General features: G+C 53.0%; 3 protein-coding genes across 14 annotated transcripts; all 3 read right to left on the bottom strand.

The window, feature by feature from the left end:
- Positions 1 to 7,597: 7,597 nt before the first annotated feature.
- On the bottom strand, positions 7,598 to 12,238 carry LOC101415786 (cytochrome P450 2D17-like). 3 transcript variants are annotated; one of them, XM_012529433.4, is made up of 10 exons: positions 12,120 to 12,238; positions 11,252 to 11,459; positions 10,471 to 10,642; positions 10,022 to 10,174; positions 9,794 to 9,954; positions 9,409 to 9,585; positions 9,155 to 9,296; positions 8,736 to 8,923; positions 7,932 to 8,073; positions 7,598 to 7,839 (listed from the first exon to the last, which is right to left on the bottom strand). In XM_012529433.4, exons 2-10 carry the CDS (start codon positions 11,438 to 11,440, stop codon positions 7,661 to 7,663), a joined length of 1,503 nt encoding a protein of 500 aa, XP_012384887.2. In that variant the 5' UTR covers positions 11,441 to 11,459; positions 12,120 to 12,238; the 3' UTR covers positions 7,598 to 7,660. The 3 variants fall into 3 exon arrangements, with proteins under 3 accessions (XP_012384887.2, XP_012384889.2, XP_012384888.2); XM_012529435.4 differs by lacking the exon at positions 12,120 to 12,238 and adding an exon at positions 11,898 to 12,049; XM_012529434.4 differs by lacking the exon at positions 12,120 to 12,238 and adding an exon at positions 11,543 to 11,660.
- A 2,621-nt stretch (positions 12,239 to 14,859) lies between these two features.
- TCF20 (transcription factor 20) lies at positions 14,860 to 225,641 on the bottom strand. 9 transcript variants are annotated; one of them, XM_071219085.1, is made up of 6 exons: positions 225,431 to 225,641; positions 72,007 to 77,721; positions 31,801 to 31,894; positions 23,620 to 23,669; positions 22,478 to 22,604; positions 14,860 to 16,172 (listed from the first exon to the last, which is right to left on the bottom strand). In XM_071219085.1, exons 2-5 carry the CDS (start codon positions 77,683 to 77,685, stop codon positions 22,521 to 22,523), a joined length of 5,907 nt encoding a protein of 1,968 aa, XP_071075186.1. In that variant the 5' UTR covers positions 77,686 to 77,721; positions 225,431 to 225,641; the 3' UTR covers positions 14,860 to 16,172; positions 22,478 to 22,520. The 9 variants fall into 9 exon arrangements, with proteins under 9 accessions (XP_071075186.1, XP_058164856.1, XP_071075187.1 ...); XM_058308873.2 differs by lacking the exon at positions 225,431 to 225,641 and adding an exon at positions 207,070 to 207,180; XM_071219086.1 differs by lacking the exon at positions 225,431 to 225,641 and adding an exon at positions 187,365 to 187,517 and having other exon boundaries at positions 22,478 to 22,571.
- An 11,349-nt stretch (positions 225,642 to 236,990) lies between these two features.
- Positions 236,991 to 271,291, bottom strand: NFAM1 (NFAT activating protein with ITAM motif 1). Of its 2 annotated transcripts, XM_004469540.5 has the most exons (6): positions 271,133 to 271,291; positions 257,641 to 257,970; positions 255,963 to 256,075; positions 248,466 to 248,564; positions 238,924 to 239,010; positions 236,991 to 237,502 (listed from the first exon to the last, which is right to left on the bottom strand). In XM_004469540.5, the coding sequence occupies exons 1-6, from the start codon at positions 271,215 to 271,217 to the stop codon at positions 237,443 to 237,445; spliced, it is 774 nt and encodes a 257-aa protein (XP_004469597.1). In that variant the 5' UTR covers positions 271,218 to 271,291; the 3' UTR covers positions 236,991 to 237,442. The 2 variants fall into 2 exon arrangements, with proteins under 2 accessions (XP_004469597.1, XP_058164857.1); XM_058308874.2 differs by lacking the exon at positions 238,924 to 239,010.
- Positions 271,292 to 285,069: the final 13,778 nt, after the last annotated feature.

Raw genomic sequence — 285,069 nt, forward strand, 5'->3', positions numbered from 1 at the left:
CATCAGCACTGCGCATGGGCCAGCTCCACACGGGTCAAGGAGGCCCGGGGTTTGAACCGCGGGCCTCCCATGTGGTAGACGGACGCCCTAACCACTGGGCCAAGTCTGTTTCCCCCTGCATGAATATGTTAAGAATTTGCCCAAATACTGATTTATAGATAACATGAATAAGCAGCACATGAAACATTCAGTTTCACAGGTAGTAACATTCAGTGATCCCTTTCAATGCAATTTCAAACCTTACTTTAAGCTAAGTGCAACAATAAGTTAATACAAGGTAGCTAAACACACACACACCCTGTATAGCCTGAACTGCAGGTGGTTTCCATGGCCACGCATGCTTTCAGTCAAGCACACGTCTCCACAATGAGCAAGAACTAACAAACACAGTAATAAGCACTACCCCAAAGCTTATCCTGCAGCGGCTTTTCATGCCATGCCATTCGTGCTTCTTAAAGCATTTATTTTTAGAAGCTTTAATCCGACCTGGGAAAATCAGTTTTCGAACAGACAATGTGTAAGCCCCAAAGGTTTTAAATCAAAAAAGCCTAACCAACACTGAGGCGTTCACTTGAAACTCAGATTCTCAATAAACCCCTCTGGCTATCTGAAGGAAATCAAAACAAATGATAATTAAAGACACTTCAGTATTCCTTAAAAATACTGTACTTTCCTATATCATCATTAGATTTCCTAATAATGTCACAGACCAGTTTTGTCTAGAAACTTGAGAAAACTTAAAACACATGTCCCAGTTATTACAGGATCAAAGGTGCCATTTAGGTGTCACACATTAAAATGCTACAAAATAGCCCGCGGTGGCAGAAAAGACACTTAACAGGTAAATACTACTGCATCCTGATAGTCAAAGGTCAGAAGTAATTTCATGAACTGCAAGGTACTTTAACTTACATATGGTCATTAAAACCCAGGAAGTAATTCAAGTATGGCAAAATAAAGGTAGACAATTAAAGATTTAAGTACTCTAAAATTTAAGACATGAAAATAAAGGCTGTAAACTGTGTTTCCCCAACTTTGATTTTCATGGTTAGAAATCAGGACCTTACTCAAGGAAAAAAGCAGTTACTATATATCGTTGCTCCAGAGAATAAGGAAGGTTCAGGAAGTACAAAAAGTATCAAGACCCATATTGGCTTTGTCATATGCTTTTCTAGCTCATTTCAGTTATTCTTGGTTCATAGTAAGTCTTTAACCCTAGCAAACTTCCTTGGGTCCTTTAGAAGCAAACGACGGTATCTTCAACGTGTACTGGACCTTGTCTTCCAACTGGCATGGCCTTGTGAGTCATTTGTGATGAACTCTATGACAAGGTCTTCAGAATTATCCACTGACTCAGTATAAGGGTTCCAGTCACCCCCAAATCTACACATCATCCACGGTAATTCTTTAGAAAAAGCCTCTTTTATCCTGTCCACCTTCTGCACCCCCAATTTCTTGGTTTTCATCCTCAAATGTGGGGTCTTCTTCATCTGCCAGCCCACCAGCCAGACAATCCATATGCTTTTTAAAATTTTATTTCAATTCAAGCCCACAGGCCCCTTAGGGACCCCTGCACTGGAATGAAGCTGACGCGCTGAAACACGGCAGAGCATGGTTTGGGAAAAGGATGGGAAGGGGGGCTTGGTGGACCTCTGACTCCTGGACGGCTACCACGCTGCTCAGGGTAAAGCAGCAGCTGCGCGGCGATCAGTTACTAGAGTCAAAGCTACCACTGGAATTTAGAAAGACCAGACCCCATTCCTGAGGAGCTGGCTCACTGGATATGGAAGGACATGCAAAATAAAAAGAAACAAGCTAGCTACAACACCTCAGTTATTTTTTCATAAAAACCAAGATAAAATAGTGCTCAGGCAGATCCCAGTGATGCACCAAGCTTGAGTTTCAGTGGGTCTGAGCCACGGCCACTCGCCTCAGAGCCAGTAAAGGGGAAAACGATGGTAGGACAACAGGCAGTGCCTCTATGACCTCTGGCCACCACAAAGGATGCAAGTGGCAGCAAAAACCAAGAAACCCCTGACACCAGGGAGCACAGCGGGAATGCACTGTTCCATTTTGGGAACTGGCAGCAGTTCCTGAAGAACATCTACTAAAATGAACTGAGAGGCTGATCAGCTTGAGGGCAGTGTCCCTGCATGAATGCTGCAGAATGCAAGATGTTTGGGTTGAGGCAGGACCCAGAGCTCACCACTGAACCCCCGCCTAAACGAGGTTACACCTGAAGGGAAGCTGGCCTAGTGGACTGGATAAAAGTTGCTGGAAAGTTTGCTCATGGTGCAATTCAAGCTGTGCTCGGTTGGCTTTGGTAACTGGCATATCCATCCACTTAATATTCCCCTTACCCAGGGAGCCAGGATTAACGGAGCCCCTTTTGCATGGGCACCCATGGGACCTTAGTGATGTCAAATCAACCAGTACTCTAGAAGGCTTATTGGAATTCCTTTTTTTCCTTCTAAAATTTTTGTTTTAGCTTCCTCTTATGAGACTTCGAGATGATAAGGAAATTTTAGTGACTCACAAGAGAAAAGGAAAAGACAAATAGGAGAGTCAAAGGACTCCTCTAGACAGGATGGGAATCTAAGTGGCTGTTAAGAACTGGGATGAAGTGGACACGGATGAGGCTGAAACAAAAGGTCACCATTTAGCCACGTTGGAGGTTGACTGGACCCATGGGAACCTCTACTGGTCTCCCCACACTAAAGGATCTTGAGCAAATCTTCCCTACTTACCCCAGTTTGGAGGAATTAAAAAAGCCAGAAGGCAAAGATGATGAGAAACCTGACCTCGTCTGCCAGGGGTGAGGGTGTGGGGACCTCCTGGAGGACCAGGGTCTTCTGACGCAGCCCCCGAGCTGGCAACCACAGCCTGTGCACATGTGGGGGCAAAGGGCAAGGCGGTGGAAAAAAGCCTTTTCTGGGATTCCTTGGTATGAGAGCCCCAGGTACTGGGAGTCAAAAACCTGTGGCGAAGTCCCAGCAGACTACAGTTAGGCTGGGAGGATAGGGGGATGCGACGTTTGATGGGATCAGGGTACAAGTCTGGAGGAAAATTAGAATGTTTAAGCAGACTTCATGTGAAGGGGCTGCAGCTCCTTTACCTGGAATCTTATTCGGACATTACTTCTGACTAGGGAACGCTGCCCCTGCTCCCACCAGCATTAACTGGAGATGCTCAATGCCTGAGCCCACTCAGGTTCACTGGAAACAGCAGGTGATAGCTGATGGATGAAAAGACTGCCACTGTAATTAAGGACATGTTAGCCACTCAAGTGCCCCTAATACGTTCTCTGCACAAGAGCCCTGTGGCCCGTGGAAAGCACAGAAGGCTGTGGAACTATCAGTAGACTTTCAGGGCTTGAGTAAAGTAGTGCTTCTCATGGTATCCTTGGCATGGTTTCACCGGGGCGAAAAATAGAGCAGGCTGAAGACTGGTCCTCAGTGACGGAGCTTGCAAATCCTCTTGTGTGCACAAGCCTCCATCTTAGAAAGGAGTCAACCAGCGAGTGCCATCAAGTGGGAAGGATCACGAGTTACACTGTCGGCATTGCCGCAGTATTGCTTGAATTCACCTGCCTACTGTCATCACTTGGCTAGACTTGTACTTCATGCAAGTTCCAGATGTAATAATCCTCTCTACTGAGGATATCGTGACAGCATCAGAAACTGAAGAGCAAGGCAGGGCTGACTTAAATGCAATGGTGACATACAAGATCAGCAGAGGCTGAGTGACAAATCCAGGAGACTCCCAAGAGCCTGCCCAGATGGGCAACTCTTCAGAGTAACCGGGGCAGGCACCACCTGTAACACTCCACAGGTAACTAAATAAACTGCGGCCATTGCCTACCCCTAGAACTAAGCCCCACAGCTCCTGGTTGGCTTATTTGCGTTTTGAAGGATGCATGTTCCATATCTGGGGATAGTGTTAGTTCCTATCCAGAAAACGTCCCTAAGGGGTATATTTGAACAAAAAGCCATGTCTGAATGGCCAAAAGCAGTGGCTCTCAATGGGCTTGGGCCCTTACGATCAATGCTCAGGTAAAATTTTGGAAGTGCCTGTGACAAGGACTTCAACTGACTGCAGCCTATGGCAAGAGTCCATGATGCCACCTAATGGAAACTGCTGGGATTTTGGACCAGAAAACACTGCCAGCTGCAGTAGAGCAAAATGTGCCGTTCGAGACGATTACTAGCTTGCTTTTGGGCATTCATTGAAACTGCTCCTATGGCTGAAGGACATAACATCATTTTAAGAACTGAAATATCCACAATGTCCTGGGTGATGTCAAAAGAAACACTCTACTAGGAAGGCAGTGCCCAGAAGAGTTCCATAATGAAATGGAAATAGTTCAGAGAGGAACATGCTGCTGGGGGACTGCACAGAGACAGTTACCATACTCCAAGCAGATAGCTTCAGTTGCCCCGGGGCTGAGTTTGGAACCACCTGAGGAGCTGCTGCATCCTATTGGCGCCTGGGAGATACAACAAACAGCTCTCTATTGACCAGCAAAGGGCTGCTTGGTTTAGAGATGGCCATTACGAGATGGACAGACAGCATCTTGCTGAACGGCCGACGTGCACGCTATTTTCCTTCTGGTGATGGAAGAACTGGACAAGAGTCCCCATGTGTGAGCTCTTACTGACACCTGGGCAAGGGCCGCTGGCCTGGCTGGGGGTCAGGGAAGTGGGTAATGGAAACCTGGCCTATTAACAGGATGCCTGATTGCTGCAGAGCGCAAGGAAATTACTATGGGAACTAAGGGTACATTAAAATAGGACCTCTTGATGCCCATCAGAACTGCCAGTCAGGATTGGAAGGTGACTGGAACCAGCAGGTGGACACCCTGGTATGCTCATGTGGGGTGGCCACGGGGGTCAGGAGACCTGTGGACATGGGGGAGCTGCAGCAGTGCAGAGATGAACTGAGTGTCGGCACATCCCTCTTGCTCCCTCCAAGACAGAAAACACCAACAACAGGAACTGTGCTTCTGCCAGTAGGAAAGCCAGAGTGTAGTGGCTGCAGGAAAAGCCTGGCACACAGCTGAAAGTGTTCCACATCAGATGCTGCTGGAAGCCCAAGGAAGCTCTCAAGGGGTCCAGACAGGACAATCACTGCCTCTGACTGCGGTTTTGCAAACCTGCTGGTGGGTGCAAAGGCTGAAAGGGCTGTAAGATGACTAGAGGAGAAGACACTTGTCATAAGTTGGACAGTGCCCCCCAAAAGCTATGGCCAAGTCCTGAACCCCAGTGCCTGTGAAGATGACCTTATATGGAGGTAGAATCGAGTTAAGATGAGGTCATACTGGTCCAGAGAGCCCTGATCCCAATGACCGGTGTCCTGAGGGAAATTTGGACACAGACTGGGAAAGAGAACAGCATGTGGTGATGGAGGCCAAGACAAGAATGATGTGTCCATAAGCCAAGAAACACCCAGAACGACCTCCAACCACCAGAGGCCAGGAGAGAAACATGGGGCGGAGTCTTTGCTCAAGACTGAAAGGAACTTGGCCCTGCGGGTACCTTGAGATGTCTCGTCTCCAGAGCTGTGAGAGAATAAACTGTCCTTAGCCACACAGGGGCAGTAACTTTTTATGCAGCCCTGGAAAAGGAATATAATGCTATACTGCTTTGGATCACTGAGCTCCATCTCTTCAGACCAAGAACACACTTTACAGCCTGTAGCACTCAGCAGTGGTGAAGCGCTAGCGCATCCAATGGACAGATCATGTTCCATATCTTCAGGGTAGAGGCGGTCTGAAAGAGGAATGCAATGGACAAGGAAGAATCTGTTGTGTAAAGCAGGAGGGACCAAGGCAGGAAGGGCTGGCTGGACGCTCTGCTGAGTCTGTGCTCACACTCAATACGAGCAGGCGGCGGGGAGGTCCCCACTCGACAGGTGCCTCCGCTTCTCTGGAGGATCCGGGAAGGAGGCTCACAATTGTCCCCCATCACCTCCTCCTTCTTTCCTCCTACCTGACATCGCGGTCTAGACAGGAAACTTAACGAGAACCTTAAGCCTTCGCGGAAGACCTCCTAACGGACTGACGGGGTGGACTCTGCCTTTGCCCCATTTGGCAAATCCGGGTTGACAGTGAAAGCTGCTGTCTGCCTCGTGGTGGCGAGCCCTCTGGTCCGTGCCTGTGTGAGCCTATGCTGGACTAACGGGAGCAGACGAGGCCGAAGTCAGGGCATGCTGCCCCACTGGAACCTGCACAGTGGCCAAACCTAACGCTCGTTCCAGAGCTGGGAAGTGTAGATAAAAATCCACGGCATAAGGAGAGCCGCCCAGCGTGAAAGAAAGTGCAGCCTGCCCAGGAATGGCGCCGCCCACACTTCCTGTGCAGCTGACAACAACAGAAATGGACAAAGACGCAGCAAATAGACACAGAGAACAGACAACCAGGGGAGGGGGGGGATTAAATAAATAAATAAATCCTTAAAAAAAAAAAAAATCCACGGCAAACTAGAGAACTAGTGGCCGAGGGTAACGGAATGAGTACATGGGTGACACAACGAGGGCAGCCCCGTGTCACACTGGAGCCTCGAGAGGTTCCGAGTAAGAGAGTAACACTGTCTCTCAGCAGTTACACCAGATGCCCCAGAGGACGAAACCACGTTTGCCAAGGTCCCTCCTGCTTTGCACCCTGACGAGGTCGAATGGAAGCCTGCAAACCCGTGAGGCCTCGTTTTGGTCATACGATTTGATGAGTGGACCGACCGCTGAAGGCTGCACGGAACTCCAGCCATGAGCCACTGTCTTTTGACTCTTATTTTTAGGGTTCCGGACCCTGCAAAGGCTATCACATGGAAGGGGTTTTCGAGGACCACTGGGCCCTAGAGGCTCATGACTGAATGTTGAGAAAGGGCCCTGGTTCTTCAGGACAAAACACAACAGCGGTCCACGAGTCCCGGGAGACAGGAGGTATTACACAGGACGGCTTCTGAGGGGATTGGAGCAGGAAGCAACTCAGGTGCTCTACGTGCCCCCGGGAAAGAAGCCTGCCTGACGCAGCACGGCGTGGGAGGCCTTCGCCCTCTCCAGGGGAATCACACTGGGGCGGGCCTAGCACTCGTCTAACTCCATGAGTATGGGAGACCCAACAACTGTGGGGACAAAGCATGGGTGCTCGCTGCGCTCAGGCTGTGAGGACAAAACGCCACAGCGTACATGGTGACACCACGTCAGCCACGAGGCATGAGCATCACTGCTTTCCTAGCTCTGTAAAAGTCCTTCTAGTAAATCGCTGTGTCTCAGTCCTTGTTGGGGACCACAGGTGCAATTGCCCAGCCCAGCCAGGGACTGAGCCCATCCTCTCAGCAGCCCATTCATGTTCACCCCCTCCCTGACATTCCAGGAGCCAGGCCCTCTGCTTCGACCTTGTCAGCAACCCAGGCAGGCAACATGGGGTCTCAATGGGTGACATGGGGAAGAGGGAAGGGCAGCCAGGCACCTTTGAGCCTCAGTATACCTATCTGTCAATGGAATCACCTGGAAATGCAGTGAATACTTGAGCAGGGGGCAGGGCTGTCCCTGGCACACACAGCACGCAGACAGGCAGCGTGGGTAGGGACGAAGAGCCAGATGGGAGCCACCGACAGCTTTATTGAGGCTCAGGGTCCCGCGTGGGAGTGGGATCAGCCCCTCTCTAGCGGGGCATGGCACAGAGCTGGTAGGGAGTCGGGGTCACCAGGAAGGCGTAGTTGCCGTGGGTGCTGGGCGGGGGCTGCCCCGCGGGCACCGAGAAGCTGAAGCGTTGCAGGAGGCAGGTGAAGAAGAGGAAGAGCTCCATGCGGGCCAGGGGCTCCCCGAGGCATGCGCGGCGGCCTGTGGGTGGGTGCGGGGGCACTCAGTGAGGCTTACCCGCCCCAGACACCCTTGGGAACAGGGCAGGGGCCTGGCACCCCACGGGCACCTACCTGCTGAGAAAGGCAGGAAGGCTTCCTGCTTCACGAAGCGGCCCTGGGCGTCCAGGAAGTGTTCCGGGTGGAAGCGACGGGGCTTCTCCCAGACGGTCTCGTCCTTCAGCACCGACGACAGGTTGAGGATGAGTGTCGTCCCCTGCACAGGAGATGCCAGGTGTGTGGATGTTGGAAACTGAGGCACAGTGGCCTCTCAAAGAGAGACGTGCTGTCTCCGTGGTTAAGCTTGTAACATAAGGAATGCGGTAATTAAGAGTTCCCAGCAAATGGGATGAAGCTATTAAAGGCTGAAAGAAAGGTGAGCACTTACCTTTTGTAGTGAATAGAACACTTAGACTTTGTACCTTGAGATAAGATTTTTTTAAATTCCTAAGACAACGGATAATGCTGATAGTTAATACTGATAGTTAATACGTGTTGCTGCTTGATGACATGTAGGTTATATGTTTATGCTTATTGGCACATCGGCTACAGGCTACGTACACTGGGGTATATATAGAGCCCCTTGTAAACAATAAAGTTGTCTGAGGAGTTATTACTCGCAGACCCCTGATCCCAGCTCTCTCGTTCTTTCTCTTTGTTTCCTTCTCCCTTTTCTCTTTCTTTCATTCCTGATACCCTTCTGGTCCAAATCTCCAACAATGTGGAGACATCTACAGGGCAGGGAATGCCGCGCCCGCTGCCACTGCACACGCACCATCCGCCTGGCGCTCACCCTCACCCATTCGAGACCCGCTGGGCCCAAGAAGCTTCCCCGAACCCCATCCTCAGGCCAGGCAGGGGCGGGTGGCCAAGCCCTACCTTGGGGATGAGGAAGCCCTGGACCTCGGTGTCGCGGGAGGTCATGTGTGGCACGCCCAGGGGGATGATGTCCCCGTAGCGCTGCACCTCGTGGACCACAGCGTTGGTGAATGGCATGAGCGCCTGGTCTTTCATCTCTGGCTGCCGGCCCGGCCCGATCACCTCGTCAATCTCCTTCTGGACGCGACCTGGACAGACAAGCGCCCCACAGTGGGCCGGAGCCCAGGGGGCTGGGCGCCGATCCTGCCCGGACCGCAGCGGGCAACCCCTGTGCTGGGGGCCGTGCCCGCGTGGAGGAGGAGGGGCCGCTGTGACAGGAGCCCCGGCCCAGCTCTGGGCAGTGTCCCTGGTGTCCAAGCTCAGGTGCCCCAGCCTGTCCCTGTCCACCCCTTCATCCCCAGGCCCCAGGCCAGGCTCACGCTGCACGTCCGGGTGCAGGACCATGAGCAGGAGGGCCCAGTCCAGCGTGGTCGAGGTGGTCACCATGCCCGCCGAGAACAGGTCGGCCACCACCAGGCGCAGGTTCGCGGCAGTGAAGCTGCTCTGGGGGTTCCCTTTCGCCTGGGGGGCAGAGAGTCGGCTCGGGGGCCAGGGGAGGGAGCCCCAGTCAGCCCCACCCGTACCGCTCAGCCTGGAAGCCCCGGACCCTGTCTCGGCCTCGCAGGCCCCTCACCTTCTCCACCTCGGCCAGGTAGGCGTCGGTCAGGTCTCGGGGTGGCTGGGTGGGGTCCCAGGTCTCTCTGTGCTCAGTGACCATCTCATCCATCAGGTCCAAGAAGGCCTTCTGCGAGGGGAAGGCCTTGCCCGCCACCCCGGGGATGCGCAGGAGCCCCGGGACCACGTTCAGCACCTGTGCGGGGCAGCGCCAGGCCCTGGGTGCTCCCTGAGCTCAGTGCCCGCCCTGGCTGGGCCCAGCTCCGGGCACCAGGGGTCCTGGCCCCTCCCTGTCCCCTGTCCCCAGCTCTGCCTTCCCTGGGGACCCTTGTCCCCACCCCCTGCACAAAGCCCCCTCCATGGGAGACCAGACCCAGCAGCCCCTCCACCCCCCACCCGCGCACCTCTCGGACAAAGCCCGAGTCCTCCTTCAGTGCAGCCTCCATTAGCGACATGAGCTTGCCGAAGGTGGCGTCGTCGTACTCAAAGCGGCGCCCGTGGGTGAGGGAGGAGATCACGTTGCTCACCGCTTGGTTCAGGAGGGTGTTGGGACTAAAGGAGCGTCCTGGGGTGCAGGGTGCGGGTCAGGTGGCCGCCCCGCATCCACCCGCACCCCTCTGCCCGGCACTCACCTGCATGGTCGGCAAAGGCGGTGCACAGGTAGGATGCCTCCTCGGTCACCCACTGCTCCAGCGACTTCTTGCCCAGGCCGAAGTCACGCATGGTGGACACGGAGAAGCGCCGCTGCTCACGCCACCCGGGTCCGTATTGCGCGAGGATGACGCCTGGGGGCGGGGCGGGCACGTGGGCGCCCCACCGCCCTACTGCGCCCTCAGCCCCACCCCACTGCACGCTGCTTCTTGCTCTGGGAGACCCCAACTCTGCCCATCTTGACCGCCCCCCACACCCCCACAGACAAGCCCTCCCAGGGCCCACTCCACCCAGTCCCCGCAGGACCCGCTGTGCACTCCAGCTGCGTCTCCCCGCCTGCGTGGCCCTTGTCCTGCGCCCCTTGCCATGTCACTGGTCACTTCCGCCTGGCTATGGCTTGCAGGTGGGCTCTGCCCCCACCAGCGCTCACCTTGTGCCCGGGGCCCAAAGCCCAGGTGCTCGTAGACGGGAAAGGGCGGCCGGTCCGCGGTGTCCTCGCCCCGCTGCAGCAGCGCCTCGCGCACGGCCGCCAGCCCGCTGATCACGACCGTGGGCGTCCAGGCCAGCTGCAGGCTGAACACGTCCCCGAAGCGGCGCCGCAGCTGCAGGCCCAGGGCGAGGCTCCGCTTGGCCAGGGACCAGGCAGGCTGCTGGCCCCCGACTCAGCGCGCCAGCCTTGCGGACCCTCAGGACATCTGGCTCCTGGGCTCGGGTCACCCTCCCGGGGACTAGCACCTCACCTTGGATCCCACCATCCAGATGGGGCTCCATGAGGATCACCAAAATGTCAGTAGGCCCGAGCTAGGGCCTCATTGTACTGATGAAGGAAGCGGCTCAGGGACGAGAGCAGCGAGGCCATGGGCCACATAGCCGTCACTGTCCCCTCTCCACAGGATTTCCTGATTTAAATGGAGAGGACTCTCCCACCAACTCTTGCCTTCTTTGGTGGTCAAGAGGGGACTGCCGAGTTTTTCATAACCTTTGTGCGGTCCAGCTGGATCCCAGGCCCACGGCCAGGTCCCACCCTCCTCCAGACTTTGCCCTCCCCTCACTTTGCTTTCCCAGGGAAATCCCTTCCCTGAGGACGCCTCCAGCCTGTTTCCTTTTCCGGACCTGGCTTCTTGTCCAGCCTGTGCTTCACCCACCACCTCCTGTCAGCACTAGGAGGGGTGCCCAGAGCCCTCTGTCCCCTGGTGAACCCTCCCCCTCACCTTGTCAAAGCAGAATGGCATGTTCTGGAAGTCCACCTGTAGGAGGTTGCCCAGGCCGGGCAGCGGCATGGGGCCTGGTGGGTAGCGAGGGGCCCAGCGTGCGCGCCGGTGCATCAGGTCCACCAGGAGCAGGAAGATGGCCACGGCCACGGCCAGGGGCGCCAGTGCTTCCCCGGTCAGCAGTCCCATGGCTGCCTCACTGTCAGTTCTGAGCAGGGGAGCAGGCGAGCGTTTAGAGACCCACCTTGGGCGGACCCATCCACACCTGGGACGCCGGGTCACACCAGGTACCTGGGATCAGACCAGTAACTCCCAGCACACAAACAGGGCTTCCACAGCCTGGGCCCTGGCCTTTAATAAGGGGCCAGGACCTGACCCTCGCCCTCAGCACAATCTGTTTGGAACCAAGATTGTACCAGCAGGGAAAGCCAATCAGTGTCAGGGGTGGGGCAGCCCAAGGTCATTGCTCCTCTTACCCAAGCACCTTCCCAGGTTGGGTAAGAGCGGGAGACCTGGAAGGAGAAGCCCTCCCCCAGGCCCTAGTGCTCCGCGGGCTGTTAGGGGGGTCGGGCTGACTTGACCCTGCACCCGCTGATGTGTTCACAAGCTCGCCCTCAGCACACGCTCTTGCCCTGCCCACCCTCACCTGCTCCTCTGGAGTGGACTTCACCACCAAGGTGTGTCAGCCACCCTCGTCAGAGCCTCAGGGAGCTCGTCACGGTCAGCAGAGCCCTGGAGGACCTCCACCTGGCCCCCAGTGCACATCGTGCACACTCAACAAGCTCACTCACCAACACACAGGAGCACCCGCTCACCCCAACCCCCTGCACACTCGCCGCTGGGCCTGGGTGCCCCAGCCCCGCCTGACCTGGCCTCTCTGTCTCTTGCTGCGTCACCTCCAGCCTGGAATGGAGGCTTCCAGGCTCTGGTTCCCCTCAGCCTTTCCCCGCCTCCAGCAGAGGCCGGACCACCCCATGTCAGGGTGGGGCCTCAGTCTCCTCCTTCCACAGCCAAAGGGGTGGGATCTGGGCAGAGTTCCCAAATCAGTTAAGCTGATGAAAACACAGAGGCTGAGGTCACTGAAATGGGAAGCCAGGAACCTGGAGGCAGGGCAGAGGCATTTCCCAGAGCAGGAGGGCAGGGGCCCTGGCAGGCCTGTGGCTCCAACCCAGGCCCCCTCACCAACCTGGGGCTGGGAGGCAAGCTTGCCATTTGCCCTGCTCGAGTGTTCATCAGCTTGGAGGTCTGAAGGTGCAGCACCCCCCTTGCCCAACAGAACGTGGACCAGACCTCTCTCAAGTGCTGTCTTGGGCACCCAGCAACCAAGTAGCCTCGGGCACCCAGCAGCCAGGAGCCTGGGGCTGTGTGGCCTTCAGTACTGGCTCTCAGCGTTCCTGAACGCTCCTCGGTGTGCCAGAGCAGTGCAGCAGCTGCTTCCCCTTTCCCCGGGTTCCCACACTCCCGCTCCACTGCCAGCCCCTGGGCAGAGGGCACACCTTGCGGGGCTCCAGCCTTCCCTTCCCCTTGCCTTGGCCCTGGCTCGCGTTGCCACACCCACCACATATCAGCTGTGCTGGGTGCTGGGCTGGGGGGCGGGAAGACAGCGGGAGGTGCCCGGATCCAAAGGGCTCAGGAAAAGCCAGAGCTGCCACGCAAGCCAGCAGCACAGGGACTGCTTTGAGGGTTGGGGACCTTGTCGCAGGCTGGAGCAGGACTCTGCGGGGCTTTGCGGAGGAGGGTCTTGGCACTGCAGGCCAAGGCGACCTGGCAGTGGGAGCTGGTGCCACTGAATATCCCGTGCAGAGGGGGTGAGGAAGGGCAAAGGGCAGCGGGAGGGCGGCAGCTCAAGGCTAGGGGTTTCCAAATCTTTCCTGGCCTGTTGGAAAAGGGGGTCCCTGAGCCTCCAGGAAGCAGAGGCTGGTTGTGAAGCCACTCGAGAGACCAGGAGTTCAAGACCTACATATGTCCTGGAGATTTCCTGGGTCTGCCTGAGGCCTCCCCTCCCACCTTAGCTGAAAGCTCAGGTCTTAACTTGGCAGCAACTTTCTTCCAGGGACCAACAGGGAAATGAGGGGGGTGCTGGCAGGATGGTCGGAGTGTCTGTCCTAGTCTCTTAACACAGACGTCCTCTGTACTCACTTACCTTTGCTTTTGATGTGTCACTCCCTCCCCAAGCAGTCATCCTAACAGGTGTTTGGAAAGCAGTGACAGTCGCAGCCCCAGGACCTGCAGGGCCTGGAATCCAAGGTGGAGCAGCCCTGAGGAAACCTGCTCTAAGGAGGCTGGTCTTGGGCACCTCTTGGGCTCAGCAGGCTCCAACTGACTCCTCCCACGGGCCTGAGGCCAGAGCTGCACCCCTTAGAGGCTGAAGACCGGGGTCCTGTGACGGCATCAGGGTCAGAGAGCAGCATCAGAGCCCATCTCCAGAACACATGCCCTCAGCAGCTCCTGTTCTGTTCGGACATAAATTCCCAAACAGCTAGTAGGGAGGTTACTGGGATTTATCATTTTAGAAACTCACACCTCAGCCCACGCTCCCCAGGGCTGCTTCTCTGGCAAAGCTGCCAGGGTTTCAGGAGTGAGTGAGATGGTCTGGTAGTTCAGGGATAACTCAAGTCAGGATAAAATGTTCCATCCAGCGAAGGGGCCTCTGGCCACTGCTGAGTGCACATAGCACTTAACGGTACTTCAGACTGAAAGGCCGCCAGCCGTGGAATGCACAGGAGCAGTTGTTTACTGCAGAAGTTGAAGCTGGGAGGGAGATGTGGGACACAAGCCCCTGCCCGGAGAGACCTAGAATGATTGCAAGGGCCCAGCTCGGGCATTGGCAGGTCAAAGTGGGGAAAAAAGAATAAAACGCAAAATGACCAAGAAACATTTGCTGTCAGGAAAATATTTTCCTCAAAACACATTTTTCAAGTCATGAGGTTTAGCTCAACACTTGAATTCTATTGATTTCATTTTAACTGTGTTAATGCCAAGTCAGGATGGAAACTGGAACCCAAGCAGCTCAAAAAGACTTCATTTCTATGCACGCCTGTTCAAATGCTGCACGGGACCCCATAGTTGCCACCCCACACCCACCTCCACCCTGGCAGAGTCAAATAAGAAATGGATTACACTGTTTGATGGAACCATTAAAGCAAAATTAACCTGCCTTTTGTGCAGCCCCAAATTGATGAGCACACAAGATCTCATTTATAATTGCGTATTTCTACGTCACAACATTCCTTCCAGTATTTCTGTTCTCTAAAAGTCCATTAACATTGCATTATTTGTTTTTAACCTTTAAAATTAATGTTTGGGGAGTGGATATAGCTTAGTGGTTTGAATGCCTGCTTCCCATGTACAAGTACGAGGTCCCTGGTTCAATCCCTGGTACCTCCTAAAAAATAAAAATTAAAAAATTAAACATAAAATTAAACAAAATTTGATGGGAAATACATTCTCGTATCAGGTTCAGTAAATCTGATCGTCTTCTGTACTGACCCCACCTCCTGCCCACACTGAGCTGCATTCCAAGGTCTGCTGAGGATTGCTTGACCTGCGGAAGGCTGGAATGGCAAGAGGAAGAGACGCATTCACTTTACAAGAAACAAGAAAGGAAACAAGGTTAAAATGAAGTTTATTATTTTTTGGACTTTTTTTTTTTTTTTTTTTGATTTTTTTTTTTTAAATAAAACTGTTTGTGAAACAGCTATTTTATCCCGATGGCAGAGTGACCCCTGAAAGATGCACTAAACCCCTTCTTAAGGCCTTAAGATTTTTTTTGTACTTTTTTCTTTTTTTAAAACTTGGATATTTAAAAATTATACAATTTATAAAACAAAACAACACAACACAACACAACATAAAGAATCACGTAGCATGGGGCTGCTCAACTGACAGGCCCCCTTTTCTTTTATAAAAGTGAAAACAAAGAGAAAAAAGGGCTAACTGAGTGTTCCTGGCCAGCTGAGCACACACTGGTCACACGTTGCCGCAGGTCCTCCTCACCTGTCAATTCCTGTAACTTAACCCTCCTGTCCCAACAGCAGAGGCTGGGACCGCCCCCCAGCCCCACGGGCCAGGGCACAGCTGCCTGGAATGTGCCAAGGATGGCCCATCTGAGGGGAGTCATCTCTTGGTCTTGCCTGCTGGCCACACAGCCACTGTGACCCAGGACACAGCTATGACCTTGGGGAAACCCACCAATTTCACGCCAAAAAAAGAGAAAAATTAAAAAAAATAAAAATAAATAAATAGTGTTTCTGGAAATGAAAAAAAATTTATTTTTGTGTTTAAACATCATTCCTCGACTCTTGAAAACATGGACCTTACCCATTTCCCTCCCCCCAAAACCTTCCCACTTCGAGACAAATTAATGACTAAAGGATGGTTTTGGTGTGGTTTGTCTGCTCTTTCAATCCTGGGTCTAGTGTTCTCTGAATTGGTGTGAAACAGGCTAAGGATCAAAGCCACACACACCCCCATCCTTTATGAGATGAGTTTGTTCAATTCAATTTCACATTTAAATTTCACTGTCATTGGAACAAATTTGGAGTTAACTAGATAATTTTAAAATAGAATCAAAGGGATAGCGCACCTTTCATTTAAACAAAGTCTTTCCAGACTAAAAATAGATTTATATATATATATTTTTATCCCTCCCTTTAATTCCCCCACCCTTTCCCCATGATCCCTCCCTTCCCCCTCCCCCCACATTGTCACTATGGAGATTGTGTCCATGGAAACAGCCACTCCAACTTCTTGAGTCTTTCCTGTGATGTCACCGGTCTGGGTGTGATGTAAGAACTTAGGAAGGAAGTGCTGGCATGGGCAGGCACGTTGGGGGGGGGCAGGGCGGGGGTTGTGGCTGCGCTGTAGGACAATTTCCATGTCATCACTAGTGTCCACCACCTTCTCATCTCCACAGTCTCACCTGAAAGACAAGAGAACAGAGCTGACTGCTGAGACGACTCTACTGGCTCTAAAAGCCACAACCCCTCCTCCACGGTCATCCCCACTCAGCATGGCAGCCCTGGACGGCTCTGTAAATGTGCTGGTGATGAGGAAGAAGTCTGTGCCCAACACCGGAGCCACTGTTGGTGGCTGCAGCCTGGAACATGCTGAAAGACAGCAATGACCGGGTTGGCTGTACACAGCCTGACTCCAAGTGCCCTGCCACAGCAGGTCTGCCCCGTTACAGGTGAAAAGGAACGGAGACCAGGAGTTTTCCAGCGTGCAGCTGTGCTCAGTACTTTGGTGACAGAACTTGGTCCCCCTCAAGTAGATGAAGGAGAGACAACACCCAAAGTGTGGAGGTCGACGAGGGCAGGGCAGCGGCGCCTGAAACGCAAGCACCACGCCAGTCTGTGGAGAAGCCTCCACTGATTCAGCCGTTTACATTTAACACCCAGGCCTTCACTCACTCGAGGGGGAGGGTGCCTCTCAGCCCAGTCTCTGCCGAGAACAGAGGCTCACACATAGCTGGAGCGTGGTCCTCCTGGCTCCTGAGGAGCCTCTCTGACCTCTGGGCTTCTTCCAGCTCTGGCCAAGGAGGGCCAGTCTGATGGCCCATGTAGAGTAGGAGGGGTTGTTCCAAGGGCCTCCTTGGAAGGCTTCCCGGTCCTTACACATGCAAGGGTCTCAGAGAAGGCACAGTAGTTCCCAAAGAATTCACCCAGGAAAAGTAACCAGAAACCAGGAGCTGTGGCAGCCTCACCCCTTGCCTGCAGTGGGAAGGCGAGTGTTTGTGGGGGAGAAGGTAGACTCGTTATGCCTCTTCCGCAAACCCTCTTTGCAGCACCCCACACCCCATCAAAAAAAACCCAAACACACACTTCAGGCACCACTATCCTCTTTGTGTTTACAGAAAGGCTACTAATACACAACATAGTTAAGAAGGCTGTAGTGTGTGCATGGAGCATGTGCAGATAAAGAAGTGCTACTTAAAAGCACATCTACATATACCTGACTTGCCATAAAGATTCCTACTTGATGAAAATAGGGATAAATGGGAAGATGATTCTCAAAGACAGCACTACAGTGTGTCCGGGTTCAGATGGAAGCCAATCTCCCGCCCTTCTCAGGATGTCTGTGGCGATGGCATGGCTCCTTGGTCCTAAAGAGGACCCCGGGCCTGGCGTTGCTCAGCCCCCAAGGCCCAGGCTCCCCAGCCCTCACCCCACACAGGAGTCTCTCTACTGGTCTGGCTCTGGTTTTCCTGAGGCCAGGGCTGCCAGAAAAGGGGTAAGGGGCATTAATTGTTCCTCATACTGTCCCTGATGCCACCTCCCCCAGGAACCAAAGGCTCTTTCTAAATGTGGCAACAAATGGACATCAATGAACAGCCAGAGGGGTATAATCTTGCTGGGGATCCAGGACAACTGTAGGACCAAGGGACAGATCCCCCCCACACACACACACACACTTAAAGGCTGAGGTTGTGGGGGAAGAGACAGGGCAGGATTTGTCCTCCCCTCCAGCACTGGGCACAGGCTTTTAAACAGCTGGCCCTTCTTTGCTATTCCCAACCTTGGGATGATGCATAACTCGTTGTCTTGGCCCGTGGACTGTGTGTCATTGACCTCAAGACCCCCTGGCAGCCAAAAGGGGTGCCTGATGGTCCAAACAACCGCAGGCCTTCAGCACTCCCACCTTGGACTCCAACCTCCAGTCAGTCCAATAGGGACCTTTTCCCAGGGTCTGATGATTAGATTGGCCCAAACACAAGATAACCTAAATGCAATGAGATCAAACTTCACAAGGAATAAAAAGGTTTCTGAATTTAGTAAAGAGAAGAAGAAAAGGGAATATTCTTTAAGCACCTTCTAGATGCGAGGCACCATGCTAAGAGCCTTAGAGGCATCCTTGCATAGTAACCCCTCATCTTGAAGATGTGGAGGAGGCTCAGGAAGGGAACAAGTGTGGCCCAAGGTCACATGGCTGGTCAGGGGTAGGACTGGGGGAGCAGATACAGGCAAAGCTCCTCAGATGGCCCCAAGGCTAGTCTTCGAACAATCACAGAGCTTCCTTGCTGTGTGGCCCTGTCCAACTGTGGGGGACATGGCTGAGTGAGGACAGCCATGCCCAGGGCAGCAAACCAGGGAGCAGCTGCTCTGCCAGCTGCAGCTGGCACAAGCTGTACGAGCTAGCTGCCACTTCTGTGCTGGTGATTTTTAATATTCTCTTTAAAAAGGCATCTAGGTCCTAGGTGTCAGCATGCAAGCTCTGATGTGGGGTCAAAGCCTTCCAGTGGCTGCTGCCCCCCTTCTTCTTCCGGTTTCACAGATACTCACTCCCTTTCCTGCTCCACTTTGGCTTCACCCAAGGTGAAGGCTGGGCCTGCCCATCTCAGCCAAAGGCTGTCTTCCTACTCTTCCACACCTGAGCCTGAGCTGATCCTTGGCACCTACAGCAGGATCCATCTAGACAATGCCCTGCCCTGGTCCAAATATGCCCAGAGCGTGTTCATATTTCTGAAATGCCATCGGAAACGGCAGTACTCACTGTATGGGGAAAAGAGGAATCTGATTCTGAATCTGTACCAAGGCAGGACAGGCAGTGATTATTCACCCCTTTACCAAGTATTACTTTGGGACCATGATGTGCCAGGCTCTGGCAATACAATGAAAAACAGACATGGTTCCTGCCCTCATAGAGCTTACAGTCTAATGGAGGATGCAGATAATGAGAAAAATAGTTAAAAATTGTGGTGACACTACGAAGACTGCAGAGGCGGAGGTTGTGAATTAGACAGGATCAATGGGGAGGGCCTCTCTGAGGAGGTGACTGAAACTGGGACCAGGGGGATGGGATGGAGCCTGCTTTGTGAAGATTAGGAGGCAAAAGGTAGTGGGCACAGGGAGGGAGGGGAAGCCAGCTTCTGAGTTGCTAAAGGAAAGCCCAGGAGCCTGGAGAACTCATGGGAAACTTCCACAGCCTAGGAGGCATGGTTAGGAGGCTGATTTTCATTCTAAATGCAAGAAAAACAAAAACTGAAGCAGAGAAACATTTTTTTAAAGACCACATCCCCCAACTGAGAAGAAAAGGGATCCGAGTGGGACAGCAGGGTAGTGGGAGGCAGTGAGGGACTGTAGGAGTGGACAGGCCAGGGTTGGGAGGGTGGTGGTGGAGTGGAGCAGAAAGATTCAAGTGCTCCTCACAGTATAATCCCAGGACCTGCTCCTGGACTGGGTGCAGTGGGATGCCAGGACATGACAGAACACATGGATGGGCCGTGGGATGTCCCTGCTATGTAACATCTAACTACGGAGCCTGCTTAGGGAGGCTCAGCTCCAGGGGTGAGGAGGCTGCTGCCCTTTTCCCACCTTGCTCGGAGCTCCCTTCCTCAGCGGTTCACTGGAGGATGCAGGGGATGGTGGCATCCCAAATACAAGTTCTTTCTTCCCACCCTGTGGATCATGGGGAGCTGGCAGTGGAAGCCAGGGGCCTACTTGTTCACTATTCGACAAGAAGAGGACAGGGGACAGGCACAGGACTCTGTCAAAGCCTGGCTCCCCCTGTCTCAAAGAAGTCAGTGAGACAATAACCATCTTAATCCAGACAGAGAGCGGGCAACTGCAGGTCAGTCGCATGGCACCCTCCTCAGAAAGAGCAGGGGAGCCGTGGGATGGCTGCCTGAGGGCCTTTCCTCTCTGGCACGCCTGGCCTGGTGAAGGACAAATGCCAGGTACCTCACATTCTGGGAGTAGAGGAAAGGATTGGATGGTGTTTCTTCTAGCTCCCAGCCCTGGATGATTTCTGCTATTCAGAACAGCTGCAGGGTCCAAGCCACAAGCCTTGAGCCCTCCAGCTCTAGCTCCTGCTAGGCAGAGAAACACGCTGTCAGGCCTGGCAAAAGACTTGGCTGGGAGAGCCATGCACCCGGAACTTGCTGGCATCTCTCCCTGTGCCAGGGCTGTTCAGGTACTTTAGGAATATTTCTTAATTGAATCCTTGTGAGGTTAGCATTGTTATTCCTATTTTTACAGAAGAAACAGAACACAGAGATTAAATAGCCTGATTCCTAGGCACACAGCACTTTCCACACCCTACTTCCTTTATGAGAAAGTGGGGTGCCAGGAAGAGACACACACATACACACACACACGGATCCCATGCAAATGCACTTGAAAAGCCCACACACTGCTGGCTCTCAGAGCACCGGGTCAGATCACTCGGTCTCTCTGTGCTTCTTCTGTAGAAAGAGGGACAATGATGGCAACCATGGGAGGAATAAACAATGATGCTTACTGCTCCACTCAACAGTGAGGACTCTGTGAGCTGGGAGGGCCCAAGAATGGGTAGGGAGGAACTGGGGGGAGAAAATGCTTAAGAGGCAAAGGCGGTTTACCCACCAGGCAAAGGCCCAAACTCTTTTTTTTGTCAAATGTAGGCTGAATTTCCAGGACAAAAACAAAAAGCATGTTTTTATTCCCCTCACTGGGTCCTCCAGGACACATTTTGGGACTACTCAATGTGGTCCCCACAGAAGATGACACTAAACATCTGGGCCAGGCGCAGAGGAATCAGTGGGAAGATGGTGGGGCACAGACGCAACTCCCATCTGGGAACGTGCAGCAAGGCCAACAGAAACAGTTCTTTAAAAAACACCCAAATTGCTCCCTTGCCCTGAGGGCTGAGTGGGACAAAGGAACATGGGCCAATGGAGCTTGGCGGTGCCTGCAATGCTGCCTACTATCATGACGAGGCATGCCACATCGTCCTTGGCAACACACTCACGGTGCACTCAAGGCCACCAGGCTTCATCTGCTTATTTGGTTCCTGAGACCCAAGCACTGGTAAGATGGCTTTCAACCACCTCTCCCACTCAGCTCTGGCCCCTCCATTACTACATTACTCTCTGGAAAAGAAAGAAAAAAGCACTTCTGCAAAATACTCACTGGTTTCTAGCTAAAAGAAACTCAACATCCTCATGACAAAGTCCTTATGTCCACCTGGGTTTCAGACTCATCACGCTGGGGAGCAGGGTCCCTGAAACAAAGAGTACTGCTCTGGAAGGTAAAGACCACATTCCCCGACTGAGAAAAAAAGGGAATTCACTGAAATAAATGAGTTCTCAGGGCTCATTTCCTTGGAGGAGGAAAGCAGTCATATGCCGATATCAATGATATTTTCCCACATTACTGTGGTATTCCAGAGAAAGGTGGAAACCCCCATTGTAACAAGGAGGGGCACATTCCACAGGGACTTGCTGTGCACCCGAAGGGACAGGCCTAGCAAGCTTGTGTTTGGGTCTTGGCCTGCGAGAGAAAACACTCAAGTCCTTTGTTTAGACGCAAATAATCCCATAATGAGCATTTCTAAGACAAGCCTGCTGCCCCCTCCTGTAGTAGCAAGTTCCACAAGTTACATTTCAGTTTCTTTTCTTTTCTTCTCAACCTCCTTTCCGTAATCCTCAGTGATTCAGCCAGGGCAGGGAGGCTGAAGGAAGCAAGTCAGGAGCCGTGGAGACCTGTGCTGCTCCTCGATGTAAGTCATAAGCCTGTTTCCACAGACACACACCACTGCAGCTCTGACCACAGCCGGCCACACAAGGAAGCACAACTCAATTTTGAGATTTTTTAAGAGTAAAATGAAATCACATGCTAAAGTCTACTAAATCTTTGAGAGGATTTTCCTTCCTTTGTACTCTGCAAAAGGAATGCCTCATAGTACTGGAGGGAAAAAAGATTTCAAATAACAAAACATGTAGAATTTCGTGTTTTGTAAAGGGAAACATACCAGAAGCTTTACAGACATGGAGTAAATTAAAAAGACTGGAACAGTGTAAAAGCTGAAACTATTCCTAGAACACAAAAAACTTCAAAGCTCTGGCTAGAACCCCTTCCGAGATGGGAAAGAGTGGGGGCTACAGGCAGAAGTGTTCCCCCACAGCAGGTCTGTCCTAGAAGCCAATCCCACTCTGCCTTCAGGAACACCACAGAAAAGGTCCATACTCCAGCTCTGCCCTAAGGGCTGATGCCATGAAGTCACCCTGCACCCCTGTGGGCAGAGGACAGTTTTAAAGGGCAATTTGTCCATAAGCCCGACGAAGACAGGTTAAACCCCATCACCTTTCCACAGATATTCTAGGGAGCTAGTAACAAATGGAAAAACATTTTATCCAACTAGTGTTCAGAATCCAGCCTCACATATGGTTAAATCTGGTGATGCAGCCTGGGGTGAGGAGGTGGACGGAGCAGGGCGGGAGTGGTGGGGCGCCTTGGCACCCCGACTCACCTGTGCTTGCTGTCCTTTCCATTCCCACGCGCACACTGCCCCCTCACCCCCGCTCCGACTGCTCTGTGCTGAGGCTGCCTTTCACGGTCTTGTTCTGCAGCGGGGGGAGAGGGCACGGAAGGGGAGGCTGATGCCAGTAAAGCCAAGAAGAGATAAGACAGGAGGGACAGAAGAAAGAGTGAGGGAATCAGGGAGGGCAGAGGTGAGGAGAGGAACGGCACACAGAAAATGAAAGAAAATGAAGAGTCAGTATTGAATGACAAACAGGAGAAATTCAGACTGGATTTTCTGAGGCAAAATGTGACCCTTAAAAAAGGGAAGTTTTAAAAATAAAAACTTGTAAATTAAGTAGAATACTGTAAGATCCTATGGTCTACCTCTGGAAATAATGTTTAAAGAATAGGCAAAAGCATCTTTCAGAAGCCATGTGAGGGCAGACCTCCAGGGGTGACACCCGTGTGTTTTCAGCACTTCTGGCCCTACTTGGAAGTTTTGAAGTGTGACTGGCCAGTGACCACCAGGTGTCAGTGTGACCTCAGCTAGAGGAGATGATGCAGCCACCGACTAAAACTTTCAGGTGGCAACTCTACCCCATTCCAATCCTTTCCTGGAGCTCTTTTTCCTCTTCTCACCTCCACACATGTGGTACCTCAAAAACTAGTCACTTGTTCCCATATCTCCCATCTTTTCCTAAACAAGGTGACTAAGAAACCACCTCTCAAGTAGACTGAGAAATGGGGTGGTGTTGGCCCATCACCTGTGCTCTGAGTTGTTTCTGCTGAATTAAAACCTTAAAGGGTGTGGGTTTCTCCAAGCCTGGAATCAACTCTGGGAAAATGCCCTTGCTTATATAAGGCCTAGAATCAATCTTACTAAATGCCCACCTATAAACAGACAGAATTAGTAGTTTAGTTGAGTTGGATCTCCTAATTTCCCATAACCATTAGACAAGGCCCCTGCTTCCCCACACCCCTCTTCCCTCCAGGCCAGAAGGCAGCCGAGGTGCTGGAGGGTAAGGGTACGATGCGGGGGTGGCCTGGCCTCTGACGTCAGGTCTCTAGATCTCTGAGGAAGAGCCCCGGCTCTCAATCCCCTCAACCCCGCTGAAAAGCTCAGGCTCTTACTCAGTGCCTCTGACTCACCTTGTGCTTGGGGCACCTCACTGAGAAGTTCTCCTCGTGCAGCAAACAATCTGTAAGACAGGAGGAGACAGTCAGATGGAGCCTGCCAGCACAGGCACAGCCAGAGATGAGGGCCGTGCCGGCCAGGACCGAAAGGGACAGGCATGGAGGCTGGAGCCTTCCCACACTGGTATCTCTAATAGGACACCCCCCAAAAAATATTGTCCCTCAACATGATAGATCAGTCACTTAAAAAATTAACATTTTAAAACTGTTAACAATGTGAGGAAACAACACAAAACTGCTTCAAAAAGCAGGACATTCAGATGTCTAAGAATAATCCTAATTTTATCAAAATGCTTTGATAGCATGAAGAAAGGCTGAAAGACTATTAAAATACAACTGTGTTTTCTTTGGATAGTAAGATTATAGGTGATGTTAATTTTCTTTGCATTTTCAGGATGCTGTTTTATAATTAGATATAATCTCCAATAAATGTTTCTAAACACCTTGATTCTAGCCAAAGCCCATTCCACATGTCCAAGTCAAACCTCCTTGTAAAAATCCTTCAAAATACAGAGGCACCTTGCCTCCTCTGTAGAGAGAAAGTCCATGGATGAGAGAAAGAAAGGAAGCCCAGACAGAGACCTGCTGTTACCTCTGCCCACAACCCATGGAGAGAGGTCCATCGGAGTAGCCCCCTGAAAATATCTTGATAATCTGCACTAAACGCTTCAGAGAAAAGTGAAATTCCTCCAGGGTGCTATTAATCTTCAAAGGAAAGTGATTCATGCTGACTTTTAACATGTCGATCAGCATCCTAGGCTGACAGCAAGGACAAGCATCTGCCTCCAGGTGAGCTGAGCACAATGGCACAGGGCACTGCAGGGAGCAAGGCGAGGAAATCTAATCAACAAATTTACCTGGTACACCACATTTCCCTGAAGCCAAAGGCCAGGTATCTGGTGCAGGTCACAGTGGCAGAATGCTACCACACATCCCCAGGGAGCTTCCAGGTACCACGGTGGTAAAGCAGGCATGGCCTTTACCCTTAAGTTTACAATTTAACTCAGGTTTAAACTGGGTTCCAGATTAGCAGCTTATTTTACCCGAAGATTTCAATCGGAATAATCAAGGGGACGTGAACTCCCGAGATCCTCTTTGTTAAGTTGGCTAGAGCTCAGAAAGTCATCAGAACTTCCGGGCCCCTCCCCCACAAGCAAATAGCATGACTGTAAATGAAATGTGTTAATTTAAAACCCACAAGTACATAGTGTGACTGAGACGCCTGCTGCTCCAGTCTGCCAGAAGAGGTTACGAACAGCGGGAGACACACAACTGGAGCTTGAGGGATGCACGTTCTCCTCACCTGGGTTTTGGCAGCACCACTTGCTAGCAGGGTCTCTAGCTTATGTTACAATACATGCGGGGCCTGGCCAACCTCATACTACAGGACTTTACAGAAATGAGACTGGGAGCACAGGAGTGGCAAAGGGCTCTATTAGTTCCCCTCAAAGCACCAAACAGTGACCAGCTGTGATGGACCATTAATAAAATACCTCTAAAGTTGTGAAACACCTTCCCTCTAAGTATAAAGCAGAAAAGAGATAAAACAGTACATGTATATGCTAAAGGCAACTTTGAATGAATGACACAATTCTGGAGACAGATGCTCCTAAATAAACCTGCCAGATGCTGTCCACCTTTGGCAATGCCTCCCATGCAGGAGCACTGTGCAGACACGTGCTCTCATCTGTTCTCGTACATACCTACAGGCCACCCAGAACTGCCATTCATTCCCCTTAGCAGGGGTCAGACCCACTGCTAGAGAGCTCAGGAACCTGGAAGGGCACAGGGAGGCTCTTGGCTGCCTTGAACCAGTCCCTGTTGGGGAAGAGCTGTAAGAAGTGTACCCGAACAGACTGCCTTGGAAAGGCCAGGCGCCTGATGCCTGCCATCGCCTAGTTTTTCTTTAGTTCCTGGCACTATCCTACACTGTCCAGTGGGCCTGGTCAACACTTTTGAATGATAAAGTCAAAGCAAACGGCTTGCTAGATCATTGCTCAAGCTGGAAAGGGGTCCAGACACAGATACCAATGCCCTGGAAGAGCACTCTACTTCCGGTCTTCCCTTTAGGCTAGAAGGGAAGGACTCTATTGAATTCCTCATAACAAGGTACATGGAGCCAGGAGCTTTAGATGCCTACCCGCACCGTCAGGGCTGAGGATGGTGCGCTCTCGGGGGAGGAGGGAGGAAACAAGAAGAGATGGGGCTCATCTCCAGTGGATCTGCCTGCACCAGGCACTGTCTCCAGCTCATCTGCAATCTACCTTAGAGCTGCTGTTATTACTTACACTGGTAAAGCACGGGGGGGTGGGGGGGTATGCAGGAGCTGGCCAGCTAGACCTAGGGGGCAAGAGCAAGAGGGACAGGTTCAGACCTCCCCTGAGGTCCTGGGAGGGGAATAACAGGGCAGGACAGTAGGATTGATTTCTATGTTGCAGACAGCCAGCCCTCCATTGGCAGCCAAATCACAAGCCATTTTATAATGACCCATCCAGGGCTCTGAAGCCACCACTGCAAGAGCAAAGTCTGGAGCAGAGAGCTGGGCTTTAAAATGCTGCTGTGAGGGTGGCTGTAAAAAGTAAAATTCCCAGCTGTGTTTCTTCATGAGGGTAAAAGAAATTCTCCCTCCAGGCAAGATTCTTTATGCATAGTAGAATGATTAATGAACCACCACAGGCCCCTTTCCCTTCCGTCTGAATTGTTGGGGCTCATTGCATTAAATACATTATTAACATTTTTTTCACCAGAGTGCATATTCTTATTGCTGCATTCCCCATCCGGAGCCAAATCCTGTGTCTATGATGTCACAAGCAGCACAAAATTGCTACCCATGACATCAGAAAGGCAGGATTAGTACTGGGAGGTAGGGAAGCTGCAGAAGCCACAGATCTTCATGAAATAAAGATCCTGTTTCCATAGAGATGTCTCCAGTAATAAAGGTTTTCCCTGAGACATTAGCAGTTCTTTAAAGGTTTTTTTGGGAGGCTGACAACAAGGCAGAGATGAAACTGACAAACTGTTCCTTATTCCACATAGAACCTAAACTCTCAAGATCAGGGACTCTTAAACAGAGGCACTTATTTTTATTATAATCTAAAAGTCAATCAGTGAACACCTTTTCTGGCTAAAAAAGACTCACTCACAGTGAAGACAGCATGGAATAAACACAAACTGCTGTTCCGGCAGAGCAGAGCATGCTGTTGGTTTGCTACAGCTTGGGTCATCAGAGACCAATAAACGCCCAAGACTTGTCAACTGGTGAAGCTGTTTCTTCACATTTTCTCCCAAGGACCTGGGGCAGCAAAGCCAGAAGGCCAAGAGCCTCTCCTTCACCGCTGCTGAACCAGGCAGCCACCCTCTCGCTAGATATACCAACTTTGTTAAACAGAGATACTGCCAGCTTACCTGGGCAGGCTAGACAAGAGAGGTTCAAATTTGGAAAGTGATGAATACCATTTATTAACACTTAAATAATATACAGTAGCCCCTGCTCTCTCAGTCTGCAGTGGGAGCAGGACGGTCTGGGCTACCTTCTACTGTAGAGGAGATGGTTTCGGGAAAGGCTTGCATCCCTTTCCAAGAATCCCACCGACACTACTCAAGTTGATCAAGGTGGCTCTAAGCCTGTGCTGCCCAGTCCCTAGCCACATGTGACAATTTAAGTTTAAATTACTTTAACTTTCAAAATAAAATAAACAATTCAGTTCCTTGGTCGCAACAGCCACATTTCAAGTGCTTAGGGACCACACAGGGCTTATGTTACCATGTTGGAGAGGGCAGATACAGAGCATTTCCAGCCCTGCAGAAAGCAGTATTCAAGAGTGCTACTTCGGAAGCAGATGTGGCTCAAGCAGTTGAGTGCCTGCTTCCCACACGGGAGGTCCCGGGTTTGGCTCCCGGTGCCTCCTGAAAAACACAAAAACAAATGACAAACAAAACAAACAAAAAAACCAACACAGGGGGGTTGTGGCTCAGTGGTTGAACACCGGCTTCCCACAGATGAGGTTCTGGGTTCAACCCCCAGCTGCCAAAACCTTGAGAGAGGAAAAAAAAAGAATGCTACTTATTCCCTTGAGAAACTGTAGCAAGAAGGCAAGTGGTAAAGCTGGGAGCAGAGGGCAGCCTCCAAGGTGGGCCCTTGCTGCTGTGGGCCTGGTCCCCAACATGGTTGGGTGCCCCACTGTGCGCACAGGGGAGTGTACCCAGGTGGCACGTGGTTACCCACCTGCCTGTTCACCTGCTTCTGAGCATAGCCTCAGTGAGGGGACATATTACCCAGATGCCAACTGGGAAGGCCAATTCTTGAGGGACTCACTATATAAAACCAACCCACCATCAAAGACTTAATACTTAATTACTACGGACTCCGCTGTGAGCCAGGGTGAAAGGCAGCAGCTTGGACAGACCAGCAGGGGAATATTCAGGGGAAGAAAGAAAACAGAGGGGACAAACTAAAATCCCAACTCCCTGAACAGACATCGGAAGGCTCCCTACCCCATCCCAGGGCCCCAGTCCCACCCTCAGGGTTACTCTCAGCACACACACACTTTTATAAGAACCTAACTGGTATAAACATTATCCTTCCTTACGTTCCTTGTTCTTTTTAGCTATTCCTCCTACAGAAACTTGGAGAGAAAAGAAGAGGGAGAAGGGAAAAGGCAGCAAAGAGGACATTATGGAAGGACGAAAGTGCTTAAGAAAAGTCAGGGGTGCTGGAAAAGCTCCTGCATGGGAAGGAGGTTGGGCAAGATCAACCCTGAGATTCTTCCCAAGCCTGGGGATCCTAGACACGTGTTTTATGCCTCCATACCTGCTTTCATTATCTGGTCAGCCATGCCAAATCTAAACCAACCCCACATCTCCCGGCTGCCTCTGTGGGAAGCTATGTTTCCCTTCTCAGATCTCATGAAGCACTCAGAGATAACAAGCATGATGCCATCTGTTGCATCTTCATTCATCTTTCTATTTTTCTCTTTCTCTAACCTGATGGTAAGTATTATGAGGGCAGGCTACAGGAAGGTCTTAGACACATCTAATGCTTGAAAAGTAATTGCTGAAAACATCCACTTCAGAGAGAACAATCTAGAGGAAGAAACAGGGAAACGGACTTGGCCCAGTGGTTAGGGCGTCCGTCTACCACATGGGAGGTCCGCGGTTCAAACCCCGGGCCTCCTGGACCCGTGTGGGGCTGGCCCATGCGCAGTGCTGATGCGCGCAAGGAGTGCCGCGCCACGCAGGGGTGTCCCCCCGCATAGGGGAGCCCCACGCGCAAGGAGTGCACCCATAAGGAGAGCCACCCAGTGCCAAAGAAAAATGCAGCCTGCCCAGGAATGGCGCCATCCACACTTCCCGTGCCGCTGATGACAACAGAAGCAGACAAAGAAACAAGACGCAGCAAATAGACACAGAGAGCAGACAACCAGGGGAAGGGGGGGAATTAAATAAATAATCTTTAAAAAAAAAAAAAATTTGAGGAAGAAACCTGATTTTCCCAGGTTGTCAAAGTTCTGAATCAGAACCCAAGTCTTCTGCATCACTCTTTGGACAGCACCCCCTGGTTAAGTATAACAGTTGTTGTAATGCAAAAACACTTCCTGATCATCTCAATAGACATGGAAAAAGCATGACAAAACCTAAAAACAAAACCTTCATGATAGAAAACACTCAAGAAACTAGGAATAGAAGGGAACTTTGACTTGATCAAAAACATCTATGAAAAATTCATCATCAGGAACAAGACAAGGATGACAGCTTTTGCCACTTCTTTTCAAAATTGTACTGGAGATTCTAGTTAGGGCAATTAGGCAATAAACAATAATAAAAGGCATCTAGATTGGAAAGAAAGAAGTAAAACTAGCTGTTTGCTGATGAATGTAATCAGAAGTGATGCACTAAAAAATTATTAGGGCTAATAAATGAGTTTGGTCATGTTGCAGTATACAGATTAATATGAAAAAAATCAATTGTATTTATATAAACTATCAATGAACAATCTGAAAATGAAATCAAGAAAACTCCATTTATAACAGCATCAAAATTATAAAAGACGCAGGATTAAATTTAACAAAAGAAGTACAAAACTTATACCCTGAAAACTATGAAACACTGCTAAAAGACATTAAAGAAGACTGAAATAAATAGAAAGATATCCCATGTTCATCAACTGGAAGATTTAATATTGTTAAGATGGCAATACTAAATAAATAAATAAATAATTTTTTAAGAGATGGCAATACTTCCCAAAGCAATCTACATCCAATGCAGTTGATTCCCCATCAAAATTCTAGCTGGCCTCTTTGCAGAAATTGACAAGCGAATTCTAAAATGGACATAGAAACTCAAGGATTCCACAAATAACCAAAACAATCTTGAAAAAGTAAACCAAAGTTGGAGGACTCATATTTCTCAATTTCAAAACCTGCTACAAAGATAGATTAATCAAGGTGGTTTAGTACTAGACATATAGATGAAGGGAACAGAATGGAGAGTCTACAGGTAAACCCTCACATTTATGTTCAATAGATTTTTGACAAGGGTGCCAAGACAACTCATTGGTGGGAATGATGAGCTGCCTCAGCTCCCCGGTTTGTTGTGTCTCTCACTGTCTTTCCTCTTTGTGTCTCTTTGTTGTGTCAGTTCACTGTGGCTGCCCATCATGCCTGCTCACCTTCTCCAGAAGGCACTGGGAACTGAACCTGGGACCTCCACGTGGTAGGCAGGAACTCAATAGCTTAAGTGATATCTGCTTCCCAGGATGGTCTTTTTAACACATGATGCTAGGACAACTGGATATCCACATGTAAAAGAATGAATTGACTCCTACACCTCACACCATATGCAAAGATTAACTTAAAATGGATCAAGAGATCAAAAACCTAAATGTAAGAGATAAAACTATAAAACTCTTGAAAGAAAACAGGCACAAGTATTCATGACCTCAGATGAGGCAATGGCTCAAAAACAAGAACAAAAGAAAAAACAACTAAGATGGACTTCATCAAAATTAAAAACTTTTGTACATCAAAGGACATGATCAAGAATGTGAAGACAACCTACAGAATGGAAAAAAATATTTGTAAATCATGTATTTGGTAAGGTTTAATATCTGGAATATATAAAGAACTCTTAAACCTCAACAACAAAAAAATGAAGAACCCAATTTAAAAAATGAGCAAAGGGCTTGGATACTTCTCCAAATGACCAAAAAACATGTGAAAAGATGCTTAATATTACATTAGTCATTCTGGAACTGTAAATCAAAACCATCATGAGATACCACTTCACACCCACTAAGATAGCTTTAATAATAATAATTTTAAAAAGGAAAATAATGTGTTGGCAAGGATGCAGAGAATTGGGAACCCTTGTACACTGCTGATGGGAATGGAAAATGGTGGAGGCACCTTAGAAAATATTTGGCAGTTCCTCAAAGAGGTAAACATGGACTTGGCATATGTTCCAGCAATTCTACTCCCAATCAAACGAAAACACATCCACACAAAGACTTGCATGCAAGTGTCCATAGCAGCAGAGCAGCCAAAAAGTGAAAACAATCTAAATCTCATCAACCTATGAATGGATGAATAAAGTATGGTATATATCTATACAATGGAATATTACGTGGGAATAAAAAGGAATGAAGTACTGATATATGCTGCAACACAGATGAAACTTAAAAACACAATGCTACGTGGAAGAAGCCAGTCACAAAGACCACATATTTTATGACTCCATTTATATGAAATGTCTAGAATAGGCAAATCTATGGAGACAGAAAACAGATTAGAGGTTTCCAGGGGCAGGATGAAGGGGAAATGGAGTGAGTGCTAATGGGCTGGGGGTTCTTTTTTGGGTTCAAAAATTTACTGTGATTGTCGTAAAACTCTTGAATATACTAAAAGCCATTGACTCATATAGACCTTAAATAGGTAAACTATATGGTATGCGAATTATATCTCAAAAAAGTTACTTTAAAAATTACTGCAATTCACTCCTTTCTTCATTTCTTCAGAATCTACAAACAGAATAGAATAGGAGAGAGAAAAAATAACTACAGAGGGGGAAAAAGGGAGAGAATGAAATTCTATATTCCAACCTTTACATTGTTCTGGACAAGGGCCTATGATCCCATCTTACCTGCATCAATGGCACACGGGTAATGGTATCGGAAGGAGCAGCCTTTGTTGTAGCAGCCCAAGGTGGCGCCTGCCTCCTGGCAGTGGGAACATTTCTGAAAGGAAGGAAGAAGTCAGGCATGTCAGTATCCTCCGGGCCTTCTCCAGACCCCGTGGTTAGACCTTAGCACTTGTCTCTGTGGTTACAGGAGTCTGTGGGGGCAGAACAAGCAGGTCAATTTCCAACCACCACTCACTGACCACACCATGGAAGGGATCCAACAACAACTTTTTAGGCCAGATCTCATAAATGTTCTTAAATAAATCACATAGACCACCACAGCGGGGAGGGACAAACACTTCCCCAGGGTGTGGTGGACATGCAGGAGGGCAGGGCACCCAGCCCTGCCCCTGCCATTCCTGTTGTCCACTCACAGCATGCTTTGCCTATCCTTCCTCATTCCTCACCACTATTCTTGAGCTCCTTGTAGCTCTTGCCAGTTTATTTCTGGTGTGGAAGTCTGGGAAGGAGAGGGTAAGATAGTAGTTATATATAAACCTTTCGGAATTAAAAGTGGAATTTTGTTTCTAGTTCTTCTCATATTTGTAAGATTTTATTTTTATTTCTGATTTACTTACCCCAAATGCCCAAGTATCTTTCCCTTTTCAGAAAACATGGGTTCTTGTGTGCAAACTGTATTTTTATACACTGAATCCTATTTTAACTTTGCTAGGAAACATGCCATGAATTTCTGGCTAAGTGAAAAATTATTCTGTAATTGAGATACTCCTCCTTAAACGGTCAGGTTTTCCTAAAGTGGGACACTTCTCTATCATCTACAGCAGGCTGCTGTGAATGCTTATTCTGCTGGCATCAGAAAAACATGTCTTTAAATGCAACCTGGGGGAAGCAAACTTGGCCCAATGGATAGGGCATCCACCTACCACATGGGAGGTCTGCGGTTCAAACCCCGGGCCTCCTTTACCCGTGTGGAACTGGCCCATGTGCAGTGCTGATGTGCACAAGGAGTGCCGTGCCACACAGGGGTGTCCCCCACATAGGGGAGCCCCATGTGCAAGGAGTGTGCCCCATAAGGAGAGCCGCCCAGTGCGAAAGAAAGTGCAGCCTGCCCAAGAATGGCGCCGCATACACAGGGAGCTGACACAACAACATGACACAACAAAAAGAAACACAGATTCCCAGTGCTGCTGATAAGGATAAAAGTGGCCACAGAAGAACACACAGCAGGTGGACACAGAAAGCAGACAACTGGGGTGGGGGTGGGAAGGGGAGAGAAATAAAAATAAATAAATCTTTAAAAATGCAACCTGGTATTAGAGCAATGCAGAAAACAGTTCTGACTCTAAAAATACATTTCTTTACTTTTCAAGTTAAAACTAAATTTTTCTAAACTAACTCAAACACATTTTTTTACAAAGAAATATAAAACAATGCTAGTGAAAAATGTAGAATACAAATATTGTGTATATAATACAATTGTTAAAAATCACCTAAACATAGAATAAAAACTGGAATACATGAAAAAAAAAGAGAAAGAAATACATGTCTTGTCAGCATGACCATATTCACGAAATTTGGCCATACATGGCCCTACTGAGGGAAAGCTATGCAGACATGCCAGGTGGCCACGGCACAGATACTTACTTGCCTGAGTCTAAGGAGAAGAGAAGAACACTGCATGTAAAGCAGTACACCTGTGGAGAAGAATAGCTCTGCATATGCTCCTGGCACCTCACCTGGGGCAAGGTGACTAATGGGTGCTCTTTCTTCCCTTTTCCCACACAAAGGCAGGCTCAGGATGAATATCTTAGTGTGGTTCAGCAGGCCCTGCTGCAGTTGCAGGCACCTTCCCTTGTGGGAGTGGACCCCAAACCGGACAGTGCCAAGGCCTAAATACCTCCAACTCACAGTGGTAAGAGCAGGAGCTGGAAGACAGACACCAAGCTCCCCCAACCCTGCTGCTGACAGCGGAACTCCTCTAACAACAGTACCCACGGATCCCACGTGCTTGCCACACATCAGGCTCCATTAAAAGCTAGTGACATGAATGAACTCATTCTTTCCTCATACCCACCCTCTAGGCAAGTGTTCAGAGCCTCCCTACTCTATAGCTGGGATGCCCAAGGTCAGAGCTGAGATCCAGGCTGACCCACCTTGATCAATTCCAGAAACAATTGGGGCAGGACAGGGCACTATAAGACAAGTCCTTCAAGAGCGTCCTTTTTATCTCAGAAGACAAAGCTCTTGGATATGAGGATCTGTAAATGTGTAATCACACCCGTACCAAGTTATAAAGCATGCCTGGCCTGGAGTAAACCAAGGACAGTCAGCAACATTTGTAGTACCCCTAAGGCTTCACCTGGTTTCATCAGTGCCACAGAGGCATCTTTCAAGGAAAAGGATTCCCCATCAGCCCTGGGAAATGCAGGTGGCAGGCTTGCTGGGGCCTAGCCACAGCTAGCCATCAGGACAAATGGGTGCATCAAACATTACTGGAAAGGAAGTCTGCAGAGAAAGGGACTTTTGGGAAAGTTGTGCTCTTTTAAAATGGGAAAATAGGGAGGAAGAGGCCAGGTTCCTCCTGCCCAGCCTCTGTGAGATGACAGGACAAGGGGGATCTGAGGCAACCATATTATTGCAGTGAGGAGACAGCCCCAAAGACAAAGCCAACCCACTAAGCACAGAAGAGTGAAAAGATGGAGAACCCTTTGTAATACTGCTGAGATCTATATTAGCCAACCCCAGGACCACCAGACCTCAAGACTTCTTATTACAGGAGAGGAAACATTTTCCTTGCTATTTAAACCCTTTTTAAAATTTTGTAGTTTCCAAAATTACAGGAGTAATGTTTGAGGCACTGTCATATAATGGTTAGGAGTGTGGGCTCTGGAACCTAAATAACTGCCTGTAAATGATTCTACCACTTTCTAGCTATGGGTTCTTGGTCAAATTCCTAACCTTTGTTTCCTCAACCTGCAAATATGTGGCTAAAAAGAGCAATGACCTCAGACAGAGGTTGTGAGAGTTAAATGTGTTAATCCAGGCTTAGAACAGTGCCTGATCAGAAGGGCTCAATGTGACTCACGATGGCCATGTGCCAGACACACGTTTGATGTTTAACTCAGACCATCCAATGAAAAACCACCTGCAGAGCAGACCTTGTCAGCACCACCAGTGTACTCCTAGGAAAGAAACGCTGAGGCTGAGAAGTGATGGCGCTCAGGTCTCAACAATGCTGTTTTCTTCCTCCCTCAACACAGTGCCTCTCTGTCCCTTGAGGGGCTTCTCAAAGACCCTGCTCCGAATCAGCCCACAGATCAACCTGTATAAGCAACACTTGGGAGCTTGTTTGAAAAGCAAATTCTCCAGCCCTGCCTCAGTCCGTGCTGTAAAATCCTGATGCATTCTCCAGCTGAGGAACCACTGGTCTGATTCAACTACTCAACTTTTTTTTTTTTTTTTATTACTCATCTTTTTAGATGAGGAAAACAAAGACCTGGAGAGATGCAATGAGTGGGTGAGCTTGAGTTCCAGGTTCTCTGGGAATTGTTTAGTGCTTTCTCCACCCTACTTTTGTCCCTTACACGTTTACCTATAGACTGTAGAGTGTGGAAGACAGAATTATGCCACCCCCTCCCCATGATAACCATCTCATCCCCAGAACCTGTGACTTTACATGGCAAAAGGGGTGTTGTGGATGTTATTAAGAACCTTAAGGGGAGCGGATATGGCTCAAGCAGTTGAGTGCCTGCTTCCCACATGGGAGGTCCCGGGTTTGGTTCCTAGTGCCTCCTTAAAAAAACCTAAAAACAAATAACAAGCAAAACAAATGAAAAAAACAAATCAGGGGAGCTGATGTGGCTCAGTGGTTGAGCACTGGGTTCCCACATACAAAGTCCCAGGTTCAATCTCGGGTCCCCAAAACAAAATAAAACACAAAACAAAATAAAAACCTTGAGATGGGAGCTTATTCCAGATTATCTGGGTGGACCCAATCAAATCATATGCATTCATAAAAGCAACAAGCCTCTCCCAGAGTGGTCAGAAGGAGATGTGATGAGTGAAGCAGGATCAGAAAGATGTAACATTGCTGGCTTTGAATCTGAGAAGAAGGGGTCATGAGTCAAGGAATATGGGCAGCCTCCAGAAGATGGAAAATGCAAAAAAAAAAAGGATTTTTCCTTAGAGAAAGGAACTCAGCCCTGCCAACACCTTGATTTTAGCCCAGTAAGACCTGTGTCAGATTCCTAACCTAGAAAACAGTAAGACAATAAATTTGTGTTTTAAGCCACTGAGTTTGTGGTAATTTGTTACAGCAGTAATAGAAAACAAACACATGGGCATTTCCAGAGAATCTCATAATGAGAGAAGTGTTATTTTCTTTTTACATTATTTAGTGTAACAAGTTTCTTTCTCATGGAAAAGCTACAACTTCACCCACTGTTCATTAGGGAAACTTGGCACACTATCACAGAACACTGAAACTAGAAAAGGGACTATAGGTCTGTCTTCAATTCTTTTTTCCAGTTGAAGAAACGGAGGCTAGAAGCAAAGTTCCCTGCTAAAGATCACATACCCAGAAAGCAAGAAGTAGACCTTCATTCCTTTTCCTTCTGAACCTCCAGTTCAAAATTCTTTATACCACTCCTGTTTCTTCTGAACCTCCAGTCCCCTTCACTGACTCAACTAGCCAACATCTGAAAAGCACTTCCTATGAACCAGGTGCCAAAGACAGAATACAAACACTCATCTCTATAATATCTTTCATCTCTCTTCCTCTCCCCTAACCCCCAAATCAATACCAGGTTAGTGCCATTTCCAAGTAGATTTTTATTCTTTACCTTTTACCTGAAGAAACTATTTGCACTATAATTCTTCTACTATAAAGAAAAAAGCCACTGTCTGTATAGCCAAATGTCCTTTGTTTCTCACCATACTGCTGTTACAAGGTTAAGAAAATCCATGCAATGCTGCTCCCCACACTAAATGAGACACACAGTGGTGACTAAAGCAGGCTTTCTAAATCAGGATACATTTTTTCAAATAAGCAACAGCCCAGTCTTTTCATGATGAAATGATCTCTTTATAGTGATTTTTTCATTTATTATATAGGGGAATAAAAGTTATTTTTTAAATGGACAAGAATCCTATATTTCTTGATAAAGTAAAACTTGGAAAATAAATTATAATGTCGATTATTTCTTTCTTGGACATGTTTAAACCATGGAAAATGGTAAAACATTCACCCTGAGTCCTTGCACTAGCCCTGTTCACTGTCTAAGAGGCAGGGCTGGCTGACTTGAGATGGTGAGTTGCAGGGGCTGAATCACCTCACAGCGGAAGGAGGCTCTCTGAGTGAATTTTGCATGCCTCTTCATTCATGAAAGGTTCTTTCCTATGAGATGAAACAGGGACCTGAATAACTGCTCTGCTTAATGTGCACCCCAGAGCAGCCGCAGAGCACTCAAGCATTTGGGTCAGAGTGTGATTAATGTGATGATGATCGGATCTGTTTGAGCCTTACACTCGGACCATACACTTGGGTACTACTGTGTTGAGGGTGGCCTTTTGCCAGCATTTCATATGCTTTTCCTCATGTTTACAGTATGTCTGTAATCATATTTGTCTACCTCCCTAACCTGAGAATCATTGTATCCCCGGGTCTGGCTCACCGTAGGATATGTAAAATGAGAGCTGTTGGAATGAACGCAATGTCTGGCAAATGTGAGAGCTTGGCGAAAATAAAAGAGGCTGCTCTTCAATATAATTTTAAAAGCTGACAGTGGTAGAGCTTGGATAATGTGGAACAAAGGGTGTTAATTTTTGGCTACCACAGTTTTTTTTTCTTTTAATTATGTCTCCTATAGCTAGGCCAGAAGTCTCTGCCACCCGAACTATCTACCTGAACTCCACTGCAGCAATGTGGTCTACATCCAAAGAGCTATACCTTAAAGGCCCTGGGAGCAACTGTCTTTAATAGAATTCTGCACCCCATCAAGTTTCTTTCAAGGTGTTGGCTAAAGCAGTACATATAAAACCCGATATATTTTGCTTCCTTAGAGCTGGACTATCTCCATATTCTTCCTCCTGAAAGCTCATGGACTGGCTGGAATGCCTTGCTGCTTACCATACAAAGATTCTGAGGAAGTGCGCCACAGCACAGGTACCACCAAGGGCTTCACTGCCAACTGACGAGTGTCAGAGAGGTGCCTAGTTATTCTTGGGTTCATTTAATTAATGCTACTAGATGTGTATTCCATGTATTTAAAAGGTGCACTTATGCCCAACTGCTGTTCCAGCAAAAGCATCAATTTTAAAGACAAAGTCTGTTAAATATGCCTCTTAAATGATGTTAGCGGCATTCACTGTCTAAAGGCACATTAAGACCCAAGTCCCAGGTCTGATTGGCTTTTTAGAATAGAAGTATTTTATTGGTCTAAATGTGATTACTACCCAGGTGTGAAAGAGCACAGTGGAAAAAGAAACAGGACGTGGATGGTCCATTCACGATGCCCCCACATCAATTTTATTGCTTGTAAGGTTGGGGGAAAATGGTATTTGCTTTGCCTTCCTCATAAAGCTGTTTGAATCAGGTGTGAAAGTGTTTTATAAATTAGAACTATATACGTACTAGAACTTGTAAAATTATAAAACATATCTTGGTCTGTAATGTGCCTTATTCTTGATGTTATTGATATCAAAAGCAGGCATAATACAAAGCAGCCTATTAAAATAAGTAGAGCCTATTAAAACAAAGTTAAAAATTATTTTGTGGAACTAATTTTTTCCCTTAGAATATTGCCTAAAATAAGGAGACGCTGGATGGACTTGGAGGTCTACTGCTACACGGTCTTCTGGTAATTTTAGTTACTGGCTACACCCTGCAATAGGATTTTCTCTCTGAGGGTGTGGATGTCAGCTCATGGCCAAAACTTCCCACGTCACCTCTTGGCTACCGTTCACTATTACTTTCACCCTATTCCCCTCTCTTCTATGTTTGAGACCAACATGGCAAATTTACTGTGAAATATTTCTAAAGTTGTATGAAGCACTTTTTTGCACTTCTGGGAAGAAAGGTATTAAATATTAATAAAACCACACACAGTCATACAAATTAAACATCGAAAATCTTCCCAAAACATATTCTGAGTACAACCAGAGTAGCAAAGAGTGCCCTGCAGTTTGCTGACTGTCCTGGGCAGACCTCACCCCCATGCGCTAGGTGGGGTCAGTCTCAGGCACATAGACTCGTTGCTGCCTGCACCAGGGTCATCCTTGCCACTTGCTCCTAGCTGTGGTTCTCCAGGCTCATCTCCACCCATGTTATGCAAGCCCACTTGCTCACATTAGAATAATCTAGAATAATCTGCACCGGCTGCTTCTGAATCCCATTGCTGTGTACAGCTGAGGCCCGGCAGATGGTACTGCTCCTCACAACATACCCAGAGCCTACTGGCTCATCTTCTCCACCTCCTGGGACAGTCATCTGCTTCCCATCAAAACTAGGAGGAGGAAACACACACACACATGCACAAACTTTCTTTAATCATCATTCTTTGGATATAAAAATAAATTTGAATAAAACTGCCCATTTAAATTCCCATGCCTCTTCCATAAAACCCTAATCAAAAAGTAGTTCTGGGGAAACGGACTTTGGCCCAGTGGTTAGGGTGTCCGTCTACCACATGGGAGGCCCGTGGTTCAAGCCCCGGGCCTCCTTGACCCGTGTGGAGCTGGCTCATGCGCAGTGCTGATGCGCGCAAGGAGTGCTGTGCCACACAGGGGTGTCCCCCGCGTAGGAGAGCCCCACGCGCCGCAAGGAGTGCACCCATAAGGAGAGCCGCCCAGCGCGAAGGAGGGAGCAGCCTGCCCAGGAATGGCACCGCCCACACTTCCCGTGCCGCTGACGACAACAGAAGCGGACAAAGAAACAAGACGCAGCAAAAAGACACAGAAAACAGACAACCGGGGGAGGGGAGGGGAATTAAATAAAATAAAAATAAATCTTTTAAAAAAAAAAAAAAGTAGTTCTGCTATTAACCCTGAAAAGTACGAACTTCCTTGGGAAAGTTCCTCGAACCACATTATACACCTATAAGAGATGTCTGTCTCTGTAGATAAGTGGGGTGGGAACTGGTCTTGGAAGTGGAGCAAAATGCAGACAGCACAACCATGGCCAAAAGCTCTGAGTGTAGTTGCTCTAGAGAACAGCATTTTCCAGCTATATCCCTGGCCTCCGAGGAGAGCTGGTTCCCTTAATTCCCTTTCTTTGTGCCAGCAGACGGGACCAGTTTGCTTGGAGTTTACAGTGAAGTTATGATGCTTTAAATCAGGTTAGAAAGCTTGGGATTGAAGGGCTTGTTTTCTTCATTAACAATGTCCTTCCTTGTCTTTCTCCACTTCATCTACCAAATAGTGGAGGTCAGAATTTAGCCACAACCTTGAAGAACATACTTAAAGTACACACGGCTTAATGCAATGGATTTGTTCATTTTGTCATTCAATGAATAAAGAAAACTTATAGATCTCAAACAAAGCTAGGGAAAGGTGTCTTTTCTCTTGAAGATTTTATCACATACATCATTTTTTTTTGGTAGAAATAATAATTAGGTTATTAATAAAAAATTATTAAACAAACTGATTGATTTTAGATAAGCAACATTTACTAAATTAAACTAATTTTAGCCTGATTTAAAGAAATGTAAAGTTACGTTAGCCTTAAAAAGAACTAGCATATGATTTAGCAATTTTAAAATATAGAAAAGAAAAAAAAACTTCTGCTTTTATGGTCACCATACTGAAAATGAAGAAGTGAATGTTAAATATGCAAATAATTAATAATAAAAATATAACCTGACTATAGTACATATGTTCTGACGTATTTTCCTTATGCACACACAGAAAGATATATATTTTCTTCAAAATAATTCAAAAAATGCCATACTTTTTCAATTACCCTAACATTATTATACTATAGCTGCTATTTTCCACAAACTCTACTTAAGAGTTCCTTCCTATTCCCTCAGGTATTAAGCCAACCAAGGTAATCACTGCAGCAATTCTGTGGACACTCTTCTCACACAGCTGCCAATTAGTTGTAAAGCTTCAACTGCAGGCCACACCAGAGTTTACAGAAATTGGCAGATGAGACAGCAGTCATGAAGGTAGGAAAATACAAGCAGTGGGGGAATTAGAAGATCTGTTTAACAATAAAAATACTCCTGATGAGCTAACACTGAAGGCCGAGTCTTTCATATAAGTCTGTATTTAAAGACAAACTTTAAACATGCAGACTCTCATTTTATATATATATATATATATATATATATATATATATAGAGAGAGAGAGAGAGAGAGAGAGAGAGAGAGAGAGAGAGAGAGAGAGCACGAACACGCAACAGCGAGAGCAAGAGCAAGCTGAATTGTAACCTAAAATGTAGTCTATCCTGGAGAAAAATCCATGGTCACTTGAGAAGAATGTATAGCCCGCTGAGTTGGGTGCAGAGTTCTGTGTATGTCTATTAGGTGTAGCTTGTTTATTATATTGTTCAAGTTCTGTTTCCTTGTTGATCTTTAGTCTAGTTGTTCTATCTAATGATGTGAATGGTGTGTTGAAGTCTCCAACTATTACTGTAGAGATGTCTATTTCTCCCTTCAGTTTTGCCAGTTTGCCTTATGTATTTTGGGGCGCCCTGGTTCAGCGCATAGGTATTTTTTACTGGTGGACTGTCCCTTTTATTAATATATAATGGCTTGCAGCTGTAGACTCTCTCTGTTCCCTGGTGTGGTGGTTGACCATCCTCATCTCCCTGTTAAGTCTACAGCTGCAAGCAGGAGAATACCATCCATCAGTCATGTGGGATCTAAGCCCCCTCTTGATTCATACGTCTTTTTTGTTGTTGTTTTACAAATTCAGATTTTCATATGTTGGGTCTGTTGAAAGCAAGGTACAATCTGCCGTACCTCTATCCAATGTGAAATTAGCCACCAGCTAACAGTCTGTAAAATCCAGGCTGGCATTTCTTTATACAATCATGAAATGTAGGTTCTTGGACTAGATGAAGAAAAGGATTTTGACTTCTTAATGAGCTATGCTTTGGGGCTTTTTCCCTGCTTTCTCTTGGTATTTTTAATTTGCCTTATTAATGTCACTTCTGACTATACTACATAAACCGCAAAAATCCAGCAACTGGAAATATGAGTCGGAGGGAAATTAATAAGAACTTGTTCAGTTTAGTCTCTATCAGTTCAGTTTTCTCCATTCCTTACTGTCCCTCTGCAGGTCTCTAAAGGCTGTAAGAGACTGTGTAAACAAGATATGTTTTTTTCTCAGTGGTCTTTCCTTTATAGTATCAACAACAGAAATAATCTTTCCTTCTTACCATTCAGCAAAATTTCATTATATGTGTACATGCCAGGAAAAGGTGCTGAAAGGGAAGAAAAGCTCACTTACTGTCTGCTCTAGGGGGAAAGCAAAACCAAAACTTTGAGGAGTGCTATGAAGAAGGTACTTTAGGGAAGAAGATGGGGGCTCAACCAACTGAGCCACTGCCTACCACATGGGAGGTTCCAGGTTCAGTTCCGGTGCCTCCTAAAGAAAACAAGCAAGACAGTGAGGTAATGCGACAGGCAGACAGCAGGCTGACACAACAAGAGACATGAGGAAAACATAATGAGAGATACAACAAAGCAGGGAGCAGAGATGGCTCAAGCAATTAGGTGCCTCCCTCCCACACTGGAGGTCCCAGTACCTCCTAAAAAGACCAGCACACAACAAACAGACAAAGTAAATGCAAACAATGAGGGGGTGAGGACAAACAAATAAATCTTCAAACAACAACAGAAAAGAAGGTGCATTAAGAGCTGAGCAGGACTTCCAGGAAGATGGTGGAATGGAAAGACAGGACTGTCTTCTTTTCCAAAAGAATAGCTAGAGGACAGGCTGAAATGGCCTGGAAAAAGATCTTCTACAGTTTAGGACACAGGCAAAGACTGGAACACCGCACAAAAGAGAGAAGGACAAAGAGGGGGGAATAGCGATGGCAAACTGTCAAACCAAGATCAGAGCAGCAGTAACTACATAGCCTCTCGCCACTAAATACCTATGAAAAAGAAAGAAATTGAGCATTTGAGTAAACCACCATCCTAATCGGATGCCTACACATCAGCAAAATATTATGAGCCATACTAAGAAAATGGAAGACATGGCCAGAAAAGGAATATATCAAAGCCCCAGACTAGACGCAGGACTTGAGACAACTAATTAGTGAGATGCACACAAATTTTGAAATTCAAATTAATGAGTTTATAAATATGGCTAAAGGGATAAATGACCTCAAGAACACATTGAGGGATGCAAACATGGCTCAACTGATAAAGCGTCTGCCTACCATATGGGAGGGTCCAGCGTTCGATACCCAGGGCCTCCTGACCCATTTGGTGAGCTGGCCCATGCGCAGAGCTGATGTGTACAAGGAGTGCCATGCACCACACACAAGGAGTGCGCCCTGCAAAGAGAGCCGCCCTGTGTGAAAAAAAGCGCAGCCGGTCTAGCAGTGGAGCCACACACATGGAGAGCTGACGCAGCAAGATGATGCAACAAAAAAGAGATGCAGTTTTCCAGTGCCACCAAGGGTGCAAGTGGACACAGAAGAACATATAGCAAGTGGACACAGAGAGCAGACAACGGGGCGGGGGGGGGGAGGGAAGGGAAGAGAAATAAAATAAATCTTTAAAAAACAAAAAAAGAACACATTGAGTGAGTGCAAAGAAGAATTTGAAATCCTGAACAGAGAAGTAACAGAGTTCAAAGGAATGAAAGACACAATAGGTTAGATAAAAAAATATATCAGAAGCATACAACAGCAGACACAAAATGAGAGAAGAAAAAATAAGTGATACTGAAAATAGAATGGGTAAAATTGAACAGAAAAAAGAACAGAGAGCAGAATAGAAAAAACTGAGCAGGGGCTCAGAGAGTTGAAAGAAAAGAAACATACGGAAGTTCCAGAAGGAGAAGGGAAAAGGGACAGAAAGAATATGTGAGGAAATAAAAACTGAAAATTTCCCAACTCTCATGAAAGAAATGAACTTACATGTCCAAGAAGCACACCATACCCTAATCAGAATAAGTATTAATAGACCTACTCCAAGACACATACTACTCAGAATGTCACATGTCAAAGATTTCTGATCAGATACTATGGAGGCAAGAAAATAGTGGTATGATATTATTAGGATACTAAAAGAGAAAAACTGCCAGAGCATTCTTTACAGAGCAAAATCGTCCTGCAAATATGAAGATGAGTATAAAATATCCACAAACAGAAGCTAAGAGAATTCCTAAAAAAGAATCCACCTTTGTAGGAAACAGCTACTTACAAGAGACTCACCTTAGACCCAGGGATACAAACTGGCTAAAAGTGAAAGGCTGGAAAAAAGATACTCCACACAAATAATAACCAAAAAATAGCAGGGGTAGCTATAGTAATATTGGAAAGAACAGACTTTAAGTGCAAAAAAGTTATAAGAGATACAGAAGGCCATTATATATTAATAAAAGGGACAATCCACCAGAAAGCTCTAATAGTCATAAATATCTATGCATCTAAACGGTGCCCCAGAATACATGGGACAAACTCTGGCAAACTGAAGGGAGAGAAATAGACATCTCTACAATAATCGATGGAGACTTCAACACCTCACTCACATCATTAAGATAGAACAATCAGAAGATCAACAAGGAAACAGAGAATTTGAACAATATGATAAACGAGTAAGACCTAACAGACATATGTAGAACGTTGTGTGCTAATTCAGCAGGTTATACATTCTTCTCATGTGCCCACAGATGGTTCTTGAGGATAGACCACGTGCTAGAGCAAAATTACAGTGCTCAATAAATATAAAAAGACTGAACTATACAAAGCACCTTCTCAAATCATAATGGAATGAAACTAGAAATCAATAATTGACAGGGAAAAGGTAAACTTGCAAATGTGTGGAGGCTAAACAACACACTACTAAATAATCAGTGGGTAAAAGAAATTGCAAAGGAAATCAGGAAATATATTGAGACAAATGAAAACTAGAACACAACTTATGGGACACAGTGAAGGCAGTACTGAGAGAGAAATTTATAGCCCTAAACATCTATATTAAAAAAGAAGAGCCGTTTCCTAGGCTATCCCTGGTGATGACCGAGTGAGTCCATGGCTAGAGGCTCTGTCTTGCTGGAGAAGGAGGTGACCCTGAAGCGAGTGGCAAGGAGGGGGGCTGCAGCCGCCAGATCGGCCCTGCTGCCAACTTCATCATTTATCTTCCCAGCATTCTTTTAGGCCCTAAAGTTTAGAGCTTTGGGGAAAAAACTTGCCCAGATTACAGATGAAGAAATGAGGCATAGCAAAATTTAGGTTGAAGAACTTCATAACCAAATACCCACAGAGAAAATTAAGATGAGTATTTTCTCAGAAAAGGTGGCAACTGAAGCTCAAGGTCATTGTCCAGAATCTGGCCATGCTGTCTTTGCTTGTTCCACTCCCACTCCACCTCCCTTACTTAACCGAAGTGAGAGGAGTATTTCCCGCAGCTCCTACCAAGACTGTCTTATAAATTGCCTTTGTCATTATTGCTTTAGTGATTCTCACTGTCCCACCTGACACCAAAATCAGTAGTTACCTGATTTTTAGCCTTCAGTATTCTTGCAAGCTATTAAATTGAGCATTTAGAATTGTAAATATTAAACCAAAGTATGTCATATTTTTAAAAAAAGAGCTAAACTCAAAAGAATGAACTGAACTACAGAAACCAGAAAAAGAACAGCAAACAAATCCCAAAGCAAGTAGAAGGAAAGAAACAATAAAGATTAGAACAGAAATAAATGAAATTGAGAACAAAAAAAAAGAATAGAGAAAATCAACAAAATAAAAAAGCTGGTTCTTTGAGAAGATCAATAAAATTGACAAACCGCTAGCATGACTAATAAAGCCAAAAAGAAAGATGCAAATAAATACTCAGAAATGAAAGGGGGAAGTTATGATTGACCCTACAGAAATAAAAGGAATAAGAGGATATTATAGGAAACTGTATGCCAACAAACTAGACAAATGAGATTAAATGGATAAATTCCTAGAAATGCACAGCGTACACAAACAAACCAATCATATTTAAAGGATTGAATTAGTCATTACTAATTCGAGGAACAGATGGCTTCACAGGTGAATTCTACCAAGCATTTCAAAAAGAATTAACACCAATCCTGTTTTAAACTCTTCCAAAAAACTGAAGTGGAGGGAAAATTACCCAACGCATTTTATGAAGCCAACATCACCCTAAGACCAAAGCTAGATAAAGGCACTACAAGAAAACTACATACCAATCTCTCTATGAACCTACATGCAAAAATTCTCAACAAAATACTTGCAAATCGAATCCAACAGCATATCAAGACTTATACAATACGACAAAGTGAGATATATTCCCGATACACAAGAGTGGCTCAACATTAAAAAAATCAATGTAATAAACCACCAATCACAAATTGAAGGGAAAAAAACCACATGATCATTTCAATCGATGCAGAAAAGGCATCTGACAAAATCCAGCATCCTTTCTTGATTAAAAAACACTTCAAAGATTGGAATAGAAGGAAAAGTCCTCAATATGATAAAAGGCATATATGAAAAACCCACAGCCAACATCATACTCAATGGGGAAAGGTTGAAAGCTTTCCCTATAAGATAGGGAACAAGACAAGGATGCCCACCATCACCACTGTTATTCAACATTGTACTAGAAGTTCTAGCTAGAGCAATTAGACAAGGAAAAAAAAAGCATCCAAATAAGAGGAAGTAAAACATTTACTATTTGCAGATGACATGATCCTATATTTAGAAAATTCTAAAATGTGTACCACAAAGCTACTTGAGGTAATAAATGAGTTCAGCAAAGTGGCAGGATACAAGATGAACATGCAAAAATTGGTAACATTTTTGTACACTAGTATTGAACAATCTGAGGAGGAGAATCAGGGAAAAACTCCATTTATAATAGTAACAGAAAGACTCAAAATTTCTAGGAATCAATTTAACCAAAGAAGTACAGGACTTACATGCCAAAAGCTACAAAGGAATGCTAAAAGAAATCAATGAAGACCTAAACAAATGGAAAGACATTCTGAGTTCATGAGTTGCAAGACTAAATATTGTCAAAATGTCAATCCAACCCGAACTGATTTATAGATTCAATGCAATACCAATCAAAATCCAACAGCCTATTTTACAGAAATAGAAAAGGCAGTTAACAAATTCATTTGGAAGGCAAAGGGCACCCAAATAGCAAAAAGCATTCTAAAAAAGAAGAATGACATGGGACGAATTTCACTACCTGACCTTGAAACATTACAAAGCTACAGTGGTCAGAATAGCACAGTATTGGCATAGAGAGAGACACACCAATCAGTGGAATAGAATTTGAGAATCCAGACATAAACCCTCACCTCTATGGCTAACTGGTTTTTGACAAACTTACCAAATCCATGGTAACAGGACAAAAACAGTCTCTTCAATAAATGGTACTGGGAGGACTGGATATCTATAACCAAACAAATGAAAGAGGACCCCTATCTCACTCCCTATACAAGAATCAACTCAAAATGGATCAAAGACCTAAATATAAACACCAGGAGCTTAAAACTACTAGAAGAAAATGTAGGGAAACATTTATAAGACCTTGGGGTAGGTGGTGGTTTCTTGGACCTTACATCCAAAGAACAGAAGAAAAAAATAGATAAATGTGACCTCCTCCAAACGAAACACTTTTGCACCTCACAGGACTTTGTCAAAAGGGTGAAAAGGCAGCCAACTCAAGGGGAGAAAACATTTGGAAAGCACATGTCTGTTAAGGGTTTAATGTCCATGATATATAAAGAGATAAAGAGATGCTACAACTCAACAATAAAAAGAAAAATGACCCAATTAAAAAATGGACAAAAGACTTGATAGACATTTGTCTGAAGAAGAACTACAAATGGCAAAAACACACATGAAAAAATGTTCAACATCACCAATGATTAGGGAAATGCAAATCAAAACTACAATGAGTTATCATTTCACACCTATCAGAACAGCTACTATTAAAAAAGAGAGAGAAATACATATTTCGGAGAGTATGTGGAGAGATAGGAACACTTATTCACTGTTGGTTTGAATGTAAAATGGTACAGTCACTGTGGAGGACTGTTTGGCAGTTCCTGAAGAAGTTGAATATAGATTTGCCACATGACCCGCAATACCACGACTGGGTATATACCCAGAAGAACTGAGAGCAGTGATACTAATAGACATTTGCACACCTATATTTACAGCGGCATTCACAATTAACAAAAGCTGGAAACAAACCAAGTGTCTATCAGCCAATGAATGGATAAACAAACTATGGTGTATTCAAACGATGGTATATTATGCAGCTGGAAGAAGAAAGGAAGTCGTAAAGCATATGACAACACAGATAAACCTGGAGAACATAATGTTGAGTGAAGCAAGCCAGACACAAAAGGACAAATACTGAATGATTGCATTAGTATGAACAAAATGTACTGTGTAACATATTGTACGATAAAAAATTTTTATATGAATCTAGTACATTTAACTGGAAATGTTTAACAAATTAATTAAATAAAAATGTATGTTTTTATTCAACCATGTTTACTTTTAGTTATTGTTTACATTTTCAATTATTAATATACAAAATAAAGTTAAAAAAAAAAAAGAAGAAATAAAGCCATAAAGCATATACCAACATGGATGAACCTAGAGGACATTATGTTGAGTGAAACAAGTCAGATACAAAAAGTCAAAGACTGTATGACTGCATTACTATGAATTAAATATATTGTGTAACATGTTGTATGATTCCATTTATATAAAATGTAAATATCAATTTATAAAGATGAAATTAGATTAGTGGTTATGTAGGGCCAGGGAAGGCTTGCTAAGGGGTATGGAGTTTTTCTTTTTGGAGTAATGAAATAAGTATAAAATTTTTTGTGATGATGAAAGCAGAACATTGTGATTATACTAAATGCCACTGATTTTATACTTTAGATAGATGATATGGTGTGTGAATATATCTCAATAAAACTGCTGAATAAATAATTGTGCAAGAATAGCCAGACACAGCAGCTATGAAGAATGGGAAAAACAGACTGAGAACTTAAGTTTTCCTGTTGGTCTGTTTTTCTTTATTACTGAAATAATGAAAAGAATAATGATTGAAGTGATGAATGCACAACTGTGTATATTATACCACATAACACTGATGGTACACTTTGGATGACCTGTATGCTTTATTAATATGTATCAAAAATATTGATTAAAAAAAAAACAGCAGGGAAACGGACTTGGCCCAGCGGTTAGGGCGTCCGTCTACCACATGGGAGGTCCACGGTTCAAACCCCAGGCCTCCTTGACCCGTGTGGAGCTGGCCATGCGCAGTGCTGATGCGCGCAAGGAGTGCCCTGCCATGCAAGGGTGTCCCCCGCGTGGGGGAGCCCCACGCGCAAGGAGTGCGCCCGTGAGGAAAGTCGCCCAGCGTGAAAGAAAGTGCAGCCTGGCGCCGCCCACACTTCCCGTGCCGCTGACGACAACAGAAGCAGACAAAGAAACAAGACGCAGCAAATAGACACCAAGAACAGACAACCAGGGGAGGGGGGGAAATTAAATAAATAAATAAATCTTTAAAAAAAAAAAACAAAAAAACAGCTGAGCAGCATGAGTGGCCTTGACCTAATTAAGGAGGTCAGGACAGTTCCTTGAGAAGTATTGTCTGAACTACCCATACAAAAATGGGAAGGGAATCCTGGGCAGAGGGAACAGACTTCCATGTATGGGGACTGATACAGTAGAGCATGATTTGGGGGTGGGGGTGGGGGTGGGGGTGAGGAGGAGGCAGAGAGCTGATGCAGGAGGACATGAGGCCAACAATGGCCAAGCCAACAATAGCTGTTGCTAGGTGAGGGATAATGGGGGAAAGGATGTGGGAAGGAATAGCTTTGGAAAGTGTACAGAAGAGGCTGGCTCTAGAGACACTCTGGAGAGAAAACTGACAGTACTTAATGACTGCCCACTGGGTATGGTGAGAGCAGTGTCTGGCGGTGAGAGTGGTGTACCCAGAGGAAGGGGCGGAGTCCCCCAGGCATCAGCGTAGTAATAGTTGGATGAGATGAGGACACACATGGCACCCATTCTAAACACTAACTGCTCTTAGAAACATGCCATTTACAGAATGCAATGTTTTTGGATTTAGAGTAAAACTTCAAATGGAATGATAAGGAATAGGTTTATTTTTAAATGGCATTTTTTTGGGTAGCTAAAGGTAAAGCTGGAAACCCTTTCTGGAACACAAAAATCTACCTTCTTGCCTTAATAAGGTCAGTATTTTGAACTAAACTGATGATTCTATATCAAGAGTTAGCCCCTTTAAGATCCTAGGTAGACAAAGGACTTTATCAAAGTGATCGCAGGATACACTCCAGAACTTGCTTTTTAAAATAAATCTCTGCCGGCAAACTTTTATTTTCTCTATGATTTCCTTATTTCTCCTACAGTGGAGGACAGTTAAGTAAATGTTCCAGTTAAATAAGTGTTCCAGTTAGTTGACATTTACTGTATTGCCTTCCTTAGATTCAGTGGGATATTTTTTTCTTAGTTACCAACTCAAAATATAGGCAGTCTAAAAATGGACAAAAATATGAAATGAGATAAATGGAAAGAAAGCTGGAGTGGAGGAGGTTCTAGGAATGCTTCCCTTGAACTGAGCTGTCCATCAAGGCTGCTGTGGAGGTGGAATGCAGCAGAATCTCTCTCCAAGAGAGAAAAAGAATTAATAGATGACTCTGCCACTCATTAGCTACGTAAACTTATTGCTTGGATCCTTTAAACCTCAATTTTCCCAACAGTAAAATGGGTCTAATACCCAGCTGGGAAAAAAAGGGGAACAATTTTATGTTGTACAAGAAAACTGAAAACAGAAAAAAACACCCACCAAAACAAAAACAAAAACAAAAACAAAACTGAATGTGTTTAACAATGAAGGAAAAGACCATTTTTAAGATGACATTTAGGGATGCGGAGGACTTGGCCCAGTGGTTAGGGTGTCGGTCTACCACATGGGAGGTCTGTGGTTCAAACCCCGGGCCTCCTTGACCTGTGTGCAGCTGGCCCATGCGCAGTGTTGATGCGCGCAAGGAGTGCCCTGCCTCGCGGGGGTGTCCCCTCGAAGGGGAGCCCCATGCGCAAGGAACACACCCCGTAAGGAGAGCCGCGCCCGCGGGAAAGAAAGTGCAGCCTGCCCAGGAATGGTGCCGCCCACACGCCCACAAGGAGAGCTGATACAAGATGACACAACAAAAAGAAACACAGATTCCCGTGCAGATAACAACAGAAGCGGACAAAGACTACGCAGCAAAGACTACGCAGCAAACAGACACACAAAACAGACAACTGGGGTGGGGTGGGGTGGGGTGGGGTGGGGTAGGGTGGAAGGGGAGAGAAATAAATCTTTAAAAAAAAAAAGATGACATTTAGGATATTCTTAAGACCACCTGTATAAAAAACAGAAAGAGAAAAAAAGCTATCAGCAGGGATACCCAGTCCTTTCCTGCTACCCTCTGCTCCCGTGACAAATAGATAGCCCCCTGAAGCCGCCAGAGCCCTCTGGGCTTCTCTGCTATGTCATGGGAAGCTGGGGATCCAGGTGCCAGCACAGACACCCAGGAGGTGCCAGCTACTAAAATATACTAGAGATTAAACTGAACTCAGCAATACTGCCACGTACATGCACGTATTTTGAACATTTATCTTTGTCTACATTAGATAAGTTTTTACAGGTCAGCACAGTGTTTAGCCACCCTTATTCCCTATCCTCAATTATATGTTTTAATATGGACACTTTATTGATGATAATGTTCTATGAATATGTGAGACCATGGCAGTTACTAGTAATTATTTCTACCAAGGCGCCCCCAAAGGGAATTATCTTACATGGAATGAATTTCAACCGTGGACGTGGGGAAACAGATAGTGGCTGCTCTCTGCAATTTTAAATGCTCTATAATTCCCTGCCTACCTCTAATTTCCCCGGGTTTACAGTCTTCAGGTTTGGCAATAAATTTAGGGAGGTAAAACAAAGCAACAAATAAAGCAATTTCCCAAATAAAGTGCATTCACTCATCACAATTTAAAGTTTTCATCTCCCCTTCTAGAATACTAAAGTGTTAGGAAGGCTTGGTTTAGTCTTTTTTCCCCTTGTACAAACATGCATTGTTTGTTACAATGTTAATATATATTCTTCATAATTCCAATTATCAAAAAGTCAACATAAGTTTCATTAATAAATTTTCTTTGCGCTGCACAGACCTTGCTTTTTTCCTGAAACACAGTTTGCCTGTTATCTTATCTACTGGTATCTATACTCTATTAATATAATTCTACTCAGAGGATTTCTTTTATGGCTCGAGAAGAGAGTTGCAGAACTTTGTTGAAAAACATCATATTTTGTCTGGGAGAGTTTTACATGGTGGAATGAAATTTGCACACTTTAAAAAATTATAAAGGAGGGGCTCAAGAGTGCCAGTTTCCAGAATGAGTATTAAGGCTGCAATTAGCACTTTTACTTTGAATAGCAACTAGGAACCAGAGAAAAGGCTGAAATCAGCAGGAGTAGGAGCCCCGCAGCGGCCCTGTGACCAAGAAAGAGGACAGGTTTTCCTTTAAGTATAAAGAGAAATAAATGCTTAGAGAAAGGTCTTAAAACATTTAAGTTGCACAAGACTGCATACTAATTTATTTTTATTTTACCCTCTGCTGGAAGAGTAGATTGGCTTATAAAGAGAAATGATTACCTTTTTGTGCTTTTTGAATCTAAAAAGGCATCTTTTAACAAATTACCCACTAGGGAAGTGACCCTTGATATATACCACCTTCTCTTCATGACCCATCCTACCCATGAGTTGTGCCTATGCTTCTGGGAAGCTAATTACTAGAAGCTACACAATCCCACAGCACTCCTATTTAACTATTTACTACTCCAGGAACAGAAATGACATAAGCTTGTCACCACAACAGACCTCCTTCAACAAGATTTCAAATCTGTGAAGATTATAATGGAACTTAAATCTCTAAAGACTCTCCAACCATTTGGCCTTGGGGTTTGTTTGTTTTTTCCTCATATTTTTACTTCCATTCTTCTTACTTGCATTTATATTTACGTTATCCTTTCTTACCCAGATCTACTTCTGCCTTCACTAATACTGTTTATCTCCTCAAACTGAACGACTGAGCATTTACAGGTCAAGGTCTTGTCAGACAAAGCCACTCTATTCCTGGAAGAGGCAGTTTTTCAAGGGTAGGGGCAGCCTGAACAGGGACAGGCAGCAGAAAGGTACTTATATAGAGGGACAGAGTTTCAGCAGAAAATAATAAAGAAAAAAACCTAGGATGCCTTGGTGTGTTTAAACAATGCCAAGGCAACTGTTCATAGGTTCACTGATGCCCAGGTCATAAAGCCAACCGAGTGGAATCCCAGTTCTCTCAGCCAGGCTTTAGGAAAGGTCATTTAATGAGGTGGCAATGGGTGAGAAGCCCTCCCTCCTCCCACAGGATTCCTCTTACCCTGGGGCCTTTTCTTCCTGGAGACCTTGTATCCGGAAGAAAAAACTTGGCTCAACTTGAGAATGGAAATTCTGGTGCCCAGATCTGTGACTAGCTTAAGATCACGACTATGAACTGTGTGTTAAAAATACAGACTGCGGCCACCACCCTGAGACTGAGTGTACAGTACCCCCAGCTTAACCCCGAGAGAGTCTGTGTACCACTGGTTCAACCCACTTTACGGATATGGACATTTTCTTCAACTATTTCAGATTAGTCCCAGAGTAGGAAGAGGCCAATCCTCACTTCTCACAGTTGAAGAAAACGGAGACTTGAAAGTCAAATGACCAAGACCAGAAATCTTGACTAAACTCTCATTTCCTCTCACCTCCAATTTTTAAATGTCTACTGATGCTTCTCATTTATCCCTTACATCAACCCAATGAGGCAGTTCAGGTATCCCCATTTTATTAAGAAATTGAGCTGAGAGGCTGAGTGACATGTCTATCACAATTTTCAGGAAGACAAATCTATGAATATTGGCGTAAAGATCTACATGATTCTGTAAACATGATTCTCTGCCAACAACCTCTTCTAGTGTCTTCCAAGACCATCCTTTGGGTAAATCCCAGAGCCTCATGTTCTCCTTCCTATTTCTTATTCTTGGTCAGTTCCGAGGACCATGTGATGAAAGGTAGTTCTCTTATGTGGGTTTTCTTTCATGAGCAAAATTAGAAAGAAGCCACAAACAGAGGATGGTTAGCCAAATTATCAAAACTGAAAATACATGGATGACTAAGGGATTTCAGAATTTCCAAGTCAAATTAAGGAGCTAAAGGCAAATGCTTTCAATGGGTATTTGACAGTGGTCTAGCAGCCCCTTGAGGCCTCGAGGGAGAATGTGGATCATTTCCCCATGTTTTCTACAGCTGACTTAGAAGGTTTTGAAAAGGAACTTGAGTAACAGTATCTTGTTGGCATGATCACCTTAAATGGCAACTTTTTTTTCCCAAAGGAGAGATGGGTGGAGAATGCAATGCTGGGTCAGCAATCAATGAAAAACCAATGAGATTCCATTGCTGGAGAGGCAGCTTCCTTAGAGGTGATTCGCTTTAATGAGGAGACGGTTCCTGTGGCACTGCTAAAGCCCAGTCCTGTCAGGGGTAATTTATCTTTATATGATGTTTCTCAGTCACTTTCATGGATGTTTAGCATAATCCTGTCGTAACTTGTCACAATAGAGGAGCAAGTATTTTTTTTAGTACCTGGGCCAGGGTGAGTGTATTAAATACTAATGACTGTTGCTTCCACCTGTAAGGGATCCGTGGAGTGATGGCACTGAAAGTGCCAGGTGAAAGGCGTTATTGCGTTCAGAGCAAGAATTAAAAGTGTGCTCCAGACAGATTGTGAGTTTCAGATGACACAGTGAAAAAGGGTCTGCCAGGGCAGGAGGGTGTGGAAAATTAGGTTAGATGAGGAATCTTGACATGTGCCTATTTCTCCCACCACTCACTCAACTCCACTAAGTCATCCTGATCTACTGCCAGGCCCCTGAGCACACCATTACTGGGCAGTCCAGGTCCCAGAAGCCTTCCTGGCTCACCTTTTCCCTCCCCAGGTTAGGTGAAGCCTGTTGGTGCTTACACAGTCCCCACTGTATCAGATATCATGCCCTCACAGCACTTGCACAGAGCCAATCTAATCGAAGCTACAGCTGCTTTTAGCTGTAAGAAACTGTCCATCAGAAATCCTTTAATTCTGAAATGGCCACATTTCTTTTGGATGTCTAAGAGACATCTTAAATTAAGCATGAAGAAAATATAGCTCCTTATTTCCTCACTAAACCGTTTCCTCTTGCAGGCTTTCCAGTCTCAAGAAATGGCACCAAATTTACACAATGGCTCTATTTCCACTCTGGCCCATGTGGGCCATAGGACTCGGCACCTGCCTACCTCTTCAACCTTACTTCCCTTATTCCACTACCGTCTCGTCACACTGGCTTTCTTTGGTAAGTCAAATCCACCAAGCTTGGTTCCTCTCTACAGTTGTTCCCTCTGCCTAAAATGCTCTCTGATCTCAAGTCACTCAGTCTCATTACCAAAACACATTTTTAAGTCTCCCTTCAATTTTTTATACATAAAATCCTAAGAAACATTTTCATAAACTGTTGTCAATATTGTGCAATTTTAAAAATACTTTAAATGGCATCCAAGGCTGCTCAGCTTTGTTGTTTACCTACCTCCTATTACGTTGCTCATTGTGTCTTAAGAGAAAGCCTGCTAATCCTGGGTCCAACCTGGACTGAGCACCCTGCATTGGGCACTATATAGTGGGCTCCAGGGCCGACGTGGCCCTTGGGAGTTAATCTGGTGAGGAAGACAGCCAAGTGAACAAAGTCACAAGACACTGTACTAATAGGTATGTAACAAGTGTCATAGGTATGATGGGAGTGCTGGGGCAGCAAGGTGCCTGTGAATCAGGTGAGCGGTGGGCTGGCTTTTAAAGGAGGCCCACCAAGTAGAGGAAAGAGAATGTACAATGGTACATTAGCATGTCATGAGCATCAGTCTGTGCTGAGAACAGAGTGTGGGGACAAAATCCCTAGAGAGAAGAAACACTGTGTGTCAGGCAGAGCACTCTGAACTCCTGTGCATTTCCAATCACCTGCAGGCTCACTCAGTGAGTTATCAGCCACTGAGCGCAAACAATCCCAGAGATGAGAGGATCTGCCCAAGGTCAGAAAGCTGGCACTGGCTGCCCAAAGGTTGGGCTCGACTGCCCCAGAGATGTTACTCTGCCAGGCCTCGTTCCTACTGATAAGCTCTAACCAGCCTGGTGACTCCAGTTACACCTGCTAGCTTGGCCAAGACTAAGTCCAGGAGCCTCCAGCTTCCTGGGGAGCTTGGAACAGCTTTCATCTTGAAGGCATTCATTTTCTCACAAAAATTCACTTGGCTTCTCTGCTAAAGAATGTTTATAGCTTGGATAAACAGCAATGATGTCTCCCATAATCCCAAGTCAATAAAATATGACGGTTAAAAAGTTGAAAAATGTTTATCAATAATATTTAATAGAAAATCCAAACAGTAACTAGAAGGAATCATTTAAGTGCCCAGCTTGACCAGGTCACTGAACTAACAATTCGGCTGCTAGACCTGCGCTCATGCTTAAATTTTCACAAGTCAAGCCAGGGACCTCTGAATCACTCATTTTACAGATGGGCCTTGAGAAAGGGTCAATGGCATGCCCAAAATCCCAGTGGTGGAAAGGAACAATGTGTCCTGTAGGAGAGGCGTCTGTCTCTGAGTGAACTCCAGGTAACATCTGTCTTCAACAAGGGCTTGGAAAAGTAGATCTGATTTTTTTTTCTGTGATCCAATTCTCTCCAGAGAAACTCAAACACCAACACTGCTCCTTACCCCTGCTGCTTCCTGCCAAGAAGCAAGACCTGAGTCAACTGTCTTCAGACTTCAGTTCAGTCTGAAACTTTTAATATTTGTTAATATCCAGTTGTGGAAAAAAAAACACTCAAAATGCAATTTTGTTAGATAAAATTAAAACCTATAAGCATATCCTTGGTAATATTACTGTTATTCCAGTAAGCCTAAACCTTAATTTTTTCTTATACTTTATTCTGAAAAAGATTGCCTCACATTTAATTATTCTTTCCAAAAGTAAAATAACAGCAGTATGGGGAAATCAGAATGGAGAGAAGAAGAAACAAATGAGCTACACAGAAGGATTAATAAGCTCACTAAGAATGAGCAATAACATGGTTGAGCTTCCTGGCAGCTGAGGTAAAAGGGGAAATATGAAGACATTAAAAAGTTCCTGACTGGGAAGAGAACTACTCCTCAGTGCAGGCTTTTCTGGCACTAACCTTTGACAGACTTCATTGTTAGCATTCATTAGGATATGATATAAAATGTTTTTTATTTATACTTGTTACTACCTTTTCACATGCCTTTTTAATTTGAAGTGTTGGGGGAAACTACAGAGTCAGACCACACCCTTCCTTAAACTTGATGTACAGAGAGAACTCAGGACTTTTAGGCTGGCAGAGTGACCCACTCCTTAAATTGTTTTCCCTACACATCACTTGCTGAAAGTGAGATTTGGAGTGGAGCTCTTGTTTCAAATGTGGTTATTTGATATTGTGAATTAAACAAAGAGGGCAGTACCTAATGCTTTTTGGAAACTAGGTAGGCTGGAAGGCACATGCCTCCACACCAATGTAAGCCACAGTAATTCCGGTAAGTAAACCCAGAATTTTCCTCAGGAAGCAATTCTCAATTTGTATATGTCCTTGTTTAAGATCCCAAACTTTTACATGGCAGATGGTAAGACCAGGAAAATTTCAGAGTGGTAAAATGCCACAGACATAGATGTCTGCAGTGGTGCTGTGGAGTATCTACTCCTGACTCTCCATATGAAGTTAATTAACACAAACCAAGGATTAATTCTTGGTCCATGTCTGACAACACTAGAAATGCCTTTCCCCTTCCCTGACAATAAAACCACAATATGGGAACAGCTATATTTGCAAACTTTGACTCAAGGGCCATATTTGAGTTGGAGACTCAGTTTTCTCAATATTTAAAAACTAGGATATTAAACATGAATCCAAATCCCTGGACACTTTGGAAAAATCAGAGGATGTGGCAATACTAGGACCCCTTCCTGCCTGACAGTGAACAGCTAAAACGGAGCAGCATGCTGCTAACTTTAGAGAGCATGCTCTTCAATGACACTGCACTGGCTTCACTTCACACATAACTGGCGTGCTCTGCCTCTGCAGGTGTCTGTGTTTGCAACCCATAGTGTATGGCTGCACTATTCCAAGTTGGGTTTATGAACTGCTTGTTTCCCAAACTTTTTTTTTGGTAGCAGGACTTCTGTGACGAATAAAGAAATGAAAGGATTTATACTTTGGTGCAAAAAGAGTTTTGTTTGACTGTAGACACAGAATGAGATGAAGAACAAGAAGAGTGGTAATAAGGTTTCATGCCACTTCAAATAATCCTGCCCTCAGATCATTCCTGCCAATCCCTCTTGCAAAAGGATTTATATGCAAGCTTTGGTATTAGGCTTATACAATTTGGCCCATAAAACTACTCTCCTGCAATGAATGGAAGGCCAATTTAAAAAAAAAAAACAAAACTAGTGAGTGGCTAACAGAAGAGCCTTGCTAGAAATCAATGTAATTTCCATGATCAATAGTGGACTGAAATGCCCAGGCCTGCTGTCTGAGGGGAAAGGAAAAAGGTACAAAGCTTTGTGCCAATGAACAAACCCATTTCGTTTTTGAGGGGCTGCTCTTTCAAAGTGTTAATGTATTGTATTTTTATAGCTTCCAGAGGGAACTCTACCTAGAAACAAAGCACTTCCTGGGAAAGGCTATTACCCTATATCAAGGACCTTCAAAATCTGTCTGAAACAAGATTTAAACATCACAGACATTTTTCAAATTCTGGAACCACCTGACATCTCCATGGAGCCAGTCATAATCAACACATCCGAGACTTGTTAAATGCACACCCATTTTACTAGAAACTCTTCCACTAGTGCTTAGTGAACCAAGTTAAGAGAGATGAAATGCTTCTGGAGCTGAATGATGTCATTACAGCCCGGCCCTACATCTATCAGAAAAGACCAGAACCACTTCAGACTTCAGGCAGGTCAAAAATTTATTATTTTGTTGACCCTGATCTTGTGCAATTCGTTCACGTGGCAAGTCCTCAGCTCTTTTCTCATAAGGCACAGTACCTGACGGCAGTATGTTGTCAACGTGTTTGAATTAACCATCAGCTCCTAAGTGCCCAGAGCCATAATCATTCCACTGTACTTGGCTTACTCAAGACAGGTCACATAGGACTGTTTTCTCTTTGATTTTTTTTAACCCTAATTATCTAATAATAGTCACACAACTTTACTAAAAATATAAGGACAGTATTTATTTTCCTTAAAACCACCTCAACCCCAAAGCCTCTAGGAGTAGTTTAGTCCCCATCCAGGGCAGTACTTACTCTCTGGAGAAGTTAATTCTACCCTTAACAGACTGCTGTCATTATCCTATTTAGAGATAAGAAAACTTTATCTGAACGCTACACAGATGCCTCATTTATGAGACACTCCTGAGGAAAGGAGTTCTATATATCTGAATTTTCCAGATAACTGAGGTTAATAGAGTAGGAAAAATATGCAGAGAAAAATGACAAACTGAGAATACAGAGTAAAATTCCAAATTGATGATCAACAGACATAAAACATGAAATTAATGGAGAAATGTACCATTAACAGAAGAAATGTAATTCAAAAAGAAAGTAAAATTTAAAAATACCCCTATGCCATATAGTTAAACATGGACTCACATGTACTTGTGGGTGACCTTGGTATGACCCTTTCTGCTTAAACCACAAGATAATGCCTATCAAGAACCATAACAATGTTTGCACTTTTGGATCTAGAAGTTCAACATCCAGAAATATGCCCCAAATAAAGCTTCATGAATAAAAACACTTATGGTTGCATAAAAAGTTATATAAATAACTGGAAACAACCTCCATGTCCAACAGTGCAGTATACCTGGGCAAATTACAGTACATCCATATTAAATTAAAATGAAAAACCAAAGGTTAACATGAAAATTCAAAATACAAAATCAGTGGGGAAAAATAAGCAACACAGACTGGTATCTACAGTGGAACAGGAGACAATTCTGGGCAAGTTGTTCTCTTGACCTCCATCTCCTCATGTAGAACCAGGGTGAGACCCAAGTCCCAGGGCTATTTGGAGGTGAAATGTGATAGTCCATGGGAAGTGCTTAGAAAACACTCAGCACATGCTAGCAATCATGATTACACTGGAATTATATCCATAAAATAATAAGCACATGGAAAAGAAGCATATTTGTTGTATTATCAGGATAATGACTTTGTTATTTAAGGTTCCATTAGCTTTACATGTGAATAATATTTTTACCTTTAGTAAACAACATGTAACACATCTTTATAAAATAATATTTTATATACTACCCTTTATAAAAGGTGTTACAGAATTCTATGAACTCATTTCATCTTTTTTGTGTCTGAGGAATAAGACTGTGGATGTCAAGGATACTCAGCTGTGCCCAGCACCCCCTCCAGAGCTGCGCCCATCTGCTGGGCTCCTGTGCTGCACTCTTCCTGGATTCCTGTTGCTTCTTGTGAGAAGCACGGTCCCAGGACCTTAGAAAATAAGTGTCCATCCCAGTGACAATTTTAACTTCACAGCTCATTTGCCTACAGAGTAAAGTGTCTAGCCTCAGTTCAACACAAGGGCTTTCATTCTGCAACACTGAGAGAACAGGGTGCTACCAAATATAACAAAATTTTTTCAGGTCCATAAAGTAATGCTTCATATATCAGCAGCTTTTTCTCGCTGTAGTAACATGTAATCTGGTTATTATCTTCGTCAATATCTTGAAATAAATTACTAGGAAACCAAAAACAACAAATTGACACTTCTGCTCCCCCCATCTTATTATTTTTTAAAAATAAAAACTACTCAATTTTAATTCCCATTTGACCTCCCCACACTGTTTGCTGTCTGTGTCCATTCGCTGTGTAATCTTCTGTGTCTTTCTTTTTGTCTTCTCTTCTCATTTTTCTCCTCTTGCCTTCACTGGTATTCAATCCTCGGGACCTCCAATGTGGGAGAAAGGTACCCTGTTGCTTGTGCCACCTCAGTTCCTGGTGTCTGTTGCATCTCGCCTAGACTCTCCCGTGTCTCTCTTTTGTTGTGTCATCATCTGGCAGGCTCCCTGGTACATGTTTACTAGGAGGCCCCAGGGATTGAACCAGGGTCCTCCCATATGAAAGATGGAAGCCCAATTGCTTGAGCCACATCCCTTCCCCCCTTCATCTTATTTTAAGCAATAATGACAGTTTAATTACTTTGATATCTGTTCAGGGTCCTCTGTGTGAGATTTTTTTTTCTTTAACATGACAAAGACCTCAAAATTTCCTATTTGTACCCCATTTTTTTGTGAATTGGATTAAAAATTTACTAATTTTACATCTATTTGAAAAGCTGGCTAAAAACCAATTAGTCCTATTTGGAAACTGCTGTACTAGAGACCTCACTGCTGGCTGATCTGCATGGCTGGATGGCTTTCACATCTAGGATATCCTTCTGTCTCCTATACAACACTGCAAAACTAAACTGATCCCTTCCTTCTCCTGCTCAAGTCCCTCTTTTCTGTTATTGGCATCTTGACCATCCCTATGCACTGACTCACTTGCTGAGAGCTAGAAACTTCAGTTTTATCCTTGACTTTCTCACTTTCCTTTACCTGCTAAATCTAATCAGTTTTAAATTCCATCAATCTTTAACTCCAAAATGTTTCTCAGAAATGTTCATGCTGGGAAGCGGACTTGGCCCAGTGGTTAGGGTGTCTGTCTACCACATGGGAGGTCTGCAGTTCAAACCCCCGGGCCTCCTTGACCCGTGTGGCGCTGGCCTATGTGTAGTGCTGATGCGCGCAAGGAGTGCCGTGCCACACAGGGGTGTCCCCCACGTAGGGGAGCCCCACGCGCAAGGAGTGTGCCCTGTAAGGAGAGCTGCCGAGCGTGAAAGAAAAGTGCAGCCTTCCCAGGAGTGGCACCGCACACACGCAGAGCTGACACAACAAGATAACGCAACAAAAAAGAATTTCCGGTGCCGCTGACAACAGAAGCGGACAAAGAAGAATAAGCAGTGAATAGACACAGAGAACAGACAACTGGAGTGGGAGGGCGGGGCGGGGGGGGGGGCGGAGAGAAATAAATAAATCAATCTTAAAAAAAAAAAAAAGAAAAAAAAAGAAATGTCCATGCCTTCTGATATCCTTCTAATCAAGCTAATGCCAGGCTCCTCGATTGGTTTGCCTGCTTCCCACACTCCCCTACTTCTTTCCTAAATTTCCTTTGTAGAACACAAAACTGATTATGTGATTTACATGTCTAGAAAGCTTTAGTGGATTTGAGGTCAATTCCTTAGAATATGACAGCACACGCTGTAGCCTACCTGTTCTATATATATATATAAAAGAGTTTTGGTGGGCATCACCATCCCAGGGTCCTCAGGATGGAGGAATAAAATATGGATTAGTGGTTAAAAAAAAAATTAAATAGAACTTGGCACTGGCAAACTTGAACCAACTTGTTATGCAAAATATTGAATACAGTTTTTTGTACAAAATGTTTAAAAAAAGAACTTGAATTTAATATTTCTGACTCTATATGATTTTTAAATTAAACGTCTCTACCTCAAAAAAAAGAAAGTTTTAGGCGGGGAGATGGGCATGGAAAGGGAAGTATGTGCCCTGAATTACCACACAAACTCTGAATTAAGCCCTTATTTCTGGCTTGTCAAGAAAGTTTACTTAAGAAAGAACTTTATTACTGGCTAGATTCTTTCATTTAGCCTCAGGTATTTCCTATCAAAAATTTAACAACTTAAAAGAATATTAATGTTTCTTCTTAATGTACAAGGCAGACTTTATTCCCTCCCTTTTTGTCCTTTATCCTGTGAAGAATCTAATTCCTTGAGAGTGTCTGTATGGGTTAATGCTACTTCACAATAATTAATATTGCACCTTAAATACCACAAACCCTGCCTCTCCACCCCATGACACAAATTTTAGTTTCCCGCAAGAGTAAAATGAGGGAGGAAATGCTTACTTCTTATGTAAGGCAACATTCCTATCAAAGAGAAAAGTTCTGGACATTCCTAGGAAGAACCAATAATAATGCACTAGGATGGAATGAGAATAAAAACTATAGTTTATCAAGTGTTTGCTATGTGCCAAACATTGCCCAACAGTAATTCAGTAAAACTCATGACAACCCTCTTTACAGTAGGTACTGTTTCCTTATTTTGTAGATGAGAAAAGTCAAGTAGAGAGAGGTTAAGTGACTTAAGCAAGTGACATAGCTAGGAAGTGGTAGGTGCTGGAATCCATCTGAAGCAGTGTGGATCCAGGGCTCTCACCCATGCCTCCCCACTACACAGCTGTACAGCAGATCAGCACAGCTGGAGAGGAAAGCCAGAGCAGGATTTCCACGCAAGAAGTAGGAGGATCTTCAAGGGCAACTATCAAAATGACTTGATATTTCCTTGCCATACTCCTTTCTAGTAATTTGGAAGATGGGAAGAAACTGGTCTGAAATTGCAGGGTCTCGCAAAATTGGCCTTGGATTTGGGCAAGGGGGAGGAACCTGCATTTTCCTAACTGCAATGGATAAAGGAAGCTATATATCCTGGGAAACTCAAAGCCCTAGTGCAAGAACTGTGTAGGGCAAGGAGAAGCTCAGTGCATGAATCACAAAAACCCACCTGCACAAAGTTCAGGAAGCTTGACAAGGTGCCCCTGGCACCACAAGCAGCTATGGAGACTTAGGCTTCACTTACTTATCCATCAACGATCCAAGTTCTCTTAAAACATTGTTAACTTCAGATTTTTACTGGTTTTCTAGCAGCGAATGAAATGTTTGTTGAAATGAAATGTATACCTACTTTTACACAGTATTCAATCATGCTAGCCCTTATAACAGATTAGCAACAACTAGTTGAACTTCTCAGGGATGAATTATTTGGCCTAACACATGGAAAAACAAAATCCTAAAAGAAATCTGTAGTAGTTTAAGATTTATGAATTCCAAAAAAGATACAGATTATGTTTGTAAATTGGTATATTCCTCTGGCTGTGATACCCTTTGATTGTATTAAATTCAAAGGTTTTAAATTTACTTGATTAAATCAGTTTAGGGCCTTTGATTCAACCACATCAGTAGGGCATGGCTCAGGGTTAAGTCCCTGTCCCCTTCACAAGCTATATAAACAGACATCAATCAAGAAGGCACATGGAAGTAGGTAAATGTTAGGAAGAGAGAGCTTCATAGGATGAGGAATAGGAGTGATCCTGTGGCCTCAAGAAGAGAGATGAGCCATTCACCTGATAGTTTGCAGCAGAGCTCTATTCCAGACTACAGCTGAGATCAAAGCTGGGCCCACAGAGCCTTAAGAGGAAAGAGGAAGAGAAGCGGCTGTGGCTCCATCAGCTGGGCTCCCGTCTACCATACGGGAGGCCCTGGGTTTGCGTCCCTGGGCCTCCTTGTGAAGGCAAGTTGGCCCGTGCCCGTGGAGAGCTGACGGCCTGCACCTGCAGAGAACTGGCACAGCAAGATGACCCAACAAAGGGATACAAGCAGACACAGAATAATGCACAGTGAATGGACATAGAGAGCAGGCAGCAAGGGGGGGAAATAAATAAATAATTTCTTAAAAAAAGAGAGAAAAGGGGAAGGCTGAGCCCCTCACAGATATCATCTGCCATCTTGCTTCAACGCACAGCAACTGACTTTGGGTGAGGAAGCAACCTTGAGCTGTACTCTCTAGGGCCCCTAATAAATACCCTTTATAAAAACCAACAGATTTATGGTACTTTGCATCAGCACCCCTTTGGCTGACTAATACAAAAATTAACCTTTTTTCTCCAGAGATTTACTCAATGTCATCATGTAGTGATATAAAAATAGATATCACACCAGTAAGTGTTCAGATAAGTTTACAACTTTCTGCTAAGTTTGTGGCAACAGAGATGAATGGACCTTGGTCTTTATGTTTGTAATGGCAGGCAGGCTAGGGTGGAAGTATGAGTCCTGATAACAAAGAGCAAGTATATGCCAGAGGGAGAGAGACAGGGAGAGAGGGATTGGGGTGGGGGGTTGGGGGGGGGATGAGGTGAAGGAGTGTGCAGGGGGAAGAGAGTGTGAAGAGTGGGAAGCAGGGAGTAAGAGGGGGAGGGGAGGGAGGATGCTCTAAGGGGAGAAAGGGAGGTACTGGTCACCACTGGACAGATGTGTGGGGGAGGTTCTGCAGTTAAGAGCAGAGACATGGGGGAAGTGGTTGTGGCTCAACTGACAGAGTGTCCGCCTACCATATGGAGGGTCCAGGGTTTGATACCCAGGGCCTCCTGACCAGTGTGGTGAGCTGGCCCACGTGCCCGCTGTGCTGCCTGCACACAAGCAGTGCCATGTCACGCGGGGGTGCCCCACGTGCAAGGAGTGTGCCCCACAAGGAGAGCTGCCCCGCGCAATAAAAGCACAGCCTGCCCAGGAGTGGCGCCGCGTACACAGAGAGCTGATGCAGCAAGATGACACAACGACAAAAAAAGCGACACATTTCCCAGTGCCACATGATGAGAATGCAAGTGGACACAGAAGAACACACAGCAAATGGACACAGAGAGCAGACAAGGGGGGAGGAGGGAGAAGGGGAGAGAAGTAAATAAAATAAATCTTAAAAAAAAAAAAAAGAGCAGGTCCATGGGTTTAAGGAAGGCTTTGTTACCGTAAGCACAGGTATTTTCAAAAGAAGGGATGGTCCGATCCAGTGCTACAAAGGAGAACAGGTCTCTCAGTGAGAAGGTGATTTATTTTAAGTGCGCTAGCAAGGAACTAGAGGAACTCTTCCGTAAACCAGTTCAAAGTGAGAAGGGGAGTTTGGCTTTTTATAGGTAAAGGAAAGGGGTAGGGGAGAAGAAAAAAGTTTAAAGAAAAAACCCAAGTCCTTTTTTAAAAATTTCTATTGGAAATAACCGTGCTTACGTACAGCTTTACCAGGATATCCTTGCTAGGCTTTGAGAACTACAAACACTAAGGAACACACAGATGGGCATTCAGAGAACATTAGGAGAGAGCCTTTTTATTACAGATAGCCAGAGGCTAACTGACCCATCTGTCCTTAAAGCTCAATAGTTACACTTCCTACTGTAATCAATTAATACTTTTACATTTACCAAATGTTTTTCTTCACAATTTAAATTATAGGGGAGTGGATGCAGCTCAAGTGGTTGAGTGCCTGCTTCCCATTTCAAGGTCCTTGGGTTCAATCCCCAGTACCTCCTAAAAACAAACAAAATGAAAAAACCAACTCTCAGTGGGGAGTGGATGTAGGCTCAGTGGTTGAGTACCTGCTTCTCATGTATGAGGAGGTCCTGGGTTTCAATCCCTGGTACCTCCTAAAACAACAAAACAAGACAAAACAACAAACAAACAAAAAACAAATTAAGGAAGATGGCAGCCTGTTAAATGGACAGAAGTAAAAATCCATTATTTAAAATTATATTAAAAATAAACCTTAGCATATAATCTTTAATATACTGAATCAAAAAAAACAAACCCTAAAACTAGTTAAACTTGTACTGTGGAAAAAATAAAGATTAAAATTTCTCTTATGGGGTTAGCAAGAATATATCTGAAAGAGGTACCATCAGCCTAGGTGGGGGAGGGCAAGGGAACAGGCCCAGGCTAGCTCTTCCAGGGATAGGGCAAAGGAGGGACGCACAGCCTCAAGAGATGCAGTAGAGGGGTCCAACCACCAGTGCCCTGCAGGTCTTGGAGTTCGTAATGTATTAAACACGATTTGTATATACCAAGCTATTTGCGTGCCTGCTTTGCAATGACCTCTCCCACATCATCCATGTGACAGGTCATTATGGATTCACATATACAGTTACACCAAGGTAGATAAACATAAGTCAAAACTAGACAAAATCAAGGGGACTATGTAGAAACGAACAGATTCAAAAGTCCCACATTCAGAAAAGGAGGGAATGAAGGTGTTTTTTTTTTTATAGAAGATGTTCTGGTCTTCAGCACTTTTCAGTCTGGGAGAAGAGCTACTGTCTCTGGAGGACTTCATATTTTTTTGGTTATAATATCACGCTTGTCAAAACACCTGATAAATACATAGGCCAAAAGAGATCTCTAATGAATTATGTGTGGCCTTATCTTAGATGGTAGAACTGAGAGCATGTTCATTATGTAGACCAAAATTGCATGCATCTGCTAAAACAAAGAAGATAAAACAAGACTCAAAGTGACCTTGACAAACCGAAACATCATCTATCAAATTAAGTAAAAGAAGGCAAGATAGTGTAATCTTTATTTGTTCTTGAGTATATTTAAGAAAAAAGAGAATTAAAAATAGGCAAACAAAACTGAAAAGGATCTTGTAGGCAGAGTGGAACATTAGCTAAAAGAGGCAGAGACGTGAAATTTTTTAACCATTTTTTAAGTCAATTCATCATTGGGTTATACTATTTCTCATTCAGAGCCAACAATTTGTTTTAAATTCTGATGGTACTGGGATGATATCTTCTCCCTTCTCATCTCACTGGGAGCCTTGTGAGAATAAAACAGATGTGCAAAAAAATGCTTTGAAAGATAAAATTCAGTATATAAAGTAGTATTCTATTCCTAAAGAAGGATGCAAAAATAAATAGAATGGGACCCAGGGATGATAGAGTTAAAATTTTTTTTATAAAAGGGGTTCTGGATACAATTCAAGTAAGCAAATGTAAAGTTGTGGCATGAGATTTATTTAAGATTGCCCAACTGTTAGTATTCAGAGGAAAGCCTGTCATTAAGAGAGATGGTGGAATCTGCAGTCCCTGATGGAATAATGGCAGAGCCCAAAAAGCTAAATTTAGAAACTTCTATTATATAGATGTAGTCTGGGATAAAAACTGTCTTTACATCTGTTGACTTTAAATGAAGCATTCCAACCTTTTACTCTTGATTAATCTGAAGCACTTTTGGAACAGTTGAGGACTGCAATATTTTTACAACAAAAATGCTTTCAGTGTTTTCTACCTAAAGTGTCCCGTGTTATTTTAACCATTCAGTCACTGAGTGAAGTAGTGGGGTAAGGGATAGGGGTTAAGTTTAAGAGACTGGTTTACTGTAGTATATGACAGTGTGTTTGTTCCAGTGATAGCATTCCAGATTTTATTTTGGGATCAATCAAATCTGACAAGGAATACAATAAACCACAATTTTCTTGGTTCCTGATTAGGCATTTAAGGAAGCAGGTCCCGCTACTCACCAACATTTTGGGGGAAGAGTTATGATTGAGGGTGGTTGCATCTTTTACCATTTATAAACTGGATTAGGATTGAAACATGGATCTAGGGATTTGCTGTGATCCATTTAGCCTGCTGATTTTACAGGTTACCAGTTATTGCTATAGAACGCTGAGAAATTTACCCATAAAAATTGCACTGAAAGACCTTAAAAATATTCTATGTTGAAATGAAGAATTAACACCAGCAGATGGTCACATACACACACACACACACATCAACAAATAAAACAAACAGGGAAACAGATTTGGCCCAGTGGTTAGGGCGTCCGTCTACCACATGGGAGGTCCGCGGTTCAGGCCCTGGGCCTCCTCGACCTGTGTGGGGCTGGCCCATGCACAGTGCTGATGTGCGCAAGGAGTGCCGTGCCACGCAGGGTGTCCCAGGGGAGAGAAATAAATAAATAAATCTTTAAAAAAAACAAACAAACAAAACAAACAGACCCACAAAATACTCTTAAGTTTCAGAGGAAAATTGGCAAACCGGACATCAACTTGGGGAAGATGATGATAATGGACCACTATGCTCAAATTTTTGATTATTTAAAGATTATTTCTATTTTAGGGTCTTAAATGTTATGTCTCTTTAGGACCTTTGCATTTTAAAAGTCTCTATGACTAAACCTCTTAGAGGAAGTGAAATTTCTTATTCCATATAGTATATAATAATGGGGCTTGGGGGTGATGAAGAGGAGGGAGAAAAAAGGTGGTTTATGGGGTCTAAGTGCAAGTACAAGGTCATTGTGTGTTAATTAGGATATTCTAATATCAAATATATATATAAATTTCACATTAATAAATAATAAACATATTTACTTTGACTAGAATTTATGAGTACTTCCTTTTTGCCAGACACTGTTATAAATTTCAGAGACAATGCAATGATGAAATATAGTATTTTTAGGGGTGAAGGAATATAGGGTACCCAAGGATACTATCATCTTGATATAATCCTCAAATTTTAACTATGACTGAAAGTCTTTTGCATATTCGTCAGTGACAAATGATAAATTTGTAAACATAAACGAATACAAAAATCTCTCCTCTGATTAAATATGGCTGACTGAACATACATTTACATATCTATTCCCTTCCCACAAAAATAAAGGGACAAACTTGCAAGGCAAACTCAGAGGCCATGAAGAACAGAAGAGATAACACACAAAGGATGCCTAAATTCTGGAAGCTGGAAATAAGAGAGACGAAGAGTGAGTGGTTCAGTAGATAGTGGGGGTAGCCACTAGAAAGCCAGCCACTTTGTGTTGCAGAGCCCAGGAAGGTGCAAGTTTCTCAGAAAGTGGGGGTGAACTGGAGCATTAATTCAAAGTCCATAGGCATTAGATCCCCAACTCAATCTAATTCAACAGAGTAACTGGCCTCCCAGAGCAGTATGGGGCATACTGGACACAGGTGGGAGGAAGTCAAAGCCTGAGCACTGAAGGATGAGACCCCATCCTGCAAACCCATTCACTGTCCCCTTCCCCACTTAGCTTCCTGTATGCTGGTAGTCAAGTTTATATCTCACAGACAGGAAATTTCAAGACTTTTCTCTGAAAGAACTGAACTCAGTGAAAAGAGTACTGACTGGATGCCTTGTCATAATACACAGAGAGATGCCAGGTAATGAACCTTGCCAACACTGTGATACAGAGGTTCAAATTATTATTATTTGTAGCATCTCTCTCTCTTGAAAATATATGAGGAAATAAGAAAGATAAAAAGATCAAAGGAAAGATTAAAAAAAAACACACAAAAACCCTCACATAACTATAAAGAAAAAAAATAATACATTCAGAGAAGAAAAAGCCCTTGAAAAAATAAATGAGGGAGCGGATGTAGCTCTAGTGGTTGACTACCTGCTTTCCATGTGTAAGGTCCTGGGTTCGATCCCTGGTACCTCCTAAAAACAAGGAGATGCAACAAGAGACTCAACAAAACGGGAGTGGATGTGGCTCAAGTGACTGGGTGCCTCCCCTCCACATGGGAGATCCCAGATTCAGTTCCCAGTGTCTCCTAAAAAGAAGATGAGCAAACAGCGAGTGCAACCAATGCGGGAATGGGGTGGGGGAGAGAAAAAATAAATCTTTAAAAAAATAAAAATTAAACAAAAAAATTAAAAACAATTGGAAAAACAAACTCTCATTGGGAAGTGAATGTAGCTCAGTGGCTGAGCGCCTGCTTCCCATGTAAGAGGTCCTGGGTTCAATCCCTGGTACCTCCTTAAAAAAAAAAAAAGATAAGTTAGATGATAAAGTTTAAAAAAGCATGGAGAAATAAGGGGAAAAGGGGCAATGAGGCAGAACACAGAAAGGAGAAAAAAAGATAAAGCCAAAGGATCAATCTGAGAGATACAGTATCTAATTTACAGAAATTCCAGAAAGGGAAAACAGAAAGCAGAGGGAAGGAAATTATCATGACAAATTTTCTAAACTAAAAGACGTAAGTTTTCAGATGGAAAACTCTAGCACAATAATGAAGAGATCTATTTCAAGGTAAATATCACGGTGAAATCTCAGAACCCTAGGGAAAATGAGAAGATCCTCAAACCTTCCAAGGGAGGAAAGGGTCACATACAAAGGACTGAAAATCAGTCCTCTTAATTGCAACAATGAAAGCTAGAGGATAAGTCAGGGGCAACAACTTCAAACTATAGAGGAGAAATTATTTCAAATCTAGGGTTCAATATCCAGCTCTCAATTAAGCATGAGGGTAGTATAAGGACTTGTTCAGATATACAAGATCTCAACAAATTTACCTCCTATGCACCCTTTCTCAGGAAATTACTAAAGTTCTCTACTAAAAAAGGGCCCATACTAAGAAAGATGACAACACAGGACTCAGGAAACAGAGCATGCAATAAAGGAAAGGAGTATATGACGATGACTAAGAACAAAAGTATATGATGATGATGACACACCCCAGGACAGCAGTTATGGGAAAGCCATTCAGAATCAAAACTCTGACTGGAAAGCCAGGGTTAGAAAAGATGTGGTCCAAAGAAATAGGAAATGAAAATAAAAACATCCCAGAGAAAGGAAAAGTATTACAAGTAATAAGATCAGAGTATACTTCATGAGTATTTAAATTGAACACAGGCTCTTTGGGAAAATGGGAGTAGGGCAGGGGTGGGATGGGACGGGAGAGTGTATGTATGTGTGTAGCAAGAGGGATTAAGTGCCAAATTCCTATTTTCTATAATATAGTCAGTAGATGTCTAGAAATGAAAAAAAAAAAAGATATAAATTGCAGTAAAAGCTTATTTAGCAACAGAGAAAACTGGCAAAAATGACAACTTGTTGAAACCACCGAGAGTGAATGCTGCTGGGATCAGGAAGCAGGTCTGAGGAGGGGTGCAGTAGGGACCCTTGTTTAAAAAGCTTTACAGCACTTACATGACTGTAACCTATGGGCATGTCGTAGCAATAAAAACAAAACTTCCAAATTACCTACTTCATTTTAGGTCAAATGGGTCTAGAGGCTTTAGTTCGGAGGAATAATTCTGTGATATATAAGAATAAAAGGTAAGGCTAAAACAAGTGAAGGTGGAAGAATGAAACAAAATGAGAATAACTTCTCTGTAAGAGCAAGCTGGTAAGGGATTTCTCGTACTCACCATCTCTCTGGCTATTTCCAGCGCTTCCTGCAGGCCATAGAGCCTGCCACAGACCAGGTAGATTCCATTGGCCCAGAGAATACAACCCTCATGGACCCAAAATTCATTGCTGTCAAGAGGTAGTTCAGGGATTTGTAACTCCAGCTCAGGGCCACCTTCTGAAGTGGTGGGCACGGTGGGTTTTGAGTCCAAAGAAGTCTTTTCACTGCTGCCCTCGGTGGTTGCTTTTTTACAAGGGAGCCCCCTGGACAGTGACCGAGGGCCTCCACCACAGTCTTCCGAGCGGTGTCGCCGCTTAAACCTGGGGTGGGCAGCCAGGCTCCTCTGCTCCTTCTGCTGTTGCTGCTGCTCTTCCTCCTCCTCAGTGTCCGTCTTGGAGCCATTAGAAGCACTTTTGTGCCGTACCTTAACTTTGCTCTGCATTTCCATGGCCCTCTTAGGAGGTGGATTTTTCGGAAGAGTGGCTGCATAATCTTGGGGATAAAAGGGTCCAAAGAGGTCGCCCATGTTCCGGTAACTGGCCCACTTGCCACACAGACAGCAAACAAGGTGCCCCATAACAGAAGACTCTGTCACAACAGGTCCCTGCAGCATAAAGGATGAAGCTGGGAGCGCCTTGCTTTCTGTGCTGCTGGGTGGAGGGGTCAGTGACCTCTGACCCTTCCGACCTCTCACCAATTTGGTCTGTTCTTCTTCTTCAGCATTGATGATTGTACAAACGGCTCCAAGTTCACACTTATTTACTACATGGATATAAGGGAAAAAAGATTTGTTCTTGGCATCAGTTTTATCCAGTGGTTGGGTGGCATACTTTAGTTTGATCTCAGGTTCTTGAGGTTCTACAATGGGAACTGCTTGTTTGGTTTTCCGCTTCCTCGGCTGCCCCCCAGGCTTTCTTCTCTCCCTCCTTTGCCTCTGCTTTTTAGGCTTTGGCTCTCCGTCTGCAGAACCTTCTGGTATCTGAGAAGGCTGTGGTGGTGGTGGTGGTGGTGGTGGTGGTGGCTGCTGTTGTTTCTTTTGCTTATTCACACTACCAATGGGTCTCCCCTTCTTCTTTCCTGATGGGAAATAACCCTTTGGAGGGAAACCCTCTTGTTTGGGTGAAATTGTCACTGTATCATTCTCCTTCTCTTCAGCCTTGGGGTTTGCCTCAGGGGCCAATATGCTCCCTGGAGATACATTCTTTGAGTCAGGAAAGATGAAAGGTGCTGTCCCACCCAGGGAACCATCTGGTCTCCCTTGGTTACTACTAGGCTTCTGTGAGGTTGCGGATGTCATGGTACCAGGGGGTTCCTTTCCAGCAGCAACTGCTTCTGGATGTGCCTCTGTCTTCACTTTGTCGTCTCCACTGCAGCGCCACTCTTCTGAAGACTTTGGAAGAGACTTTTCAATGTTCAGTTCCTGATTTGTTGGACTGACTAGGTCAGATACCATCTCACCTTTTCTCTTCTCTATCTCAGCTTCTTGGACAGCAACACTCCCACCTTCGGGAGGTCCACTCTTCAAAGATAGTATGTCATCGAGAGTAACTGTGTCTCCCCCAGCCTCTGCACTGTTCGAGGATGCACTCCTCCGAATATTTGGAGATGTAATCTTCTGAACTATAGCTTCTAATTTCAATCCCCGACCTTTTCGTGGGGGCAGTATTTTGGTCTTAGCAGGGCTTGTAAGGGTAACAGCAGGGCAGTTTCTATTATCTGGACTTGGAAGGTCCTTGGAGGAATCCCTCTTAGGAAGAGACTTGATATCCTGACTGTGAGAAAGATGGGCATAGGAATTGAATGATTTTTCAGTGCCTTCTTTTGATGGGGGAAAGAGGCGCCCCTTATCTTCAGTGTTACTGTTCTTCACATCTTGTGACTGTCTTTTACTGGGAATGGGAGAGATAAAAGAACGGACACGCCTCCTCATGATTAAGGGGTTTTGAGGAGAATGATCCTCTTGACCCGGCAGCCTCAGCATAACATTACTAGGTTTGGATGACTGTGTGGACTCAGCCAGTCCATGTCCATCAGTTTCATGGGGTGGTCCATATCTTTTTTGATTGGACATTCCTGAAGGACCACTGCTTTTTGCTGGAGAAGTTTGCCGAGAAAGGTCCCAACAAGATTCTTGTAACTTCTGAGAACCATGCTTCAATTCAATGCCTTTGTTAGAGAGACCATCACTAGACATGAGACAGCGCCCAGCTTCCTGACTACTGGGGTCATGGTAAGTCCCTACTGGTGGGCCATACATCATACCATCTTTATCATTTTTCAGAGGGCTCCGTACTCTGTCAAGAAACTGCTGTTGCCTTGGGCTCTTCCGTGGTCCCTCCTGTCTGTGCTGTGCTGCTGCAATTACTCCCTGAGCAGAACTGCTGCTCCAGTCTTTATATTCTTCTTGTTGCTGTTGGTACATCTGTCTCTTATAATGGAGCTGAGAATTCAAACCCGTGTTAGGGTCCCCATAAGCATGAGCCCGAGTGTTTGTATGATAAACAGAGGCCAGGCTTTCTGAGTTGGGAGAAAAGGGAGTGTGTAAAGAACTCCTGTTGACCCTCTCTGAAAAGGTCATGTGTGGGTTCATGTGATGAGGGTCGCTCCCTGGGCCTCTGCTCCTCCCAGGGGACATCTTTAATTTTTCTGAAAAATCATGATACTGAGAAGGGGACCGACCCCTCATGCCTTCTCGGCCACCAACTCTGCCAGGGACCCGCCTCATGGGTGTGGGTCTGCTGTCCTGTTGTGGGCCATAGTCTGACATGGAATCGTGGGCTGCTGATCCAGGGCTGGCATTGCCTCGGTAAGACTCATGTTTGATGCTAGTGGGATGGCAGTGATCTCCAGATTTCTTGTTGTTGAAACTAGCTTGAGATTTGGATTGTTCAAAGTCTTCCTCTTTTATCTGCCCACTCTGAGATTTCAGCTTTGTTTCCATGGACACCAGCCCACCTGGAAGAATGACTGACTGACTTAAACTCGGATTGAGACGTTCATTCCTCCCAATTCTGGTGTCAGCACCCATGTGTCCCAGTGAGTGAGCCCCTGGGTCTCTGACAATCTGTCTCAGTGGGGAGATATCACATATCACTGATCTTCTTTCAGAGAGAGAACCCCCTGGTTCATGGGCTGATGACTGAGGCTCTATTTCAAACTTTCTGGGAATTGGATAGTCAGCCAAATTGATCTGTTTCATTTCAGGAGCTGTGCTGCTGGACTTCCTCTCCCAGGGGCCCCAGTGGGGGTTTTCTAATAGGGACCCAATGTTTTTATTCAGAAGACCCCTGCTAGCTAATTCATTGGTTTGACTAACCAAAACATTGGGCCTTGTGGCTCCTTCTAGGCCACTGGCCATCCCCTGATGCTCCTGAGCACTCCTAGAATATCTCCTGTCAGGATGGTGGTGGTAACCCTGGAGCACTTCCTGTAAGAGGCTGGGAAACTTCTCATTTCTACCCTTCCGTTCCCCATGGCCAGTGAAATCCCCCTTTTCTTGTCCTGTAGGATACTGAGGAAAACCGACATTTCGTGGCATTGCTGGCCCAAAACTATCTTTGTAACTATAGCGAAGGCTTCCAGGAGATTTGCTAGGCTCAGTTCTGCCTGTAAAACCAGGGCCCATTGCAGAGTGCCCACTCTGGCCGTTTCCCTCTCCATTATGGTTTGAGTTATTATCTCCATTCTTGTTTCCTTTGCTCCCTCCCCCTGGAGGCTCAGGCTGTGGAAGTGACGTGTGGCTGGTTTCCTTTGTCCCGCCAGTGCTAGGTGGCCTCTGAGTCGCTGCAGGATCATCCTCTTGGGAGCCTTTTTCTTGTCCACCTGTCTTTTCTACACGACCTGCCATAGCTTCCCGGGAGACAATCACCCCAACTGTCTTCTCATTGACTTTTGTGTTGCCCTCAGATGACAATGGTGTATCCTTGGCACCTGGTGAGGCAGCCTCTTCTCTTGCTGCAGGACTGCTACTGAGTCTGGGTGGTTCATTCTGAGCACCTTGTGCTGGTGAAGAGCCAGTTTTTTCTGAGGCTCCACCCTTGTAGGTGGTGTCAGAGCTGGTGCTCTGGCCACTTAACTGCCTCACTCTCTCACCTTGATCCTCAGAACTGCTGGAGCAGCCTCCATCCAGTGACTCTGCCATAGGGGACTTCAGTTGTTCTTCAGGCTGTGAGGAACCTTCGGAGTTTGTGCAGCTGTCTGCTTTCTTAGAAGTTGAGGAGGGTCTCTTGGAAGTCTTTTTCTGAGGTGTCAGGGCATCAGAAAGTAACATGTGCTGGACAGTATTGGGAAGATTGGCTACTTGCGTACTCAGGGCACTCAAGCTACTCAGCCCAGGGTCTGTCAGTCGCTTTTCTGGCACACTTTCTAGTCCAAACCCTTTGAAGCCTGCAGTATGAGAATTAGGACTGGGCATCATTGATGGGGTTGGACTGAGTTGAGGCATTAACTGTAAAATTCTGTTTCTGGAACCCATGGGCACACTGCCTTGCCCGCACTGGAGATTCTCCCCACTCTGCATGAGAGGTGACGGGGTAGAGCTACAGCTTGGAGACTGAACCACAGATGCAGCTGGAGAAGGGTTAGAAATAGGACTGAAGTTCTGGTGAAACTGCATGGGGGACCTCACAGGAACCTCAGGCTGGGTGTACTGTCCCACCTGGCTTTGGAGAGGCAGCTTGGTGGCAGCAGCATTGGTATACTGCATCACATGCTGAGGGGGATGCTGCTGCCCCTGCTGCTGCCCCTGCTGCTGCCCCTGCTGGGTCGTCCCCTGTGGAATCTTTGCCTGCTCAAAATTCTTCATAGATTGAGGCTGATAGCTATAATTTGATTGTGTTCCATAAGCCTGTGCATTAGAACCCACATTATGGCCTTCAAACTGGGAACTGGCATTCACACTGTAACTGCCTTCATAGCTCTGTCCAGACTGGCTGAAACGCTGTGGTGAAGGGAAGGAGGACGAGGAGGAGGAGGAGGCAGAAGACTGGTAGTGTTGGCCAAACTGACCCACTCTCAACTGGTAACCGGAAGCAGAGGATGGCAGAGTAGAGGGCCGCTGCATTGGCTGTAGGTGGGATGAGCCAGACGCTGGCTGACCAGTGGCTTGTGGTAGAGGTTGATGGGACTGGTAAAGCTGTTGTCTTAACTGCTGTACTTGCTGCTGCTGCTGCTGCTGGCTGGAAGCCTGCTGTTGGTACTGAGCACTCCCTGGGGAGAAAGGCCCTGTGTAATCCTGCTGATAATGAGACACACCACCAAGGGCAGAGTGCTGTGCTTGAAATTGGCCCACATGACCCTCACTCCCATACTGATTGCTAAAGCTGCTCCCCTGGGGGGGTCCATAGCTTTGCACAGGCCCAGAAGGCCTTCGCTGAGGGGGCTGCGGGGTTCCTGTTGTCACTGGGTCTTTGTTGCCTGCCATATAGTAAAAATCTCCAGCTTCTTTCCTGAAACCCTGGTAGCCTTGATGGCCAGAGGTCTCATTAGCCATTGCTGCAGCAGCAGCTGCTGCTCCTCGCCGTCCGCCACCACCACCACTGCTGCTACTGCCGCCACCACTGCCACCTCCACTCCCGAAGCTCTGGAACATCTGGGCCTGACGAGGGCTGAACTCTTCAATCCGGGATGAGCTGTGTACCTCCTGTGGGTAGCTCTGCTGGTTCCCGTGGTAACTGCTTTGCTCCCTAAAGGACTGCATACTGTTCAGCAGCACAGCAGCAGGCCAACAGCCCTCCTGGAAGCAGGGAAGAAAAGAAAGAAAAATATTAGACAAACACCTCCCCAGTACAAACTAAATCAAGCCTAGATTATGGAGGGGATAAATCAAATGCCCAGAATGAAGGTGACTGGTTTGAATTTCCTCTCCTTTTAGTTCTTTTCCTATACATTTTGGAAAATGCTAGGCAGACAAATGGCCTAAAAAGTGGGGTAAGAGTCTATGGTAGAAGGGGGAAAAAAACACTCCCCATAAATGCAAATTCATAACAGCAAAAACCTCATATTAGATAAATGACCCCCTAAATTTAACTGGATTAAAAAATACAAGGCTGTGTCAATGAAAAACAGCAATTTTCAAAACAGTCTTCCAGTTACTATGGGGGAGGGGAGTGAGAAAAACACTTTCGTTTATTTGCATTTGTGTATTAGAATGATCACTGAATTGGGAGTCCCAAATGATGCTGAGGCAGTCAACCTACCACTGTTGCTCAACACTGAAACACCCCCCACCCTGCCCCAACTTTGAAAAACGGGATTGGTCTGAGAACAGAAGTCAGTCCCTTACGTCCAAATGCTCATTATTGCAAGTTTGCTGTAATTACCCACTGCGTATGATGACTGGCAATCCCAGAACGCTCATGCCCTATCATACTGCAGTCACCCACACATATGTTAGGGTCAACCACATAATTGTGTTCAAGGTACCCTTCCCAACTACGCACCCCAATTCCCAAGTACAAAAGGGGTAGGCAGCATAAGCCAGAGTATAGCAGTGACTGTTCTATCACATTCCTCCTGGAGGTCTGCAAGAAATGCCAGCACTTTTAACTTCCACGTGGTTTTTATTTGCCATTCTAATTGCATTCACAAAAACATTATTGGCCATTGCTCTGAAAGAAGGAACTGAAAAGTCACTTTGGAGAAGAGTAAAAGATACTGAAAAAGAAAAAATTATCCAGCTTAGGACCTAGACCCTTCCCAAAGTCATCTGACTGAGCCAACCCTCTGCATTACCTTTGCTAATGCAGCCTCTTCTTAAGAATTTAAGAGCAGATTTTATTTCACCCTTTGCCTAGGCCTGTCTCTTTCAAAGAGTCAGAGGTGAATAGGATAAAGCCAAACTGCTCCAAAATGACTTTAAAATCAAAATTAAAAAAAAAAGAACTTATGAAACACATATGGCAAAGGGTACATATTACTAATACACAATGCTTTCTCCTACAATGCTTAATGAAGCTATTAATAGTTTAGTTCCCTTGCAGAGGAAGCAGAAAATGGAGTTGCCTGCAGGTAAATCGGTGATCCTCTTAAGAGGTCAGTCAGATTTTGTTCTTATTTCAAAAGCCTGCAGTGGCCTCCCCCCTCATTCAGGCAGAGCCAATCTTGGAAGCTCTGTCCCCTCACTGCCATTATCTCTCTGACCTCATCCCCTACCACTGGCTCTGCTCTAGTCAGCGGTCTCCTTGCTCCTGGAATAGGCCAACTGCTTTTCTACTTAGGAACTTTGCTCTCCCCTGTGATGCTCTTTGCCCATAGCCATTTGGCTTCCTCCCTCACCTTCTAGTCACCTGATTGTTGAAAACAGAATATGATCTAAAAGCAGAGTTGGAGAATGCTGAAGACCTTCCTGTACAACCCTTAGGGTCCAGTACCCAAGGGGAAAAACCCAACTCAGGTCCACATGAGAACTGTGAGGAAAGATTTCAGAGAATAAACACGGGTCACAATGGAAGACGGTGAGTAACCCTAAACTTTAAGTTCACTTAGAGAGTCACAAGACCCAAAGCCATCTTTAAACATTCAAGTACAAATAATCTCAGAATCTAAAGAAGAGTGCTTCTTACCCCTCAAAATGCCTCTACCACAGACCATTTTCTTTGCTCTAATGAATCTGCTGGGGCAACAGATAACTAGCTATCCAAGTGCTGATTATAACACCTGATATTGTTTCCAGCACTTTACATGCATCAACTCATTTAATCCTCAAAACAACATCAATTATCCTCATTTTACAGACCAGGAAACCAAAACACAGAGTTGATGCAGTTCCTGAGCAGCAGGGCTGAGGGCCAAGCTTGGCAGCCTGCCTCTGCAGGCTAAGTTGTGAATACTCCCCGACCCAGAGGCTCTACGGCCCAGTAGGTTGACAGCTGCGACACTCATCCTGCCAGAGGTCAGCCTTGCAAGTGGCTTCCTCACCTATTCCCCTTCCCCAATTCTCTCACAAGTCACCCCACTCTGTCCCTAGATCTCTCATCCCAATCTCTGTTCTAGTTCTTCTTCAAGTCAGTGGCCTTCTCTAGATCATAGAAAACCAATGAGGTAAACTGAACAAAAAGACTAATCTAGCAGTTTAATCAAAAGATCCCTCTGGGAAGCAGATTTGGCCCAATGGATAGGATGTCTGCCTACCACATGGGAGGTCCAAGGTTCAAACCCAGGGCCTCCTGACTCGTGTGGTGAGCTGGCCCATGTGCAGTGCTGATGTGTGCAAGGAGTACCGTTCCACGCAGGGGTGTCCCCCATGTAGGGGAGCCCCACGCGTAAGGAGTGCGCCCCGTAAGGAGAGCTGCCCCATGTGAAAAAAGTGCAGCCTGCCAAGGAATGGCGCCACACACATGGAGAGCTGATGCAGCAAGGTGCCGCAACAAAATGAGATTTCAGGTGTTGCTGTCAAGAATAGAAGAGGACAAAGAAGAACACACAGCGAATGGACACAGAGAGCAGACAATTGGGGTGGGGAAAGGGAGAAGAAAAAAAAAATCTTAAAAAAAAAAAAGGTTCCTCAAGAGACAATTTCTCTATAAATATATACTTTACATGTTGTTTAGTTAATCCTTCTGTAAATAAAACCAGGTTCTGAAGATTTGAGTATATAAACAACGTTGCCACCTTGCTCAACATTTTCTCTAACAGGAGCCATTAAGAGCTAAATAAATCTGGCCTCAAACTGCCTGGTTGCTGGAAGAACCCATATCTGGATACAGAAAACAGATTTGAGTGCCACAATTCCTTCTGAGGTCTGTTCTCAGCCCCTTCCCTATAGATTCTGCGATCTGCATGATGCCCTTTCTCCCTATTGTTATGGTTCTGGTTTTAAGACTAGAAGAGAAAGAATAATCCACAACCAAATGTCACCTGCAAGATACCAGTCAACTGAAATATTCTCAGTGCATATGAAGTGTCTGATTACCAGAAGGTGATTGTAAATTTGTTCTTTTAGTAGTTCCAAGTAAAGCAATTAGGAAAACCAAGTATTCCAGAAATGGAAAAATGTAAACCCAGACAGTATGTTGTAATTTTAGCATTACAAAATAATAGAGATCATTCCAATACTATTCCATCATTTAAAAAAGACCGAAAGCTTCAGTGTAACCAGTTTTAAAGCTCGGTGATGACAAATGCCTGATACCCTTTTTTCAGAATACAAATATAATAAAGAGAAACTGATACTCCAAAGGCAATAAGTCATTCATAAGGAATTTTATGTATATATTTTGTAAAAAGAGGTTTACCAACATGCGACCCTATCCTACTCTCCCTTTCCTGTTTTTCTCACATACTCCTAACATTTCTGAATGGTCTCAGAAAGGTTGTGGAGGTTACCAGTTGGGTCCACAGTCCAGTGACTTCATGTTTTAAGCCTTCTTCTCTTCATCCTATCTGAGGGCTGGTGACTTTGCCATCTCACCGAAAACCGCTACATTAACTTTCTTTTTCCTTCTTCCTTCCCATATTCAACATACTCCCAACTCCCTAAGAACTTTATTCCAAAGTTCTCTACACTGGCATCAAGACAGTTTCATCTTTCCAAGTACCTGCTTCCTCTTTCATCACAGGTTTAACCAGTGATTTTCCTGGCTCATTCCTTAAGATATTAACCCATATTATGTGCATTAGAAGTCACATTATGGCCTTTAAACGGGGAACCAGCATTCACATCGTACCTGCCATCAGAGCTCTGTCAAGACTGGCTGAACCGCTGGCTTCTCATATGACCCCTGCATAGTGGGTATTCTTGGTTTGGCCTTTCAGCAGCTCCACTCCCACCCATCTTCCCATGGACTACCAAAGGCCTCAACTGCCCTCTGACTTTTGACCAGTTTGGTTAGTAAGAGGCAGGAGGAGAGTTGGATAGAGGAATTTATGCTCTTGGCTCCTACTCTGCAGTCACTGAGGTTGACTGAGATGTTCCACCAAAGGCTACAGCTCTGGTCAGGCAACCCAAACAGTCCTCACCTCGAGGATCCAGGAACTGCTTCTTCCTCCTGCCCTTCAGCCCAGGGGCAGTAACACCTCCCTGCTATTGCTAGCCCAGGAGACTCCACTTCCTTGTTGGTTTCCCCAAATGCTGCTCCCCCTTTGTAGACAGCCTCCTGAGTAACAGGTGAATAAACAAGTTGGCATCACGATTATGGTCTTAGATCAGAACCTGGGAGACGTTTTTCCAGAACCCTTTTGCAGTATGGTTCTGGGTTAGAGTTTGGCAAAGAGAAGCACGAGAAAGATTTGGAAGGCAGGAAAAAAAGAGGTTGATATTTTCTGGAGTCAGCTGCAGCAGCTTCCTGACTTTAACAATCCTATTTGTGCCAATAGTTGTATAAACCCTTCTTATTTTAAAACACTTCATACCTGGATTAGAAAGCCTTCCTTTTCCTGAATGAACCCTGAATGTTACAATTAAATGCTCCTCAAATTATACCTAGTTTGAGTGTGCAAACTGTTTTCTACCAGGACCCTGACTGATAAGAGTTCTTCTCTCATTCCTAGAGATTTCGGAGTTAGGGTATTAGCACCAGGAGAATGAGACTTCTATCTCGTGTGATATGGTATACCAAAGGGACTAAAATTCCTCCCTCAACAAAACACTTAGAAATACAAGGCAAAATGTACAACCAAGCTGTAAGAAAGTTAAGAAATGCCCAAGGTTCCAAACTGGATGGGCTATTAAGAAGCAGGATGAGCTGGGATGAAGTGGGGTGGGGTCTGCAGGCATTATTAACTGTGGGGCAAGTGTTTTAAAGACCACTCAGAGGGAAGCGGATTTGGCTCAAATGATAGGGCATCCACCTATCACATGGGAGGTCCACAGTTCAAACCCAGGGCCTCCTTGACCCGTGTAGAGCTGGTCCACATGCAGTGCTGATGCGGGCAAGGAATGCCGTGCCACTCGGGTGTCCCACGTGCAAACAGTGAGCCTCATAAGGAGAGCTACCCTGTGCAAAAAAAGCACAGCCTGCCCAGGAGAGGTACCATACACATGGAGAGCTGACGCAGCAAGAAGATGCAACAAAAAGAGACAGATTCCCGATACCGCTGACAAGAATACGAGCAGACACAAAACAACACACAGCAAATGGACTCATAGAGTAGACAACTGGAGGGGAGAGAAATAAATAAAAAGACCACTCAGGGGCAGAAAACAAGGCCTCCAGCCCCTTGTAGGTGATGGCAGTGGTGGTAGTGAGAAAGGACACTCACTTCACTTAAGGACTCTGGGTAGTGTCACTTGTGGCTGAAATAATTTCTATAAAAATGACAAAATTTACTTACTCTTAAGCAGTCACCAACACATTTTCAACAGCAAAGATAATATTGTTCTTTCCTCAAGTGCCCCAACCTCCCAATCTCAAGGAAAACCATGATCATCTCTCAGATATCTTTTTTTTTCTTTTTTCTCAGATATCTTAAGAAGTTTTGGAACCCAAAACTCATCTTTTACTTTAACTCTTTACATTTAAGATGTGAGCAAGTCATGCCTTCTTTATTTCTTGTATTTGCCTGTTACCTCTCCATCTTTGTCACTGCCTATTAATCTTTCTTGAACCAGAAGATCTAAAAAAATTCTCCTTCCCAGCACCAGTCTTCTGGAAGACTATTTTCCCCCTGCCATTTAGATAACTGATTACCTCATCCTCCCCCCATGCCCTGAAGTCTCTTGCATCTTCTCAACACAGTTCTTGCTCCCAAACCTGCTCAGTCCCCTCTCTACCACAGCCCTGCTCTTACGAAGAAGACTTCTCTAAAACAAATCCCTTCCTGTCATGTAGGCAATAGGGTTCTCAGAATCCTAAAAGTTTCTAATGTGATTTTCTCTATACGACTTCCTCGAAGCAGAGAATTTAACGGCTTTTTCCTGCTTACTAAAAAACAAACTTCATAATATGTATTTACTTTTAACCAGTGTCTAGGGCATGTACTATTGATGTATTAATAGCTACCATTTATTTAGCAACTTCTTTCTACATGTCAGGTACTATGTGGTTTTACATATATCTCAACTTCTGAAAGAGAAAACAAACCAGACAAATTATGGACTTGCCAAAAGTTACTCTTCTAGGACATGATGGAGCTGATATTCTAACTAAAATTTTTTTTCATTCTAAAGCCCATAGTCCTTTCTCTCTCTGTACCACACATGAACAAGAAGCACCCTAATCCATGTTTTTTAAATCCTGACCAATACTTGGGTCAGATCTATAACTGTAGCTCTTATTTACTTACAATGCTTTACCCAGATGTTAATCTATTTAATTATCTCACCATTTCTTAGTATTAACACTCCTTTTTGTAAACTGAAGCTCAGAGAAATTAACAAGCACGGCATTTACAGTAAAGAGAGAGGTGGGATTTGTATATTGCCCACCCCAGAACCCAGTCTATACTTTTGCAGAAGTCTTCCTTGAACCAATAGCAAGACAAGGTATGCTCACAGATGGGGAGCCCAGAAAGGAACCCAAAAGCAGCTTAAGGAACCAGATCAGTAAAAAATTCCCAAGTCAGTCATCTAGAAGAAAAGAAGCCCACCAGAACAATACAGATCTAACAAGTATGCTCAAATAAGACTAAAAGCCACTGCTCTGAATGCCAAAATCTGTATTATATTAGCCACATAATAATACTATTAAAAAAAAAATTCTACCTTCACTATGATCAAGTATGTGCAGGCAAAAAGTGGGGGCATAACTTTATTGCTATTACATTTTCCAAAAAAAATTTAAGAGATAATATTCCATCTGGGGGGAGTCAGGGTAAAGTTGGTACAAACAATAACAAAAGCAGCATAAAGCATTACAACACTTCAGAAAATCAATTTGGTAATAAAAATATTCATATCATTTGATGCAGTATTTTAGTTACTTGAACTTTATCATAAGGAAAACTCAAAACTAACCAAAAAAAGTACTAAGATATTTACTCCAGTGGTATATATGAGGAAAAAAGTGGCAACAACCTAATTCTTTAACATTTGAAAATGATTGGCAAACTTTGGTATAGCCACTCCATGAAATAGTACACAGTTATTAACAGTAAATGCAAAGATTGTAGCACCATGGAAAACACCCATTATGTATAGTCAGATGGAGAACAGCAAATAGACTCATTCCTGTGCTATGATTCTAACTATCTAGAAATTAGCATTCATTTTGTCCAAGGCCAAAGGGAAGAGTAAGGAAAAATTAAAAACTTTTGATTATCCATGGAGTCAGGATTGTGAATGTATTTTCCCCCTTCTCATTCCTATTTATATGCTTGTGTAGAGAATAATTTTTTAAATTGCATTAATCTATAATTTAAAATATAAACACCTCTTATACCATTTCAAAAAATATTTTTATTCTGCTGCTGACAGCAAAGTGCTTTCCTGCCCAAGGGGAGGAAAGGGAGGCATCAGAGACCCCGCAAGCCCAGGGAAAGTCAGAGGAGGAAGAACTTGCCAGGGAGAAGTGTGCTGCAGAAAACCTGGAGCCAAGACCTGGCACACGCCTCAGGCACTCTGGTGCCCAAGATGACTGTGCACGTGCAATAATGGACTCTGAACTATTTTTCAGAATTGGGCCTAAAAACAGCTGAATTCCACTCCATAATGGGCAGGTCTATTTTTCGACACTCTCTCAGTCAATGGCCACAGAATCCTATCAACTGCATATTTCTGTAACTCCACTGAAGTGCCATTAATTTGTTCCAGGACAGGAGCCACAGCCCCATCCTGGCCCCCAGACCCTGCCCTAGATTCACAGGGGTATCCCAACATCACCCTGGATGACCACATCTGTGAGAAGCAGGATGGCCAAACAGTTCTCAGAAAGGGAGCAGGAGAAGTATAGGACCAGTGGTGTCTTGGGGCAGCTGAGGCTCCTGGGATTTTTCCCTATCTAAGGGATTTTGAGATGTCAAAAAAACGGTATTCCTCATTTAATTCTCATTTAAAGGTTGTCTGAGTAAGTAATTTCTAAATCTTCACAGGCAGAAGGATCAGAGAAATTAATTAGTGTTGCTTCTTTTAGTTCAAGAAGCAACAAAATTAAAGATACCAAGTCCAAAGTAGAAGTGGGCAAAAGCAACATGATCAAAATTATTACTTTATTGAAAGACCCTCCCAAAAAGAGACCCAGAAAACTCAGTATCATAAAGATGCCATCTCCCCAAATTAAATAATTTACAAATCTGAGTTCTAGTTAAATTATTAAAAAATAATTTATTTTGAAATAGTTTTAAAAGTACAGAAAAGTTGCAAGAATAGTACAAAGTGCTATTCCCTTCAATGAGATTCCCCAACTGCTAACATTTTACATCATTTGCTCCATTATTCATATACACCCATTCTCATTATTCTTTTCCCGATCCCTTTGAAAGCAAGCTGCAGACATGAAGCCTTTTCACCCTTAAATACTCCAATGTTGGGAAGCAGATTTGACCCAACGGATAGGGCGTCCGTCTACCACATGGGAGGTCCATGATTCAAACCCCGGGCCTCCCTGACCCATGTGGAGCTGGCCCACACACAGTGCTGATGCGTGCAAGGAGTGCCCTGCCACGCAGGGGTGTCCCTGCGTAGGGGAGCCCCAAGCGCAAGGAGTGCACCCCATAAGGAGAGCCGCCCAGTGCAAAAGGAAGTTAAGCCTGCCCAGGAATGGCACCGCACACACAGAAAGCTGACACAAGATGATGCAACAAAAGGAAACACAGATTCCCATGCCGCTGACAACAACAGAAGCAGACAAAAGAAGAACACCAGTGAATAGACACAGAAAACAGACAACTTGGGTGGGGGGGGGAGGGGAAAGACAAAAAATAATAATAATAACATCCTTATTAAAAAAAATACTCCAATGTTTATTTCCCTAAAACAAGGACAGTTCTCTGACATAGCCAGCCTACGTCCCTCCTCATTAGGAAATCACCACTAATACAATCCTACCACCTAATCCACAGACCCCATTCAAATTCCATCAATGGTACCCACAATGGCTCTTTCTCCTTTCTGGATGAGAATGCTGTCCAGGAACACAGGTTATTATGCCTCTTCAGTATCCTCCAACCTAGAATAATTCCTCAGCCATTTCCTGACTTCCATGTCTTGATAGAGTTCAGTCCTTTCACTCTGTAGGATGACCTGAGTCTGCTCGCTATTTCATCATGACATCTGGCAGCAATACCACTGACACAATGCTGGCTCTTCGCGGTGCACTGTGTCAGGAGGTGACTGGCACAGTGCACCATCCAACCACCACTGGCAACATTAACCACATTCACCTGGCTAAGCACTGTTCGCCATGTTTCTCCAACTTAAAGGGATCACTTTACTCTGTAACTAGCAGTATTTTATGGAAGAAATTCTGAGGTTATGTTAATATCTTGTTCTTTGTCAAACTTCCACCCACAGGATTTTAGTGTCTACTGAGGACCTCTACCTGAATCTACCACCTCTATGATGGCTGCCAACTGATGATTCTCTTTATCACCATTCTCTCCACATTATTAATAAGTAGAACTTTTTATTCATTTATTTTTATCAGTATGGACTCACACATTCCGATGTTTATTCAATGGGCATTATATATCACTATCATTACTTTGATGCTCAAAGATTTGGCCAGTGGAAACCTCTTCAAGTTGGCTCCTGTGTCCCTTTTTTTAAAGTTTTTTTTTAATTAGAGAAGTGATGGGTTTATAGAACAATCATACATGAAATACAGGATTCCCATACCACACCCTACCACCAACTCCTTGCATTGGGGTATGGAACATTTGTTACAACCGGTTCTTTTTACAGGAGGATGGTATTTAGAAACAAAGATCTGGGTGCTAGCATTGTTTGCTGCTACTGGGGTGTCATTAATTCCAGCGAGAAAATATTATGAATATATGTGAACACCCATTATCTCTAACTATTTCTATATCTATAGTGTCAATATCTATATTAAAGAAAAGTGAGCTTATAATGATACCTTCAATTCCAATCCAATACTTCGGAGTTCTTTCTAGTTTTCTGTTGGGGACTGAATCATGTCCCCCACCCCTACAAAAGGAATGTCAGGACCCAACTTCTGGTCTTATGAGTGTGAACCCATTTGTGAATAGGACTTCTGAAGACGTTATTAAGGTGTGCCCAAAGTGAACGAGGGTGGGCCTTGATCCAATATGGCTGAAATTCTTATAAGCCAAGGAAATTGGATGCAGAAAGAGAAGCCACAGGGAGCAGCCAGAAATTGGAAGTCAATAGAACCTGGAAGAGAAAGAAGATGCCACCATGGGCATTACCATGTGACAGAAAAGCCAAGGACCAAGATCACTGGCAACCAGCCCCAGAATGCCACAATCTTCTGGGAGAAAACCCTGCCTTACTGAGATCTTGATTTTGGACTTCTCCTAGCCTCAAAACCATGAGCCAATAAATTTCCACTGTTTAAGGTCAACCCACTGTGTGGTATCTGTTTTAGCAGCTGGGAAACTAAAACACCTTTACTCTTCCTGTTTTTAATTTCCTTCTCGGACAACAAGAAACCTGGACTCTATCATGCTTAATGTATACTGACAGACTTGCTTCATCAACTGATTTTGCTCAATGTAACCATCTCCCATGCTCTTCAGCTTCTTCCTCCAGGCCCCTTCCTGACACCTCCTTAGTTGTTGCACAGACTACTACCTCTACATGGCACCCTCCCATTAGGCTTTTTTTTATTTTAGGAGGTATCAGGGATTGAACCCAGGACCTCATGTAAGGGAAGCAGGCACTCAACCACTGAGCTATATCCACTCTATTAGGTTTTGATAAACTAATTCTAAACCTTGTTTAAATAAAATGTGCAGAACTAGTGAAGAAAATTTGGAAAACTATGAAAAATCAGGAGATATATGCCTGACCATATATTACAACTTTTCCTAATTATAATTAAAATGGATGAAACGGTGTTGGGATAACATGCTATCTTTCTTTGGGAAAAAAATAACTGCATTTGACCCCACCTCACCATAGCCGTAAAAATAAACTTCAGGTGAACCGAAGATCTAAACATTACAAAACAAAAGCAGGGTAGTTTTAGAAGAAAACAAACAAAAAAACACACTTTAATAGTCTTGGAGACCAACTTGACAGCCAGTTTTTGGTTTCTAAATACTGTTTCTCACAAAATGGAACATGGGCTTCTTGGAAAAAATGGCTGATTCTCCAAGTAAAAGCCTATGATACTTTTACTGTGTCAAGGTCAGGATATGCTTTCAGCCTGACTGAGACATGTCAAACCAGCCTGAGGGGGTTACTGTAGCACCAGGCATGTTCTCCTGAAAAACAAAAAAAACAAGCTCTAATAGAGGATTTAACAATAATTTTTTCCAAACTAGCTCTGCATGTATAAACATGGATAAATCTCAGGAAGTGACAAAAGCATGGTGTTTGGGAGAGTGGGTCTGAGTACGGGAGGGAGGTACTTGGGAGGCTCCAGGCGTGACATGTGTAAAGCCTGGGGAATGGGCACATAGGTGTGATTAGTCTCTACGCTTTTAGTATGTCTGGAATATTTTTGCCAATAAACAAAATGCTGGTTCCCTACCTGCCCAGTTTGAGAAAAAAAAAACAGAGTTCTTAGTATGGAATTCAGGATTCTTCAGTTCTGAATCCACACAGAATTTCCAACTTCACCTTTCATGACCTTACTTCAGAACTTCTGGAGCAGAATGAACTTCTCTCCATTCCCCAAATGAGTGTCATCCCTCCAGGTCTTTGCCCACGCCTGGAATGCTGCACCAGGCCCACTTTCATCATCTGATTAACCCAGGCCCTGCTGTGCAGACCCTGTGCAAATTACCCTCCTTCCCAGGAATCTTTTCCAGTCATTTGATCACTCACGATTCTGTCCCTGCCACTCCTGGCAGTATGGAGTTGTGGAAAGGACATATGTGGACTTTAGACCTAGACACAGTCAGATTCTGAACTGCGTGCTGCTGCTTACTGCTAGTGAGATTTTCAGCAAGCTACTCATTTCTTTAAGCCTCAGTTTCCTCAAATGTAGACCAGAAATGTCCCTGGAGTTTACCCTTGGTAAGGCAAATGACATCTAGCACTGCTCTGCCTTCTCCCAGCTTTTCCTGATACTGTAGACAAGAGCCATCTTTTCTTTGTTACTATTAAATTTCAAAACAATAAGCAAGTCTGGAAAATGGCTGGAAAGGATATATACCAAAACATTAAGAGGGAAGGGGTAACTACTTCTTTGAATTTTTTTTTAACAGTGAGACCATATTCGTGTTATTTATGTAAAAATTTTAAAAGAAAAATTAAATAAGGTATATTGAGAGCTCCTAGGAGAATAGCCTAGCAATCAGCAGCTAACATTCACTAAGGGCTAAAGGAGAGGAGGGGCAGGAGAAGGAAAGTAAGGGGTGAAGCTAATCACCTGAAACCAAAAAGCAGTAAAACAAGTAGATTCCTGCCCACAAGGAGCCCATCACCATGCAGATGGGCAAGTTCACCACACAAGGGTAAGTTTGTCACTAAATACACATTTGAGTATCTTCTACTTCTGGGCACTTATTCTAGTTTCTGGGGATACGGTTATGAATAAGACTGGCAAAGACCCAGTCTCTCATAGAAAAAGCCTTCAGATAGAGAAAAAATAATTAACAAATAATACACCAGGAACTTAGAAATACTTGAAGAGAAAAATGGAGACTAAGGGAACAGAGAGGAAGTGGGAGAAGTGTGAGATTCAGACTGATAGTCAGGGCTTCCTCTCCAAGGAGGTAACATGTGAGCAGACAGAGGCATGAATGAGCTTGGTGAGAAGAACAAGGTGGCCATGGGGACAGGGAGAGCAGAGCAAGGAGACCTGAGCTTGCCAGCCCTGCAGCACTGCAGTCATCTGGGAGCTCACTAGAGATGCAGTCTCAGCCTGTGGCCCCACAGAATCAGAATCTACTTTGCAGGTGCAAACTAGTGCCCCAGTGGTTTGCATGCACATTACAGTTTGAGAAGCAATGACAAAGGACCCTGTAAGGCCATGAAAGAATTGTTAATTTTATTAGAAGTCTTTGGAGGGCTTTGGGCTAGAGAGGACATACCCTTATTTCAGCTTTCAAGTGGTCACTGGCTGTTATGTGGAAAACAGACTATGGGAGGAGCAAAGGCCAATGCAGAGAGTTAGTTTAGAAGCTTTTTTTTTTGGTCTGGATAAGAGCAGACGAATGTGGTGCCAATGGAGGTGGTGAAATGTGGTCAAATATTTTTTGAAGGGAAATCGCTAATGGATCAGATGTGGATGTGAAGGGCAGAGCAAGAACAGCAGTAAAGAGCAGCAGCCAACACTAGTTGAGAACAAGTTACGTGCCAGGTCCTGCTCCATGTACTTTGTATGTAGAAACTGACTCAGCCTTCACAACCATCCAGTGAGGTTAGTGCAGCTGAAACAGCCCCATTTTACTAAGATGAAGACAATGATGTCGAGAGCAAGCTAGTAACTGTTCAAGGCCTCCAAGCTCATAGGTGGCAGCAGATCTGAGCCCAGGCGGTAGGCTCGGAGCCTGTAGTCTAGCACTAGCTCTTAGTGAGCAATGGTGAATGTGACACCATTTATGAAGAGGGTGAGACAGGGCAGTGGTTAGGCTGATGAGAATCAAGAGTGCTGTGCTGGCTACTGGATATATACCCAGAAGAAGAGAGAGCAGTGACACAAAGAGACATCTGCACATGGATGTTCATAGCGGCATTATTCATGACTGCCAAAAGGAGGAAACAATGCAGGTGACATCAAGTGATGGATGGATAAACAAACCGTGGTGCATGCACATGATGGAGTATTACACAGCTATAAGAAGAAATGAAGTCATAAAGCATATGACAACTTGGATGAACCTGTAGGACATTAAGTTGAGTGACGCCAGCCAGACAAAAAAGGACAAATACTGTATGACTGCATTACTATGAACTAAATATATTGTGCAACATGTTGTATGATTCCACTTACATGAAATGTAAATATAAACCAATTTATAAAGATGAAATTAGATTAGCTGTTATGTAGGGCCGGGGAAGGATAGAGGGAATCAGAGGTGATGGCAAAGGGGTGTGGAGTTTTTCTTTTTGGAGTAATGACATGGTCCTAAAATTTTTTGTGGTGATAAATGCACGTTGCAATTATACTAAAAGTCATCAATTATACACTTTTGAAAGACTATATGGTATGTGAATATATCTCAATAAAACTGTTGAAAAAAAAAAGAATAAATAAATGTGCAAGAATAGCCATAAATAGCAGCTTGTACAGCAGGGGAAACAGAGATTGAGATTAAGAATTTCTTGTTTGGCTGTTTTTTATTATTATTGAAATAATGAAAATGCTCTAATAATGACTGAAATGATGAATGCACAACTATGTGATTATACCAAATACCACTGTTTGCACATTTTGGATGAACTGTATGCTTTATTAATATGCACCAATAAGTGTGATTTGTTTAAAAAAAAAAAAAAAAGTGACATGCTGGACCCAGGAGCTTGGAGATTCCTACTGGACATCCAAGTGGAAATGCCAGGTAAACAGCTGGCAACATGTTTCAAAGTCTCAGGGGTAGTGGGGGAAAGAAGTATCGATTGGAAGGTCATCAGCACAGAGGTAGTATTTAAAGCCACAGAAGTGGATGAGATCACCCACAACATGTTAAAATCTGCAGATTGTAAAATCAATTTAGTGGGTCATGAACAGCACTTAAAAAAAAAAAATGAAACAGAATCGAAAATAGAGTGCATCAGTCACAGTAAGACAAAGTGTAAGACTTGCTTTGTGAAACTTTTGTTTCATCTGTGAGTGACTGTGTGTCAAGTAAGTGAATGTGACCTGGGCTAGCATTTGATATAGTCAAAAAAAACTTTTAAAACAACTGGCTTAGGGAATAAATGCATAATTTATCCCTGAATCCCTCCAACACTTAGAGGTTGGGAGAGAGGAAAAGGAGGCAGAAAAGGAGAGTGGAAGGAAGAAGCAGCAAGAGAGGAAGGAGAGAAGGCAAGTGGGGTCCCTAGTGCCAAATGAGTGTGATCTGCTGGACAGCAGACAGGCTGGGGAGAAGCTGTGTCCTTTACTAGGCCCTGGACGATGACACTGTTCCTGCCCTGAAAAGGCTCACACTCTAGAAGAGAAGACAACTGTAATACAGTGACAGCAGGGCCCCAGACTGGGTAACAGGTGTGGGGAGGACACGAGTAATCTTCCTTTCCTACAACATTGCCCAAATTTGCCAACTCAAGCTCACCATTCATCCAGACTGTGTACTGAACACCTGCATCCCGACATCTTGACTTGTGCTATGCCCCTCCCAAAAAGTTTTCCTAATCTGCATCATTCCTCAAAGTCTGGCTCATATCTGGCCTCCTCCGTGAAGCTTCCATGAAAGCACTGAGCTCAGTGAGCTTGCCTTCCCCAAAGAGTTACAGGATTTGTTGTCCACACCCCACTATATGGTGTCCAGTCCCCTGCCTTGTCCTTATTCCTCTATTTCATGTGAATGCCTTATCTCCCCAATCAAAAGTATGTGACATAACTGAGATGCCTGATACCTCCTATGGCTCCTTAACAATTGGAATGCAAATACTTTGCGTTCCTGCTTCAAGACTTCCCTCTAATCCAACTCATAGGCTTCCAGCATTCTTACTGAAGCAGAGGTCCCATCAAGTCATCTTCTGACTTAAAGCTTTCCCTGGCTCCTAATTATCCATACGACTACGGGGAGATAGCTCAGTCTCATCCCTGAGCCATGCCACACTGCCTTCCCTTTCTTTCCCTGCCTCCCAAACACCCTAAGGCTGGAGAAATGGCATCAAAACAAATATTAAAAAATTAAGAGGCACAGAGATAAAACATAAAGAAGACATGTTCCTCAAACTGTTGACAACAGGATCTTTGGTGTGGAATTACAGGGATCATCACCTTTTAGAAAATGGTTTAATGAACGTGTTAATTTTAAAATAAATAAAATGAGAAACAAAAGAAAATTAGTCTTTGCAGCTACTGTTTATTAAGTGTTTAAACTAGATGCTGGACAATATATAACAATCTTATTTAATCTTAACAACTCTATGATGTGGTTAGGAGTCGTTCTGTAGAAGAGGGAAATGAAGCTTAGAAAGTTTAAATAACTCTCACAAGGTTACAGAGCTAGTCAATGAAGAAGAAAAGCTGTGATTTAAGCCCAGGTCTGATGAAGACTGCGCTGTGCCCTTAACCTCCACACTGTTCTAAGGAAAGTTCTGTGTATCCCCAGTGCACCCTGTATGCACCTTTCGCTGAGTTTTCTTTGTGCTAGCTGGTCATTTTACATGAATAATGTTATCAGCCTTGCTGACTCCCACTTACCCTTTAAAGGCCAGAGCAAATCCCACTTTCCCCCCAAATCCTGTCCAGAGCACATACCACAGGCAGTATTATCTAGGTTATTTTCCATTCCATTTCCCGAAGGCTAGGGGTTCCCCTACTGCCACACACAAATATGAGAATGTTAGGTAAATTAAGTGGCAAATATAAATTGTTCTTCTGACAAAATAAAAGATAACAGGTGGAGACTCAAAGTTTTAATCTATGAGGAAAGATTCTCCCCTTGGTCCCTGCTTTGAGCCTCACATCTCATTGAAGCCTGAGAGCAGCAAGCTAATCTTCACCTCTTCCACCAAGTGGCTGGGCAGAACAGATCACCACCTCTGATGTCTGAAAGTTGCTTAATTTATTGCTGAAAGTGTAGTGAGAATCGAAGAGTTGGAAAAAAAACAAGTTTTAAAGAGTTTTAAAAATTAGCTACATCCAAAGGTTCTGACCCTCAGGAAAAAGAGCACTTTTTAAGGTTTATTATGAAGAAATGTAAATACACTAAGACATACTTTACATACACATAAACATGGAGACACAGAGTCAGCAGATCAGACATGCTTAAAATGCAAACAGGTCTTTTTTTTTTTTTTAAGGAGATACCGGGGATTGAACTCAGGACCTCATACATGGGAAGCAGGTGCTCAGTCAGAGCTACATCTGCTCCCCAATGAGAGCTGATTTTTTTGTTTGTTTTTTTAGGAGCTATCGAGGATCGAACCCAGGACCTTGTACACGGAAAGCAGGCACTCAACTACTTGAGCTACATCTGCTCCCCACAAACAGGTCTTTAACATCAACTGACCACAATTTGCACTTATAAGCAGACATTGAGTTGAAACAAATACCACACTGTAAAATGAAAGCACTGACCCAACAACTTTAAAAAAGAAATAGGGTGGGACACACAGATTTTAACATGTCCTTGGCCTTGGCCAAAGCAGTGAGAAATGCAGTAACCAAACCCATTTAGATCTGATTTTATGGGAAGTACCAACACCATAGGTCAACCTGTCAAATGAAGTGGAAGGCTGAACTGAGTTCTACAGGTAGAGTCCACTACAGATAAAAGTCAATGGACCTTTTTACAGTTTATGGGGTCCTCTCCTTATGGCTGGGGATGCAGGCATGGGAGGAATTATTGTCTGGATGATTAATTCCTGTGAAGTGAGCATAGGAGGCAGAAGGAACAGAAGCGAGTTAAGACATTCTACAACTTTCATGGCTGCCTCAAATTTACCACAGTCTCCAAACTGAATACTTACTGACAAGCAGTGTGTTACTTCTAGTTCTTGTTAAATGCATCGAGAATTTAAGCGTTCCTTCTTAAGGTTACTGAGTTTACTACTTAAATACACATACACACCCACACCCAAAAATCAGAGAAGTCCATACCTGTAATAGGTCAAAGGACTGTTTCAATAATGTTTTGAATTTCAGAACTCAAAAACTCCAAACTAAAGAGAAATGGTTACCTGTAAGCATCCAAAAAAGAGCATCAAGAATTATCAAATTAGGGAAGCGGTTGTGGCAACTGACAGAGCATCCCCCTACCATATGGAGGGTCCAGGGTTCGATCCCCAGGGCCTCCTGACTTGTGTGATGAGCTGGCCCATGTGCAGTGCTGCTGCGCACAAGGAGTGCCATGCCATGCAGGGGTGTCCCCCGCGTAGGGGTGCCCATGTGCAAGGAGTGCACCCCGCAAGGAGAGCCACCCTGCGTGAAAAAAGTGCAGCCCACCCAAGAGTGGCACTGCACACAGAGAGAGCTGATGCAGCAAGATGATGCAACAAAAAAAGTCACAGTTTCCTGTGTGTGACAAGAATGCAAGTGGACACAGAAGAACACACAGTTTATGGACATAGAGAGCAGACAATGGGGGGAAGGGGAGAATTAAATAAATCTTTTAAAAAAAAAAAGAATTATCAAAATACTTGGGGTTCTTAGAATATCCTAAAGGAACAAAAAGGCAGATCTTTCAGCCTAATAAGATCTCTGTGAATGGCTTTGATATAAAGCTCCAGACCCTCCTTTAAGTTCTCATTTCATTTAATTAAAAAAAAAAAAAGGCAAACTGTAACAAGAAGAGTGTCAAGTGTAAATATAACAGACACTGTGACAAAAGTGTTAGCAGTCTTTCCAATTTTTTAAGGAGGTACCTGGAATGTACCTCATATATAGAGGCAGGCACTCAACTGCTGAGCAACACCCACTCCCCAATGAGAGCTGCTTTTTTTTCATTTGTCTGTTTTGTTTGTTTCTAGGAGGTACTGGGCATTGAACCAGGGACCTTGTATATGGGAAGCAGGCATTCAACCACTTGAGCTACATCTGCTCCCCTCCCAAATATATTAGGAGCAATAATCACTAACACCCTCTTCCTTCCTCCTCAATTAGGGCCTCAATTGATATACTGTATTAGAGTGAAGAGGGGAAGACGCGGCAACAACCAGTACACAGTCATCTTTCTCCTTGTGGGACAGGGAGGGCATCACACATTTCCTCTTACCCAGTGTTGAGCTAGATAACCTGAAGAACAAGACTAAGAAAAACATGCTTTAAAAAAAAATCATATGGAAATGTAATTTTATTTTAGCAATCAAAATGAACAAAAATACTATTTTATTTTAGCATGGTACAATTGTTTCCCCTATTAAACTTGTTTCCTATTGATTCTCCTGGGTGATACCCTGGAAAAAAATATTATATTTAGAATCAGGAAACCTAAATTTAAATACTAACAGTTTTGCCAGTTGTTCTGTCTTGGGCAAGTTATTTAACCTAAAAAACCCACTTCCCTCATTTGCAAAAATGGAGTTAACTTACCTTGCCACCTCACAGAAATGTTCCACGATAAATCTGTAAACTGGTAAGTACCAAATAATTGAAAATTATCATTAGTAGTATTACCATCCTCTCCCCGTCTCAGGTGTAAGTCTGAACCAAGTTGCAAGACAAGCAACAAGGAGAAAACTTGGAAGTTGGGCTGGACAAAGAAACATACCCTCAATCAAACCAACAAAATGACACCTAAAAAATTAAATAAATACTACGATTGAAGGATAAACCTTTGTGTGATAGTTAATTTCTACATCATTCTCTAAGAAAACTCCCATGTCCTGGGATCTACAGCCCATTCATAAAAATCACAGCAGGGTTAAATCTTCATCTCTTCTTCTAAGTCACAATCAAGAATACCAATGGGCACAGTCTTAGTCTATCTAGAGAGCTGCAAACTAGAAGACCACTTTCCACCCTCCCTACCTAGGGACTGTGGACTGATTATGTCAGAGAACCACTCAGAGGCAGCAGGCCTCTAAATTGCAGAAGAGTGTATCTTCTTTCCCTGATGATGGCACAAAATTAGCAAATATCAACTTTGGTTCTTCTGAGGATGAATCACAGAGATTAGGTGTGCAATTCCAAATTTTAAAAACAAAAGAGCCAAAATGCCACAAATATTTCCTGAAAAAGCAGCTGTTTCCAGATTTTCTAAATGACAATAGCCAAAATGTACCTAGTGTTTATGAGAATTACTAATCAAATACATTAAATCAACTGCCTTAAATGTGTGCAATGTCAGGCAACATTCTAAAAGCTTTACAATTATTAATTAACTGATAATCACCCAATGAGGTAAGTACAAGTACTGTTTCAATTTTCTAGACAAGAAAACAGGTACAGCACAGGTAAGTTACTTCCTTAAGGTTACAATGTCAATAAGTAGCACAGCTCTAATTAAAAAATCAGATAGTGGGAGCAGATATCCTAAAAACACAACAAACAAATGAAAAAAAAAAAAAAAACCTCAATGAGGAGGGGATGTAAGCTCACTGGTTGAGTGTCTGCTTCCTGCTTTTCACGTAGAGGTCCTAGATTCAATACCCAGTACCTCCAACAAAAAAAAATCAGGTAGCTGTGGAGACCATGCACAAGCTACTGATTCTTGAAGAATCCTTCAACTGACATTATTTGCTTTGTGCTACCACTTAGTTCAGTCACTGAAACATAAATATACTGTAGTATCTCCCAACTTATAGTCACTTGTTTCAAGGTTAATGTTAAAATAACTTGACCATTATCCATGTGGTACAGCAGTGCTCCAAAATGTATTCACCAAATGAAATGAATGTACCACGATGATGAAAGAGGTTGTTGATGTGGGAGGAGTGGGGTGAGGTGGGTAGGGGGTATTTGGGGACCTCTTATATTTTTTGAATATGATATTGAAAAAAAAATAAAAATAAATAAATAAATAAAATAACTTGAGGACATGAAATAAGAACTCATGTTCTGCTTCCAAAAATGATGGATAAAGAAATTCAGAGGAAAAGCTAGATGAAATACAAACAATTTTGCTTAAAAGCAACAAAAAGCTGATGAGATTGCAAGGAATTATTAAGTTGATATCCTGAAAAAAATGGGGCTCCAAAGTGGTGAGACCTGAAGGCCTGCCCTAGGGTTTGCTAATCTGTAAGAGGTGGGTAAGAGGTCCAGTGGCTGTCTGGCAGCCCCCAGGGACCTACAAAAGGAGATACTTGGTAACTTTGCTCTCCTCCAAGTCCACTGACTGGGGTCCTAAAGAGCTGCCTCTGAGCAGTAAGGATAAATGGAAGTCCCATAGACTTAGCTTCGTATCTTCTGGATAGTCCAGAAAATCTAAAGCCCTCATTTTGGATTAAAGTGATCCTGGTTTGCTAGTGCCCTCAGACACCTGGAAAAAGCAACTGAAAATCATCCTTGGAAAAAGACACCATCACCCAGGGCCTATAATTACTTCTATAAATAATATTTCAAAATACCATGTTCAGTACACAGACAGAAAAGCATGAGGAAGAACCAACATAAATGGTCACAGACCCAAAGTGACTCCAGATACTGGGATTATCAGAAGGAGATTATAAAACAACTATATTTACTGTGTTTTAGGAGATACAAGTCAAACTTGAAAAATTCAGCAGGGAACAGTAATCCTTAAGAAATTACAAGAATTTGAAAAAGAACCAAAACTGAAAAACATAATAAATCCATCCAATGAGTTATTAATTTTGATTAAATGCAGACTAAAGAAATAGTTTATTAGAAGACAGCTCAAAAGAAACTACCAAGAATGAAGAAAAGGATAAAAGGTACAGAAGAGAGGGTAAATGACAAAAATGGCACAGTAACAAGGAGTAACATATGTACATAACTGGAGTCTCAGAATGGTGGTAAGGCAATATATGAAGAGAACTGCTAGAAATTCTCCAGAACAGATAAAGAGATATCAAGTCACAGATTCAAGAAGCTTGACAAATATAAAATCAGTGACCTTTATCATCCTAGAATGACTTTCTAAAAGTGATATGACCTTTTTATTTAAGTATAGTGCTACAGTTAATTAAACATTGGCGTGATATCAAACAAAATACCAAGTAGAAAGTTCTAGAGTTTGGTTCCTCCATCAAGGAACCACTGAACTGGAAAGAGTACCTGGAATCAATTATACTGCAACTCTGTTACATGACTGGACACTTATGACAACTGGAGGAGTGCTTGATGAAAGGAGAAGCCAATCTTCTACATTTAAGAAAATCTTTGCCAGGCCAAGAACAGATTGCAAAGATAACAGAACAGGAACTTCAGTGATGACACACAACAAGGAATACAAACTACAAAAATGTATGAAAGTGACAAATGGATGCTAGAACCAGCCCTTAATATAAAAAAAATCTGCAATCCCTGAGTGGGAAAATCAGATTTCCAGAGCCACCACATTATAAATATTGAAATGCGCAGTTTGCAATGCAACATTACAAAACATGTAAAGAAACAGAAAAGTATGGTCCCTTCATAAAAAAATAAAAACTTGACAGAAACCATCCATAGGGAAGACCAGACATTGGAATTACTGTTCCAAGATATAACATCAACTATCTTAAATATCCCAAATGAGCTAAAGGCAGCCATGAACAAAGAAGAAAAGGAAATTAAGAAAATGATGTATGAATAGAGAAAGATATTATAAAAAGAAACCAAACAAATTCTGGAGCTGAAATACACAACTGAAAATTTCACTACAAGGATTCAATACCAGATTTGAGGAGGTAGAAGAAAGATAAAGCAAAATTGAAGATAACTGAAATTACCCAATGTGTGAAGCAAAAAGCAAAGGATTGAAGATAAATAAACAAAAGCCTGAGGAACCTGTGATACACCATCAAGTGTATCAACATATGCATCAGGAGTCCCAGAAGGAGAAGAGAGAAAGAAGAACAATATTTCAAGAATAACTTGATAAAAAACAATCTACACATCCAAGAAGCTCAACAAACTCTGAATAGGATAAACTCAAAGAGATCCACAATGAGACACATTATACTTAAACTGTCAAAAACAACGGGACTACAAAGACAGAGGACTCTCTATTCCTCCAGAAAAATAGAGGACATGTGGAAACTGCTTGAAAAAAGATCTTCTAGGATTTAGGACACCAGTTGAAGGCTGGACACTGCCCAGAGGACAGAGGGACAAAAGAGAGGAATCATGATGACAGAACTGTGAGTTGAAACCAGTGGCTGGGAAGCAGATGTGGCTCAACTGACAGAGCATCCATCTACCATATGGAGGGTCCAGGGTACAATCCCCAGGGCCTCCTGACCCGTGTGGTAAGCTGACCCATGTGCAGTGCTGCCACGCAAGGAGTGCCGTGCCATACAGGTGCCCCCCTGTAGGGGGTGCCCCATGCGCAAGGATTGCACCCCACAAGGAGAGCTGCCTCACATGAAAAAAAAAGTGCAGCCCACCCAGGAGTGGCATGGCATACACAGAAAGCTGACGTAGTAAGATAACGCAACAAAAAAGAGATGCAGTTTCCCAGGGACGCCGGATTATGCAAGTGGATGCAGAAGAACACACAGCAAAGGGACACAGAGAGCAGACAATGGGGGTGAAGAGGAGAGAAATAAATAAAAAAATAATAAATCTAAAAACAAAACAAAACAAAAAAAAAAAACAGTGGCTGCTGCTGCCAGCACCCTCCCCCACACTAAATACACTTCAGAATATTCAAACATCTGGGCCTGTGGGGCGTCCAGGGATCCACCACCCCCAGGAAAGGAGAGAGGGACACAGCCTAAGGTGGACTCAGATTGTGACCTATAAATTTGGTCTGCTATGTCCTACCAACCTACCTACCAGGCTGGGTGGGACCATGCCGTCTCTTTGCCCTGAGAGCAGCAGGGCTGGAGGAATATGATCCTCTCAATCTCTCTCCTAGCTGGGACTGATTGCTGAAGATACACCTCACTGCGCCATTGTTTGCCTTGGGAGCCAGCAAGGGACTAAAGATATAGGACCCTCCCGATCTCCTTCTCTACTAACCAGGACTGATTGTTGAGGACACAGAGGGGAATGGAAATACTTCCTATCTGGGAAAAGGAAGGGGGCTGCCAGAGAAGGCTGGAGAACTGTCTCTGAGAAAGCTCGAACTACAAGGCGTAGTTCAGACAGGAAGCTCTATCACACTGATCTAGTCTGTGTTGCAAAAACCACTCTCCCACCAGGCAATGAACTGAGAGGATTAACAAAGAGCACCACCACTGACAGACCAAGGAAGTGCATGTAAGAAAATTAAAAATCAATAAGATAGGCTTTTTCCAGCTCTATAGCCTCCCTCCTAAAGACCTTAAGAAGTGGGTCTACAACCAATTACTGGGTACAAAGCCCAGTTTTGAGCAAAAGCAAGGACAATCCTAACAATCCAGGTCGAGCCAAGAATCAAAGAGCAGTGGTAACACAGGGTCTCCAGCCACTAAATCCCTACAAAAGAAAAGAAATTGAGCATCTGAGTAAACCACATCCTAATCAGATGGCTAGGCATCACAAAAAATGTGTGAGCCATACTAAGAAAATGGAAGACATGGCCAAGAAAGGGAATATATCAAAGCCCCAGAAGAGACGCAGGATTTGAGAGAATTAATTAGTGAGATGCACACAAATTTCCAAAATCAAATTAATGAGCTGAAAGACAATATGGCTAAAGAGATAAACGACATCAAGAAAACATTAAGACCAAAGAAGAATTTGAAATCTTGAACAGAAAAGTAACAGGGCTCATGGAAATGAAAGACATAATAGGTAAGATAAAAAACACATTAGAGATATACAATAGCAGACACAAAAAAGATAGAATAAAGAATAAGTGGGGAAGCAGATTTGGCTCAACAGAGAGAGCGTCCATCTACCACATGGGAGGTCAAAGGATCAAACCCAGGGCCTCCTGACCCGTGTGATGAGCTGGCCCACGTGTAGTGCTGATGCACGCAAGGAGTGCTGTGCCATGCAGGGGTGTCCCCTGCATAGGGGAGCCCCACGTGCAAGGAGTGCACCCCAGAAGGAGAGCTGCCCAGCGCGAAAAAAGTGCAGCCTGTCCAGGAGTGGCGCCACACACACGGAGAGCTGACACAAGATGATGCAACAACAACAAAAAAGACACAGATTCCAGGTGCTGCTGACAAAGAATACAAGCGGACACAGAACGCACAGCGAATGGATGCAGAGAGCAGACAACTTTGGGGGGGAGGGGAGAAGGGGAGAGAAATAAATAAAAAATAAATCTTAAAAAAAAAAAGAATAAGTGATACTGAAGATAGAACAGTGAAAATTGAATAGAGAAAAGAACAGAGAAAGAAAAGAATAGAAAAATTGAGCAGGGGCTCAGACTTGAATGACAAGAAACACATGGGAGTTCCAGAAGGAGAAGAGAAGGGAGAAGGGACAGAAAGAGTATTTCAGGAAATAACAGCAGAAAATTTTCCAAGTCTCATGATAGAAATGAACTTATATGTCCAAGGAGTGATCTGTACCCCAATCAGAATAAATCTGAATAGACCTACACCAGATACATAGTCAGAATGTCAAATGTCAAAGATAAAAAGAAAATTCTCAAGGCAGCAAGGGAGAAGCAAACCACCGCACACAAGGGACACCGGTAAGACTTAGTGCAGATTTCTCTTCAGAAACCATAGAGGCGAGAAGACAGTGGTTATGATAAAATTAAGATGCTGAAAGAACTGCAAGCTGAGAATTCTTTATGCAGTAAAACGTGACTGCAAATATGAAGGTGAGTATAAAACATTCACAAACAAACAGAAACTAATGCGAGTTTGTAAAAAAGTAACCACCTTTGTAGGAAATATTAGAACCTAAAAGAAAAGGCCAAGAGAGGCATGGAGGGAAGTATAGAAGAAAGAATAGCAGAAAGAGTAAAAAGACAGACAAAAATATGATATGACATACGAAAACCAAAGAATAACATGGTAGAAGTAAATAATGCATTTACATAGTATCACTGAATGTGAATGGATTAAACTTCCCAATCAAAAGATACAGGGTGACAGAATGGATAAAAAAACTTGAGTCACCCATATGCTGGCTACAAGAGACTCACCTTAGAAGCAGGGATAGAAATTGACTGCAAGTGAAAGATTGGAAAAAAGATACTCCATGCAAACAGTAACCAAAAAAGAGCAGGGGTAGTTATAATAATATCACACAAAACAGACTTTAAAAGCGAAAAAGTTATGAGATACAGAAGGCTATTACATATTAAGAAAAAGGACAATCTGCCAGGAAGATATAACAGTCATAAATATCTATGCACCTATAATCAAGGTGTCCAAAGATATATGAGACAAACTCTGGCAAAAGAGAAGGGAGAAACAGACAGCTCTACAATAATCATTGGAGACTTCAACACCCTACTCACATCATCAGACAGAACAACTAGACAGAAGATCAACAAGGAAACCGAGAACTTGAATATTGTAGTAAACAAGACGGACATAATAGACATAAACAGAACACTGCATCCAAACTCAACGAGTTATACATTCTTCTCAAGTGGGGCACAATGCAGCTCTCAATAAATATAAAAAGACTGAAATAATACAAAGCACCTTCTCAGGTCATAATGGAATGAAACTGGAAATCAATAATAGGAAGGAAGTAAATTCACAAAGTGTGGAGGCTAAACAACACACTCCTAAATAATCAGTGAGTCGAAGAAATTACAATGAAATCAGTAAATATATTGAGACAAATGAAAACAAAAACACAACTTATCAAAACTACAGGATACAGCAAAGGCAGTCTTGAGAGGGAAATTTATAGCTCTTAATGCCTATATTAAAAAAGAAAAAAGAGCTAAAAAAGATTTAATTGAACAAGTAGAGAAACTAGAAAAAGAACAGCCAACTAATCCCAAAGCAAGCAGAAGGAAAGAAATAATAAACATTAGAGCAGAAATAAATGAACTTGAGAACAAAAAAAAGCAATAGAGAAAATCAACAAAACCAAAAGCTAGTTCTTTGAGAAGATCAATAAAATTGACAAATCCCTAGCTAGACTAACAAAGAAAAAAAGAGAGAAGATGCAAATAAATACAACCAAAAATGAAAGGGGGGAAGTTACGACTGACCCTACAGAAATAAAAAAAGATCATAAAAGAATATTATGAGAAACTGTATGCCAACAAACTAGACAATCTAGGTGAAATGGACAAATCCCTAGAAATATACAACCAACCTACACTGATGCTACAAGAAATTTAAGAACTTAACAAACCAATCACATTGAAACAGGTTGAATCTGTTATCAAAAATCTCTCAACAAAAACATCCAGGACCAGATGGCTTCACAAGTGAATTCTACCAATCATTTCAAAAAGAAGTAACAAGAATCCTGTTTAAACTCTTACAAAACATTGAAGAGAAGGGAAATTACCCAACGCATTTTATGAAGCCAACATCACCCTAAAACCAAAGTCAGATAAAGATACTACAAAAAAAAAAACTACACAGCACTCTCCAGTGAACATATATGCAAAAATTCTCAGCAAAATACTTGCAAATAGAATCCAACAGCATATCAAAAGACTTATTATACATTACAACCAAGTGGGATTTATTCCCAGTACGCAAGGCTAGTTCAACATAAGAAAACCAATTGATGTAATACACATTAACAAACTGAAGGGAAAAAAACTACATGATCATTTCAATGGACACAGAAAAGGGACTCAATAAAATCCAGCATTCTTTTTTGATAAACACTTCAAAAGATAGGAATAAAAGGAAAATTCCTCAGTATGATCAAAGGCATTATCGTATCTTGGACCTTACACCCAAAGCACCCACAACAAAAGAAAAAACAGATAAATGGGACCCCTTTAAAATTAAACACTTTTGCACCTCACAGGACTTTGTCAAAAGGGTGAAAAGGCAGATGATTCAATGGGAGAAAATACTTGGAAATCACATATCAGATAAGGGTTTACTATCCATGATATATAGAGAAATGTTACAACTCAACAATGAAACAACAAACGACCCAATTAAAAAACGGGCAAAAGATTTGAACAGAGAGAAGATATGGTTCAAGCTACTGAGTTCCCTCACCTACCACATGGGAGGTCCCAGGTTTGGTGCCTGGTGCCTTCTGGAGAAGACAAGCAAGACAGCAAGGTGATGCAAAGGGCAGGCACAGTGAGCTGATGCAACAAGATGAAGGAGCAAAAGACAGGAGGAAAATACAATGAGAAACACAACAAAGTGGGCAGTGGAGGTGGCTCAGGCAATTAGGCACTTGCCTCCCATATCGGAAGTCCCAGATTTAGTTCCCGGTGCCTCCTGAGGAAAAGACTAGGGCACAACAAGCAGAGACAACAACAAGGGGTAGGAAGAAATAAATAAATAGAATAAATCTTAAATTAAAAAAAAAAAAGAATAGCATTTGTCCAAAGAAGAAATACAAATGGCAAAAAACACATGAAAAAATGCTCAACATCACTAATGATTAGGGAAATGCAAATCAAAACTACAATGAGTTATCACTTCACACCTACCAGAATGGCCACTATTAAAAAGACAGAACTAGAAGTGTTGGAGAAGATGTGGAGAGACAGGAACACTTATTCACTGTTGATGGGAATGCAGAATGGTACAGCCTCTGTGGAGGACTATTTGGCAGTTCCTAAAGAAGTATCGACTTGCCATGTGACCCTGCAATACCACTACTGGGTATATACCAAGAACTGAGAGCAGTGACATGAACAGACATCTGCTCACTTATGTCCATAACAGGTTTATAATTGCCAAAAGCTGGAATCAACCCAGGTATCCATAAAACAATAAATGGATAAACAAACTATGCTGTATTCACACGATGGAGTATTATGCAGCTTTAAGAATAAAGTCATAAAGCATATGACAACATGAATGAACCTGGAGGACATGTCGAGCAAAGCATCAGACACAAAAGGACAAATAACTGTATGACTGCATTACTATGAACCAAACACATTGTGTAACATAGTGCATGATTAAAAATTTTTATATGTATCCAATACATTTAATTGAGAAATGTGTTTTTATTCAACTGCATTTAAAATTTTTTAAATTATTGGTCATATTTTCAATTATTAAATGTACAAAATAAAGTTTAAAAAAAACAGAATTTTGAAAGCAGCAGGAGAAGCAACTTGGCATGTTAAGAGATCCTCAATAAGATCAAGAGCAGATTTCTCCTCAGAAAACATGGAGGCCAGAAGGCAGTGAAATGACATATTAAAAGTTCTAAAAGGGGCAGGGGCAAGGGGAAGCTATTAACCAAGAATTCTGATTCTGACAAAACTATCCTTCAAGAATGAAGGAAAGGAGGGCATATGCAGTTCAGTGGCTGAGCGCCTGCTTCCCATGTACAAGATCTTGGGTTCAATCCCCAGTAACCTCCTAAAAAAAAAAAGGGGGGGGGGGAGGAGAAACTAAGACATTCCCAGATTAACAAAAGCTGAGCATTCATTACCAGCAGGTCTGTACTATAAGAAAGTGTGGTAAGGGAATTCTTCAGGATCAAATAAAAGAACACTAGAAGTAACTTGAAACCATAACAAAAATTAAAGAATACTAGTAAAGGTAACTTCATAGATAGGTAAATATAAAAGCCAATATTATTGTACTTTGATTCACTTTGAATTTATTTTTCTATATGATTTAAAAAGTAAATACATAAAACAATAATTATAAATCTATATTAAAGGACACACAATGTATAAAGATGTAATCTGAGACAATAACAATATAAAGAGAAGGCACAGAGATGCATAGGAGCAGTGTTTATAGAATACTGAAATAAAACTAGGAGTATTCAAACTAGGTTGTTATAAATTTAAGATGTTATATGTAATCCCCAAGGTAACCACTAAGAAAATAAGTTAAAAAAAATACAGAAAGGAAAATGAAGGAATCAAAATTACATGCTACAAAAAATCAACTAAATTAAAAAGAAGGCAATAATGGAATAACTGAGGAACAAAAAACATAAATCATAAAGAAAACAAATATCAAAATGACAAGTAAATCCTTATCAGATATTTCTTTAAACTTAGATACAAAGAGGTTGAAAGCAAAAGGGTGGAAAAATATATCATGCAAATAGCAACCAAAAGAGAGCTGAGGTGGCTATATTATATTGCCAGACAAAATAAACGTTAAGTAAAAAGGTTACAAGAAACAAGGATATTACATACATAGATAAGAGGTTCAATGCAGCAAGAAGATGTAAGAATTATAAACATACATACACCTACCAACAGAGTCCCAAAATATGAAGCAAAAAGTGATGGGATTGAAAGAAGGAATAGACAGTTCTACAATTATAGTTGGAGACTTCAATATCTCACCTTTAGTAATGGATAGAACAGGGAACGGATGTACCTCAAGTGCTTGAGCACCTGCTTCCCATGTATGAGGTCCTGGGTTCAATCCCCAGTACCTCCTAAAAACAAAACAAACGAAAAAATCAACTGTCATTGAGAAGTGGATATAGCTCAGTGGCTGAGCACTTGCTTCCCATGTATGAGGTCCTGGGTTCAATCTCTGGCACTTCCTTAAAGAAAAAAAGGGATAGAACAGTTGGAAGATCAATATGGAAATAGAGGACCTGAACAACACTATAAACCAATCACACCTAACAGATATATGTAGAGCACTTCAGCCAAGATAACAGAATATACATTCTCAAGTGTACAGGGAGTGTCCAGAAAAGATCATGTCAGGCCACAAAACAAGTCTTAATAAAGTTAAAAAAAAAAAAAAAAAGAAACCATACAAAGTATCCTTTTTGACCACAAAGGAAACTAGAAATCAATAACAGAAGGAAAACTGTTAATAGCACAATTATATTATTTCATCAGTTATAACAAAGGTACCACACTAACAACACGAGGGGTTAATAATTGGGGGATGAAGGTATATAAGAACTCTGTATTTTCAACATGATTTTTCTGTAACCTACAACTTCTCCAAGAGAAAAATTTTATAGTAAATAAAAAGAAACAAGACTATTCTTTAAGTGGTTAAAATTATTATTTTTATGTTTGTGTGTGTATATATATATTATCAGAAAAGAAATGTAAAACACAAAGAGTGAATGATAATGTAAACTATGGGCTAGTTAATAATAATAATGTTTCATCAATGTAATAACACCACTAACTCAGGGGTTAATCTTTTTTGCTCTACAGACCCCTTATTAAGTTTACGCTACACTGTATTATTTAATAAACACATCAACCCACACCAACACATCCCCACAAGAATAATGTTTTTTTTAAAATTTCAATTCAAGCTCAAGGACCCCTTGTTAAGAACCCCTGCTCTAATGCAAAAAGTTAGGAAAAACGATGGGGGATAGTATATGAACTTCTACTTCTGCACGATTCTTCTGTAAACCTACAATTGCTCTATTAAAAACTTTTTTTAAAAACTGGAAAATTCACAAATGTGTGGAAATTAAACTTTTTTTTTTTTTTTTGAGGTACCAGGGGCCGGGGATTGAACCTGAACCTGGGACCTTGGATGGGGGAAGCTGGCACGCAACCACTTAGCCACATGTGCTTCCCAACAACACACTTTGAAACAATCAAGGAGTCAAAGAAGAAATCAAAGGGAAATCAGAAAATACTTTTGCTATGATTGAAAACAAATACACAATATACCAAAACTTATTGGATGCAATGAAAGCAGTGCTCAGAGGGAAATTAATAGCTGCAAATGCCTACATTAATGAAACAATTATCTTTTGTCCTAATATGGGCCAGACATAGGGTATAAAAAGACAAATACACAACACTAATAATTCATGTGAGTAGTGTAAAGTAAAGCACTTAAAACAACTGTTAAATTGTAATATCTCCCTACCTATGTGCAACCTAAAAGAAAAAGGCAGTGAACAAACTGCTAGAGAGAAGTATTTGAAGGAAATGGGGTTAAACAAAGAACTGGGATTGTGAGAAGAAGATGGAGTAGGAAGTTTCAGGAATCAGTTCCTTTACCAGAAGAAGAGGCAATAACTATAAGAATCAACTATTTTGAAACCTGGAAGCCTAGGAGAATACTGTGCAGCATCCAGGAAAGAACAGAAAGAGGCGGCCAGTAAATTACAGCAAGTACTTGTGAATTTTATTCTCAGTACAGCAGGCCATGACGCCTGGGAAGCAATGAGGTACTCAACACTAGCCCTGGTGCAGCTTGCTGGTGCCAGGGTGGGATCCTGTGTAGGAGGGTGGTCCAATAGCTGGCCAATGCTTTTTTTTCCCCCTGCCCATTTAAAATGTTTTATTTTTCTTTTTGGCCAATACTTTTCATCAGCTACTCCAGATTACTGTGAGCCAGGCTCTGAGGGTGGCCATTATTTTTCTTTATTTTCTTTTAAATGTTACATTCAAAAAATATGAGGTCCCCATATACATATACCCCCCACCCCACCCCTACCACCCCTCCCCCATCAACACACTCTTCCATCATTGTGGCACATCCACTGCACCTGGCGAATACATTCTGGGGAATCGCTGCAGCACATGGACAGTGGTCCACATTGTAGTCCACACTCTCCCCCAGTCCACCCAGTCCACCCAGTGGGCCACGACAGGACACACAACATGCAGCACCACCTAGGACAACTCCAAATCCTGAAAATGCCCCCACACCATATCTCTTCAGCAGCCACCAGTGGCCACTGAGGGTGGCCATTATACCAATAAGCCTCGGGCAGAGAAGTCTCATTTACAGTACCATTACTCAAAACCAAGGAACAGTTGAAGGACTGCATTTATCAGGCAAGTGCTGAATCAAGAAAACACAGCTTTAAAGAGCCATAGGAGAAGCTGCTAGTACACGTGCTGGCCCTTCCTTCAATCCCTCCCCAGGGCATTGTGTAGTTGGCTGACATTAGCTTTGTGGGTCCCTGGCCTCCTTCCAGTTGGGAAAAAAAGGACTAGGAAACTCCTCTCCAGCTCACCCCTTCCCAGAATTTGCCCTCCAGGCAAAAGCAGCCTAGAGCAGCTGTACAAGGATTCAGGAGGCCTGGGGCAAAGGCTTACCTGCTTTAAGTCCTGCAGGGTCAGAGAAAGTCATAAAGCGGGCATTCAAATTCCCATAAACAGGGGAACTCCCAAGGCCGCTAACCAGCAAAAGCCTAGGCCGAGACACAGAACAGAAGAGGGAAGGACCCTGCATTTGCCTTAGGCTGACCCTGATACAGGAGGAAGGCTGAACTTTGGGTGAGAGAACCAGCCAATGCAAACACTATGAAAGATGTTTCTGCATTGGTCTGTTTGATTTTGTTACCTTCTAGCACTGAAGCAAACCTCTGTAATATCACTAGTTGGATACAAACTCAAGAAACAAACAACTTCTATAAAACTGTGCAGGTAAAAGTGTAAACTATAATGTAAAATATAGCCCTTGGCTAGTACAATGCTTCAATGTATGTTCAACAGTTACAAATGTACCACACTAATGAAAGATGTTGTTTGTAGGAAAGTGGGGGAGAAGGAGGGGATGGGGGTATATAGGAATCCTCTCTCTCTGTGTTATTGTTTTTTGTTTTTGTTTTTGTTTTGAGGTACAGGGGCCAGGGATTGAACCCGGGACCTTGTATGTAGGAAGCTGGCGCTCAACCACTGAACCACACTGACTCCCCTAAGCTGGTTTTTTCATTTGCTTGTTTTTGTTTTTAGGGGGCATCAGGACCCAACCCAGGACCTCGTGTGTGGTAAGTATGCACTCAACTGCTTAAGCCACATCTGCTCCCCATCTCTATTTTTCATGTAACATTTATATAATCTAAAGCTTCTTTAAAGATTTTATATATATATAAAACAAACAGCTTAGGGACTAAGTCTCAGAGTTAACATCATAAATATTAAAATGTATAGCATGAAACAAAAGATTATAAGACAAAGAAGTAGGAAATGAGGGCTCCTCGAAGGAAGAGGATAAAAATCCAGGAAACATCAATGATGTCCCAATACTAGACAAATACTAAAAAAAAAAAAAAAAAAAAGATCCTCAATATGCTCAAAGAGATGAAAGAAAATAAAAAAGGAAAAAAAATTAAAAGAATGAAGAAAAAGAGAACAATAAGAAAAAAGAGATAAGGAAAAAAAGAAATAAAGGATATCAGGAAAACAATGAACGAACAGTATAAGAATCTCAATAAAGGTATAGAAATATCAAAACCAAGGAGAATTACTGGAGTTGAGACCACAATAACTGAAATAGAAAATTCCCAGGAGGGTTTCAATCTGCTGATTGGAATTGGCAAAAGAAAGAAAATCAGCAAACTCAAAAAGACAATTGAAATGAGTCAGGCTAAGGGGCAGAAAGAATTAGAAAGAGCTGTAACAGCCTAAGAGACCTGTGGGACCTTCAAGCATACCAGTATATACATAATGGGAAGCCCAGAGGGAGAAGAGAAAGGAACAGAAAGAATATTCAAAGAAACAATGATAGAAAACTTTGGCTAAAGTGAATATACACACCCAAGAATCCCAAAAAACACCAAACAGGATAAACCTGAAGAGAAACAGGCCCAGACAAATGGTGGTCAAACTGTCAAATGCAAGGACAAAGGGAGAGTTCTGAACGCTCCAAGAGAAAAAAAAAGCAACATGTTATGTACAAGGGCGTCCCAATTAGATTAAGTACCTATTTTTCATCAGAAACCATGGAGACAATTAGGCAGTGGGCTGAAATACGGTGCTGAGAGAAAAAAACTGACAACCAATAATTTTATATCCAGTGAGATTTTCTTTCAAAAATGAGGAAGAGATTAAAACATTCCCAGGTGAACAAAACCTGAGAGACTTCATTTTCATTAGACCTGCCCTATAAGCAATGCTAAAGGGAGTTCTTTAGACTGAAAGGACAGGACTCTAGACAGTAGATCAAAGTGGCATAATGAAATAAAGACCTCCGGTGAAGGCTACCATATGGGTAATTATTAATGCCAGTAATATTTTATTGTATCTTTTGTCATTTAACTCTACTTCTTACAGGTGCTAAAACACAAATGCATAAAAAGTAATGTTAAATGTATGGTTTTGTACATACAATGTAAAAAGAAATAATTTCTAACAAGTACAAAAAAAGGTGGGAAGAGGGATGGGAATAGAAACAGTGTGTATGTTATTGACCTTAAGTTGGCAACAAATAAAAATGACTCACATATTTAGGATGTTAAACTTTAACCCCAGAGTAACCACAAAAAATATATATATGTGAAAAATATACCCAGAAAAATGAGCAGGAAATAATTTTTTAAAAATTTTTAAATAAAAAAATCAAATAAATATGAAAGTACGCATTAATGGAAAAATTGAGGGACAAAAAAGGTATGAGACTTAAAGTCTAAAGAGAAAAGTGGCAGAAGTCCAGCATTATCAGTAGTTATGGTAAATATAAATGGATTAAACTCTCTAATCAAAAGGCAGAGATTGGCAGAATGGATAAAAAAGCAAGAGACTAACCTTAAGTTCAAAGACTTAGGTGTGTTGAAAGTGAAAGGATGGGAAAAACACATATACCATGAAATAAGTAACCAAAAGAGAGCTGGGTTAGCTATATTAACAGCAGATAAAATAGACTTTAAGTCAAAAATGGTTATGAGGAAGCTGGTATGGCTCAGTGGTTGAGCACCATCCTCCCATATATGAAGTCCCAAATTCAAGCCCCAGCCCCAGTACCAAACAAAAAAGCAAAACAACAACAACAAACACAGTTATGAGGGGCAAAAAAGATCATTATATACGGATAAAGGGGTCAATTCAACAAGAAGACATAGCAATTATAAGTATATATGTACCTAACAGCAGAGCCCAAAATGTCTGAAGCAAATAGTGACAGTTTTGAAGGAAGAAATACTTCTACATCAATAGTAGGAGATATACCTCTTTCAATATACCTCTTTCAATAATGGACAAGAGCATCTAGGTAGAATGTTCATTAAGTAAACAATATTTGAAAGATACTCTAGGACCAACTAGACCTAACAAACATATATAGGACATTTCACTAAATAGCAACAGAACACACAAATTCTTCTCTAGTGCACATGAATCATTCACCAGGATAGACCACATACTAGGTCTCAAAATAAGTCTCATATTAAAAAATACTGAAACAAAAAATGTATTTTCAAAAAACTAGAAACCAGTAACTGAGGGAGAAATGGAAAAACCATGAATATGAGGAAATTAAACAATGTACTCTTAACCAATGGGTCAAAGAAGAAACCACAAGGGAAATTAATAAATATTGTGAGGAAAATGAAAATGGAAACACAACATATGAAAACGTATGGGATATAGCAAAGGCAGTGATTTTTCCTTGTCTGTTTTGTCTTCTTTAGGAGGTACCGGAACCGAAACTGGGACCTCCCATGTGGGAGGTGGGCTATCAATTGCTTGAGCCACATCCTCTACCAAGAGGGAAATTTATAGTCTTAAATGCAAATATTAAAAAAAGAAGAGGGGAGCAGATGTAGCTCAGTGGTTGAGCGTGTGTTTCCCATGTATGTACGAGGTCCTGGGCTCAATCCCCAGGACCTTCTTAAAAAAGGAAAAAAAAAAAAATCTCAAATCAGAGACCTTACCTCAAAACTAGAGTATCTGGGAAAAAAGAACAGACTAAACTGGAAGTCAGCAGAAAGCTCCACTTCCCAAAAATGGGGAAGGAAGAGACAGTTGGGCAGTATCTTCAGCTACTAATGAGTAAATGTGGTGGGCTAAAGTATAATCCTAAGAACAGCTAAAGTTTGAACCTGTCCAAGCCAGAAAGAGGCCAGTGGGTGCCATCTTAACTCCGTGCCTGGCATGAGGGAAAGGGTGGCGGACTGAAAATCACAGTGGTGGTGGGCACCGGCTTCTTACCATCCAGATCAGACTGCAGCTCTAGCCTAGGCCCCAGCCTACCTCCAGAAGGGAGGAAGCTGGGGAACCTGTGCCAGCGTCTCCAGGAAATTACTGGCCAAGCTGTGGAGGCTGGTGATCATCCTACATTGGCAGAGTGGGCCACCCCAGGGCTATTCTGTGGCTGGAGTTGGAAGCTCCATTTCCCAAAAACAGGGGAGGAAGAGACGGTTGAACACTGATTTCAGCTACTGACTAGTAAATTTGCCTGGCTAAAGTATAACCCTAAGAACAATTAAAGTTTGAACCTGTCCAGGTCGGAAAGAGGCTGGCAGCTGCCATTTTTACTCCGCCTCCAGTATGAGGGGAAGCCTGGCTGACCTATACTCAGTGATGGTAGGAACTGGTTTCTTTCACCCAGATCAGCCTATAGCCCTAGCCTAGGCTTCAGCCCCACCTCTAGCAGGGAAGAGGCTGGCAGGCCCTGCACCAGCCTACTGAGGTAACTGCAGGTACATCTGGCTGGCACAGACTGAATAATTGGAAGTCTACTGGGGCAACTACAGTCATCTTGGACCCACACTACATAGACTGCTGCCCACACCTGCAGCTCCACCCCCACCCAAGGCAGAGGAGAAAGGGGGTGAAGCTTCATCAGTCTCTCTGGGCAACTACAGTCTAAGCCTGCATAACTTGGAGTATTCCACACAGCTGTGACTCTGTTCCTACTCCTGGTAAAGAAAGTTGGGAGAAGCTTCATCTATCCCTGGGGCAATGAAGGCAGCTTGAGCTTCCACAGTTTACAGCATTAACTACATCATTGGCTCCTACTGCACAACCAGCAAGGGAGAAAGGGCAGGAAGCCATAAACTAAAGAGAAAAACTGCACCCACAATAAATACTCTAGTAAGCCAGATGCCAAGACACCAACCAAAAATTACAATCCACACCAAGAAACAGGAAGCTATGGCCCAGTTAAAGGAACAAGATAAGCCTCCAGATGATATAGAGGAGTTGAGACAATCACAGATGTTCAAACAAATCTCCTTAATAAATTCAATGAGATGGCTAAAGAGATTAAGGATATTAAGACATTGGATGAGCACAAAGGAGAATTTGAAAGCATACTTAGAAAAATAGCAGATCTTATGGGAACGAAAGGCATGATAAATGAAATTTAAAAAACATTGGAATCATGTAATAGCAGATTTGAGGGGGCAGAAGAAAGGATTGGTGAACTTGAAGAACTGGCCTCTGAAAGTGAACATATAAAAAAACAGACGAAGAATGGAAAAAATTGAACAAGGTTTCAGGAACTAAATAACAGCAAAAACCGTGCAAACATATGTCATGGGTATCCCAGGAGAAGAGAAGGGAAAAGCGGCAGTTAGGAATATTTTAAGAAATAACGGTAGAAAATTTCCCAACCCTATTGAAGCACAATGTACTCCCATCTGAAAAAATCTCAACACCAATTCCAAGACACATACTAATTAGAATGTCAACTGCCAAAGACAAAGAAACTTCTGAGAACAGCAAGAAAAAAGCAATGTATAACATACAAGGGATACCCAATAAGATTAAGGGCTGATCTCAGCAGAAACCATGGAGGCAAGAAGACTGTGGTCTGATATATATATCACCATCCCAGGGTCCTTAGGATGGAAGAATAAAATATGGATTAGAGTGGACTTACTGGTATTCTACTATAGAATTATTGTGACTCTAGCAATGGAAGAAATTATATCACTGATGTGGAGACAGTGGCCACAGGCGTTGCTGAAGGAAGGGAGAGGGAAAAAGATGTGATATTAGGGCATTTTTGGGACATGGAGTTGTCCGCAATGATACTTCAGGGACAGATGCAGGACATTATATATCCTGCCATAACCTACTGAATGGACTGGGAGAGAGTGAAAATTACAACATAAACTATAATACATGCTGTGTAGCAATGCTCCAAAATGTACTCATCAAATGCAAGGAATGTACCACATTAATGAAAGAAGTTGTCAACGTGGGAAGAGTGGGGGGTGTGAGGAGTGGGGTATATAGGAACCTCTTATATTTTTTCATGTAACATACTGTGTGATCTATGTATCTTTTTAAAAAAAGATAACAAGAAAAAAAAAATTACTACAAGAGAAAAACTTTCAGCCAAGATTCTTATATCTGGCAAGAATGTCTTTCAAAAATGAGGGTGAGTTTAGAATATTCACAGATAAACAGAAACTGAGAGAATTTCTAACCAAGAGACTAGATTTTCAGGAAATACTAAAGGGTGTACTAGAGCCCAAAAAGAAAAGACAGGAGAGAGAGAGGCCTGGAAGAATCTAGAAATGAAGATTATAGCAATAAAAGTAACTAAAAGTGTCAAAAGAGTGTTGAAAATAAAATATGACAGATAAAACTCAAATAGTCAGGAATAAACTTAACCAACAATGTAAAGCACTTGTATTCAAAAAACTGAAATTCAATGTTAAAAGGAAACAAAAAAGGCATAAATTCCTGGAAGGACATTCCATGCTCATGGATTGGAAGACTAAAGAGCATTAAGATGTTAATTCTACTCAAATTGATACACAGAGTCAATGCAATCCTGATAAAAATTCCACCAGCACTCTTTTTAATTGAAAACATGACTGTCAAATTTATTGAGGGGTAAGGGGTCCTGTATAGCCAGAAACGTTTTAAAAAGGAAAAGCAAACTCTCATCTCCAGACTTTAAATCATATTACCTAGCTACAGTGATAAAAACAGCATGGTATACTGGCATACAGACAGACACATAGACTCATGGAACCAAATTGATGGTTCAGAAACAGACCCTCACATACATGGTCAAGTGATTTTTGATTAGCCTCTTAAATCCACACAGCTTGAGCAGAACAGTCCATTCAACAAATGGTGCTGAATGAACTGGCTATCCATAGACAAAAGAAGGAAAGAGGACCCATATCTAACACCTTCCAAAAATTAACTCAAAATGGATCAAAAGCCTAAAAGTAAAGGTAAGAACCATAAAGATTCTAGAAGAAATTGTAGGAAAATATCTTCAAGCCCTGGTGGTAGGGGGTGGATTCTTAAAGGAGATAAGAGGACTGAGATGGACAACTGATGTTTAATGTATATAGTTTTAATTAGCTTTATTGTAAAAGGGTGGAAATTAGTATAGAGTGGATGGTAACACATAGTAACAGTTTGTATATGGGGATGTGGCTGAAAATGGTAGTCTAGGGATGTAAATGCCAATTTACAGAATGCTAGAGAATAATCTAGCATAATAATCTAGGAACTGAACAGCAGAGTAAAGTAAGAAGTGGATGAGAATTGTGACTGATGATACAAATGCAAGAGTGTGCTTTGTTAGCTAGAGCAAATTTACATCACTATTGCAGGGTGGTGGGAGCATGAAGAAGCATGAGAAAAATACAACTGGAGTAACCTATGGACTGTGGTTAGCAGTAATGATGTAATATTCTTGCATCTATGCCAAAGATGTACTGTGTAGATAATGGGGCAGTACGGAAAATGTGTGCCAAACGTACACTATGGACGTGGTAACAATCAGATGATATTATCTTATCTGTAACAAATGTTCCACCATGGTGTGGTATGTTGATGGAGCAGTGTTGTTTGGGAATTCTGCACATGTGCATGATTGTCTTAGAAGTTTACAACTTCTGTCATAAAAATATATATTTAAAAAATAATAGTAGGGTGGTTTGGGGGAAAAATACACCAAATGTAAGATAAGGACAATCATTAATAGTAAGATTTTGACAATATTCTTTCACAACTGGTAACAAACGTCTCATGACAATGCAAGGTGTTGGTTGAGGGTTGATGTATGGTACCCCTGTATGATGTTATGTTTACTTAGTAAGTTCACAACTTCTACTACACGTTTATTGTTTATGTATGTTAATATATGAATGATATGATATAAAGATAAAAATAATAGGGTGATTTGGAGTAAATGGTTAGTAGTAATATGTTGACAATGCTTTTTAATCATTAGTTTAAAATGTTTAACAACAATGCAAGGTATTGGTGGTAGGATGAGGTATGAGACTCCTATATGATGTTATATGTTTGTTTTGTAAATTCAACTACTACTATACACTTATTTTTTATGTACGTTTATGTATGAGTGATATACTTCAATAAATTTTAAAAAAACCAACACTTTTGTCCAAAGACCTTTATCATGAAAGCAGAAAGACAACCTACTCAATGGGAGAAAATATTTGGAAACAATACATCTGATAAGGGTTTAATATCCAGAATATACAAAGAAATCCTACGACAACAATAAAAAGACAACCCAATTTAAAAAGGGGAAAGACTTAAATAGATAATTTCCAAAGAAATACACTTATGGCCAAAAAGCACATGAAAAGATGCTCAACATTATTAGCCATTAGGGAAATGCAAAACTTCAATGAGATAACATTTCACACCCACTAGAATGGCTACTATTTAAGAAACAAAAAATTACAAAGGGCTAGAGAGGATGTGGAGAAATAAGAACCCACATTCATTAAAAAGAGTTGCAGCCGCTGTGGAGAGCAGTTTGACAATTCCTCAAAAAGTTAGGTATATATTTACCACATGACCCAGTCATCCCAATTCTAGGTATATACCCAAAAGAAATGAAAGCAGAAACTCGAACAGATATTTGTTCATCAATGTTTATAGCAGCCATTATTCACAACTGCCAAAAAAGACGGAGGCAACCAAAATGTCCATCAACCAATAAATGGATTTTTAAAATGCAGTAAATACATACAATGGAATATTATTCAGCCATAAAAAGGAATTTGATACATATGACAACATGAATAAACCTTAAAGACATCATGTTGAGTGATATAAGCCAGTGAAAACACTGTATGATCTAATCGACACGAAATAATTAGAATAAGAAATTCACAGGGTCTGAAACTCATTTATAGGATGTCCGGGACTGGGATGGTGGTAGGGAATGGGGATGTAATGCTTAAAGCATAGTTTCTATTTGGGTTGATGAAAAGTATTTGGTAGTAGATAGCAGTGATGATAGCACAACACTGTGAACACACATAACAGCACTGAAGTATATATTTGAATGTGCTTAAAAGGAGAAATTTTACGTATAGAGATGGAAATAGACTGGCAGTTATGAATGGCAGGGGAAGGACAGAGAGATTGAGAGGCAACTACTAAGGGGTAGAGTTTTTATGTGTTAATTTTTCCCCCAAATAATGAAAATGGTCTAATACTGATTGAAGTGATGAACACACAGCTCTGTGATTATACCAAACGCCACTGACTATACACTTTAGATGAACTGTATGGTTTATGAATGTTTCAATAAAATTAACTGAAGAAGCTAAAAAGGAGGGGGGATTTTAGGTTGTATATATGTTATTAGAATAAAAATTTTTTTTTTTAAATTCCATGTGTGATGGTTAGGCTATTGTGTCTACTCGGCCAGATAACTGTGCCCAGTTGTTTGGTCAAGCAAGCACTGGGTTAACTGTAATACAAGGGCATTTATGGACTTTAGTCACTATTGACTTTCTTGCAGTGGTAAATCATAGATAGCTGGTTATAATTACATCAGTCAGGGGGACTGTCATCAGCAATGAGTGATGCTTAAACCAATCAGTTGAATCCCATAAAAGGGGAAGTGATTCCAGCACTGAGAGAGAATTTCCCAGCTCATCTTTGGACAGCCAACATCTCCCAGAACTCATCAAGAATCTTCACTGGACTTTCATTGGGGCTCCTGGTTGCAGCCTGCCTGCAGAACCTGGACTCATGCATCCCCACGGCTGTGTGAGACTAATAAATCTCGTACTATCAACAGAGATCCCTTGTTGATTCTCTTTCCCTAAAGAACCGTGACTAATACAACATAAGACTATATGACACAAACAGGAAATCCTACTATAAAGTATGGACAATAGTTAAAATAACAATTTTAAAAGTGTTCTTCCATCAATTGCAACAACTGTGTCACACTAATTCAAAGTGCTAATAACAGGGTGATATACAGGAACTCTATTTTATGCTTGATTCTTCTGTAAACCTACAAGTTCTCTAATAAAAAAATAAAAACATAAAAGCAATAAAACTAAACATTTCATATAGGAATAACAATACAGACACTCCAATATTATCCAATGGTCCAGGCCTAGAAGCTATTTCTATTTCTTTCAGCACAACCTACAGTCTAACATGAAAATCCTTGTTATGAGAAACTCATAATCTTTTCTTTACCCTTCCCCTACCCCATCCTACCTAATACAGGATTTTAAGTAAGAATAAATATAAACAGACAACTCCTACTTAGCTCTATTCATTATGACATAAATAATTCTAAGCAGTGTGGAGAAGCTGGCTCTTGGAAGGGAAGATTAGGCAAAGAAAGGAGAGTTCAACTAGGAGCCAGCTGAGCAGCAAGCAGTCACTGGGGAGCAGAGAATACCTGTAGCAGATAATCAAGAAACAAGCATATATCATACATAGAATCCTCAAGCTACATGAAAATCAATCTTGTAAACAGCCTAAGAATCCCTGCCTTCTATTAAGTTCAAACTGATAAATGAACCCTCTTTTTTAAGGAGGTAAAATATAGAGAAATGGCTTCTGTTGTTGCCCTTTTCTCAAAGCTTCCGTACCATAATACATCCTCAGAAGGGCATCAAGTGGGAGAGCAACTGACTTAAAGGTTAGTATTAATGCTCCCAAGTCAGAAAGTTAACATGCAAAGTAGGTGATATAATATACCAATGTGTTGATTAAATAAAATGGATGCTTTCTGAAGCAGAGTTGTACTGAAGTTTCAGAATAGGCTGTCCATCACTTGGGGATGTTCCTGTGATTCTAGGTTTGGAATCTGACAAGACACCTGCTCAATACATAACTCTAAAAGCCTTTTTCTGTCTTAAAAATACAGCTGTTAAAAATTTTTTACACAAGCTGGGACTGACTCTCAAAGTTTGATTTCTCCCGATCTCAAGAAGTTGCAAGCTGTGCAGTTTTCAGAGACCAGGAAAAAATACAATGACAAGTATAGGCACCTAACAAAATAACAAAATTACAAAATTAAAGTTTCTTTGAACTCTGAGATTCTAATACTGCCCAAACCTGCATACAGGCTTATTCATACCTGGTCTAACCTTGTTCAAATGACGAGGATAAAAGAGGCCCAAATTCCCATATGAAGGAGGTATTCCTGCCTAGAAGAATCCAGGACACCCAAGAGTGAATAATTACATTACCAATAACTTGGTATTACCCTTTACTCATCTCCTTAACCCAAGCTCACCCCAACACTTTTAATATCGAGCCCTGCAATCATTTTTTTAAACACCTTTTTTTTAAAATAGTTTTACAATTATTTTTTTCTTCCCCTTCCCCTCCCCTGCCCTGCTGTTTTTGCTGTCTATGTCCATTTGTGATCTTCTGTATCTATTTCTCTTTTTGTCTTCTAGTCTTTCTCCTCTAGGATTCACCAGGATTCAATCCTGGGGACTTCTGATGTGCAGAGAGGTTCCCAGTCAATTCTGCCACTTCAGTTCCTGGAAGCCACATGCGCTTCCCCCCTGCAATCACTTGATGTCCTAAAGAACAAGCTGCTATATAGGCTTCTTTTAGCACTTTAACACGGACCTCTTCTCCCTTAAGACCTGAGCTCAAATACAAAAAGCTAATCTTTCACTATCATTTTCCTAAAATATTCTTGCGATACCTTCTGCAATGCTCATTTAAGGGGGACAGGATAATGGATGTCTTACCCCTATCTCAGCCTCTTGCTCGTGATGCCAACTCTAATACCCTTGAGTTCAGAACCTCCATTATGTTACTTACTTGGTACCTTCCCTTCTTCATGGCCAAATTTTTACAATGTATTATCATTGATATGTCATTTGTTTCCCTCACTATACTGTGGCATACCCTGAAGACCAGTCCTGAGACTCATCTCTGAACTCTGAAAACTCAAATAAGTGGTGCTTCTCACCTAGTTATCTTCTCATCTGGTTTCTTGTCTTCTACTCCAAAATGTTAGATCCACTGTACTACATTCTTTACCTACAATTTTTTTACTGGCTTCTCTTCAAAAAGGTTCCTGACCACCAACCAGTACAATCCCTGGTTAAGGGCAAGCCCTCCCTGTCTCCAAATCAAATACCATTAATTCTGTCTTTTTTTCTCCCTTTGTTCTTCTCCACTTCAAAAAGTATTCAGGGTGCACACATGTTTAATGCAATTGTACTGATACAAGGAGTGGAAACACAACAATTCTTGTGATAAGAACATGTTTGTTTACAAAGATACAAAACAAAATGAAGATTAAATGTAAACAAGAAAATTACAAAATGCCATAAAACACCCACTTAAGTAAGAAAATGTTAGGCAAGGTTTCATAGAAGGAGCACTTGATAAAGAATCTGAAGAAGAGATTTCAAAAGATGGAGAATGAGGAAAGAGAAAATGGATACATGCATGCAAGTGAGGACACAAGCTGAAATAGGTGATACATGACATGTAAGGAAACTGAGAGATAGGGCTGGAAAGAAAGGACACTTTCCTATGGTGGAATCCTGAACACGAGGGCAAAGTGTCTATGGTTTTTTTTTTTGTTTTTTTTTAAAGATTTATTTATTTATTTTAATTACCCCCCCTCCCCTGGTTGTCTGTTCTTGGTGTCTATTTGCTGCGTCTTGTTTCTTTGTCCACTTCTGTTTGTCGTCAGCAGCACGGGAAGTGTGGGTGGCGCCATTCCTGGGCAGGCTGCTCTTTCTTTTCACGCTGGGCGGCTTTCCTCTCGGGCGCACTCCTTGTGCGTGGGGCTCCCCGACATGGGGGACACCCTTGCGTGGCACGGCACTCCTTGTGCGCATCAGCGCTGCGCATGGCCAGCTCCACACGGGTCAAGGAGGCCCGGGGTTTGAACCGCGGACCTCCCGTATGGTAGCGGACGCCCTAACCACTGGGCCAAAGTCCGCTTCCCAGGTGTCTATGTTTAACAGAGTACACAATCAAGACAGATGACGAGAAAGATTTTCTGGCAGTAGTTAGGAAGAGACTGAACCAGGGATTGGGAAAGAAGGATTACTATTCAAGACTATTCCACAGCAGCTCAGGCAGGCCTACCACATGTTCAAACAAACCACTTCCAATCTCCACCTCCACAAGGGCCATGACTTGTCACCTACTTATCGGTTCCTCGGCATCTCAAGGTACCTCTCTGCTGCTCCCTTGCCTAAATCACTAATTAAAAAGAAAAATAATTCACTAGTTTACCCTACAAATGTGATTAAAAGGAAATTTTGGGAGTTGATATAATTTTATGGTACATATTCTTTACAACAAATATGTGAGCAACAAATGTATGCCGGGCACCATTCTAGGGAACAGGAATGCAAAGGTGAATGAGGCAAAGTTCTAGTGCAGGAACAGAGACAAAAATGTCAGATAATTTGTTGTGAAGGAAAAAAGAGTGGGGCAGGAGAGAGCATGTGTGCCTGAGGAGGCTACCTGAGCCACCACTGGTCTCCCCTCCTTTCACAGAGAGGGAAGCAATCACATGGCATGGGCTTTTTATAAAAAGGTATACATTTTACATTAAAAGCAAAAACAAGCTTTGGAGCCAGAGCTGGGTTCCAGCACTGGCTCTTATCATTTAGTGGCTGAGTGACCTCTGGCAAATTACTGAAATCTCTCTTGAATCTGTTTTTACAGCCACATTTTACTGACCTTTAGCCCCACTTTACCCTTTTGAGTGAATTAAATAAAATAATAGACACTGTGATCTGTGTCTGGCACTTGATGAGGGATCTATATATGATAAATATTTATTAAATCAATAGTTATAACACACCTAAAAATTATTACACAGTTAAACCTAAAAACTAGATAATTAAGCAAAATCTATCTGCAATAAATGCTTAGGAAGTCTTTGGGAGATGAACCATCTGCAAACAGAAACCTGGGAATTACTTTGTAAAAGAGTATTAAATTAACAATCACCTTCAATGACACATAAAAAGACAGTTCTAAAGCTGTTTTAAATAAAAGGCTAGGCTAACATTCTTGATATTTTCTCTTTTACATGGTTAATTTGTGTATATTTCAGCAAAAACAATTATTTGACCATTTTAGTCCAGAATATAAATTCTGTTAGGGGAGTGGGGTTTATATTTTAGATTTTTAATTTAGTAGAGTCAAACCTTATCTTGAACAGGAAATAAAGTATTACAAAGTATATATTTTAATAAAAGGTTAATAAGTTGAATCAGGTCAACAAGAAAACAATATATTGGCATATGGGATTAAGTATTCATTTATAAATGGAAAGGGACAAAATTTCCCATTTCCAAATGTTTCAACTGAGAATGAACTAAATAAAGAAAAAAGAAAACATTAGTCCACTCCTCTACAGGATCTTACACAACCTATTAAGTTGCAAATGAAATCAGACAAATGACTTCTACATTCTAAGTATTGTGAGTTTACAATATTAGCAAAGATACTTCCTGAGTGGTTGCTGGGTGTGCTATTGTCGGGTTCCTGGAAGACACATTCCTAATGAACCACTCGCTGAGGGAGCTTCTTCAGCAGAAACAAATGGACAAAAATCAAATATTAAGAATACTGACACTAACTCATTCTATAATGCCAACATTACCCTAATATCAAAGTCACATAATAAAAGATTCCACAAGAAAACTATAGACCAATCTCTTTAATGAACCTGGATGCTAAAATTCTCAACAAAATACTTTTACTAATCATATTCAAAAACACATCAAACAAATTATACACCGTGACTAAGTGGGTTTCAGCCCTGGTATGCATGGATGGTTCGACATAAGAAAATCAATGTAATACCACATTTACAGATCGAAAGAAAAAAATCACATGATCATCTCGATTGACGCAGAAAAAGCATCTGACAAAATACAGCATCCTTTCTTGATAAAAACAAATTCAAAAGACAGGAACAGATGTAAACTTCCTCAACATAATAAAGAATATACATGAAAAACCCGCAGCTAACATCATAATCGATGGAGGAATGCTAAAGGCTTTCCCTCTAAGATGTGGAGCAAGACAAGGATGCCCACTGTCACTGCTCTTAATTAACACTGTGTTAGAAGTACTTGCTCGAGCACTTAGGCAAGAAAAAGTTATAAAAGGCAACCAACTTGGGGAGGAATAAGTAAAAATTTCACTATTTGCAGAAGGAAATCCTACCATATATATGAAATCCTGAGAAATCTACAACGATGCTTCTAGAGTTGATAAACGAGTTCAGTAAAGTGGCAGGATATAAGATCAACATGCAAAAACCAGGAGCATTTCTGTACACCAATAATGAGCAATTTGAGGAGAAAATCAAGAAAAAAGTTCCATTTACAATAGCAACTAAAACAGGGGTTCTTAACCATTTTTCCCCCACAGAACCCTTTGCCAGTCAGGTGAAAACCAGAGACCCATACTAGGTCCACACTATACTGTGTACTATTTAATAAACAGATCACAACTGCACCAACACATCTCCACAAGAGTAATTTTTTTTTGAATTTTCAATTCAAGTTCATGGCTCCCCTGAAATCCATCTTAACCATGGACCCCTGAACTAAAAGAATCAAACACGAGTAAACTTAACTAAAAATGTAAAGGATTTACACACAGAAAACTACAACATTGTTAAAGGAAATCAAAGAAGACCTAAATGGAAGACCTAAACGGAAGAATATTCCATGCTCAGGGACTGGAAGACTGAACATCATTAAGATGTCTGTCCTATCCAAGCTGATTTACAGATTTAATGGAATCTCAATAAAAATTACAAAAGCATTTTTTCCTGAACTGGAAAAGCTGATTAGGAAACTTACTTGGAGGGGCAAAGGGTCCCAAATAACCAAAAACACATTGAAAAAAAAAAACTGGAGGACACACACTATGTGACTTTAAAACATACTACAGGGAAGCAGATGTGGATCAACTAATAGAGCGTCCACCTACCATATGGAGGGTCCAGGGTTCGATACCTAGAGCCCCCTGACCCATGTGGTAAGCTGGCCCACACGGAGTGCTGCTGCGTGTAAGGAGCACCATGCCAAGCGGGGACGCCCCCACGAAGGAGTGCCCCATGTGCAAGGAGTGCGCTCCGCAAGGAGAGTCGTGTGAAAAAAGTGCAGCCTGCCTAGGAGTGGCGCCACACACACGGACAACTGACACAAAAAGATGACGCAACAAAAAGAGACACAGTTTCCCAGTGCCACCTGACAATGCAAGCAGATGCAGAAGAACACACAGCAAATGGACACAGAGCACACAATGGGAGGGGGAGGGGAGAGAAATAAATAAAAATAAATCTTAAACAAAAACACCATATTACAAAGCTACTGTGGTCAAAACTGCATGGTAGGGAAGTGGATGTGATTTAAGTGATAAGGCCTCTGCGTACCATATAGGAGAACCTGGATTCTATTCCTGGAGTCTCCTGGTGAAAAAGAAGAGAAAGAAAGAGTGCCTGTGCAGTGATCCAAGTACCCACATGGGTGCCCATGTGGTGAGCCAGTGCCCGTGTGGTGAGCTGAGTGCCTGCGCAGCAAGCCAAGTGCCTGTCCAAGTGAGTCATGCAGCAAAATGATGATGCAACAAAAGAGAGACAAAGAGGAGAGTCAAGGTGAAGTACAGCAGAGACCAGGAACTGAGGTGGTTCAACTGACAGGGAACCTCTCTCCACATCAGAGGTCCCCAGGATCGAATCCTGGTGAATCCTAGAGGAGAAAGACAAGAAAAGATGACCAAAAAAAAGAGAGAGAGAAATAAATACAGAAGATGACACAGCAAATGGACACAGACAGCAAAAACAGCAGGGCAAGAGTGGGGGTGGGGAAGAAGAAAAAAACAAAAACAAAAACTGCATGGTATTGGCACAAGGACAGACATACTTACCAACTGAACCAAACTGAAAGTTCTGATATAGATCCTCACATATACCAGAGGTCAAATGATATGACAAGGCTACCAAACCCACTCAACTGCGACAGAATGGCCTTTTCAACAAATGGTGTTTAGAGAACTAGATATCCATCCCAAAAGAACAAGAAAGGATCACTATCTCACTCCCATACAAAAATTAACTCAAGATTTATCAGGGAAACGGACTTGGCCCAGTGGTTAGGGCATCCGTCTACCACATGGGAGGTCCGAGGTTCAAACCCCGGGCCTCCTTGACCCACGTGGAGCTAGCCCAAACGCAGTGCTGATGCGCGCAAGGAGTGCCCTGCCACGCAGGGGTGTCCCCTGCTTAGGGGAGCCCCACCCGCAAGGAGTGCGCCCCGTAAGGAGAGCCGCTCAGCGCGAAAGAAAGTGCAGCCTGCCCAGGAATGGCGCCGCCCACACTTCCCGTGCCGCTGACAACAGAAACGGACAAAGAAACAAGACGCAGCAAATAGACACAGAGAACAGACAACCAGGGGAGCGGGGGTGGGGAACTAAATAAATAAATCTTTAAAAAAAAAGATTAATCAAAGACCTAAATATAAGAGCCAAGACCATAAAGCTCCTAGAAGATAATGTAAGGAAGCATCTATGAGATCTTGTAGACTTTACACCCAAAGCAGAAGCAATGAAAGATAAGATAGATAAACGGGACCTCCTCAAAATTAAAAACTTTTGTGTTTCAAAGGAGTTTGTTAAGAAAGTGAAAAGGCAGCATACTCAATGGGAGTATATGGTAATCATTAATCTGTTAAGGGTCTAATATCACGCATATATAAAGAAACGCTGCATCTTGAAAATAAAGACAACCCATTTTAAAAAGGGGCAAGAGATTTGAAGAAATACAAACGGCTAAAAAGCACATGAAAAGATGCTCAACATCACTAGCTATTATGGAAATGCAACTAAAACTACAATGAGATATTATCTTATACCTATTAGATGGGCGGCTATTAAAAAACAGAGAACAAGTGTTGGAGAAGATGTGGTAGCAAGGGAATACTCATCTACTGATGGTGGGAATATAAACAGTGCAGCCACTGTGCAGGATGGTTTGGCAGTACCTCAGGAAGCTAACTATAGAACTGCCGTATGATTCAGCAGTCCCACTTATGCATATATACTTAGAAGAATTGAAAGCAGGGACACAAACAGATATATGCACACCAATATTCATAGTGGCATCATTCACTAATGCCAAAAGCTGGAAGCAACCCAAGTGTCCATCAACAGACAAATTCTGGTATATACATAAAATGGAATGTTACTCAGCTATAGGGAAGGAATGCAGTATTAACACAGGACAATGCAAATGAATCCTGAAGTCCTTATGTTGAGCGAAGTAAGCCAGTCACTGAAGGACAAATATTACATGACCTCACTGATAGGAGGACCTAAGCAAACAGAGCAGACTCACAGAACTAGAGTCTGGAAAACAGGTTATCAGGAGGCAGAGAAGTAGAGGGTGGAGAGCCAATGCTCAATATGGGCAGAATCTATGAAAAGGTAGAAGGGGGTGGTTGGGCAGTAGATGGGGGTGATAGTGGTGCAGTGATCTGATTGGGTATGACACTGCTAGAACGTGAAGGGGAATATGGTGTGGGGGTTGGGCTGGACTATCCATGGAAGTGGGGTTAGGGCTAGATGAAGGAGCAGGTTAATTCTGGATGTGTAGGTCTATGGTTAAAACTACAATGGTAGGAATGTTCTTTTGGCAAATATGGCAGGGGAGGGTTATTGGTGCAGGGCATCAGGTGTGGGGGATATGCAGGATAGGGCACACCTGGGGCATCTACGGAATATGAAAGTGTTCATCTTGTCACGGTGTAATCTCAGTGGGTGGAGACCCACATAATAAACAGGAAAATATTAAATTCCCATCCTGGGGAATCCTGCTATGCTCTCAGTTAGAGGAGCAAGAATCTCTCGGGAACAAAGGCAGTGCCTAATTAAAGAAAACAGACCAATATGTCAAGCCTTCAATATTACTGCAAGTACCTATGAACCTTATTCTTCAAAAATTAAACCGTAGTGATTACCACAGGTTCTGAGGGGAGGGGAAGGGAAGAATAGAACAGATGGTACTTGGGCCACTTTTAGAGCACTGGAATTGTTCTGCATGATCTTGCAATGATGGATAGTGGCCATTTTAAATTCTGTCAAAAACCTGTAAAAGGGGAGTGGATGTGGCTTAAGGGGTTGAGCGCCTGCTTCCCACATGGGAGGACCCGGGTTTGGTTCCTGGTGCCTTCTAAAGACAAATAACAAGCAAACAAACGAAAAAAACAACTTTGGGGAGCTGATGTGACTCAGTGGTTGAGCATCAGCTTTCCACATGAGGTCCTGGTTCAATCCCCAATCCCAGTACCTCAAAACAACAACAAAACCTATAAAGGTATATGGTACCAAATGTAAACCACTGACCATGGTTAGTAGCTATGTTTCCATATTTGTATATCAATTTTAACAACTGTACCATACACATGTAAAATGTTATTAAAAGGGGAGAGTGGGAAAGGGGGAAGGGATTGGGTATATGAGAATCCCCTATATTTTCTAAGTGACTTTTTTTTTTAAAGATTTATTTTATTTCTCTCCCCTTCTGCCAGTTGTCTGCTCTGTGTCCATTCACTGTGTGTTCTTCTGTGTCCATCTGTATTCTTGTCAGCGGCACTGGGAAACTGCGTCTCTTATTTGTTGCGTCATCTTGCTGTGTCAGTTCTGTGTGTGTGCTGTGCCACACCTGGGCAGGCTGTGATTTTTTCGCACGGGCAGCTCTCCTTACAGGGCACACTCCTTGCGCAAGGGGCTCCCTTATGTGGGGGACACTCCTGCGTGGCACAGCACTCCATGCGCTCATCAGCACTACACATGGGCCAGCTCCACAAGGATCAAAAGGCCCTGGGTTTGAGCCCTGGACTTCCCATGGGGTAGGTGGACGCTCTATCAGGTGAGCCAAATCCGCTTCCCTATGTGACTTTTCTGTAATCTAAGGCTTCTTTCACGATAAAGCAAAAAAAATAAGACACTGGGGGAATATACAGAAGAAACTGTCACTGTACACTAACAATATTAGATCTTACAGTGATAAAAGACAATAAAAAAAGTTTAATTTATTTTTTCATTTTTCATTTTTTGTACCTTATTTGTTACATTTATTGTTATTATGTTGGAATATAACTATGGTTCTAATTTTACCCTTTATTGGGAATTCTGTTATTATTTTTTCTTTCTTTTTTTTTTTTTGCTTTGTTTTTGGGAAGGTTTTGGATCACAGAAGGGTCACAACTGTGGCAGGGGAAAATCACTGGTGTGAGGATTGGTGATGGGGGAGATGTGTGGGGAGGAGGGCACCTGGGGAATGCCTCAATGGCATATGAATATGTTCAAGAGGTCATGGGGTGCTATCTCGGTGGGTAGAGACCCACACAATAATGAAATGAATATTTAATTCCCATCCTGGGAAGTCCTGCTATATTCTCTAATACAGTGGCAAGAATCCCCCCCAAGTACATGCACAGTGCCTAGCGAAGGAGGGCAGACCATTACATCAGGCCCTTGATATTGATGGTTATACTTACAGAACCTGTTCTTGTGAAACGGAAACTTAGCCTAGTATTATATATTGCCTAAGAGCTACCTCCTGAAAGCTTCCTTGTTGCTCAAGTGTGGCCTCTCTAAACCAAACTCAGCATATAAATGAACTACCTCTCACCCCCCATCTCATCCCAGGGCATGGGACATGACTCCTGGGGATAAGCCTCCCCGGCAAGAAGAGATTATTACCAAGCACCAACAAGAGATGCATTAGGGAAAAAACCTTGACTAAAAAGAGGAAATATTAAATACAAATGAGTTTTATGGCTAAGAGAGTTCAGTGAGTCAGGAGGTCATTCCAGAGGTTACACTTATGTACATCTCAGAAAGATCTCATTGACTGCCACAGTAAACAGTGCCTCAAACAGCAGGGCTGCTGAGGATTCTAGAGACATCTAGACACTATACGAGGGGCAATCTCAGGAATTTGGTACCTTGTTAGTGGGCATTCCTTTGGAATATATGTTCCCCATTTTAACAGAGTTTGACTCATTTATAATTTCCCTACACATGGATCTTCTGCCCCTTTTATTTGAAACTATAGTTACCACAAGACTGGTTAAATATATATCCTCAAGACTTAAATCTTCAATCTGTTCATGCCAGCTGAACACTGAATCTCAGCAAAGTTGCAACATCTACTCTCCAGTTCATTGGACTCACCCAGGACAACTAACAAAAGGATGATGCACAATGCACATCCCAAAAAAACTGAGTGTATCTACAACTACAAGCAAGACAGTTCCATCTATCTGCCCCATGGGATCTAAGCTCCCTCTCAATCAGAAACAGAGTGGGCCTCGCCATGCCAAAATCCACCAAGACTTTCGAATGAACAAACATAACGGAATGCAATTAATAGACTAAAGAGGTTATTCTAGCATTGGAAGAACTTGTATCATTGATATAAAGGCAGTGGCCAAAGAGGTTCTGTGAGGAGAGACAGGGAAGAATAGGAATAACATTGGCATTTTGGGGGCATTGCAATGATAGATACAGGCCACTATATATTTTGTCAAAACCTATAAAATCATGCAAAATGTAAAGTATACAGACCATGGTTAGTACCCATGCTTCAACATGTGTTCATTGGGGAAACGGACTTGGCCCAGTGGTTATGGCGTCCTCTACCACATGGGAGGTCCGCGGTTCAAACCCCGGGCCTCCTTGACCTGTGTGGAGCTGGCCCACGCGCAGTGCTGATGCCACGCAGGGAGCCCCAAGCGCAAGGAGTGCGCCCCGTAAGGAGAGCCACCCAGCACGAGAGAAAGTGCAGCCTGCCCAGGAATGGCGCCGCCCACACTTCCCGCACCGCTGACGACAACAGAAGCAGACAAAGAAACAAGATACAGCAAATAAGACACAGAGAACAGACAACCGGAGGGGGGGGGGGTTTAAATAAATCTTTAGGGAAAAAAAAAAAATATGTGTTCATCAACTGTACCAAATGCATCACACTAAATAAAGATGTTGTTTAATGAGGAAAAGTGGGGGGGGGGTATATGGGAATCCCCTATATTTTTTAAGTAACATTTATGTAATCTAAAGCTTATTTAAATTTTTTTTTAAAGATTTTTTTAAAAAAGAATACTGGCACAAAAAGAAATAGAGATAATTCTTTGTCTGTTTAAACTTTTCTAAATATGATTACATGAATATATTATCTCAACTGCTCTAATTAGAAGTCAGTACCAATTCTTCAATAACATTTTCAAGGTTTGTATCTTAAATATAGACACATAAAATAAACTAAAATAATCAACAAAAGTCATCTTATTCACATAAAAAGATTTCTGCTGAAATGTTAAAGCCTAACATTTTGATAATAAGTTGATTTTTTTTTTTCAATTTTTCAGGAGGTGCCTAGAATTGAACCCGGGTCCCTGTATATGTGCAAAGCAGGCACACAACCATTAAACTATACCTGCTCTTGCATGTTGCTGATTTTTAAAGCCAGAAAACAGTAGACTGAGCTGGCATCCTTTGAAAGCTGAGGAAGAGAAGTTCAGTAAAAACAGGCAAGCAATAAACTTACGGAACTCATTAAAAAAGACACTGAAGCTTCCATGGTATATCCTTTGAGAGATAGCAGCAAATACTAGTTCACGTATTAGTTTCACACACACAATAATTTGCTCAGCACTGACTATATGCTAAGCACTGTTCCAGGCGATGGAGATACTAAAGGGAATAGACAAGTTCCTGTCCTTGTACAAAAGGACAAAGACAAGTTCCTGCCCTTGTTCTATAGCAGACAGGACCCAAAAAGGCAATTCCTATCCTCTATTTGTTCTACAATCCAAACCCAAACCCTTCGCCTTCAAAGAGATCATAAACCTATTCTGCTGAAGTTATCTTCCCACCCATTTCAAATTAAACACAGAATCACATGATGTACAGGTTACGGGCAGAGATTCCAAATCCTGGTTCTGCAATCCTGAGAAAGTCACAAAAAATTGAGATGATAACACGACCTTGAGGGATATTATAACAAGTGAGTTACTATTTGCCAAGTGTTTAGAACATTGTCTGATACTTGGTACTTACTATTCATTCAAAACAACATATATCATTTAGCAGTATTATTTATTCAAGTTCTTAATAAATAAAATATCCTTGCTTATCTATTTTGGAATCAAACTGGTTGATACCAAAATTCCTTACTTTATTTATATCAGTTGCTCCATTTTACAGACCCTTCTTATACAGACTAGGCCACAGGAAACTAGGAACAGAAAAGGCAAAAATGATTAATTCATCATTTGTTTCTAGTACTTCCACATCCCCCCCATTCCTCCTCAGTCAAGTGCCCTGTCTTCAGGTTCAAGGCCCATCACCAAGCTGTTCCTACCTTACTCTTGCACTGCTTGGCCAACATTTCCTTCATTCAGATCCCTCCCCCTCCCCCTCCCTCTCATCCCCAATCCCCCTCACCACCCCACAAGAGCCTGGGCTTTGCTACATAATATGCCATACTTTCAAGACTCAGTTTTTGAATGATCTATTCTTGGAATGCTCCTACCCCACTTGCCTACTTGGCTCTCTCTCCTATCCATCCTTCAAGGTCCTGCTCAAATGCCCCTTCACTATAGCCTTTTCAAGTAGTCTTCCCAAATTAAATAAGGCATAATCATTCTCCCCTCGCACTCTGGCTGCTCCACCATTAGAGCAGCACACACCCTATAAAGACTTTATAAATGTTAGTTTCCCATGTCTGACTCTCCCATAGACACTGATCTCCATGGAAAGGGATGATGCTTTATTTATTTTCACATTTCCTATGCCTACCTAGCATGATGTCTACTTAGCAATCTTGGCTGAAATGAAATAGAAATTTTCTTTTATTTTCTCTGATATATTTCATTCTCAGTGGCTTCATTTAGCCTGTGTCCCTTACCCTTGAAGGGAATCAACTTTCAGTACATGTGCTAGCCAATGTAGCAAAATATAAAGTTTTTTTAAAAAGAGACATTTAATAAATGATGCAGGCTGCAATGTCCTTTATTCCAAACCCAGTTTCTCCTTCTCAGTATTTCAGAACTTAAATCCCCTTCCACAAAGCCTTCCCTGACTGAAAGAAGATGGAAATCCTGCTCCTGTCATGTTTAAACTCAAATATCCACTATGAAAAAACAACAACAGTAGCGCTAAATTCAATGCAATATGTACTTTTTTTGTTTATGCCAATTGCCTAATATCCAAGTACCAGTAAATCTGTTTAGGTCCATTTATACCAACAGTGCATGTTTTAGTTTAAATGAGTCATTTGGCCAGAATCTTGAGAGCATGTTCTCCATACCTCTGCCATCAAGTAGGAATTATTGAACACAAATGAGTCTGTTCTAATTATTCTAAAACTGTCCAAGAGAAATCCCCAGCACTCCTCACAGGGCAAGGAGCTGTCCAGTTCCTTCACTGAAATCCCTAATACTCCATCCAACCTCACCTGCCACTGTCTTCCTTATGCAAAGTTGGGAAACAGCTGGCTGATCTTTAACACACCCTAAGACCCTCATTAATTCACTGCTCAGAGTTCTTTCTCAAATTACATTAATCCAGTTCTTTGACTTCTATTTCCTCTGGATTCTCCTCCCCCCTCCAATTCTTTCACCATTTAAGTTACTCTTAGGAATACTTTACAAGTTTTCTAGAACTAATCCAAATTCAACATTACTTTGATACCTGCTATATGCAGAACCCTGAAGGGGACATCAAGATTAACAAGACAGGGTGCCCAACTAAGATTAAACCATCTTGTGGTGAAAGAGATGGTTTTCATGTAATACATGTCACACTGGGGAACAGGGCATTCCAGATAGAAAAGCACAGGCTCAGGGGCAAAATGAGTTCATTCTCTCTCAACGCACAGAAAGGCAATGTGCCAGTCCCTGAATGCAGCACAGTCCCGGAACACAAGCGCCTTAGGGTCTAGTGCAGTGGTATATAGAAGATTGCACAAGTCTCTTTTTCTGGCAAAAATCTTACACTGATAACCCAAAAGATAAGACAGAGATGAACAGAGTTGCTCTGGCCAGATTGAGGAGAGAATGATCCATATCTCCTACAGCCCATCCCTGCTGCCTTGGGAGGCCCTGGGGCAGCCCAGCACAGTGGGGGCAGCAGATACCTAGAACACTGCCACAATCCTACATAGCAGTGCTATGTAGGCATTTTTAAAATAAAACATTAGGTCAGTGGAATAATTTACAAGCCACTGATCTAATGAATGAGAATGGCAGAGGTGTATCTGGAAGGATCAGAATCTCCAGACACAAGACTGGAAAAGCTGAGTCTGAATTACTGGGATCTAAAACTAGACCATGAATTATAAAGGTCTGATCACTTTCTCTAAAATCCCATAAGGTAGAAACTACATCTTAACTGCTTCTCGCATTTACCTTGCAATTCTTGCCACCGCCATTTCTTCGAAATTGTTCCTTTTTTCTTCAATTTCCAACTCCCCACCTCCCCCTTCTCCCTCACCAGAGAACCTTTCTCCGAACAAACAAAAAGCACTCCTTACCTTCCTGCCCAATGTCCATTCAGTTTCCTGCCCACACATTTCTGCCTTCCTCTGAGAGGGAGGGTATTCTTACCATCCAAAGTCAATCCCTCTGAATCGCACTGGGTACTGAGTTTTCCAGGGTCATACATCCCCAATCCAATAACCTCTTCCTGCATCTTCAACACCTTCTCTCTGCTGGCTCCTTCCCACTGAGATTTACAAGTGTCTTGTAGTGGGGGGAGGGGGTGTAAGGGGGGGTCACAGGGGGAGGAGAGGCGAATAAAGTCTTCTCTTGACCCCAACGGCTTCCTGCAACTATTTTCTTACTTTCCTTTAACAAGCTTCAGGAAGGTTTGACTCTAAACTCACTGTCTCCACTTCCTTACTTCACTTTTCTCATAAACACAGAACAAACTGGCTTTTGTTACCACTGCTTCCCAAAGCTGCCCGACCCGCCCCCTCCTCCCCTCACCCAATCAGCATTTCTCAGCAATCTTGTCTACCACCAGACTTGATACATTGTTTCTTTAGTGCATGTTCTCTGGGGTTTCTTCCTACCTGTCTGGTTGCACCCCTGCTCCTGTAGTAAATGTGCACATTCCTCAGTTTTGTCTGGGGCCCTCTTAGCACTTGCCATTGTCAGGAACAATAACATAATTCCCGGGGGGGGGGGGGGGGGGTCCTAAAACTGCAAAACTTTCCAGGGGCTGAGCTCCATAGAATAAGTCCCTGTTAGTGGCAGGGGATGCCCATCACTCAGGAAGGAAAAAAGGAGGGAACGATTTCTCTATATTGTCACACCCTTTATTTGCTCCTGAGCAATCTCATCTACTCCTAGGCTGGAAGGCTGAAATGATTACATATATGCTAACCTCCACATCTTAATCTACAGTCCAGGGAAAGGGACTTTGGCCCAGTGGTTAGGGCGTCCGTCTACCACATGGGAGGTCCGCAGTTCAAACCCCGGGCCTCCTTGACCCGTGTGGAGCTGGCCATGCGCAGTGCTGATGCGCGCAAGGAGTGCCGTGCCACGCAGGGTGTCCCCCGCGTGGGGGAGCCCCACGCGCAAGGAGTGCGCCCGTGAGGAAAGCCGCCCAGCGTGAAAAGAAAGAGCAGCCTGCCCAGGAGTGGCGCCGCCCACACTTCCCGTGCCGCTGACGACAATAGAAGCGGACGAAGAAACAAGACGCAGCAAATAGACACCAAGAACAGACAACCAGGGGAGGGGGGGAAATTAAATAAATAAATAAATCTTTAAAAAAAAAAAAAATCTACAGTCCAGCTCCTTCTAAATGTCAGATCTGTGCCTCAAACATTTGGGATGGCTTATAAGCAGCTAAAACTTAAGTCCAAAACTAAACTCCCACTCTGAACCCCAGTCCAATCTTCTCTTCCTTCACTGTTTTCTATTTCAATGAATGCACCGCTATCACCCAGTTTCTCAAATCAGAAGTCTTGATTCTACTTGTGTCCTCCTCCTCCCACACCAAAAATACCTCCTAAATAGCTCCCATCTACTTCATCACCATCAATACCTTTATTCATTCAATAAACATGGCCCACTATGTGGAGATTACTGCTTGTAGATACCAACACTTGGTGTCTACAGTGTAAACAAGACAAGGTTAACCCTAGAGAGAGAAAACAAAAAAAGGACAAAATAATTTCAGATGGTGATAAAAGCCATAAGGCAAGGTGAGGTGATGGCAGCAATGCTGTAGAATGGGAAGGTCAGAGAAAACCTCTCAGAGAAGGTTACTTTTAAGCCAAACCTGAAGGACAAACAGAAGCAAGTACTGCAGAGATTTGGGGGATGGAGTGCTCCAGGCAGAGGGAGGAGCCAAGTGAAAAGATCCTAACGTAGAAATGAGCTTGAGTTCAAGAAACAGAAGGCCAATGAGTCTGGATCTTAGGAAGCAAGGAGACCAGGTTAGATAAGCTCAGAGCAAGGCTCAGATTAGACCTCAATGGTGACCAGGAACGCGCGTCAGAAAGCCACTGGAGGGCAAGGAACTGACATAATCCAATGTGAACTTTTAAAGATCACTTTGCTGCTAAGTGGAAAAATGGTTTGGGAGGAGGGCAAAAAAAATAGGGAGTAGGAAAGCCAGTCTGGAGACTAATACTACAGTAATTCAGATAAGAAAGGATGGCCTGTGAGATGGGAGGGAACAAATTCAGGATATATTTTAGAAATAAAATGAACAGGACTTGCTGGGGGATTAGATGTTCGGAGTGAGGGAATGAAAAGTATCTAAGACAATTCCTGGGTGTTTGGTATAATTTACATACAGCAATATGCTCAGAACGTAAGAGTATGGCTGAACCAGTTTTGATGAATACCCATCAAGACCCAGAACATTTCCACCACTCTAGAGTTCCCCCATGTCTCTTTCCAGTGAATTCGCCTCCACCCAAGAAATAACTACTGATCTGATTTCTATTATAAGTTACTTCTGCCTAATCTAGAAGTCTTATAAATGGGACCAGCCTGGTATTTGGAAGATGCATCCTTACTACATATATCAGTATTTGGTTCTTTTTAAACAAGTTTGTTTATCCATTCTCCAGCTGACAGACATCTAGACTGTTTCCAGTTTTGCACTATTATGAATAAAACAGCTCTGACCATTCTTGTACGAGATTTGCTCTGTGGACATGTATTTTCATTTCTCTTGGAAAAAATACCTAGAAATGGAACTGCTGGGTAATAGGGTAGACATAAGTTTAACTTTTTAAGAAACCGCCACACGGTTTTCCAAAGTGGCTGTATCATTTTACTCCCATCAGCAGTGTTATCAGCATTCTGGCTGCTTGGTTCCTAGGTGTTTTGCTTGAACAACTCCACCTATGCTGCAACCCAACTCATATTCTTTCAGCTCCTCAAACACATTTCTTTCTACATCTTTTTTCTAGCCCTTTACCATGAACTCTGATGACATTTTTCCCCTTTCTTGTTTATCTCCTGCTATTTATTAATTCAGGAAATATCCTGAAGGATGAGGAAGGGCTGACCAGTGTTCTGGGCAGAGGAAAGAACATATAAAAAAGTCCCTGGTATGGGCAAGAGCTTGGCATTTCTGGGTTCTGAAAGAAAGCAAATGTGGCTAGAGGACAGCCAGCACAAGCAGTAGTAGAGGCAGTCAGAGATGTAGGCAGGGGCCAGGTTATTCAGGGCCTTGTGAGGAGTTTGCATTTTTTCCTAAGTGTTACAGGAAACCACAAAAAGATTTCAAGCAGGGAAAAGAAAGACTCTTGGCTCCTCCGGGCAAAGCAGAATACAGGAACTCAGAGGCAGAAATGGGGAGGTCATGTACAGAGGCAATCACAATGTTGCTAGTAAGAGATGATGGTGGCTCAGAGCACAGAGGCAGTGGCAACGAAAAAAGCAAAGAGAGTCAAGTTATATTCTGGAAATAGTGCTGATGATAATTTAATAATAGATTAAATGTGGAGAGTGGTTAAGAGAAAAGGAAGAATCTGATTTGAGAAACTAGGAGGCTGCTAGAGCCACTTATTGATAAGGAGATAACTGGAGGGAAAAGAGTTCATGGGCGCTAAGTGTTCAGTTTGTTTGTTTGTTTTTCATTTTGCTAAGTGCTCAGTTTTGGACCAATGAAGCTGGAGTTACTGGTGAGATACCCAAGCAGAGGGTCAAACAGGAGATGGAGGTGCTAGAGAAGGACTAGCGGAAGCTATCAGTGGGGGAGCCATAAGCTCATTAAAGCATGTGGATACACGAGATGACCTAAGAGGGAGAGTACACAGTAAAAAGAATGTGCAGACAATGCCAATGGTCAAGTAGAAGAGAAATAATAACAAGTCCCAGAGGGGAAGAAGACAGCTGAGAAAGAAGTGGGTTAATGAGGAAGTGAGCAATGTCCTTTGGGAAGTCTCCTATGACCTGAAAAGACAGGGTTACACAACCAGGTACAACGCTTTGCATTCCCCCTGCCAAAGCACCTTCAATACCGATATTTAACTGCCCTTCTCTCCTGAGCAGATATTAGAGGATACAGAGTTAATAGGACAGACAGGAACCCGCCTGGCTCTGATCCAGTGTCTTGATACAGAGCACAACATGGAACAACTGTTTCGACAATAGCTACTGTTCACTGTGTGCCACCAGCAGGCTGTATACTCTACTATGTACCTTTCCTTCTCCCGGATACTCTGAGGAAGGTATATCTCCATTTTACAAATGAGGAAACTGTGGCTCAGACAAAAGGCCAAAGTCGCTATTAGTAAGTGATAGAGCCAGGATGAGGCTGCACATCCTCAATATGCTCTGATGCCTCCAGAACATCCACTGTGGGGGCTTTCCAACCCCCACTGCAAGCAGACCCTGTCAGATTTCTACCAAAGGGACCCAAAACCTGCCCCCATGAATCTGGCCTGTGAGAGCACTAACTCAGGTAAATACCTAGGCAGTAGCCCTGTTCCTGACCTCAGCAATTCCCACTCTTGTCAGGCACAATGAACAATCTAAATGTTCCCAAAGTAATGTATCCTACTCAGAGAGCTTCTAAATGTAGAGGTGAAATCTGGGCTTCCCTGAAATTGAGGTCTGGAGGTGGAAGAACCTGGAACTGCTGGGGCCTTGCTTCTTCTAAATTTTAGAATCTGATTTAGCCACTTATCAGAAGTCCCCCACCCCCACACACATATCTAAATGGCCTCATTCTAAACGCACAACTAATGCTGAGCATGGCAAAGGAAAAGCTTCTCTATGACATCCATTCTGAACCAAGACAAAATCAGGATGTGAGAAACCAGTGGGGCCTAAGAAACCAAGGCTACATATCTTTCTGAAAGGTAACAGTGGTACAATTTTGTATGTAGTCTGTTTTCAAGATTGATGGGCTGTCCATTCCTTGATTTCTTAAGATTGGAACTAAATGGGCTTTTTCATAAGTGAGTACATTAGCACTCAGAGGTTTCCTTCCTTTTTCTGCTCAGGAGCTACTGTCAACTATCAATTCTCTGGTGAGAGCATGGTGGAAAAAACAAAGGCCTGGCTGGCAAAGAACAGGTCCTAACCTTGAATCTGTCAGTATAAAGCTGTATAACTCTGGGCAAGCCGCTCTTCTCTCACTGTCTTTCCTGAGTTGTGAAGAAAGGGTTAGACTAAAGAATTTCATAGTTTCCTTCCAGCTCTATAATTCAATAAGCAGAACATTTAGCAAGGATGGAAGAAGGCATCCTGGACTCAAGATGCTCAGGGTTAAAGCAAATATTTACTTTTTTTTTTTTTTTAAACTTAACGCCATTTTCATCCATCCCACAGATCCAAGTTCTATTGCCCCATTGGCAAAAAAGGCTTAAAAACAGGGAACTTCTTTGTGACCACCCTGAGTCACTAACGTACTTTTTATTCTCTTCATATCTCTTATCAGTACCTGACATCCTGTGAATTTACTGCTCACGGTCTATCCAAAGCAGGCTCCCCCTCCATCTTGCCCACCAGTAGTTCCCCTACTTAGAACACTCTTGGGAAGAGGGCTTGGCTCAATGGATAGAGCACCCGCCTACCATATGGGAGGTCCGCGGTTCAAACCCAGGACCTCCTTGACCCGTGTGGAGCTGACCCACACGCAGTGGTGATGCGTGCAAGGAGTGCCATGCCATGCAGGGGTATTCCCCGTGTAGGGGAGCCCCACGTGCAAGGAGTGCGCCCCATAAGGAGAGCTGCCCAGGGCGAAAGAAAAGTCCAGCTTGCCCAGGAGTGGCGCCGCACACACAGAAAGCTGATGCAGCAAGATGATGCAACAAAAAGAGACATAGATTCCTGGGCTGCGGACAAGAATAGAAGTGGACACAGAAGAACACACAGCAAATGGACACAGAGAGCAGACAACTGGGGGGGGCAGCGGGAAGGGAGAGAAATTAAAAAAGAAACACCTATAAATAGTTGTTAATGAATGAATGTTACAACACAAACAAACACAAATTTAACTGATGTTCAGGAATGTCCAAACGTGGAAATCAGGAAATCTCCCAATCAGGCTGATATGCAGGTGTTTCAATTAACTTCTATCATTCCTCTAGAACAGCTTACATATACATACTATAATAAGAGTATTTTCCCTAGTAGCTTGTTTTTTTTCTTAACTTTCCCACAATGAAGCATCAGATAACAAGCCACAGATATACCAATAACTCATATTACAGCTCATCTTCCTGCTGGGCTATGCACATTACCTACAAAGCAAACAAAGCTTTAATACAGAAAAGTACTGATTGTGCACCTCCAACTCCTGTTCGACACTCTGCTTGGGAATCTCACCAGTAACTTGAGCTTCACTGGTCCAAAACTGAGCACTTAGCAAAATGAAAAACAAACAAACTGAACACTTCTTGCCCATGCTGAACATATTCTCTTGAAGGACTTTCAACAGTCCAATAAACAACTATCCAGTGTGCACCATGACCAAACCAAGCTCTGCTATGAGAGCCCTGATTTTAGTATATTGTATTTTAAATATCTAACTGTGGTGTTGTTTTTCTCCAATTTAAGTAGATCCTTACTGTTTTGGTTTTTTGTTTCTTCACTTTTACCTCCGTGGAAAGAAAATGAAGGCAGCACAGTCTGAAGCCCCAACAGTAAGCACTAAGCACTAGGCACTAAGGTGTCTTGAACGCAAGCCCCCATGAAGATAAGCGCTTAGGCATACTAAGGACTGTCTTCTATAAATATACTGAGCTGCACCTGGACAAACTGAGCACAGTCACTAGATATGGATTCCTGTGCGGTATGAACTAGTAACAGAGACAGGAAGAGAGACAAAGATCACTTTCTGAGCTAACATAAGTTTTCAGTTCAGTACAGAATGGCAGAATTGGGCTTGAAAGAGAAATCGTTTACAGATTAAATCTCAGGCATGCTGGCAAAACTGGCCAGGAATGGGAAAAAGTGAAAGTTCGGAAAACTCCCAGGGGTCACTAAACCATATGGCACAGTCACAAAAACCATGCTTTCCATTATTTTGCTCCAGTACAGATTTTGGGTTCATTATAGGTTTGAGAGGGAGAGAAGAAGAGAGGGAGAAAGATTTACTGATTGACCGACTGACTGGAGGGAGGGCCAGAGCAGAAAGATCTGGAGTCCAGTGCTGGGTCTACCACTAACTGGTTTGTGCTGTGAGCAGGCAGCAAGGTAAACCAGACCTAGAATGGACTTTGGAGTCAAGAAGAGAAGAGTCACATCTCAGCTCGACACTCATTATTAGTTCTATGACCTCTCAGGAATAGGACAGTTGACTTAACTACAAATCAGATCTGCTGAGCAGATTTTGTAAAACAATTTAAAATACCTTGGACAGAGTCCAGCATACATGTTTATTTAAAACAGGTTAGCAAAATTTTGTCAGGTAACTAAAGAATGTATCCCCAAAAAGTGTGTGTGTGAGGGACTATGGGGGTGGGAAGTTCTGTAGACATGTGCCAGGATGTTAATTATTTTTTAATTAAGTTATTTTTCTAGATTTTATGATGCTTATTGACTGTGGTAGGTCTTTGAAAAAACTTTGTTGTGATTTCTTTTCTCATTATAAATAATTATCCACTTTAAGATCTAAAACAACTCTAATTTCTTGGTTTAAACAGATGGGATCATTTCAACTACATTCCATACCATTTCATAGAGTTTTATAAAAAATACACCACTAAAAGGTGATGGGACTCACCCAATTCCAAAGAGTTGGGCAGTCCTGATATCTTACCAATTTGACCACCTTCTCTCAGATACACGCAAACAAATTACCTCAGCAGAATATGTTTTATAATGCTCTTTCTTTGCAAGTTATAAAGCAAATATAAATATACATGTGAGCTAAACTTACGTTCTAAATAACTATAGAGTTCTTAAAATCTCACAATGAACACAGTATCATAAATCAAATGCCAAGACAGAATAAATTATTTATTTTGGGAAACTTTAAACAATTACTATCTGTGTAGCCATGTAAATATCTACCTATGTAACAGGCCTAATGTTAACATACAAGAAAACATCTACCAACACCATTTTCAAGTCAACATTCTAAGCACACCCCACTCAGAATATGGCATACTGAAATCCTTTTTGAAACTGTTTCTACAGACCAAATTTTTAAAATGACATAAATAAAGACTTGTTACACCATACTAGGTACATGTCCTTCAACATCCCAGTACTTGAATTCAAGGTAGAAATTTAAGACAAACAAGAAGACCTTCTAAGGTGGGTCTAGAAAGCAGTCAAGGCCCTCACATGTCATAAAATCAATGAAACTAACTGAGGTTCCTCAGCATCTGAGAGGAAACATCCTGCTACCGCTGAGGAATAAATCCGGGATGCAAATAATAAGCGTGCCCTAAGGTGATAGTTAATTCCACTAGGTAATACTGCACAGGACCTGCTGTGAATTCCACTTCATCCTGACTTTGAGAATAACACTCAAGCTGGAAATGTCAAAAGATAGCAGAATGCCAAATGTCCCTTGAAAAAACTTTAATTAAGATCCCTCCACAACCCCCTGCACAGAGATCTTGGAACTCTAGCCAACCAATACACACAAGATCCCAAATACACTTTTCTCAAGTAATCAATATAGTCACAAATCTTTTTCTGATTATTTCTTCTTCCAAAGACAAAAAATACAAGGTGCATTCAGCATACCTAGAATAATACAATACCTACACCTAAGAAGCACCCGGGATTTGCGGGAAAACTGCCCTGACCAACAGTTATGCTGTACTGGAAGAAGCTGGAAACTGAAAGAGATGCTTTTAAAAGTCAAGCAAGGTACAAGCATGGGCCTCTCAGAAGTCTCCCATGGCTAAAACAAAAAAAGCATAAGATGGAAGAAGCCAAAAAAACAAACAAAAAACACCACCAACCACATCAAAATTGTAATGTTTGCCCTGGAAGGGAGTCCTCACTTAACCTAAGAGGAGATAACTTGCCCAGGGTTAGTTTATTCGATAGCAAAGCTAGAGGCAGATCCCCGGCTTCCCAGTTCCCCCTCCACCCGGCTGCCACCCCCTGTAAGTAGGCTTATAAAACTCTTCGCTTTTCACTGAGGCTGTTAACATAAGGGTCCAATTATCATTCAAAGATCTGCCTGTTAGATAATAGCTAAAAAATTCCATCCATTTTACAGCAGTTACTAGAGTCATCTAATCTTCGAAGGAAGGAGCAGAGGAGGGGGGGAGGAAACCTAATTTTGACCAGTCCCCTGACCGTGCTAGTAGCATCCACAACCACAAACAATAATCCCCACCCACAGACCGAGCAAGACGGCCGCTCTTCGGCACTCCCCACCTCACCGAATTCCACTCCAGTCCCGGCGCACAGGAGACAACACCGCCCCCCCCCCCGCCGGGTCGGGCCGGCTCCGCCACTCTCCTTCAACCACCACTTCCCCGCCCCCCCCCGCCCCCCCGCCCGCCAAAGGGACGGGAGGGTTGGAGCCGCGGGTCCCCAAACGAACTCTCGTCTCACACGGACCACCGGAGCGAACACGCCGCCCCGCTCAACAGCGCGGGGAGCGGGCGAAAACCCCACAGGAAGTGTGTCCTGCGCTCCGCGCCGAGACCCGGCGCCCCGGCGGCGGGTACCTGCCCTCCGCCCCCCACCGGCGAGGAGCCGCCGCGTCCACATGGCTCCAGGTGTTCCACCTGGCCGTAAACGGGTCCCCGTCCCGCCCGCAGCTCGGCTCCCTACCCGGCCCTCCGCCCCGCCGGCCCGCAGCGAAGAGGCCGGGGCTGCCCGCCGGTCGCGCGCCGGCGGCCCTGACCCCGCCGACCCCGGGGCGCCGCCCGCTCACCCGCCGCCTTTGCACCCGAGGCCGCGGCGAGCAGGTACCTTCCCCCCCCCCCCCGCCCTCTCAGGCGAGCACCAGTGCCCCAGGCCCGCCGCCGGACGCCCAGGCCGGGTCGAGACCTCGGGGAGACCCGACCCCTCAGCCCGCTCCGGCCAGGCCGGGTCCGTGCCCTCAGCACCCCGAGGCCTGGCCCAGCCCCCTCCTCTCCGCACCCTCCGGGCGGGCCGGGCCCTTGCCCTCAGCGCTCCCGCCGGGGGCCCTTCCCTCAGCGCCCTGGGCCCGGAGGCCAGGGGTGCTCAGCACGCCCAGGGCGGGCCGGCCCCTCCGCCCCGGCCCCTCAGGCCCGCCGCCCCGCCGGGCCCCGGCCCCTCCCCCCAGGTCACGGCGGCGGTTACCTGCGAGCGCCTCCCGCCTCGACCCCGCGGCCCCGCCGGGGGCGGGAGGGGAGGGAGCGGCGGCGGCGGGCGGCTGGGTGCGGGGTGGGGGTGGGGGAGCCTCCGACGCCTCCAGCTCGGGCGCCCCGGCCGGCGGCGGGGCGGGCCGGGGCCGCGGCCCCTCGAGGCTCGCTCCGGCCCGCGCGCTCGCTCGCTCGCTCCCCGCTCGGGCGCGCCTCAGGGCGGGCTCCCCCGGCGGAGGCCGCGGCCACCTCGCAGGGGCCGAAAGCGGCTCGGCTCGGGGTTTTTTCTCTCCATTCTCCCAACACACAGGAAATAACAGAGCGTCAGGTGACGGCGCGCGGCCAATGGCGAGGCTCCGGGCCGCGGCGCGCGGGCGGGCGGGCGCGCGGCGGGGCGGGGCGCGGGGGCGGGGCCGGCGGGCGCGCGCGTGCCCACCCGCGTGGGGAGGCGCCGCTGCCTAGGCCCGCGCGAGCCGGGCCCGGGCATGCGGGTTTCCCCGCCGCCGCCCGGCAGCTGCGGGCGTGCCGCGCCGCGCCGCGCCGCGGGGGCCGTCCTGGCCCGCGGCTCCCGGCCGCCTTGGGGGTGGCCTCGAGTCAACTTTCTGGGGAGTTGGTGGCCCGGAGTCTTTCGCCGGGATTTCGGGAGTTCCTCCGACGGCCGAATCGCGCCTCCAGCCACCCTGGAGCCCGCAGGCGAGGGCCGGCCCTCCTCCTGGATCACCTGCTCCCTGCAGCCGGAGCCTGGGGGCGGCTCCTGCCTGCCGGGCACCCTCAGGCCGGGATGGGCAGGCCTGGCTCCCCGCCGCCTCCCCTCTTTGGCGCCAGGTGTCCTTGAGCGAATGGCTTGGGCCCTCTCCGAGCCTCAATTTCCCCTTGATAAAAGCGAGGACGGGGATCCTACCTCCCTCACGTGTGAAATGACGCTTAACAAATGCCAGTTACCCTGACTGACTGCCTCACTAAAACAAAAATAACAAGCCGGGACCCTAAATTAATTTGGAGTTAAAAGAGGTAAGACAAAGGATTTGTGATCCAGGCCTCAGCCCGTTTTCTGCCTTCCTTTGCAAACATGTATGTTTTATGGAGGAATGCCATGGTGTGACTTTTTTTTCTTCCTTAAAAGCTCAGTCATAGAACCACTGAGATGTTTGTGTGGTGTGAGAAGGCCCAGGAGGGGAGGGGAGGGCTGTGTGTGGCACGTTTGGGACTCCCCCCCACCCACCCCCCCGGGGCTGACCCAGTAACCTGGCCAAATTCTATCCCCTGGGCCTCAGTTTTCCCTTGGTGCAAGGGGGAAGGAGGGGAGTTTAGATTAAATGACCCTAATGATGGCTAAAACTGGTGATTCTAAATTAGGCCCCCATCTGTCCTAGATGTTGGGAGGGTTATATGGGTTTCCTCTCGTGAAGCACCCCAACTAGGAAGTAAATTGGAATTGGAAAAGCGCTTCAGGCAGCAGGTGGAGGCTGAAAGGAACCAGGTGAGGCCCAGGCTCCAGATTTCCGTATATTTGAGGTCTCCAGCGGGCCAGGGCCTGCCTCTCCTCTTTAACTTCTCTCTCACCCCACCCACGAGACAGGTAATGCTCTGCCTCACTCTGGGCCACTGAGTGAGGGGCATGGGATGGTTCTGGGCCTCCCAGCAGGAGGATGTAGTTGCGCAGGGCAGTGACAGTGTGATTTCTCTTCCTTTGTATCCAATCTCACAAAGTAGGGGCCGGCTCCACTATAGGTCAGGGCCAGTCTGGAGGACTTGATGCCCCAACACCTCCTACAGGCCAGGAGGCTCTTCCGGGGCAGAGCTGAACAGGCCTGCAGGCCCTGCCCTCTGGCTGTTCCCATTGTTCTTCAGACTGTGAGTTTCATTTTCAAATTCTCAGGCACCAAAATCTTTAAAGGCCAGGGCCTGGGTCTGGGCCACTGGGCAGCTGGGGTACTGTCAGCACAAATCCATGTTTCCTGGACAAAAAATGGAAGAGTGTCGGGTAGCTTCCTGAAAACTGGGCGTTGGTACCCTCTGACAATTTCTTGAGGGAATGCACAAAGAAAAAAAAAGCAGCCCTTTTCTTTATTGCCTCCTGCTCCCTCGGGTCCCCGGCCATGGGAAAGGGACGGGTGGTAACAAATGACAAGCCATGGCAGAGCCTCATTCAACAGGAAAAGAGGCAGAGTGACAGCTGAAGTCACATTCTGCCTCCCGCTCTGAGGACACTGCACATCCGACCTTCCCCTGGGTCCCAGAGCAAAGCCAGCCAGCGCCTCCCCACCCCTGCAGCCCCTCACTTTCCCTTTAGGCACCATTTGGAGAAAACACATGTGACATACCGGGGTTATTCTTGTACCATATGGTCTGGACAAGTCACTTTCACCTCTCTGGGCCTCGGTTTCCTCAGCTGTAAGATGGGGATACTACAACCCCACTCCTGAGGTGTTTGGGGAATCTAGAGCGAGTGGCATAGAAAATTCAGTAAGAACGACTGTAGTTCTGTGACGCGTAAGCAGGCTGAGGCTCCAAGAGGGTAAATCACTGCCGGTGACCCAAGAGGGGCACAAGCTCAGTAACTGGGAGCCCCTTCCTTTTTGATGACATTAATGTCTTCTATTGTTCTCTCAAGGCTCTAGCAGTATGAATCCTGTTTTCCCCACCACACTTTGATCTCTTTAAGGAAAGGACAGTAGATCAGCTTTTGCTTTTGTTTTTTCTCCCTCCTAACCCAGTCCACTTGGAAAACACTTATTGCACTGAGTCAGCGGTATCAATTCCAGAAGCAAAATTAATCCTTTCCCTCCTCCTTGGGCTCAGTGATGGCTTTTGGAAGCCCTGTGTCACTCCTTTCATTACAAACTCCTCTGCCCTCCTCCAGGCACCTGGGCAACTCTGGGATTACAAATGGAGCCTTCTGCCTCTAGGTCACCGATTCTGCTGCCATCTGTCAGCACAGATTGATTGAGGAGACTGGCCCTGCTCGGCGGATCAGTGACTTGTGCGAAGTGAGCCGGGACGTCAGCGCCTTCAGCGGCAGGCAGATGTCCTTCCTCTCGCTGGCTGGCTCTCCGGCGCTCACCCAGCCCTCACCTTCATCCTTCAAGCAGCCCCAGCTCTCCTTCCTCTCGGGAGGGGCCCCCTGCTAACTCTAGCACACGCACACGCAGAGAAGCACGGCATGCCCGTTCTGGCCTTGCCTCTTGAGAGTCTTCCAGGAGACAACTGACAAAAGCCTCTGGTTCACGGAGTGGGACAGTCCCCCGAGCATCCTCTCGCCACCACCCATCCCTGTCGCTTTCTTCACAGGCCTCCCGAGCCTGCCAAAGCCATGCACCCTACCCAGGCAAAGCCAACTACCACCCGCAGAAGGCTTCCTGGGGAAAGGTTGCGGGCCTTCTCCCTCTGCCCCACGGTGTCCACAGAGCACCTGCTTGGGCCTCGAGTGCCCACACAGCCTGGGGGCCAAATCTGTGCACCCCAGAGGGCACACCTGAGGGCTCTGCTGTGCACACCCTCATTCCACAGGGAGCACAGGGCCTCAGAATAATTCTTCCTGGGGCAAGGCCAGGGCAAGCTCTAAGGCTAAGTGGGGAGGGAAGGGACACCCAAGGGAGGGCCAGGGAATACCCAGACTTAGGGGTGTGAGGAACAGCTGCCTGCTATTCCCAAGAGGGCCGTGCTGATGCGGGGCTGGGAGAACGAGAGAGGAGGCTGCGGAGGTGGCAAGGTGGGCTGGGCGGGGCCTTCTGTCCGTGACCTCTACCCCAGAGGACTGCCCCTCAATGCTGCTCCCCACCCTGTTCCTACAGGGTGGCAGCTGTGGCTCCCACCTCCAGGCTCCCACTGGTCACATCGGGCTGTTTGTGAATGTGTCTTCCCCACCAACCTGTGGGCATTTGCAGGGCAGAGACACCTTTGTTCCCCTTGGGTCTCCGGCACCCTGGGCAGGCCAGGGTACCATGTCCATAAAAACGACACCAATAATATGATGATGACGATGACAGCCCAGAGTAATCCAGGCTTACTATGAGCCAGGCATTTTATGGAGTTCCCTCCATCATCCCATTTGATGTTTGCAACAACTGTCTGAGGTTGGTACCACACCCCCATTTTATAAATGGGACCATCAAGTCGTGGAGAGTTTTAAAAAACCTTGCCCCACATCAAACAGCTTGTAAGAGGCAGAGCTGGGATTTGAACCCCAGGCAAGGTGGGCTGCAGAGCCCCTACACCGTTTTATCATGCAATAACAAGGGGAGGTTCCTTTCCAGTGGGATTATTTCTGCTTGAAAGCTCAAGACTTTTAGCCACATCATTGTCTGGGCTCCATGGGAAGGCAGTGCCACATGCTGAGGCATGCTGGGAAAAGACTTTGTTCCATCCCATTTTGTTGACGTGCATTTCATTTTAAGCCTGAAAGCCAAGCTTCCTGCGAAGAATCCAAACTGTGGAGAAAAATGCGGCCATGATAATGGCCACTACTTCCTGAGCCTCCAGGATTCCCTGTGCTCAGGCTCCACGTGTCATCGCACTTACCCTTCATGAAACCACAGTAGCCCCATATCACAGCTGCAGAAACTGAAGCCTGGAGTTGCCAAAAAGATGCCCAAGGGTGCAAAGCTGCTGAGTGGTGGACCTGGGATTTGACCCCAATCCTTCCTGAGGAGCCCAGCCCTTTTAGCTACATCAGCTGCCTCCCACAGAGGCACAGAAGTGGGTCTGGTAGGCTGGGTTTTGCTGGAAATGTTTTTGCTTCATCTCCTGCCATGGTCCCTTCGTGTCATGATTCCTACACAGTCACTTGGAAGGCACCAGGAAAAAGGTGCTGGGGTGTGGAGCTGCATGCTGCCGTCTCGGCAAGGGAAGCACTGAGCAATGCAGGCACCGATGCTCCTCCACACCATCTCTCCTTCCAGTGACTTGGGAATGGCTGTCCTGATGCCCTGCCACTAAGGCAACTGCTTTCTGGAAGTAGCCACGCCATCGGAGCTTCCTTGTCACTGCCCTGCATCGCCCTATGAGCCTATGAGGATAACTATCAGGACACGTGTGATGCCAGGTGAGCAGAAAGCAGCAGGAGCCGATGAGCCGATGGCTGCCCCAACTCTCTACTGGTCATTTTGACCGCAGCGTCTTCCCCGCCCATCTTTCCCTGTGGCAGACTCATTATAATGACCCCCAAAGCCCTCTTTGACCCTATTTCCCTCTGGCTTAAAAGTTTGCAGTGCGTCCTGAGCGGCTTCAGAATTCAGCTCTACTCTCAACTGTCTGTAATGCAAGGCCCTCATCCGGCCCCAGCTCACCTTCTAACCTCCTTTCTGATGCTCCATTGTGCTTCCTGTGTTGCTGTCATGTGCCCATCTGCTGCCCCCAGCAGAAATGCCCTTTCCTCTTCCCTACAGATTGAAATGATGCCCTCTCTCAAGTCTTACTCAAATGCCACCTTCTTCAGGAAGCCTCACCTTAAAACCCATCCTCCAGCCACTCAGCAGGGACTAAGCCTTTATCACATGCCAGACACTGAGCCCAAGTTGGCAAACAAAAAAGATGGGGTCCCTGTTGTCACGAAGCTTAAAGTCCCACAGGGGTATGAGAGAGAAAACGTATCATCACATAAATAATCATGGGGTAACAGCTGTGATAAGCATTAATAAGAGCAAGGTTCAGAGGGGGTATAACGGAGACCCCTAGTCTCAGGCATCTAGAATATTTGAGCTGAGGCCTGAAGGACAGACAGGAAACAGCCACGCAATAAGGTTAAAAAAGAGCTCCAGGCAGAGGGCACAGCATGGACAAAGGCCCTGGGGCAGCAGCAAGAAAGTGGTCTTCCAGGAAGGGAAAGGAGGCCAGTGGAATTCAAGTGAAATGAGAAAGCTGGAGACGAGGCTGGTGCGGGCAGTGCCGGCCACATAAGGCTTTGGGACTTGATCCCCAGGGCCAAAGGACACTGCCGAGGAATTCCAAGCTGAGGCCACGAGCCGACGTTCGTTGATACACGACCCTGCCAGCTGTCCCGTGGCCTCTTCTGAAAAGCCCAGGCCGTGCATCAGTCCCCTCCTGAACCTCGGTCATCGGTCCAGGGGGTGTGAGCTGCAGCGTCCCTCCTCTTGGACGGAGCGCATCTAGATCCCCCAGCCCAGGGCCCAGCACGTGGCGCTGCTCCAGACACGCTTGCTGATTGGTCTACCAGATAGGACAAGGCGCTTACTTACCAGCGTTCCCCACGGGGGGGGCCGGGCCGCCCGAGGGGCCTTCCGCATCCTCTAGAAATGACCGCGTTCAAGGACTGTAAGGCCACTACTGAGGGAGCCCTCGAGAGCAGAGCCAGCAGCCCACTGCCGTCCACTCCCGGGGTCAGTGGGCAGTCTGACACCTCACAGGCGCGTGCTGGGTCTGCCTCGTGAATGACCCGAAACGGAAAGAGCTCAGCAGCTGCGTGGTGCTTTCGAGTTGACAAAGCATATTTCACACGTACAATCTCACTCACACAATCAGCCCGCTGAGGTGCAGACGGTCACTGCCCCATTCTACAGATAAGGAAACTGAGGCCCAGGAGAGGGAGGTTCCTCCAGCAAGCCGTGGGAAAGCCAAGGTTAGAACCTGACCACAGTTGAGGCTATGGACGGTCCCCATGGCGTAAAGAAAGCTTCTTTCCAGAAACTTTTAAGAAGTCTAAAAGTGACGCATTTCCTCAGATGTCTGTCACACCAGCAGTGGGAGCCAACACACCAGTTCCCAGAAGCTGTTCCCCTGCACGGCAGATCCACACCCTCAACCCCCGGCCCAGAGGCTGGCGTCAGCAAAGCGCGCGGAGGGGGCGAGGGATGGGTCTTTGGCTGCCTGGTATCTGCTGCAGTGGCAGGCATTCAGCAGGTGCTCAGTAAAACGCTGAGGGATACAGGCGGAGTGGAGAGCACAAGAGCAAACGTTCCTCTAGCTCCCATGTGTGCTGAGCACTGTGCTAAGTGCAACAGCATCGCCTGCATGAACACATATCACCCTTACAGCTGCCCTACGAAGCAGGGCAGTGACTGGTCATCCCACTTAACGGGCTTGGAAACCGAGGCACCTTAGTGCAGTAGACAGCCCGAGATCAAACAGCTGGTGGGTGGGAGGGCCAGGATTTGAACCCACACAGTGCCCTCAAGCAGCCCACACACTGCCCAAGGGAGGAGGTGGGCAGAGGGGGGGCACGGGCCTGGAGGGAAGCAAGGGAACTGTGTCCCCCCCAAGACCGAGCCTCCACCCGCAGCGCCCCAGCCTGGTCATTTTCCCAGCATCCACTGGTATTTCCTGAACACCTACTGTAGGCCAGATGCTCATGTCTGCAGAGACAGCAGGATGGGCGGGACACCCAGTGCTGCCCGCCCACCCTCCAGGGCCCCCCGCGCGCCACATACCTGATGGCTAATTCCCATGACTGGTCTGTCCCTGCGTGGGCAAGTGACCAAGAGGGCCTCCTACCGCCTCCTCCCCGGTAGCCTCTGGGCTCCTTCACCTGCCCACCTCTGGTGGGCGCCTCACAGTGTGACCTGTGAACGACGAAGGGAGGGAGGAGAGCGGTGTGGCCTTGAGCGAGCCCCCCAGGCTCCTGGGGCCTCAGCTTTTCCCTCTGTACAATGGGGACATGCCCATCACCCAGCACAGAGGGCGGCACCCACGCAAGCGCTTCATCAGTGACTGGGCCCCAAGTGCGGTTTCTATCATCCATTTCTCAGGTGCCCATGAGGCAGGGCAAGCAGGTTCAGGGCAGTGACATGCTCGTGGTCACCCAGCACGGACACAGTGGAGCAAAGGGTGAGCTGGGTCTGTCCCCCTCCAAAGCTGGGCCCGAGGGGAGGACGGCACACGAGTGACCTGCGCAAGTCCTGCTGCCACCGTGGCCTCCCAAAGCCAAGCGCGGACCTGGGACTCAGGCAGCTGGGAGACTCCTGGTGTGGCTCCCTGGAGGGCTGCATGGTGGCAGAGCAGCCCACACCCTCGGGGCCTCCTGGGGGCCCATGCCCTGTCGGACCTGCCTCTTACACCCCGGCAGCTCAGCTCTGGCTCTTCCTTCTGTCAGTACACCCTCCCCACCTGAGCCTGCCAAACTCCTCCTCACCCTTCAGGGTCCAGCTCCATGCCACCTCCTCTGTGAAGCCATTCTTGATTGTCCTGCCAGAATTCACAGGGGTACCACAGGGTGAACTTTGGTTGTCTTGTGGGGAGGTCACTGCCCCATCTCCAATTCTCTCATAAAAACACAGCTGCCAGTAACGGAGCACCTGCTCTATGCAGGGACTGCACCAGCCGGCTCCTCAATCCCCAAAGCGAGCCTGCAGTTAAGGAGCATTACTCCCAGGACCCTGCCTTTCAGACTGCAGCTCTGAGAGGCTGAGTAACTGGCCCAAGGTCACACAGCTAGAAGGTGGCCAGCAAAGACTGCAACCAGGGCTATCTAACTCCACAGCCCTGGGAGCCCGCCAGCCTGCCCATCGGATCACGGGTGTCCAGTGGGAGGGGCCTGCTGTGCATCTGCCATCTCTGTACGCCAGCGAGGTGCCCGAAGCCAAGTGGGCAGGTGCTCTGTGAACCTCGGTGGGCCAAGTGAGCTGACATGGGCCAGCTGGTTCCTCACAGGGGCTGCCCAGCTTGGTGCCCCCACCCGCCCCGGCCAGGAGGGTCTCCAGTCAAGGGCCTGGAGCGGATCCAACCTCCCTGTCTCGGGCAAAGCCTGTCCACTCTTCCTTCCTTTCCCGTCTGGCATTCAGAGCTCCGTGGGGCACCCGAGCCCTGCAGGCCCTCAGGGTGGCCAGGCCTGAGGCCTAGGCCAGGCAGCTGCCCCTCAAGCGCCCCCTCAAGTGCCCACAGCCCTCTTGGCTCCTCTCTGCAGCGTGGTGTGCAGGCCCAGGACCTGAAGGAAATGCCCAGGTAGACAGATAGAAGCCCACCATCGGCTTCCGAAGGACCGCTCTTCGGCCACCTGAGGCTCTCACTGGGGGCAGATGCCCTGCTGGCTCCCAGGCTGTGGTTTGCCCCCCACGCCAGGCCCTGTGGGGAAAATTCCTAAGGGGTGGCTTTGATCCAAGAAGGTGATCCTGTCACATCAGGCCCCCCGTCCTGGAGTACCCCTGAGTCTGGGTCTGCTCCCCTGACCCCAGGCACAAAACTCCTCCACACACAGCTGTGGGCAGGTGCTGGGGCTGCAGAGGACACCCACCCAGCCCCTGCACTGGGGCCTGCGGGGCAGGCAGGTGCACCTCAGCAGGGGCAGGGCAGTGAGCGAGGGAAGGCGAGGGGGCAGAGCAGACCCCAGGCCCACCCAGGTGGAGGGAGGGCAGGGGAGCGCTTCCTGGGGGAGGTCAACTGAGTCCAGAAGACTAGGTAAAAAAGGAGGTAGTGAGGTCCAGGCAAGGAACCAGCTCCCAGGGTTTGGGGACTGGAACTAGGCCCGAGGCCCAGTGTGTGACCCACGGAGGGCTCCAGCCTTGGCTTCTCAGCTCAGCACTTGCCTGAGCCATGGCCTGGCCCTGGGAAGACCCCACCTGCGCACTGCCTGGAGGCCCACTCCAAACAAGATGGGCCCCTGTGTCCGTGTCACCCCACCTGCCTCCCTGCCACAGCAGCCCAGGGCCTCCGGCTGGGGCCGCTTCCTGGCCCGCCCGGCTCAAGCTCCCGGCCTTGCAGTCCCGGGACACCCACGTGGCCGCAGAGCTCCGTCCCTGGCCTCGTGTCTCTGGAGCCACATCTCGGCCTCTGTCCCACGCTCTTCCTCTCTGGTCACCCTTGGGAAGCGGCTGTGAGCAGAATGAGCCTCCTGAGACCTTGGGACGCCCAGGCTAAGAGGACGACAGGACCATGACCTTGGCGGGGGGCAGGGGGGCCGCCGGGGCGTCCCGCAGGGCGCGGAGTGGCCGGCGGGCTGTGCGGAGGGAGGACTGGCTCCTCCCCGCCATGCCGGCCTGTCTCCAGCATTTCACTGAAAAAATAAATGGTAGAGGCGCACACCAGACAGCAAGGAAGGGAGGACGGGGAAAGGAGCCCGGGCCCGCCCCGCACTAGCTCCCCGCGCGGGTCTGGGCCAAGGCCTTGGCCGGGGACTTGCTGCTGCTTCGCCCGCGAAGCCGCTGGTGCCAAATTTGCATTTACCACAAACAGAGACAACACAATGTCATAATCCCTCTCCTGTCATTCTCCCTCTTCCTCCTCCCACCTCAGACACACACGCTCACACAAAATGACGGCTCCCTCGACAGCCTGAAAGAGCCAAGCTCTCGATCCGCCTCGTAATTGTTGCCATTTCCCCCGCCGCCCCGCGCCCCTCGCCCAACTCGCAGCAGACCACCCACGGCCCCCTCCTTTGTCCCTGCCGGCCGCGGACAACTGCCCCGCCGGAGGTGGAAAAATGTGCCTAGAAAGAATGGGGGCAGAGGGAGGTGAGCGGGGGGGGGGGGGGGAGGCGGCCCGCGCCCCCCGCCGCCTCTGCGCCCGCCCCCCGGGGTCCCGGCGGGAGGGGCCGTGGCCCGGGCCGCCCCGCACGCCCTTGCCCCTGCGCCCCGCGCGGCGCCCCGGGCCCTGCGCTCCCGCCCCCTCCCGGCAGCGCAGCGGCCCCGGCCCCTCCCGCCCCTGCTCTTTATGGCAGTTTCGAAGCCGCAGCCACCACTCGAGCAGCCGCCGCCTCGGAGGAGCCCGGGCAGGGCGGGCGCCCGGGGGTCCTGGGCGTCCCCCGCAGCCCCCCGCAGCCCCCGCGCCCCGGGCCGGCCGGCGCCCAGCGGGCACGCCTCGCCGCCAGAGCAAACTTTCACGACCCGAGGGAGCGCGCGGCGCGCTGTTACCTTCGCGGTCGCCTCCTCCCGGGACACCTGCCCCGGGGCCGCGCCCGGAGCCCGCCCCCGGCTGGGCAGGAGGGGGAGGGAGAGGAGGGAGAGGAGGGAGGCGAAGGGAGGGGGCAGCTCGCGGCTCCCTGCCTCCTCGCGGCGCCTCCTGCCCGAGGCGGCAAGTGAAGTCACCGGGCCCGGGCGCTGACATCCGCCGAGCCTCTGACATCACGGCCCCTGCCGGCTCTCACCTCGGCAGGGGTGGCGGGGAAGGGAGGGGAGCCCCGATCCCGCCGGCGCCCTCAACTGCGGAGAGCGCGTGCCAGCGAGGGGGCGGGGCAGGGGGGCGGGTGCTCCTCCCGCAGACGAGGTTTCTGGGTGGAGGGGGCGCGGGTGTGCGATTCCGCACTGGCCCCCCAGGGAACGGCTTAAAGGGGGGGCACCCACCATGGGCGGGAGTCAGGGGCCACCGCAGCTCCGGGAGCTCCTGGGCTGCAGGCGTGCGGGACGCTGGCTAAACGCCTACTCTGTGCAGGGGACTCACATCAGCCCCTCATGTGAGGGCCCCCTTTGCCCTGGCACGGCTCGGAAGGAAGTGGCCAACCCCCAGCCACGCTGGGATTTGAGGCCCAGAGCTGGGTGGAGGTGGTGAGGAGGGCTGGCAGGGCCAGGAACCTAAAGCTTTCCCCAGCCGCTGGAGGGAGGGGGGCCTGATGATCCAGCCCAGGGTCCCCACAAGTGGGGGGAGCAGGCCCACCCACCCTGGGGGCCCGAGTCCTGTCTCAGGGAGGCAGCAGCAAGAGCAGGAGCCCAGGCTTGGGGTCCCGGCTGTGCCCTCAACCACAGGGGCCAACAGGTGGGCACCTTCCATGCACAGACCCAGCACTGGGCATGCCACAGGCCCTCCCACCAATGCCTGAGAGGTAGGGGTCAATGCCCCATGTTAAGATGGGGAAACTGAGGTCCAGGAAGAGGCGGGACAGAACACGGACCCAGGCCTCCTGCTCAGGCCTCCCCTGTCCGATGCCCACCTCCTCTGGGAAGCCCCAGGGGCTCCAGCCTCTGCCCTCCGACTAAAGGCCATGCAGCCTGCTCTGCTGAGCTCCCCCCAGCTCCTCCCAGCCCGGCCCTAAGTCAGCACCCGTGCCCCCTCCCCTGTGTCATGAGGCAGCCAGTTGCTGGCATGGGGTGGGGGGACAAGGGGACGAGACAGGTGGTGAAGGCCTACTAAGCAACAGGCCCGTTAGCTCATCTCCTTCCTGTGCCCGGGACGTCAGGGGTTCAGGCTGCTTCCACGGCCTGGAATATACTTCCATTCCTTCCAGGCCTCCGCAGATTCCCACCTCACGTCTCGGGACTCCCACCGGTCCGTCCCCCGACCCAGAGCTGGGACTCTATTTAACACCCAAAGTAGTGCAGAATCCACTGCAGGCATTCAGTAAATCCCTGTAGATAAACTGTCTCCACTGGGTGGACAGCTGCATGCAAATGCAAATGCCAGTGAGCAAACCTGGAGCAAACCTGGGCTCCTTCTCGCCACCCCCCGCCCGCTCAGCCTGGCCCACTGCCGCCTCACCCCACCCTCACCTCTTCCGAGGGTCTCGGCTGAGACCTCGCTGCCTCTGAGAGGCATTGCCCGAGACCCCAGGTCCAGTTAGATGCCGTTTGACGTGTTTCCCCCCATCACAGTTCCTACTTTCGGAGCCCTGGAGGGCAGCACGAACTGGTGGGGAGGAATGGGGGTTCAGGCCCACTGCTCAGGTTCAAAGCCCGGCTCCCCCACTCACGTGCTGTGTGCCCTCGGACAAACCACTTGTCCCCTCTAATGCGTTTCCTCCTCTCAAGTGGGGATGACAGCGGCCGTGGCCTTAGGAGGGTCTCAGCGCAGGGTGGGCCCTCCCCAGACCCCAGCAGGACTGCACCTGCCCACGCACCTGCCTCGCTCCCCACCCCCCCACCCCACCTCTCCCAGCCAGACTGGAACACTAGCCAGGGACATGGGGCTGTCTTGTCCGCCGACTCCTGGCCCGGACCTCGCACACAGCAGGCACTCAGTAAATACACACGGAGGAACCAGACAAGGTCTGCTGAGAGAGTGGACTGGAGTTAGCGGGCACCCGCTTCCTGGTTTTCAATCTCTACCACGCCCTTCTCGTGTGACATTGGGCAAGTTCCTTAACTTCCCTGAGTGTCCTCTGCTCTACCGCCAAAGCGGGTAAAAGGGTAGAACCTACCTCGTAAGGCTGTTTTAGGTCCCAGGAGGTAAGGGATGAAAAATGCTTAGGGCAGAGTGGACCCGCTACGGGCGCCACATCCGCATTTGCTGCCACTATTATGCCCACTTTACTTGGCCAGGGCTCACGTGGTGCCACAGGGAACAGAGTGACGATGTCTGAGACGTGGGACAGTGGGAAGGAAGAGGGCTGTGGGGGAACGCAGCCTGGGCTCCACCATAAACTCGCTGAGCCTCAGTTTCCCTCTCAGTGTGGCAGGATAACACTCCTGCTTCCCCGAGGTCTTGAGTGGGTGACTTCAGACAAGGGCCATCAAAGAGCTGAGCACAGGGCCTGGCACTCAGCAGTACATGTGGGCTCCCTTCAGTCCTCCCAAGCTGGGGACACACCCTCCATTACTCCATAACCTTCTATGGACACCCCAACATGGGGGGGCTGGGATCCCAAGCCAGGAGCAAAAGGTGCAGAGAAGGCTCAGAAGGGCAGGCGGCGGCTAGTGTTGGAGGGGCCAGGAAAGGCCGAGGAGGGTGTCAGCTGGGTCAGGAAGGCTCAGGGGAAGGAAAGAGGGAGCAAAGAGGGGCAACCCCCAAAGGCAAAGCCTCCCAGGCACACTTGGGTGGAGGGGACCCCAAGGTCTCTATTTGGGTTTTGGGGCATGTGGGGCTGAGCTGGAGAGCTCAGTGAGCACCAAGCTGGGTAAATTACTGTCAAGGATCAAGGCCAAGGACTCAGAGACCAGAGCAGCCAAGCCAGGAGGGAGGCTGGAATCACCTGGTCCAGCCATTTTTCAGATGGCGATACTGAGGCCCAGAGAGAGGAAGGGGCTTGTCCAAGGTCACAGCATACATTGGTGCCAGAGCTGAGAGCTCACACTTGGTCCTGCCACCCGTAGGTCAGAGCTCTTTTAAAGACAACGACAATAACAACAGTTACTAATACACAGCACTAACCGTGTGCACGCACCTTGAGCTTTACATGAGGATTAACTCACGTGAGCCCCAAAGCTACCCTGTAGCGAGACTGCCATTCCCCCCACTTGACAGATGAGCAAACTGAGGTCCAGAGAACCGAAGGGAGTTGCTCAAGTGCCACTGCTGATAGGAGCAGAGCCAGGCCGCAGAGCTCCCGAGCCCAGGCTCTTCACCAGCACCCCCCCCCCTTCTCCCCACAGCAGGCCTCCGCGCATCCATCCACTCCTGCAGGCCCCCCTTTACCCTCCAGGGATGCAGGCACGCATGCATCCCGGCGCCTCTTATTTGAGCTCCTGCTCGGGGTCCTGGGGCACCCCCACGAAGCCTCCCCCCCCCCCTCCCTGACTCCTGCCGCTTGGCAGTCCTCCTGAAAAGCCCAGCGTCAAATTTAACTCTTCAACACCCTGGCCACTGCACTGTGGGGAAACCAGAAAGCAACCCCCTTTCAAAGTCCATTCAGGGGGGAGCAGGTGTAGCTCAGTGGTTGAGCTCCTGCTTCCCAGGAACGAGGCCCTGGGTTCAATCTCTGGTACCTCCTTTAAAAAAAAATCTGGGCAGAATGGAGGGTGGCATGGAGCTCCAAGGCCTCGCTGGCAAATATTATCCTGCAAACTGGATTTGGCAACGTGCAGTCCATGGGCGTGGAGCAATCGAGGGAGAGAGCGCAGTAACTGGATTCTGTCCCCAAAAGAGCTTTCAGCAAGTCCAGCCCCCGGGCAGCAGGAGCTGGGCCCATCACACACACAGGCCCCTTTCAGAAAGCCCTTAGGGCTCCCAGAAGAACCCTGAGAGGCTGGCCCTACTCCCCAGATAAGGAAACTGAGGCTCAGAGAAAGGAAGACTTGCCCAAGGTCGGCACAGGCCCGGAGGGTTCATAGGACAAAGTAACCCCCGCAACATGGCCGTGTCGCCAGCCTTGCCCAAGGAGGGAAGCCATCGGGCAAGAAGCGCCATCCCAGCCAGGGCGCGCGGAGCTTCCTCCCGAGGAGGAGGCCACTCTGGGACCCAGAGCCGGGAGGAAGGCCTTCGGCCGACCCCCGCCTTCATCTTACCCTCGTCCGGTGCCTTGGGGTCTACCATAAACGACCCCAGAGGGACAAACCTTCAAAGAGGAATCGGCATTTCTGGCTCAGACTCCCTCCTTCAGGAAAGTGAGGTTATTTTTATGCCCGTTTTACAGATGGGACAGCAGATTCGAGTCTGTAAGATCATCAGCGCTCTCCCCGGCCGCCGCACCCCAGTACCCTCTGGGAGACCCCGAACCCCAGCTCCAGCCCTGCCCAAAGAGCAGAGACAAAGCTGGGTGGCTGCCCAAACCAGGTTATCAGCAGAATCCTGAGCAACGATGGCCAGCATCTGCCCAATGCAGAACACTTCCTGGCTGTGCACAGTGCTCACGGCCTCGATTTCTTCCTCCGTAAAGTCGGAAAGATCGTAATTATTCTCCCCTGAGGTGGCAGGGATCACATGCCCCGTTTTACAGACGAGAAAACAGAGGCCCAGAAAGGCACGGCTTGCTGGCGTGTGCAGCGGAGCCCCTTTCAAAGGCAGGTCTGCATGGGGGGCCAAGGGACAGAAAGGCCGGGGGCACACGGCCGGTGGGTCGAGACCCTGCACCGCCCACACTGCTACCCGCTGGCAGCCAACGTGGGGTGACGTGCCTGCAGCCTGCCCCGGCCACAGATGCCTCCCTGGCAGACCCCCAAAGAGCCCCCCCAAAGAAGCCCTGTGCTCCTGAGCCTTTTTCCCATTCCAAACATGCCAGAGCCCCGCGGACCCCGGAGGCTGCTACTTAGCGCCAGATTAATCACACCGAATTCTCCATCCAGATACTGCGCGCAGGCCGAACTCCCACCGCTAATCGCCGTAATATTCTCCTCGGCGTGTGCAGGCGGCCGGGGCGATGTTCCAGGAATATTAATTCTCCACAGCCGGCTCACTCCTGCCGCACGCATGCGCCCCGGTGCCGCCGCCGGCTGCTTGGGGGGTAGGGGGTCGGGCAGGGGGACAGGGCCAGCGGGAGGCAGCGGCCCCAAGGCCCAGCGGCTGTTTTAACATGAGCCGGGCAGGGGGCGAGGGAAACGGGGACCTGTGCCTGCAGCACGGGTTGCCCCCATCACCCTCCATCTCCATCCAGTCCTGACCCCGAGCCCCCTGCCCTAGCACCTACAGGGGGCTCAGGGCCCCCCCAGAGGCCCTGTGGTGTCCTTGACACACAACAGAGCTTTAAGGGAACAGGCAGCCAGGGACCCGCTAATCCCAGCCAAAAAAAAATACACAAAAAGGAATGAAAATCTTTCCTCTGCTCAAAATATAAAAATGCAGGCAGCGGAGGGGATGCCGGTGAAGGAGGCCTGGGCTCTGCTGTGGGCATGGCCGGGGCGCGGGGGGAGCAGGCCTCTGCCGCTGATAATGCCTGACCCTAGTTGGCAAGCAGGGGGCCCTTCCCATAGCAAGGCCGTTAGCGCCAAGAGCCCAAGGAAGGCTTCTGGAGAGTTCCGAAGGAGAGGGCGCACACCCCTGTCTCACACCCACCGGACTGGATGCGCCCAGGGATGAGGGAAAGAGAAGGCACTGGCACTCCCTGGTGGAGTCCCCGGCAAGCCAGGCCCCTGAAGGCAGAGCCTGGTCCCTCTTTCCCGGGAGCAGGCCTCTTGCCTCCCGGGGCCCACGGAGCCCCAGGGTAAGACTGGGAAGGGCCACGCGGTCAGGAGCTTTACAGTTTACAGAGCACCTTCTCTGTTATTTTGGCTCGACCTCAGTATGGCCAGGAGGCAGCTTTAACATTCCCATTTACAATGAACAGAGAAGGAAACTGAGGCACGGAGGGGAAGTAAGTGGCGCGACCAGAATCCACACCCAGGCCCCATCTAACACACAGCCTCGCTCCACACCCCAGTCCCTCCCCACTCCGTCTCCTCTCTCCAAAAGGGCCTTCTGGGGCCCACATCCTGACAAGCACAAGCATTTATTGAGCGCCTCCTAGGTGCCAGGCCCTGGGATGCAGACATACGTAACGCTCACAGCCTGGTGGGGAGGAAGAGGTCCCCAGCTGGCCACAGTCGCGCCTCAGCCTGCGGGGGAGGGAGGGCTTCCAGGAGGAGGAGGCAGTCATGGAGAGAAGAGCCAGGGGGAAGGGAGGTGTCCACGCTGGAGCCTAGACCAGAGCGTACAGGCGAGTGTCCTCAGCCCGTGGCAAGCCACAGCCCTGGGGCTCGAGCCACGGCCAGGGCCCCCAGGGGCCCCTCGACAAAGCAGCCCAGAACGGCCGCTCCTGCGCGGGCGTCGGCACCGAGGGGCTTCGCCTGTCGACAGGCTGGGCTGGGACTGAGCACGGTGCCCGCACGGGCAAGGCGCAGCTGGCAGAGCGACAGTGCGCTGCGCGGCGGGGGCAGGGTGCGAGGCGCAGGAGAGCCAGGGCCGGGGCGGGCAGAGGTCAGCCGGGCTGGCCTGACTCCAGCTGGGATGGACCACGGTCAGCCCAGCTGGCCGTGACTTTGGCTGCCAGCGCCAGACAGGGTGGGGGGAGCACAGGGCCCCACGGAGGCCTCTCGAACTCAGACCTTCTGACTCCTGGTCCAGTGCTCTGACTGGGAGGCAGAGCCCGGGAGAACACACAGAGGGGGCCTGGCCAAGACCAGTGAGTGAAGAGGGCTGCGTGCGCACTGTGGCGCAACCCAACTCCTCTCCGGCAGCCAGATGAAGAGGATCAGCTAAGTTTAAGCTGCAGGACGCACGGCAGGCCCCGGCTCCCTGGACCTGCCCTTCCGCAGCCAGTGTCTGTCCGGCACGAGGACCCTGGGGAGCTGGGTGCCAGGCCCTTCGCACGCTGCCCCTCAGATCTCTGAGCATTAGAAAACTGAGGGGTAGCCCATTTCTCATATGAGGAAACCGAGGCTTCAGGACAAAGCAGACAGAAACAACCGCTCATGGGGCCCTCCTATGTGCTGTGCTCTCTGCCCACAGCCCCACTGTGGGGGGTCAATGCCCCCCTCTGACGAGGTGGGAGCTCCCCAGGTCCCTTACGCGGGGTTGCAGCACAGGTGGCCCCTGGGTCCAGCCCTGGCCTTCAGCATCCCGCTGCCCCACGTGAGCCCAGCAGATGCCCCCCAGGCCCCGTCGCTCACCATCACGACACGCACGCCAGGTCCGAGCCGTCCAGAAAAGGGCGTTCCCACCCTCACCACCCACAAGGCAGTTCCGGGTCCAGGTTCGAGTTACAGGAGAGGAATCCGAGGCTGGGCTGGGACTCAGCAGATCCTCTGTCATCCCCAGTCTGTGCCAGGCCAAATTCCACCCCATGTGGGTAGGGAGGGAACAAAGGGAGACACAGGGACATTCTAGCCTGTCAGCTGTAATCAAGTTGGGCTGTGGACCCAGGGAGAGCAGACAGCAAGCGTGCCTGGGAAAATCCCAGAAGGCTTCCTGGAGGAGGGGGCATCTGGCAGGAACCTGGAGGACCTGTGTGAACTGGAAGGCACCACACATGTGAGAAAAAGGACCCCGGAACCTACAGGTAAAACAGGCCCAGGTTCGAGTCCCAGGCCTCCCCACCCTCTGGGCCTCTGCCCTCCAGCGGCCTCAAGTCAGCCCATTGCTGAGTCAGCTGAGCAGTCCTACCAAATGACAGGGCCTGTCCAGGGGCCCGTGTGCCCCTTCCACTCAACGCAGCCCTGGGCTCCAAACCCCATACGCCCCCCCGCCCCCAGCAGGGCCCGGACTGCGGGAACTGGGAGGCAGGGCCAAGGGACCAGGGAGTGTGGCCCCTGGGCCACCCCTCGGACCAGGCTCTGGGGCGAGGCCTCTGGAGGGCATGACGGGGGCCAGCAGAGCACGGAGCCTGGGAGCCAGGGGCCCACTCCGTGCAGGAGGCCCCTGCCAGGCCCCGCAGAGGCTGACCAGCGGCCACCCTCGGGGCCTCCCCGCCTCATGGCTAAGTGTCACTCCTGGCTCCGCCAGTGGGGCAGCCTTGGGGCGGCCTCCACACGCCCGGCCTGCCTCCCTGGCCCGGCTGCCTCCCTGCTCTGGACACCAGGCACACATCCAAAACGCGGGCTGGCTGCACCCACCTTGCAGGGTTATGGCCGGGATTCAGGGTGATAAGTTGTCACCAAGTAAGCAACAAACATACAGGGCAGATGCTGGCTCCTTTCCCAGGACTGGCCATTTAAACAGACCCGCAGGAGCGAACACGGGCCTTTCCCTCGGACAGGGAATTCACGTTCACCTCCTTCCCTCCTCCTGACAGCCCAGGGAGGGCGGGCCTGCTGTTCTAACCTGATGGGTGAGAACTGGGGCAGATGATGACACGGCTCCCCGCCAGTCACCGAGCCCCCAACCCCAGGGGCTCGCTGCCTGCCCCTCAACAGGGGATCTCCAGGGTTTGGAGAGCGGCGGGCAGGAGGAGGTCAGGGGGCACCGCACACCGGCCCATCAGCCAACCCCAGCCCCAGGGCCAGGCCTGGGGTTGGCAAGAGGCTCAGGCCACCTCCCCGTCCCAGCTCAAGGGGAAATGACCCCCTCACACCCGCCTCCCTGAGCCTGCAGCCATCTTGGGTGCTGGCAGGGGCTCGGATTGAGAGCCCAGAGCCGGTGTAGCCCAATGACAGATCAAGTCCAAGGACCAAAGCCGGGCAAGGGCCAGGCTCCCGGGGAAGGGGGCCACCCTGCTCCTCAGCACTGGCCGGGCCGCCTGCACCCGCAGTGCGGTGCCCTAGTGGAACACAAACGCTGTGCGGCAGCGCCAGGCACCTGCCAATCTCGGCCCACGGCCCCCGCCCCCTCTCCCAGAGGACAGATAATTCTCTCCCTCTCCCAGCCTGACAAAATAACTAATGCTAACTCAATAAAGTCCCCCTTGAAGGTTTTTAATTACCAGGCTGCGCGCAAGACCGAAGACGCAGGGAGGCCAGGGGAGGCTGGCGGGGGCCGGCGTGGCGGCGGGAAGGCGGCCTGGCGGTGCTCCCGGTGGCCGCTTAGGAAAGGCCTCCCTTCCAGCTGGGGAGAGGGCAGAGCCAGGACGCTGCTGTCCAGGGTGCTGGGCCCGGCGGCCACGAAGACTCCACGTTCATGCTCGCGACAGCAGCCGCGGACGGAGGCCAGGCTAGGATCCTGGCAGGGACGGGACAGACGTGACCTCGTTCAAGTTCACGGCCAACCACAGGTAGAGTGAGGTTCGCTCTGGACAGGGGAGGACAGGGAGGCTCGGGGTGGGAGGGGAGGACGTTGGCTTGCTGGGGTCACGCTGCCAAGCCGGGATTGTCCGGTTATGCAGAGGGTCGGGCTGCCCGCAGCGGGAGACTGACGGGGCCCAGGCATGGCCTCTGGGGACAGGGCCCGGCGGTGCCCGGTGGCTTCTGTGCAGTGAGGTGTGCTGGGCCTGGCACCAGAACAGCATGGCTGGCCAGACCAAAGCTGCCCCAGGGGCCTATGCAGAGCCTGAAGGGAGCAGCTGCGTGACCCTGGCCTGGCTACCTCCTCCAGGGCTGAGAGAAGACAGTAACACTCCAAGTACAAGGGCACGGCTGCCACTGACCTAGAACCCCTAAACTCCTCTCTCACTGCATCCTCCCCACCCTGTGAGCTAGCTTGCCCTCATCAGCCCCAGCCTGCTCTCTCCTCCCAAATCACAGGCCTTCCTTTGCATCCTTCCAACACACCACGCCTGCTCCTGCCTCAGGAGCTTTACACCGGCTGTTTGCACTCTCTGGAAAGTTCTTCCCTCATGTCTTTTGCACAATTGGCTCATATCGTTCAGGTCATAGACTAAATGGAACCTCCAGAGAATAGCCTTCCTTGAACTCCCCAGCTTAGCTTTCCATGTCAATGGCCTCGGGCAGCTGTTGAGAAATGGCTAAGAGCAGGCGCGCTGTGGCTGGGTGGCAGGGGTTTGAATGCTGGCTCTACCCTCTTCTGGCTGTGTGACCCTGGGCAAGCAACTTGACCTCTCTGTGCTTGGGTGACCTCCTGAGGAGGTGATGACAATGCCCAGCTCACAGCACCCACGGCAGCACATGACGGGCCCTTAGAAATGTGCAGGGTGGCTGCTGCTAGGGCTGCCACATGCTGAAGCACTTCAGCCAGACCCGCAGAGCACCCCCTCCTCCTGCAGCCTTCCAGGGCCCCAGGCAGTGACCGGCTCCCCACAGGGCACAGGCCGCCCTCGACACTCAGGCCCTGGGTGTGACCAAGGGTGGGACTCTAAAGCCAGTCTGCTGGGGTTCGAACCCTGCCCCTGCCAGGATGGGTGACCTCCTCTGAGCCTGCTACCTTGTCTATAAATGGGGGTTTTAATAGTCCTCACCTCCTAAGGGTCTGGGGGATGAAAACGAGTTACTATTGGAGGGGGAACTTAGAACAGGGTCTGGTGGGTCCTTGGTGTTGCCCAGTGTCACTGTCATCACCATCGTCTTCGGCCTGCCCTCCACACACAGAACACAGTCCCCTGCTCCAGCCCCTGCCGCCGCACTGCCCTGGCCACGTGGCCCCTTGGCGGGTACTGCCTCAACATTTGACCCCACGAGCCGGGCCACGGGCTCCGTCTCCTGGACGAGGCCCCTCACTGCCCTGGGGGCCCACCGCCCAGCTGCTGCTTCTGCGAACCCACTCTTCCAGCTCGACCCGGGCACCAACCCGGGGGGCGGTGCTGAGAGTCGGCGCAGCTGAGCCCGGCTCCCCAGGGGCCACTTGGGGTGGCCCCGGCCCCCAGCCCTGCCTGGAGCCTCCTGGCTGGGATCACCGTCCTGCGGCGTTCGGGCTGCTGCCCACCAGCCGGCCCCCTGGCATCTGGCCCGGGCTGTCCGCCAGCCGTGAGAGGCGGCAGCTTGGCCGACAGCCAGCTCCCGGTGCCCGAGCTGTCAGACAGGAGGCAGGCCAGGCGGGGCTGAGCCCCCGCCCCGGCAGGGGCCCTGGCCAGGCCTCTCCTCACTGCCCCGGCTACGAGGACGCCCCGTGGATGCTGGCCCCAAGCAGAGTCCAGGGACAGCTCTCACTGGGTGGGGGCCCAGGATGTCCCAGCCCCATTTATTGTGGAAGCAGCACATGGTAGAGAGGGCGGGTGGATTTTCAAGTCAAATAATATTAAAAACTGCAACTGCCACAGCTGACAGTGAGCTCTTGCTCCATGCCACATGCTTTGTGTGCTTGGGTGACCTCAGGGGGAGGTGACAACAATCCCCAGCTCACAGCATCCTTGTAAAGGCTGAGTGAGCACCTACATGTAGGCACAGGGTCTGGCGCACACAGGTCCTTAAAAACGTGTGTCCCCACAGTGACTCCAGCCAGAGCTACATGCTATTATTCCCGATCTCCAGGCATAGCAACTGGGGTTCAGAGAGGTGCAGCAGCTCACCCAGAACCACAAAGCTGGGGCAGGGGTCAGGATTTGAACTCAGGTCCCTGTGCTCCAACCCCTTCACCCCACTGGCTCGAGCAGCTCAGGGGCCCACGCCCAGCTGTATGGCCTTGGGCAAGGAAGCCACGACTCTGTGCCTTAAGATGCCTGTCTATACAAGGGGCACAGCCAGAGGACCACTTGGTAGAGGGGGTCAGGGGCTGAAGAGGGCAAAGCAGGTGAGGGGTCACTGTCAAGTCGACCCTGCCCCCCCAACACCAGGCCTAGGCCAAGGACATCCCTAAATATGGGTGGGGTGGGTCGTATTCGTGGCGCTCTTGGCCCCTGGCTGCCTCCCGGGCCAGCTGGGCCACAAGTGGCATGCTGGGGCCCCGCTGCTATGCCAGGATTGTTCAGCTACGCGAGGGCCTGGCCGGACCCCCCAGGAGCTGCCCCTTCCCAACCGCCCCTCTTCCCCCAGACTTGGGGAGTGCTGGGCCCACTGGTTCATGCACAGACCCCTTCTCTGTGGGATTCTCTCTTGCCCCCAGGCCCAGGGACCACAGACCACGCTACGGGGCAGCGCCCACCACTCCTGGTTTATGGCGAGAGGCCTGAGGCCAAGTGGGAAGGCATGTGCCCCAGATCTTGTAGCAAGGGGTCCGCTCAAAGCAGGCATCAGCGAGCAAGTGCCCAGGCCATGGGGGAGAGGGGACTGGGGGTGCACAGGACACACTCAATCCAGCTGCTCACATTTGCACAACATGCTGGGAGCTTTTGCACCCTTAACTTTCTCACTCACTTTTCACAAGACAGTGGCAGAGAAGGTACTCTGTCCCCATTTCTCACCTGCCCAGAAAGGGGCAGTGACCTACCCAAGGCCACACAGCCAGTCAGGATGCAAACAGACCTCCAGAGTCCCAGGCACTCCGAACCCAGGTGAGGGCCAGGCCCTGGGGCTCCGAGAAGGGGACGGGCAGGAGCCAGAGGCTTTGACGGGTGGAGGCCCTGGAGATCCTGGAGAGGGGGCAGGGTGAGGGGCAGCACGCTGGCAGGTACCCAGGAGCGTGGCTGACAGTGCCTGGGGGTGGCCGGTGGGCGTGGGACTTGAAAGCAGCTGTGGCTACAGAAAAGGGTCCCCAGGGAGAAAGAAGCTGCCTGAATCCCTGTCAGATGAGGCTTCGTGGAGGAAGACGGCAGGGGCAAGAATGGGGTGTTCTGGGGACTCTGCGATGGAAACCCCCCCCCCGTGCCCCTGCCCAGACCCCGGCAGCTCAGGAGAGGTCTGGGACCCTCGGTGGGGCTGAGGCGCGGCCCCTCTGAGCCTGGGCTCCCTGCTCAGCGATGGGGCTGGAGGAGGCACAGATAGTCCCTGCCCCCTGCCCCCCTGCCCGTGAAGCGGGGGGCCAAGGCCCGCCACCCGCTGGTCCAGAGCTTGGCCCTAACTGCATGTCGTCATGAGCCACCCACCAGGACGACAATCGTAGCCACTGAAAATGGAGCAGCAGCCTGGGGTCAGGGACGCAACGGGGGTCCTGCTCCACAGATGGCACCCTCCACCCCATAGGGCCCACCCCTGTGGACAGCAGGACGCAGGGGGCCCGGAGAAGCATCGTTTCTGGAGCGGGTCCTTGGCCTCAGTCTTGCTGGCTGGGACAGTTCCCGCGCCCCTCGCCTGCCTCTCGGGGCCAGGACTCCAGCCCATGGAGGCAAGGAGGGATGGGAGGGGCACGTGCCCCCTGGGTGACCAACCGAGGCCCCAGAGAACAGGCCATCCAACCAACCCTCCCCCCACCCTCGCAGCGGTAAGGGGAGGCCTCCTGCTGGGGGTGGAGGCTGAAGGGCCCTTCCCAGCCACCCCCCGGGCCCCCCAGTCCTCCTTGGCCCCTCCCGCAGTCCTCCCCGCACTCTCTCCGCCTCCCCCAGGCCAAAGGGGCCTCAGCCTAGAAATGGGCAGCCTGGCCACAGCCTCTCAAGCCGCAGGCCTCTGAATAAAACATGCGGGCGGGGACAGGGCGCCCCTCGGCAGCCCCCACGGTTGGCTGGCCACTCTCCCCAGCTAACAAGTCACCCGGCACACCGCCCCCACGGGGGAGCCCCCTCCCAAACTTCAACCTCCAAGAGGGGCCTGGCCTGGGATCCCACTGAGCCCCCAGGGGAAGGTCAGAGTGGAAGGCCAGCGGGAGGCACCCCGAGAAGGGGGTGGTGGCGGGGGGGGGGGGGGGGGGGGGGAGGAGAGAACAGAGGAGGGGGAGGAGGGGAGCAGGGAGGAGTGGAGGAGGGACGGGGAGGACGCAGAGGGACGGGAGGAGAGGAGAGGGGAGGAGGGAAAGGGGGGGTGGAGAAGGCGGGGAAGGAGGACGAGGGGCGGGGGACTGGGCTGCGATCCCCAACATCAAAGCCTTCCCAGAGCCGCGGCGCAGTCACGTGTGGCCTCGTTCCATTCCGTTCCTGCCTTCTCTGGGAGAAGCCGCGGGCCCTGGGGCTGCAGAAGGAATTTTTAAATGAGGCAGATTGTGTGGAATATTGGGGGGTGGGGGATGCAGTTTTATCCTAAGACCGAGGACGGGAAGGCCGGTGTTGAAACCGTACCTCGGATAAGTGTCGGGGCGCAGGGGCCTCCGGCCAGCTGCTGGGCAGGCAGCCAAGCTGGGGGACCACCCAGAGCTCCCAAGCCGGCTGCAGGAGGCTTGTGACAGGGCGAGCTGAATTTATCGAGAGAAACCGGAAATCTGGATTTTTATGTGGAATCGTGCCCTCTTTAATGCTGGCTGAAATATCAAAAGGAAAGGAAGGAAAACCTACTACGTGGGCCAAACAGGGCATGTCTGGTTTGGGCCCAGGACCTCACTTTGCCACTTCTTCTGACGGGCTCCAACCCATTGGTTTCATAGGTGGGGAAACTGAGGCCCAAGGCAGGGAAGGGGCTTGCTCAAGGTCACACAGTGGACACTCACAGGACAAGGGCTGGAACTTGGGGCCCAGCGCTCCAGGGACAGAGGTGCAGCTGATGGCAGAAAGGAGGTACGGTCAGCAGTACTGAGGCGGGCTGCGCGCTCCCCTCGCCTGCTTCTTGCACTCTCCCGTGGCCCAGCCTGTCAAGTCCACGGCCGCCACTCCCCAGGACCCCGCTCTTGAGCCTGTATTCCTGCAGCCTTTCACTCTTCCATTCCTTCTTTATCCACTCCTGCTGGGCCCAGGAATCGGCTTGGACCCCACCCACAAAAAAGGCCAGGACAGGGTGGACAAGGTGCTGGGGCCCAGGCAGGACCTCCAAGGAGGGGTGAGCTGCCTCTGCAGGGTGGTAGACAGGGGGCTCTCCCCAAAGGAGTGGAAGATTCCAGGGCAGGAGCAGAGCACCCCAGGCACAACACAGACCCAGGACAGGTAGCAGGCCGGTGTGAATGGCTGCTTGTGGCTGGGGCTAAGGCCAGGTGGCAGGTGCGGGGAGCTCCCAAACCACGCTCAGAAGCTTGGGACATTGCCTCAAGGGCACTGGGCAGCCCCTGAAGGTGTCTGAACAAGGGAGAGGTCAGCTCAGATCCTTACGGGGGGTGCCAGGGCGTGGGGCTGGAAATGCAGCTCTGGGTGGCACTCATTCGTTTGCTGGTATTTGTGGCGCTCGCTGCGTCAGTTCTGGTGCCAGGCCCGAGCAGTCAGAAAACCAGGCAGACAGCTGCCTGCCCTCGCGGAGGGCAAGGCAGGGGGACGCAAACACAACACTGCAGGCCGGAAGGCAGGAGGGGCCGCGTCCGGCCTGCGCTCAGCTGGGCGAGGCAGGTGATCCTGCTCCTTGCAAGTGGGGCCCACCTGTGAGGGGGGAGTGGGGGGCTCTTCCCGGCAAAGGAACAGCATGTGCCCAGATGCAGAGGTGAGAGGAAGCAGGGTTCTTCTAAAAAGTGGGAGCCCGTGGGCCAGACCTGGGGGGCGAGCGGAACAAGAGAGAGGCTGCTGGCAGGGTGGGGTAACCTGGCCCTGCATCCTTTCCTTCCTTGGTTTCTTCAGCTGTAAAATGGGCTGGCAGTCCCTCTGTCGGCTGGGAGGCTGGGGTAGGGTGGCAGCTCTTCCAGGCTAGAGATGGGTCTCAGGAGACACACCCACACACGCGGAGGCACACACGGAAGCGCAGGTGCGCAGGGCCCCGTCTGCTCTGCAGGCCCCGTGCCTTGTTTTCACCTGTGCACCCTGGGCCGGCAGCCGCTGGCCGCAGCCAGGACTGAGAGAGGAGCCTGCCAGCTCTCTGGGACCCTCCCTACAGCAGCCCCTTCCCTGGGGCCCACCTGCCCCTATCAGAGTCCCTTTCAGAGACCCCGAGGACAGCAGCTCCCGCCAGCCTATCTGGTGCCAGTCCTGACTGCTGTGGCACCTGAACCTCAGTTTCCCCATCTGGAGAAGAGTGCTCACAGACCTGGTAGCATCAAGGCCCCTGCCAACTCCCCCCAGCAGGGCCGCGTTTCCCACTGTGCCCTTCGCTGGCCCTCTGATGCAGCTCTGGGGATCTGCCCACCCTGTGCTGGGCCCACCCAGCTGACGGCTCCCTGAGGTCTCCCAGCTGCTCCGGGTGAGGGCGGCTTCCTTGAGGGCCTCCCTGAGGGTGTCCGGCTCGAGCTGGGGGCTCTGGGCCCTTGGGGCCGGCCACCCCGGCCACCCCGGCCAAGGGGCTCTCTGTTGATGGGCAAGTCCTTCCTTCACTGAAGCCTGCCTGTGGGAACAGCTGCCCAGCTGCCCAGGTTCTGCCCACTGGGGGCTGGCAGGAAGGGAGTGGCCCCCTACCCACCCCACAAGAGCTTCAGGGAGGCCAGGTCCCCCCACCCTACTCGCTCCCCCAGTCTTCCCGGCTCCCACCCTTGGAGCTGGGGGTGAATACACCAGACTAGAGAGGAGGAAACCAGGGCTCAGAGAGGTCCAACCCTTGCCCCAGGCCACACAGCAGATTTACAGATGATCACTGCACTGGGCAGTGACCTAAACCCTGTACAGCACCTACCCATTTGACCTTCACTGATCTGAAGAACTGACCCAATCCCAGTTCTTCTCCTTTTCTGGAAAGTGGGACGGCTACTGGGTTACCCCACTTCCCAGATGAGGAACAGAACTGGGATTTGATCCCAAGCTGGTCCCAGAGTTGGCGCCTTTACTCCCTCTCAAACAGCCCTGGCCTCGCTTCCCGGGAGGACTCACCCCCGCCCTGGTCCGGGCAGCCAGGGCCTTTTCTCCAGCACTGGAGGGGAGGTGGGAGGTGCTGCTAGGAAGTGGCTCAGGCCAGGGGGAGGAGCGGGGAAGGAGAAAGAGGAGAGATCTGAGGAGGGGCGAGGGGGAGGAAACGGGAGGCAGGAGAGAAGGAGGGGGAGGGGGGCTCTCTCCCAGGTGCCTGGCACAGCACAGTCCAGTCCCCGGGGGCCAAGGCTGCGCCCCCACGCCACGAGGGCTGCCCGCGGCCAGCTGCGGGAGCCTCGGCTCTGGTTCCCGGCCAGCCAGGGGGAGTCTCCTTTGAGCTCTGGCGGCGATGGAGCCATATTTCAGCCGGAGCCAAGCAGGCTGCACCCCCTCCCGCCCGGAGATCCCCATCTGGGCTGTCTACTTAATACCCCATTATGGGAGAAGACGTACAGCCGGCTCCCGCCCGGCCTCGGCGCCCATTCCTCGGGCAAGATCAAAGCTGCGCTAGAGCCCGCCTGGAGATTCCGTAAATAGAGCACGGAGGGGGCAAGAGGGAAGTCGAGCCCCCCGACGGAGGGTGGGGGCAGGTGGGGTGGCAGGCTTCGGGAGGGGTGGGGGGGGCCGGGGGAGAAGCCGCCGGGAGGGGAGAGAGCCCTGGCTGGGGGAGGGGCACACATAAGCCTGAGCCCCTCGCCCGATCCCCTGGCCAGCAGAGGCCTCCCAGCCCGCTGGGGCCACCAGGCACCCCGCTGGTGGCAGCTGCCCATGGCAGGCCTGGGAGGCGAGGGACAGCAGTCAGTCCACCCATCCAATTGGCCCAGTGGCACGGCCCCCTGAGGGCCAGACCCGGTCCATGGACATTAAGCCGTCAGCAATGCTCTGCGGTTGGTAGGACTGTCCCTCCTCAGAGGGGCCACAGCGGCACATGACTTGCCCTGGTGAGGAGCAGCTGTGGGATTTAGTGTCCACTGTCCACTCCTGCACACGGAGGGCACCCGACGTCCAACGGGGAACCACCCGCGCCCATGGGGGGTCTTGGTGGGACATGACCCAGGAGTCAGCCACCCCTTACCCCCTCCAAGGAAGCTGCATCCTGTGCAGCACTGGCCCTCCTCCAGGCTGAACACTGGGGCCCCTGGAGCGCCAGCTCCCCTGGCTTCAGCCCGATTCCCAGCTGGGCTCCCAGGGCCCCCTGTCCTGGGGTCTGTCTCCACGGTGGGTGCTCGCGGGGACTTCAGAGAGGCTCAGAGACCCCAGGGGATGCGCTGCCCACGGGGAGCTCCAGGCGCCCAGCAGACACTTCGTCCCTCTCCCAGGGAGGAGGGGCAGCGGGACCTGAAGTGCACCCGCACTGCAGAGGCAACCCGAGTATGTCAGCTCCCCGCCCCCGAAACTGCCCCCAGGGCCCCAAGGCTGCCGGTGAGGAGGGTTAATGAGCTGGCCCAATTCCCTAATTCATACCAGGTGGTGACTGATCCCTTCCACTTATAAGGACCTTCTCCTCCCTCCCCCAAAACTGCCCCTCCACCCATCTCCCTGCCCTCCTTCTCAGGGAATGGCACTGCCGTCTGTCTGGTCACCCAGGCCAGAAACGGGGGGCCATCCACCTGCCAACCCCCAGACTCCTATGTCCTCCTCCCAAACACTCTGCCCACTGGCCACCCAGAAGTCTTTCCAAACTGCGCACCTGACCAAGCCTCTGCCAGTCCCCAGGGAGAGACTAATGTCCTCGCCCTGGTCATCTGGCTAGCCCCTTAAGGGCCCGAGCAGCCGCTTAACTGACGTCTGTGAGACGGACGGAGGCTCCGTCCCTCTGCGTGAGCCGGCCCAGGGCAGGGGCACCGCTTCCCGCCGCTGCCTCTGAGCCTCCCCCAGGCTGCACACCCTCCTCCAGCCACATCCCTTGGCCAGCCCCGGGGGCATCCCTGTACCCCTCCTCCGCTGTCACCGCCCTCTGCCACCCTCCTGAGGCAGGGAAAGCCCCTCAGGGGTCTGCGTCCGGCAAGGCAGCTGGGCGCTCGTTCCAGACAGCACCGAGGCTGGGTGCGCAGGGAAGGGACATGGAGGGCCAGGGGGCCCTGGGGGGCTCAGGGGCCCCACCCCTCCGTGGACCGCTGAAGGCGGACACCGGCAGGTCCCTAGCTCTCGGCCTTCCCTCCCCACCTGGGACAGGGCAAACACAGGCGAACCAATTTTCCCACCTAGTGGGGCTCGGCGAGCCAATTTGAACACCGAATAAACCTCTGGCCTCTGCGAGGGGCACAGCAAGCGGCTGCCGCGGCCCCCACGGCCGCCCCCACCTCGAGGCGAGCGTGCAGCCCGAGAGGCCACGCACGGCTGCCAATTCCCTGGTTCAGCAGAAAGCCTCCATTTTGCAGGGAGAAATTAATGAAAGGGAGAAGCCTGGGAAATTACGAGTTGCCACCTGCAATTTCTCCTTCCAAGGAAAGTGGTGCGATGGCTGATTAAAGCCGCAGCCGCCCTGCCAAGCTGGGCCAGCAGCTGAGGGCCTTGTCCGCCTCGCCAGGAGGCAGGTGGCAAGCAAGGGGGTGGGGGTGGCCGCCAGCAGGCCCCAAGGGTCAGGCATGCCAACCCCCAGGGACCTCCAAGCCCAAAAATGTCCTTACCCCTCCATCTTGACACGTGGCACCCCCAGGATTAAAGGAGACTGGATGGGGTCTCAGGAGAGCTTGGGGGTGGATGAGGGGGCATCGCATGGGCCTGGGGCCGAGCTGGGCACTTTGGCCACTGTGTTGGTGCCATCACTGCCCATTTTAGAGGAGGCTATTGGGCCTTCAGGGAAGGTGACAAGGTGTCCAGGTGGGCACCAACCCAGGGCTCCTGGCAGCAACGGGGGTGCTCTGGACACAGCACAGGGCTGCCTGGACACGAGCCGAGGGAGGACAGCCTTGCAGGACATCTGCGGCCGAGCTGCCACTTGCATCTGGCTGGTGGCATGGGGCTGTCAGATCATGGCCATCCCCACTGAGCCCGGAACCTTGCCTGGGTACCACCTTCTCTACTGGGCCGGGAACGGTGCCTGGCACGTCAGTAGAGATGCAAGAGAAATAAGGAAGGAAAAAGGGAGGCCGGGCCCCCGAGCCTCACCTCCCTAACCTAGCCAAGTTCCCAGACTCCGAGCCTTCCGTGTGGACCTAGGACTGGGGCAGTGGGCCATTAGCGTGACTCTGGCACCACTGCCCACCCAGGCAGGAGCCAGACCATTCCTCCCTTCTAACACCCCACAGAACTCCAGCTCCCCAGTCCTCCCAGAGATGTGAATTCAGACTAAGTGTGAATGACTGACACCAGCTCCACACCTTCTCCTCTAGGGTTTGTGCCTTCCGGCCTGAGGCCCTAAGCTTGACTTCCCAGCTGTGAGGGGGGCAATTCAAAAGAAAAGGGAAGGAATCAGGAGGCCCTGGCCCCACCACGCCAGGGGAAGGCCAGGCCTCCTGTGCTCACTGGCTGTTCCTTCTCAGGAAGCCCAGGGCCTCTCTGAGCCTCGGTCTCCTCACATTCTCCCCCGCCCAGTGCCTCCACACGGAGAGCCAGAGGTAGCCTGCTGGGGTATCCACTCCAAAGGCAAACTTCAGACACCACTATCTCCCAGCTCTACTGGCCCCGGCCGTATATTATTATAATGGCCTTGGCCAATAGGGGCGCAGGCTATTAGAATGAGTTAAGACCAGATTAATCTGTTTAAAAAGATATGCCTGGTTTTTACACTGTGCATTCCCTCCTAACAACTCAAGCTCCTTCCAGGCCATTATCTCGTTTTATCGTTAATTCAATTCCATAAACATGTATTAAGTGTCTATTACATGCGGAGTCCTGGTCTGGTGGCTGGGGTGGGGTGAAAGGGCAGCCCCCCAAGGAGCCTGCGACAGAGACAGGGGGCCTGCCTGACCCCAGACACCAAGAGGAGCCACGAGACAGGTGAGCTGGAGCTCAGTGGGGGGACAGTCACCTGGCCTGGAGGATCTGGGGTACTTCCAAGAGGAGGGGGCCCATGCACCCGGGCATGGAACAGCAAAGTGTGACACGGACAGAGCGCCTAGCATGCACCCGTGATCTCGGCACACTGGACAAACGGACTCACTGATCCCCCCGACAAACCCGGGGGGCAGGCACAAATGTCACCCCTATTTTATTGATGAGAAAACGGAGGCTCAGTGCGGTCACTTCCCAGCTGGTGTGGGTAAAATGAGAAGAGCCGACCCCAGAGCCTGGCCTTCAACCAGCACCCGGAGCAGAAGCAGAGGGATGCCCGAGGTGGCGGGTGGGCACAGAATAGCCGAGAATGAACCCACGGACGACTAAATGAGCGAGCACCCTGCCTCTGCCACGTGCCAGAGCTGAGTTCTGGCCCTCCAGGCGGGGCCGGCAGGATGGCTGGACTAGCTGGTGAGTAGAGATGAGGCGGGGAGGGCCATTTGGGTGGGAAGGGCTGCTGGGGCATGGCAGGCGGTGGAGGCTGCCAGGCCGATCAGGGAGTGTCACTGCACCTCTCTGAGCCTCTGTTTCCAGCTCTGCAGAAACGGGCAGTGCCACCTGCCTTGCAGGTGAAGGTGAAATGGGCTCACTTTGCAGAGGTGAAGGTGAAATGGACTGGGACTGCCCACAGCCAGCCCAGGGCCCGCCCACGGTGGCCGCGCCAGCCCTGAGTGCCAAGGTGACTGCGCAGAGGGCCCTGAGCTCCCCGGTGGACACGGATGCCTGAGCCTGGGCATATGAGGGGCAGCTGGCCCGGAACGCTGGCCCAGGGCACAGGAAGGAGGCCCGAGGCGGGCCCGGGAAGGGCAGGTGGCACATGCCCACTGGGGAGGTGAGAAGACAGTCACGGGGCGGTCACTGTCCTTCCCCAAGAGCTACAGACTCAGTAAATGCTCCCCAGACACCACCTGGGAACAAGAACCTGCTGCTCCCAAGTGCCCCTCAGAGGGGCCAGCTTGGAGGGGACACAGCTGAGGGAACAGGGTGGTGACTGGACAGGCCAAAATGAGGGGCTGCGGGGTCCGGAAGGTGCCAGAAACCAGCCCCCGGGGAGGGGGGCGCAGCAACAGAAACCTGCCAGGCGCCCTGGTCAGCGCCGAGGCCCCCACCAGGCACTCACGACCTGGGCCTCCCCACCTGCCCCTGCGGCCCCCGGGCTCCTGAGCCTCCGCCCACCTGCACAGCATTCAAGAGTCCCCGTCCCTCTCCACCGCCTGCGCCAGCAGCCCCCCACACCTATGCCCAGTTTCCACTGCCGGGAAGGCCCTTCTGGCTCCCACTAGGCCTCAAACGGGACAGTCTTCCCTGTGAAACCTTCCCTGGGCACCTCCTGCCCCACGGACACGCGAGGGGAGCTGCCCTGAGCTCTCACAGCGGCGGGGTCGAGCGGCAGGAGGAAGAGAGCAGCTTTGGCTTTGAACTAGCCTCATGACTCTAGGCAAGTTACGCGGCTTCTCTGAACCTTGGTGTCCTCGTCTGTAAAATGGGGTAATACCAAAACGTCAGGCCGCTGTGGTGAGAAGGAAATGACAGAAGACCGCTCACAATGCATGACTTTTATCACCATCACCGTTAACCTGCTCTGAGGTTGCTGTCCAAAAAGCTACCTCTATTCTCTGGCCCTAAGTGCTGTCACTCCCACCCGTCTCCCCAGTGTCCCGCACAGGGCCTGGCCCCCCACGGCTGCTGAACCGGAGGGTGGAACAAACAACTCTGCCTGGGATAGCCAGGAAGGCTTCCCAGAAAAGGTGGTATCCAATTAGGGTTTTGAAAGATATGTAAGAGTTTGCCAAGTAAAGGGCCTCCGGGAAGAGGGGACTGTTTCAGTTGGACTCTGCAGGCCTTGAAGGCCACTGAAGAGTTTGGACTTCACTTTCAGGCGGTGGGAATTGGAAGTTTTTAATTAGGGCATAGGACAGTCACATGACATTCATTTAGCATGTGGGAAGCAGTGGTGACTGCCGTTTCTGGGGCCACAGACAACTGTCTGGAGGGTTCAGCAGGAGAGGCAGGGGGTGCTCGAGGACCACTGATAACCAAGGGGGGCCCAGCCTGGTGTCTGGGTGAGTTGGGGGTGGGGGGTGGGCAGGGGAGCTCTGAGAAAGTGGCGTCTCAGCCAGTGTTAGCCGAGAGAGGGGACAGAGCATGAAGAGAATGTTCCAGGCCGAGCGGACAGCCTGGCCGAGGCCCCAAGGAGTGTGGCCCGGGGTGGGGGAAGCGGTGGTTAGCCTGGAAGGGACATGACCACGGGCCACGCGGGGAGGGAGCGCGGGGAGCACTTGGATTTTATCCTCCAAGCAAGGGGGCCTGGCCGGAACCTGGTCCCCCCGCCAATTGCTGGACAGGGAGCCACGAGCCAGTCCCACAGGGCCGGCGTGCCGCTTACGGAGGCCCCCGAGAGCCGCTGCCGCCGGCAGACCCACGAGGCTGAGGCCCGGTCTGCCTTGAGTTTAGCTCAGCTGCCAGCTGCATCGTGGGCGACACTGGCTCATCGACGCCCGAGGAAACACGCCTGGAGGGTGGATTGACCAGGAGCCGCCCGGCCAGCCAGGGGCTGGCCCAGTGGGCTCCACGGACCGCTCTCCCCAGGAGATCCGTGGATGTGGGGGCGGGGGACGGGTGGGGGGCCAGCCCAGGCAGAGACGCACCTCCCCTCTGCGGGCAGCACCACGCGGGCCAGGCAGTCAGGGCCGGGGGCCCAGCAGGGTCGGCCACCGGGGCACGTATTGGGACACGGGGATGCTTCACCTCCTGGCACCAACACCAGGCCCGAGGCCCCAGCGCCGAGCCCAGGGCTGCCCCTGCCTGTTCCCGGGGAGGCCTGCACAGCGTAACCTCAGAGTCAGACTCGGGCACCAACACCTCTTGCTGAGGCCCAGAGGCAGGGCCCACGGCCTCCCTGTGCCTCGATTTCCTCATCAGAGAAATGGGGACATTTCTGCCTCCAAAGATGCTTGCAAGGCTCAAACCAGACCCCAGACACAGTGGCCTTTTGTAAAGTACAGATGGTAATGAGGGTGAGGACCAGTGACAGCAGCTGGGAGCCCGAGGGCTGTCCCGAGGGCCGTGTGGGGGGCACGCAGGTGGGCAGGAGCAAGGTGCCGAGGGCACGGGTGGAACCGCCCACACCCCATCCTGGCCTGTCCCCTCCCATCTGGGGACCTGCCTGCCAAACAATGATAACCCCCCGCCTCCCACGGCTGTGAAGACAACCCACGCCACGAGGCGTAACCCAAGGCACCCCGCAGCCGCACAGACCCTACCGCCTGTCCTCCCGCTACGGCCCCGTGCCAGAGCCCTGCGTGTTCAAGGCAGCCTTGGCCTCCTGGCCCCTGAGGCTCATGGGTCACCCAGAGATTGGAACACAGAAAGCCCTCCTTCCTGAGCAGATGGCGGGAGTCTTTAGGAGTTGCGTTTCAGGAGAGGAAGCTGGAAAGGGCAGTAATTACCCCAAAGGAATGAATTGTTCATAGTAAAATTTCTGGCAACAGGCAAGAGAGCAAAGCTTTGGGTCTCAGCAGGGACGGGCAGTCTTTACAGGGCACCTGCTCTCTGCCCGGCATCCCACCAGGCGCAGGAGTCGGACAGAAGCAAGGGGAGTCTCCACGCCCTGGAGGTGGCCGTCACGAACGCGCGAGCCACCAGGGGCTAGAGCTTCAAGGCGGCGCGCTGGCCCCTCTCGGGTGGTCTCGGCCTGTCACCAGGCTGCACCCCCAGCCCTGGTGTGGCCCAGGCTCTGCTGGGGATGGGATCCCACCCGGGTACAGCTGGTAAAAAGAGAAGGGGTCTCTGCCGGACTTGACCTTATCGAGCGGGCTCAGACAGAGCCAGGCTGGGGCAGTCCCCGGCCTCAGACGAATCCGTGAAGGGAGCGACGGACGGAGGTGAGAGCAGGAGCCGACGGGGAAGAGCTTCGATTCCGGAACCCACACCCCAGCCCACCTCTAGTCTGGCGAAACAGCTGTCGGGGCCCAAAGCACGTGCCCATGGCCAGCACCATCTCTGCGGCCTGTTCCCCAGGGCGTAGAGTGGGCAGCGGGGACAGACCCACGGCCACCCCCCCGCTGGGAGGCCCCAGAGCCTCCAGACCGTGCTCCGGAGAGGTGAACGGTCATCCCTGCCGGGAAGAGCCCAGGGGCGGGGAGAGGCCGCCGCTGGCTTCCAGAAGCGCAGGGCACCTCCTTCCCCTGCCTAGACCCGGCTGGCCCTCAGGGGAGAGGGGGCGGGGGGAGGCCGACGGGCTCCCGGGGAGCTGGCCTTGTTTGCTGCTCCCCATCCAGCAACATGTGGGGCAACCAGGTTCTCACAACCCTCCGGGCTCGGCCCGCCACTCCACCAGGGTCCCCGGACCAGCCTGGGCCGTGGCTGCCCCACCTGTGACTGCAGGTGAAACTGCCCACCTGCAGGTAGCGTCACAGAGCTTATGGCAAGCGCTTACTCGGTGCCTGGCACTTAGTAGGCCTACAAGGACCGGAAACAGCTGCTGGGAGGTGTGCAAATTCCCCGTGCACAGTAGGACTCCAACCCTGAAAGCTGCTGACCCACAGGGCTGTGGGAGCACCCGACGAGATGAGGTTACCAAAGGCCTCTGGGAGCCCAGGGTGGCCCCAAGGTGGCGTCTCCTCCCCATGCCAGGGGAGGGCCTGGGGCTGCCCAGCACGCCCTGGGGTGCCCACCCCTCTAAGCCTGCGGCCTTGCTGCTCTGCCCCCTGGGAGGTCTTCCCCCACCTCAAACTCCACCAGGCAGTATCTGGGGGCCTGTGCAATTCCCACCCAACACCGCCTCCTCTCCGGGCCTCCCCTGATCATCTCCGTCCTGTGGGTCCCTCCGGGCTCTGCTGGGATCCTGGCTCCAAGCCCGATGACTCGGGGCCCCTGGACCCCTTGCTGCCCGTGCAGAAGTCCTTCTGCCCTGTGACCACGGCAAGCTTAGCCCTGCCCCGGGGCATTTGCACAGGCTGTTTCCTCTGCTTGTACTGCTCTGCCTGGAGCTCTCTGCCTGTGTGCAAAGCTGCACCCTGTGTCAAGGACACGAAGGACCCTCCTGCTGGTGCTGCCACCAAGGGGCCCTGCGTGGCCACCCCAAGCTAGGTGGGGGAGGCACGTCCCCAAACCCAAGGACTGAAAGATCAGCTCGGACGTGACACGTGTGTGTATGAAGTGGCCTGCACCGCCTCTCCTGGACGTGGGCTGCGGGGCAGATGCCTAACACGAGCCATTTGCTGTCATCAGGACACCAAAGGGCTTGACGGGGACCAGCTGCCGAAGCCGAGGGAGGGGCTGCAGAGCGCCGAGGGGCTCTCAGCAAAATTGATGGCCACTGTCAGAAAATGATTTCCCCACGGCCCCGTCGCAGGCCCTTGGACAGCTCAAATCCCAAGCAGCGGTGCCTCCTGCGGCGGGCGGGCGGTGGGCAGCCCACACCTGGTCCCGCTGCCTCCCGGCGCGAAGCCGGCAATTACCAGGCACGGAGAGGAGCCCGGGGGCCTGCCAGGGGCTCGAGCCAGGGGTGGGGGCAGCGGGGAGCCCTGCTGCCCCTGAGAAGGGACCCTGCCTGGCGGCCCTTTGTTCACGCCTGCACCCACAAGCCCAAGCCAGCCTGGCTCGGGGCAAACAGACAGCGGCTGTTCCCGGAACGCGCAAGCAAGTGAATGAATGAGCAAAGGAGTGACAAATTCCAGAAGGCGTCAGAGCGGACATCGGGGCAATGCCTGGAAAAGAATCTGCCAAGCGGACAGGGAGGGCAAAGGGCATGAGAATCTGGCCATGCAGGGCCAGCCCCGTCCACGCACCTACGGAGTGAGAGAGCCAGAGCCCACCTTGCACCCTTTCTGGCCCAAAGACTTCAACTCTCGCCACAGTGGGAGCTTTTTGTTTTAAAGGGACCACACCCCCTCTTTTAAGTGAAAGAGCAGGCAGTTGAGTCAGAATAACAGCAGTTTCCATAGTTCTCAGAAACACACAATCGAGGAGGGGCCTGAGAAGACCCAGGGGCAGGAGGCGGCTGTGGCCCCCTCTGGAGACTCCTGCAGGACACTGTCTTGCCTGAGAAGGAAGGTTCCGGAAAGGTGAAGTCCATCAGCAATCACTCACGGGGGGAAGGGGTCACTGAGGCATTGCCTATGGGCCGCTGGAAGGTGGAAGAAGCCAGCTGGGCCCCAGGGGACCCCCCCACCAAGCTGGGGATTCAGGAGCGGGGTCCTGGGGGGCTCTGCCAGGGACCCTCGTGCAGCAGGGACTGGAGGCAACCGTGGGTTCAGGGGAGAAGGGCGCCCTGAGGGGTGGGCATCCAGGCCTGGGGGAGGACAGCCCAGGCAGGTGGGAGGAGCACCGCCCACCCACGCCCCTGTCCACGCACCCATTCCTAGACTCCCCCTCTGGACGGGCTCCCAGCTGACCACAGGGCCAGGAGTCAGGCTCACCCCAGCCCCCAAAGGCCCTCCGCAGCCCGGAGGCAGGTGAAGGAGCCACCATTACAGGAAGGCGGGCTCAGTGTGGGAACAAGGGAGGCCTGGAGGTTGAGGGGCCCACGGGAGACACCCACCAGCCCAGGTCTGGCTGGTCAAGGGGCGCCTCTCAGGGGAGGCTCGTCAGAGAGCCACGGGCAAGTCACAGGTGGGCAGGAGGCGGGGGGCTCCAGGCAGAGGGCAAGCGTGAAGCAAAGCTTTGGAGCACACAGGCCACCCAGGGGACCCAGCCTTTCTCCCGAGAACCAGGGAGCAGCCCGTGGGGTGTGAGAGGGGCGTGACCAGCCACACTTGCACGCTACAAAGGTCACCAGAGGCCACACCTGGGGCAGAGACTGCCAGGTGCTGTGCAGGCTTCTGGGGTGAGGGTGTGACGAGGAGATGCCCCAGAAGTGCACGCTACAGAAGGCCCAGCTCCACCCCCAGGCTCACAGGGCCTTCTCTGCACCCGCCCCGGAGGCCTCTCAGCCGGGGCCGTGAACAAGCAGGACAGACAGACTACGTGGCCACCAACTAGCCTGTTGGTGCCGAGGAGCTGGGCAGCCCGGAGAAGCGCCCCGCCGTGCCCCGGCCACTCCGCGTGTCCTGCCGCTGCAACCAACTCTGCTTAGGACACCGACTGCTGTCCCATCAGCTCTGCTTGTAAGATTTAGCCCAAATGCCCCCTCCTCCAGGAAGCCTCCCCTGCCCCCAGGGTGGGCTGGGCCCTCCTCCCAGCACAAATCACCCCCGGGGGTGTGTGGTCGCTGCTCACAGGTGCACCTCCAGCCCCTCGAGGACAGGGCCACATCTGGCCATTGCCAGGTGCCCGAGCTCCTGCCCGACCTGTGAACTGAGGGAAAGAGAGGTGGTTTCTAGGGCCACCTGGCTCTCCACATCCCCAGCTCGAGGTCCCCCTGGGCATGCAAGACCTCTTCCAAGAACTGCAGGGAGCCCCGGACCAGGCTGTGAACAGAGGGCCGCAGCCCGGGTCCCGTGCCGTCCTCGCGTCTCTTAGCCCCCCTGGTTTGGGCCCAGCCACCCCAACTCCTAAGGAGGCTGCAAAAAGGTCATGGGCCAGATGAGCCCCTCCCCTGCCTCCTTCCACCCCCCCCCCCCGGACATGCTGACCACAAGGACACACCTGGCACAGACCCCCAGCTCCGGTCCCAGGTTCCAGGCCCATCCTCGGAGGACGACGGCTACGAAGTAGGAAGCTCGGGGCCGGCACCCCTCCTCACGGGCACCAGCAGCCTCGAAAGCAGCCCAGACCAAACCCCGCCCCCCAGTACACACGGCCACCCCCCCAGGGCCTCACCCCAGCAGGCAGCCGGCACCCCTGCCCATTCCTGCTGCCCCCCTTTCCAGAATCCTCAGGGCAGCCGCTCTTCCCCGCAGGAGGCAGACGCCTAACTCCCATGGCTCACAAAGCTTTCCATGGGGACTCCACGACCCAGGGCTATCACGGCCCGGTTTTACAGATGAGGAAACCGAGCCCCGCCTGTGCTCTCACCCCTCCTCCCCCCACGGCGATTCAGCACATGTGGGTTCGAGGGCTGGAGGTGTGACTTGGTCATGGGCCGGCCCGGGCGGCCACCTCGCACGGCTGAGGTCCTGACGGCCAAGCACCAGCAGGAGACACGTTCGTCTGAGGATCGGGAGTCACTCTGTTCCCAGAGGAAGCAATTTTTGGCTACAGGGGCGCACCCCGGAGGGACTAGAGCCAGCGCTCCTGTCACCAGCACCACCCACGCGACCAAGGTGCTACCCCCACCTGCGCGGCCTTCACTGCCATCTCCGGCCCCCGTTGTCTTTCTGAAACTCCCTTGCTCTAGCACCATCAGTGGCTCCCACTGCCTCCCGGATCACATCCAAACTCTTCACTTTCCAGCCCCTCTGGATCTAGCACTGATGGAACTTGCTCATCTCATCTGTCATCATTTTCTCTTGCCCTGTGCTCAAATGCAACCAAATGTCATCCTTCCCCAAATGCCCAGGACCCCTTTCCACCTCTGGCTTCTGGGCCTGCCCTCCTCTCTCCCTGGAGTGCCCTTCTCGGTCAGCAGACGCTGATGCGGCCCTAAGGCATCGCCCAAACATCCCATGCCCTCGACCATCTGCCCAGGCCCCCCCCCGGTCCCCCCCCAGCGCTGGGCCCGCAGCCTCCGCCCGCCTCCCCCTGCAGACTGCGCTGGGCGGCTCGCCTGACTCACCCCTCCTCGGCCGGCACACCCCAAGCATTTGCTGAGATGAATAAATTATCTCATTCAGCCACGGCGCACGCCCAGCCCGAACGCCGGCGGTTCAGCCCAGGGCCCTCGTGTGGAAATCACCGCCGTGGAGGTGGCAATGTGGCACCTCACCCGGAAACCTACTACACGTTCCCGTGTCTCGCCAGAGAGTGCGTGTCTGTGCGTGTGCTGGGGGATGGGGCGCGGGTGCTGGGAGGACGGCGCCGCCATTCGAACAGATGACAGTCATCGCCCCCCCTCTCCAGGCCCCGCCGCCTCCAGGCTCCCCGGCCCTTCCTTAGTGGCAACGCCTTGGCTCCTCCCGACCTCAGGTGGGTGGGCGGGGAAAACACGCCCACCTCGGGTGTGGAAACTGAGGCTCAGAGAGGCCAAGGGGCCAGCCCCAGGTCAGGGTGACAACCAGCCCCCCGACGAGGGCTCGGCTCTATCCTCCCCGTTGGGGGTTGGCAGGGGGTGGCGGGCTGGACCCGGCCGGGGAGCAACTGGAGGGCGGTGGGGGTCCAGGCCTTTCCCACGGCCCAGAGGTAGGCAGCTGTGGAAGGGGGCCAAGGCGGGTGCGGGGTGACCCCTTCCCTCAGGACCTAGGGAGAAAAACGGCAGCCAGCCAGCAGGACCCAATTAGGTAGCTGGCTGCAGAGGCACCCGGGAGCCGAGCGGAGCTGGAGCCCACTCGAGCCCGGGCACGGAACCATGAGGCTCAGTGCCATCTGCGCCACCCATACCCTGGCAGCCCTGCCGGCCACACTCCCAGAGCCCCACGGGGCGGGCAGGCCTGGGCCTGACCCCCCAGCACCCTGGCCCGCTTACCTGCCAGAGGCCCTGGCATGGCCACGGGACCGGCGGGGGGCACCTCAGGCCCCGCCTGCTCACCCATGCTTATTTGCATATGCTAATTAGCCACGCATCCCTGCACTCCTCGGAGCTGGCTTGTTTGGGGAACGGCTGGATCCTGCTATACCTGGACCAGGCTGATGTCACACCGAGCTATTTCCAGCCTGGTTGCCATGGAAACCGCAAGGCCTCAGCTCCAGTTAGGAGTTCAATATATAATTTACTTACTCCCCCCATCCCCCCCCAGCCCCACCCTAAAGAGACTGGGGCATACGGGGAACAATCAGCTAAAATACACAATAACACCGTCGGCTTTCCCGGGCGGCCGGCGAGAGGAGGAAGAGGGCGCGCGAGGCCCGCGGTGCCGGGCGCCGTACAGCCGTTCCGGAAGGAGGGGGCATGGCGGGGAGAAGCGCTTTCCTCATTAAGAGGAGGGGCAGAGGCTGGCATCAGGGGAAGGTTCCAGGGCGTGGGCTCCGGCCTGGCGGGGGCCGGCACGGGGCCCTGTGCCCGGTGACCCCAGTCATCGGGGACCGCGAGCCATAAGGCACGTGGGGCCAAGGCCCCGGGCCCCAGGTGACAGGCCTTGCGCTGCAAACCGCAGGGCTGCCGGGGGCACTGAGGGCACCCTGGCACCTCCAAATGCAGGGGTGTCCCGGGGGCCTGCTGCCAGAAGCTGCCCCAGAAAGGGGATGCTGGGCACCTCGGACACTCCACCTGCCAGCCAGGGTCTGGGGCCGCGAACTCAGCCAGGAACGGCACTTGCCAACAGCGCCCAGGGCACCGCTCTGCCTGCCTGGTGGGCCCTGGACGCGCAGGCTCAGCCCGCCCCTGAGGCTCCCAGCCCCCCTGGGAAACGTGGGCCAGCATTCTGATACGGGCACCCGTCCCCCTGCAGCCCACGGAGTCCCTCCCTGTCCCAAGCCCTGTCTTGGATCTGGCCCCCCCTGCTTCCCCAGCCTGAGCTCCAGTCCTGGCAGGTGCTGACACCCGCTCAGTGCCACACCCCGTGCGGGGCACATGGACACAGGCCCTGCCTGCGGGGAGTCTCCAGTCTGGCCGGGAAGGACACATCATGGCACCCAACGAGATCCACGCTGAGACTGACATGAGGTGTGCAACCATTGGGGACCAAGTCAGGGAAGGCTTCCTGGAGGAGGTACTGGTCTGAGGTAGCAGAAAGGGCATTCCAGGGAGCAAGCCCAGACACACAACACTGGGCACTGGGCAGTGGTCCTCTGGCCCTGCCCTCCAGCCCCCGCCCCTGCGAGCTGGGCCACCTGCCCTGTGCTCCCGGCGTGAGCCCACCCAGCTCCACTCCTATCTCGGTAGCCCCTGGCCACTCCCCGCCTCCCAGTGAGGGGCCCCAAGCTCCACGGCCCTCCAGGCCTGGCCATGCTGGGACCCCAGAGGGGCTCTGGGCGAGCTGTTTCCCCTTCTAACCCCTGGTCCTCTCACCCGTAAAATGGGGGAGTCACAGAAGCCCAGAGAACCAAACGAGCGGCAAGTGGCCAGCAACGAGCAGGGTCTGCCCACCTCCCGCACCATTGGCACCGATCCTCACCACGGCCCCGGGGGGCAAAGCTCATGACCCCAAAGACCAAGGCAACAAGCGGCCAGCTCAAGAACTGGGGTCAGGGAAGCGGATGTGGCTCAAGCGACTGGGCTCCCCCCCATGCCATATAGAACATCCAGGGTTCGATTCCGGGGGCCTCCCAGTGAAGGGTGCTGGCCCACGCAGACAGCTGGCACCGCAGGATGACACAACAAAAAGAGACACAGAGGAGAGACAATAAGAGACACAGCAGACCAGGGAGCTGAGGTGGCGTAAGAGACTGAGCACCTCTCTCCCACTCCAGAAGGTCTCGGGATCGGTTCCTGGTGCCGCCTACAGAGAAAACAGGCAGACGCAGAAGCACACACAGCGAACGGACACAGAGAGCAGGTAGCGACAGCAGAACAACGGGGGGGGGGGGTGGGGGGAGGAATAAACACATAAAAATTTTTTAAAAATTAACTGAGGTCAGGGCTGAGCTCCAGGCCCCTCTGGGCACAGGCGTAGATGACACCCCACAGCACCTGGGGGGGAAGCCAGCTGGGACCTCCTCATTTCTGGATGCCCAAGGAGGGCACGCTGAAGCTGGAAGGGACTGAGAGCCTTCCCGGAGTCGCCCAGCGGTTCCCCCAGCGCTGACTGTCCCAGGCGCTGCCCACTCACCGGGCCCACCCCACACCACTCCCTGGACCCTGCCCTACTACATCACACCTGACGGCTCTGCCCCTCTCCCCTCCCTTCCCACCACTGCTACCTGGGTGCCCCCGAGTTCCGCACCACAGCCCTTACACAGTCCCGCCCCGGGACTTCACCCTCCCTTGCCACTCCTTCCCCACTCACTCTGCTCCAGGCACGCTGGCCTCCTCACTGTCCTCCAACTCACCAACCACATTCTGGCCTCAGGGCCTTTGCACGGACTTTAGGACCGGAGAACAGCTGTGAGAATGTGGAGAACTTAGCAGCTGCTGGCCTGGGGCATGCTCCTGCCCCTCAGGCACCACCTGTAAAATGGGCACGTTGAGCAGGTGAACTGAGCTCACACCTGCAGAGCAGAGCCTGGCACGTGGTCGGTCACGGCCGGCGAACGTCAGCGCCACCACCTCCCAGCGGTGCAGCCAGCTCCCTCCCCGCCTTCGGGGCTCTGCCCCAGGGTATGGCATTACCCCACCCTGGGCCCCTCACTCAGCTTCACTTTCCCTCCAGGCAGGTTGGGTCCGGGCTCTGTGAGGACGGGGCATGGCCAGCTGCACACACCTCTGGGGGGTCCCGGGCACTGGGGGCACAGTAGGTGCTCGGCATACAGTGGGCACGGGGGAGGGGAGAATGCACCATCCATGTGCAAGTGAACGACGGGAAAGTCCAGGGCTCGCAGCCGTCCTGCCTCACCAGCCGCACGGCGGCATCTGTGCCTTCTGGGGGCCGGGGGCGCGGGGAGCAGCTGACTGGCAGGAAGCACCCCTCGTCGGGGGCCTGCAGAAGGGGGGGGAGCACCGGCGCACCCCCAGGCCCAGGTACAAGCACAGCTGTGTTTGTCCACGTGCCCGGCCGCTCTCCCGCTCCTCCCCCCAGTAATGTACACACGGCCTCCCAGGAAACTGCAAAAAATGAGTTAATATAACATTATGGCTGAGAATTTAAATACACAGGAGTCAGGCAACGCAGACTTACAGCCCCCCAAGCAGCTGTAAAAACCGCACAAGCAATTCAGGAGCGAGGGCTGGCAGTGGATTTAAGGCCTGCTCGCGCAGAGGCAGAATGGGGGCGCTGGGCCCTGACCTGGGGACGGGGACAGAGGCTTCAGGCAGGTGGTCCTTTAGGGCGAGAGGGAGCGCCCGGCACCTGCACGAGGCGGGCCATGTCGCTCACTGGCCGTGGCCCCTCTGCGGAGAAGCAGGTGGCCCTGGGCAGGGCCGGAAGAAGCCCCCACCTGCCCCGGGCCCCGGCTCCCCTCGGCCTCCCAGCCCACGCTCGGGACTCCCAGCGTGGCTCTGCCCACCCATCCGCAGAAGCAAAACCACGGGACAGCCCTCCTGCCCACCCCTGCTCAGTCCAGGGGTCCCGCTGCGTTCCAGGCCCCAACTCCACCCCTTTGCTTGGGAACCCTGGGAGCCTGGGCGTGCTGCGGGCTCACTCCGTGCCTCGGTTTCCTCATGGAAAACGGGGGTACGGACTCCTACCCCACAGGGCTGGGAAAAGCAAACGACTTAACGGAAGTGAAATATTTCGACCACTGCCCAGGACGGGTCAGTTTTTAGTCAATATGAGCAGGGGGCTCCTGGCGCTGTCATCACTGTTTTCCTTTCTCAGCCAAAGAAAATTTGAGGAAGCACAAAACCCAGACAGCAGCACTTACGAGAGGCAACCGGGCATGGACGAGCCGCCCTGCGGCTTGCTGGGAGGACGAGGACCCGGCAGGCGCCAGGGGGATGGCCCTCGCCTTGGGCATGGAAGATCCAGGGGCCCCTGGGGAGGTGGTGGGGAGAAACTCCCGCGGGCGGGGGCCGGCACCGGGCTGGGGCGCTCGGGAGGGGTAAGGACGGCGGTCTCCTCGCTCTCTGGGTGAGCGCCTCGGCAGTGCGGAGAACGTGGCCAGGAGAAAAGTTCCCAGCACGAGCGCCGAGTGGATGGGGGTGCCAACGGGGGGACGAGGGAAGGAACGAAAGCACATCCGGGGACCCCCACCTCCCAGCCCCGGCTTGGGTCACTCACCTGGCATCTTGTTCAGAGGCTGCAGCCCATCCCGGACAAGCCACTCCAGGGACGGCAGCTGGGGGGCAGGGGGCGGCCTTGTCCCAGTCAGGACACCCTGAGATGGCACCGCACCCCGGGAGGCCCCCCTGGGGACACCACGGGACAAAAGTGACAGGGCTCTAGGGACGCTGGGGGGACGGGGGCTCAGGGTCCTCCAGCCACAGCTGCTGGCATCACAGGACACACCAGGTGTCCAGGTGAGGGGACAGGACAGTGGGGTGCTAATCTCGCCAGCCGGGGACAGTCTCTCAAAGAAGGGGATGGCTGAGCTGAGCCACACGTGGCTCCAGAGGGAGAGCATTCCAGGCAGAGGCTCCTGCCAGGGCAGAGGCTCCGAGGCAGGTGCCAGCCCAGATGGGGGAGGAGGAGGCACGGCAGGCTCCCACGTGCCAGGCCCGAGGGGCGGCGGGCGCCATGAGGCAGGGAGCAGTCCCCAGGGCCAGCAGCCACATTGGCGTCCCAGCTCGGAGCCTCAAGTTTCCTCATCCGTAAAGCAGGGAAAACAACGGCCCCTACCTCCCAAGGCTGGTGCTGTGCCCGAGCAGGCCCCATGAGGCTGAGAATCGTCCTGTTACTTATGGGAGGGGGCAGGGAACAGGGCAGGGGGTCCTGGGAGGAGGGAGGGTCCCGCAAAGGCGGCACAAAAGGAATTCCTCTCACCAGGCCGGTGAGGCACCAGAGACCGGAACTGGGGTCCAACGGAAGCAGCAACGTTGGAACGCCTCCGCGGTCCCAAGGGGGGGTGCTCGCTAGCGTCCCCTGCCGCCCACTGTCCGGCCGCCTGGAGAGTGGGTACCGTGAACCCCATTTCACAGGCAAGGAAGCCGAGGCCTGGGGGCGAAATGGCCAGCCCAAGGTCACTAGGACAAGGTGACGACAGAAGCACCCCAGGCTGGGACACCACAAGCAGGACCTGGGCAGTGACAAGCCCATGCTGGGTTCTCTCTGTCCCCAGGCCAGTCCCCGAGGACATTCCTGATTCCTTGTCCCGGGGGCTCAGGAAGTGACTGCTGGATGGACGGACGGACATCAAGCAAACGGGAGTCAGAGATCTCGCACCGGTAGCCCAGAGCCGGGCACTCGTCCTGGGGTTCGGGCCTCCGGACGGCCCTCGCCCACCACAGCTCTGCTGGCCTCGCCTTCCTCCCCCCGAGCACACGGACGCTCCGCGGGGACCCTGAAGGGCGCTGGGCCAGCAGCCACCGCAGGCCCACCTGGCTGCAGCGGGCGGAGCCCGGGAGAGCAGCGGCCACCCCGCGCGGGCCCCGCCAAACCTCCAAGAAAAACGCCTCCCTGGTGCCCCTCCTGCCGTGCCCCCGTGAGCCGCCCCGCCTGTGCCAGCGACACCGCCTCTTCCTGCCCGGCAAGCCCCGACGACCCCCCTGGGGGCATCGCGGAGTTCACGGGCTGGCGCCAGATCAAGCGCCAGGGAGGGCCCGGAAGATCGAATCCCTCCCGCCCACATGCGCAGCACCCGCGCCGGGGGTCCCAGGGGCCCCCTCCCGCCTCAAGGAGCTCACATCCGGAGTGGCAAGGCCGGCGACCGTGCCCCCCCCCCGAGGACCCGAGCCAGAGGAAAGGGCCCCGGAGCCTGGAGCGTGGGGCAGTGGAGCCTGCGGGGCGTCAGGCGCCGGGCTTGGGGCCCCCTTGTGCCACCCCTTCGCTCTGGGGCCTGGGGCTCCCCTCTGGGCCTCAGCCTCTCCCGGTGCCACGGGAGGGAGGGGCCTGACCGCGCAGGGCCGGTGGGGGGTTCGAGGCACAGGGTCTCGCGGTGACCAAGCCCTGTTCTCTCCTGGACGCGGGGCACCTGCTTTGCTGCGGCTGTTGGTATCACACGGCGCCCGCCGCGGCACCGAGATGCGGCGCCCGCCTGCCGGGACAAGTGGTGGGAGGGCTGTCGGGGAGCTGGCAGCCAGGGGCCCACGGCTGAGGTGGGCAGAAGGGCGCCGCCCGTGGCACACCCAGTTCCTGGGGTGGCTGCGTCAGTGACGGGGGTCAGCCCCCTGCCCTAGGACGGCGCCTCAGGACCCGCCCCCAGCCCTGCAGGAGGCCCCAGCTGAGGCCGGGAGAAGCCCCGGGCACACGGGCCCAGCACTGCTGGATACCACCCTGCCTGACAGGGGCTCAGGCGCACTTAACAACCAGGAGGAGGGAGGGGTGGGCACCTGCCGCAGCCTCACAAGACCCCACCCCCACCAAGGGGGGCACCCAGACCTTGCCCAAGAGCTCATCCCCCTCCCCAACCTGCCAACCAGATGGAGGCCTGAAGAGTGAGGCACGGCCACACACCAACCTATGGCGGTGGTACCAGAGGGCCAGCAGGCCCCCAGGGTGGGGAGAGGGCTCCTGCATTCCCTGCGTGCGACCTTCCGGCCAAGGTCACTGGGCACTCCACACACACCTCTAGGCTCTGGTGGAGGGACAGTGGGCCCATGTCACAGATGGGGAAACAGAGGGTCTGAGGTGGCCCCTTCCTTGCTATGCTGCTGGGACTTATGCACCCAAAAAGGCATGTTCTTAATCCATTCCTGTGGGGGTAAACCACTGCAAATAGGACCTTGTGAAGGTAAGGTGGGGTTCAACGAACATGGGCAGCCCTAATCCTATATCTGGAGACCTGAGAGAAGCCGCGGGAGCAGGCAGAGCTGCTTTCACCCGGGGGAGAGAGAAGACACCACCGCGTGACAGAACAGCCCGGAACCCCAAAAACCGATGGCCGGCCAGAACTTAGCAACCCCAGGAGGAAACCAGCCTTCTGGCCTCTGAAAGTGCGAGCCAGTAAATTCCTGTGGTTAGCCAACCCGCAGCTGGGTGTCTCACCAGCTGAAAAACGAACACATTCGCCCAAGACAACACTCGGAGGAAGGGGCTCCCCTAGATTGGCGGAACCCGAAAGCTGACCATTCCCGGCTTAAGCCGGAGGTCCCGCCTCATCAGGCGCCACAGCCCGGCGCCCAGCCCTTCTTGCTCTAACCACTATGTTCCCTCCCACTTCCTCCAATGCACGACTCTCTCTCTACCACAGGGCCTTTGCTTAGCCTTTCCCTCAGGCTGGCACTGTTCTCTGCTTCTACTCATTTAATCTTCTTTTCCCCCTTTCATCTTAGCTCCTCCCCCCTCCTCCAGGAAGGCTCCGCTGGCCTGTGTCCTCCCAGGCCCTGTGTGGGCTGCAGTGTCACTTTTATACCTGTGAGTCGCTGACCAACCGGTACTGCCGCTGGCTCCGGCCCCGTCCCCTGATCTAGGGCTGTGGCTTCCACCAGGGACTCCCAGCCTCCCGCTGCACCTTTCCACCTACCCTCCCCGGCCCGGCCGAGCTGAGAGGAGCTGAAAGGAGGTACAGGGGTGCTCCCTGCACAGGATGGCAACCCTGGGGCCACACAGCCCCTGGGCTCCCTCGACCAGGCTGGACAACGCCCCCCGCAGAGCCTGACTCTCCAGAACGTATTTCCCTGCAAAAGTCCAGGGTATCTTCGGAGAGCAAGAGCCTGGGGCCCCAGCCTTCCTGAGGGGTGTCTCCGCAGCTACCTGGAGCAGGTGGGATGAGTGCATTTGGGATGGGGTGCCTGAGAGCCCCAAGATCCGGGCCCCACTGAGGATGGGCGTGGAGGCAGCTCAGACCCCAGATGCTGAAGGCACCCGGGCCCGAGGGCTTGGGCCCTTCTCAGGCATGGCCTCTGCTCCACAACCTGCCCGAGCCTGTGTGGGCGCCTGCCCAGCCCCTGACCCTACGCCCCTCCCCCTAGCGGTTCCGAGCCCCATCTCTGGCTTCAGACTCCATGAAGTAAAACCCCGGCTCACCCACTCCCTGGCTGTGCGACCCTGAGCAGATCATGTAACCTCTCTGTGCCTCAGTCACCTGGTCTGTACAGGGGGAGCAGCACCACACTACCTCCCAAGGTGTGGGGGGAGCTGAGGGGCCCGCATGCCGCAGGGCCCAGGACACGTTCTGGGAGCACCGTCACTTACTCTTCCACCAGACTGGGGGCCGAGGCCTGTCCCTGCCCTGAGGAAGGCCCGACTCGGCCCTCAGCCGGGAAGGGCGCGCCAGGTGAGAGAAGGACGACGCAGCACAAGCATCCTGGCACCTCCTCCACGGCTGGACTCCAACGCTGCCCACCATCGTGAGGCCGGACACCCAACCCGCCGGTCCCACTGGGCACAGGCCGGCCGGGGCCGCTCTGTCCTCCTGCGTGCCCCCCAGTCAGCCCCAGCTCGTTCTGGCTCTCCCTGCCTCCTCCGGCCTCTCGGGCAGTGGTCCCTGCCTCCGCCTGCCCCGCAGCGGCCCCCTGGCTCTGATAAGCCAGTCCTCTTCCCAGGCACCCCGGGCTGAGGGGAAGCAGCCGTCGCCCCGGGCGGAGGTGAGGAGGGCGCCAGCCCTGCCTGCAGCGAGGCCACAAGCCGTCCCTCGTCCCAGCCTCAGCTGCCGAGGGGGTCCTCACGCCTGGCCTAGGGGCCGACCAAGCCTGGCGCCTGGATGGAGCCGCCGGGAGAGCGGCCACAGGACCCAGGGCCCCGGGAGGACGAGATCGTGGTTTCTCAGAGGCAGAGAGCGGAGAGGAGCAGGGGACGGGGCTGGGGGGGACGAGGCTGCAGTGACGGGGCCATGGACTGCACGACCAAAGGGGTAGCAGGAGCAGACGGCCGCAGCGGGCACCCGCCAGGGGGACGGTGGGGCTGGGGGCCGAGGCTGGGGGACAGGGCACGGCAGGGAGCAGCCCAGGGCTGGCCGCAGGAGGGGCCGGAGGCTCGGGGGTGGCAGAGCAGCTCCGCGGAGCTCCCCGGGCCAGCGCCACCCCCCACCCTGGCCCCTTCCTCCTCCTACCAACCCCCAGTCCAAACCAGGCTCTGGAAAAGCGTGGCCACGAACCGGCTAGAAATGGCTCGGTAGGTGGGAGAGGGCGAGTGGGCTCAGGGTCCACTCGGTTCAGGCACAAGTCCAGGCTCAGAGGGACAGGAGACCCGCTCGCCACCCGAGGAGGCCCCTGCCCTCCTCTGCCCGGCAAGGGGGAAGCCCCGGACAGGACCCCAGGCCCTAGCTCACCCCCTCACCTCAGCTTCCCTGAGGATGCCACACCAGCCGGCGCCCACCAGCCCCTGGCCCAGGACCTCTCAGGGGTCCGCAGGGCAGACTTGAGGGTGCAGAGGCCTGTGGGGCACGCCCTCCCATGGGGTGGGCCTCGGTTTCCCCATCTGCAGCACGGGACAAGATCCTTCCTCCCTGGGCAGTGATAAAGATGACAGGAGAGGTCACCACGCCAAAGTCCTCATTGCGGGGCGCCCCAACGCTCCCCTTCCCGTGCCCACGCCGCCATCCCCCCCAGCTCAGGGACTTTCACGTGCTCTGCCCTCTGCCTGGAACAACTTCCCCTGTCTCTCTTTTCCCTGGATATCCTGGGCTTAAATGTCACCTCTTCCAGGAAGCCCTCCCCGGGCTGCCCAGACAAGGTCAAGGCCCCATGGGTCTCCCCACAAGACCGCAAGCTCCATGAAGGCAGGGCTGTGCTGTGTGTCCTCAGTAAATATTTGCTGAATGAACATACAAGCAAATAAAGGAGACACGATGCCAAGCATCTAGACCTTCAGTGACAATGCAGGGCCAGCAAGGGTGATCCGGCCAGCCCTGGGGCCTGGGGGTGCCCACGGAGGCCGGGGACCCAGCCTTCAGGAGCCAAAGACTTAGAGCTGCCTGGCCCCCACGGCCCACTTTGCAGATAGGGAAACTGAGGTCCACAGGGTAGGGGCTGCTCCGTGAGTGCCCCAAGAAGCCCCCTGCTCCAGCCGTCAAGGCTCTGCCAAGTCCCCCGCCCCAGGTGGCCCATCCGACTCCCCAGCCAGGCCGCTGTCTCCTGCCCTGGGGACCCCGGCGGGGGTGCCACTCAGAGACAGGGCGCGCGAGCCGCGCGGCTGCGCCGGGCAGCTGGCAGCAGCGCAGCTCCGAACCAGCTGTTTGGATGACAAACTGCGTTCAAGCTTCATTAGGGTAATCACGGGCTCCCCTCCCGGCTGTGCCGCGGAGCGCGACTGTCAACCTGAACTAATCAAACCCGGCCCCGGGACACCGCCCGCCTGGCTGGCGAGCCGCGGAGCCCCCCGCGCCGCACAGCCGGCCTCACGGAGACCTCGCGAACCCCCGAGAGCCATCGGGCGGACACCCCCACTTTCCCAGACGCGGAACCAGCTCACAAGGGGAAGCACTTGTGACCAACCCACCCGGGGTGAAGCCCGGCTTGGGCCCAGGCCCTGGAGGGCCCACCCGGGTCCCGCCACCTCCCACCCCCAGCACCTCCGAGGGGCAGCAGGCTGAGCCGGGGGCTCCGGGCTGGGGGTCAGCTGCATGGCCTCGGGCCCTGTCCCCCAACGAGGACATCAGGGGGTCTGGTGGCGTGGGAGCAGAAAGCACCTCACCAAGGGCTGGGCCCGGTGCTCAGGCAGCGTCACTGTGTCAGGCAGAACCTGGCCTCCTCCCTGCCCAGCTGGCCTGTCCCCAGGCCCCTGACAGCCCAAGGCAGCCCCCAGTCATCTCACCCACCAGCCTGCAGCCTCAGAATCTCGCAGCAAGGAGCGGGCCTGACTCCTCCGTTGGACAAGGGGGTAAACTGAGGCCCAGAGAAGGGGTATCAGGGATGATGGGTTACGGTGGCGAGAGTGCAGGCTTCAGAGGCTCCGCTCACCCATCCATCCACGCCCTGGAACACTCCCCGAGCGGCTGCCGAGCACCAGGCGCTCAGTATCTGCTGAACCAACAGAGGCCTGGAAGGATGAGTGACGCGATCGATGGGCAGCGTGGGAGACGCAGCCGTGAACTCGATGGACACCGGCTCTGCCTCCCGGAGTCCACTGCCTGGCAGGGAGGCCGACGTTTCGCAGATAATTCATTACAAATGACACAGGCAGGGAGGAAAAAGTACAAACTGGCCCAATGACATCCACCAGGAGGGCCCAGCCTGGCCGGGAGAAGCCGGGGCAGGGTCCCCGGCGGAGGGGACACACCGGCTGGGCCCCGGAGGGTGAGCTGGCTGAGCCAGGCAAAGGGAAGCAGAGGGGCCGGGCGACAGGGGGGCACAGCAGCGCAAAAGCCCGGCGACAGGAGGGCGTGCCAGGCGTCTGAGGACAGAGGGGCCGGCTCGGGGGGCGAGGGGCCCCTGGAGGGTTGGAGGCAGGAGCGGGCACTGGGCGCCGTGGGGGAGGCTGTGGGAGGGCTCGGGCCCCAGCAGACCCCTCATGGCTCACATGGAGCCCCAGCAGCGGCCCCTGCGGGGGCAGGTGCACAGCGCTGTTTCTACAAAGCGCAGAGGGGGCTAAGGGAACCTGCGCTGTCAGATGCTGGCAACAGCGGACGATGACTGCGGGAGAACGAGGGGGCCTGGGGTGCTGGGAACATCCTAGGTCTGGGCCGGGCTGGGGTCACCTGGCTGCGTGTATGGAAAATTCCATCCAGCTGGACATTCGGGATTTGGGCAATTCTCTTTTGGGACTTACATGTTTTAAGAAAAAAGAACAGCTGCCACTGCCTCTCTGGGACTCAGCGTCTGCGCCTGTGAAACGAGGGACGGCGACAGGCGCTGCCTGGCTGTGGAGAGGGTGGACAGGGTGGCACTCACCAGGGGGTGTCTGCAAGTCCGGCTGACGGTCCCTGCAGGTCACGCGGAAGCAGGAAAGCCTCCGCCCCCCCACGCCTCGGGCTTCGTGAGCCTACGTGTCCCCATCTGAAGGGGCCAGGGGTCTCCGCCTGCCTCGGGGCAGCGGAGGAGAAGGGGCGAAACCCCTCGCATCCAGGCCCTGGGGAGCCACCGGCCCCAGCCACAAACCCCGACAGAGGCTGGATGCTCCGCTGGCCTCAGGACGCGTTGAACACCGTTTTCTCAGCACCACTCCCGAGGAGGAAACTGAGGCTCCCAGGGGTTTGGCCCTCAGGGCTGGGGAAGCAGCCGGCCGGCCGGGTCCCTGCCGTCAGTCCACCCAGCGCAGCCCGAGCTCCGGGAGGGGACAGCTGCCACGGGCTGTGGCCATCCTCGCCCCGGCGGGGGGCTGGCTCGCTCACGCCGCCCGGCCGGTCGGCAGCCCCCCCACCCAACACGTGCTGCAAACACGGTTCCAGGAGCCGGAGGAGCCGCGGGGAATGGGGCTGCAGGGAGGACCCCAGGTCAGTCACACACTCGGCGAATGCCAGGAACGACGGCGGGAAGGACACGAGGGCCAGGGTCCGCGCGGTGCGTCGCCTCGACGGGAGGCTGCCGTCGTCCTCATTTTACAGAAGCCCCGAGAATGGCCAAGGGCGTTCTCTCAGGGCTGACCCCAGCCATGCTCTCCCCACCACGCCTCCCGTGGCTGGCAGCTTCTCTCTCCTCAGGGCTCAGAGGAAAGCCTCCCCGCCCGCCCCCGAGCGCCACCGGGAGCCTCCAGCTTTCCCGCGCAGCTCTCCCCGCGGTCCGCGGTCCTGGTGGCCTGCTAGCCCCGCCGTTCCCGCCACGCTGTGCGCTCCACGGGGGCGAGGACCTGGCCTGTTTCACTCACTGATGTCTCCCTGCCCTCGCCCCGCCCCCCGCGGCAGGCGGTGCACAGGAGGGCCTCGTGTAGCTCGGAAGGGAAGCCTGCTGCAGGGATGTTGGCCGGCAGGTCACGGGAACACAGCAGGGCACGTGTCACCCTGACCCCAGCAAGGAGGGTGCAGGCCGCGGGCGCGGCGGCAGCCATGGCTGGCAGCAGGCGCAGGCGCTGGGCGTGGGGCCGGGTGTGAGGCCGGCAGGGCCGCAGGGCGGCTGACGGGGTTCCAGCTCCGGGGCGGGGGGTCCCGCAGCACTCAGATCACCCCACTCTGCCCTGCCCAGCCTGCGCCGAGCCCACCTTCGCCCCTGGCTCGCCCCCGGCTCGCCCAGATCTGGGAGCCAACCACCACCTCTCCGAGCACCGACCCGGGCGCCCACGCCCTCCAGCGCAGACTGTGGCCGCTGACCTTGGCCCCGCGGGACAGCCCCCTCCGGCGAGCAGGCAGCGGGACCGAGCGCGGAGCCTGGGTAAGGGCTGTAGGCGGCGGGCTCCGTCACTCACGGGCCCGGCCAGGCCCAGGGGACGGGAGCGGCAGGAATGGGCTGAGCCAGGGCAGCGAGCGGCCCTCACACCCCTCGCCGGCCCCGCTGCTCGGGGGGTCGGGTGGAGGGGGGCCTCTCTCCTCTCTGAGGAAACGTCCCAGGGGTCCTCCCTCTCACCAGGTCCCCCACCCCGAAGACCGCCGCTTGACCACAGCTCAGATGCCTCCGGACCCCTCCATCCAGATGTCCCCCAGCCGGGCCTGCCCAGGCACCCCATTTCCCCAAAGGGCACCTCCATTCCCCAGGTGCTCAGTCCAGAAACTGAGGTCCTCTCCAGACCTCCACTCTCCCCCGCTCCTCCCCTGCTTATGCCATGTGGATTCTCCAGCTCTAGCCCCCATGCCACTTCCCTCCCTCCAAGTCCAGCCCCCAGTCCCACCAATGAGAACCTCTAAAGTGTCCCCACCAGAAGAAGAAAAGGCCCCACGTGACCTGGCCCCTGCCCCCCACCACGCCCCAGCTCCACCACACTCCAGCCACACCGGCCTCCTTCCCGCTCCCCAACAGGCCGAACTCAGACCTGCCCCAGGGCCTTTGCACTTGCCTCTGGCCGGGCGCTCTTCCTCCCAATCCCCCCGTGGCCAGCCCTTCATCCTGCAGGGCTCAGGCCAACCGTCCCCACGGCCAGAGGCCTCCTGGAGCACCCACTGCCCCATGACACTGCCTCACGCTGACATTCACCTTTTTCCTGCCTAGCTCCCAGCAGCCTGGGGGCTGCGTGCCAGCCAAGGCTACGTCTGAGTGGTCACTGCTGCTGGCCTCAGGACCTGGCACATAGGCAGTGACCAATAAGCTGCTCAATGTATGAGTGAACTGCCGGTCTCCGTGATACAGCCAGACCCCGGGTCAGAGGCTCCCAGGCCATCTTCACTGAACCTGCCGGAGCCCAGATCTCCCCCTGCTTGTCCCTCCCACAGACACGGCATTTCAGCCTCTTCACCCTGGCATTCACAGCCTGCCCTCAGTTTCCATCCCCCACCTTCCTCCCTGTCATTTCTGGTTACAAGTCCTGGTGCCATAGCCAGCTACATGATGCCCCCCACCATGGCTTGTACTTTCACACTCGTAAGCCTTTGACCCCAGCTGTTTCCTGTGCCTGACTGCTCTTCCTTCTCCTTTCTGCTAGGCAAACTCCTATTCAGCCTTCAAAACCCAACTCAAAATGTTCCCTCTTTTGTAAAATCCTGCTGTCAGTCAGATCTCTACTGGCTGTAAGGAAAAGGAACCCCACTCAAAACAGCCTCAGCGAAAAAAAACGAATAAAAATTCCAGAGGTGGTTTCAGGTATAGATGGGTCCAGAGGGCCAAACATGCTCATCTCAGGTGATTGTCCCCAGCTCAGCGGGGACTGTGGAAGAGGGCGGCCAGCAGTCCCACGTTCACACCCTCCTGGTTCAGCAACCACAGGGCAGGCTAACTTCCCTGCGGGCTCTAGGCCAGAGCTCCAGGGATGGCTCGGATGGGCCATGTGCCCATTTCTCAGCCAGTCACTGTGGCCAGGGCGGATGGGGTGTTCTGGTCCCGCAGGGGCCCCTGCCCACTCTGGGGGGTAGAGGAGGACTGGGTCCCCAGGATCTCTGGCTGCCAGGGAGACAGTCCCCTGGGGCTGCAGTGCCCCTCTGGACACGCCGTCCCCCTCGCTCTTGGCACACCCCACGCTGCGGGGTCTCTCTACCTCCAGCGCCCCGGGCGCTGGCGGCTCGGCAGCACGAGGAGTGCCGTCTCCCCCGCGGCTAGTCCCCGGTGCCCGCGCGGGGGCCCCTGAGAAAAGCACTGGCTTTCCGCCCGCTGGGCTGGAGGGGGGCCGGGCGCGGCGTCTCCAGAGCCGGGCGTGTAACAAGGGGTTAACCATCACCCCTGGCAGGCAGCAGATCTGCATCTTCACGGAGGCCTCTGGGGGACACAAAGCTTAAATGGCAGCACAGAAGGCTGGGAAGGGGGTCCCCACGGGGGGCCTTCTGCAGAGCCCGGTCCCAGCGGCCCGCGGGGGGCCGCTCAGCCGATCCCGGAGGGCTGGCAGAGGGGCTGCGAAGTGGAAGGGCTGGGCACGTAATTACCGAGGAGGCCCGGGAGGAGGCGGGGAGGCTGGCGCGGGGCTTAATGAAACCGCGAGCGCGTCAGTGATTCCTGCCTGCGCGGGAGAGGCGGAGCAGCCAGCCATGTTGGCAGCCCCTGCGCCTGCCTGCCAGGCGGCTGGGCACGGCACGAGGCGGCAACAATAGGCACCTCTTCATCATCTGCCTCTCGGCACGTGACTTCCAAAGGGCAATCTTCAAACATTAAAATTCCGATGGCAGGATATTTCAGCACGTCTCCTATGAAATCGCGCTGGAGCCCGTTCAGATGCGTCAGAAATAGGATGGCTGAGATTCTGATCGAATGCAGGCTCACAGACCTGGAAGAACTGGAGCAAGTGGGGTGTCTGGGTCCATTTTTCCGGTAGGAAAGTGGGGACGCAGAAGGTGACCTGCATCCCGGGGGCCAGGGCTGTTCTAAGGCAGCCTCCAGCCCTTTAAGTGCCCCCACGAGCACCCTCCACACACAGGTCTTTTCAGCTCTGAGAGCTCTGCGAGGCGGGCAGATGTCAAGGCCCCCTTTGACAGATGCACCCAAAAGGTCGTGCCCAACACACACAGCAAGCCCAAGGAGGCAGGAGAGCCCCCCACAGCTAGCTGGACTCCGGGTCCAGTGCTCTGCACCGAACACGAGGTGGGCACTCACTGATCATCAGCGCAACCCTCGCTGCGCTGCTCAGCTGACAAAATCTCATTTCAGCTCCAGACGAGGATGCGGAGGCCAGGGGAGGTTGAGTGACATGCCCGAGGCCACCGAGTGAGGAACTCGGGGCGGGTTTTCTGACTCCACAACCATTCAAACATCGCTCAAACCTTCCCCGTGCACATAGGTACTTACGACCCCCTGGCAGGCCGAGGGAGCATGCGCGGCCACAAGAAGCCTGCGCCCCTCATAACGGGGTTCTCTGGGCAGCGAATCGCAGGGCCGTCCGAGTGTCAGCCCGGGGGCGGTCCCCGGGGCCAGAGGGGACCATGAAAACAGCGCTAGGAGCTTAACACAGTGAGACCACCCCAAACCAATGAGGACAGGGAGGCTTCGAGAAGTGCAATCAGGTGCGTGAGAAGTGACCGCACCCCTCCACTAGGGAGGGGCCCAGCCTGAGTCAGATCGGGCCACCCCACCGGCTGGTTCCGGCCCAGCCACTGCACACCCCCAGGCTCGAGCGGGGTGCAAGAGGAATAGAAGTGAGGGTGAGACGAGCAAGAAGCAGCTTCAGGGCAGCACCCAGCCCAGCTCCCCCGCTCCTGGGCTGGTCGAGGCCAGGAGTCAGATGTAGGTAAGGTCTGCCAAGAAAAGAGTGCCAGCTCCACTTCAAGTGTCCTTTTGGAGCATCCCAGATAACCTCGGCCTGGGGAGGTACCTTCTAGGGGTTCCAGCAGGTCGTGCAGGTCTGTCCCCATCTGTCCCTAAGACCGCAGCACAGGAGACATGTGATGGATGAAAGAATGAACGAATGAGAAAATGAATGATGGAACAAATGAGGCTGCCAGTCTGCACCAACGAGGCTCTGTCTGTCAGGCAAAAGGGACCCCCGCCCCGTTACACCAACCCTGGTCGGCAACGACCCCAGACAAAGAAACTGAGCGGAGGAGGGCCAGGGCCTCCTGGGACGTGACAGCACAGGATTCGAACTCGAGCCGGGCTCCAGGCTAAGCTCCCAGCCCCAGACTCTGCCCTGTCCTCATTTCCAGAGACAGGTCCACAGACGCCCTCTTGCCTGCCCTCACCCACCCCGGGGGGGGGGGCCAGCCACGGCCCTTCCACAGGCGAGGACACTGAGGTGCCAAGCACCCGGGACCCTGTGACCCAAGGTCACAGTCATCCGGCCGCAGCACAAGGCCGCAAAGTCAGGCCGCCGCCCCCCACCCCTCACCAAAGCCGCCTGCTTCCCCACCGTCGACGCAGGAAAGGGGGGGAGGGGGGAAGAAGAGGGGTGCCCCTCCCCGGCCCCTCCTTTCTGGCCAGGGGAAACGCCTCTGAGGAAGGCCCCGCGGATGCCTCTGCGCCGCGGCCCGGGAGCTGCGGGGCGACATCCCCGCTCCCGATGAGCACGGGCCCTGCGCCCTGCGCGCGGCTGCGGAGCGGAGGCCCGGCGGCCCCTCGGGCGGCAGGGGGGTGGCCGCGGCGCTCCGGCGGGCCTGGCCCCTGCCCCCTTGCCTTTCTAGGGGGAGCGAGGACCCCCGCCCCCCCCCACACCCTCTCCCATCAGTCAGCTCGGGGCGGCCGCCGTCACCCCGGGGGACGCGCTAATGAAGATGGCCGACATTAATCTCTTCCCTCTCCCGACAGGTCAATTTATAGTTCCGTGGGGAGCCCTGGCGCGCGGCCAGAGGGCCTGACAGAAGTCTCCCCGCTCGGTGCGAGGGCGGCAGGGGTGGGCTCCACGGACAGAGGGGGCTCTGGGCCCCCGGGGGTGGGGCAGGGCGGGGAGGGCCCGAGCCACCGCCCCGACGCCAGAGACCACGGCCCCTCCACCCAGGTGCGCGCCTCGCCGCCCCCAACCCGGGTGGGAGAGGCCTGGGCCCCCAAAGGTAATTGGCTGAGGGTCGCGGCCTGCAGATACCTGGGGACGAATTCCGGCCTCAATCAGGGGCACTTCGCTGACCTCAAAGAGGCAGGCGGCTGGTGGCTTTCTGCTCCTCACTGCGCCCCCGTGGCACTGAGAGAGCCCAGCTAACGCCCGTTCCTCGAAGATCACCACACTGGCCACTCTGGGCCAGCCCTGTGTGAACCCTGAGGACGCGTCCAAAGGAGTCCCCACCCCAACAGGGACCCTCGTCCTCCCGGCGCTCCCAGTAGGGTGGAGGCCGCCGACATGGAAGCCGGGAAGGGGGCACCTACTCCCCTCACCCGAGGAGGAGCTGGGAGTCTGGGAAGACCACAGGGAGGAGGCGGCCCCCGCTGGGCCCTGAGGATCAGCAGGAGTTCAACAGGCCAGAAGACACAGGGGAGGGGGTGCCTGGGCCAGAGAGCACCTCAGGCAGGAGCACCCCAGTGCTTGGGGGGTCGGGCTGGGAGATGGGCACGGGGCAGTGATAAGCTCAGGAGTGTGGCCTAGTTTAGGTCTGTGGACACTTGAGGAGTTTGGAATTGAGTTTATAAAGACATCCCTGGCAACAGTGTCCCACACTGATGGAGGGGACTGAGGAGAGGTCAGGGTGAAACGGGAGGGAGAGACATTCGAGGGCAGATGGGCAGGGAGGGGTGTCTGAGAGGCCACAGGCTTGGGGTGTGCTGGGTGGAGTGCTGTCACTGGCCTGGGGAGAAGGACGCTTGGGAGCCTGGGACAGACCCAGCCTGCCCCCTAACCACGCCTGGGCTCGGGAGAGGCCAGGCCCCCGTGCCGGCCCTCAATCAGAATTCTGGGCAGTAGTGGACGCCTCCTCGGAAAGCAGATCGCTTTCTCTGCCAGAGGCAAAGCCAGGGGCCGACCCACCCCCACGCTCTAGGAGGAAGCAGGGACCTGGAGAGTGCAGGGTGGGGGGTCCCGCAGCCCACCAAGCTGGAGAGGGCCCTCCCTCGCTTGAGGCCCAGGGCCCAGCCCAGGGTCGTACTTGGCAGGTGCCCCAGGAATGGAGGTCCCCTCCCACCTCCTTCCCTTCCTTGGCCTCCCCCAGGCCTCATCTAATTCACTCGACACCCCTGGAAATCTCCCCATTTTCCTAGGCCGGAAAGCTAAGGCACTTGCCCAAAGCGGAACTTCGAGACGCCGTAGTCAGGATGGAGCCAGGGTCCGATGACCCCAAAGCACACACTCTCAAGCCAAGAAGGAGGAAGAACGAGGCCCAGATGAAGCCCCGAGGCTGACAGTGACTGCATTATGGTGGTGGGACAATGGGATGCTCAGAGGCCCACTCTGTGGCTGGGGCCTGGTGGGGCCAGCGCCGGCTTTAGCAGCAGGCAGCCCCGGGGGCCGAATCCTGGCCCGGCCACTTCCTAGCTGGGGGTCCCAAGCAAGCGACTTGCCCGCTCTCAGCCTCCGTTTTCTCATCCACTCAATGGGAATGAACCCCCCCACCCCGAGGCGCGGCTCCCGCCCGGCGCACAGTAGGCGCGCGGTCCAGGCCAGCCTGCGAGCCTCGCACCCCCGCGCCCTCGCCACCTGCCCGGCCTCCGGCGCGAACTTGGGCCGCCCCCACGTGCCCGTCGCCGGCGCAGGGCGGGCACCGGCTCCCCCCCCCCCGCCCCGCCCGCGCTGCCCCCTTACCCTGGCGGCCGGAGGGCCAGCATCGGTCCCGCAGGAGAGCCCGGGCAGCGGGGCCGGGCTCCGGAGCGCGGGGCGCGGGCGCGGGCAGGGCGCGCGGGGGCGCGGGCCGCGCGCTCCGGGCCGTGCGCCCCGCGGCCGCCGCGTCCTCGCCTCCAGCGCGGGCCCCGCGCGCCCCGGCCGGCCCGGGGGCAGGCCCTGCGCAGCGCCGCGCCGGGTGCGGGGCGGGCCTCGCGGGCCCTGGAGAGGCGCCCGGGCGGCGCGGGCTCCCGGCGGGCGCGGGCGGCGCCGCTGCGGTGGCCCCGCTGCTGAGTGGTGGGACGCGATTTACTGGCTGCAATTCCCGGCGCCCCTCGATGGCACTTAAGAGAGACCGGGAGGGAGCCGGGGAGAGCGGGCGGAGGGCGGGCGGGCGGAGGAGGGGCGGCGGGAGCCGTGCGCGCCGGCGGGGGAGGGGCGCGGGCGGGGGCGGGCGGGCGGGAGGTGGGGAGAGGCCCGGATGGAGGCGGCGGGCGGCAGCGGCGCGCCGGGCGGGGGGGTGGGGGGGCGCTGCTTCCAGCCCCCGCCCACCCGCGCCCAGCCCCCCACGCCCAGCGCAGCCCCCATCCCCCCGGGCCCATCCCACCCCACTCTTCCCCTTTACACCCACCCCAGCCAACCGGCCCATTCCATCCCACCCTCCCCTTTTGCAGCTCCCCCCCACCATCCAGCCGGCTTCTTCCTCCCCAGCTCCCCCCCACAGCCCCCCTCTCTAACCGACCTGCCCTCTGCCTCCACACCCAATCAGCAAGGCCGCCAGAGATCAGGAACTCTTGGCCTGCAGGCCCAGTGCACCCCGACACCAGGCTTGGTTTGACCCACCATCGTGATATTTTGTTTTTAATAAGAATTAATTCCCATCATTTAAAAGTTGGGGATTTTCACATAAAAATCCACCTTTCCAGCCTAGTTGGGAAACTGGGAGGCTCTGGCAGAAGCCTGCGCCCTTCCCACACCTCCACCTGGCAGCCTTGCCGGAACCCGGGCTGCAGCTGGCCCCCCGCCGCAGCCCACCTGCAGGGGCCCTGAAGGCACACACACCTCCTCTCTCCAGCCCACACCCCAGAGACGGGGCCTTGGCAGGTGCCCCAGTGGAATGCCTGCCCCAGCCCCTCGCTGCCCCCACAGCCAGGAGCTGCTGGCGCCTGCCCCTCCGGCCTGGTTCCTCGGGGCTGGCGCTTCTGCGGCCACTCGGCGCGGCCCTGCTCTCTGGCCGGCTCTCCCTGGCGTCCTGGCTGGCGGCCTGGCCCACAGTAGGCGCTCAGTAAGTGTTGGAGTGCAGCCGGGATTCGGATTCCGCCAGGCCGCCCGGACCTGGGCAGGCACAGGGCACCCGTCCCTGCAGCTGATGTTCATTTTAAAAGCCCCAAATGTTCACTCGGGGCGGCTCTCGCCAACCAAGGAAGCTAATGACTTCCACGCTTCGTTTTTCTCCACCTTAATCCCGCTGCCGAGGCCTCGGGGCCTCTGCCGCTGCCCTCCACCTGGCATCTGAACCCTCCCAGGAGGGCCCACGGAGGTCAGGGACCCTGGCACCCTTGAGGTCACGGCCAGGCTTCAGGGCCACGGAGTCTTGGTCACCGTGGGGGTTCAGGGTGGCCTGGACAGCCCTCCCTCGGCCCTGTGCAGCCCTGACAACTCCCCGAGGCGGGTGCCTGGGGTTCCCTGGCCCCCTATTGCTTCCCAAGCAGAGACAAAGCTGACCCGGCCAGGGCTGGCTCTTTCCAGCCCACAGACACGAAGGGTTTTACTAACAATCCATCTCACAGCCACCTGCCACCAGCATCCCATTTTACAGAAAGGACACAGGTTCAGAGAGGCTGACCTTGCCCAAGGTCACAGGCTGGTGGGGCCCTAAACCAGGAGCCTGTGTGGCTTCCCCAAAGCATCTCTGCCCTCAAGGAAGAGAGGCCCCCTCCTCCTCCACGCCCCCCACCCCCACCACAACGGCTGTGACCGGGTGCCCTCCGCAGAGAGGGGCAGGCAGCAGGCCTGGCTTGGCAGCGGGCACCCATGCCCTGGACAGTAGTGGTCAGCAGAAGGAAGGGGGGACCCGCTCAGCCCCTCAGGGCCCAGGGCTGTCCTAGAGGCCACAGGGGGGCCCACCAGGAGAGAGGGGCAAGGAGGGAGGTGGCGCACGTGCCCTGACCGCGGCGGGGCCTGTGTGTCCAGGCTGCCTTGGTGCTGCCATGCCACGCTGTTTCCCCAGCCGGCCGAAGCGATGGTGAGTGAGGGCGCTCGGGCCAAAGGATCCATAAATCAAAGGGCCTTCAGACATTGGCTCCTGCTCGTTCCATGAATCTCCCGGAAGGGGTTTGATCACCGTCTGTGCGTCTGGCCCCAGCCGACTTCCCCACCTCACTCTGCTCCAGCCCCACACGCCCCCTGGAACTGGCCAACCTGGGTCCTACCTCAGGGCCTTGGCATGTGCTGTGCTTTCCTCTGGGAAGCCTCTGCCTTCAGCTCTCCAAAAGTGCCACTTTACAACCTGAATGTCACTTCCTCAGATAGGCCTTCCCGGACCCCCAGCATCAGCAGCTCCCACTTTCCCTGTTTTATTGTCTCTGGAGTAACGATCGCTATTTAAAATCATTGTCTTTATTCACCTTTTGTCTATCTCCGCTTTCCCTCCCCCAAGAGAACGCGAGCTCCAAGAGGCCAGATATTTCGGTTTGTCTTGATCGCTGTTGCATCCCCAGCAGCTAGAACAGTGCTGACACGAGCACACAGTAGGTGCTTGGCACATATTTGCAGTGAATACAAAGTCGCAGAAGGTACCAGCAGCTGTTGGAGTGGTAGGGCGGGGAGCGTTCCCCGGGGCAGCTCCCCTTCCGGGGAGCCAGCCCCGTCCGGCTGCTGCGCCCTCTTTAGCGCAGCACCCCCACAGCGCAGTCAGGAGGCCGGGAGCCCTCCCCGCTCTGCAGCCAGGAAGCGTGTCGCCGTCACGGCAGTGCGCCTGGGCCTTTCGGGAGGCTGAGGAAGGACCCGGGCAATTTTCCGGCTCACGGCTCATTCCAGAGCTGCCTGGTGACACAGACGGCCCCCGCAGGCCCGGGGAGGCCCTGTGCTGGCAGATGCAGCCTGGGACTCCCGCCCCGAGCCTGGCAGGGCTTCTCCCGGCCGCCCACCCCCGGGCCTGGGGGGGCTGCCAGGCGGAGCCCCAGGATGGCACCCGGGGGCTGGGCGCCCGCCCCCAGCTCCCATCCCTCACGTGTGCACGGCACTCCCCCGCTACAGTTTACAAAGTGCGTTTGCAGACATTATCACGTCGGCTCCTAAACGCCCCCTAAAAACCACAATAAATCTCTCGCTCTGGCTCCCGAGCCCACCGGCTGCTGCGTAATCAGTGAGCAGAGGGGCCTCCGGGCCCAGCGCCTGCCAAAGTCGTCGCGGCGCCAGCAGGGGCAGAGGGGGGTCCACGTGGGCGGGTGGCAGGTGGCGGGTGGCAGGCCCAGCTGGGGCGCTGCGGGGGCGAGGAGCAAGCCCCGAGGCCCAATCCTGAAAAGGAGGAGAACGCGGCCTACTGCGCAGACCCAGCACAGCCTCCTGGGATGGGGTCCCAGGGTGTGGACTGAGGGGCAGGGACAGGTTAGCGAGGGGACAGGGAGGCTTCTCGCGCTGGGGAGCGCAGTGGGGGAGGCTGCAACCCTGGATCACAGCCAGGCATCGAGGCCCAGGGCAGGGGGCCCCCAGGGCAGTGGGCCGGCTGGCTTCTCCCCCAGCTCCAGCCAGCCGGGGGCCAGTTCCCCAGTGGTCTTGGTCCACGCTGGGAGGCCTTTACTGCCCCCCTTTTTTTGAAGATTTATTTTATTGATTTGTTTCTCCCCTCCCCCCCTCCTTGTTTGTGCTCGCTGTCTGCTCTCTGTGTGTTTCCTGTGTGCTTGTCTTCTTTTTAGAAAGTACCAGAACCGAACCTAGGACCTCCCACGGGGGAGCGAGGTGCCCAATGGCTCGCGCCACCGCCGCTCCCTACCCTATGGCCCTTTTGAAATCCTAGCCCTCCAGGAATGACAGCTGAGAACTCGCTACCTGTAGGTCCCTCCCCAGCTTGCTCTTGGGAACTCGAGGTCCCGTCCCCCCTTTTACCTTGTTGCCCCTCCCCGCGGGGCAGGGTTGCATCTTGCTGCTCTTGCAGGGGTTAGAGCCCCAGGGCCCCGTGCTCAGTGCATGGCCAGGCCGGAAGCCACGATGAGGGGCCTGGGCGCCGGGAACCGGCCCCTCCCAGGGGGCTGGCAGAGGCGGTGGGCTCCCGTGGGGCACCCAGCCCGGGGCGCCCACAGAGAAAGGGCCCCCCAAACATCTGAGCCAAATCAGCCAGGGTCGTGGTTGGATTTTTCTTTTTATTATTATTATTTTTTTACCATTTCCCTTGGTTCTCAAAGTCATAGCAGCTCATTTTACAAACCATGGAAAGTTCAGGAAGTTTAAATAAGCAGGGCGAGGGGGGCCTGGCCCGAGGGGGCTGCGGTTGACCTGGCAGGCGGCCCTCCCGCAGCGCAGGCTGGGCCTTCCCTTCTGCCGCCTGCCCAGCGGGCGGCCGTGAGCCGCCAGCTGACCCCGGGGCCGCAGAGGTGCCGGCCTGTCACAGCAGTGGCTGTGGCAGTGTCACGGGGGGAAGGGGGGGCATGGAGCAGGTGCCGGCTTCTCTACGGTCCCCTCGGAACAGACGCAGCGTTTTCCCTTTGCCTTCAGATGAAAACCAGCTGCCTGGCCAGGGCCGGGGCCCAGAGGTGTCTGGAGCCAGTGAGGCAGCAGCAACCAGGGAGCTGGGGGCTGGGGGTACCCAGGGGGCAGATGCCCACCCTCCCACAGACGCTGGAGCCCCAAGTCCACCTTCTTCCCCCTCGGGCTCCCCTCTTCTCCTGCGTCTCCCCAGAGCCTGGGCCCAGCCACACTGTGGCCCAGGCCCCTGCCTCTCGGACCTCTTGGCCTTTGCCAAGCCCCTCCGCGGCCTGGAATGCCTGGCCTCCCCAGCCACCGGGCACGGTCCCCGTCCAGACCAGCTTTCGCAGGTCCCTCCCCTGGGGGTCTTTCTAGACATGCGGCCTCCCACCGCCGAGACACGGCAGTCTGCTCTCCAGGGCGCCACTCTTCTCCGGGCACTGAGAGTCCCTCGTCCGGGGCCTCAGCCCACGGGCCCCTGATTTTAGGGGCAGGGCCGGGGTCTGGGACTGTGGGCTGCACCGATGGTGGCAAATGCTGCCCAAGCAGGTCCCCGGAGGGGGCTGGGCGTGTGGGGACTAGAGCTGGGAGGCTAAGGAAACCCTGCTGTGGAATGTAGGTTTGGGGACCCAGCACAGAGCCTCGAGCCGCCGGACGCTGGTGGGGGGCAAGAACAGGAGGCTGAGAGGAGCGAGACGGCCCCCGGCTGCCACCCGGGCCCAGGAGCACCGAGGAGAGGGCCAGAAGTGATGCCGCTCCCCGCCTGCTCTGCTCGCACCTTCCTACCTTCTCTGTGGCCTTCCTGAATCAACCCACCCACCTCCGACTCCATTTGAGTTGACCAGAGAGGTTAGGAGTTTGGCCTGAGGCCACTCAGCAAGGCTGAGCTTGGGCTCCCTGCCCAGTGCTCTCCCCACCCCGCCTTTACCACTCTCAGCTCTCAGAACTGACAGATCCAGGAGGGGACAGGGCTATGGGGAGAAAGATGGGAAGATACCCATGATGACACACACCACAGAGCAGCCACAGTCCACCAAGATCCCACGAGAATCCCACACACACGCACACGTGCGCCCCAGCACCCCCAGCCCAGGCCCCAGGGGCCCCCAGACCTTCATGGCCTCTTGCCCCTTCCCAGGGGCTTTCCACTGCACTTAAAATAGAGACCCCAAAATAAAAGCAAAACCACAATGAAATTCCTCTTTGTATCCACTGGGATGACTATTATTTAAAAAAACAGAAAAATAAGTGTTGGTGACGATGCAGAGGAATCGAAACCCCATGCATTGCTGGTGGGAATGTAAAGTGGGGCGGCTGCTGTGCTGAACAGTGTGGACAGTCCTCAAAAAGTTAAACATAAAATTACACCCCAAAGAACTAACTGCAGGGACTTGAACAGATACTTGATGCCGGCGTTCATAGCAGCAGCATCCGCGATAGCCAAAAGGTGGAAAAACGCGAGCGTCCATCGATGGAGGAGTGGGCAAACAGTGGCACGTCCATACGCTGGAATACTATTTGGCCACAAAAAGGAATGAAGTTCTGTCACGTGCTATAGCACGGATGAACCTTTAAGACAATGTGAGTGAAAGAAGCCAGACACAAAACATCATGTACTGTCTGATTCCATTTATATGAAGTGTCCAGGACAGACAGATCCATAGTATGGAAAGTAGATGGGTGGCTGCCGGGGCTGGGGGCAGGAGACCGCCATGGGGGCAGGGTTTCTTCTGGGGATGATAAAAATGTTCTGGAATTCAACAGTGGAGATGATTGCACAGCTCTATGAATATACTAAAATGCACTCAGTGGGGGCTTTTAAAAGGGTGATCTTTATGATATGTGACTCTCAATAAGGCTGTTATTTTTAAAAAATTTTTAAGTCTAGAGGGGCAGAGCAGGAATCAGGCTGCATCCCGACAGGATGGAGAGGGCACACTGGGGAAGAATTTGGGAGCCGAAATCAAAGTGACTGGGGACAGGTCAGTGTGGGGGAGAGGGAGTCCAGGGTGGCAACAGGTCCCAGCAGCACAAAGGATCAGGCGCGGTGGGGACGTTTCCCGGGGTGGAGGGACTGCAGGGGAGCCTGTCTGGGGTGAGGCCATCCAAGGTGGCCATTGGGGGCCACAGCAGGCTGTGCAGCCCCCACCCTACCAGGACCACCCACATCTATCTTCCTTGACATCTGCCACCCGGAGTCAGCTCTCCACATCCCCTGCCTGGCCAAAGTGACAGCCTACTGCTTCCTCACTGTCCTCCCTCCCTCAGACCACTTGCTTTTCTTCATTCGTCCTCTGTGGAACCGCCAGTTGCTAATTAATTAGCACAGGGTGGGTTACTCCCCAGCTCAGACACCTTCCATGGCTCCCCATGGCCCTGAGAACAAAGGCCAGATGTCCGGCTTGGTCCGCGTGGCTTTGCAGCCCCTTCTCCCCGCTGTCCTGACTCCTCACCACCCCACTCCACGCTGTTCCTCTAAGCTGCAGCCATTCCACGCTCTCTCCCGCTCCATACCTTTGCGCCTGCTGGTCCCCCACCCAACACGCCCTCTCCCCTTTAGTGCCCGGGGATCAAGTCCTCTGCCGGGGCACCTCCCTCCCTTGGTCCTGGCAGCCCAGAGCCCTCAGCTCAGCCAGCGTTTTCTGGAACCAAACCAGGAGGCATGACCCGACCAGGAGTGTTTTCTGACGGTGACTTTATTTGAAACAACTTGGATGTTTAACAATCGAATCACGAGCAGTCACGAATGTGTCAAATGACCTTAAATTGGAAAGAATTAAGAACATCCCAGAAAATCCCGACCTTTGGTCCCCGCTCTGCCTTGGGGAGAAGCTGCTTTGGGCCCAGACGCCCTGGACACAGAGTCCACGGGAGCAGGGCCCTGTCTGCCAAGCCTCTGGATGCAGCCTCGGCGCTGGGGACGGCGTCCAGCCCGGAGCGGGTGCCGAGGCGTGGCTGGAGGAGGAGGACGGGGAGAGGAGTGGGAGGAGGGACGTGGAGGGAGGGAGAGGAGGGAGGAATGGGTGGAGGACGGGGCGGGAGCAGGGGAGGCTGGCCCTCGGGCCACTTTAACTTCCTAGGGCCACGGTGGGACCCCCGCAGCTCTGTGGGCCACTCTACCCCACGAAGGGTGCAGGGCCCCCTCTTGGCCAGGGCATCTGACTGTTTGGGAAACACCCACCCCCCACTCCATGCATTTCCTAGGCCCAGGCCCCCCCCAGGGTCTCGGGCTTTCCTTACAGCCTCCGCTGAGCCAGCAATTGACCAGCATTGACCTGAACTCTGTGGAGCCACCCTTTTGTTTTCAGGAGGTACCAAGGATTGAACCCAGGACCTTGTACATGGGAAGCAGGTGCTCAACCACTGAGCCACGTCCGCTCCTGTGGAACCATCCATGGCGCCTCTCCCCCCACCCCCATCCATCAGCAGACCCTGCTGGGCAGTTTTCGGTGCCTCCCACCTCCACGGTTCTGCCCTTGCCACCCCCCCCCCAGTCTGTCTCAAGCAGCATGGCCTGAGTGCAGGGCGCCGTGGATGGGGAGCCGCCCTCGTTCCCCCGAGCCCCCCAGCTTCCCCCCAGCCACACCGGCCTCCGGGCCACTCCCCGACTGTGCCAGGCTCCCCCCTCAGCCTCTGGCCTCACTGCTCCCCCTGCCTGGAATATTCTCTCCCAGACAGCCCCCTCCTCCTTCGCTCCTTGGTGCAAATGTCACTTTCTCAAGAAGGCCTTCCTCTGACACCTTATTTAAAAATGAAAAAAAAAAGCCCATGCCCTTCCCCTCGCGCGCTCCTTCTCTCCCCAGCCCCGGCACCCCTCACCACGGCGCGTTTTCCTGCTTCCTCACGCTTTCCGTCCGGCTCCCTCCATCAGAACGGATGTCCTTGAGGGCAGGGCTCGGGTCTGTCTGGTCCCCTGCTGTGTCCCCAGCACTGGGTACGGGGCTTGCAGGACACAGATGAGGGGCTCAGTAGACACCTGCAGAATGAACGAGCGAACGAGCGAGTAAGTGAACGAGCCCCTCCGGCGTCCTCCTGGGCTGGGCCTGCCCGAGGCCCAGGGCCCACGTGGGTCCTGCCAGCCCCGTCGCTGCCTTTATCCCTTGGCCACCGGCTGCTCTTGCCAACCGCTCCCCGCCCCGGGCTGCTTTAAGGGACCTCTCGGGAGCCAAAGTGTCCCCCGCCGCCCCCCAGGGCTGCCCACACTCTCAGAGGCAGGCAGGGTGGCACAGCTAGAGGGGGGCAGGATGGCACAGCTGCCGTGGCCCCCAGGGTTGCGTTCAAGGGAAGACAGCCCTGCGCCTCCTCCCGCCAGGCCCAGGTGGACCCCAGCAGCTGGGGCCTCCCCTGAATGCCAACCCTGGCCACCACACTTCCATTTCTCCTGTTCTTCTCCCTCTCTTCATCCTCCACGTTCATTTTCCTATTTGAGCCTCAGACCTAGCCTGGCCGTGTTGGCAGAATGGATGGGGTCAGGTCATGGGGCTATTGGACAAATGAGGTCACCGAAGCTCAGAGAGGTCACACATGTTTCCCAAGGTCACCCAGCAGGGTGCCAGGCCTCCCTGGCTGCCCGTGACGGATGAAGCTGAATGAAGAGCGCAGGACCCTCCCTTGCTCCCCCACTGTGCGCGGGTTGCCCAGGCACCTGAGCCGGGGGTGGGGAGCCCCCGAGCCCATCTGACCCCGTGAATGACAGGGCTGACGCGGGCTCCAGGGCTGACAGCTCGGACACCAAGGCGAACACATCAATGAGCGGTGACAGCTCAATCTGCGGCATTTCACAGGGGCGCCACGGGAGTGCGGCTGCGGGGACGAGTCAGACGTGGCCCTGGAGACCGGGCCGCGCCTGCAGGCCACAGGGGTCCCATGTGTGCACGCGTGGGTGGCTGTGCACGGGCACACGTGTATCTCGGAGGGCACAGGACTCCTGCGCTGGCAGACCACTGTGGGTCCCCAAGTCCACACGCTCTTATCCCAGCAACGCCAAGGGGCCGCCTGGAGAAGGGGCCGGGGACTCAGGGCGGAGAAGAGGCTGTGTCTGGGCCAGCGGCAAGGGGCCTCCCAGGACAGGGTCCCCACGAGCCCGCGGCAGAGCCTGGCCTCTCTAAGCCTCAACTAGAGTATCTGCAAAATGGGTCTAATCAGCCCTGCATCGCAAGGGGTCAGGCTTCAACAAGGTGGCGTAGGAACTCACGTCAAGAAATGGTAACTGGAAGGCACCCTGGAGGGGGAGAGCGGGCTGCCCCTGCGTTCAGAGGGACCTGCTGAGCCCCAGACCCCTGGCCCTGCCTCGGGGGCCTCACGAAAACTGATGAAGACGCGTAGGGCCATGCGTGTCCCCACTGGCTGAGTCCGGGGCCTTATAAGCACAACCTCGTTTAGTGTCCCTGAGAGCCGGGGGCGGCCGCTCTCATTCTGAGAGGCGAGGTCGCTGTCCAGGATCACCCAGGAGAGAAGCCAAGGTAGGACCCGACTTGCTCTCACCACCTGCCCGGGCAAGACAGAAGCCACATGCCTCGGGCTGCCAGCGGCTCAAATCGAGGCAGCCTGTGGGGCCGTGGGAGCACTGCGGGAGGAGCAGTGGTGAGCAGACGGCTCAGGGAGGGAGGGACAGCGGCTGCCACTGAGCCGGGGCACCAGGGCATGTGGGCTTGGCCAGGAGGAGGAGGGAAAGGGTAGGCCAGGCAGGGAGGCCAGCCAGGCCGAGGCCCAGGGTGAGGAAAGGGCAGCCCACCCTGGCCGCCTCCCCTCTGTCCATCCCTCCGAGCTGAGCTCTCCAGAGCCCACTCACACCCTCTTGCCTTGGGCAATGCTGTTCCCGCAGCTTGCATGCTCTTCCCTTCATCTTTCTCCCTCCAGACTCAGGGGTGGCAGGACAGGATTTGAAGCAGGACTGCTGGACTCCCGACCACGGGCCTCTCTTGCTGCAAGGCCCGGCCTCAAGGAGAGGGTGAGACAGAGCCTGGAGGGCCCGAGGGTGGAGAGAGCAGGGGGGGAGACTGTGCAAAGGCATGGGGGCAGGGGCAGGGGCAGGGGCAGGACTGTGCCTGGATGGCGAACTCCTCCAGGGCCCGGGGTCCCCATTACACTCCAGGGCTTGTGAAGCCAGTGCTCCTTCCACGGCCCTCCCCGGGGCATGGCAGACACAGAGTGACGACGCTCCCCAACTGGAGTCCGCAGCCCCCCAGCTCTGCTCGTACTCCAGCTGAGGCCGCCCTCAGACTGGGGTGCTGAGCCCGGTGGCCACGTGGGAAAATGCTCTGCGCTCAACAGAGTAGCGTGAGGCCGAAGCTGCAGGGCCCCTCAAGTGCACAGCTAGGCTGGCCCAGGTCTGGCCCCTGTGGGGGACAGCAGGGTGCCCCGTCGTTGTCATCCCTGCATCTCACTCGCAGAGGGAGGGAGTGGAGCAGGGCAGCCCGTTAGCAGGAGCAGGGCGCCCGTGCTCGCACAGTCTGTTCCCCTGCTCACCGTGCTCCTCCCGGCAGACTCCTCCACCCTCGCGCTCCAGGCCTGAGTGTCATCGTATTGTGAGGCAGGGCAAAGCAGCAGGAGGGGCACCACGAACGCTGGGGGCCACACGGTGCGGGGCGACAGGTGGGATTCGAACCCAGGCCTCCGCGGCTCCTCCTAACACGCCCCGTGCTGTCCTGCTCACCGTAACCTCAGCCCTTCCTTCCACCCGCCTGTTCCTACGGCCCCTGGGGGCTGCCCGCTCTTCCCTGCTCACTCACACCTGTCCTCGGCGCCTGGAGCACCCTGCCCATCCGACCCCCTCCCGGCCAGAGTCCTCGCCACCTCTCAGCTCACCCCGAGCCCCCTCCTCCAGGAAGCTGGACCAGCTCCTCCTCCGCGCTCTTTCTCGGGCACGACCCACGCCGCCTGCTTTGTGACCTGCGCAGGGCCTGTCTCCCTCCCGCTACAGCAGGGGTGCTGGAGGCCTCAGCACCCAGCCCAGAACGTGGTACCCACCAGGGCTTCAGCCCCTGAGGGGTACACGAACGAGCCGCCTCTGCAGGGCAGCCAGCTCGTCCAGCGAGGCTCGGGGCGCACCTGCCCGAGCAAGGGACACGGCTGCCAGGGGGCCGGCAGGGCCTGCTCAGAGCCGCTGATGTTCCAGTAGCAAACGCGGGCGAGTGTAACGTAAGGTCGGGGGCAATTGGGCCCGTGAAGAGATGGGAAAGGAGGAGGGGGTGGCAGGGGCGCAGGTCAGGCTGAGGAGGTGACATCCATCTGAGCCCAGCGCTGCTGAAGGAGGTGAGGGGGCATGGCCTGAATAGCCCCAGGGTCGGGGAGTGGCAAGTGCAAACAAAGGTCCTGAGGTGGGAGTGCAGCCCGAAGGAAGGGGCCAGGGAGCAGAGTCGGGTGGTGGGAGTCCAGGGAGGGAAGGAGCGGGGCCACAGGCAGGACCTGGGAGGCAGGGAGGGCTCTGCAGGGGGGGCATGACGTTCTCACTGGATGGCTGAGGCTGCTGCGTGGAGGAGGGACCAGGGGGCAAGGGGGGTGCAGGGAGACCCCCGGGGAGCCCGCTGCGCCCCTCTGGGCAGATGATGCGGGTGGTGGCGGCGGACGGAGGGAGGGGGCAAATGGCTGTCTCTTTTGCAAGTAGAAGCGGTGGGATCTGGACTGGGCTGACTTAGGGAGGAGAGGGAGAGGAGACGGGGTGACCCTGGGGATTTGGGCCAGGGCAGGTGGGTGGAGACGTGGAGGTGCCATTCCCCGAGAGGGGAAAGGGGGGAGGGGTGGGCTCGCGGGTGACTCTCAGCAGGTGGGTCTGTGACCCCGGAGCCGCCCCCCAGCCACCCTAGTGGGGGCGCGGGAGGAGGTGCCGGCTGGATGGGTGCCCCCCCCTTCCCTGCGCATGTGGGTCCTCAGCAAACCCCTGCTGACCAGGCCCGCAGGGCGTCGTGGGGGACGAAACCGGCACAGCCCAGCTCAGGGCCTCCAGGGGAGGCGGACAAGGGCCCCCAGCGCCACCTGCGACGGCACGCTGGGAAGGTGATCTGGGAAGGCTTCCTGGTGGAGGTGGGCGGGGGGGGCCGTTCTGGGAAGGCAGGTGCTCCAGCTTCAGGGCGAGGGAGAGGCCAGGAGCAAAGGCCGGGCAGAGCCAGTGGGGCGGGGGCTAAGTGGATGGCGCAGGAGCCTGAGCCCCGGGTTCCGGCCCGGCTCTGGGACCTTGCACAAGATACTTAACCTCTGAGGCCTCGCGTTCTGCTTCCAAAGAACAGGAGCCACGACCTAAGCCCCTCGTGGGGCTGGTGCGAGGGTCCAACGGCATGATCCACAGAGAGTGCACAGGAGTGACTGATTCCATCGGGCGGCCCGGAAGGACAGACGCAGCAAGGGAGAAAACAGGGCGTGTGGGTCCCAGATAAGGAGGGAACTTTATTCCCTTTGGATCCTGGGGAGCCATGGAAAGTTCCATGCAGAGAGCTGAAGGGGTGTTTCGTTCAGGCCGTGACGATCCAGCACCTGTCTCAGCCTGACCACACATCCCATCCCTGCGCGGACCTGTCAGCGCTACTGGGCGACCCGCCACGGGGCCCAGGGCACGTCCTGTAAGGGCAGCCCCTGCTGAGCAGGCGCCTGCTACGTCCCGGGCGCCCCTTCGAGGCCGTCGGTCTTCACAACAGCGCCGTGGTGACCTTGCTCCGATGATTATTATGGTCGGACAAATGAAGAAACCAAGGCCCAGAGGCTGTCACACGGGTCAGTGTCATGCGGACGGTGGTGGCAGAGCCGGGACGACAACCAGGCAGTCAGCCCCGATCCACACCCGCCTCCCCCAACCCTGAGGCCAGCCTCGGGGCCCTCGGCGAGGGGGTGAGCCTGGGGTGCAGGGGTCGGCGCGCTCTGACTGCCAGCAGGCAGGGCTGCCATCAGCGTGCCCCTCTCGGGGGGCAACAAACCGAGAGCTCATGGAATCTGCCGGGACCCACAGCTTGCTGGTGGAGGCCGGGGCTCCAGTGCAGTCTGCTGGACTCCAAATGCTCCACGTGGGACCTTGGCAGGCACGGCCCGTGGACCTCGAGCCTTCTTTTACCTTCAGCCTCGGGGTCCTACAGTGACCGAGCCCCCCAGCCTGCAGCTACGGCTGGGGACCTGGCCCCCTTGCAACCGCTTAGGGGGAAATAAGACAGTGCCCCCGCCCCCCCCCCCCATCCGAGGCGGCCCCGTGGCTTGTGTCACAGGCCCCTTCAGCATCTGCTCCCCTCGTGACTTTCTCCTTTCAAAGAGGCTTTTCATCCCAAAGAGCACCCTCAGCCCACCCGGGCCCCGGCCCTGCTGACACGCCAACCATCCCCACCAGCGCCCGCCAGAGGAGGACAAGCCTGGCCTCACTGCGTCCTCTTTACGGTTTCACAGCCAGGTAAGCCAGCAGAGGCAAATACAACGTTTGCAGACCGGGTCAGGTCCAAGGTCACGCCATAAAAATGGATTCCTGGGAAAACATAAACCAGCAATTTACCCTGTGAATTTTATAGGCCCAGAAAAAAAAAATCGATTCCATTTGAATAATGAAGGGAGCTCAACCATTCCCAGCTCCTCCTTTATTAGCGCGCAAGGCCGCACAAAACCTCAGCCGAGAAGGGATGTGTGCAGACAGCTTCGGGTCTGATTTATCAGGCCCTTTGGTTTCATAAAAACTCACGTTTCTGTTCAAATAGGAGCATGTACAAAAGGTTGGCTTGCTTTAAAAAAAAACATGCAAAGTTTGTTTAAGGGGGGCAGTGCTTAGGTGGTGGTGTTTTTAAAACAGGGCTCAAATTCTCCTTACTTCACACCCATTACTACAGCCGCAGGGAAACCGGTTTTAGGAGCCATTGGATCTGTCGGATTTCTTTGTGGCATCCACTCCATCGCTCCGCAGCCAGCCATGATGTCATAAGACCATCAGATTTCCGGTAGGGGGAAAACGCTGGGGAATTGGAAAGAATGGATGTTTCTTAGCTGTCAGGAAGGCGGGGAAGGGGCTGGGGTGTTTGGGAGGGGAAGCCGCCCGGCTGGGGGTGGGGGGTGGTGGGAGGAGGGCTAAGCGTCTGTGATCGGAAATGTCAGGCAGAAAGCTGCAAACCCAGGCACCCAGATGTTTTCTAAATCGCCAGATGTTTGGCACCGAGCAGGCGCCGCTCCCCCTTCCCCAGAGGCGCGCGACGTTCCGGCCCTGACCTCGGGGCCGCTGCCCACCCTGGGGTGGAATTTTTTTTTCTAGCGCTTTACACACGGATGACAGGAGTAACGAGGTCCAGATTTTTCAAAGCTGTCGAGGCAGTGATTGGAAAAGTTCAGTCCCGGGAATTAGCTTCCACCGTGCAGGCCAAAAAGGAGGGGGACAGCCCTCCGCCGACGCCCGCCCAAACATATGTGACTTCTACACCCCACACACCACCAGCGAGGCCGAGAGGCCAGGGCCCAGAGGGGCGCGCGTCCCCCACATCCGCACAGCTTTGTTCTCCCTGACAACAAGCCCCTGGCTCCCAAGGAGCTGACAGTCACCGACGAAAGCGCAGAGTAGAACTAATTTATACCGAGGCTCGGGCTTGGAGGAGTCATAAAGTACAGCGGTGGACACGGCTCTGGCCGCGAAGCCGCCTCCCGGCAACGGGCGAGGGGGACCCCGGGCTCGGGGGAGCCCTGCGGGCGGCGGATGGAGCGGGGGTCCCGGCCCCCGGGCGGGCTGCCCACGCGCCCGCTGAGCCCACCCCCGGGGCGCGTGGCAGCACGGCTAATTGCCTCTGAAAATGAGCCAGGCACTGCAGGCCCCTGGGGACGCAACCCTGCCACTTCCCAGGGAGCCAGGAGGAGGCAGCGGGCAGGGGGACGCGCTCCAATTAAAGCCCCGCGCGCGGATAACAAGGGCAGCGGCGGCCAGGGGCGCGGCCCAGGGCAGGGGCGGGAGCGGGGGAGGGGCGCCGCGCTGGGGGCGGGGGCTCGGGGCCCTCCGCTCCCGCAGCAACCCCTGTGCTTGACAGCTGAGGAGATCGGGGGCCGGGTGGGGGGCGCCGAGTGGCCCGCCCAAGCCACCAGGCTAATTAGCAGACAGGCAGATCCAGGGGACAGAAAACACAGGCCTGCCGTTGCACAGCTTCTCCCTGAACGCTTTCTAATTTAATCCTCGTGAAGGCCTGTGAGGGAAGGATTATCATTAACCCCAGTTTCTGGAGGAGCCCACGGATGCCCAGAGAGGTTAAGCAGTTTGCCCAAGGGCACACAGCTCATCATTAGCACAGCTTGGCCTGAACCTCTGAATCTCCCCGCATCCAGGGCTGCTTCTGCGGGGTGGAGGGAGGCAGTCGAGGTTGAACCAGGAGCAGTGAATCTGATTTAACTACATCTTCAAATGCTGGGGATCCCCACAAGAACAGAAGGGAGTAAATCAGTGCAAATTAATTTTTTAAAGCCATTCCAGGCAGGAGGGCTGGCTGGCCGGGTGGGTGGGAGGCCGCATTCATTCTGTCCTTGCCAGCTGCCAGAGTCAAGTCTATGACGCTCTCTAGCTCTCTAGCCCATGGGGGGTGGGGGTGGGGTGAACGCTAAAAGCTGTGTCAGGCACAGTCTCTGCAGGAAAGATGCCAGGTACACAGGCCTGAGGAGCCAGCGGAGGGGGGAATTCACCTACGGCTTCCCAGGTAGGAGTCTGAATGCGCTGCAGGCCACCTGGCAGCTCCTTTGGGGCCCTGAGACCTGGCTCCCAAGGGAAGAAGAGAGGAAGGGAGTCAGGAAGGCGCTGTGGCCCAGTGCCCTGGCCAGCCTGGGGTCCCCCGGCCACCATCCCTCCCACAACAGCCCCGCAGCTGGGACAGGAGACTGAGGGGCAGGGCCAGCTGAGATCAGCACCCTTCCCCCCCTGCAAGCCCACTCCCCGTCCAGCCAGCCGGACCTTGCCCCACCGTGTTCCAAGCCTGCTGGTTTCTTTCACTTTGTTTCTGTGAATGTGAACGGGGCGCAGGGCCCAGGATTCCAGCCGCCGGCTAGGCGCCTGGCCAGGCTGAGCAGCTCCTGTCTCGTTTGTGGAAACTCTCCCCATCCTTTACCCGCTTTGCTTACTGGACGCCCAGAAGAAATCCGGACCCTGCCCTCAGGGCGATGGCAGTCCATGGGGGAGTCAAACGTTAATTAAATAATTACACAGAAACGACCATGGAGGGAGTGGTCTATGAGAGCCCATCACAGAGGAAGTGTCAGGTCAGGGAGGTCAGGGAAGGCTTCCCGGAGAAGGTGACACTGGCACCAGGACCTGAAGGATGAGGAGGTGTCAACCCCTTGGTCTCGAGGGGCTTCTCCCCTCATGTCCCTGCGTCCCCACAATCCCCCTGTCCCTTTCCTGTCGTTGGTCATCTATGTCCCTGCACCGGCCCATATGCATCACAAGGGTGGAGACTGGGACTGCCTTGCTCACGGCTGAGTTGCCTGCACCAGGCACATAGAGGGTGTTTCGTGACTGTTGCTCAAAAAATAAGCAACATACGCAAAGACCCTGTGGTTGGAGGAATCACAGAATCTAGAAGGGTGTGGGAGCAGAGCCGGGGCAGAGCGCGAGAGCAAGGAGGAAGACTGATGCGCCTCCCCAAGAGCCGCCCCGGGCACAGGGGTCTCTCCTCGGGCCTCTGGGACCCTCTCTGCCCTTCCCCTGGAGCAGAGACCCGGCTGGGAGGGCTTCCTTCCCCTACAGGAAGGATTGCTGCAGAGAGGCCTGCCCCACCTGGGCTGACCCAGGCAGGTGGCCCGGGGGCCGGGGTGCGTGGCTCTCAGCAACCCCTCCATTCCTTCCCTCCCCAGGGCTGTGGGAGGCAGGGGGAGGCAGATTCCGGGTTCCCAATCCAGGGCCTCCCCCGAAGCCCCCAAATCCTGTCTGTCACCCTCCCTTTCTCCTCACTGAGGCAGGAATGGAAGGAATAGGTGCGCCTCTGGGCTCAGAAGCCTGGGTGTGGGTGCCCTCGGCTGATCACCAGCACGGAGCTGGCTTCTTCGCACACATCCCACACGGGGGGAGGGGTCCCCGCGGGGCCCCGAGCCCAGGGGCGCGTGTGTGTGAGAACCGGTCAAAGCTCTGAATGGATCCCCCCTGGTCTTCGGTTCAGTCCCAGGTCGTCCCCCGCCCCCAGCTTCCGCAGCCCCCGGGAGGAAGGCTGGGGGCTGTGCACACGGATTACAGCGACTGAGCGCCCCTCGGTCCCAGCCCCCGGTGACGCCCCTCGCCCCCTGGCAGGCGCGGCTCCGTCTGCGCCCGAAACGCCGCCTCCGAGCCAGCCCGCTCCGCGCACTCCAGCAAACTTTGCGCTCCTGGGACTCGCGCGGTCTACACCCGCCGGGGTTCCGCGGCGCCTCAACCGCAAGCCTGTGTGTCCACGGCCTCACACGGCCCGGGGCGCTGTCTAGATCCGCGCCTCCCCGGGCCCCCCAGCCCCGGGCGTCGGGCTTGGCTCCCCCCGGGTCTCGGAGCACCCCAGCCGGACCAGCCGCGCTCGTCTACACCGCCTCGGCAGCCCGGGTCACCCGAGATGCCTCGACTTAGGAGCCGCGTCGACACAGCCCAAGGCTCACGAGACCCTTCAGAGAGCAGACCCGGACGCAGAGCCCCGGCAGCCGCGCGGCGCGGGGGATGGTGACCCCGACCCTCTCTGCGTGCCCGGGTCCCCGCGAAGCCGGCCCGGGGACTGCTTACCTCGCCTGCGCGCTCATGCTCCCGTCCTGGCTGTGCCGTCCCCTTCACACATCTTGCAATATTGTCGGTGGCGAAAGAAAATGTTATAAATCCTCCCGAGCGCACGCGGCTGCGCCCCCCGGCCCCCTCCGCTTTTTTCGGCCTTTAGGACAATACTCGGCCCCAGCGGCCGCGGGCCACGCGGCTCCAGGTAGGCTCAGCCGGCCACGGCGGGGCGGGGCCGGGGCGGGGCCGGGGCGGGGCCGGGGCGGGGCGGCCGGCGGAGGGGCGGAGACGGGGCGGGGCGGAGGCGGGGCGGGGCGGGGCGGGGCGGGGCGGGGCGGGGCGCGCCAGCTGGGGCCGCCCTCCCCCTGGAAGCCGTGGCTGACGACTCGGGCTCCTGCTCTGGCTCCTGATTGGTCGGCCGGCTGGCGATAGTGATGCCTAATTGGCTGAGACGAAGAAGGGGCTCGAGCAGTGGGGGCGGGGAGCTGCGGCTGTCATTTGCGCTTTTTTCCCTGGCGGCGGCCGCTGCTCCTTCGGGCCCTGCTGTGCGGCCTCCGTGCCCTTTTCTCGCTGCCGCGGCGCTGCCCGCCAGCACTTACCGCCCTGCGTGCTAACTACTGCCTTGACCTCTGCCGCCTGGGATGCACCTTGCGGTCGGGGCGCGCAGTCCCTGCTGCTCCCGCGCTGTCCAGGGCCTGGCACACAGGAGGTTCCCCAGACGTGTTTGTGGATTCATCGAAGATGCGCGCAGAGCTTTTTTTGGAGCTAACTTCAATGCTGGCAGTGTCCCTGGGAGATAGTGTTGCTTTTCCCCTGCAAGAAGGGGGAAACTGAGGCGCAGATAAATGTAGCCCAGAGACCCCAGGGAGCAAATGGCTGAGCTGGTGCTGGAACCAGCTCACATCACTGGACCTCACATCCCCTCCACACAGGGCGCCCCTGGAGAGCCTCGGTTTCCCCATCTATCAAAGGAGAGCCCTGGCGTAGCGGAGATGGATTGGAATCGACTCATTTCCCTGCACATGCCGTAGCCAGCCCCTGCCTCCATGCTGAAGTTCGGGTAGCACGCTGAGCACCCCCCCCCCCGGGGTCCCCACTCCCGTTAAAATGACACTAGATATTGAGATCACAGAGCACGTTAGACGCACTCTGCTCAAACCGGACAACATTTTCCACTTCTGATGGATTAAGGACAACGCGGGGGGGGGGGGTAGTGTTTTCCTGAAGGAGCCATGGGTTCACCATTAAGCAAACCTGAGCTGGCACCTGCCTTGGCAGGGAGGGCCTGGGTCCTTTTCACTGAGGAGTAATCTCTGAGATGGGATGGGGGAGAAAAGTTCTCCTGACCGAGGAGGGTGCAGGAGCTCCTGCTGGAGTTGGGCGGGGGAGGTTTAACTGACCAGAGAAATGCCGCCAAAGGCTGCAGCTCCTGTAGTCTGCGCAGGGGGCAAGCCGATTCGGGCATGTGGAGGATGAGCCTGGGGACACAGTGAGCACGAGCGGCCCCTGGGAGCCAGAGGGCTGCCCGAAGACCCAGTGATGAGGAAGGGGTCCTGTGGGGGGGCAGGAGCAAAAGAGGTGATATGCCTGCTGGGATGGGGAGGGGGCATCTGCTGAGCACCAGCCCCACGAGGGCTTGGACCAGATGGGGTCTGCTACTTGGCACCAGGGCCCAGGGCCACAGAGGAGGTGGGCATGTGTTGCATCAGAGGGCATTTGGGTAACCAGAGGGGGATTTGCCAGGTGATCGCTAGCTTGGCAGAAAGAGCTGAGGGACCGACCCTGTCTGGCCTTGGGCTCTCGGTAGGTCTCCAGGGACTCAGCTGCAAAAACCAGGAAAATAACACCTACTGCCTGGATCAAAGAGAATTTGCAGGTGAAGTGCTTGCAGATCTGTTCGTGATATCATTACTTAATTTTGACATGCTTGTCCTAAACCTCTGCTTCATTGGTCCTCCTTCCTGGACTGCCCTCCCCTGCCCCACCTCTGGGGTCATCAGTCAGGACAGTCACACACCCAGCGTCTCGTGAGCACTGGCCGTGCCCAGCCCTGTGCTAGGATGCAACAATGGACAACACAGCCCGCTCCTGCCTCACAGAACCTCTGGGCTATCGGGGACGAGACGCCAAACGTGTCTCAGATGGAAGGAGGGAGAAGGACAAGAAGCCAGAATAGGAAGAAAAGGGGCCCAATGTGGCAGGAGGCGTGACGTCAGAAAGGGCTTCCCAGAGGAAGGGACCTTACGGCTGAGGCTGGGAGGGGGAGGGGAGCTTGTTTGGCAAAGTGGAACAGAGGGAGATAAGGGTGATGGGTGAGGAGGGGGTGGCTGGGCTGGCCCCCTCCATTAGTTCATTCATTCCATACATGTGTATTGAGTTCTGGGACAACGCAGTGAAGAAACCACAGACATTCTGCCCTGGTGGAGCTGACATGCTAGGAGGGGAGACACCCGAGCGCCAAGGATAAGTCAGTAAAATAGCTAGGCTGTTGGCAGTGAGAAGTACAGGGAGGAAAGTAAAGGGGCAGGGTGGGGGCGTGGGTCGGGGGCACATTCCAGGGCCAGGGAGGGCTGTCATTTGGAATGGGCGAGGGGTCAGAAAAGGCCTCTCTGTAAAGTGACCCTTGAGCAAAGCGCTGCAGGAGGAGAAGGAGTGCGCCGTGGGGTACAATGAGGAAAGAACCTTGCAGGCAGCGGGAGCAGAGCAGGGGCGCGGAGGCTGGAGTGTGCCCAGGGTGGCCTAGCCTCCCCGCCCTCCGCTGCTCTAGCTCACAGGGCTGTGCGCCCCGCAGCCGCCGAAACAGCTCGGGACCTGTGGCCTCCCCAGGCCCGCCTTCCAGCCTGCACCCCTCAGCCCGAGGCCTCCCCTGCCCATCCCCACCCCCACCCGCCTCCCGAAGCTGGAGCAGGACAATAAGGCTGTTTCCCAAGCAGCTGGTGATTAATCGCCAAGTTAATTAAAGAGGCGGTAATTGCTCACTCGGTCAGCTTAGCTTTCCCTGATGAGGTGGGGCTGGAAGGCAGGAAGGACAAGGCAGGAAGGAAACGCAAGGACGGTTCTTAAAAAGTGGGTGCTGAGCCCCGAGCTGAGATGCTTCATTCGACCGAGTCAGGCGCTGGGCTCGGGTTTCCGCGCATCGGCGTGCTTTCCTGGGAATGAAATACTTCAGTAACAGAAAGGGGAGGTAGGCTTTATACTTGGAGTTTGGGATTTATAAATGGCCTCCGATACCGGCGTGCTTCGCCTTCCACGCTGGAGAGGGCCTTGCACTGATGTGAAAATCGAAGCGCGTGCCCACCCAGTCCATCTCCCGCTGCCGAGGCTCCAGCTTCGCTTCTGATTGATTTTCCCTGGCAGAGGCGCCGAATCCTTTGCTTGAAGTGTCAGGCTCTCTCTGTCAAGTAGTTAATGACCTATAAAGCACTTAAAACGTACTGGAGGAGATGCCGTTTGGAGGCACCCCGCGGTGTATCCTCGCCTATTGTCAGTAATCACCCCTCATTTATTTGCTCTTATTGGTTTAGAATTTGCCATCAGGTTTCCCGAAAGCCCAGCCCACCGGGAATAGGCCAGTTTCATGAGGGCCAGGATGGGTACAGGGGGTGGCCCGCCCCCGGGGTGCTGGCAGGTGTGGCCTCTTTCCTCAAGAGCCCTTGACCATGGGGGACCCTGGAGCCAGATCCCCCTGATGGCCTCATTTCTCCCTGTCTGTGGCCACTACTTCCTCCCATTTTCTCCCCAGTGTCTGTCTGCACACCTAATCTGGTTGCCTTTGGAACACCTCCCCCTGGTGGCCTCCCGGATTTCTCCCCACAGAGCTGCTCTGCCCCTGTGTTTCTGGTTGCTTTGCGGCTCGGCTGCCTCTTCGCCCTTACGTCTTGGGGCCGCTGTGACATATGACCACAGACTTGGTGGCTTGAAACAACCCACATTTATTCTCTTACAGCTCTGGAGGCCAGAAATCCAAAACCAGGTTGGCAGGATGGAAGCCGAAGCGTCAGGGTCATGCTGCCCCTGGAGGCGCGAGGGCCAAATCTCTTCCTGGCCTCGTGCAGCTTCTAGAGCTGCGTTCCTCGGCGCTTAGCGCCTTCCTCCATCTCTCCAGCCGACGGCGTGGCATCTTCAGGTCTTGGCCCCCTCACGGCGTCACCTGCTGCCCTCTGCTTCTCTCAGGACACTCGCGGTTGGAGTTCAGGCCCACCCTGACGAGGCAGGATAATTTCCCCGTGCTGAGAGTCCTCGTCGCAGCCGCCAAGCCTTTGTCATAGACGTCAACGTTCACAGGCCTGAGGATTGGATCTGGGTGTTTGGGGGACCCTTACTCAGTCCACCACAGAAGGCAGCTGGCTGCGTGGGCAGATCACGTGTTCCAAAGCCCCTGCTGGGGCTCGGCCCTCAGCTGCACCCCTTGCCTGCCGTGCAGCTTTGGGCAGGTCGCTCCACCTCTCTGGGCCTCAACTTCATCATCTGTAAAATGGGAACGGTGCCAGGCCCCCGATAAGAACTCAGTGGGCCTTGAACCATCAATCAGGGCTTCGGGCAGAGGGAGCTGCAGGTGCCAAAGCCCAGAGCTGAGAGAAGCACCCAGTAGGAAAGGGGGCATGGCAGGGCAGGCTGTGGGCAGGGGGCAAGGTGGGGAGAGCTGTGCCAGGTCCTGGGGAAGTGAGGGGGGGAGAGAGAGAGAGAGTTGTAATGATCTGGGGGCCATGGGCCAGAGTGGACATGGTGCAGAAGGTGTTTACGTAGCGCAGCTTTTTCTTTTTGTTTTATTGAGACATAATTCACATACCATGAAATTCACCCTTTTAAAGTACACAGTTTGCTGGATTTTAGTGTATTCACAAGGTTGGGCAACCATCACCACTATCTGTTTCCAGAATATTTTCATCATCCCAGAAAGAAACCCTGTGTCCGTTAAGGGCCCCACCCCCTCCTAGCAGAGCAGTTTATGCTGGAGCACCCCAAAGCTCTCCACGCTCCCCAACTCCAGCTGAACCCAGAAAGAAAATGGCGGGGTCATCGGGCACTGAGATGGGGGCTCAGGGCCACCACCTTCCTCTGCCCTCCCCAGCATCCTTGCTTGCCTCAGTTTACCCCTCCGTGAAGCAGGGATAGCCCACCTCCCAGGGCCGACGGGCGGCCGAGGGGCCGGGGCTCAGGCGTCCCAGCCGTCACCATCTGTACCTCCAGGCCCCGCCACGGGCCTCAGGAGCTGGGCGCCCCTCCCTGCGATCACGGCGCAGGCTTGTCCCAACGGGTCAGGGAGGCCGGCGGCTCTCCTGGCCCCACGCCCCGTGCCTGGCACGCCGGGGCTGCCATCCCTGAGGCGGCAGACAGGCCCTCACTGGGGGGCTGCTGGGGGCAGGGGGGCGTTTGAGGCAGGGCCATGCCTGGTTCTGGGGAGCCCGGATGAGTAGGGGTGGGCGGGTTTGGAGGCCTGAGCTCTTCTGAGCCTCCCCCACGTCTGCAGCTACCCTGGAGGAGCCTGAGCCCAAGGCCCCACGTGGCCATGGTGTTTGACTTGGCCCAGAGGCCACTGGGGCAGGCAGGGACAGCAATCAGGGCACCCCGAGCCCCCCGAGGCCCACCCCTGGCTGTGACAGAGGCTTCTGGGATCAATTAGCAGAAAGTCCCTGACCGGCTCCTGGCTCCGCAAGTGCCTGTGGTTGGAGCCTCTTAGCAGCCGGGAGGGGAGGGGAGGCACGACTGCCGGCCTTCTCCCAACAGCACAGCATGGAGCCCACCCCTTCCCAGGCCCTCCAGAACCTCTCCCGGGGATGTGGAGGCAGCGGGTCAATTTTCATCCCTGTAAAATGGGTCACATACTAATTAGAAACACGTTCCAGGAAATTGGGGAAAAAAAAAATGAATCACTCTCCTCCTTTCTGTGAGAACAGGCGCTGTATCGCCAGCCAAGAAAAAGGCTCATTTATTCCTTGAACAAATGGCTCTTGAGCGCCTACTATGAGTCAGGCACAAAGAGACAGTTAAGGTGTTTGCGGAGCTGGGGAAGCTGAGCACCTCTCAGAGGACTTGGCTGTGTGTGAACTCATTCGCTGGGAGGAGGGCAGAGCCAGGAGAGGACTGGGCTGGGTGAGGGAGGCCTCATGGAGGAGGCAGCACTTGAGCTGGACCCTGAGATGTGAGCAGGGATTCCTGCAGAAAGGCTGAGAGGAGCACGTGGTCAGGGGTGGGAATCAGGTGTCTTGGGGAGCAGACAGTGGGGGCTGGGGGATGGTTGGGGGTGGCACTGTGCCAATGGGAGCTGATCAGAAATGAGCCTGGGGGTCTCTGTGAGGGCAGAGGCATCTGTCTCTTATCCCAGCCCCTGGCACAGGACCTGGCACATGGTTGGAGCTGGGTAAATGTTGAGCTGGTGAAGGGGTCGGAAGAGCCTTGGGTGCGTAGCTAAGGGGTCAAGCCCTGAACCTCTGGATGGTGGAAGCATGGGAGTTTTTGTGTATGGTGTGAGGTCGGGATCCAGCTTCTTTCTCTGCGTGGGGACGGAAGCCCCATTCGTTGGAAAGGCCGCTCTTTCCCTCTTGAATTGTGTTGACACCCTTGTTGAAAAACCAATTGACCATAAATGTAAATTACTGTGGGGTTTTGAGAGGGGAGTGACGTGGTCAGGTCTGTGGTCCAGCAGGATTGTTTTGGTGGTGGGAACCAGGAAGGGCTGGAAAGAAGAGTGGTTGGAGGAACTCTGGGATGGGAGGATTGGGGGGGGGGGCGCAGGAGGAACCTGCTTCCCCGAGCAGCCAGGAGCCCGTGGTGGGGAGCCAGGTACCAGGCTCCCATGCCCAGGGCACGGCAGTGAGCCAGAGGTATTCTGCGGCCCTCACGGGAGAACAGGGGCGAGGGGCACAGGGGGAGAGAGAGGCAAACCCTGCACTCCCGGGGCCCTCGAGGTCCACAAAGCAGTGAAACAAAACTCACTCCAGATATAACCATTTTCAAATAGGTTTTCAAGTAAGGAGGGGAGTGTAAATCAAAGTAATGCCAATTCAGCGGCCTTATCCCAGGTGCTCAAGCTTCCAGGACAGGTTCCCACCTCCAGGTGTGCCGTGCCAGGGGATTTCCAGCGGGAGGCGTGGGATCCAATGCCAGGCCCCTCGGCGGGGGTGGGCTGCTGGGCGGGCCAACCCCACAACCTCTCCTGACCTGCCTTCATTTCCCCATTTCCCCAAGGATGTAGACTCGGGGAGGTGGGAGGAGGCACCCTCCCCCGCAATATACAGTTTTGAGAAACCTAGATGTGAGCAGGCGTGAGGCTAACAGGCCATGGCTAGAGCAGAGCTGCCCCTTTGGAGGCTTCTCCAGCTGCGGGAGGGCACTGGGGCACCCTCCCCTCTTTTCCTGCCCCTCCCCTGTCACCGCCCCTCCCTGACCCTGGGCCCCCGTAAGCAGCTCGGCGCTGCCCCTCCTGAGCTCTATGACTTGCAGCCAGTCATGCTCTCTGAACTGTCCTTTCTGCTTTGACAAAATGCAGACACAAGCCTCCCCATTGTCCCCCTTTACAGGGCTGTCTTAAGGATTAAATGAACTATGGCATGGCCCTTTGGCAGTGTCCCTTAGATATACGCCCACACCCTATGACCTGGTGACTCCTTCCTGCAGAAGCTTTTGCAGATATGTCCATAGAGGCATGTACAAGGATGGTGCCGCCTTCTGGGAGGTTGAAAAATCAAAAGCAACTGGAAAGGCCATTAAGAGCGGCCCGAGTAAATGAGATCCAGCCGTGGTGCGCAACCCTTTGCTGCAGTTAAAACGTGGGGCTGCCTGCACAAAGCAAGTGCAAACAACACGTATGGGAGGATCCCGTTTAAGCTTTCTAGAACCCACACCAACGTGGTCTATTTTTTTTAATTTTTAAAAAAATTTATTTATTTACTTCCCCCCCCTCCATTGTCTGCTCTCTGTGTCCATTCGCTGTGTGTTCTTCTGTGTCTGCTTGTGTTCTCATTAGGCCACTCCAGAAACCAATTCTGGACCTTCTGGAGAGGGAGAGAGGTCGTCATTCTCTTGCTCCACCTCCACTCCCTGACCTGCTGCATCTTATTCTCTCTCCTCGTCTCTTTTTGTTGTGTCGTCTTGCTGCAGCAGCTCTCCACGTGGGCCAGCACTCCTGCGCGGGGCAGCACTCCTGCGCAGGGCAGCGCTCCTGCACGGGGCAGCACTCCTGTGCGGGGCAGCACTCCTGCGCGGGGCAGCACTCCTGTGCGGGGCAGCGCTCCTGCGTGGGGCAGCACTCCTGCGCGGGGCAGTACTCCATGCAGGCCAGCACTTCACGTGGGCCAGCTCGCCACACGGGCCAGCTTGCCTTCACCAGGAAGCCCTGGGCATCGAACGCTGGACCTCCCATATAGTAGACGGGAGCCCAATTGCTCGAGCCACATCTGCTTCCCAACATGGTCTGTTTTTATATGTCCACATGTCCATGTGTAGATGCAATAAAAACAACCCAGGAGAAAACATGCCCAAGTGACCCAGGTGTCGTGTTTGGGGAGGGACCCAGGATGGCAGGTGGGAAGTGGCAGGTACATCCCGTCACCATTGTTTAAATGTCTCACCCCAATATTTGCCTGTGTCGCCGGCTGAGACACACAACCATGTTGAGGTTGAGAATAGAGGGGGGCGCACTCCATGCCTGGCTGAAAAAGCCATTGTAGCGATGTCAAGGAAGGAGCCTAGAGAAGGGGTCTCAGGGCCTCACGCCATTGTGCCCACCTCCTGGAGTCTGGATTTGGGCTGGGGAAGCCCCTCTAGTGGGCAAGCAACGTGCCCTGGCATGCAGGAGGGACCAAGGACCGCCACCAGTCAGCCTGACTGGGCCGAGGCCACGGCCCACCTCCCCCGGCCAAGGCGCCTGCCAAGAAAACTCTTGAGTTACATAAAAATTCATTCCTGAAATCCCCGAGGCATCCTTAGAATGGAGCGTGGCCTTTAAATGAGAATTTTTTTTTTTTGTAAAGGCAGATTTTGCCCGCACTTTGATTTCAGGCAGCGGGGGTGGGGGTGGGGGGCAAGGCGCGGGGCCCAGACCCTGCCTTCTTGGCTGGGTGGGAATCCCAGCCCCACTGAGGTGCGTGTGTAACTGGCACGGGTTCCCATGGAAACTCTGCAGTGCAGAATCATCTGGAAATGCTGCCAAGGAGGGGCCCCCGCCTCCCGTACCCACCTGGTGCTCCCGGCTCCGTTTCCAGGGATGGCTTTCTCCAGCGAGGGCTGGGAGGCGGCGGAGCAGGAGGAGGCTTAGAGGCTGGGACCTGAAAGGGCCTTGGAGGTCTGAGCCATTTAGGAACCTGCTCCTCCGGAGAGGCCGGTGGGTGGGGCCTGGGCAGCCAGGCGTCTTTTAAAGCTTGCAGGTGCCCTGGGGCACTACGGCGGGGGCGGCATCCCAGGCAGGGCAGGCCAGCGCCAGGGGTGGTGGGAAGGCCAGCGGCAGAGGGGGGCGTCTGCTGTCTGTCCCCCACCTTGGAGCTTTCCCTGCCAGCCCCAAGCCCAGAGACCACCCTCAGTGGCTGCCACCCACCCTCCAGCTCCCCTTCACCGGACCCACCAGTTCCCACTCCCGCGGCCCTTCCGCCTGCACTCGGGAAGTTCTCTGAGCTTCTCCCCCTGGCCAGCCCCTCCCGAGGGCCCCCCTGAGCCCAGCATCCCCCCCTACCCCATACCCCTCTGCCTGCCTTGACCTCCAGTCCCAGCTCCAAGTCAAACAGGTGGCTCAGGGTCTCCCTTGTGGGAGGGGGTCCCCACCTCCCTGGGGGGGCTGCCTTCTCCTCTGCCAGACCCCTGCACCCTGCCCCGCGGCAGCCTGTGTCACCCGGGGGGCTCCTCCAGGTGCCAGGGAGATCCCCATCTGTCCTCCCGAGCAGCTCTGAGGGTCGCTTGTCATCCAAACAGATGGGCAGTGATGTGCCTGAGTGGGGGAGGCCCAGAGGGTCCCCGAGGCGCTTCCTCCCTTCCTTCCTCCCCTTCGGAGCCCAAGGAGCTCCCTCACCCCCACCCCTGGGGGATCCTGCCCTTTCACACCTCACCTGCCTCCACCTCCCTCCCTCCCAAGGCACCTACTAGCCTCCCAGACTGCCTCCAGACCAGGCCGCGGTGCTGGCCACGTCTGTGTCCTGAGGGCTGTGACAGCCCATCCCGGGGGAGTTGGGACTTTATTCCAAGGGAGCTGGGAACCCTGGTGCGTTTTCGGCACAGGAGGGCCCTGAGCCGGTGCAGGTTTTATCAGGAGCCCTGGCTGCTCTGTGGTGCTGGGCCACGGGGGCCAGGGCAGCTGCCAGGGGGCTGGCAGGGTGGGACCTGGGCCGGGGGTTCGGTGCAGTCCCCAGCAGGCTCGCCTCGTGGGCTCAGCAGGAGCAGGCCTTTCCCAGCCTGGGTCGGGGGTCCAGGGCTGCAGGCCCCGAGACCAGCTCCGCTGCAGGCTGGTGGGCCTGGAGCCTGGATGGCAGCTCTGTGCCTGCAGCTTCGTCTCCCCAAACAGGGCCAAGTTCATAAAAATCCAGCCTCCTGGAGAGCAGGAGCCTCCCTCCAGTCACGTCACCCAGCTCCGAGCCCTCCTTGCTGTGTGCCCCACCCGGGCCAGGCGCCCCCAGGCAGGGGCGGGGGCCCTCCTCCTGTGTTTGGAGTGCCGCCCAGCCCCAGCCCCAGCCCTCGGTCCCTGCAGGGCGGGACCCCACCTGCAGAGCTGTGGCTGGGCCCTTTTGGAGTTCGGGTGGGAAGGCACCTTTGGGAGGCGGGGAGGGAGGACAGACCTGTCCATCTGACCACTGAGGAGGGAGCCGGAAAGCAGAGGCGGGACAGGGGAGGCCCGGCCAGCAGGCCCAGGGACCCCAGCCTGCCCTCTGCCTGTGAAATGGGTGTCCCACTGCATGGGGAAAGGGGGCTGCTGGAAGGGTGACAGGTGAGTGATGGGTGGCTTAGAGCAGCAGGAAGAGCTCCGTGCGGGCACAGAAGGAGCCACTGTCCTCGGGGACCTGGGTGTCTGCCATGCAGAGGGACCCCACCCCAGTGGCCCAAGCAGGGCAGGCGGTGCAGCTAGAGCTCATTGGAGAGGTGAGCGGGGCCGGCAGTCGGGCTGGGAACAGGGATAGCTGGGAGGCAGAGCAGGACAGAGGCGACACGGGTGACAGCAACCTGTGCGTGGGGTCAGGGTGGGCCAGACAGAGGGGCTCTGGGGGGCTGGGCCTTGGGGCGGAAGGAGGAGCAGCTGAGGCCCTGAGGGTGGGAGGAGGCCCACGAGCAGGGGGTGATGGAGCCGTTGGCATGGTGAACTCGGGGGGGCAGGCCAGTGGGAGATCACTGGGGTTCTTCTTGGGGGGGGGGGCGAGAGCTTCAGGCCGTGGAGCCCCTCTTGAGCCAGGGTGCCCCCCAGTCCAGTGAGAAAGGCACCCAGGGTCTCCCACTGTGTCCCTGCCTGCTCGCAAGCAGCCTCCTTGGCCCCCAGCTCTGTCCCTGAGCTCAGCTCAGCCCCCCGCATGCTCACCCTCCTAGCCCGTCCCCCATAACTGCCCACACCAGCCCCCGCCCCCACCGGGCCTGCTGGCCCTGAGGACCGGGAGGTGGGAGCCATCTGCAAGCCCCTCCTTTATTCAAGCCCTGCTCGAGGCTGTGCACACAGTGCTGACCTCGGGGTCCCAGCTGGTCCCCTCCGGGACTCACAGTCTGCCTTGAGGGCAGGACACAGGGAAGTAGCAGATCGCTGGCTGCCTCCAGGAGGGCTGCGTGGATGCTCTGCGGGTGTGGGGGAGCGACAGGCTTGGGGACAGGCGGCCAGCGGCCCTGGAGGAGTGCACAGGCCTTTGCCCGCTGGCCCAGGGAAGGGAGGGCCTGCCTGGGAAGGGATCGGGGACAGGCTGGGCAAAGGCTCAAGGACGCGGGACACGGTTGGCAGGGCTGGGGTGCGGAAGGGACAGGGAGGCAGGCCACAGCAGGGAGGGCCGGCCCCTGTACCCATCAAGTCCTTTGTTCGCAGGGGACTGGTCCGGGGCGAGACAGACCTACGGGTGGGTAGAACGCGCCCTAGAGATTTTCATAGACCTGGTTAAATTCGCTTTCATCCGTGAATCTAGGTAGTTCCTTCTGCAAAAAAGAAAGAAAATGGAAACTCTCAGTAGGAAAGAACGAGGCGCACTGATAGGTTTAGTCCGAGGCGGGCAGGCAGCGGGCTTCGCGGGCAGCCAGGACACAGAGGCCTGCCCTCCGTCGCAGGGCCGGTGGGAGCTGCCCTGCTGCCTCCACCCGCCGCCCCCAGCTCCCGGCCCCCCAGCCACGCCGGCTCCCTGGGGCGTCCCCACTCTCCGGGACACTCCCCTCTCCCTGTCTGCCTCCTCCCCAGCCTCAGGGCTCAGCTGAGCATCCTCGGAGAGCCACCCCCCTTGCCCTAGGTGGGCCCTCCCCAGCCCCCTCCACAGCGGGGCTCCAGGTGCCTGGGTGCTCGGGGGCCAGTGCTCTGCAGACTGGAGGCTCCAGGGGGGCAGGGGCCTCTGCCTCCCGCCCAGAACCCCCAGGGCCTGAGGACGGCCTGGGGTCCCTGGGTGGGCCTGAGTGTGGAAAGCGCTTGGAGACGGGGAGCATGTACAAGCAAGAGGCCACCTGCCAGGGCCCGCACTCCCCGCTGGCCCTTCCGGGGTGCCCTCGGCTCCCCCACCACGTGGGCTCCTGCCTCCGCTCAACAGCCCCTTCCTTGTACTTCACGGTGCTCAAAATATGATTTCCCTTGCTGCTCATTTGAATTCAGGGGCGGAGCATTGCAGGAAATATCACTCATCCGCCTTACAGATGAGAAAACCCAGGCTGAAGAGAGAAGCAAAAAAAAGAAACACAGATTCCTGGTGCCGCTGATAAGGATAGAAGCGGTCACAAAGGAACACACAGCGAATGGACACAGAGAGCAGACAACTGGAGGTGGGGGGGGAGGTAAGAGGAGAGAAATAAATAAAAATAAATGAATCTTTTTAAAAAAGAGAGAGAAGTCGTGATAGAGACCCCCGAGGGGCACCCCGTCCATGCATGACAGCAGTTGCCCCTTCCTGGGGCCCTGGCACCCGAGCAGACACCAGCTCCCGACTTCGGGCAGCAGCAGCCTGGGGGCAGTGAGACGCCCTCCCGCCTGGCCAGTGTGGACACAGCGCTGTGCCCGGGGCTAATGACGCCATTCACACTGCTCTGACACCTCTGGGGCCCAGGCACCACTCCCAGGACATCGGACCCTCATGGCAAACCTGTGAGCTGGGGACTGCCAGGCTCCCCAGCGGACCCCAGGGAGCCTCGGGCCAGGGCTGTGCAGCTGGGAAGGTGAGGCAGGGATTTAAATCCGTGGGCCCTCAGCCCCGGGGCCAGGTGCCTTGGAGGGAAGGATGCAATTCCATAGCAGAGGGCTCGCTCCATAGGCTCGTTTAACCCCCATTTCACAGATGAAGAGACCGAGGGTCAGAGGGAATGAGGGGCGGGCCTGGCTGGGGGGTCCCCAGGCCTGGGCTCGTGGCCTCCCCACTGCCTACCTGGGGGAGAGGGCTCTGTGCAGACGGGGGGCTGTCGGCCTCACTCTCGATGTAGGCGTACACCTCCGTCTCCCGGCGCTGCAGGGCCTGCAGGGAACAGGGCAGCGGGGCCAGGGAGGTTGCAGAGCGGCCGGGCCTCCCTGCCTCCTACAGACCGCCCCAGCCGGAGCCCAGGCAAGGACAACAGGGTGCCCCCTGGAGGGACACCCGCCCCACCAGGGGCACGCCACACCACCCACCTTTGCACCCGCCATCCCCCTCACTCCCTTTCCCTCTTGCCCTGCACCCCCCTCGCCGTGCTCCCTGCCACCTCCCGCACACCAAGCACCTCGCTATGGCTTGCCTCGTGTCCCCTAAAAAGTCAGGTTCAAGTCCTCATCCCCGGGCCCAGGACTGTGACCTTATTTGAAAATAGGGTCTTCGAAGTTGTGATTAGTTAAGATGAGGCCAAACTGGATTGGGGGGGGCCTCATCCGATATGGGGTCCTTACAGGAAGGGGACAGTTGGACACAGATGGAGGAGACAAGGCCACGGCTTGCCAGCAGGCCACCGCCAGAAGCTGAGAGAGCACGGAACAAATTCTCCCCTAAAGGCTTGAGCGGGGGTGGGCCCTGCCGGCACCTTGAATTTGGGTTTTAGCCTCTAGAACAGTGAAGGGGTCCTTTTCTCCTGTCTTCAGGCACCCCATTTATGGTGCTGTGTCAGCCACCCTGGGAAACTGAGCCACCTCTGGCGCTCGCCCCGTCGGCTCCATCTGGCTTCTGCCTGGCTGGCAGGAGGCAGGCGTGCCGGCTCCTGCCCTCCCTGTGTGTCCCAAGGCCCAGGGCGCCCGGCAGCTGGCAGCCCTCAGCTGTGACACCGAACAGGACACCCTCCTGCCACCCCCCTCCCCTCCCCTACCTCAAAGCCCCTGCCCCTGTGGGGTCCCACCCACCCATCCACATCCTTCAGGCCTCCCTGGATCAAACCCCCCCCCCAGCCACTTCTGGCACCCGTGGGGGTCACCCTCCTGTGCCATCAAGGCTGCGCCATGCCAGGGGAGGCTGGAATGCAGCCCTCCACCCGCAGTTCACTTTCCTCTCGACCACCTGGGCCGCCCCTCTGGGGCCTCCTGGGCCCCAGGCGTTCCCCAGCCGCTCCTCTGCCAAGTCTCAAGTTGCCATCAACCCTTTTCTCACCATAGCCCCCCTCCTCCCAGGGAAGCCAGAGGCCCCCCCGAGCCTCTGGCCTCTCTGGCTCCCCAGCGAGTCACTGCTCCCCACCAACCTCCCCCACCAGACTGGGAGCTCCCCGAGGGCAGGGGCTGTGCCCGGTTTGTGTCTGGGTCCCTGCACTTCGCCTGTGCTTGGCAAAAAGCAGGAGCAAAGGGGCTGTGGCGAGGCGCTCCTTGCTCAGTTGGGTGAGTCTTGGGCTCACACTCGTCTTGGCTCAGCTGCAGCCGCCTAGAGGCCACGGAGGGGAGAAAGAGCTAGGGCTTTGAAGTCAGGCTCAAATCCCAGCTCTGACACTTGCCAGCTGTGGGCAACCCCTCTGACCTCTTTGTGCCTCAGTCTCCTCATCGGTAAAGTGGGAATAATCATCTCTATGCAGGAGTCCATGAGCTACTGAGCTTCAAGGGCCCAGCACAGGGTCTGGCAAATAGTAGGCACTCAACGGGCAGCTGTCGAAGGACGCTCGAGCGGGGCTCGATGTCTCCCCCGCCTCTCTGGTCACCGCCTGGACCCTACCTCAGCCCCCGGTGGGATCTGGGGTCCACGGGAGGGGCAGACCCCGTTCCTCGGGGTCGGTGGAGCAGAGCCCACCAGCAGACAGCCTAGGCAAGAGGCAGGAACCTTTCCTTCCCGCAGGCACATGTCATTTGGATGCCGGCTTGTTGCCAAGGAGGCGGTTTCCCCGGCAACAGGCAAGCAAGGGTTGCCGAGGCAGGCTGGAGAGACAGGTGGTGCGCTGAGAGGCAGGAGGAGGGAGGGGAGGAGGGAGGGGAGGAGGGAGGGGAGAAGGGAGAGGAGGAGGGAGTAGGAAGGGGAGGTGGGAGGAGAGGAGGAAGGGGAGGAGGGAGGGGAGGAGGGAGAGGGAGGGAGGGGGAGGGAGGGGGAGGGAGGGGAGGAGGGAGGGGAGGAGGCAGCGAGGAGCCGCGAGGCACCCGGGTATGAAAACCCGTGTAATAGACCATTTGGCGCTTGGGAGACCCTCCGTTCAAGGGCCTCAGAGAGGGGGCCGCGAGGCAGCCCCAGGGACCAGCTCTCAGGGTCTCCTGAGCCCCACAGCAGGGGGGCCTCAGGAGAGGGCTCCCAGACCCGCCTCCGGGTAGGCAAGAGGGCACGGCGGCCCCGAGGGGGAGCCCCGTTGCCAGGGGGAGGGAGCTTGGCACAGCAGCGGGGAGCTGCTCCCCAGCAGCGCCGTGCCCCCCGCTCCCCGCGTGGGCTGTGCCCGAGCCCCCGGATCTAAGAGACACGGGGCCGGACCTTCCTAGACCAGAGAAGAGCGCGGGCACGGCCTCCCTGGCTGGCGTCTCAGAAGGGGCGGACGCGGGACCCACGAGGAGGCTCCCCTCTCCCCCCGTCCTGCTCCCGCTGGCCGCCCACCGCCCGCCGCGCTTTACTCAGAGGGGCCCGGGGGCTCGCAGGTCGTGCAGCCCCTTGGGGCGGGCCTCGCCTGGCGCAGGCTGCGCCCTGGCAGGGGCGGCCAGGGGTATGGGGACGAGCGTCCTGCCCGGGCGCCTGCCTCCGGCCCTCCTGGGCCGCCGCGGGCCGCAGCTGCAGGGCTGTGGGTGGCGGGCAGCGCAGGGAGGGGGTGGGTGGCCGCCAATTAGCAGCTGCTGAGCGAAGCCTTTGACGAGCCCTGACCCGCGGAGCCGCATTTGTATGCAGGGTGTGACCTGCATCTCCAGGCTGTGAAACGGAGGGTGCAGCCTGTCCACAGGGCACCCTAAAGGCGCTAAACCAGACCTACCTCGGCAGTGGTGGTGGCACAGCCTCCCAGCTGCCGGGACTGCAGGGCCTCGGGCTGTGGGACAGGGCGGGGCAGGGCAGGCCTGGGCTGGGCTGCGCTGGGCTGGGCTGCGCTGGGCTGAGCTGGGCTGAGCTGGGCTGTGCTGGGCTGTGCTGGGCTGTGCTGGGCTGGGCTGAGCTGGGCTGGGCTGGACTGGGCTGGGCTGGGCTGAGCTGGGCTGAGCTGGGCTGCGCTGGGCTGCGCTGGGCTGCGCTGGGCTGGGCTGGGCTGGGCTGGGGCTGCGCTGGGCTGCGCTGGGCTGAGCTGGGCTGTGCTGGGCTGGGCTGCGCTGGGCTGAGCTGGGCTGAGCTGGGCTGTGCTGGGCTGGGCTGGACTGGGCTGTGCTGGGCTGTGCTGGGCTGTGCTGGGCTGAGCTGGGCTGTGCTGGGCTGAGCTGGGCTGTGCTGGGCTGGACTGGGCTGAGCTGGGCTGTGCTGTGCTGGACTGGGCTGGACTGAGCTGTGCTGGACTGGGCTGGACTGGGTTGTGCTGGACTGGGCTGGACTAGGCTGGGCTGGACTGGGCTGAGCTGGACTGGGCTGGGCTGGACTGGGCTGGAGCTGTGCTGTGCTATGTTTGCTGAGCTGTGCTGTGCTGCATTGTGCTGGGCTGGGCTGGGCTGTGGCTGAGCTGGCCTGGGTTGAGCTGGGCTGGACTGGGTTTGGGCTGGGCTGGGCTGGGTTGAGCTGGACTGAGCTGGGCTGTGCTGGGCTGTGCTGGGCTAGGCTGAGCTGGGCTGGGCTGAGCTGGGCTGAGCTGGGCTATGCTGGGCTATGCTGGGTTTTGCTGGGCTGAGCTGGGCTGAGCTGGGCTGCGCTGGACTGAGCTGGGCTGCGCTGGGCTTTGCTGGGCTGAGCTGGGCTGCGCTGGGCTGCGCTGGGCTGTGCTGGGCTGAGCTGGGCTGCGCTGGGCTGCGCTGCGCTGCGCTGGGCTGTGCTGGGCTGAGCTGGCTGGACTGAGTTTAGCCTGGGCTGTACTGGGCTGTGCTGGGCCTGGGGCGGGCAGGGCTGGGCCTGACTGGGCATGTCTTGGGCAATGCCACTGGCACCAGGTTGGAGCCTGGCAGAGGACCCAAGTCAGCGTTGAGCCAATGCACGTGCACAGAACTGAGCGCTTCCCCCAGGCAGGCAGGGGCCACAGCTGAGGTCCCTCCCTGCCTTGCCCTCCTCCGTGAGCACAGAAACACAGCGGCGCCCTCCGGCTGGGCCCTGTGCGCGGGGAGACTTGCCTGCCGCGCTTGGGGGTGGGGTGGGGTGGGGTTGGGGCACGTTCAGAACGGCCCAGATGCAAGCCGGGAGACCCCCTGGGTGGGGCAGGAGCACCCCAGCTCTAGGCCAGGGCTGTGGCCCACGCACTGCAGTGACAGGAGCGGGAGGCGGGTCTGGGACAGGTCTCCAGTGGAGGCTTCAATCAGCAGCCAAGGAGGGGTTTGAATGGCAAGTGACAACATTGGGGGGCATGTGTGAAAAGGCCCCTCAGGCCATGTGAGGATTCGGGGGCCGAGAGCAAGACTGGGGGCCTGGGCCAGGCCAAGGCCGGGGCCAGAGCTGAGGGCAGGTGCCCGAAAGCGCTGCTGAGGGAGAAAGCCAACCGACGCCGGCGGGCGCATTGGCTGCGCTGCGCACCCGTGCCCCGCGCTGGGCCCCTCGGGACCCCGGCCACCTGCAGGGCGGGAGCTCTCCCCCGCTCATCCGCATGGCCTTTGGTCAGGGAGCAGCCACTGTGCGCAGGGCCCTGGGCTGGTGCAGGGGAGAGGGGTGCGAAATGGACACTAATCACAAAAGTCAGAGGTGGCCCTGAGGATTCGGGAGAAACGCAGGGAAAGCGGACAGGGAGGCTGGGGTGCAGGAGCCCCGAGGGGAGGTCAGGAAAGGCCTTGCTGGAAGCGCCCCTTGGCGCAGAGAGCTGCGGGCGTGAGGGAGCAGCCCCATGGAAAGCTACAGGGACCTCTCGGGCAGAGGGCACAGCCGGTGCAAAGGCCCTGGGGCGGGGAGCTTGCCTGGTGTATTGGGGACGTAGCCGGGAGGCCAGTGTGGCTGAAGCGAGTGAGGAGAGAGAGTGGGAAGAACACTCAGAGGCTGTGGAGGCCACTGTAAGGCTTGACTTCAACTCTGAGTGTGACAGGAAGTCCACAGGACTGCAGCGGCCATGAGAGAGTGCTTCACAGAACTCCAACTACACGGATCACCGTTGGCCAAGGGCCCCAGCTGCAGGCTCTGAAGCCCCCCACCCTGCTTGTACTTCCCAAGGGCTGCCCCCAGCCCGTGACTGAGCACGGCGAGGAGGCCACACCAGGCCTCCCACTCCTGGGGGATGCGGGACCCCTCTGATGACTGGCTTAGGCTCGGGGACTCCGGGCAGGCTTGCCAAACCTTCATCAGCTCACCTGGTGTTCTAGGATGCTTCACCTGCCTTCCTTCCCCCTTCCCTTCACTCAGGCTCAGACCTGCAGGACAGTCTGTTTTCCCGCTCTTTCCCATCTCCCTCCCCATTTTCTCTCCGAGGTGGTTTCCGTAGTAAAATTATTGTGCATTTAATCCCAGCTTGGTGTCTGCTACTTGGAGGTACTAGACTAACCAGGGACATTAACTGCCTGTGGTTTCACAGGGTCCCTCTGGCTGCCACCAGGTAGAGAACAGACTGGGGGCAAAGCTAAAAACAAGCCAACTGATTAGGGACCAGTGGCAGGACTCCAGGTGAGAAATCGTGATGGCTCACACCAGGGGGTAGCACTGAAGAGGGGAGAAGGGTCAGGTTCTGGTTGCTCTTTGAAATCAGTGTTGGGGATGGATCAGATATGGGGAGTGAGAGACTGAAGATGAGGACAACTTCAAAGTTTGTGGCCCAAGCAGCTTGGAAGAATGGAGCAAGTGTTTATGAGAAGGAGGAGGACAGTGGGAAAAGCCACTTGGATGGGTAAAGACTTGGAGGTGGTTTGAGAGAGACACTGATCAGAAATCTCCCTGGAGTCAAATCCAGGGTCCAGGGATGTCTGGGATGGAGAACCCAGTTTGGGAGTTGTCAGGGTATAAAAGGTCTTTAAAGCCTTGAGGCTGGGTGAGATCACCCAGCTGGAGAGTGGAGAGAAAAGAGAAAAGTCCCCAGAACTGGGCTCCCGGGCCTTCGGGCAATGTTTACAAGTTGGGGCCTGAGGAGCAACCAGCAAAGGAGACTGAGGAAGCAGAGCAGGGACACGGAAGATGAGGAAAGAGGGGGCTGTTCCTGAAACAAATGAAGAAAGTGTGTCAAGGAGGAGGGAGAGTTCAGCCGTGTCAGGTGGCCCTGAATCATCAAGTAAAATGAGGAACTGAGAACTGACTATTGGATGAAACAACGTGGAGGACATCAGTGACCTTGAGAAGGAAATTTTCTGCCCAGAGGTGGGGTGAAAGCCTGTCTGAGCAGGTCAGAAAGGAAAGGGGAGAGAGACGTTGGAGACAGAGTTTGGATAGCTCTGGAAGGGTCAGGGAGAAATGGCAAGGAGGCTATAGGGAGATGTGGGCTCAAGACAAGGATTGTTTTGTTGTTGTTGTTGCATCGTCTTGTTGCATCAGCTCACAGCGCAGGCCAGCTCGCCCTCACCAGGAGGCCCAGGGAATTTAAACTGGGACCTCCTCTATGGTAGGCGGGAGCCCAATTGCCTGAGCCACATCCGCTTCCCTCAAGATCAGGATTTTAAGATGGATGGAAGAAATCATAGCATATTGGTAAGCTGAAAAAGCTATATTCTATCACTAGTCCAGTTTCACAGATTTTGGAATTAAGAATTGGAAAGTTCCAGTAGCAGCGAGCAAAATAGCTAGGCTTTGAATACTGGTCTAAACTGACCCATTCCAAATTCATGCTCTTAATGGGTAAATTCTTTTCATGTTATAATATATCATGAGCATCTTTCCACAAGGAAAAAAAAAAAAAGCAAAATTTGACACAATTAACGGGAGAAATAGACAAACCCATAATCATACTGGCAGATGTTAAGTCACTTCTCTTAGCAACTGATAAAACAGATGAAAACATCAGTAAGGATATGGGACATTTGAACAGCATGATCAACAACTTGACCTAATCGACATATAGAGAGCATCACTCAATCACGCGTGGTACACGTTCTTTTCATGTATGCACGGAATGTAAGCTGGGCCATAGAGTCAGGCTCAACAGATTTCCAAGGATTCAAGTCGTACAGAGCATATTCTCTGATCACTGTGGGATTAAGCTAGACATAGAAAAGATCACTAGAAAATGATTAAAAATTTGAAAATTAAGCAAAACCTTTTCAAATAACCCATGGGTCAAGGAAGAAATCTCAGTGGAAAATGTAAACTGAAAACAAGTGAGAATATGGCATGTCAAAACTTGTGAGAGGCAGGTAAGGCCATGTTTAGGAAGAAATTTATAGCCTCAGATGCATAAATTAGGAAAGAAGAAAGATAGAAAAACCAATGAGCTAAATATCCATCCAAAGCAAGTAGAAGGAAGAAAATACAAAAAACCTTCCCATGAGGTTGGGAACAAGACAAGACCTGCTCTCAGGTCTCCTATCCACTGTCATACTGGAGGTCTTAGACGGTGCAATAAAGCAAGAAAAAAAGAAAAAGAAGAAGAGAAGAAATAAAAAGTGGTAGGACTGGAAATAAAGAAATGAAACTGCCATTGTTCACAGATGACAAGACTGGTTTTGTAAAAAATCCAAAGGAATTCACAGAGAAACTACTAGGCTTAATGAGTGAGTTCAGCAAGTTCATGCTCTGTAAGGGTAAATATACAAAAAAACAATTATACTTCTATCTATAGGACTAAACAATTAGAAAATGAAATTAAAACGGGGCAACTCCTATGTCCTAAGCCCTGTCGTTTCTGAGCTGACGGCTGTGAGGGTCCAGCATGGGCCTGGCGGGCTGTAGGTGGTGGTGATGTCGTTCTTACCTGCCAGGGCCAGCCCCTGCCGGGAGGATCTGCCTCAAGGGCTACAAAGTCCTGAGACCTCCCCTCTCCTCTCCTTTCCGGTCCTAAAACCTCTCTAATCCACCCTGCAGTACAGTTGACTCCTCCTCCACCCTCCCCAGAAGCCCTTGTAGATTCTAAACACAGGCGAGAAAGATGTCCCATTCAAAAGTGGGTCTCTTCCATTTAAAATAATCTCACAGAAGGATATTTATTCCTATGGAAAAACGGTCATGATGTAGCGTGACATGAAAAAAGAGCTGTCCTACTCCACTGGAAAAAATAGTATGTGTGAGGATGTGTGTATGTTGTGCCTTTTTCTGTTTATTTATAGAAAAAAGACTGGAAGTTCGAAAACTCAATGTTGCTGGTATTCTTGTATTTATCTTGGAAGATGGAATTAGGATAAAGGCTATTTTCTTCTTTTTGAGATACACACACACGTAGAGTGAGGGGTGGAGGGAAGGTTTGTATCTCTAGCCGACACCCAACTTCCTCTTAGGGATACTCGTCATACCAGGATGGGTTCCTGGGAGAGACGAGAGTTGGGGGTTCCAGGGCCACGTGGGGATCAGTGACTGATGGAAATGCCCTGGATGAAGGGGCAGAAGGCCATTTGAGCAGGACCCGTCATTTGGAGCTGTCGGCGCTGCATCAGGGCATCCCTTTGTCCGCCCGTCCCCCTGCCCCTTGACTCTAGTCCTCTCCTTGCCCTCTGCCTGGGGTTTGGGGCAGTCAAGGGAGGGCTACCCGTGTGAAGGGTTTCGCACGTGCGTCAAGGTGGTGGGGCCAGAGACAGTGCCAGCAGGGACAGGCAGAATCCTAGCACCAGAGGGCACACCTCCCAGGTGCTGCGGAGGGTCCCATCTCACGGGGCTGAGACCCCAGCTGGCGCTGGGTGGTATTTATTCTTTCTCTACAAGGAGTATGCTACTTGTGGGGCTGAAATCAGTGTATCTGCCAAAGGACCGGCAGATCCAAAGGACTGGGCAGGGTGGTGGACACACGGGGCCAGGGGTAAGGCTGCAGCCACTGCCCCCAGGGACTTGTGGACATGGTGTAGTGACGGCAAATGCTCACGACGCACGGGAGTAGGGAACAGGGCCCCGGCCCGCGTCTCTGCTGTGCTTGCAAGGACGTAAACCAATGCCTGGAAGCGGGACAGGGAGTGTGAAGAATTGAAAATCACTGAGTCCAGGGGGTGGGGCGGTGCCTGCACTTTTCCTCTTTCTGTGATTCTCTGTTGTTGCTGTGATGTTGTTTGTGCAATAAAAACGGGACGAGGTTGATGAGTGGGCGCCATCGCTGGGTCAGAGGAAGGAACTGTTATCTCTCGCCAGCTCGGTGCCTTCTCTTCCCCTAGTTCAGAAGTGGGGGGGGGCATGCCGAGGAGGGGGATGGGGCAGGAGGTCACCCTTAGGTGCCTGCCAGGGCCAGGGACCACACACCCACCACCTTATTTCATCTTTGTGGCAATTCTCGTCCCCATTCTACACACGGGGAAACTGAGGCTCAGAGCGCTCCCACAGTGGCAGGGACTCAGACGGTGTGAGGTCTCACCTGCAGACCTGGGAGAGGCTGATGGAACCCCAGCCCCAAGACTCACCGTGTAGACAGATTCGGCCGGAGGTTGCTTAGGGTGGCTGGCGGCTCTGGGGTCCAGGCTCTCCCGCGCAGGGGGCTTCCCTGGACTCCGCATCCCTTTCTGTGGGGAGAGAGGTCAGGGCTGGGGATGAGGGGATCCCTGTCTCCCTCCCTTCATGGTCCCCACCAGGGGAAAGTGTGACAAACTGCCATCAGGCCACACGGAAATACATCGCTCAGCACCCCACCCCCTGCGGGAAATGAGGCAACCACCTCCGCGCCCCACAGCGACCCACCCCTCGGCCTGGAGACGCGGGGCGCGATGGCTCGAGGCTTCACCTGCCGGCAGAGCGCCTGGCTCGGGGGCAGAGGGAGCGGCAGGGCTGGGTGCCAGCTTGGCAGGGCCCCGGGCCCCGGGCTCCGGAGCCGACCGCCGTGGGTGGGCCCTGAGCTGGCGCCGGCCAGACCGGTGTCCTGCCCGGCTGTGCCCCCCAGGGCTCTGCGGCCACCTCCCCTCCCTGGGCCTCCCTTTCTTCAGCAATAACTGTCCCCAGGAGATGGCCGCAGACGGAGAGGGACGGCTGGGTGGGTGCCCGGCTCACCGACAGCCCCCGGGAGGCTTCGCTCGGCCAAAGCGCGTGTGTCAGCCGGGCAGCGTGAGGCGCTGGGCACCTCCCCGGGCCTCCTGCCGTGTGAGAGTCAGGCGGGGAGCCGGGTGATGAAACCGGCAGCCCTAGGAAGCCCTGGCAGGTGAGCCGGTGGGCAGGCCCGGGCACCGGGCGCCGGGCACCCCTCACCCCGCGGGAAGGCCGGGAAGGAGCAGGCTCGCGGAGGGGGAGGAGAGAGCGCCGGGCAGGTCCTGAGGGGCTGAAGGAAGGCTGGTGTGGCCCGAGAGGGGCGGCCCTGCCTGGGGGGGACCGGGACGGCCTCCTGCAGAGGGTGGGCCATGGGCAGCCGCCAAGGGCTTCGCCCCGGGAGCACACCTCGGTTTCGGGGTGCCCGCGTGGGCTGCCGTGCCAAGCAGTCACGGGGCAGGGGGCGGCCCGCTGGGAAGGCGAGGGGCTCGGGCAGCCAGGCCCGCCTTCCCATGGCACAGGGAGGCCGCCTGGCCCCCCTCGCCCGGGCACCACACTGCCAGCAGCACAGCCTCATCTCGGGCAAGAGCTAATTAAAAACCCTGGCCGCCGGCCAATCCCCAGCCCATTTACTCCGGGATTAGCTCTCGAGAGCTACTTCACTCTCTCTCCGGCAGGAGCCGGCGCCACCCCCACCATGGAACCTCGATGGCTCGACGATGGCGCCTCCCTGGGGGCCAGGTGCAGCTCTGAGCCCTACCTCCTGGGTCTGCTCTACGCAGTTACCTGCCCGACCTCCTGGTCTGCTCTACGCAGGAGGAAGCCGAGGCTCAGGGAGGGCAGGCAACTCGCCCGAGACCACACAGCAGGATCTGAACCCGGGTCTGCTCCAGCAGTGCCTGGAGCTTCCGCTCCTCTTTTTGTTTGAATGCTTATGTCTCAAAGACCCACTTAGATAGCTGCTGGCATCTGCGGTGCTTTAGAGTTGACGAAGACCTCTGGGATTTTTTTTCCTCCCTTCGTTTAATTCTGGTAATAGCCCGAGGTGGTGGGCACGGAATTGCCCATTGAACAGAGAGGGACGCTGCTGCTGGCCCAAATAGTAAACGGCTGCCCTTGGACTGAACCCGAGTCCAGGGCTGCCTGCCCCACACTCTCTGCTTCTTGGGGGGACCCGTGAGCCAGAGGCCGAGGCCCACCCAGCTCGCCTCCCACCAGCCTGGCTGGCTGCTGCCGAGGGAGGGTGTGAGCCCACAGGCGGCAGCTGGGAGGTGGGCCCGAGCCCAGCTCTGGACCACGGGGGGCTGGAAGACCGGGAGCCTGGCCGCAGGAGGGCAGCAGCCGGCCACACGCACCAGCCTTCCCAGGTGCCAGGCCCGGGCAGGCACCGAGGGTTCCACGGCGACTAAGGAGCCTGTTCCGGGAGCCGGGTGGGGTCCCCAGGGAGCTGGTGCTGCTGTGGGGTCCTGGGAGGGGGCGGTGGCCGACTTCCGGGGCTGCCCTTGTCTCCTGAAGCCGGGGAGGGGACCCCAAGCTCCCGGAGTCCCAGGCAGAGAGAGGGTCCAGCACCCGGAGCAGCACAGGGGCAGGAGCACCCTGACCCGCCGGGACCCGTGGCGGGATGGACTGGCCAGGCCGGACGCGGCGTGACAGCCATGAAGGTGACGCGGCCAGGGAGACCGGTGAGGGCTGGGCCCCCAGAGGCCGGTGCCACAGGGGCTTATCCCGGGGAGGCGGGTGCTCTGCATTTTACAAGGCTCCCTCCCTGCCCTGGGATGGATGGACAGCGCTGGAGGAGAAGGCACGGGACCTCCAGGAGGGCCGGGGCCCTCCAGGGGTGACGAGCTGCCGCCTGGCCGGGCAGGGGGTCCATTTTGTCCGGGGCTCTGTCTTGGAGGAGCCCAGGTGGGCTGTGGACGCCTTCTCTTTTTGCTCCCAAGGCCCCTTGCCTTGCAGACATGAAATCCTTGGTCAGAAAAGTCAATGCAAAGAAAGCAAGTCTGAGGGCGTTGGAGCAGCGTGCCAAGAGCCGTGGAGCCAGCCTCGCCCCAGCCGGGGTGCACCGTCCTCGGCCACCAGCATTTGCCCGTTCTGTTGTGATTCTCAGATGCATTAACCGTGCCGCGTGGCTTCTCCCAGCAGGCATCGGCGGGCAGGGCGTCACCAGATCCGGCCCGAGACCCAGCTCTGCACTCATCAGTGGTGCCAGCCCGAGCTGTTTCCTCCTCCATCAAATGGGGAACGAAGCCTGTCTTGCCACATCCTGGCGGCATCTAGGTCTCGGCGTTCGTTTATCCCATCATCCCTTCCACAGGCACCTACTGGGTGTCAGGCTCTCTGGGTCCTGGGGACGCCAAGCCCCTGCCCTGCAGCGCTTTCGCTCTGGGCTGAGAGATGGCCTAGACACACAGGCGAGTGTAGGGGTGGCAGCGGGGAAGCAGGGAGCTCGGGATCCCAGGCGGGGCGCTGGAGCTCTGCCCGGGGTGGGGAGGGGGAAGGCGGGAAGGGGCTGGGCCCTGGCGGATCTAGGGGTGGCCCCATCGGCCGACGGGGAAGTCTTGGGAGGAGCAGATTTGGGGGACCTAAGAGGGCTGCTCTGGGCACATTTGGTGGAGATGCCCGAGGCCCCGCGCAGAGGGGTCGTGCCCTGGACCTGTGCCCTGGAGCTCGGGGAGGGGTCGGGCGGCGTCCTCGGTGGATGGAGGGGACTCAGCGCCCCAGGGAGCAGGGCGGTCACGGGAGTGTAGACAAAGCCTGGGCTGTGCCAACGTTTGGAGGCCACCAAGAGGAGGGGGACCCGGCAGAGGGCCGCCCATGGGGTGGGACGCAACCCGGGAGGGAGTGGGGTCCCGCAACCGAGGGAAGGACATAGGCCATCCCGGAGGGACACTTGCTGGGTCAGATGCCGGGAGAGGGTGAGGGTGGACAGTGAGCCTGAGCGTCAGGAGGCACCTGCCCCAGGGGGCCAGCCTCGACCCTCAAGCCATGTGGGAGCCTGCGGGGGAGGCCTGTCACCTCCAGCTTCTAGATGGCTCCAGCTGCCCTGGGGCTCTGCTCTGTGCCTGCACCTGCCCCTCCACTCCTCCCAGCAACCCCATGATGCAGGTCCTCTTCTTATCACCCCCATTTTACAGATGGGGAAACTGAGGCACAGATAAGCACCCTGCCCGAGTAAGTGGCAGAGCTAGGCTTTGAACTCTGGCCCCCAGTCTGCACTCTTAAGGTATGCACAGCTTCTTCCTTTTTTGTAGCATGTCTCAGCTGTTTGAGGGTCAGCCTCCCCACCAGCCAGTGGGATTTTTTTCTGCTGGGTTCCCTCTGCAGGCCCAGTCTCCAGGACAGGGCTGGCACATAGTAGGTGCTCAGTTAATGTCTGTTCGTGGGATGCATGAATGCATTTCTCAGTGGGCCTGAATGGGCTCTGTGGATTGGAGAGCCCTGCAGCAAACGTTGATTTGGGTGAGCAAGGGGACAGGTGTGGCCGTGCCAGAGGGGAGTCAGGAGGCCCAGCCAGATGGGTGGGGGTGGGCAGGGGCAGAGGAGGCCAGCTGGGGGTCCAGGGGTCAGGGGCCCAGGGAGGGGACACTGGAATGGGTCCAGAAAGACAAGAAGCAGCCAGCCATGGGGGCTTGGGAATGGCACAGGGCGAGGCTGAGGCCCTGCCAGAGGCCGCCTGCATGTGTGTCCAGTGCCCGAGGGTCACCCATCCGGCTGCTCCAACCGTCACTCCGCATTCCACGGCCCCTCCGGGCAGCCCCCACCGCTGGCTCTTTCCAGTGGCTTCCCTGCTGGCTGCCCACAGGACCCCGCCCTCACGCTCACAGGTGCTGCCCTTTCTCCAGGCTCGCTGGGGTCCCTCCCTGCCACCCCCAAGCTGGCCGCCTGTCCTGCCATCTGGTCACCTGTCCTGCCATCTGGCCCCTGTACACGTGCGCCATGCTCAGCTCTCGGTCAAGCCTCTGCTGGTCCGGGAAGGGAAGGGCCACCTGTGCCGCCCAACTCAGGTGCTTCCACAGGGCCCACCTCCCGAATTCCGGTCCGGCTGGGGCTACTTTAAACGCAGTGGGCCCACGTGGGGCGAAGGCGGCCGGAACCTTCTCCAGTGCAACGCCCCTCCCGTGCGGTCCAGCTAGCAGCGGCAAACGCCGCCAGTCCCACTAGGGTTTGTCCTCAGGCTCGTTTCCAGAGGAGCACCCGAGGCTCCGCGGGCTGGGCGGGGAGGCGGGCTCACCTGCTTGCACGCCCCCCGCCGCTCAGCCCCGAGCCCGGCCCGCACTGGACGCCGCAGGTATTTCCAAAGGATGGGAGGCGGCGAGGCGGGCGGGAGTCAGAGCCAGGCTGCCCCGCTGGGCCTCCCTGCCGCCTGCTGGTCCTGGGTCCAGGGGATTTAGCCATCGGGACCCCATTTTCAGAGCAGGCGTCCAGGTGGCTCAGCAAGGGCATGGAGGCGCGGGGTCAAGATGGCGCCCCGGCCGGGCCCAGCCCTCGCCCGCCCCCCTTCCTCCCCACTTACAGGAGCCCGGGCCCCCGCGCCCCCTGCCCGCAGGGCGGTTTCCACTGCCAGTCGAGTTCCGCTTCCAGGACCTGGTAGCCGTTGACAGGGGCTCCCCGAGGGGCACGCCAGTCAGGAGAGGGCCTACTGGGCTCAGGGTGGGCAGGGGAGAGCACAGGCAGGAAGCGGCAGCCGAGGCCCGGGAGGTGCTCGGGAGGTGCCGGCGGAGGGGATGCGCTGGGCACTGTCCCGGCCGGGGGGCTCCTGCCCTGTGTTTCCCACCCGGCCCTCTCCACCGCGCCCTCCGGTGCAGGCTCCGGGAGAGGCGCAGGGCCCGCCGAGGGGGCGGCCTTCCAGGGCTCCGCGCCACGGCTCCCTCCAAGACGAGGCCCAGTGACAACGAGCGCCGGGCCCGCCCACATCTGCCAAGGGGAAGTGGCGCGACGGTGGAGGAAGCAGCCGTGACCCCAGGGCTGGGTCCTGGCACCGGCTCAGGGAGGCACAAAGCTCCTGGTGGAGAAGGCAGCCGTGCCGATGCTCTGCTCTCTCGGGACCTTTTCTAGAAGCGTGGTCCTGTGTCCAGCCTGGAGGCGGAGGCGGCTGTGACAGGCCCCTCCCCGCTCGGCGCTCTGGCCTCCGCGCCCACGCCTTCTTCCCGTCCACAGACGTCCATTGGGCGCTCACTCTGGGGGACCCCTATCTCGAGGAGCACCAGGCCGGGTCCCTTTCCCCAGGGAAAGGACCTGCAAACAGTGGCCTGCAGCAGGCAGAGAGCGTCACCAGCCTCACCTGCAGCTCGCCCCACTGCCCGCTCCACTGAGCCACCCCCACCCCAGCCACTGTTCCTCTGCCTGGACCAGTGCAGTAGCTCCTCACCAGTGTCCCTGCCCTGCTGTTCCTAATGGCAGCCAGAGTGTCCCTCAGAATCTAAGTCCAAAGCCATCCCCCCTCCCTCTAAGCCTCCCAGCGCTCCCATCTTACTTGGATTAAGAGGCAAAGCCCTTCCAAGGCCCATTCCCCTGTTGCCCTCTCTAGGCGCATCTCAGTCTCCCTCCCACTGCTGTCACACTGGCCTCCTGGCAGTTCCTGGGACTCTCTGAGCGTGCTCCTTCCTGAGCACCTGCACCTACTGTTCCCTCCTGGACACACTTTTCTCTGATGTCCACCTGGCTCCCTCCCTCCCTCGCTTTAGAGTGTCATGGGGGCGGGGACTCTCCATGGCCATCTCGTCTAAAACAGCAAGGCCTCGTTCCCTCACTCACTATGCTCTTGCTTTGCCGTTTCCCACACCCCTCCCTTGTTACATCTGACGTAGCACCTATTGACTTACTTCCCGACTCCCCATAACTAGAACATAAACTCGGCAAGGGCAGGGCTTCCTTTAGGGCCATGTGGGTCGCTGCTGTACCTCCAGGGCCTGGAAAAGAGCCTGGAACATAGCAGGCGCTTAATAATTGCAGGTTGAGGGAGTGAATGACTACGTGGATTCCCATCTAAGGGGGTGGTCTTTGGGTGTAAAGAGGGGTGGGGTCCTTTGGGTGCTGGGGCTGAGCCTTCCCTGACCTGGGGAGACCCCAGCCTTTGCAGACCGAGCTGTTCCCCAGGTGTGGGTAGGGGGGCCACGAAGAACTGGCTCCCAGAGGGTGTGGGCAGCCTTCGGGCAGTGGGGACGGCGGGTCCACAATCCATCCTGGGGCCCCGAGCAGCCGCCTTTGCCCCCCGGAGCCCGGCCACCGGGACCACCGCCTTCCACCTTCCCTGAGCCCCCGCGCCGAGCCGGGCCCAGAGGCCGTGAACGAGACCCCCTGCCTGGGGGAGGCGCGTGGGACGAGAAGCTGCAGGCCGGGCCGTGCTGAGGTTAGGGGAGCACCGGAAGGGATTCACCCCTGCCTGGGGACGCACCCAGAGCACGAGCAGGAGGGGCCCGGCCGAGCGCTGGACCCAACTGCCAGTCAGCCTGCACGCCAGCCCTGACGTGCCACTTGCTCGCTGTGGGACCTTGGGCAGGTCACAGCCTCCCCGAGCCTCACTTCACGGCTGTAAAGTGGGAAGAAAACTCCCTCAGAAATGGCACCTGGTGACCTGGTGGCTCCCAGGATATGCATCTTTCCTCCAGGGTCCTGGGATCAAGAAAATCCAGGTCACCGGTCCTTGAAATGGTAAGCAAGAGAGCCTGGGACCCGGAAAAGGCTGCAAAACCTGATTTTCGGGGACCAAGATCCAAAGGTCCTGGAGGAGCCAGGCTGCGGCCAGGCCCAGAGCCCGTGAGCCGTGGGGGCGGGTGCCGGGGCGGTGCCCCCAGCCAGGGGCTGCGAGGAGCCCGCCTCTCCCAGGCCCACGGAGCCGCACTGCGGTGCGGGCAGCCCCTGGGCCTCTCGAGGCTCCCCCCGGGGGCGGCGTGTGCGCGGTGGCGGCCTTGCTCTGCCGTGTGGCCGCGCCCTGCCCCGCGTACCTTCTTCCAGATCAGCAAGGCGGTGCCCAGGACACTCAGGCCGGCCAGGAGGCCCGTGAAGCCAAAGAGCAGCTGCTTCGTGGGAGCCAGGGGGGGCTCTCGGTACCCGACGTCTAGGGGGAGGGGCAGGGAAGCAGAAGGGTTAGTTCCCCAAGAGCACCCACCCCCACCCCCACCAGCCCCAGGCCCCGATCCCTCCATTCTCCTTTACCCAGGACCCCACTTACCCCTCCCCCACAGGGACCTCTGCCCCACAGGGACCCCTGCCCCACTGGGCTCCCCAGGCCCCGCCCTCACGCAGGTCCTCTGTGCGCATGCGCTGGCTAGCGGCGGCTAAGCCTCCCAGTTAAGTTTCCTGCCTCGGTGCTCTGTAAGGGCAGAGACGTCACCTTTGCTCCGCTAGTGGCCCCGCCTACCGCCCCTGGTGAACTGGCTCCACTGAGAGCTGCTTGTGGGCCCCTGGGGGAGTCACCGCTCAGGGCCTCCTCTTTTCCATTTGTGAGATGGTGGTAATTATTATCTACTTCTTGGGGGTGTGTGGCGAGGGCTGAAGGAGATGGGGCAGGAAGCTGGCTTGCACCAGAGGTAAGCGTAGGGCACAGTCATCCACCTTCCCCTGCACCCTCCAGCCATCCTCCATCCTCCTGTCCATCTGTCCATCCATCCATCTTCCATCCACCATGCATCCATCACCCATCTGTCCATTCATCTATCCATCCACCCAACCACATGCCAGGCACACCAGCGTCTGCTGCATTGAGCACTTCCTGTTGCCAGGCACCAGCCCTGCCATGCAGGACCTCATTTCATCCGCGTGGAAGCCCTTGACCGGCAGGTCATGGCCATGAAGACCAGGCCCAAGGTCACCCCCCGGGGAGCAGCAGGACCAGGGTCTGAACAGGATTCCGAAGCCCCCAGCTCCTTCCCGTGGGAACTCTGGGGCAGGTCAGAGCATCACGGTGCTATGGGTTGAACTGTGTCCCCCCAAAAGATAGGTCTCGGTCACAACCTAGGTGTCATGAGTGTGATCCTGATTGCAAACAGGGTCTTTGCAGGTGTTACTAGTTCAGGCCAAACTGGGTTAGGGTCTGCCCTGATCTGATGTGACTGGTGTCCTTGTTAGAAGAGGAACTTTAGACACAGCCAATAGGAGAGACGGAGAGGACAGCCGCGTGGTGGAGGCGGCTTGGGTTATGGCCCAGCCAAAGCAGGCCAGGGATCACCAGCGAGCTCCTGCCAGCGAGCCCGGCCCTGCCGGCGCCTTGATTTCCCTCGTCTGCCCTCCAGAACTGCTCCCGGCCCTGTGCTGCGGTGGCCGCGGCCAGCTGACCCGGGGCGTAGGTGATGGGCTCATTCTATGAGCTGGACGCTTGCACCCCCGCGCGCCCCCCCACGTGCACACACCTGATTCTGCACACCTCCACCCCCCATTTTGCCATGGGACACTGGGACCTGCCAGATCACACCCCAGGCCTCCTGCCTCCACACCTCTGTCCTTCCCACAAAAGGGGGACACCTCGGCGCATGGGCCTGCCGGCAGCTGCTATGGCCACTCCTTTCTGGCTTGCCGAAGCTGGAGGTGAGGCAAACCGATCCCCACTCCAGATCCCGGGCCCCAAACCCTGCTGGTTGAACCCCCTGGGCCTTCCGCGCAGGGCGGCCGCGGAGGAAGGCTCACCTCTGACCAGGATGAAGGTGCCGTCGCCGGTCGCCGTCAGCCGCGGCCAGCGCACGGAGCAGTAGTAGGTGCCGGTGGCGGACTCGTCGGGCAGCGGGGGCGTGACCCGGCAATCCACGGTGTGGGTCTGGTTCGCTGTGCCCGGCCCGGGCTGGAAGTCAACATGCTGCTCGGCGCTTCTCTGGCCCTGGAGGTTCACGTGGAAGTAGGCGACACTGAATTTCTGGAATTCTGGGATGTACTTGTAGGTGATTCTGCAGCTGAAGGAAACGGGATTTTTGGCCAGGGAGACCATAATGGGGGTGCCAATGTGGGTCACCGTCTGCCCTCCTGCAGGGAAGGAAAGGGAGAGAGTGGCAGGCAGGTCACTCTTGGAGACGCCTGGTCACACCTGCCTCCCAGTGAGGGCCATAGTGGTGTCCCTGAGTGCTCGCCGTGTACCAGGGGTGCTGCCAGAGGCTTTGCACGGCATGACACCATAACTCCTGACACACCCAGGGCAGGGACTGACTGGGAAGAGCCCCATTTTACAGAGAAAAAGAGCCTGAGGGTCAGGGAGGCGCAGATGTATGCTCCTGATCCCTCAGCAAGTGTGGGCTGGTGCTGAAACCCAGCCTGGGTCTGGGAGACGCCAGAATGACCCTCCAAACTGCTCTCTCTCCCGAAGGCCAAGAAGCCACCTTGGGTAACACAAGGCTATGAGAAGACCAAAAACTAGGGGCAGATAAGAAGGGAAGCGTGGACAGGGAGACAAAGTAAAGCTACCCATGAGCTTCCTAGCAGTAGACGCAAAGTGGGAGGCAGGCTTGCCCATGGCTTCCTCTGTCCCCTAGAAAGAGGCACCAGTCCTCAGCAGAGACACACCGTTCTCTGAATCTGCGCTCGGAGAGGAATTTTCTAGTTTTTAGGCAAGAGGCAATGCTCCTGAGAGCAAGATTTCCAGCAAAGCAGAGATGGTCCCACGAGGCTGTTTTATCCGTGATGTTTGATGACCCTCCCAAGGCGGCTAAGCAGAAGCCACCCCTGCTCTCACCCATCAGAAACCAGGTCAAAACCCCCCAAAGCAGCAGCCCTGCCCGGCTGGGCCTCTGGCCCCTCCTGCATGCCCCGAGAAGATTCTGGACCTGGCCAAGCAGCCGCCACTCCCTCCCCCAGCCGTGAGCCTGCTCGAGCCCCAGGTGGCTTCCCACCTTCCTGGAGTCCCCAGCCTCTTCCAGCAGCAGGCAATTGGAAATTGAGCTCGGCAGCGCGCGGCCAAGTGCACGCAGGCCGAGCTGTTCTCCGGGAGCACGTCTGAGACGCTTAGAGGAGAGGCAAGATTAATTTGGTTGGGGAGGGCAAGGCGTGGGCCCCCTGCCTGCGGGGACCCCCGGGGCTGGCGGGAGGCCAGGCTGGTCTCCTCCAAGAGCTCATTTGCTCAGCCCTGAGCGGAAGCCCCCGAAAGGGTAGCTCTGTCACGGGCAGATGCGGGGACAGGGTGGCGCTGGCCCCCCTGTGCTGCCTAACCCCGGGACTCCGAGCTGCCCATGGAATCACTAAAGAGACGCCGCCCTCCTGCAAAGAGCTGAAGACACCGACCCGTCCAGGGGCTCGAGGCCCATGTGTGGACTCACCTGGGTGGTCGTGGGTGGGGCTGAAGGAGCATGCCCAGGCCCCCTCCCTGGACTCACCCCTGGCGGACAGAACAGGAGGGCATTTCACAAGCGCGCCACATCGCTGGACGCCACCATACGGATTTTTTTTTTTTAAGTAATACTAACGCCATATTCGTTTTCTAATAAAACAAAGAGCACTGACCAGGGCTGAGGTGGGTCTGAGATGTGGCAGGGCGGGCGGGGGCGCCGCGGTGGGGAAGGCGGACTGGAAACAACAAGAGGGGATCAGAGCAGACGGCCCGCGTCCCCGCCCCCGCCGACCTCTGCTCTGTGCCCCCCTGCCCCGGACACCTTCCCGCAGCTCCTTGCCTGGCCAGCTCTTCCTGAGTGCGGCGTGGGAGCCGCTTGCCCAGCTCCCTCTCTGCCCTCGCAGTGCCAGCAGCCCTCAGGGACCGTGTCCCCTCATGGGAGGTCTGGACCAGGTCCTTCCCAGGGCTCCCTCCCCACGTGTGGCTTCAAGCCTCGGTGGCCTCCAGGGGCTACTCCAGGGCAGTGCGAGGCTGGACGCCCTGCCGGCCCCACAGAGCCACCTTCCTGTTTATTCTGGCAGGAAGACACGTCTCCATTTCTTTCAAAGGTCTCCCCATGGGGAAGCGGATTTGGCCCAGTGGTTAGTGTGTCCGCCTACCACATGGGAGGTCCAAGGTTCAAACCCCAGGCCGCGTGGAGCTGGTGCTGATGCGAGCAAGGAGTGCCGCGCCACGCAGGGGTGTCCCCTGCGTAGGGGAGCCCCACGTGCAAGGAGTGCGCCCCGTAAGGAGAGCTGCCCCGCACGAAAATGTGCAGCCCACCCAGGAGTGGGGCTGCACACACAGATCTGACAAGAAATGCAAGTGGACACAGAACACACAGCAAATGGACAGAGAGAGCAGACAACTGGGGGAGGGGGCAGGGAAAGGCAGAGAAATAAATTTTTAAAAAACTTAAAAAAAGTCTCCCCATGTTAGGTATTCTAGAAAATGATGGAATCTGCTAGTGCTAGCAGGCTGATCTTAACTCTTCTGGAGAAATCCATAAAAACAGATGTGTGTTGTTCTGCATTCTCCCGGGATTCGTTATTTCAAGGTCCGAGGGTTAGGGTCATTCAAACGCACGGCTCCGGCTCAGGTCTGCAGCAGCCAGGGGAGGCCGTGGAGCGGGAACCGCAGACCTCGGATGAAACTGCTGTCCCCAAAAAGTGATGAATGAGGTGGCATCTGACAAGCTCAATCAGTCCAGACAGCCAAGCGGGAGCCACCAGGCCCCAGATGAGGGGGCAGGAGGCCTGCAGTTGCAGCCAAGGCATCTGGGGTCTGGGCTGCATTGGCTAATTGCCTCCACTGCCCCCTTCCTTTTATTGGGGTGTCAGCACCCCAGAACATGGACTACAGTAGTCACCCGACCCTCACTCCAAGCTCTCCTGTGTCTGGGGCTCCACGAGGCCCCCAGTGCTCCACTTGGCTGCTGACGGCAAGTATCCCCAAGCCGAGGCCCCACACAGCAGGTAGGTTCACGGTAACCCCGAGTCCACGCGCTCCCCCCAGCCAGCATTCATCTGTACCCCCCGACAGGAAGGAGCCCCGCGTAGGTCACTGGCCTCTTCCAAGCCTGGGGGTGCCTTCCTGGCAACAGTCCCAGTCTAACAGGATGGGGGGCAGAGGGAGCCTGGGGCTGGGGTGGGGAGGGGCGGTGGGGGCAGCCATGCCCCGGCTGGGGTGTGCTGATGAGAGAGGAACTGGGAAGCCTGAGCCCTGGCAGACCCGGCAGCCGTCTTGCCCCAACATGTGGCAGCAGACCCTGGGGAGGGAAGTACCTTCTGCTTCGTGGCCTGGTAATGTAACCTCCTACCCCAAACGCCCCTTGTAAAAGGCAACCGAGTCCTGGTATTTTGCATCGGCACCCCTTTGGCTAACTGATACACTGAGGCTGGGGAGGGAGCCAGACCTCGGGAGCTGTGTCAACATGAAGGCGTTGAAGGTGTCGGGCGTGGCTCTTGCAGGACCCCTGGAGGTGCCCTGAGAGAGGCCATCTGAGGCGCTAACCCTGCGAGGCTGGGCTGGGAGGCCCCCTGGCCGCACTTCCCACCTGCTGCCCCTGGGGAGTCCAAGGTGGGAACGAGAGAAGGGCCCCTCCCACCCACCCCCTCTCTCACCCGCCCAGATGGAGCCTGGAAAGACTTTACCATTAGTCGAGTTCAGCATTTGGCTGCTCCTTCCTGGGACTGGAGAGGTGAACAGAACTAGGATTCTGGGAAGTGGACTTGGCCCAGTGGTTAGGGCATCTGCCTACCACATGGGAGGTCCACGGTTCAAACCCCGGGCCTCCTTGACCTGTGTGGAGCTGGCCCATGCACAGTGTTGATGCGCGCAAGGAGTGCCCTACTATGCAGGGCTGTCCCCCACGTAGGGGAGCCCCACATTCAAGGAACGTGCCCCGTAAGGAGAGCCGCCCAGTGCGAAAGAAAGTGCAGCCTGCCCAGGAATGGTGCCGCACACACGGAGAACTGACACAACAAGATGACGCAACAAAAAGAAACACAGATTCCCGTGCCGCTGACAACAGAAGCAGACAAAGAACATGCAGCAGATAGACACAGAGAACAGACAACTGGGTGGGGGGGGAGGGAAGGGGAGAGAAATAAATAAAATAAATCTTTAAAAAAAAAAAAAGAACTAGGACTCTTCTGAGAAATTCAGTGACCACAGGCCTTTGACGCGCTCAGAGGGCCCGGGCAACCCGCCCTTCCTGAGTTTTCCTCTGGCCACTGGAGAAATCCCCTCACACCCGGAGGTCTGCAGGGCCCCAGAGCAACGCGCTGCTGCTTTTTGGACCGTTCTCTGGGGTCCCGTCGGCTCCCGGTGTGGGCTCCGCCGGAGGTGGATGCCTCGGCACCAGGGAGGAAGCCCTTCCCGTGAGCCAGGCCTGCGGGGCTGCCAAGGGCCACCTGGCGACCGCACAAAAGGGGCTCTGAGGGGTCCCGGGCAGCGTCGGGGTGGCCGGTGAGGAGGCGTGGGAATGAGGATGGCGAGCTTGTTGGCAGGCAGGTGGGACCCAGGGAGGCGTGGACATGGACGGCTCAGCAGGGAGGGCAGAGGCCACGCCTGGCAGGTGAGGCCCGCGGGGCAGGGCCCGCTGCACCAGGGCTGGGAAGCAGTTGTCGCAAGGTGCCTGGAGGATCACCCCACCCTGCCGGATAGCTCGTCCCTGCGTAACCGTCTGCACGGCAGTTCTGATGGGGCGGCACAGATGACCACCTTTGAGCGCTGCCCCTGCCCACCTGCAGGGCGGCACTCTCAGTGAGGAGGCACCCGGGGGCTGGCCGGAATCCGAGGGGCGCCTGGGAAAAGTCCAACAGGCCCGGGCACTGGAGGGCTTCTGTGAGCCTGGGCGCCGGCCCGGCGACGTGGGGAGAGCTGCGCTGCCCACCTCACAGGGCATCCGTGGGGTTAATGGGAGCCCTGCACATCCACCCAGGACAGCCACCGCCCCCCAGGGGCCAGGAAAGTCGACAAATGTGAGTGCCAGCCTGTCCCTTCCACTTAGAGACAGAGCCCCAGCACAGGGCGCCCACCGCCCTGGGGGCTTCAAGGCATGACAAGACCCCTGTCCTGACTTAAGTCCTGCTCGCCCTCTTAGGGCCCATCCTGGCCCCGACACTGGGGAGCGGATGACCCCTGGGCACACGCCTGTCGCCCGCCCTCACAGCTCCCCCGCCCGGGTATGTGGGGTGAGCAGGGGAAGCCTCCTCCCCGGAGACCCCCACCCCGAGGGCGGCCCTCCCGCCCCCCATGCTGCTTGTTCCTGTCTCCCTTGTTGGGTAAGACTCTGTGTGCCGCCCGCTGCTGCCTGACTCTGCCACCGAGAGCTGGGTGGGGACCCCAGCCCCTTCCCTGGGCCCAGGGCCCCCGTGCTGGGTCCCTGGGGACGGGGGCCTGACCCAGCATGGGTGGGGGGTGTCGCTGGCCCCTGTCGCCCCAGCCTGCACGAGATACCCCCTCCTTCCCCACCGTGGGACCTTGGCCTGAGGACACCGAGCTGTGCATCCAGGTGGGCTGCCCTGGGGCCGTGGGACGGTCTCCAGGTCAGGAGGGTGCCCCGATCAGCACTTGGACCTGGGCCAGGTGGGGTGGGGGGTCCTCTCCTGGTGGTGGGATCCAGGGCCGGTGCTTCTCCCCCTGCCCCCCAGCTTTCCTGAGCGTCACTCACACTCGGCCTCCCTCCCCAGCAGCTCCAGAACCCCCCTCCCCCCGCAAGCCCCGTCCTGCTCCCACCCTCCCTGCTGGAGACCAGGAGGGCGGCTGACGTCCATTTTCAGCTGAGACAGGCCACTTCACAAATGGAGCAGGGAGCCTCTCAGGTGTGTCCAGGGCCCCGTCTGCTGACCTCGGCTGCAGCAAGGGTCCCACAATGGGGGTCAGACAGGGCCATGCTCTCACGGCGTCTCGTTACCCCAGCACCCCTTAAAAATTCCAGAGCCCCTGGCCTGGAGGGGCTGGTCCGGGGCCTCCCAGGCTGGCACGGCCTGCTCTGGCTGCCTCTGGCCCTCGCGCAGCGACTTCTCCACAGCTGCCCGGCCGGCCAGCGCCCCAGCCTTTGCCCATGCTGTACCCCAAGTTCCCTGACTCCCCCGGGCCGCGGGGTCACCCCTCCTCCTCCAGCACTCGCTCCCCTCCTCCCTGGGCCACTCCTGCCAGCTTCAGGGGCTCTTCAGCCCAGGGTGGTAGGAAGAGCTAACATCCCCGGGGCGTGCTCCCTTTTTAGTTGAGGAAACTGAGGCTCAGAGGAGCGAGAGTTTGTCCAAGCAACACGGCTGGTACGTGGCAGAGATGGGATTTTAAGCTGGGTTCCCTTGCCCCCTTGAGCCCACACTCTGCAATTTTAGAACCTCAAGCAAGCACAAGAAAAACCTCTCAAATGAAAGAACAATGCGCTTAGAGGGAGCCCCAAATTCAGAGGCCTTTCCCGAATTTGGACCACGTGATAGGCAGACGTATCTGGCCACGCGTGGGGGTCAGGGGACGATGCAGCTCAGAACTGGCCCTGCACAGCGGGGTCCCCTGAGCCCTCTGCAGACAAGTCCTGTGGCAGGGCTGGCCTGGAGGCCAGAAAGCTCAGCCGCGGCTGCAGAGGACACTGTCAAGGCAAAGAAACGCCCGTCCTGAACAAGCTGGTGTGGTCCTGCGGAAAACGCCCCCATCACTTCCCCTCACAGGGCCTCCTAAGCCCCCAGATCCACACCCCCATCTCTCCCCTCTCCTCCAGCTGCCCTGGCCCCCCTCCCCAGCTCCTCTCACCCCCTTCTGGGCCAGGGCCCGGCCCGGTCCCACCTGCCTGCACCACGCCCCCTCCACGCACAGAGCGTCGCCAGCTGCTGATCAAAGTGTCCCCTCCGTCCCCGGGCGGTTTAGAGGAAAGCTCTCTGGTTCCCCAGCCACGGAGGAAAGCCGCCCCCACGCTCCTCATCTGAGGCGAGTTTCGCCCCGCAATTCGCTTGCCGTGTCCCTGGGCTGGGCCTGCCGTGCCCCCGCCCCTCGGCAGGCTGCTGGCCAGACGGCCCTGGGCCACTGCCTGCAGCGTGCACCTGCGCCATCTGCCCCGAGGCCCCGAGGCCGCAGAAAGCCGGCGAGTCCTTGGGGACACGGCCTCAGGCGTGATGGCCCCCGGCCCAGCTGGCGGGGAGCGGGAGCAGCAGCGAGGGGGCAGCCTCCGCGCCCGGGGGGCTCCAGCGCTGTTGGAATCGAGACCCTGCGCGGCGCCACCCCACTGCCCGCCCGCCTCTCGGCGCCTCCAGTTATAACACAGGGAGGCAGAGGTCGTGCGGCTGCGGGCTGTCTCCAGGGCCACCCACGGCCGTTCTCACGCTCTAGAGCCTGGGCGCAGGGGCACGGCAGGGGTGCAGCCGCCCCGGGGTCACAGATCGAGCGCAGGAGCCTCAAACGTGCGGTCGGAGACCAACGCGGTTTGCAAGCGCGGACGGGTGTTTCCGCAGCCGTCGCCGCTCTCCCGCCTGTCGCTGCTCGTGTGAGGAGATGGCCTGGCTTTCTCCCCTTAAACCTCCCGTGCCCTCAAAGGGGGGCGTCACGATGGGGTGGGGGCAGTGACGGGGCTTTCTGCTTTCTGTTTCTGACAGGTGATATGGAGTAAGGGGAACAGGTCCCGCCCAGGGCCCCCCAAAGCGGGTTCCTGCCACCGAGCGCCAGGGCCTGTCGCTGGCGAGGGAACTGGTTGTGATGGGGGGAGGAAGTGCGGGGGCTGCCAAAATTCAGAGGAGGGACCCAGCCCACCCTGGGGGGGGGGGGCGCGGGGCAGGGACATCCTGGGGAGTGATGGTTGGACGAAGAGGCTGCAGGTTGCTTTGTTCTTTAAATGGTAATTCATCAGCCCCCCCCAATAATAAAAATGAAATACTGAAGAAATTCTAGCAACTGTAGAAACACTAGAAAGCACAAAGATCAAGAAAGTCGGCCTAGTTTGCACTCCCACCCCCACTCCCAGCTGTGAGCGTTTTGCTCCTTTCTCCCCACCTCTACCCAGCGGCACCTTGCAGGCCGAGCAGGAGGCAATGGGTGAAGGGGGCGCGGGGGCTTCCCAGCATGGGAAAGTTTCTGGGAGGCCTGAAACAGGGTCTGGAGTTGGGGGACCTGGGAGCTGTGGCGGAGTGGAAGAAGGAGGGGTGCACGGGGGGATGCGCGGGGCCAGGGCCACAGGGGTGGGCGGTGGAGGGTGGAAGGCCCTGGAAGCTCAGGGAAGCCTCCAAGAGCTTTTTTTTCCTCTCCCACCCCCCTCAGTTGTCTGTTCTCTGTGTCTATTTGCTGCATCTTCTCCTTTGTCCACTTCTGTTGTTGTCAGCAGCAAGGGAATCTGTGTTTCTCTTTGTTGCGTCATCTTGTTGTGTCATCTTGCTGCGTCAGCTCTCCGTGTGTGCGGCGCCATTCCTGGGCAGGCTGCACTTTCTTTCGCGCTGGGCAGCTCTCCTTACGGGGCGCACTCCTTGCGCGTAGGACTCCCCTACGCGGGGGACACCCGGGTGTGGCACGGCACTCCTTGCACGCATCAGCACTGCGCATGGGCCAGCTGCACACGGGTCAAGGAGGCCCGGGGTTTGAACCGCGGACCTCCCATGTGGTAGACGGACGCCCTAACCACTGGGCCAAGTCCGTGTCCCTCCATGAGCTTTAAAATGGAGAAGTGACGTGCTCGAGTTTGCATTTTAGAAAGGTGACAGGAGAAATACCATAGGGCTCCACCTCTCCTCTGCAGAGCCTAAAGCCCTGGCCGTGGTGACTTGTTCTCAGGACTTGGTCCTCCACCCCCCCCAACACGTGCCTTAAATTTTTTTTTATATAAACGCTTCCAGCTGTCGACACACCGGCCCCTTCCTGTGGGTGACTGTGCCAGGTCACTTTGATCCTGACTTCTGGTAAATCTCTGCCTCCCCAAAGAGCCACGCCCTCAGGGTGCGTGATCCGTCAGCTGCCCTCCCCCCACCCCCTGCACGTCTGCCCACCTGCCAGGCCCGGCCTCCCCTCCCTACCCAGGGCGCCCTGCTCTCCGCTGCTGATGCCAAACCCCCGCGGCTGAGCTGCGGCTCCTGCCCTTTCTGGCCGTGACCCTGCAGCCCGCTCCCTCTTCTCTGACCGCCCTCCTCCTGCAGCCAGCACCTTTCTCTTTGCCCTGCCCTGGCTTTCCTACCCGGCCCCCCTCTCAAGCTGGGGTGCTTGTTCCCTAGCTCTGCCCACACCCAGGTGAGCCAGGCTCTCCACACCTCTGAGCTCCTGGGCTCAGAACATCAGGCGCACGCCCTCTGGGTGGACATTCGGATTTGTTGGGGGCTGGGAGGGGGCCAGAGAGGGCACCGTGGAAAGGTGGTCCGTAAGTGTGACTTGACAGACAGAGCTGATGTTCCCAGGTGGGAAGTGAGAGGACACCGCTCCCGGCCAAGGGCGCAGCAGGTGAGAAGGCTTAGAGGCGTGAACGAGGCCCGCTCCTCCGGGGACTGAATGGCTCAAAAGTGGAGTGGACGGTGGGGGGCGGGGCCAGGGAGGATGAGGAGCTGAGGAGGGCCAGGAGGGCGGATGAACCCAGCAAGGGGCCGGGCCCCAGGTGGGACCCCAGTCCCAGCCCACAGTCCAGATGGGGAGGCAGACGGTGGGAAGAGAAGTCGCCTCAAGGGCACATGTCCCCTCGAAGTCCCCAAACACACGTGTGCCCGGAGACCCCACACGAGGTCCACAGCTTCCTACCAGAAGCCCTGGCGTCTGTCATGAGCGGCCTTTGCACGCTCGGCCACTCAGGGGCCGGCCACCCAGCAGGGGCCGGCTCAGGTTTCCTGTAAGGGGCCAGAGAGCAAACGTCTCGGTCTCGGCAGACCCTACGATGTCTGCAACAACTACTCAGCGCTGCTGCTGTCGTGGCACGAAAACAGCCACAGACAACATGTGAGCCAAAAAGCCTGGCTGTGTGCCAATAAAACTTTATTTATGGACACTGACTTTTGAATTTTGTGTAATTTTCATGTGTCATGAAATCTCCTTTTGATTTTTCTCCAACCGTTTAAAAATGTGAAAGCCAGCCTTAGCCCACGGGTCATTCAAAAGCAGGCAGTGGGCCGGATTTGGCCCCTGGCACTGCAGCTTGCGGTCCCTGCTCCATAGCCACGGAAATAGACGAGCTGCGGTCACCCTGTCCATCTATCTTTAAAAACCTAATATTGAGTGAAAGAAGCAGATGCCCAACAAACACATGCAGGACCATTCCAAACACGCAAAGGTCCAAAGCAAACGAGTCTGTCACTTAGGGGTGCCTAAAAATTCCGTGACTGCAAAGAAATGTGAGGGCGGTCCTGAGAGTCGGATGGGGCACCCCTGGGGGGCACTTTGCTGGGGGGTTGCAGGGGCTCGTGGCACTGGCGATGTTCTCTTTCCTGACCAAGGCGGGGGCCACGCAGGACCCGGGGACAGTGTCTGTCCCGCTGTCCTGTGCCTTTCTGCAGGCCCATGCTGTTTCACAATTCAGAGAGAGAAAGGGGTGACGACGTCACCTGGTGGGTCCCTCCGACCCCTCTGCTCTGCTGAGTCCAAGGAAACTTCTCACCCCCCTCCATCGCCCAGCCTCCTCCCCATCCAGCTCGGGCGCCCCTCCAGCAGTGGCTCTCCAACAGCCCCCTGCCCCTGCCCGCCTTGCTCACTCTTCCCTGGGATTAGACAAAGGGGGAGAGCACAGGCCACCGCGGGCAGGAAGACGCAGCTCAGGACATTGGGACAACAAAGGGAGCCGTGCCACCTGGGTCCTGAGCAAACCTGCCTCGGTGACTTCCCGCCTCGGGTCGGCGCCAGGCTGAGAGCAGCGGCTGCGACTTGCCCTCCTCTGTGTGCCCCAGGGCCTAGAACGGGTCCTCCCTGAAGGATATTTGAGGAGTAAATACAGCAGAGAGGCTGGAAAGGCTAAGAAGAGAAAGGCAGCTGACCTCTATTGAGGACACCAATGCTCAGAGAGGTTAAGGAACTTGTCCAGGGCCACACAGCAGTGGAGCGAAGGAGCCAGGACTTGAACTTAGGTCTTTCTGACCCAAAACCTTAGCAATGACGGGGACCTGGTGGAACAGGGTCACAGCTGGTAAGCAACTGCTCCCCAGAAGGTCGAGCTCCGGGCTTAACTGATTCACCTCTTGGGAGAGGGCAGCTGCCGATGAGACCAGCAGTGGCGGCGGGGCCCTTTGGGAGAAGAGTTTGCAAAGGCCTCCAGAGATCAGAGTCCCAGCTGACCACACGAGGAGGTGCGGGAGCCCGGAGACTCCCCTTGGGGGGGGCTGCTGGGCGCCTCAAGCACGGGGGACCCCGAGCAACCTGCAGGCTCAGCAAGATGCCGCCGGCTGGCCGAATTTCGCATTCTGGCCGGCCCCGCCAGGCTGAGCAGCGGCTGACAGTCAGCACCGACTGTGGCCCGAGGTGGGCACCCTTGCAGCACGCATTTGACCGACGAGGCGACTGAGGCACAGCGACGCCAAGTCACCACCCAGGGCCCTGCGGTGAGCAGCAGAACCCAGATGCAAACGCACCGAGGACCCGACCTGCCCTTGTCAGCTGGGGGGAGCTCGGCTCGGGGGTGCAGAGCTGACCAGACACCCCGGACTCAGCAGGGAGGCCGTTGGCACCTCCCAAGAGCCCTGTGGGCACAGTCTTGGGCACTGGTAGGGGGGGCCTGGATGCACCAAGACTGAAGGCCAAGGTCAGGGAAAGGTTGGGGGGACACGGGAGAGGGCAGGGTCCCCCCTTCCATCAGCCCCTCGGAGCACGGGGACCAGAGCGGGGGAGGGGCATGGGGCCAGAGACCAAGCTGGGCCCCCGCGGGGAGGGCCAGGAAATGATGGGGAGCCGGCTGCTTTTCCCAAGGTCTTCTGTGAGACCACAGGGGGTGTGTTTTCTGGCTCTTGTGAAAGAGAAAAGAGGTCCTCTTTTGTATGATGCTGCAATACTGGAAAAAAATCGGCTTTGGTTTGCAGTTGAGGCGGTTACGAAAGGGGTTTCCCGCAGCAGCGACTCGCAAAGCCTCTTCTCCTCGGCCACTGGGACGTGCCCGGTTCCCTTTTGAGGGAGAGGACCTCATGGGGAGAAATGATGAGACCTGGAGGAAATGAAGTGGAAAGAACCAAGCCGAGTTCAAAGGCGTGATGAGCAGCAAGCTGCTCTGGCGGCCGCGGGGAGCTGGGCAGAGGCGTGGGGGGCGAGACCGCGCTGGCAGAGGGCCTGCGGTGGGAGCCGCGCGGCTCAGCTCCCGCCTCCCCGGAAAGGGATGTTTTTCTGCGAAGAAAGATCTTTGCAAAGCAAGTCTAGGAGGAACCCCAGAGTGTAGAGTCCCCGGCTCGGGACTCAGGCCTTCCCTGCCAGGCCTTGGCACGTTTCCTGCCCACCCGGGTCTCGGTGTCCCTGTCCCTAAGACAGTGCCAATGAGGATACTGAGCCCTGAGGGGTGCCAGGGGGGCAGGACGCGCGTTTGCTTGGAAGCTCCAGGCACAACGAGGGCTTCGTGCAGCTGCTTCCTGAAACCGGGGACCACTGCTGGACGTACAGGACGGGTGGAGGGCCTGGGATGGGGCGGAAGGGGGAGGGCTGCTCCGGGAGCCTGGCACGAGCCCAAGTGAATCCCCGGGGGGCCAGGTGGGGTCTGCCCAGCGCCCGGCCGTGGAGACACAGAGGGAGACTCCGGCAGGACTTAGCACTGCCCCGCGGGAGGCTGGACGGGAGGGGCCCCAGCTTCGCTCCCTGGGCGGGGAGAACCCGCCCCCGGGGCCACCCACCCGGCGGCTTCCAAGGGGCTGGAAAGGGGCCGGGAAAGACAGAGCGCATCCACTCCCCTATGGGGGGCGGGCGCTGGGCCCCCTCCGGTGCCCGCCACGAATCTGTGCCCCGGTCGGGCACCAGCATCGGTGTCGAGGCCAGCTCTGCCGCTCAGCAGGGTGGACGCCGAGGGCCACCCTGTCCCTGTCCCCCCCCTCCCCTGGCCATGGAGCCGCCGTCGCAGACAATCCCTTGGGGATCGGGCCGTCCCTCCCGCTGACCCCCAGCCTGGCGCCCTGGCCGCAGGAACGCCCACCCGCCTTGCGTGGGGCCGTGCGGTCCCCCGTGGGGGCCGGGGCTGCTGAGGCCGCTGTGCGGGAAGGGCCGCCGGCCCCCACCCAGGCCGCCTCGGCGAGCGTCTGCTCAGCAGCCCCTCGGGCCCGCCGGCCTCCCCTTGAAGTCTGAGTGTTCAAACGGCACCCAGGGAACCCCCCGAGAGTCCCCACGGAGAAGGCGTGCCGGGGGAGGCAAGCCGCCCTGACGTGCGCCGGCGAGGGGCGCCGGGCGGGCCGAGGCCCTTACCTCCGGGCTGCAGGGTCCAGGGCAGCAGCAGCAGGCCGAGCAGCCGGGCGGGGCGCGGCAGGCTGCCCTGGTGCCCGCTCTCCATGCTGGCGCCGCGGCCTCCTTCCTCTTCGGCTCGCAGGAGGGGACAGCTGTGCGGCCACAGTTCCCCTTGGCTTCCCTGAGGCTCCTCCCTGCCGCGCCTCTGCTTCCTCCAGGCCCGTCCGGCCGCCTCCTCGAGAAGGCCCAGGCCTTGCCCTCAGACGGGGGAACAGCTCCCGAAGGGTGGGCCGGGGGGGCTGGACGCCCACTCCCAGGGCGCGCCGCCAGGGAAGAGCTGGGAGGGGCCCAGCCACGGAATCCACAGCCTGGGCTGCCCACCCCGGGAGCCTGGGCTTCAGCCCCCAGGAGCCTGTGCTGCACCCCCCCAGGAGTCTGGGCTGCCCCCCCCAGAAACCTGGGCTTCACCCCCCCCGGGAGCCTGGGCTTCACACCCCACCTGCTGGGAGCCCTGGGCTTCACCCCACCAGGAGCCTGTGCTGCACCCCCCTCCAGGGAGCCTGGGCTGCACCCCCCCACCCAGGAGCCTGTGCTGCACCTCCCCGGAGCCTGGGCTGCATTCCCCTCCCCGGGAGCCTGGGCTGCATTCCCCTCCCCGGAGCCTGAGCTGCACCCCTCCCCGGAGCCTGGGCTGGGGGGGTCAGCGCAGAGGGCCTTGGGGATGCGGGATGGGGACGCAGAGGGCCCAGAAGCTCTCTGGGTCTCTGGGTCTTGGTCCAGCTCGTCACTCCGGCAAGTTCAAATGCCTGCTCTCACACACGTCCCTCAAGGTACCCTGGGCGCCTCTGGACGGTGAGCTTGCCCAGGGCTCCGTATTTCTGGGGTGGAGCGTGCAGGGGGGAGGGGAGGGGCTGACGTGGGAAGCCGTGGGGGGCAGCCCCAGAGAACTCCAGGTGCCTCCTGGACCAAGGGACGGACTGGGTGGCCTCAGTCCCACACAGAGCCGGGGCACCCCCGTCGAGGGCTGGCCCTCCTGGACCCGCCCCCCCCGGGAGCACCAGGGGCCGCTTCCCAAGCTGCTCGCACCAGGGCCCCTTCCGCCCTTCTCAGGGCTGTACTTGTCCCTGCCACCTGAGCCCCTCTCTGCCAGGTGGGGTACCGGTGTCTGGCGTGGCCGAGGGCAGGGGTCGGGGCGGGGGAACGAGCCACACTGGCCCACAGAGGACGTTGGTGGCGCCTGAAAAGGCACTGACGCCCGACATCCATTTCCCCATCAGCGCAGCCACCTTTGAGAGAAGTATTATTAGCCCAAGTTTGCCCAGGAGAAGGCGAGGCCGGGGTCTTCTCCCACTCCCTGCCAACCCTCAAATGCGCCTGGGTGCCCCGTCTGCAGCGCCCCAGTGGTGGCACGCAGGGCCCCACTTCTACCCTTCGCCCCAGCCGCTTGGCGCAGGGGCAGCGACAGCCGCGCTCTTCCCACCAAGCCCCGGCGCCCCAGGAGCGCGGCGAGCCGGGGCGAGGAAGACGAATGCGGAGCAGCCGGTTCCCGCCAGCGCGGGGGCCCCGTGGTATCGACTGTTGATCCATCACAGTGATGCATGCTGGCTCGTGTCACCGCGAGACACAGATAATCTGCTTCACGCTGTTCCGAGATCCTGGGGGGCGCGGGTTGCCGAAGCACCTCGACGCTGCGTGATAGACGCCGCGGTAATACCCGCAGAGAGCATCTTAAAAGCTGCGGGCTGCGCCTCTCGGCGGCTCTGCACGCCTTGGCCTCGGCTCGTGGTGGCGGTGCCAGGCTGCACGGAACACAGAAGCCTGCTCCTCTGCCCCCCGCTCTGCCTCTGCTCCTGCCCCCGGAGCCAGCCCGCGACCGCCGGCCAGTCCACGCTGGCACCCTCTGCCTCTCAGACAGACAGGAGCCCTGGCCCGCCCCGCGGTGCCCCCTGCTCCGTGCCTCGTCCCACCTTGTCGGCCCGGGGCCTCTGACTTGTCATCGGCGTCCCTCTCTCCCTACCTGTACGCAGCACGTGCTTGATCAGCGCGAACGGGTGCCTGGGGGGTGCAGGGCCTCTGCCAGGGTGGCTGCAGAGCTTGGCCTGGCGTCACTCCTGGCACACAGCAGACCCTCAGCAGGCCTGCGGGGCCGAGTGGACTCTGGGCTGGGGTGGGAAGGGAGACCATGCCTCTGCAGGCCCTTGGGACCCCAGAAGAGGCTGCAGATCCTGGAGGGTTCCTGAGCTGCCGGGAGGCACCGGTGGCCATGCGGCCTCCCGGGGAGAGGCGGGATGGACTTGTGCAGAGAGCCAGGCGGGCCGTGATGTCCTCTTGGCCTCCAGCCTGACCCTGATTAGCCCTGGGAAGCCGCATGATGGAAATGAAACCACAGCACATTTGTAAACCTCATTTCATCAAAACTTTCAATCTCCTCTCCAGTAAGACTTTCGCTCAGCCAGCTGCCAGGCTTGGACACCAGCCACTTTTCCTCTCTTGTGCCCTCCCCGGGAAATGCAAAAAGTAGATAAAAGTCCCCAGAGGCTGAAGGGGAAGCACAGGAAACAGAGTTCTGGAGGCACCTCCAGTGGGCAACCTCAGGCTTCAAGGCCTTTGGGCCAGGCCTCCACAGATTACAGGTGAAATCACTGGAGAACAGCACATTTCAGCCACTTACTTCCAGTCATCTATCCATCATTCATTCACCATCCATCCATCATCCCTCCATCATCTACCCATCTACTCATCATCCATCCACCTACCCACCCACCCACCCACCCATCCATCCCTCCTTCCTTCCTTCCATCCATTCATCCACCCATTCTTCCATCCATCCTTCCATCCACCCATCCATCCCATCTGTCCATCATCTCTTCATTTACCCATACACTGATGTACTCATCCACCTATGCATCCATCCATCCATCCATCCACCCACCCATCCAACCACCCATCCATCCATCTTTTTATTTATCCACTCACCCATCCACCCATCAATCCATCCATATCCATTCAGTCATCCATCCACCCATGTACTCATCCACCCATGCACCCATACATCCATCCATCCATCCATCATCCACTCATCCATCTATCTATCCATCCACCCACCTTCCATCCATCTTTCCATACATCCACCCACCCACGCACCAACCCATCTATCCATCACTCATCCACCCATGCACCCATCCACCCTTGTACCCATGTACCCATCCATCCATCCATCCATCCATCCATCCATCCATCCATCCATTCATCCATCCATCCACCAGCCAGCCAGCCTCCCATCTGTCACATCCATCTATCCATTCAAATTTTGCCAGCTGTCTGCTCTGGGCTGGGCACTGGCCTCAGCAGAAGCCTGCAGAGGCCAAAAGGCCCCGGCCTCGAGAAGCCCATGCCCAGTAGGGGAATATGACAATCCCAGAACAATGCAGTGACAACACAGGTGGCACTTCAAAGCAGTTTCTCAATGGCAGATAGGAGGTTTTAATCTCCTAACTAATTTAGCCTTCACCGCAGCCCTATGTGGGGGTACTATGAGCACTTTCTTTTTACAGATGAGGCACAGAGAAGTTATCGCCACTTGCCCGACTTGTCTTAGCCAAGAAGTGTGTCCAGAGAAGTGGCCAGGAGGGTGGCCCCGGTGTCTGTGTGCCCAGCCAATGCTCCAGCCATCTCGATGGCAGAGTGTGGAGAGCGCAAGGAGGAAGTCAGAGGAAGAAAGGAATTCCTGGGGCGGAAGGAGGAAGCAGTGCCAGGAGGGCTTCGTGGAAGAGGTGACAGCCCAAAAGGGGAAGGCATTTGGCAAGCAAGTGGCATGGGGAGATGGGGAGCGTGGACTTCCCCTGCAGGGCCCAGGCCTCAGCACGTGAAGATTAAAGCTCTCCAAGTCCAATCACAGTTGTTGGCCTCCGTGATCAGTTTAGTTCCATGAGCACCTATTAAGTGCCTACCGGGTGTCTGGTGGCGGCGGTACATGACTTTGTCCTCAAGGTGCCCCCCTCGAGGGTGGGAAACAGACCCCGCAGATAGGATTTCCAAGTGCACAGGCGGCTAGGATCACCAGCTGCTGGGGTTCTGGGTGCCCCTCAGAGCAGCGCTGAGGGCACCTGCACAGGAAGCAGCAGGGCAGAAGTGGGAAGAGGCCCCCGCCTCCCATCCCCGGCCGTGGGAAGTCACTTCCTTCCTCCAGGCTCCAGCAGCAGCAGGAGCGACCAGTCAGAGGGGACGCCTCGTGCCCAGCCTCCCCCGGCCGGGAGCCTAGATCACCAGGGCTCCCGCTCCTCGGGCCCTCGGGGTGCCCTCAGCCCAGGCCCCAGGGGCACATCAAGGGGGTCCTGTCTCCCCCGCCCTCTCTCCTGGCTCCTCCACGTTGGAAAGGGGGGTGTAGGGCAGCCTCCCCACTCTAGGCAGTTTTCCCTCGGGGTCCCCCTCTCCCCAGGTAGCAGCCCTGCATGTGGGGCCCCTCTGGGAGTGGCCCGGCCACCAGCACAGAGGCGAGGCTGGGGGTGGGCTGCAGCTCAGCTGAAGGAGACTTTGGCACCGCGAGCTGACCTGCCCCATGGTGGGCCGGCCGCCTGTCTCGGGAGGGAGGGAGCACTCTCCCCGGGGGGTGGGCAGGCCCCCCAGGTGACGCCTGCCCTGCTGCTGCTGCTGAGAGATTCCTGCCGGGCCGGAAGGCCGAGCCGACTGACCGCCACAGTCCTGCCTCGGTCCCAGCTGCCCTGAATTTTTGTCGCCTCTTAAGCAACTCTTAGCGTCTGGCACCGTTTCTAAAGGCTGACTAGTTTGGTTTCCTGGAAACCTTGGGAGTAGGTGTTATTATCGCTCTTATTTGACAGATGAGGGGCTGAAGTTCAGAGGCCGCGAGAGACCAGCCCAAGATTCCAGAGCAAGGAAAGAGCGGAAGAAGCGTTTGAACGCCCATGACCGTGCTTCTAACCGTGCCACTCCTCCAACGGGGCTGTCATTCTAACTCTCATTTTACAGATTTAGTGATGGAGACAAGGAGCAAATGTCCCGCTCAAGGATGCCAAGCGAATCAGTGGCACACCGGAGCTTTCTCTGTGGCACGTTTGCCCAGAGTTAGACAAGAGTCCCTGCCGAGCTCCACTGGGGGGAATGGGGGGAGGCAGTAAGGGGCTGATGGTTCCCCTCCCCCTGCCAAGTCCCTGCCACACTGAAAATGGTCCCAAAGAGCTGGAAAGCAACAACCACAAAAAGGTGACACGGTTTATTCCACAAACATTTACTCTGTGCCCAGCGTGTGCCAAGGCCTTGTCAAGCTCAGGCACTTGGCACAATGTCTCCCTGGAAGAAGACAAGCACTGGCCAGGGGCTAATCCCGGAGGGCCTGGGTTCAGGCACCAGAGCCACGAAGGTCCTGCTCCAGTGGCACGACCCCCACCTGCAGAGGCCACGCCGGCGGCCACCCCCTGGCCTGTGCCAATGGCGCCACCTGGTGGCGGATAAGGGAATGTTCCCACCTGGGACCCCGTGTCCACTTCTCTACCCACAGCCCCGAGGGGTCCTGGCCAGCCCAGGGGCCGCCACCCAGCAAGGTCAGGGCTTGGGCAGCATGACAGGGTGGCGGGGGGGGAGGCAGGCAGGACCAGGAATGTGGCCGAGAGGGGCCTGGCCCAGTAGAGGGAGGTGGGCCCAGGGTCTGTCCCTTGGCTTTGGACAGTGGGGACAGGGAGCTGCGTCGTCAGCCCCAGACGCTCCCCTAATGGCTTTCCTGCATTGCCCACACCCTCCGGGCCTCCGTCTGTCTAACTCCCAGGCAGGGACCATGTCCGAGCCCGGGCTGGGTCCCCGCTGCCCTGGCCGGTGGCGGGAACTCAGGCTGTGCGTCTGGGGGAAAGGCACCCGCCCCGCAGCAGGCAGGGAGCCCGGGGCCACCCCTGGCCGGAGAAGCTGCAGCTCAGCTCCAGGGCGCAGGCCCCCGGGAGCCTCCTCCCCACAGGCTGCTTCTGCGTGGAGTGCTTCAGGGACCCGCCGGGAACCCATCCCAGCCAGCCCGGTTGCCTGGAAGCCGTAACTGGCGACTTTCCAGGCAGTTCCTCTTCCTTCAGCCAATTAAGGAAACAGTTGGCCTCCCCTGGGGCTCATCATGCATCCCCACGTCACCTGGTTCTAGGACACAGGCGGGTGTGACAGCCACAAAGATTCTGACGGTGGAGGCTGTGGGTCAGAGCAGCTGCCTTTTAATAGGCCTGGGCTCGAACAGGCGAGAAACTGTTCCAAGGCAGACCCCCGGGCAGGAGCCCCCCAGAGGTCTCCCCCTCCCTCCCCCTCCCCTGCAGAGCAAAAGGCCCTGCACCCCTGCCGAGGGGCTGGGGCCTTCCAGGGCCAGAATCTCCGGGGGACGCGCTGGTGGACGGCGCCCAGCTGCCCTTCGCTGAGAGCGGGAAAGAGGGAAGGAGGATGTCGGGCCTGGCTTGACTGCGCCCCGCTTCTCCCAGCCAGTCCCAGCAGGCCGTGGGCAGCCGCCGGAGCACCCTACGGTCCACTCACCCAGAAGCCTCCTCCCCGGGAGGGTCCCCCATGCCGGCCGAGGGGAGAGGAAAGCGTGTGCTGCCTGTTGCCGTGGGACCTGGGCACAAGCGGTTCAGCACCAGCTTTGCTGCCCGCTGCTGCCCCCCTCCCGTCCTCCCGCGCGCCCCGCCAAGGCTGCAGCTCCTTCAGGAGGATGAGCGTGCAGTGCGCAGAGGCCCCCTACCACCAGCCCGCGGCCTGGAGCAGCCAGGGCCCCCCGCTCCTCAACCGCAGCCTCCCCACGCCCCCGGGGATCACTGTTGGGGGGGTGGGGGTGGAAGGCGAGGGCTGGAGAGGAAAAAGGGTCCCACGCCACGTGCCTTTCAGCCTCCCACCCTCCCTCGCAGAAGAGGGAACTTCGGCTCAGAGAAGCGAAGTCACTTTTCCAAGGCCACACAGCCGGCAAGGGGCAGCGCTGGGATTGGACCCACAAGCACTGCCTTGCTGGGCGTTCAGCTTTGGGGGTGCCCGCACTCCCTGCCAGACTGGGAGCTTCCGCGGCCCCTCCTGCCGCTGCAGCCGCCTGGACGCTCTTCCCAGGTGCTCGGTCCCAAGCACATGTGTGTCTCCAATGAATGAACGAACGGATGAATGAACGAAATGAGGCCTGGGGCAGGAGTCCCGGTTCAGACCCTGGGTTAAGGCGTCCCCTTAAAACAGGGGAGAAAAGGGCGTCACGGGGAATTCTTACCAAATCAGTGATCGGGGAATGTGACTTGACTTACAAACTTGCAGAAAGTGGAGGCTGAATCACAGACTCCAGTCCTAAGCAGGAAAGAATTGGCCGAGCGGAATCGTGGAGCAATGGGGAAGGTGGCCGGGGACGTTCCCCCTTCAGTTCCCCGGGGGCTCCCCGACGCTCAGTGCCGAGACCGCAAGGAAAAGCAAGGCTCCCCCTCACTCCCCTCGGTGCAAGGCCCACCCTCCCGTCCCAGACACCACCCCTGGGGGCGCAGGTGGTGAGTCCCAGGGAGCGGGCACGAGGGGACACAGCTTTACTTTGGGGACGGGGGGAAGGGCAGTGGGGATGGGGGATGGAGGGCTGGGAGGGGGTGGGAGGTGGAGGGTGAAGAGGGTAAAGTGGGGATGAGGAGAAGGGGGGCGGGAGCTGGGGCGGCAAAGGGAGAGGGCGTGTGCACAGAGGTTTGGGCGGCAGGTCCCAGAGGGGGCTCTCCCTGGGGCCCCGCAGCCCCGCGCTCCCGCCTGCCCCCTCCTCCCCCGCCCCGCCTGCTTGCCCCTGGGGCAGGAAGCCCTCAGCCTCACCCAGCATCCTGGCCCCCGGGGCTAGCTTCCTCCCAGCTGAAATCCTCTCCCTGGGGCCAGCTCCCAAGCCTTTCTCCCCAGTTTCCCAGCAGGCCTCACCCTTGGCCCACAGAGCAGCCCTGAGCCTCCCGACTGCGGGCTGAGCCGTCCCGGGCCGGCCGGGCCCCTGCCAGGGCTTCCAGACCTTTCCCCATGGGCTCCTCCCACCACCCACATCTCTGGGACAGGTGGTGTCTGACCACAGCCGAGGCCAGCGGGACCAGGGCGCCCGAGAGTCCCCAGCTCTTCTCGGGGTACCCAAGCTGATGGGGTCCACCTGCTGTAGGTTAGCCCTCTGCTGTGCCCCCCGATGCCCCGGGAAGCCTTTCCTTTCCCAGGGGATGTGGGGGCCCCACCCCCACGTGGGTCCTCTTGGCGAGGAAACCGTGACACTGACCAGCGTTTGCAGAGTGTTTCCCACAGCACAAGGCCCTTTGACCCACCGCGCCCCAGTGGCTTGCATCATTGGCTCAGAGTCATTAATAGTCCTTTTTTTTTTTGAGTAGCGGGATCGCGTATGTGGGAAGCTGGTGCTCAACCACTGAGCTACATCCGCTGCCCAAACTTTTGTTTACAAAAGACGTTCTGGGGCCTGGGCTCCGCTGCCCGGGAGGAGGCTCAGCATCCTGGCAGGGAGAGTTCTCTCCACTTTGCGGGGCCCCGCGGGTTCCCTCACACTGTCCTTGTGCTGTGCTCAGGAAAGATCCGGAAAGGGCAAGGCGCCGGCGTCTGCTAAGGCCTAAGGAAATGTCCAGAAACTTTACACCCAGAATCTCACGGCCCATGGGAGGGGGCGCTCATCCCCACTCCACGGGGAAAGAAGCAAAACCGAGAGCAGCGAGCGACATGGGACCCCAGGGCAGGGAGGGGGGCCGGCGGGCTCCAGGCCGCTCTCTTCCGTAAGCCATCTGTTTACAGCCCGAGGAAGCGGGCGTCTGAGCAGGGCCACGTTTGTGTGGCACGAGGCTTACAAAATGTTGGGGCGGGGGGGTCTCATTGAAAATAAACCACTATTACAAAATTGACATGAGGTATGACCCGTGGGTGTTTATTCCCCATTCTTATGGGAATAGAAATCGCCGGTTACAAAGTTTTAAACACTGACAAACAGCACCAACATCAGGCCATTCCGAGAGGGGCCAGGGTGTCGTTATCGGCCATCTGACGGCCGCGGACCAGGGGCTGGACACAAGGACACCTCTTCCACGACATGGGTTTTGTGGTGCCATATTCTACAGAGTGAATAAAGCCTTCCATCAAGTTTCTTTCATCTAGGAGCATGAAGACTCCGCGCGTGTCAGGTTTCCTCATGCAGGGACAAATCTTCAGTGCTCCTTGGATGAGGACACTTGTCACCCAGCTGGCCTTTGAGGTTTCAGGGGCCTCTTATGAGCTTTATGTTATCTTCTTTGATGTCAGTATTTCATGTCAAATCAGCAAGAACTTTCCATCTTTTTCCAGCGTGTTCATTGGATCCACTCTCCTTCCTTCTTCCATGGAATGTTCCTAGAAGCCATCCGCACCCTCGGACGTCCATCTAGCACGTGGGTGTAACATGAACCGCATAAAATATCCCATAATGCCTACTAAACGCTTGCCCAACCGGACGTCCCCCAAAACGTGCATGGCCAGTCCGCCACCACCTGGCTGGAGGGGAAGCAAGAAGGAGGGGAGTCAGAGCAGACAGGGACTTAGCAAACTGAGGCGACATGTCTGACTTTTGCAAACATTACCGAAACACATGGGCACGTGCCCACACTGTGATCACATATGAAAAGCGTCAGTGGCTGGCTTAGCGGATCTCTCCAAGGAGGCGCGTCAGGGACCTCTCCTGGCTCTTGCAGAGAAAGCTCCCGAAGCGGACGCAGCAGCCCCACTCCTGCTAGTTTCTCATGGGAAGGCGCAGCCTTCTGAACCACCCTTCCAGGAAGGGGTGGCCCCTGCTTTCCGGACCCCGAGCCTGCTCTTGGAAGTGAGGTCTGAGTTCAAGGCCCTCCCTGGGTGGGGCCTCGGGCACGTGGCCCAGGCCCCCGAGCCTCACCTTTCTCCTTGGCAAGGAGGGACCGGCTCGTTGCCCTGCGCCCGGGGCTGGCGAGGAGCCTGGACGGCAGGCGGTCCTGGATGTGGAGGGGACTGTCGCTTCTCCCAGGTGAAGCAGCCAGCATCGCGCGCTTCCCGCAGTGGCCCCGAAGTCAGAGTGGGGAGCCCACCTGTCGCCCAGGCCTGGGGAAGAGTGGGGTTTCCGGGGCGGGATCCTGGGCTCTACCTCCAGACAGACTGAGCCCTGCCAGCCCCCGGGCTCCCGCAATCCCCGTCGCCCTGGCCGGGCGCCGGCCCCACACCCTGGGCGCTCTGCCTGGGCACCCAGAAGACCAGCAGGCCTGGCTCTCCTCGCGGGCGTGGGGGCCGGCAGCAGGCTCCTCCTCCGCCCGCGAGAACTCCAGCCCACGCTTTGCCGGCAGCTCAGTCACGCAGGATCCGGCTCCTTCTTCATCCTGGCATCGAATGTCTGTTTGATCAGCTTTTCATCCATTTTCTTAAAATGCGGCGATTTGGGGCCGCCCTGAACCCGGGAGAACTACACGTAGGGCAGCCAGGCGACACGTCGACGCGGCCCGCTGGGGGCATGCCCTGCCTCGGCTAGCCCCCTTCTCACCGTGCTGTCCCCCTGCCAGGCAGAGTCACCTGCAGTGGGAATGGAGAAGGGGCTGGGGGGGGGCAGGGTGCAGGAGCTGGGGGAGGGGACAACCCTCCCAACTACATGGCCTCGGGAGGGGAGGGTCTCCCAGGAGGCTGTGACTGGGGGCGAAGGTGGGGGAAGGACGACAGGCAGAAAACACGGAGGAACTACCCCAGTCTTGGTCTTGTCACCCGCTTTTCTAAATCCACAGCCCCCTCCCTCTCCCTTCTCCCGGACAGCTGTGTCACCAGATACACACCCCGTGAAATTGCTGGGAGAAGCAGCGGGTCGCTAGGACTCTCTGCTGCTAAGTGGCGACTCCAGCTCCCCACTCCCCGCCCCTCGCCTCCACCCCTACCCTCACCCCTGCGCCAGGCAAGGGCCGGAGGCAGGAGGGGCGGGCGGGGAGGGGAAGGCTGGGACTGCTTCTCCCCAAAGGGTTTTAGGCTGGCTTCACCATTTCTGCCCTGCAGAAGATGTTGGGTGGAAGACGTGCAAGGCGGACAGCTTCCGCCAGGAGCAGGGGCCGGGGCCAGGGGAGTGGCCAAGGCGGGGGGCTTCCAGGAGGACACAGCTTCCTGCCCTGTTTCTAGAAACTACAAAGCCCTTGTGTTAAGAATTTGACATTTGTTTCTGGATTTCGAAGTATCATTAATAGACATCCAATGTGATTTATGGAAAACACTGAGTATAGGGACTTTTAACAGTAAGCCTTGAATTTGTAACCCGTGACGCCCAAGATTGCCAGCGAGGGGTCAGGGCGGTGGCCTGGGAGCTGTGTTTTCCCTGAAGACATTCCCGAGGGCGACCACGCATCCCACTGCCGTCCTCGTGGGTGGCCCAGCTAGCCTTGTGCCCGCGGGAAGACAAGGCGCCTGCTCGGGTCCCACGTGTGTCCTGGCGGCCGAGCCGCAGGGCGAAGCCACAGGAGCGGGGCAAAGGGGCAGGGGTGGGGCGGAGGGCAGGATGACCGGGAGACCCGGACAGAGGAGGCCGGCTGAGGGCAGGGTGAGGGGCAGCCTTCGGTCTGGGGGTGAGGGCAGAGGACAGTGAGGGGCTACAGGCCACCGGGGAGCACCGAGGCTCCCGCTTGCCTCTGCCCAAAGGGGGTCTTAGAGAATAAGGAAGCCAAGCAAGATCCTTCCAAGGATGGGTTTGCCCTCCCCAGGCTAGGGGAGCAACTCCCAACACCTGAGGCCACGCCACGCGTGACCGAACTTCCAAAGAGACGTAGGAGGAAAATGAAGTGACCTTTTACTCAAAGCCACATGTCCTGGGAAGGAGGAAAGAGAGCACTTACCCATAACCCTGGATCCCCTTTGAAGTGGAGGGACCTGGTTCAAATCCCTGCTCCACCTTTTGACTTGGAGGTAATGACGTCACTTCCCTGAGCCTCGGTTTTGTCATCTGCAAAGAGGGGCTGATAATCCTGCCCTGGACACGTAATAGGATGAAACGAGACCACACACACACACACACACACAAACACACACACACACACACGTGAGGTCCCGGCTGTGCCCAGCTGCTCCCTGACTGCTAATGAGGTACTTGTGGAATACCACTCCCTCCCCTCCCTGGTGCAAGTCCACAAGGATGGAACTGGACATTATTTATTCTAAAAGTCTTACCCAGTAAACTTCACCCTTCCTGGTATGCGGTTCCCTGGGCTTTGCCTGGTGCCCCGAGTCCCGTAATCACCACTGCACTAAGACACAGAGCGACGCCACCTGCCCCGACCCTTCCACCCCGTCTCTCTGCATCAGCGCTCCCTGCTCCTGCTGCCCCAGCCCCTAACCCTGCCAGCCATTGGTCTGGCCTCCTCCTGCTTCTTCCAGAATGTTGTAGAAATGCATCACACGGAACGTCGCCCTCTGAGTCTGGACTCTCTCTCTCAGCATGGTGCCTTTGAGGGTGGATTGGTTGGCAGTTCCTTTTTCCTGCTGGGTGGCGGCCGCTGTACCGAGGGAGCAGGTGTGCTACCCGCTCCCCACCGAAGGCCGCGGGTTGCCCGCGGTTTGGAGTGGTCGTGAATAAGGCCGCAATGAGCACCTCCAAACCGATTTTTGTGGAAACGACTGTTTTCATTTCTCCTGGTAAGGGCCGGGGAGTGGGGGGGGGGGCCTGCTTTAGGCTTTTTTTTTTTTAAAGATTTATTTTTTTTATTTCTCTCCCCTTCCCCCCCGCCCCCATTGTCTGCTCTCTGTGTCCATTCACTGTGTGTTCTTCTGTGACCACTTGCATTCTTGTCATGAGACACCAGGAAACTGTGTCGCCTTTGTTGCGTCATCTTGCTGCGTCAGCTCTCCCTGTGTGCAGCACCACTCCTGGTGGTGTGCTTTTTTTGAGCAGGGCAGCTCTCCTTGTGGGTCTCACTCCTTGTGTGTGGGGCTCCCCTATATGGGGAACACCCCTGCGTGGCACAGCGCTCCTTGCGCACATCAGCACTGCGTGTGGGCCAGTTCATCACACGGGTCAGGAGGCCCTGGATTTGAACCCCGGACCTCCCATATGGTAGGCGGATGCTTTATCAGCTGAGCCACAGCCGCTTCCCTGCATTAGGCTTCCGATCCCATTTGCTGAGAGGTTCGCTGGGCAACAGCGCTCAGCCATGGTCAGCCTCAGGACCGCATCAGGCGCTCTGCTGCCCGAGGGCAAATTTCAGCTCCTCGCTTTGGGCATCTCCCTCCTGTGCCCTTTCCCACAGAAGGTAATGAAAGAACCTAAAACGGTCATTTCCTTCCCTTTTGTTTCCACTGGTCGTAGGAAGTGCCCAGGAGCACAGAAATTATGAGAAAATGCATCAAGGGTCCAGGAAAGGCCTCCCAGGTCCCCAAACCAGATGATCAAATCCCCAATAAGTGGGTGTCGGCTCTAATGGACAAAACATGACCTTTGTGAGTGTGTGTGAATCCTCGTTGTGTGCTGTTTGATTTTCTTTGTCATGAAGCATTATATTCACTTCCATGCCACCCTGAGTACAACAATAGAGGGAAGTTCTGAGGACAAAGAGTCTGTGCCCCGAGCAGGTAGAGCCTCAGCCCCTGACCGCAGCTTGCGCTCTGCCTGCGGGAGGGCCCCCTCCCCACAGGGCAGGCGCCCTGGCCCAGGCTGCGCCCCTTTCCTCGGCTCTGGGCACGGCACTGTGTGCCCGCAGTAGCAGCCCCTTGTCCCCGGCAGCTGGGGCTTGACCGCTCTCCTACAGCATTCCACAGAACCCCGTGAGCTGCCTTCAACACAGTGTGCGTGGCAAGAACTGAGGGCTTGAGAGGGGAACGTTATTGTTGAATTTATGTTCCCACAATTAAAAAGAAGGAGAATGAGCAACGAAAAAGACAATGACAATTCAATGCAGTATGTGAGCATGGCTGCGATTTAGCAAGGGAGGAGGAATGGCTCAAAAGGACATTATTAGGGAAGAGGACTTGGCCCAGTGGTTAGG

The sequence above is a fragment of the Dasypus novemcinctus genome, chromosome 12 (genome assembly GCF_030445035.2).
Source record: "Dasypus novemcinctus isolate mDasNov1 chromosome 12, mDasNov1.1.hap2, whole genome shotgun sequence".
Lineage (NCBI taxonomy): Eukaryota > Metazoa > Chordata > Mammalia > Cingulata > Dasypodidae > Dasypus > Dasypus novemcinctus.

Coding starts and splice junctions, on each gene's coding strand:
- LOC101415786 (XM_012529433.4), bottom strand. CDS start 11,440: ATGGGACTGCTGACCGGGGAAGCACTGGCGCCCCTGGCCGTGGCCGTG. Junction 9,586..9,793: donor ACTCGGGCTTTGTCCGAGAG/GTGCGCGGGTGG, acceptor TGCCCCGCACAG/GTGCTGAACGTGGTCCCGGG. Junction 9,297..9,408: donor ACCTGGCCGAGGTGGAGAAG/GTGAGGGGCCTG, acceptor TCTGCCCCCCAG/GCGAAAGGGAACCCCCAGAG.
- TCF20 (XM_071219085.1), bottom strand. CDS start 77,685: ATGCAGTCCTTTAGGGAGCAAAGCAGTTACCACGGGAACCAGCAGAGC. Junction 31,895..72,006: donor TGGAAATAGCCAGAGAGATG/GTGAGTACGAGA, acceptor CCTTCCTTTCAG/AAATGTTCCCACTGCCAGGA. Junction 23,670..31,800: donor CCCGTGTGCCATTGATGCAG/GTAAGATGGGAT, acceptor CCTGTCTTACAG/ATTGTTTGCTGCACGAGGAG.
- NFAM1 (XM_004469540.5), bottom strand. CDS start 271,217: ATGGAGAGCGGGCACCAGGGCAGCCTGCCGCGCCCCGCCCGGCTGCTC. Junction 248,565..255,962: donor CCTTGCTGATCTGGAAGAAG/GTACGCGGGGCA, acceptor CTCTCCCCACAG/AAAGGGATGCGGAGTCCAGG. Junction 237,503..238,923: donor CACAGAGCCCTCTCCCCCAG/GTAGGCAGTGGG, acceptor TCTTTTTTGCAG/AAGGAACTACCTAGATTCAC.